The sequence below is a fragment of the Perca flavescens genome, chromosome 9, assembly GCF_004354835.1.
Source record: "Perca flavescens isolate YP-PL-M2 chromosome 9, PFLA_1.0, whole genome shotgun sequence".
Taxonomy (NCBI): Eukaryota; Metazoa; Chordata; class Actinopteri; order Perciformes; family Percidae; genus Perca; species Perca flavescens.
Window position 1 is genome coordinate 15,179,745 of NC_041339.1, and position 211,655 is coordinate 15,391,399.

Sequence of the window (211,655 nt, forward strand, 5' to 3'; positions counted from 1 at the left end):
CACGATCGAGACCCAGGTGGGGACTGATGGCTTCTGGGCAGCGGCAACAGTGGCGTCCGTACGCATTGATGGGAATTCAGTAACTTTTGCATTAGAGTGAAGTTTCCTTGTTCAATCGTTGGGAAATTCCAGTGGTGAATGTGATATGTGTACTTTCTGCTGTCTGGAACAATTGTAGAGACTATGTTGTTCTAAAAGCAAGGCTGTCATAAGGATAAAACCATAGTGGTAATGTACAAATTATTTAGTAGGCCTATATTATTTACTAATATCTACTATTTAGTAGTGGAAACTAGCATAATGTATGTATGTTGATGTCTTTGCATGTTTAAGGTCCAATCTGTAATATATTTACTGTAAAAATCATCAGCTATAAAGGAAACATGCTAAGTTGAAATACTATCTTTTCTGACAACAATGCTAATGCCAGTATTTTCTCCTTCTGAAATTTGCGTTCTGTGACAGAATTTCTTTTGGCCTGTTTGTTGTTATCAACTGCCCAGTTTGACAGCCAGGCCGGGTTGCCAGATATACCGTACTGTAAAAACGTAAACCCAGCACGCTACAGCTGTAACGTTAGTACAGCCATGAAAGCAGTTGACAAACGAACAGAGATAGATTCTACCCTACCTAAAAAAAAAAAAAAAAAAAAAAAAAAAAAACGGCATGTTTTTAACAGTTGCGTGACCAGAGACATAACAAACCCTGAGTAAATATTGTAGGGATGCACCGAATCCAGGATTTTTGACGGGGTTCGGTTTCTGCCGAACCTTAGAATTTTTTCCCACCGAACCCTACCATTTAACTACGCCTGCTGGTCGACGTAATGACACCGCCGTTGATTACGGGAAGGTGTTTACATAGTTGGGCCGTTCAATGCAGTAGGCTGTGAGAAAGTGAAAATGGAACTTGTGAGCAGAAAAAGTGTTTGTCTCGTGGTGGCAAGGACCCTAAACAATACACAACATCGCCGCTGTTAAAACATTTGCGTATGAAACATCCAAAAGAATATGAGTTGTGCATGAAGGAATCTACAAACAGCAGCCAAACTTCAGGTACGGCAAAGGAAGGACAGTCACAGCTAAAAACTTGTGTTAACCAGACAGTGCCTCTCCCGGGCTGTCAGCTGTTCTTTCTGCAAATGAGTTCAGCAAAGATGTAGGTTGAAGCATTTGCTTATTACACACCTACCCTTTTTACATTCTATTTTATTCATTTTTTTTGTGGTTCTTAGGTCCCTCAGGATATTATCAATTTATATAAAATGTATTATCATTAATTTCTATATACATATTATCACACACATACATTCCCATTCATATACACATTGCCATTCATGCCTTGCTTTTATATTTGTATTTGACTCTGGCTTTATACATTATTTGCATTGTTTTGGCTTCCACCAAGTCTCTAAATTTAAGTGTGTGTGAGTTTATAAATAATCTGTTTGTTGGTTCAAGGTATTCTGCTCTGTTAATGAGTTTTATTACTCTCTTTTGTAATATAAAAATAGGGTTAGTGATTGTTTTGTACATGTTTCCCCATATTTCCATACAATGTATGGCAATATTAAGGAACTGTACACTTTTCACTTGTTTGATATATGGTTTCCAGCATAATTTGTGGTATAATCACTGCTAAGAATTTGCTTTCATAGACTGTTTCTATTTCCACATTTTCTATCTTAGTTTTATTTAAATTCAAAGACAACTTATTAATATCAATCCATCTTTTTAAGACTTCCAGCTCTTTCTCCACTGTATCCGAAAGCAGCCTAAGGTCATCACCAGAGCAAAATAAATTTGTATCATCAGCAAACAACACATATTTCAACAATTTGGACACATTACAGATATCATTTATGTACAATATGAACAGCTTTGGACCGAGTACTGAGCCTTGTTGGAACCAAACAAAACCAATGTTACTTTCTTTAAATCCGATTTATCATTACCTATTTGTACATACGGCTGTCTGTTGTCCAGATAAGATAAGCCATTTGTGTGCTACACCTCTTATGCCATATTTTTCTTGTTTTGTCATTAATATTGCATGATCTATAGTTTCAAATGCTTTTTTTAGGTCTATAAATACTCCCATTGTGAATTTCCTATTTTCAATTGCTGTCGATATCTCCTCTACTAATTCCATAACTGCCATTGTGGTGGATCGGTTGGATCTGAAACCGTAGTGGTGATCGCTCAATAATGTGTGGGTTTCAATGAAGTGGTCCATTCTTAGAACAAAAAGTTTTTCTAATATCTTAGAGAACTGTGCTTTCCTACGATGTGAAAAGAGCATGTGAATTCAACATTAAGTTGTTACATTTAACTATTTTAGAGGCTGTGGACGTTGTTGACTTCATTAATGGACTGAGGATGGGAGTAGGATTTGGTATTCGGCAGAATCTTAACCAGTGGATTCGGTATTCATCCGAACCCCAAAAATCTGGATTCTGTGCATCCCTAAAATATTGGAGATGTATTTGAAAGATGGAGACAGCTTAGAGCCCAAAAGCACGCCGAGTTGGCTAATTTCCTCCTGAACAGTTAAGCATTAGCTTCAGGCTAATTTATCACAGCTACAAGGGATGGGCATTTTATGTCATTTCAACATTTGTGTACTCACATTGAATTATATAGCTAGAGTACCCGAGTTGGTTACTTGCAAAAACAATTGAGACATAGCCAGTAAAGTGATCCTGACTGGTCCTGGCTAACGCCGCTGTGCTAAGCCTGGACACTGCTAACGACTGTTTACAACGTGTAGCCTGTTCAGCAGCTATAGTCGACAATGGTGAGTTAAGCCAAGAGAGGGAGGCTGTAAATCGGGAAGAGAGGACCGTGAGTTTGCAGTGTGTTTAGCGATTGTTGCCGTAATTCTAAGCCAATAAAATGTGTTCAGTTGGGTGGAGAGGACGGCAAGGTAGTGTTATTTTTAGCGGTTTCTACCGTAATTCTAAGCCGTAAAAATGTGTCTGTCAGTTGAGTACAGAGCCCCGCATGGGCTTTTATGACTGTCAATATAGCCAGCATCTAGTTAGCTACTCCGCTGTGCTGTGAAGTAATGTCTGGCTATGTGAGACAAGCGTCTAGCAACATTAGCTTTGTAGCAACTCATTTGGCAATGGCTTGAATGTAGCGGACGTTCATTAATATAAAAAAGTTACGCACTAAAGCTTTAATATGATCTGTGCACTGCATACTTAAGCTAATTATTACAAACAACTAATGTGATATAGTAATGAATATGGTTTATAACAAAACATGAAAGAATAAGTAGTGACCACTAAAAAGTTTAATTACAACAAAATCGGGGGTTACAGGGCATACACAGTCATCTTTCTTCTGAGAGCATTGGATAGATACATGAGAGTCTTTTTGCCCTTGTCCTGTGATAGATAACATGCTCGTTCCTGTTAGGATTGACATTATCAAGAAAAGGACCAAAGTCTGTTCTGGACAGAGTCCAAGTTATTTTGCTGAGTGGAAGACATTTCTGCTGAGTTGAATGCAGCAGTCACAACCTTCCTTTCCTGAAACTGGGTTTGCTGTTCTGGTCAAATACTTTCCCAGGAATTCAAAGACAAACATGCAGTACATTTTTTGACATTCACAGGAATTCATTCAAAACATGAAAACAGACATAACTTTAGGGAATATCAATTTATTTTACAAGCCATTGACTTTTCACGCCATGTGATTTTGTTCTTATCCATAAAAGAGTATGTAACCCAAATGACAGAAAACAACATTTTTGAGCTGGGTTATGTGGTATTAAAGTGTGACTGACTTTGTTTCATTGTTTCAAGACAACCAACAGGCAACTTGAGATCAGCACTCACCAAGGGGTCCCCCGATAAGTCAGAGAGGCCACACAAGGTTTTTAAAGGGGTAGCAAAAGAAAAATATGTTTTGTCTTTCTAACTTTTCTCAGATTTTTGCTATTTCCCTGTAAAATACTGGAAACAATTTAACAAAGCAAAAATCCTCCCTTGGTTGCACTCACAACTCATGTCCATATTAAGACCATAACATGTGATAAGTGGTCATAAGTACAGTAGACATTTATCCATTTTAGGGGATCTCAAGCCTAAAAGGTTCAGAACTTTTGTCCTAGTTGACAAAATTAGCCTTTGTGTCATGAACGTTTGTGTGTATGCATCTCAAGTCCCCCAAAAGGCTCTGTGGCTCTAAGAGACATGTACATTCTTTTGCAAAGTCAGTGTAGTTATTCCACAAATGTGATCCTCTCAACCAGACACAAAACTGTAGTGTATTTTTTTACAGTGCAACATAACACTACAGACAGTTACAGGCATTCTAGAGATGAATGATGAAAACATTGGAGCATCTCTGACATGTTGTAAGAATGTAAATATTGTCCTGAGGAAGGCTTTCAGTATTTTCAATGTCCAGTGTCGTCCTCTGTATTCTGAGTTCAAGCTGCTCCCCTCAGGCTGTAGGCCACACAAAGGTCCTTAATGCCACAAGCTATTAACACTAGGGACTTCCTCTTTCTTGCTTATTCCAAAAGTTTTAAATTTGTAGTTTTTTTTCTTACACGTTCTTTTGTTTTCATGAGTTTCATTTGACAGAAAAAACTTTGAGCTCCCCAAGTGAATCCGAGCACAAAAAAGAAAACATTAAGGAGGGGAACGCATTAAAATCTACAAAGAAGACAGCAGATAAACATCAGCGAGTTATACATAATGCACAAGGGAAAAGATGCTCTGCAGGAATGATAATGAGAAACAAAAGCAAAACATAAACTCAGCGGGCAAGCAGGCTAGCCTTAAATTAATATGCAACACAATACTTAAGAAGGAAATGTTCTCTAACACTAATTGATCCAAAAGCTGCATTTTCCTTTTGAATGCTGGAAAGACCATTTCATTAGAAGGCAGAGCTCATCCTACATGCTGGCGACTCCTTGATTGATTATGCAGCAAGATATTATAGGAGTATATGTGTAAGCAATATAGTCCAGTTTTGTGTTTTCCCTAAATCCTGCGTTGTGATATCAGCCTGATATCTGCTCTGACTTGGAGGTCAGGCCCTCTCAGTTGGAGGTGTCTCTGAGCTGCTTGTACATTCAGTCTAGCCTGCCTTTGTCTGGGCTTATGATGTACCATATTAGTCGATGATTACTAGTTGTTGTGAGGTCTGAATTAAATGAGCAGGAGAGAAGCTCAAGAGCTAACGTTTTCAGATACATCGAGTAACTGCCAAAACCTAAAACCTAAACAAACGTCAGGCGTAGAGTCAACCGAGACATGCAGCGCAGGCCTAATGGTTTACATTCCATGTGGATACAATTGTGTATTATTTCAGCACTGTTTGAATTTAATAAATCTTCATTTTTGTGTGCGAGTCTTTGTATGCTAGAAAATGAGATAAGAAAAGGGAATCTTGTACTTACATAAGCAGCACCATGCTTCAGAAAGAGTATTAATATTCTGAAACTGATCCAGGGCTGAAGTAGTTGACCTATGGTCTGCTATCAGGGATTGTACAAGGCTGCTAAAAGATTCATCAAACTGTAACATTATTAATTATTCTGTTAAATATTTAAACAATGATACATCTGGTGGGGGGGGGGGACTTCTAGCTCACCCAGTAGAGTGTGCACCCCGTGTAGGCTGAGTCCTTGGCAGCAGCCGCGGGTTCAAACCTGACACATCTGGTGAAGAACAAAGACCTGAGACTTGCAAAATAATGACTTTACCTGGAAACCCACACTTAAACTGTTTTCTTAGAGTGTGCTCCTTTTTTCTAAGCAAGCATCACCGTCTTAACGGGTCATCTGCAGACTTGCGTCACACATTAACGTCATCGGGTCACGGCAACCTGTGATATTCATACGTCCAGTTGACACAGTGTCAGCATCCATGCGGCAATAATGCAAATCGGCAGGACTGTTTCATTTCCTCATCTAGGCTCCTTCACACTCTGTTTCTCTAGCTCTCAAACTGTTAAGTATAGTCTAAGGGCGTTTTCACACCTGCCTCATTTGGTCCGGACTTTCCAGTTGGGTCCGAACCAAAATTGCAGGTGAGAAAGGCGCCTCGGACCACGGTCCGGATCAAAAGACCAAATTTTGGTCTGATCAAAAGGCGGTCTCGGTTCGTTTGCAGTATGAAAACAGTTTCTGGATGGTTCGGACTTCGGACCAATTACAGGAAGTTAGGCAACTACGTACCATAGAACTGTTTTTCACACAGAAAACGCCCTAAATGTTCGTCACTTACAGTCCTCAAGTTGAGAACATTCAAAGGCTTCAGAGCTAAGTCCTGTTTTAACTCTGTGTGTTTTCCAGACCCAGCACATCCACAATCCTTTGATTGTGCTCAGGGCTGTGTGAAAAACAGTGCATTTGAGTGTGGAGGAGCGGCGGTGGCGTTTCATGCAGTAGATCAGGCTGCACTAACTTTGCCTTTTTACGCAGGGGGATGTGAGCTGCAGCTGCTTTTAATCCGTAAGAGCATTTGAGTGGGACACCAGATTGTTTATGTCGTCCGTTGAAAAAGAGCTGGCACAAGCGTGTGTTCAGAGGGTGAGCGCAGCTTATGATCCATCTGTCCCCGTTTCCCCGCCACTCAACGTGGTGGCAGAGAGTGAGGGGAGGCGGGGACAGACCTGAGTCCTTTGGTACCGCTTTTAATTAAAACACATCCGCTGAACCTTTTTTTTTTTTTTTTTTTTTTTTTTTTTTTTTTTTTGGCACAGATGCTAACAAGCCCATCGAAAAACACAACTCCACAGAGGAGGGGAAAAAAAAAACACACACACACACAATGAAAAACTCATTTACTCATCAGCCAATTATTCGCCCGAGCCTTTCTTGGATCTGTCCCGTGAGGCCTTTCACTACAGGCAGGTCATTATTCACCGTGTGCCAGGACTGCGATGAGTGGAAAATCAGGGACTGAATGAGCCCACGCGTTGCATTGACTTCAGGAGGAAAAAAGGCTGTTCTCTTACAGCTTAGAGCAGATATTTAATGTAAAACAACACATACACTCGATGGAACTACCTTTGAAAAGAGTGACAGAGTCGGGTTAATTACCAATTTCTGATTATGTTTTATTAACTTCTCATTCTCTTCAATTCTTGGAGAAAAAAAAAAGACAAAATCTTCCAAAACTAAACATTTGTCAGTATAATAAACAATGGATAACAATGCATGATGCCAAAAATGATACCCACAGATGTGTGTTACACCAGAAATCCAAACATTTGAATAAAAGAGCAAAAGTGTTTAATTTATTTGCTTGAAGCTTCTTCATCATTGTTCTTTAAATCATTCCAAACACACTCCCCTCCCCCCCCCAAACATACCCAAACTCACGGCTTTGATGTATTGCTTAGCTGTACTCTTTAACAAATGATAAATTATAAACAGTTTGAAAGAAGCAACTACAAAAAATAAAACTAAACTTGGTAATTAATGATGTTCAAACGCTGCTGCTGCTGCATATTTGAAACCAATTATGGTAAAACTGAATCATTTAGCAATCTGATAAATCATATATTTCATTTGTATCCAAATGTACTGTATGGTGGAAAAAGATCAGCCCAACCACATAGATAAATAAAAAAGTTAAAAGAACTTAAAATTTAAACATTTTTGCCTTTGGTTATAAAGCTATCAACATAATCAGCAGGTACGCTGGGTAAAACCCTAAAAAAAAAAAAGTTACACATTGGTTCATACATACACATTATTGTAATTCAACTCAGTTAGAGGAACCACTTTATTCCTTTTCATTTTAAGCCATAGATTCTAATTTTGGCTTCAAACTTCTGTGGCTTAGTGAGTGTTGCACCTTAAAGATGGACGCTTTATACTGCACCTCATGTCTGCTTGTAAATCAGATAGGAGACAGTAGATAGAGTGCAGTGAATCTAAAGCAGGCAGTCAAAAGGAAGGGATTAGGCTTGATCTTATAAGTCAACCCAAAATGATTTGAACAGGACAGCCAGGTGATATACTCTTGAACTAGGCCTTTTTGTATACTGGTAACAATATGAGAGAAAGAGATGGCCTTTGCAGCACAACAGGACAATTTACTGTATATTGTTTAGTGATATTTCCTTAAATAATCAGCGCATAAAGGACAATCAAGAGGCCAATACAACATGTTTTCAATTGTTACAAAAATCACACCAGCAGTTAGAAAATGTACTGTACCACTCTTTTAGTTCATTTGTTTTGTAAAACCAATAGTGCTACCAAGAAGTTATGCCTAAAATTAGCAAACTTACTGTAACTATTATGTGTACGCATATAGACAGACAGACAGACAGATGTTATAGGCAGTTCTTGTAAAGACTGTAAACCAGAGAGGAAAGAGACTTGAAGAGGGATATTCTTCTTCACGTACACACAGCCTGTTTGCTTTCTACTTCTACCTGTAGCACAGAATAGTAGTGGAACAGCAGTTATCAATAAATGTGCCAAAACGCTGTCGGATTTCTAATGATCAAGTCTCAGTTTCTCAGAAGGGCTCCTTGCTGCGCGCTTTGCTTATTCTGTTGAAGCTGTACGGCAAATAAAGAACCATACGGCTTCCATTTTGTTGTGATAAAACATCTGTTCCTGTGCTTATCTGTATAGGAGTGGGAATGGTTTTAATTCATAAGAACGCGAAGCTCATCAATCATTAAAATGAGAAAATCGACAAGCAATTCTTTTTGTCAACGCTCATTCACTCCTCAAATTGACAAACTGCCCCTCAAGATAGAGTGCAAATGAGTAAGATGGCTGTCAGACAGCATTAAAGAGATAAAAAAAAAACCCCAGGCCAGTTTAATTTTAGTGTGTAGTTGCTTCTCTGTTCTAGACACTGATGGAAACAGGAACTTCACTGACAGCTGTGACCTACTGGTGTGAGACATTCCACTCAATGAAGAAGCTGGAGGTATTTTCTTTCTGAGGCTCTTGTATTTTCTTTCTGAGGCTCTTGACATAGACGTGTTTACCAAACACGTCTGGTCTGTACCTCCTTTTTGGGACCCTGGTTGGCTTCGTTACTTGGTTCTAAATTGAAGATTAAAGAAGACCTCACCCACTGGATGAACACTAAAGTCTTTGCTCAAAAGGATCTGACGAGATTTAGTTGACTGAATAAACAAAAACAAACAACGAATGTGGAACCCTAATGTCTAAAAGAGGGTTATCTATAAATTAAAGATGCAATATTCAAATTCATCACTATGCCTGGATGTATCAAATATGGCGATAGGATATTAGAAACACCATTTAAATATAATGCAGTCCAACGCTACACAACCAACAACTACAAGATGATACAGTTAACTCAACCACTCAACTCGAATTTTGCCGTTTCCATGCAGCTTTTCTAATGCCATACTAGGGCTGTACCGAATACCATTTTGTTTTGGGCTTCGGAACTACTCTACGAATATTTTGTAACTAAGAGTCATCACTGTACTTCTCTCTGCACCAGGTGTGTGCGTGTGTGTGTGTGTGTGCAAAGCCCCGCCCTCGGTGAAACATGGAGCTCAAAGGAGAAGAGAAAGACAGAAAATGGCAGAAAAGACTCTTAAACTGAGCTCAAATGGAAACACTGCGCTGCAACAAGTGTCTTTTTGTTTAATTAAAAAGGCATTCATTTGTTTAAAGATCCATTTTTGGGCATTTTAGGCCTTTATTAGACAGGACAACTGAAGACAGGAAAGGGAGAGAGAGCGAGGGAGAGTAACATGCAGCAAAGGGCTGCAGGTTGGAATTGAACACGCGGCCTGCTGCGGTAAAGACTGAGCCTTTGTACAAGGGGCGCATGCTTAAGCAGGTGAGCTACCAGGGCGCCCCAAAGGGATTCATTTTTAAAAAAGGAACACGCCGACTTATTGGGACTTTAGCTTATTCACCATATCCCCCAGAGTTAGATAAGTCGATACATACCCTTCTCATCTCTGTGCGTGCTGTCCCACCACTAGCCTCGCTTAGCCCAGATCCTGGAGGTAACCGGTTCCAACTAGCCTACTGCTCCCAATAAGTGACAAAATAACGCTAACATGTTCCTGTTTATATGTTGTGATTTGTATAGTCACAGGGTGTACAAATAACAAGGTCACTATGCTTTTACTATCTAGTAATTGTTGACTCTCTGCTCCTCACCACAGGGCTGAGAATATAGTTCCCAGTTTGTATACGGTTAGAAGACGGCTGTGTCTCATAGTGACCTTGTTATTTGTACACCGTGTGACTATACAAATCACAACATATAAACAGGAACATGTTGGCGTTATTTTGTCACTTATTGGGAGCAGTAGGCTAGTTGGAACCGGTTACCTCCAGGATCTATGCTAGGCTTAGCTAGCGCTGTCAGACAGAGTTACAACACGGAGATGAGAAGGGTATGTATGGACTTGTCTAACTCTGGGGGATACGGTGAATAAGCTCAAGTCCCAATAAGTCGGCGTGTTCCTTTAAGGATTCTGTTATTCTAGGTTGGGCCTATTGAAAAAAGAATCCCAAAAATGTAAAACCGAATACCCCACCAACGAACGAGCAGTCGCATATACAGGTCCAGCCCTACGTGATACTTCGAAATGCGCAAAAAAAAAAAAAAAAAAAAAAAAAGTGTGAATGGAAACATGGCTGTAGTGCTTTGAATTGCATTAAATTGGACAGGGCTTACTAACAGAAACCTCAGAACTTAGTTACAAACCTTGTTTGCTATTCTGATCTTTAGAAAACTAAAATATTCCCCAACACAAGTCTTCTTTAGTGTTTCCCCATTCTCCACCATTACCATTTAACTATCCAATTCAAAGTTACACACAAACTATGAGTAGGCTGGAAAATTGATGGAAAATGTTCATGCGGACCACAATGCAATTGATCTACATGATTACTTATGAGTTTGTTGTCGTGTTAAATCTCCTTTAAAATCATTTGAAGTATTTTTTCCTGTGGACACTGTCCGTATTATTGCACAGCATCGGAATATATTTGCTGCCACGTAACACATGGCAGCTGTACTGTTAAAGTAACTGCTAAAAAAAAAAAAAAAAGAGAAAAGAAAACAGTCGAAAAATGCAGTTTGTGAAGACTTTCACACTCACGCACTTCCGGGTGTTTATGAACACACTTGTTGTCTCCATGTCGCATCAAACCATGGTCCATTAAAGGCGTACTGTGCCCCGGGAATAAAGCACTGCAGTATGGGAAGCGTTAAACCCCCGGGAGCAGTGGTAAGCGGAGGGAGATGACTCTTGGACACGTCTCCATCTTGGACACGGAAAAATGGTAATGAGGACGTTGAGGATGATCCTGGTGGCGACGGTCAGGCGTGCTGTACCGCCAACTCCTGTCCTATGAAGCGGCGCAGGCGCTCCAGATACTGGCTGTACAATTCAATGTCGTTGTGTCCCGCTCCCTCCACCCAGAGAGGCTCCACAGCCTTGGGGCAGCGCTCAAACAGAGCCAGGCCGTGGGAGAAGTCAATGACCTCGTCCTCCGTCCCGTGGATGATGAGCACCGGGGATGTGATTTTGGACACTTTCTCAATGCTAAAAGATGAAAAAGGGGGGAATGGGAAAAGAAGAAGAGGTCAGATATTTATTTATTTTTTATTACAGAGCTCTGAAAGCAGATTGCACAGGTCAGGTTAATGGTAGTCTACATAGACGACGTTCCACTTCCGGGATTGTTCAGGTGCACCGGAAATTCCGCCGGATGTCACTCTTTTTAGGCCAGATGTCCCTCAACCTTCCGCTTTCTTTGATTTAGCATTCTAAACTCTGGTTGATTTATGAGGACTATGGTTAACTGCTCCTCAGATCTCTGCAGGGTAAATCCAGACAGCTAGCTAGACCGTCCGTCCAATTTGAGTTTTCTGTTCCTTCCCGACGTTATTTTGCAGCATCGCTGTCATTGTGTCCGGTGATGGTCCAAGATAACTGTGATTGGTTTGAAATAAACCAGAGCACGTTTTTCACCCATCCTGGAATGCTGTGTGGACTAGCCAGATCCTCCTCCGCAGCGCTGTGTAGGAAGGTCTGGCAATGCGAGACTAGGTTAATGGTGACGTGCAGTTGAACTCATAAACCGCTGGCTCTGTGGATCAGGTCATATAAAAGTGAAATCGTGGTGGGTCACTTTGCTGCTCTGAAGAAAAGTCAGTCAAATATGTTGTTATAGATTAAACATGAATATCTCAATGGATTGGCAAAGCTTCATTTTTGTCTTGAATGTTAAAGTAAATTGTTAGAGGCTATAAAAACATGTTTTGCTTTATAACGAACTTGATATTTTAAATATTATTTCTTCTCTGTAGAAGTCTACCGACTGTAAAATAATCGTCTTATTGCCTGGGTGCAGATAATTTGCACATATTATCATTTAAGGTTACATGAGTTCTGACCCGCCCTTCTCTTTAGTACAGTTTTGACCGTTGAGTCTTGGGATTTTGATTTTAATAGACATGTGAACATGTTTATTGCCAAATGAGATATATAAAATAGATTATAGAACTACTTCTGCAAAAATAATGAGTTTACAATGGCCAAACTTACATTTACATACATTTTACATAGAAAACAGTAGAAAAAGATACAGACACACACACACATAGAGGAGGGATGCCAGCTGCCCACTCTGAATTTGAACAACAAGCGAACAGTGGAGGCTTTCTCAGCTCGCTACACACACAGCAAGGCTTCCCCTGGTTTCCTACCACCTCTGCTCCCTTACTCACTTGTACCATCTGGGACTAGACTCGGCGTTAAGGCTGGCGTTGACTGCTTTTGACCCTCGTCAGACTCAGCCACTAAAACTAAACTGACAAGAAGAGAAGGGATAGAGCCTCACTAATGACAGCATTACTTGACATTGTTACTGTCCCGCCAAGGGAATCCGTTCAGTTGGCAAAATTTAAAAATAAAAATGCAGTTACAACACATTTACAGTGAACACCCACATTATAGTCGCGTACAAATGTGGGCCACCAAATCTCAAAGGAGGTTATAACAAAATATAGCGCTGAAAAGTACTGCATTTCACAACCGGCTACTTAGCGTTGAAGGACGGGCTTATTAATACCAAAATGTTATGGTTTAAAAAAAAAAAAAACATTGCTTGAATAAGCACTTAGTGTATGTTGCAGATCACTGCAAACGGCTATTCATGTTTAAAATATGTGGGACAAGACTATTTGAAAAGTTATAGGCTGCAAGTCCTACACTGTTGTTAAAAGTTAATGATAAACTAAGATTGCACTCATGCAAGATCACTTTTAGACCGAAGTGAAAAAGATTTCAGTGGGACAGTGAGATTCCTCCTGCAAGATAGCGCAGTTCTTCTCTGAAATATGACAGAAATTGGACGGTCTACTCACAGCTATGAAAATGAAATTGAAAAAATTATGTCCACACACTAACCAAGAAAAGACACTACAACTGAAACTATGGCACCAAAATGCTATCCGAAAGCACATAGCTGTTCTTCCAGTGCAGGTGTTTGTCTTGGATAGATAGAAGTAGAATTTAGGCTTTTCTGTTGGCTGACCTGTAATTATGTGGAAATGCCAACTGGCGGCAAAATAGTCTGCGTAATCTGTGTGTGTGTGTCATGTTTCCATGAACACCTTATTTAAGGATTTTATGAGACAGAAGAGAGTATAAAGACTTAATTCTTCACATTATTTAATGTCATATATCAAATGGGTCAACTTAACCACACAATGCACTAAAAAACACAACTGTGACTGATATCATTTTAATTTGAGTGTCAAACATTTGATATTTGAGGCTGATAAAGAGAGACCGGCTGAAAAGGCTACAAAGAGACAGAAAAGATAGCGACACTCAGCAGAGACTTACTTGGGGAACGCGTCGAAGCAATACGTTTTCTTTGTGTCAGGAAAGGCCACTCTCATGCCAGATGTTAGAGGTGAGTGAAGAACCACGGCGGCACACTCGTACCGTGACGCCAGGTCTACAGTGGGTACTGTACCAATGCTCTGTCCATACAGGATAATATTCTCTGGGCTGATGCCATACCTGGTTAAGACCAAAGATGCAGAGAAACCATTATAATGCAGGCTAATGGCAGTTGTACCTTGTAACATACCATGTACAGCAGTAACAGATATATACAGTGGCACAATATAGAAATATGTTTCATTTTCCACTGATTTTAGTCTGGGGTAGCTACTAGTACTGAGAACATCCAATGAAAACAAAACATTTTAATAAATACAGTATGCGGAAATCACGTAGCGAAGAGTGACAGCTACACCCAAATGTTAATTCACCTCAACCAACCCTTAGTCAATGCTCCGTGGTGTCATGTCTTCCTAGGGCTACAGCCGCATTTAGGCAGCTCCGCTTTCACTAATCAGACACTTTATCACATCACAGCGTCCTTGAGAGAGAGACACCCCCCCCCCACCCCCAAGCCTTCCCTTCCTTCCATCATCCATCCATCTCACTCTTCTTTTTTTTTTATTCCCAAGGCATCTGTCCACCCTCTGCTCTGCTCTCTTCATCTCAGCTCTGTCCTGATCACAACCTCTGCCACCGTGATTTACCCCTTTGTCACATCTTTCTCTTTCGACCCTTTTTTTTTCACCACTTCTTGCTTTTTGGGATAGTGGGACCCCTAAGAAAATGCAGTGATATTTGAATCCATCGACATACGTAACATGGTTTGCTTTGCTCCTACACTAAACTATGCGCCCCGTCTCAGCAGAACATACGGCGGATAATAAATCATCCCTTGAAGGACGTATATGGGCCAATTACCGGTATGCCTATACAGTATCATAACATACCGCGTGCGCAGGGCGTGCCAGGCAGCATCTATGTCTGCATAGAGGTTCTTCTCAGAGGGCTTGCCAGTGCTGACACCGTAGCCTGAGTAGTCGTAGGAGAAGATGTTGCAGTTGATGCGGGTGCCGAGGCCGATGTAGAAACTGCTCATCTGGCCCAGGTCGACGGCGTTGCCGTGGGAGAAGAGCACTGTGAATCTGAAAGGACACGTACAAAAGACGGGTTAGTAGATGGGCCAACAATCCCTGAGCAGTAGTATAGTTGGAAACATAGCAGTCTATAGACAAGTATCAATGATATTGTTACAAGAGAAAAACATAATTTTAAATAGCGGTCCTTTTGACAGGATCTAGGAGGACTAGAAAATGAAACAAATGCCACATCACATGTACAGACATGGGGAATTGTACTGGAGTTCATTTGACACGGAAGAAGTCACATAAAGGATTAACAAAAAAAAATGAAAACAGACAATCAAATTGACTAACAATCCAGTTTCTATATCTCCACCCACAAGTCCAACATGACTCTACACTGAATCAAACCATAAGCAACCTGTTGTTATGATAAACATAGCGAGGTGACCGCTGGGCTCCGGGCCAATACGTCTTTGTCTAAAAGTGCTGCTTGTTGGACTATTGGTTTACCACTCTTGTCAAATGACTCTTACTTCCAGACATTTTGCACAACCTGAGTAGCAGAGTATCTACTATAAAAGCTGGGTATTCTAGCCCTCGCCTTTTATTCATGAATGCTTGTTGTGCTCTCTTGAGAAATCGGATACTTTTTCTACACACCGACTTGTTTTGAAATCCTCCCTCAGTGGTTTTGTTTATGAACTCATGCAGCCCGTGGCTTTGCTCGTGGCCTTTTCACTCAGAATGTGATCACAACAATGACTCTTTCATATCAGGTCTAGTTTGGATTCATTCGTATGTAATACTAGCTAGACATTAATACAAGACACACAGACTGTAACATAACCCTGTCCATGTCTTTTTAATTGATTTAGTAAATTAATCAGCAGCAGCACACTGCAGCAGGATGGGCGTAAAACTGAAGTTGGGTACTTTTAAAGTACATCTCATGGCACATATAATAAAACTTCTGCTGCTAAATGATAAGATCACTTCTCATAAATCTATCTACCAATCACTGCCAATAAATACAGTGACACAAACCTACAAGAGAGACAGCCAGATGGCTGGAAATGATAAGTCTCTGAAAACTGATATCTTGTTACCGAGCGTGACACTTCTTTATTATGATCATTAATGAGGCAGAATTACAAGTGCGGGTGAAACTCAACATTTGAGTTCCTACAAGCCTACAGGACAAACAAGAATGAAAAATAGAATGATTTTTTTTATAAGAATTAAAGAAACTGTTATTATAAATAGCAGTGATCCATGGAAAAGCAGGAAGAGACAATCTTTTGAGTCAGCTGAGTCAACAGGGAGACAAGTAAAGGAAGTAAACCTGGATGTGAGTGAAAGAAGACTAACGAGGAAGAAGGGAGTGAAAACACTTCTGAGGAAATGTGGCACACTGTCAAAACATGAATTTGAAAAGGTCACTCAAGCTGTTGTCTATAAAACAAAACCTTTCAAACTACCTACCTGGCATTAGGGACACAGCGAATGTACATGCAACCGATTCGGTTTCCTCGGCTGGACCGTGTGAGGAACACCTCTGTCGTGTCCAGCTCTCTCTGCGAGTACTGGAACTCCGCTCGCTCCGTCAGATGGAGCTTCCACCTCCCATCCAAGGGTACGGCCCCTCCGCTTCCAGCAACTGATGCAATGCTCCGCGCCCGCAGGCTGGATGTCCCCGTTGCAGCAGGGACTGCCTCTGGGTCTGGAAGAAAGGCGTACGTGGGCTCAGGGGGCAGGAAGGCAAGCTTGGCTGCGATGCGGCCGGGGCAGGGCGGGCAGCAGAACAGGCAGCAGAGCTCGCCGAAAGAGAGGCCATTCATCCTTCACTGTGCAGGAGGAAGACAAGAGGATCACTGTGCTAATGAATTCACATCATCCCAGTGTTTACACAATGAGATACGTATTACAATGTAATGTATAAGGCCTTCAGTCAAAGTGTGGCTGCAATGAGGAGGACAATGTTTCTACAACAGCTAGTTTGTAAGATGTAAAGATTGATACATCATTTGTTTATAGATAAATACACAAAATTTCCTAAAGCTCAAAGTGACTTTTTTGTTTGACAAAACAGTCTAAAAAACATTCTGTTCACGGTCACATCAGACAAAGAAAAGCAGCAGAGCCTCATAATTGAGAGGCTGAAACAAATCAGATCCAAAAATGATATTTAAAAGTAAGGACTTATCCAAATAGTTGCTGCTTATTTTTTTTGTCGATCAGCTAATTGATTAATTGCTGCAGCTCTAATACTGCATACTTTTGGAATGTTGGTAAACTATCCCTTGTGTGGTCCTTCGGGTCCTTGTGACCCAAAGGACAAAACAAGGGTTAATATAGCACCTTAGTGCTCGTTTGTACAACATTTTGGCCAGCTTAAACTGTGTTTAAATGTGCTCTAGAAACAAACTTTCTTACTTACTTTACAAGAGACAGGGTTTAGATAGCAATTCTAAACAAAATAAACGGAAGTACATAACGCTTGTGTTGTCCTTTGGGTCCCGGTGACCCGAAGGACAACACAAGTCAGTTTTAGAGCTCTGGTAATCCATAAGGATTATGACATCATCACTTAAACATATTTTTGAGCTAATAATGAAAAGATAAGCCAAATATGAAAGTAATTATTGGATAGAGCCCCACATGACATTACCCCAAATATATAATAGATTTATATGACAACAGTAGACCTACCTGTTGAGCTGAAGAGCCTAGCCTAAGTTAAAGTCAAAAAGAAGTTAAGCCGGAAACAAAAATAAAACAAGGAAGACTTCCTCCACTTCAGTCAAATTCCAAAACAAGATACGGTTTGTAAAGAGGAGGAGAAAGTAGTGGACTGACAGGGAAGTGTTATTTACAAAGTATCTGCTGTGTTGCCAGTGTGGAGACTGAAGTCCAGATCACATCCATTTTGTCCATTTGTTGAGACGTTGACGAGTCACTTCAGACACAATGTTTTGTTTCCCCAAACGTGCCCTGGATATTTTTAGGGAAACTATCACTTTTGTAACTTACTTGTCTTTGACAGTGAGGAACGAACGTTTCCAAAGCGGTCTACCTTGCAAAGTGACCAAAAAAAGCAAATCCTGAACGCTTGTCAATCGCAATCAAACACGCACAGCACCGTCTCCTCCTGTACTAATTGAGTGATATATCAGGAATAAGGACAAGCGTACCAGCTAACGCTACGCTGGCTTAAGCTAGCAAGAAAACAAAAACACGGCTACTCAGTAAAAAAAAAACAACGCTTATTCGCGGACACCCGACGTAAAACACCGTTAACACATCGTTTTCGAAGGGTATTCGTCCTCATGAATCCACTCTGGAAGGTGCTGGCGTCTCCTCGGTATTTATGGATGGCGTCTTGTCATTCCAATGAATCCATGTAGTAGCTACGTGCGGTGTTTTCCTTCTTCGCTGCCGTTTCACCGCGTCCGGAAGCGACAGCTGACAGGATGTGACGTAAGGAGTTTCCATTGGACAATTATGGGAAAGTTGTTATCAGTGTCTGTGAAAAAAGTTTTAAAAGATGACATACTTGAACTTAATTGTTCATTTGCACTTTTGGAAAAAGGGGTGGGAGCTTATTGTAATTAATTAATGTATTTGTTTTTAACAATAAATAATAAAATGATACTTGACGGGAATACATGACACACACACACACATGCGCGCACACACACATACAAACAGCGCGAGTTTTTGAGGAGGAAGCTCTGCTGGGACAAGAACCACCTTTACTACAGAGAACTGCAAATTTCAGCCTTCCACCTTGTTTATTATGAAGCCCACTTATGGCCACAAGAAATAGGCCACTTTGTTACAGGCCCACACACACACACACACACACACACACACACACACACACACACACACACACACACACACACACACACGTGTTTTTCATTATTCTGAATCTGATTTGACCTCCTTTTAGGTGAAATGGTCAGGCCACCCAAATTACATAAGCCATTTTTTGTCATTTACCTCTAGTAATATCTAGCCATGCAGATAGTTTTAGTTTTAGGGTGATCAGCCAACTCAAAGCTCAAACCGATGTCTCAACAGACAGGTCCTGAGATATCTGTCAAGTTTAAGTTGTGTTGGTTACATAATTTAAAAAAAAATGTAACAGCAATGTGTATTTCTAGAAAGACAAGTCTCTGGACAGTGGGTGGACAATGGGCTTTAATCATTGTACTACGAATAAATGAATCACACTATTGCAGCCAACGATATGAGAGGAAACTGACATAAAAGGGTAGACAAAGGTGAAAAAAAACACCTTTGTCTTTTACAATGAATCTTGGTTGGTGAGTTTCCAAAGGCCATCATCACTAGATATATTGTTTTTATTTCCCCCACACTTGCACACAACACTCAATCACTTTTCAGGTCTTGTATGGTGACATGTGAAGACAAGTTATTGCCATGTTTTGGTGTAAAAGATATGCGATTGGTCAAATTATTCTATTATGTATTCCTGATCTTGTGACAAAGTGTTTTATTCAGTACAGTTAAATGGCTCTGTGGCAATTCCTCTAAAATCATGCATTGTGTGGTACCATTTATGCCTAAAGTGTTTTGTTTTGTATTTGAAAACAATATATATTATATAAGTACAAAGCTGTGGGGCCACAGCATGACTGGTCTGGGGCAGCAAAGAAGTCATGAATGCTTGTAACTATATACATTGCATTAAAACATTTAAGAGAATAAATCTTTTTTTTCTAGAACACTAACATTCAAATAAATAAATACAAAAGACAAGTATAATTTAAAATAAACTTTGTGAATTTATTGTTTTATACTTACTCTTACACATCATACAATCCTAAATCTTTAAAGAAAAACAAAATAAAAAAAGATATCTGGTGGTGTTTCTGGGGGACTGGAGTGCCAAGGAACAAGAACTAACAGCTCTGTGAACATTGTAGATTTCATTTGCTGTCCCTCAAGCTCATCTCGAAAAGACAGAATAAATCAAGTCATCGTCATTTGTCTGTACTTCTGCAGTAAAACTGAATTTCAAACCAGACTCATCACAACTGACAGGTTCATCATTATCAATCAAAACCCTCGCATGATGAAGACATTGATTATGAAAGGTTGTGCTGAATATGGGATTGAAGACATCAAAACTCTACAGAAGCAACACAACATAAGGAAGAAATGAAAAATGTATATTTACTGATAATATCTAGATTATTTCGGTTTGGTTGCCCTAATTGCTGGTGCCAAGTTCTTCATCACAAACAGTCAAAACAATAAGTGATCCAAATGTCCCAAACCACATGGAAGGAAATTGGGCTTTCGCCCAAAAACAAAGTCAATATCAGGGCGAAGTAGTTTGATAAATGACATTGCAGCTGATTATGTGAATTATGGTGGTTTACATTCAAACTGCCCATGTTTATTATGAAAATAGGGGGGGTGGGGGTTTGATATGAGCAGTCAATAGAAAACAAATGTGTGTAGACCGTGAAATCCTCATGGTTTACACACCTGAACAATCATCCCCAGTTAAGGACTTTTACTCTGAAAGGACTTTCAATCTGTAAAGGAAAAACAAAGCATTTTGTAGGAGACAATATTTTGTTAACGGTCAACCCAGCAGGCAAGCTTGAATACTCTGAATATATAAGATACACCTTAGGGAACATCGAACTCGCAGAGCTGCTCCAACCACCTGAATACGACAATATTTAAACTCCTTCTGAATTTCAAGTTTCCACCAGTGGTAATTAAAATCACAGTCAGGGGCTTGAGATGCCCAACTTATCCTGGGTAAATACTCTCGGTGTTGGCACGCCTGGTCACAAAGCTATTTACACGTCCATCACCCACACTAGGAGTTTAACAGGAATTATGATGAAGGCCAATTTTCCAATAAAAGGAGCCAGAACTAAACACAACCAGGTCCAACGGGATATTCTGCATATGCAAGGAAAAAGTCATTCATGTCCAATACATTCTGCATTGGCTTATTTTAAAAACACACACTCCGCAAATTCCTTGCAACTTTTCTACAGCTCTTTCATAAATATTATATGATGAAGATCAAGCAACATTTACAAGGAAAGCTTTTGATAATCAAAAGATGAAACCTCAAATGCCCCCCTGCTCCTCACAAGAGGCCTTTTTAACTTTCGCTAAGCTATGAAAAGGCTTCAGTAACAGGATAAAAGCATGGACTGGGATACTGTGTAACTCCGCAAGGTAAATAAAGCTTAAGGGCCTTGTTAACAATCTGACTAGTATGGTAGAATAGAAGCCACATGGCCTTGAGGAGATACTCATGGTACAGCCAACTACTAAACATACTTTGGACATTACGTGGGCAGATGATGTGGTTAATAACCTGTAAATAAAAAGATGGGGGGGGAAAAAAACAGTGCCATTTGTGGCACTGTAATTTTTTGGGATAATTATGAAAAGCACTTTTATACACATAGTACTATTCTTCGCCTTAGTCCCCCACCTTTATTACTTGGCAAAAATCTACATTAAGATTATACTATATGAATAGGAGCCATATGGTATTTACATTTGGAAGAAGAAAAAAAAAAAAAGTAGAGTCCTGTTAACTTGAACCTTAGGGTTCTAGCCATGCATTGTGCTACTGCTGTGTGGCTTTTTTGGAACATTCCAGCTTCATTTCAAACTATGCAGTCGGTTACCAAACACTAATTTTTTGGACTGCACACATGCAGGTAAGCTTGATCTTCCTAGAAGAAGCTAGCTAGAGGCGATCTTCGTAGCAAGGACTCGTCTGAATCTGAGCACATTGTAAAAAGCACAGCACGCAACTCCGTAGCATTGCGCCAACCCTTACTTTAGCAGAGCAGAAGGTGTCACTGCGACCCAGGTCAGTTTTCATTCAGCATGTGTCAGTGGTCTGCTGGTGGTTAGACAAACAGGGAGCTTCCCTCTGACTCCATAGAACAGAAAAGGGCATTAAAAGGGGAACACAGCGCCTTACTAACAGAACGTCTCATCAATCAGGAAATTTGTTCAGCAAGCCTGCTATACAGATCAAATATAAACTGCAAATGACCCAGATGCTGAACAAAACGGAGTAGGTGTGGCACATTATTTTTGTGCTCTGCAGTTGACACACTTTGTTGTACTTTGTTTCCAAAATCCAAAACTATGGACATTTCGGTGCACGATATTAACTGTAACGGCGGCTTAACTGGACCCTACTCTATCATGTCAGAGCTTGTGTATCTTTTATTCAATGGTTATATAATCAAGATGGAATTACCTAAATATAATTGAAAAGGTTAAGTGCAAACCTTAATGATTTGCTGACACATGCTGCCAATCCTCCAGCACAGACCAACCAAACGATAAAAAATAAATAGAATGCAATCACACAATTCAAGCTAACTACAATATATTAATATAGATCTTCTGATGTCATACGCTCATTAAAACAGAAAAAAAAAACGAATAAAAAAAAAACAGAATTCAATCACTCGGTTAAGTCAAGGTTCTCAGTTTCCCCTACCCTTGCCCTCCCCTACCTTTCCCGTCCAATAACTGTTCATGCACCCAATATCAGTATGATAAGTCAATATATCAAAGAGAAACATTTCTGGAAAATGCTGAGACTTATGGTGACCAATAGAGAAAAGGTAAGAGGAGGTGGGAAGGGAAAAAAAAAAAAAAATCAGCCAATTTTACAAGAAGTTGACATCATTTTCAGTCGGGGGAAAAAAAAAAAAATGTATATTCCAAAAGCCCTTAAAAGGTCTTGCTGATACATGAAATCTCCCAGTTAGTTTTTTTTTCTTCTTTTTTTTTTTAAACTTGTTAGACCTTCTTAATTGACCTCTGTGTCATTAACCAGGCTGCGACACATTCCTCAACAGCTTAGCTGTCTCATTTCAACGGCCTTACAGGGATTGTATAAAAAAAGAAAGAAAAAAAACACGATCCCCCAAACAAAAAGGGGTAAAATAAAATGTCTTCCCTTCCCACAGCCACACTAAGTTCAACCAGGCCCCTATGGCTCTCTCCCTGACCCTCAAGCAAAATACACTCTCACACACACACACACACACACACACACACACACACACACACACACACACACACACACACACACACACACACACACACACACACACACACACACACACACACACACACACACACACACACACACACACACACACACACACACACACACACACACACACACAGAGAGAGAGGGAGATGCTAGTAAGGGAAGCGTCTGGACAGTGGCTGCAACCTCACCACCCCACCCGTCTTAGTCTACCATGAACAAATGAAGCCATGATATCACGTGTTTTCATCCAAGTTGCCATTGTTCAAATTCACAAAGTCAGAGACTTTTTTTTGTTTTTGCACTCAGTCCTCATAACTTCTGAATTTTCTCAGCCACCACGATGGGGTTCTCCTTGCGTATGCGGGCAGCAGCTGCACTCCGGTAATCATAGGGACAGTCGTGTTTGTCAGAGTAACGGTGAATGGCACAGAAGAGGTTCCCGCAGCGACAGTCAAAACCTTCAGTCAAGAGAAGCAAACATGGTCAGTCAGCAGAAAAGCTTGATTACAAACATCACTGCACATTTAAAGAGTTTGCAAAAAAATTATTGTATGGAAGACAAGGAATAGGAAGTATTGCTGCACTGACTAATATTTAAAATATTGTACAAAATGCCCCTTAAACAGAGTAAAACAGGACATAATTAAAGGTTGGCAACTCAGCTCAGAATTTGACTCTACCCTGAGGGTACTACTATTATCATGCACATTTTCAAATTGTTTTTGTTCAGGGATCATGCATAAAATACAAATCCACTATTCAACAGCGAAATGGCGAATAAAGCCTCCTTTGAGGGAATACATTTTGACAAAAAGGTGGATGCCAGCAGTACGCTGTGAAATGCCTTGGACTGTGAAATGCACCACTAACCTGCAGTATGTTGCTCTCTGTACCAAGTGTTGGGTTGTGGAGAAAAAAAACATTACACTAACATTGACTGGGAGATTGCTCTTGTTGGGGGAATTACAGGCTTTTTAGTCAGTTTTAGAGATGCTTTTCAGGTAGAAGCAACATCAACTAAATGACCATGCTGGAGTCAAAGGTCGGATATGACGAGGCACATATTTCAAAAACTGTTATCTATTGTGTTTGTCAGACACTGAAAGGCAGGAAGCTTTTGATCATCAAAATCAGAAGTAAGATGACTCTTGTTTCTCAGTAGCCAGATTCCCCCCAAAAAAGCATTGTCTTGTAAAAGTTCAAGGGACTGAGTTCACAAATGGTGTCATCTCCTTCACTGCTTATTGACAAGGTTCATGACACATGAACATTTAAACCATCTCTACTCAGTATGAATGTGTGCAAAATTCTTCTCTTCCTTACCAGTGAGGCCTACTTTCTTCCGGCAAGAAAAGCAGCGGTTCTTTTTCTTGTTTTTATCTGGAGTTTGGTCATTATCAGACAAAGCTTGTGCTGCTTCCCCTACTGGCTCTGGTGAGGGAGAAAAAAAAAAACGCACCAAAAAGCACAATGGTCACAAAACAATCGGTCCATTACTTGTTCAAATATATGCTTCTATTCTAGGATAACTATATATGTTAAACATTAAGCAAATTCAGGCCACTAAACCAGCACCCTAAAACCCTCCACACAGGTGCTGACAGGTGCCCCTAATTTCTGTGATGTTCACCTGAGCTGCTGCTAGTACCCTCCTCTTCTCCCTCCTCAGCCTCCGCTCGGTCAGAGTCCACAGCTCCCGAATCCTGGGAGATGCTCATAGCTGTCATCTGTTGAGTTACTGGGCTGGGAGAGCTGGGACTGAAATCACAACAACAACAAACACATAAAAAGATTTCAGACAACAGATTCATTACATTCTAATTCAAAACCTGAATTCAAACAACTAACGTACTAAATGAATGGCTAAAAGATTTGGAAATACATTTCTCAACTTCCCAGAAGATGTACAGAGGCTCCTGTTGCCGCCCAGGATGACTTATAAAAAAAGGCATTTATGTGAAAAATGGAGTGAACACAAAACAAACAACAAAGTTTAAAAGGTTTTTCCAACCACATTTTTGCCATTTTGAAATGTTTTTTTCTTGTTTTATTCGGCTGCATTCATTTTGTGTGGTGATCTGTTTCAGCACGCTTCCTGTAAACTACTTTGGGAAATGCCTTTGAAGAGCTATCGCTGTCAACTTGACAAGACACAAGCAGCTACAAACACGCAGGAAGTGGGACAGCACATACATACCGTACAGGACACAGCACAATTGTCCATGATTACATTACGCAGACAGATCACACGCAAAACCCTCCTGATAACTCCTAAATTTCATCACCCTGGAAAGAACTGTTTGGATTTCTCTGTAGACAGTGTTAGATAAATAAACCCATTACAGGAACAACTTCTGATAACTTGGTTCATTAGAATGTTGGTAATCTGTATTTTCCAGGACACTCCGTAATGTAGGCGTTGGTCTTACGATAATACAATACAGTTACTGCACAAATCTTAAATTCAATAGTCATCTATCTGATTTTCTTTCTCTTTTATCTACCCTGGTCTAAATGTCCTCATTTGCTTGGTTTCTTTCCAGCGAATGACAGTTACATCTATAACAAAACCGCAACAGAAAAGTATTTTTTAACGATATATAAAAACAGCCTTATAGAACACCAAGACATCATCATCATCTCCTTCAAATGCCTAAATACCTATATTGTATTACCGAATACCTAAAGCAAACCATACAAGAGCCCTTACAAAAGCTTAATTACAGAAAATAAACTAGGCCTGCAACAAATATTCAACATAATGCAGCAGTTTTAAGAACAGGCCCTCAAGCAAGTCTTTAAAACACAGAACATTAGTTTTCAGCTCTTTCTTTTAGTGTCAACTTTCAACAACAGACCTCTATGATATGGTTCACTTTATTCTGCCTAAATGCCTTTGTTAACCGTTAGAAAAAAAGTGCTAATACTTAAAAAGGTATTATCACGAGACAACACAAAGCAAGCAATGGTTAGTACTACCCAATGACTAGTCATCCAGACAAAAAACATAAATAAAAACTAAAAGCCACTTAACGTAGGGAAGGTGCAGCAAGACCTGCTTACAGACATGGTTTGTGTGTGTAATTTCAAAAATAAATAACATGTAGTTTTGTTTGCAAAAAAAACACTGTGTCTACTTCACATAATCTCTTTTGGTTTAATGTCAATATGTGAAGACTAAAAGAAAATGCAAAGCAGAGATACACAGTCACCAAGAAATGTAGACAAATGAGTCCAGCGAAGCCTCTAAGTGACAAAGACACGACATAATGCCACCTACTAACTGCTATAAAACATACAGTACCACAGTCAGTTCTGACCTCACATTGTGCTTGGCTGACAGGTATTCTAATACGTGCAAATATGTCAGATTATAGCACTGCTACTGCTTCTCCGCATGTGTCTGGAGATGCGTATGGCACGTTGTTGTTTATTACTTCTTAAAAACGGACTGAACGTTTTGTATTGACTGGCCAAGAACTCTTACCAGAAAGCTCAAGCGTCTTCAGGTGAAGTTAAAATGTTTTCAGTGGCCAGATGATTGTAACATAATCCCAAAAGATTGTATATTCAACAGTAAAATGTGAACATACATAAATGGCTAGTAGCTTACCATCTCTGATTTCTGCAGAGGCAAGCTGTTGTACTTGTATCAACTGAAGGGATGACCACACATCACACAATGTGCTGGAGCTTGTGAGGAACTGATCTACTCATTATTTAGCAAATTAAACAAGCATTTTAACCAATATAACCACACGTCCAGCAGAATGACAAACACCATGTTAAGACGGCAAAGTTTTCCAATTATTTTCATATATTACTTAACTTTTCTGATGAAGTTCTAAAAAAAGGCAATCACTTCACAGTGAACACAGGATATTGTGTCTATAATATAACTTGATGTATGAGATCAAAATTACCACCCCGATTTACTGTTATTTATAGTTTGAGGACTCCTTCCCATCGGTCAGTCAACATACCTGCTCGTTTGTTCCTCAGGTGGGGTTCCTGCCACCTCTGTACTGGGCTCTGAGGTTGTACTCTCCACAGTCACACCAGCTGAGCCCGCCGATCCTGCCGGTGATGTAGCAGCTGGGTGGGGGACAGAACAGTGTGATGGCACCAACAACACAGAACCCTGTTGTTTTGGCCCTGAACATGGATGACTTTCCATTTGTTTCCAAGTATCTTAGTAAAAGCCACTCATTGCCCGTGTTTGTCTAACACAATCAGATGTGTTTTGAGTTAATGTGAAACAACAGATGGGAGATGTCACTCTCATGCTTTGCTGATGCCACAGTGTAGGCAGCTACTGCTACCTCTGTTCTCCAACCCCTTTTAGCAAATTCAAGTGCCTCTAATGACTGTCCAGTTATTTTGACTGACCCCGTGTTCCAAGTTCCTGTCTTTCCCACCTAGCAGACCCAAATCTGGCACCCCCCTGATTTTTATAGGTCATGTCTCTCCCATCTTCCTACCTTTCTCTCCTGGCGGGCTGGATCGCCCCCCTCCCTGTTGTCTCTGCAGGTGTTCCTTGTAGCAGACCGAGCACATGCCGTTGGTGCGGGGGTTACCATAGAAACCGCATCCCATAGTGCAAAGCATTGGCACCTGCGTCTGATTGGTCTCCTGAGCCATGCTCTGACAGAGGGGGCAAGGGGGGGGATGGGAGAGGATATTCCTGAAAATGGGGTTGCAGAAGTTAGTCAAAATGATTAGCAGTCCCTATTTGATTACATGGTTATTCATATTTTTTGTAGCTAAAAGAGTTTGGAGACTGGCATTGGAGCACGAGAGTGGAGTTGAAGAAAATGTGAGTAACTTTGGGAGCTGAGGGGTTATGACCTATTCATTACCGCTGTAATTAGGGTTTGTCAAACAGGTTCATACCTTCAAACCAAAATTAAGTCCAACACCAAAAAGTCTTAGAAGACTTATCACACTTAACTGAGAATGTAGTCAGTTTCTAAATTAATATGAAATACAAAAAAATAATCGCAGACATTAATGGCAAAACACTATAGCAAATAATTACAAAATAAAAATGATCACTTAATAATGTAATGCTCCTCCTGCAACATTATTGGGCAATGCGCCAGGAGTTTTGAAAGTAGCAGGCTATGGCATTGTGCACATCAATGAAAACAAAAGGTACAAAGAGACGTGCTCAGTTCCACTAACAAAGGCAACTTAGATACAGTCTGCGAAAACACAAGCTAGCTCAGCTAACGTTAATTTATGCTTTCTTACGCCGCACAGCAAGATGTGTTTTGTCAGGACAAAGTTACCACAAAAAAAAGAAACAAAAGCTGAAGACATGTCTATACAAAACCACCCCGAAAACTTTAACGAAACCCTAAAAATCAAGCGTTGACCGGCCAAACGTTAACGCTACGTTGCTTAGTCAAGCTAAACAACTTACAGCTGACCCCCAGTTTGAGTTTGTCCGCAGCAGAAAACAATTGGCGTCCTATCTATGCTTGCATAGCTCAAAGCAAACACTGTAACATTAGCAAACAGCCTCGCTGGACGTGAATACCAATACAAAAAGAATATTAAAACTCGCTTGGTAGCCTTATCATCATGATGAAACTCAAATAAAAAATAAAAAGTACAGCGTCCTTAGCGACAGACTGTAAACAAATAGTGTTTTAAATCGAATAAACGCAAGTGTTAGCAGGCTAGCGTTAGCTGACCTGCTAGCATAATCAGCCAGCCCAAAAACAGTGCGCTTGCCGACAGTGTCCTAGCTGGTTTTAAATCGGTTCCGCACAGCGAGAGTCACTCGTAGCGGTGTAGGATGAAGAAAGTACCTGAAATACAAGGTACCGGGGGCTGTCGACGACCTTGGGCTTCAGATTTGTATAAGTTGTGTCCCCAGCAGAGCTCGCGGCCTCCTACCCAGCGCTACCTCCCGACATTCGAAACAACGACCATGACGTCATCCTCAGCATCGATTCAGCCTTTAGTCAGTCAGACCAACACAGCAAAGTCCAGCAGCCCACCAAAAACACCATGACAACAGAAACACTTTAGAAATGTATTCAAACACTGTGCTGTGTCATTTTTTATTTTTTATTGACAGTTTATTAGCTGCTTCCATAAACCCATCAATGTTCAGACACAAAACACTGAAATTAATACTGCAAATCTAAAAAAAACAAATGAATACACTATGAACACGCTATAAACTCAACAGACCATTCAATTTGCATATCAGTTTTATTGTCACAAAGGGAATTTAGGGCCTTGAAATGATCTTGGTGTTGATAGGAATGCTTTGAATTATTTTTTAAGCACTATCAAAAGTCTTTGGAACATCAGTATGGGCACATGCATAGATTAATCTTCAACAAATGTAAAAATGCTTATCTTTTTGGATAAATAAAAAAAAAAAGTATCTAAATTCTCTAAGGCAACAGGTCAGAGCTTTCAGACATGATTAAATTCCATTAACTTCTACATCACAAATGTAGTGTCATTAACTAATAAAAATGTAGTGCATTATCATGAAAAAAACATGACTACATGAATTTAAGGCCTCCGTCATTAAAGCAAGCAGATAGATAGGTTATTTTTGTTAAATTGTCCATCTACAGTAAACACCGGTCTTCTGTCACCACATTGATTAACTCATGGAGAAACACAACAGTCTTCTCTAGTTGGGCGGTCCACTTTGCTTCATCGCCACATCTCCCTCTACTTTCTCAGTGACCTGAGGAGCAAAAGGTCCCACCAGCCAGTTGAGTGGTGTGTTGTGTAGAAGATATTCCATTACACCATCCAGAGACTGTTGAACCTGGGAACAATAACAAACTAGTATCACTATCAACAAGATTACTTAACATAATCAAAACAAATACTTAAAAATATGCTAAGCTTATTGTGGGGAGGAAATGCTGAGGTTTTATATGTGTAGTACATTACGAAATACAACATTAGCTTGACCTAGTTTCATAAATGCATCTGAATGAGCAGACACCCCTGATAATGGATGTTTGTTTATGAAAAGTATGCAGGAATTTCAAGCACCAATATAAAAAGGTAATGGAAGAACTACATGTGGTAAGTGATGGCATTGGAAAAAAAAAAAAATGTAATTTAGCTACGCTGATGCAGCAAAACAAAGACAAAGTGGTGCAATTAGTACTTGGATCAGGTGGTGACGGCTGCGCTCCAGAAGGAGGGGTGTGATAGTGCTGGTGTTCCCCAGAGAGGAGTGCAGTTCTTCAGCTGATCGCCTTGCGCTGGTAAGCTGGTCCTGGACTGCACTTGGCAGACCCTGAGCGCTTGACACCACATTGGAGCATGCTGACCTCAGCTGATCACTCAGACCATGCACCATGGAGAGGACTCGCCATTCCAGCTGCTGTGAACAGAATGTGGAAATGAAAATAGAGGCAAATGATAAACATTAGCATATTAAAAAAATACAGCAGTAACATATCAATCCCTCCCAATTGCCTTCCTTTCCATTGGTCAAGGTAGTTTCCCCATCCCAATCCTGATGACACAGTGTATCCCTCCTATTCCACATTTGTGGGAGCATTACAATAAAATGTCAGCTTCTAAAATACAACTCAGCTTTATTGCTAATTTCAGGACTCTTGTTTTGTTGTTATCCCCGTCACGCTCTAAGATTTCTTTCATTTGTTTAAGTGGTATTCCAAGTCACTTTGGAGTATACATGCTGCATATGTGCAGTACATATACATTGTAAATGCTGTCAAATGCAAACATAATCTGGTTAGAACCCATTAAGTCAATTCCCAAATGCTTCAGCCCTGACCTCAGCCTCATCTCTGGTCCCATCTGGCTCTGACTCAGTCTGTCCAGCTCCAGCCTGCTTCTGCTTCCACTCTGTCCAGCGCTGCAGCAGCTGCTCGGAGGCTCCTCCTATCTGGTTACTGGCGGTACCCATACTGGTACGGGCGCTCTCAAGCAGGTCCAGAGTACTGGTAATCTGAGCCACTGTAGTATAGGTGGCATCCCTGGCATGCCGGGCACGGACCAAGGACTGCTGCAGGGCTCGCTCCTGTATTTTTGCAGAGAGTTTCCCCAAGCGGACAAAGTAGCTGGGGCTTGCCGACGGGGTAGTCACCTCACTGGTGACAGGTTCAGCCACAGCAGCTGAAGGAGAATATTATTAATCTCATATGTATTCAAACGAGAGGTTTTATGTTGTAGAAATTTAAATATGGCATTAAATATTTAGGTACGAGCACAAAGATAATACTGTATGTTATAAATATACAATTTTGCCAACTCTTGAAATAGGATAATCCGGGACGCCCAGATAGCTCAGTTGGTAGAGCGGGCGCCCATATATAGAGGTTTACTCCTCGACGCAGCGGGCCCGGGTTAGACTCAGACCTCCCCCTCTCTCTCCCCTTTCATGTCTTCATCTGTCCTGTCAATAAAAGGCCTAAAATGCCCAATTAATAATCTTTAAAAAAAGAAAAGAAAAATGATAATCCAAAAAACAATACACCAGCCATTATTAATCTCTCCTTATGTCTTTTAGTTTTAACTGCTTTGTCAAGACACACACTGGAGGAACTCAGTATATGTTATATGTCTTAATGGCATAGGCTGGTGGTTGTTTTTAGTGACTGGCTCCCTCCTACTGTGCTAACTGGTGCGTCTATTCCAAGTTGAACTACTTGACTCTGACAGGGTTAAAGCACATCTGCTCAAGAGAGACAAAAAGACTTGAGAGGCACCTCACTCCCAACGGTCACCTGTCTGTGGAAGCTAAGTGATATGCAAAGTAACACCGTCTCCTCCCTGTGCCTCTGTTAAAAGCCACAGTAATCACTGAACAAATCCAAAATCCCCCGAGTACTGATATTATGGGCACTTTGCTGCAGTTACAATTGCATCTTTTTCATATCCATGAAGAGGATGGCCACTGCTATATTGGAGTATGGCAGGTTGTCATGATAACATGACATCACAGTAGCAGGTGTCAAAGCTGTGAGTGTTGGAAATTGTAGGTGCTTTATGGGCCAAGTTAACAGAGGGGAAGTTCACTGGAATGCCTCCCTCTCTATGAATAGCATTGACCACTCAGGTGTTCAGATCCATTCACTGTGGTAGAATTTAACAGTTTTATCACGACCACCCCTATCTCGCCACATTACCTTGTGTTGAATTTATAATAATAATAATTCATTTGGACAGTCTCATCAAATTTTCTGTCTGATATATACGTAGATCAGTGAAGCAAGGACACAGTGTCGGCTACTGACTCTCACAGTAAATGGCAAATAGAGCAAATGCCATGATTCACACATATTAATTATGGAATAAATTAATTTTCAGTAAATGGCAGTAATGTTAGGCTAATCATTGTGCTTAAACTTTAAAATGTTCCTCTTTAAAACAAAACTGTAGCATTATTAATGATGAACTGAAAGTAGATGTAATACCACTGCCACGTACTTTTCATATGCCAGTGTAGAACTAAATACTATTCTTTCCTATTTATATTTTGATTGCAAGTGCAAATGTAAAAAGTACAAAAAAAAGGGCCAACAATCCGATTAAGGTGGTATAGCACATCTCGAATGGTAAATTAAGCAATGAAAGTAAATTGTTTTTGTTTTTATGAAATATATTAAAAAGATACATTCTGTGATCCAAACGTAAACAACAGCCCCACCACCAAAATTCAAAACGTAGGGTTGGAATAATTCCCACCGATTTACAGAAAAAACAACTAAATCAAATTTAAAAGTGCTTTGTTACTATTAAAGTTTTGTTTCCATCAGCATTATTTATGAAGCATTGGGGTGAAACAGCTCTATGAAAAAAAATGTATTTGTTTTGTTTATTTACAATAATCTCTGATAAAAAAAAACAACAACCTGATAACCTGGCCACTCGTCCATAATTAATTAACTCCAACTACAGCCTTGTTTCAGCTTCATTTGATCCAACTGTCAAAACACACCTGTCTATACCTCAGCAGTAGCCATATGGGTTCATCACCTCCCCTGGTTTTTATGGACTGATTTATGCTTTACACATCGAAGAGGATAGCTACTGACCCAGCTCCCTCTCAGTGAGTGGTAGGTTCTGGTCAACCCAGTCCTCGGACTGGCTCAGGGCCAGGCCCATCCCACTGCTGACCATCTGGCCCACCCTGGTGCCCATGGCGGTGAAGATACCTCCGCTGACCGCTGCCCAGGTCAGCCCGACACCGCCCATCACAGCCCCCACCACAGCATCTTTGGCCCCTGCAACCGACTGGTACACCATACCTACTGTGTCCGACACCACCTGAGGAAGAACGAGCAGATTATGAGTCATGCTTGGAGAGAAATGGTGGTGCTATTATGCAATTTCTACGCAGCTCTTATATGATTTTTGAGGCAATTTAACCTACAAGGAGCAGTTAACAGTGTAAAGTGAGGACATCCTGAGTGTTTTATCCCACTTATACCATGGCCATATAAAAGGAAAAATGAGACCGTGGTCAAATTATCATTTTTTTTCAGTGTGTGTTATTTATTATTTATTTATTACCAAAGGGTAACAGCAACTATTCACATATAGTCTAAGTGTAAGCGCTGTTGCTATGGTTATCTGGAGTGTAATTCACCTTGTGGACTTATTTAGAAGGCTAGTTAATAACGGAGTGATGTTTGAAGTGTCTTGAAACATGAATGTGTGAGTTATTACACGTGTTATAATATGGGCTGTTACTCTGTAAAACAGGGGTGTCAAACTCAGCTTCCCTAAGGGCCACCGTGGAAAACGAGGATCACATCCAGGGCCAGACACGTCGAGTTAATTGCTTTTATTTCATCGAAAAAGTCAAATATCTTTGACTGTATTATTGCAGGTCTCATATAGTCGACAAAAATGTTGAAGAAAATGCCAAAAACGTCAGGAATAATGCTGAAAAAAGGCCCAAAAACGTTATAAAAAGTGACAAAAACTAGACGGGCCGAAACGTATTGTGAATCTAAATTGATATGGGGCCCGGATAAAAATTTGCAAGGGGCCGGGTTTGGCCCGTGGGCCTTGAGTTTGACATGTGTGCTGTAAAACAACCTAGTGTGATAAAGAGATAATTAATAAATGCAAATCCACAGTAGACAGGTATTCTTGACTGCATTATTTCTGTCAGACCTCATCCGCTGGTTGGTGAAGAATCGGCAGCTTCTCTTCCATCTTACCCAGTCCTTTCAAGGCGTACTCGTTTACTGTAGCAACTGAAACAAGTACATAACAGAAATTCACTAATAATTTAAGAGGAATAATATTACATGTTACCTTACACTCAAGGAGCAAAACATTGGCCCAGATGTGCACCACTATACAGTAAGCACAATGTCAGCCTCACACTTTTTGCAAAACAATACACACACACAGTAGAGAGCAAGAAAACATCACGCAAACTGTCCTTCACTGGACACCATATGGCAAACGTAAAATAGGCCGACCCAAGAATACCTAGCGCAGGACGGTGGAGGGAGAGCTGAACCTGGGGCTCTATAAAGACACTGGCCCAAAACAGACAAGAGTGGAAATCCTTTGTTGCTGCCCTACATGCCAACAGGCAAAATGGGCAGTAAGTAAGTACACACCGTGATTTGCAAAACACTAAACACACTTGTATACATTAGACGCAGAAGTATATCATGATGTCACTTCCTTGCAATTCCAAAGCACTGACTGTCATATTACCACGCCTATGAGCCAATCTGTGAAACACAGCCATCGGGTGCGTAAACATGTGATTGCTTAATTGTAGACATACCACTCAGGTTTAGGCACTATAAAAAATGCAGCAGGTAAGTCTAGTATTTTTAGATCTTTTTTGTTTGTTGTTGTTGTTTTTACTGTAATTGTAACCTGTACTGGATACGTCCTGCTGTGCTCTGCTGTGCCACGCTACATCCTGTAACGCCCTGCGGTGCCCTGCTATGCCATGAACTACTACGACTACTATTTCTAGTCACTGTTCCATTATCTTTATTGTGGCTGTTATTGCCGCTGTTTATCACACCCCCAACTGGCACCGTCAGACACTGCCCACCAAGAGCCTGGGTCTGTCTGAGGTTTCTTCCTGAGAGGGAGTTTTGCCTCACCACTGTCACGCTGAATGCTTGCTCTTGGGGGAATTCCTGGAATTATTGGGTCTTTGTAAATTAAAGTGTGGTCTAGACCTACCCTATCAGTGTCTTGAGATAACTCTTGTTATGATTATGATACTATAAATACAATTTAATTGAATACAGTATTTTAGGTTTGTCTGTTGTTTGCTGAGCTAACAGTGTTATGCACGCTACTGTAGTAGCATGAAAACTGGGACATGTTTTGTTGGGATTCTCCATGTTGACTGATTTGGGTATATGGAGTGAAATATATTATATTTTCCTCAGTCTGCAGCATTGGTCTTGTGTAGAGTTTGGTATATTTGCACTTTCTCTGTGTACTTAATTTACAGTACTCCAATCACTAAGAAGTATAATTGCTAAAAGTGTTTTAGGTAAGCAACAGCAGTGTGTATCTGGTTCAAACTGAATTAAGTCATATGAAACGTGTGTGTTTCATATGGTAACAAAATAGGTTTTTTATAAATTTTTTACATTACATTACATGTCATTTAGCTGACGCTTTTATCCAAAGCGACTTACAATTCTTACATATCAGAGGTAACACACCTCTGGAGCAACTAGGGGTTAAGTGTCTTGCTCAGGGACACATTGGTTGATGTATCGCAGTGGGAATCGAACCCGGGTCTGCCACACCAACGGCATGTGACATATCCACTGAGCCATCACCACTCAAATTAGTGTCTAGTTTTTTTATATAGTTTTATATAGTATAGTTTTGCATAGGGTCTGAGGTGTTCTGCCAATTGGGTGTGTGGTTGTGCTTATTGTGTGTAGTCTTTAAAAAAAAAAAAAAAAAAAAAAACGGTTCCTGTTTTCAAAATAGTGCTTAAGCAATCGAAAAGAATCTGTAAAAGGACACCTCCAGCAAAAGATTAAGAAATTCAGTAGTTAGAAGAAGAAACCTATTTTAATTCTTGTTTTATTCTAGCCCAGAGATAACAAGTGGACATCAGTTTCACACCTGCAATGTGCAATATTATTTTCTAGTACCCCACCATTGCAAATATATTACATCATATTCTGCACAGAGAGAAGAACTCACGCTGTGGTTCTATAATGTCCAAAAGAGGCTTGGACCCCGTGGTGGCAGCTGCTCCCAGGGTTCGGACCCCACTCTCTGCTGCATCCATCACTCCCTTCAGCAAGGGCACACTGTCTTTGGTGCTACTGTAGGCGCTGGAAACCACCTCACAAGCTGAACTGACCAGAGGCAAATTGCTCAATCGGGAAACAACATTCTAGGATAAAAAAAATAAAAATAAATAAAACATTAGTTACATTGACAAGAAATTGTGAAATACAATACTGCCTGTGTAAAGTTAAACTCTTTTCAGCACAGAGTTTAAGGGATAATGATTGATACCCCACAGTGGCTTATCAAGCGTCAAATGAGTTCATTATATGCCTTGGTTTGGTAATATGCGTCATTTTGGGTCACAGTGCTCCTCACCTGCTGGTCTCCATTAACAGGTTGAGCTGCTGCAGCTCCAGTCTCATTAGTCTTCCCGCTGTCTGCCATTCTGACTGCTGGATTCAATCTCTGACATGGAATATGGAGTGTCAGACACAGAGATTCACCTCACATTGATGGTATGCATGATGAAATACATCTCTGATATTCTTTGTTTAAGTGGCTGATATACTTTATCTTGCAGAGAAGAAATGTCTTGTGAATGTGGAAACGGAATCGCCGTCCTGCCAGACAGTTTAAGAATATGGGCAGAATGTTAAATTCATTTGTCAACACTACAGTATGATGCAATGAGGATGAAACTGCACTTAAAAAAATAAAATGGCGCAGCCAAGCAAACACTTTAAGTTACCACACTATGTCAGAGTTGAAAGTTAGGATACATTTGGAGTTTAGTTGTTTCTTGTTTGCTTCCCACAACTATATTTTTTTGCATTTAAAAAACCATATAGCATCTTGAAATAATCACGTCTTAACATCAGAGGGTCGGCAAAATTTTGAATTTGCTTATAGAAAGAGTAATTTATGAGGCCAATGTTTGGTAGAGCAAGGCAAAGTATATACACATGTGTGAGTTATACATTTAAACATTATAATTTTGACTTCTATATCTACTATATCTATATCCACTGAGGAGTAAAACATGACTCTACAGTTTCAAGATAATCTCTATGTCAAGGGGAATTTCAAGTTGAAATCATATTTTAGAAGTCTTGATGGCAGCATCACAGGAAGAAACAAGACTTATTTCTTCCTTCGATTAGGCGTCATACAGTACTTCAACTTCTTAGTATGTGTATACAGTACAGTACCCTGAAACAATCCGTGATCCTCAAGGCGATGCTTGCTTCAAGGGGATTATTGCTACGACATAAAAGGAGAATAGAAATAACAAATTATCAGAACGAATTCTGGGGATCCAGAAATTGGTCTAATTTGAAATTATGGCTTAGACTCAAGAAAAAGCCATGAATACGTTAGTAAGAACTATGGACTACTAACTATGCTGGAGACTGATTTATTCACAAGATCACATGAAGGCATGCAGGCAAAATGGGCACAGATAGAATTTATATCAAGTGAAGTATAGTAAGTTAGCATTAACTATTGTAAAAATAATGCTTTAAATAAAAACTAGGCTAAATTAATTACTGATAAATGAACTACAATAAGTGAAATATTGCTTTAAGTGAAAACTACCCTATTCCATAAATTAAATGCCTTGAATAGTAATTGCCTTAAATACAAACTACGGTAAATCTAATACTTAATTGGGTCACAGAAAAGGGTCAAACAAATCCATAATTAATTCAATCATTTGTCCCATTATATATTCAGTTTCTATTCTTCTTGAAGTAAAGAGGAGCAATTGTATGTCATTTTTCAAATCAGCATTATGCTCAACTTCTCACAGGATGGAGGACATGGGTGAATGTCTCTTCTAGGAGTGGGTGATATGGATACAATCCTCTATCAAGGTATACTGTACTGTATGTAGCCTAATGTAAGACTGCAACTGACAACCATTTTTATTTTTTGATTAATCTGCTGATAATTTTATTTATAATAAATTGTTAGGTCAGTCAAACAGTCCAAAACACAATATTTATATATCTCACGTAGAGCTAAAACGATAAGTCAAGTAAGTGATTAGTCAATTTAATCTTTTATTTGCAACTAATCAATTAGTTGTTGACAACATTTGTCAAGAAAAAAAAAAGACAATTATGGTTCCAGCTTCTCAATCGTGAGGATTTGCTGCTTTTCTTTGTCTTATGTGATAGCAAAAAGAATATTGGCCAGAAAAAAAAAAAAAAAAAGCAACTTGAAGACGTTATCATGTGATTTTTCATTATTTTCTGACATGTTATAGACCAAACCATTAATTACAAAAATGATTGGCAGATAAATCAATAAAAACAAAAAACATGACGAAGAGATGCAAGTGAGGAGAGCAACGAGGGATAATGGCTGCGGTGCTCCCAACATGTGGGATGGCATCTGTTTGTGTGTTCTACCAGATGGCGCAGGGAGACATAAGTGGACTCCACCTGTATTTATTGGAAGACTGGTTGTTAACCATGATTGATCTGACGTATAGGGCAGATGAATCAAAGGAGGACATGGTCTATGTGATCATACTGCTGGGGAAACATGCCACAGAAGCGTGAAGAGTGCAGCTGACCAGCTGTAACCTGTTGCCAACATGCAGTAAATGCTCAGGTAGATTATGCTACACATCCGCCTGAAACTATCCAGAAAACTACACTGAAGACATGCAGCTCCATCCATGGGTGAGCTTTACACAGAACTACTCTATTCATTTCACAGATTCTTTTTAGATGTCAGGGTGAATAAAATGCTCTCTGGTGTGTTCATGACCTGTGGTGTTCCACTCTGTGTGATTGCAAATTGCAATTCATTGCAACAGCTTGGTTAAGCAACATGTTTTTTTCTTAAAGAGGCAGTTGATGGCATCTTCACTGGCTTTATTACAAAGCAAAGTCTGACACATTGCTCCCAGCTATCAAGTGTGAGATGAACCCGAGATAATTCTTAGAGACACAGTACATATTTATATGAGGAAGGCTATTATGCAACACAAACTAAGCTGTTTGAGACTTTCGGAAATAATCATCTCACTAACGACTGGTTCCAGCAAAGCACTTATAAAAAGGCCATCTGTCCTTCTATTGCGTTATAAGACTGTTTGTCACATCCTCACAATGTTAAGCACTGAACATCATCCCCTTTCAGAGAAGAGAAAGCTGCTACGCTCCCTTTGGAGCTGAAACATAATGTGACCTTTGATATTAATGGACAAGCTGGTACATCTCCAGGAAACTATTGAGACACATGCATGCCATAGGGGACAGTGTTGAAGCTGACACAAAAGAGAGAGCACTACTAGTCAGTGGGTTAAAGAGGCCCACAGCTATCCTCGATCCAGGAGACTATACATATACCCTGATTGAGATAAGAAAGAAAGACATGCTAATGTGTCATCATGCTTAACAAAAACAGTAAGGAGTAAATGAATCAAAGAAGCTAAGAGCTAAGTTATTAAAAGGTGGAATATATATGTCAGCTTTATGTAAAATAGATCAGTGAGATCAGATCCCAGATCAGTTTGAATGGGCGGAAAAGCATTTAGTCAGATCCCAACCTGGAGATTAGGGGTCACAAGATGATGACATACAATACGAATAAACTTACATTTATTACAGTGTTATTGTGAAAAATGGCATGATTAATTTTCTTCAGGCTTTTAAAAATCCCTCAAATTAAACAATTTGAAAGGGGAAACAAACAACTACGTGCTGATATTGCTTCATTATAAGTGGTCACTGTCTTAGCACAATATTATTATGAGAAGCACAGACACCTTATACAAAATGCTCTTTGTTGGCATTCATTGGTATAATGTCCAGCTTCTAAAGAATGGAGCAAACAATTTGATTTAACCGCAGCAGTCTAATTCCACGATCAATGGTCAATTCTGCTGAGTGGATGATTTCCAACCCCTTTTAGCTGCTTTTGAACACAACACGGTGTCTTGTCAAAAGGCGCGCTGTTTGCTAGGCAGCAGCTGTCATTTCTTCTAGTTAGCTAGCTAATGGTTGATGAACTTTACCCCAGATGTTAAACTAAGATTTGTTGTCAACGTTACTTCAGCAAACAACAACAACAACAACCCTCTTTTAATCGGATCCTCCTTGTTTATCATGACTTTTGGGCAGAAGCATTCCTCGACGTTAACGAGCAAAGTAAGTAAGTTAGAGTTAGTGGTTTATCAGCCCTCCAAGAAAACGTTAGGTTAAATAAGTTAGCTAATTAACGTACCAGTTAGCTTAGCAATACGTCTTTGAGAAGTTAAGGATTGGTTTAAAAACAAAACAGCTGTCAAAGCAGCCACTGACCTCACTGGCAGCCTGTTGCTCCTGTTGTCCTGCCGTGACCTGCAGTATAATGTTGGTCAACGAACCCGGTCCAGCCAACAACAACAGTCTCTCGACTGTTAAGCTAAAGCACAGAATGGGCAGAAAGGCGGAGTGAGGGATTGTCTTATAAACTTTTAACCAATTAAATCAAAGCACGGAAGTGAAAGTCAGTGGCCACCATGGATGTGCTGTCACCGGCTGTCACATCCATGGATGTATTATAACAGGTCACATCTGGTCAAAATAAATGTAAATACATTCACATAAAAATCTAAATTCATACACAATTAACACACCTGGCATTTTCATTTTATGTTTTTATTGCTGTAACGTTACTCGCTCAGCTGGAGTTTGTAGGAACTTGCTTTGCTGATTGGTATGGTGGCCGACAAGTGCAAACGCGCTACGCTAACAGGAGAAACGTGCTGAAAATACAGAAACCCCAACAACACATGAAACAGAAAAACGCTGCAAATACAGAAACGATGCAAAGTAAAATAAACAAAAAAACACATTATGTAAGTGCAAGTTTCTTATGGGAAGCAAAATTGAATACTTGAATTGCACATATACCGGTACTAAGCACTTGCACATACATTTATTAATAAAGTTTTAATGAATTCTTTCTCTTCACTCTCCAGGTGCCGACCCCATCCTCTCATGAAAGACATACGATGCAACGAGATGCTACAAGAAAGATCCAAAAGAAATCTAGTAAGTGGACCTTGACTTAACAATCTTTTGTGAAACTCTTACTCATTTATAAATTGTGTTATTACTCATTGGGTTACTGTTTCTACACCAGTTATGTGATGATGTGATGCTTCATATAAGAAGTTGTTGACAATAATATAAAAAAACACTTGAAATGTCCTTATTTGCTTACAACTGTATTACAGTGTACTATAAACCATTTATTAAGTCTGCATCAAAGTAAACAACAATTAAATACGTATAACTGCTGAATCTGATACTGAAATGTCAATGTGGGCCTTTTCCCTCCCCTGTCTAAAGCTGGATGGCTGAGAGTCAGGTAACCATATTAACTGCAATTGACATAGTAAACCCTGAGAGGGCAGTCTTTACTCATTGAGTCAACTTAGACTTTTTTCTGTAGCCTCACCCACACTGAGCTAGACGAGACATTTACATATTTTTTTTTGTTTTACTGCAGATGCACTACTACTTTAGAGCAGAGTCTTTTTTGTTTTAAATATTAGAGATATAAGAATAATAATTAAATATGTAAAAGGAAAAATGAGGAAAGGATGGTAAAGAAGGACAGACTGAAACAATAGCTGCTGCATTCATTAATGTACTAATTACACAGTCTGGGATGTGATTTCCATATAACCTTTCTTCTATTTGTGGCACTCACATAAAATACTGTGTATCATTGTAAAACTCGGACAGATATTTCCCCTGCTGGATGCTGTGTATCATCAAAACTAAAACTCTATTAACTCTCCCTTTTTCATTTAGAAAGGGTTTTCATTATTTAAGCCATTACAGTTTTCATTATGTGTCCCTTTGTATTTTCCCAAACACCTGCACCAGGCTCCACAGAAAGGAAACAGATTACTTTAAATGTTGCTATCAGAAATGCATTGAATAGGGCCTGTTGTTTTAAATCCAGACTGCACTAGGAACAGTTTATGTTGTAACGCCAGACTGAGGCCGTGAGATTAAACGGGTCAGTGTGAGAGAAAATAGCCCTAATGTGGGAATGGGTGTGTTGTCTTGACCACAGATGTGTGACTCCTTTCCCTCATATTGTTTGATATGTTTATGAATGACCAAGCAGTTTTAACCTCTGCATGTTGTGCCTATGACGAAAAAACACACAGAAATCCATGCATACCAGTGCCACCACACTCTCCTGCAAAAGAGTTGGCAACATGTGCCCCGAAGGCTGTCATCTGTTCCCGCTTAACTTACAACTCTGCTTCACTGGATCAGTTGATTGAGGCCAAAATTGTTCTGGATATTGAGTAATTGAAGATTAGTAGATAACAGGAAAATCACTCGTCCCTTAGAGTAAAACGATCACCCCACTCTCCCCCTCTCTGTCTTTCTTTTTCCTGCCTGAAGACATACTTTTCATGATAACTGCAATTAATTGACAATTTGACCAGATTTTCCTGGATGTGAGAGCAGAACCCACCAATCTTATTTATATAGATTTATTTTAAGATATGTTGTGCCTTTTCCACGGTAAATAGAAGTGCCTACTTTCAAATCATTTGGTCATAATAGAAAGGAAGGACACAAAGTGCTGTATACATAGCAACAAAAAGCACCAATACATAGTGCCGTATGTGTAAATGGTGTAGCCTAGATTTGATAAAATATGCAAAGCAGTATAGCAAAACACAGATTTGCATACATTCAATACAGTAGCCATTAATACAGTTAAACTCCCCCAAAAAAAAAAAAAAAATAAATAATCAAAAACCGCAAAACAAATAAAGGGATAACCATAAAAACTTTAAGCTGTTTAAATCCCAGGAGCACTTTGAGTCTCGTAACGTGTGAAAGATTAATTGTTTCAATAAGATATCCATCATCATCAAAGCGCACTTTAGAAAGGACGTGGTCTTTGCTAAGCAATGAAAGGAGCAGTACAATTAGGCTCTAATGAAATCCATTTGCTCTGTTTCATGTTAACAATCAAACCGCAAGTCTCAGGTGTACTGTGATCACATCACAAGCATTTCTTTGCCTCAGCATTCGTTTTCCCTCCTGTTTCACCTTCTGCTCTTCATTATCAGCGGCCTCGAAACTGTAGAAATTAGCTTCCATCCATTAATAGCTGACCAGATCTGCTTGGTTTCATCCGCACCACACCATTGATGGGAATCTTATTTCCAACATCCTGCAACAAATTTCCGGACGCTTGCAACACGAGGTATCAGTAACATACAACACAGCTACAAATCATCTGCAGGTTGAAACTTGATATGGACCTTTGCCCTAACTATATTCTGCCCAATAACATATTAATAAGGCATAACCAAGGCTAGGGTAATGCACTGGCTGTGGGAGAGAACTTCTCCATCATGTTGAAATAATAAAGAGACAGGAGGTTGACCTTTAGTCACATGCTGATAAGCACGATGTTCATTATTAAAATTATTTCCGTATGTTCTGAGAATTTCATGATCTGAAGCTGCATTGGGACTAGTTTAAAGCAATAATTCAACATCTTGGAAATCATTTTTTTGCTTTCTTGCTTAGAGTTAGATGAGAACATCGATAGCACACTCACCTATGTATGGTAAATATGTAGCTGGGGCTAATCACGGCTAGCTTAGCATAAAGACTTGAAACAGGGGGAAAGAGTTCTGGCTCTCTGTCAAACAGTAACAATATCCACCTATCAGCGCCTCTAAAGCTCATTAAATAACACGTTATATGTTGTTTACTGTTTTATAAGGGGTTATGTGCCAGACTATTGGTTGGCGTTAAGCAGTTGCAAGCCAACCAGCGGAGACTCCAAGAAGTTACTGGTCCTGGCCAAGACTTAATAGTCTGGCACATAACTCCCTGGAAAACTGGAAAATTGTGTTTTTTACACTTTTTGTCCTGTAAAAAAGTGTTAATTAGTGAGCTTTAGAGGTGCTGGTAGGTGGATTTATTTACCTTAAGATGGAGCCATGCTGGCTGTTTCCCACTGTAAAGTCTTTACGCTATGCTAAGCTAACCGACTGTTAGCTCCAGCTAAATGAGAGTGTAGAGTGGTATCAAACTTATCATCTAACCCTAGGCAAGAACGACTACATACTGTACGGTTTTCCCCTAAAATATCTATTGATTTCCTTGAGTCCAATAGAATTGGACACAACCTTGAATTATAGGTCTTAGTTTGTCCATCCTCAATAGCAAAATACACAAACTTCACTAATTACAGTATGTGCATGGTCAGAGTGTATGAGAATTGAACATTGCAAGAAAGTTAGTTTTCAAAGTGGAATCCTAAAATGAAAGCTCATAAAAGTAATTAACTTTATGCATTAGACGTTTTGCGAGAGTAACGGTCTTTAATCTTTCGAGTAAAATTGCCCCGCGAGGAAAACTTAACTGGCTACAGACTTTTTATGACTGTTGTGCCTTTCGGCTTAAAGGATATTGGAAAAGTGATTTGTGGGGGACCTCCAGCAGACCTTAAAAACACATAATATAAAAGATTTGTAGCCACAGTCAGAGAACATGGGATATGCCGGGTCACTGCATGCAACATACAAAATGAAAAGCAACAAATAACAGAGCTGAGTGTTTTGCCATGGCCAACAGGTAGCCCCAACTTTGCTTCCACTGAGAATGCACAATTTCCTCACTCTGTGTTTTATGACTTTCCATTGCTTTTTGAATACCAGCAGACGGCTGCCTCTCCCCTGTTTATTTTAGAGAGCTTATTTCAGCGCAGAGCCCTGACAACGGGTCAGCTGCTGCCACAGCGGAGGTGGAGAGGAAACATGGAAAAGGCCGACTGGCCGTGAAATATTTATGGTTCTTTAGTGTTGTAATCCTATGAGTTTTGACAGTGATGGCACATTATTGTGACCCTTCCCCAAACAAAAGGCCTGATGTGTTGCTATCTGTTGGGACTTGGAGGGGTGAGGAAAAGGGCATGCCTTTTCACCATACATTGAGTCTCCATGCTTTGCTTATTTTCCTTTTTCCTCTCTCTGTGTATAAAAGATATTTCAAAATGTTTTAGCATTCATCCTCATTCTTCTCATCCTCCTCAATATTTTTGTGTTGTTGCTTCTTTTATCCTTTTCCACTATTTTCTCCAATATTATTCTCTTCAAATCTCTTCAAATTGTGCTTGCCCTCTCTCCTTTCTCTGCCTTCTCTTCCCACCTCATCTCCCATCTCATTTCCTCTACCGTGTCATCTCTGCACCAGATTCATAATGGCAGATTGATGGCTGCCTCTGCAGTAGCACTCAGTAATAATAAAGTCACCTAGATTGGTCCCAACTAATTTACAACAACCCGATCGAGTTTACACACTGGCTGTAAATTAGTTCATATTTAGACTATTTAAATATAATAAGTAATCAGACCTTAAATTTACTTTGGACTATTAATTACAGTGTCATCTTTTGACTGAGTGCAGCGCCACAGACTAACAAATAACGGACCTCAGATAACCGTGAAAAATGGAACAATTTGGATAAACATGAGTAAATATAAAATGGAGTTTGCTTGTTTCACGTACTGTACAGGAGATGAACAAACATCCACCCTTTATGAAGGCAGACTTATTGTTACTCACATTCAAATCCAAACAAAGCTTTGTGATTTAAACCTTTTTACTTCACACTGAGAAGAGGAACAATTCAAAATTGAGCTAGCTGCTGTGGTGTTATGTATGAATAATAGAGCTGAGTCCCACACCAGGGACAGTCAATATCAAGGTAGTTTTCCCCATTTTCAGTTGATTCAGAATTACACTGTAAATGCTGCGCTAGGCATGATCATCAGTGTTGATGGTACTCCTGTCAGTTTTTGATAACTTAATCAAACGCACCTTATTCTTAGTCTTAGTGTGCCACGTCAACCGTAACTACATTTTAAGTTAAAGCTATAACATTGAGAGAAGAAAACAGTACCTCGGTCAAATAACCTAACTTGTGTGATTTTTCTTCTCCACAAAACTAATGAACTGTATTTTGTTTAAATTTTGCAGTATTGTGTCAGATCAAACTTGCTTTTTATGCGTTGATGGCAATGGTGGAATGTAACTTAGTTCATTTTCTCAAGTACTGTACTTAAGTTTAATATTGAGGTAGCCTACTTGTACTTTTCTTGAGTATTTCCATTTTATGGTACTTTATACATTTTATGGTACTTTATACCAGAGGCGGATTTTACCATTAGGCAAAGGTCGGCAATTGCCATGGGCCCCGAAATTACCAGCGACACAGTGCTGGTAGCTACTGACAACAACAAGCACTAGCTTGCGCTTACAAGCACTAGTGTTAGCATATAGCAAAGCTACTAGCAAAGTAGCATGCCTGTGTTTGCCCTGGGTCCCCAAATTACTACTACATTTTGGAGGCAACTATTGTACTTTTTATTCCACTACATTTATTTTAAAGCTTTAGTTACCAATTACTTTGCCGATTTAAATTATTAATACAAAATATAAAATCCACTAATAAATGATGCTATATTAAATTAGCTCAACCTTTACCAAATGCAACATTAAAGTGATAATCCAGTAATATTTATATATATATATATATATATATATATATATATATATATATATATATATATATATATATATATATATATAAATGGGCCATTCTGGATATGAATAAATTGTTACTTTTGGTATTTTAAGTATATTTTGATGCTTATACTTATAAGATTTGGAATACAGGACGTTACTAACTGTAACTCTAAGTAGTTTTACACTGTGGTATTGCTACTTTTACTTCAATAAAAGATCTGAGTACTTCTTCCACCACTGGTTGATAGAGACCAATGTAGCAGACCGGGATGATAATGTTTTTACTTGTATTACAAGTCATTTCAAATTGATTTGTTGCTTCAAATATTTTATAGGTTTTGTTAATATTAATGCATTTGTCATAGCCTTTAAGCTGGAGATGTGAAACCGCTTATTAAATGGCTGAGCTCCATTGGCTAAGTTAAGTTGTCAGAGTGACTGCTGAGCCTGTGAAGTCACTGCGTCTGATCACATGAACTCTGCACACAGTCTGTGTGTCTTTGTTCACAGCTTGGTGAACCATGTGATTACTTTGGTGGGGTGGAAAATGGTCACACTGGAGACTGAGGCATCTTTATTTTGCAGTCATATTTCTGTGGAATTGTAATTTAGCAGACAAAAGTTCTTGCTGTGAAGAGTTCATCTAACTTTGGCATCAGTATATCCCCTCTTAATGCTAGACACCTAGATGCCATTCTCCTCTCCTTATTTCTTACTGTGCTGCAGCCGCAGGGGATTTGACGACTGTGCTGCCCCTTTTCCCCTTGTTGTTGAAAGATTAAAAAGTGCATTCTCCATTTTTTTTTTTTTTTTGCAAAGCTTTCTCGTGGCAGCTCTTCTTCTTCTTTTCATCTGGCTCAGGTCTACAACTGCCTGCCTGCTCTGACACACTGAGTGGGATGAAAGGAAACCAACAAACAAAAGAAATATTTATTTATTGTCAGCACACAAACTTTGACAAGAGATGGCATGGTGTTCTTTTGTTGAACATGGCTCAAAGTTTCTGTGTCCTAAATTATTTCTATGCAAAGTAGCTGGAAACAGAATAATAAAGCTAATCTGGGGATTCAAATTTTTTTTTTTTGGAGAGCTGTTTAATAGAGTGCTGTCAGCGGCTAAAACACTGAGTTGTTATGGAAGTCCTCCCTCCCTTCCTGCATCTTTCCTGTGACTTATATTCAGGAGAGGCAGCAATGCAACCATGTCAGAATGTACACATCAGGCAGAAAAGGAGCAAGTTGTCATTCATTTGGAGTCGTGGTTCTGGCTAGCTGTCAAATGTAAGTCCAATATTCACTCTCCTTTTAGCTCTGTTTATGGGCTCCTCCAACTCAATTTTATTTGGCACATGCAATCGTACAATGTACAATTCCAGTGAAATCCCATAATCTCATTCAATTTGTGCATGATTCATCATAAAGAAGAATGTGTCCGTCAGATCGGCACACAGAAAAAGAGTCACCTGGTTGAATGTCGCCGGCACTCCAGGATCCAGCCAAGCCTCGGCAAAAGTACACCACAGCTCCCGATATCCCGCTGGAAACCGACGGAGTCACGGAAGACACCCAGCTCACCTTCCGAGACCTGCACACTGGCTAGCAAGACATCCAGCAGACAGGTCTCGGTCGGTGTTCAATTCCTTCACGCTTGCCTCTGTGCCACTCTGATGTAGAGATGGAGGCCTACTTGTCCACGTAGTCGGGATTGTAGCCATAGATTGTAGCTGATAGCCATCTTCACTTTTTCCTCTGGATTTTCTCTGATGTTTACATTTGAAAGCTTTGACTGGCTAGGAGCGCAGAGAGACTAATGGGATAATTTCCCTAGCCTGATGGAGCGACTCGTAGTCATGAGATGGCTTTCTAGCTTTAGCTCATCTTCTTCACCTTTTCCTCTGTTTACCCTGTTTACATTTGAAAAACCTGAGCCAACTGGCTAGCTAGCCCAGGCTAGTAATCAGCAGGAGGTTAGCAGAGACGGCAGGAGACTGAGAAGTTGATTTCCTGATCCTGATGAGGGACTTAGGGCGTACTCACACTTGGCCTAGTTAAACTGTGCCCATTACATTACATTACATGTCAATTAGCTGATGCTTTTATCCAAAGCGACTTCCAATGAGTGCATTATTTTTTAGTCAGTCAGAAGAGATGTGTTTCATAGCCTGCGGCGGAAGATGTGTAGACTTTCAGCTGTCCTGATGTCAATAGAGAGCCAAAGTCACGCCCCTTCTGGTTGACCTCATGGGACCTTTAAAAAATAAAAAAATATGAACGAGAGTCAATGGAGAGATAATCATTATTTTTTGATCCCGTTTTGAATTGAGCCATGGATTACAAATATGATGTTCGCCAATTTAAAAGATAATTTTTCAACTGAAGAAAGTCTCGGTTAGCCGTATGTTTGTCATACGACCACTTAGTTTTGTGTGAAACCGCTCAGTGAACTACATCTCTCCTCTTACACAATTTATGTCACCTAGCTTGATGCTCAACATGCTCGCTAGCTAGCTAGCTAGCTTAGCTTTGTTCCACAACACATGTAACTTACCTGATGTGTTTTATCCAGTGAAGTGTTTTCAGAAGATAAGCAAACGAACAAGCAAGATCCTCTACTTATTTGAGTAACGTTACATCCTTGGTACGATACACAGAGACATTGTAGCTTCAGCGAGACTACATCCATGTGACATTTAAGTGTGTAGTCTTTGTAATACATACGTATTTTCACAGTCTTATACTTCAACAGCTTAACAACAAACCGAGACTTTCTTCGGTTGAAAAATTATCTTCTAAATTGACAAACATCATATTTGTAATCCATGGCTCAATTCAAACGGAATAAAAGTAGTAGGAATTAGAAGAGCGTGACTTTGGCTCTCTATGGGGAACTTGTACCACCATTTAGGAGCGTTGAGTGATTAGGTGTCCCTCGCAGTGGAAGCAGCAAGCTGATTGGCTGAGGTTTAACCATGTCATGAATGTAAGCTGGTCCTGATCCGTTTGAAGCATGGTACGCAAGTACTAGTAGATATTCATACAGCTTTCACTACTGTTAATGCTCGGAGCAGCCATGTTAGATTGTGTTGTCATGTTTGTGGCACTATCTTTGTGGGGACCCGTCACTGACATAATGCATTCCCTAGCCCCTTACCCTAACCTTAACCATCACAACTAAATGCCTAACCTTAACCCAAACCTAACCATAATTCTATCCCTAATCCTAAAACCAAGTCTTAACCCTCAAACAGCCCTTTAAAGTTGTGGGGTCCAGCATTTTGGCCCCACAAAGCTGTCGGGACCCCACAAGTATACTGGACTCCTGATTTTTTGACCCCACGAATATAGTTAAACAAGTCCACACACACACACACACACACACACACACACACACACACACACACACACACACACACACACACACACACACACACACACACACACACACACACACACACACACAGAGGGGCATAGCACAAAATTCTGGGCCCTGTAGAAAGGCATTCTCTACGGAGAGCGATGGAGGGACAGAAATCAAGTGTGCGGGGACAACTCATCATTATTCCACTGTTAGTGACACTACGGCACTTTCCTCTGTTGTAGCAGTTGGCCTGTACAAAGACTTTCAGCAAGTCTTTCTTTTTGAAGTTTTAATTGCGGATGCTATAAAGTCACACGCAGCATGGGATGATAACGTAAGCAGGATGATTAATGTTAATAAGTATTACAGTGCTGGTGCAGGCACATTTTTGGCTGTGTAAATGATGATAAGACGAAAAAACAAAACAGCAAATAACAAGCAAACCAAAACAACGTCCTACAATAATATCAATGTCAGACAACAGTAGGCCATATTACAAGCGCCACAAAGGAACTTGTATAAAACAATAGGCATACTATGCCAAGAGAAAGCCTTTAAGAGCCTTCTAGCATTTAAAAAACAAATTGGTCATTATTTTAAAACCGTAACTTATATAATGTACACAATATGGTATTCAATGATATGTTTTTGGATTTAATCTTGAAATAGATAACCTTAGGCTAAATTGTATTCAGTTTTAGCTGGGGACTGAATATTTCTCCCAAATCAGACCGTCTGATTTGGCACCGCTGATTAGCAGATTGTATCAAAGAAGCAGATTGCTTCCAGTAGCTTTATTAAGATGGTAAAGAGAGAGTGAGCTACACACACACACACACATGGGCCCTCAAGCCTATAGAAGTCATTATTTCAGCAAATGAATTATTCATAAATCAAAGCTTAAAGGTGGCTTTGGCTTCTAGCAATTTAATGGCAAGGTCCAGTAGGTCTTAACTCCTTTAACACAGCACCAACATTATCCATTGACAGTGTTGTAAATGCTTTTCAATGTGGTCATTAAGTCCTCTACAGACCGCTGGGTCAGTATGAGGATGTAGTGTTATCACAAACCACCAAAGTGTGATAAAGCAACACTTATGTTTGTGTGGATGCTTATTGAGATTTAATTTCAATGGGACCAAATTATCCCTATGTTGTGTTAATGTAGGCTCAATGAGAAGAAAAAACATTAAACTCAAGGATGGAAATTGCTGCCGAAAACTGTTTTAGGGTTCATTGAGTTATGTAAAAATGGACTTTCAGGAATTGTGTGTCCCATGGAATATTGATGCTGAATCACATCACATCAAATAATGAAATTGGATGCAACTGGACACATTTCCCACTCTGCTAACTCAGTAATGCTTGCATTTTCCAATTAATGGGCTTCATTCACCAACCCCACTTACGCACTTTTTTACAAAGATTCTGACATTCACTAATATTTTCTTATCTTGGATTTGTTCTTAGCTAAGAACAAAATCTACAAACACTCAAGAGCACTCTTACACACATTTGAGTGATGACAGTTTGCTCCAAATGACTGGTTACTGCATTTTATTTAATTCTAAAGTCGTTGACAATGATAGTATTGTAATGTAATGTATTCCTGATCATTTGTTGAAAAAACAAAATCATAGTATGCAAAGAAACACTAACACTGCAATTTACATCAGCAATTAAACGGTTATTTGGTGATTTATCGCGCTATTTATAGGGCCAAAATGCAGTGGTGGAATGTAATGAAGTACAAATACTTTGTTACTGTACTTTGTTCACGTATCTGTACTTTACTTACTGTAAGTAGAATCAATAGTGCATACTTTTGACTTTTACTTCATTACATTTTGCAGCAATTATCTATACTTTCTATTCCACTACATTTCTACAACGTTCCGTTACATTTTCGTTACATTTTCTGATCAGTTTTTCCCCCTGCCAAAACGTCTTCCTGACCGTTAAAAATGTTTCTTTTTTATTATTCCTGTTTTTAAATCATAGTTGCCATCTATTTCTCTCCACAGCGTCGTTTACTTCTCCGCCAGGCAGCGTAAGACGCGTTCATATCTTATTTATTTGGCTCAACCTCTTTACATCTCTACATTCTAACAACATATTTCCGTTTTATGCTTGTTAGGATAGGAACTTTTTTTAAAAGCCAGGCCTTGTATGTGGTAGTGGACGTACCATTTAAAATGGTAATATGCAAATAAGATTAAGAGAATAACTTGTTATGCAGGTACTTTTACTTTTAATACTAAATACTAAAGTACATTTAAAATCAGGTAGGCTACTTTTTACTTTTACTTAAGTAGGGTTGTCATTGTGGTACTTCTACTTTTACTAAAGTAAATATGTTTTCTGGTTATTTGTACTTTTAGTTAAGTACTGAGATTCAGTACACCACTGCAATGTACAAGTCATCTGCGACTCCGATAACCATCTCAGCGCTTCCCAGGAGGTGCACAGGAAGTGTCATGTCCTTATATGGGGATTTGCGGGGCGTTTTCTTATGCTAATTAATTCAATTACAAAGACGTGGGATTCATCAATCCTAAGAACACAGGTGCGAACAATTCCGCTGTTTAAGAACACGTCATGAATCCGACGTAGACTTTTAGGAAAACTTAGGAAGATATTGGTGAATGAGGCCCAATGTTATTGGTATCGTCCACTCTGACGCTGCTTCACAGTATTTGAGAAATAACCTAGGCCTACTGTAAATTAGTTAAAGCTTTAGTACGTTTGAACGTCCGTTACATTCAAGCCATAGCCAAATTAGTTGCTACAAAGCTAATTAAGCCTATCAGCTCCACAAAACTTTCTCTGTATTTCTCAGTATGTTCAGAAATTGGTGTTGTCCGGCGACTTTTGCGTGCAGAAAATCTAGCAAAGATAATGACCTCTTCTGAAGAGTCCATCATGTTTTTTTTTATTCCTCCATATCCTCCTTGGCTACTAGCAACTGTGTGGAGGGGGGTGCGTGATCACCAAAAGCTTGCGCCATGTGGATGCTCCGACCGTTTTGTTGTCATTATTTAGAAATTCCTCATTGGGGAGACAGAAACTACGCACTATAGCTTTAAAGTGCTCATATTATGCTCATTTTCAAGTTCATCATTGTATTTAGAGGTTATATCAGAATAGGTTTACATGGTTTAATTTTCATTGTTGTACTGCACATTGCTGCAGCTCCTCTTTTCACCCTGTGTGTTGAGCTCTCTGTTTTACATGAATGTGAGACATCTCACTTCTGTTCCTATCTTTGTCGCACGTGCGCATTAGCTAGGTAAGGACAACTACCCAGTCAGAAGCAGAGTATGAGGGAGTGCCGAGCATTATAACGTGTTACGAAGTGATGCACTTTTGTCACGGAAGTAAAGGCTGGACTACAATAGAGCTGTTTGGAGCAGTTTGTGTTGCAGTTTCTGTTGGAGATGGCTTTTTCACTTTGTAAACCTATAACATGCACAAACAAAGATATTTAACACCCTAAAGGAAAGGGAAAAGCATAATATGAGCACTTTCATATCATTTAACTAGGGCTGCCACCTCTTAGTCGATTAGTCGACTAATCGGTTGTTTTGGTCTTAGTCGACTAAGATTTCTTTAATCGATTAGTCATTTCTTATTCATGCTTAATTACTTATTTCCAAGAAACTTCTGAGCACATTTATGGTAAACACAAGATTTAAAGTGGTGCTTTTGCAGGATTAATTGTGGACTACATTTATATTGTGCTTTTCTAGTCTTAACAACCTCTCAAAGCGCACAGCTCTGTCAATTAAATCAACTAATCGATTAGTCGACAAAATCCTATAAGTGTTAGTCGACTAAGAATTTCTTTAGTCGAGGACAGCCCTACATTTAACATACAAAAGTAGGCCTAAAGTAAGTTTTGAAACTACTATCTCACATAAGACCATTAGCTTCTGTTTATTCAAAATGTGTCATCACTTCGGCTAATTTGGATCCACTTCCTTTCCCCTGTCTACTTTGCATCACTCCACCTGATTATCCAGAAATGAAAGCCAAAAAAAAAAAAAAAAAAAAAACGTCACTATTATCAGGAAACCGCTTCCTTGCGGTCTTACTTTAACGTCAGCAAAATGTCAGACCTTTTCTTAACTATCTGCTGTTTGTCCTTTCGGTAAAGCTTCCTTGGAATAAAGTTCACGCCTCCGGTCTGTGTTTGACCTCGTGTCTAACAAGATGACGAATTTCACTTCTCATTCTTCCACCATGAAATATAGTCGACAGACAATAAGCAGTGAGTGGCTTGACTTTGACATCAAGGGAGTTTTATTATTTTTATTTGACGGCGCAAAGTGAAACCCAATTACCCTATTAATCAATTCCATTCCAGTCGCCGCATAATTCTGCTTCAGGTTTTGGCACTAACGGGCATTTGGAGTCTCTTGTGGATGACAGCAGGGAGCAGCGCTGGAGATGCTGTAGCTCACACAACCGCTAGAAGACAGACGCCGTGGTCCTCCCACCTTCCCAACGCTCCTGAGTTTGCAGCCCGAGGAACAGGAACTGTTTGAATAAACCGATGAATGGGACTTTGCCCCGCGATGGATCCCGAGCCTGGCTCTGTGTGCAAGTGGGGAGCGTAAGCGGACAGAGGGACAGTATTTCCTTTCAGTGAGACCCGAGGTGGAAAAGACGCAGCAATGACAGAGCAGCGGTGGTGCGCAGCGGCGAGATAGACCAACTATTGTGGGGACGGTAAGATTGATAAAAACAACTGGGCGAGCAACGAGAGCGGCAGATGTAGCTACATTTCCAGACGTTGCAGCTGGTTTGGTGCCAGTGGTGTGCTGGATGGGTTATTATTGCGTTCTCCGTTTCATCATCCACTGCTCCCAGCGTTTCCAGATTACTTGGGGGGATCTCGGACGGCTGTCTGTGAGGGAGTATTGCTGCAGAGACTAACGGGGGAATGCCATGTGTCGTTGCGCGACATAGAAGCTCTTTGTGGGCTGTTTTGCACCGGGGACAGGTGGTGCCGTGTGTGCGTGTATGTGTGTGTGTTGAAACAAGCAGGGAGGGGTGGGGGGGAGACACGGTCACACAACCCCTGAAACAGTTGTCTTAGGGATGTCAGGCCGGCGTACGGGATCAGTTTTTGCCAGAGACAGGTGCGACAGGGAGGAGTAGTTTACAAAAGCCCGACACAGGATCTGGTAACGCACTAACGAGCCTCCTCTCTCTTCTGATCACTCTCGGATTTTTTTTTTTGGTATCCAGCGGGACTCACAATCGACTCATACTGCCGTTGCTCGGCGGCACCTTCCCCCCCGAAAACCAGAGGTAAGTGACCCAAGCTGTCCGGTGTGGAGGTCTGTGGTGGTGGCGGTGCGCTCTGGCGGCACAGGCTCTGTCAGCGTCCTGGTGATTTGGATACATTGTATTGGCGATGGAATAAGAATTGAATTGTGTGAATTGGTTAAAGCGAACAACACACAATGCTGAGCAGATGTGTATCCCTAATGCTGAGCATCTTGGCTTTACAGTAGGTTTCACTGTATAATTCTCAATTTCATACTGCGTAGCTTGCAGCCACGCACAAAACAAGCAGCTCTCTCAGCTGTCCGGAGCCTGAAGAAGCGCATCTCCATCCGTCTATTGATTGGATATCGACACGATTCAGATCTTGTGATTGAAAATGGCTGACAGTTATGTAGTTGTATTGACCAAGATCATTTGTTACTGGACATTATACAGCTACTGCCAATATACCTCAGTGTCAAATACCCACCTTAATCAAACCTGCTTTCCACAAGGAGCTGTTTCATGTGAGAAATCTGGGACTTGTATTGTGTCAGGATGGATTTTGCTTCTTTTTTTTAACATTACAATTGATTTAAAGGGTAACTAGAAAACCTAATTTTCCAATCCAGTGAGTTGCAGAACTGTGGGAGCAGAGACTGACCAAGGGATTGGCCAAAATGTGCCCCTCTCTTTGTGTCTTTCTCACTATTGTTTGTGTGTTGTGTGATTGTGTGTTATCTGCTCCCGGTTGTGTACGTTCTACAGTCCTACCCGCTGGGCCCCTGGTGTCCAATGCTCCTGCCTTCGATCTCTGCCATCCCTCCCTCTCCCTCTGCAGTATCTGCTATCTTTACAGTACATTTAGCTAGTTGGCTGGATCGTGTCAGAATCACATTTTTGCTTTTTGTGCGAGGGCCGCTACCTCTCAATAGCTGGCTCCAAGTCTTCTAAAGTTTTTTTTCCATTTGGGAACTGCATGTTTTTGTTGTGGCCCCTGTTTCAAATTCAAATTTCCTTTCAGCATGCCTTTTGTCCGACAGCAGGTTTTGTGGACTGGAAAGAGAGACCGAGAAGTAAGCGAAGTCCCCAAGGGTCAGAGCATTCCTATAATGAGACCTAGTGTGTGTGGTTGTTTGTGTGTGTGTGTTTGTGTATTTGTGTGTGTGTGTGTGTGTGAGAGAGAGAGAGAGAGAGAGAAAGGAGAGCAGGAGGAGAAAGACACAGCTAAAGAAAGTGAGACAGTGCCCCTTGTCCAGTGCAAAGGTAGAAATAGCCAAGGGAATACCAGCACCTCCACAAACCTTTCTGTCCCTCTGACTGTGTCAATCAGCCTAGGAGGACAAGAGCCTCTTTAATTCCCCGTCCTCTGGGCTGTCACCCACTCTGTCACAGGTTACACACAGAGATCCTTCCTCCCTTCTGCTCAGATGCTCCACCCAGGGGTTATGTCCTGCACCAGAATCTGTTTTCAGACCTCATTTTTTTTCTTCTTTTTCTTTTTTTTTTACAGAAACAATAGTGCAAACAATAGAGATACAGTAGGCGGCGAAAGGGAAGAAGTTAAGATGAAACATGAAAGGAGAGATGATCATAAAGTAGATATTGTCTCATCATCACGAGTGTTGCCGCTTCTTTGGCACGACAGTGGAGGAGTGGTGCCCTCTTCTCTCATGTGCTGACATCCCGCCACCAGTAATTACAAGATATCAGAGGGAATGAATTTAATGACAACAGAGGAAATACCTGTCTTGATACGATCTCTGATCTTGTTGTTGCACCGGATCTAGTTTTTGTTTGTACAAGGACAAAACACTTTGAGTTGAGAATAGAATAATTTTGCAGGTGCTTCGAGTCATTTTTAGAATGGTTTGAGTGAAAATCTACCCAGAAATAATAATAAAACATGTATATATTCCTCTCACCAAGTGCAGCACACTTCTCTCTTGTGAACAAGATTCGGGAACCAAAATGACCAAGAGGCAGACTTTGGAGCTGCTGCACTGTAACCACTACAGAAATATTAACACTTAGTCAAGATTTAAGCCTCTAACAGTGTTGTTAAAGTTGCTTTAGTTTTGATGATATTTCATAACAACATTTTTATAACAAGCTTGCTGAAAAGCGTTGACTTTCTATCTGCAGGCAGGAGAGAAGAGATACATGCTTTCTGAGTCATTATATAAATAACCAGACTGTAGGAAGCCCTGCTCTTGCCAGAAGAAATGACTCAGTAGGGGGCGGGATTGCTCCGACATGTAAGGAAAACATAAGGAAAGCAATCAAAGGAACAGTGTACCTGGTGTTAGAGCTGATGTCCTAAACACTAAAAGTCATTAGTGGATAAAACCCCAACAAGGGGGGGGGGGGGGAAGCAATAGTTGCAAGTTAAAGCCTAATACAGGAGCAGGATTTTGTGTCAGTGGAGAACTCCGATAACAAGGCTAAGTGTGTGCCCAGGAAACCAGGCGGGGGGTTTGTGGCGCTCCAAGGTCCCAGTGCTGATGTCAGTTTTTGGCGATGTTTTCTCCGTCCCCAGTGCTTCTTCTAGCAGCTTAACAAACTGCTCACTGGAGCGTCGCTAATCCTTGGCTAGCAGTGCCCAGTGATTTATTATAAAGTTAGTTAATTTGTGGAGATCTGCAACATCCCACCGTACACACATGCCCTTGACAGATCCCCGCTGTCTTTACTGCAGAGTCTGAATCGCCAATTAGTTTGCAGAATTGTTTGTGTGTGTGTGTAGGTCATTAAGAAAATGGAGAAAGACAGAGTGACCATAGAGAAACATAAGGCACATTTGTTCATCACATTGTGTCTGTTTGCCTTCCTCTGTTGGATTGACTTGTGTGCGTGCGTGTGTGTGTGTGTGTGTGTGTGTGTGTGTGTGTGTGTGCACGCGCATGTGTGTGAGTCAGTCCGTCTGTGTCCTATACAAGTGTGATTCAGCACTGTCCAGCCTCGGTTAAATGGGTGCCCTGTTTGTGCCTCGTTTCTGACGCCAACAGCCGCTCTGCACCCCTTGCCTTGGAGCAAGTGTTGCGCCCTATGTGCTAAAATAACAGGTGCCTTTTACACAATGACTTAGTCCCTCTTTCCCACCTCCCCCGCTGCACCCTGCCGGGGGGTTGTGACATCTGTGGGAACGGGGCAACTCCAACATAGAAATAAAAATCGTTGATTAGTCAGACAAAGCCTGTTTTCCCAGACTTGTTGTGACCACATGTGCCTCTTCAAATTGTGCTTTTGTTTAACCTGATTGGAAAACATTTGTAGAAACCTGGATTCAACATTAAAGCCATGGTGGAGTGGGTGAGAGTGGGGTTCTTTAATCAGTAAATCCTTCAACCACTCTTATGATTAATGGTGTGGCCTCTTTGCTATCCTGTACCTACACTTAAAGTGGCCCGCCCACTGATTTTTCACATCATAATTTTATCCATCATGAGGAATACTACTCCGTCGTATAATGTACATCTAAAGTTTGAAAGAACAACCTTGATGATGTCATTTGGGTTATCTCTGATTTGACAGAAAGCCTGCATTACAAACTGAAGGTGTGGAGTTTGAAAAAAGTGGGGATTTAGGGGGGCAGGGGGTGTTGATTAGTCGACAATTGCATTAAGGGAAAAGTAGGATCCAGTGTTTTGGGGGATTGACTCGTACTAAGGGATAAAAGTCGGGATATCTTGGCCCACAACTTTATGCAAGTGCCTTACTAAATTGCTGGAGTAGAGCAGTTAGTCAGTGTTTTTATACACTGCTTTACATTTAACCCAAGGCTCCGTTAAAACATATTGCCAAAAAATCCAACATAATTTGTCATTTACTGAATCAAGTGCTAAAATATCTAACCATGCGGGATAGTTGTGGTTTTAGAAGTCTTTCTCTGTGATTTCTGCCTCCACACCAATACAATGGATGTGAATGGAATTCCAGTCGTGGTACTCCTAGAAGTAAGAATTACTTAAAAATGCTAGCATGACTTTTGAGAAGAGTGCGCCTATTACTCTTAATAATCAGCACAACCTGTCAACAGGTTTCATCAAGACTATTTTGTTGGTAGAAAGTATATCCAATCAAGTGCATACCTCTAGAGGTAAGTGATGAAGTAAGATTTCTTGAACAGACCCTTCAGTGTCCCTTTGGCTGAAGTTTCTCCTTGGCAAAAATGAGTCATAAGGGTAAACGTTTGATTCTAATTACATTTCAATATTTCACCAAACGTATGTGCATGAATACCTGTGATTCCTTTCGTCTCTCCTGAGCTCATCCAGTCTGTGTTGTATTTCTCTGGGTTTAGGCCAAACTAAGACAGATGTATTAAAAGCGTCCTCCGTCGCTATCTACATCAGTCTAGTCTGAGACTGACAGACTGGTAGGAAATACCATTGGGGGGCTTGTGTTAAACCTGGCACCCCAGCCTCCTTTTTTTATTCTCTGTCATTCTTTCTTCATCATTCCCCATGCTTCTTTTCCTTCGCACATTCTGCCTCCATACCTCTCTTCTCCTGTTTCTAACCCCCCCCCCCCCCCACCCTCCTGTCCTTCACTCTCCTCTCCTCTACTTTTGTCCCCCCTCCCTCCCTCCGTCTCCTCTGGACCTTGATGTCAAGGCCTCTCAAGCAGTGTGGTCTCTGTCTGCAGGCTGTCAGGGCAGGGACACTGCCCACTGGGACCCTGAATGGGACAAATTGACCGTAACAATGTTCCCACTTAGCATGTGGAGCTGGGAGAAAGAGAAGGTGAAAAGGAGGGCCTGATGATTGATCAGGCCAGCCACACTGGGGGAGAAAGAGAGAGATCTTTGAAATGTATGAATTTAAGAACTACATTAAATTACACAGCTCATTTTTTCAAATCCTCCCTTCACATGTTCTTGCACACACACACACACACACACACACACACACACACACACACACACACACACACACACAGCACACACACTTGGCTTTTCTTGTTGTTATTTGCCCAAGGCTAGTGCTGGGGTTGCCATGGCAGCAGGATAAACATGTTTGCCCATGACCCTGCAAGCCCTTACACACACACACACACACACACACACACACACACACACACACACACACACCTCATTCTCAAGGTTCAGATGCCTTCCAGGAGGCTTCGTCAACTCTGGCAGTTTGATCTGCACTAAGGTGCTACCGCTGCTTCACTGAGGGTCAAGGATCATCCCGCCCGCCATTAAAATGCAATCAGGGCTATAGCCCAACGGGACCACCTCCGCCATTTAATCACACACTGCTGCTCCCCCATCATGTCCTCTCTCCCTTTTATCTTTTAATCACTTGTTTTTTCAGTCCTGTCTTCCTTTTTTTTTTTTTTTGTCTGCTTCATGGCTTTTATACACCTAATGCAATGCCGAGGCAGCCAGAATAGATGAGAAAGTTCAAAGAAGGAAGCCTGATATAATCAATAATAAGAGCTCTTTCATTTTTCTTAAAAAAAAAAAATCTCTCTCTCTTATGGTGTCTCTCATTGGCAGCCACAGGCTAGTCTCTCCTCAGAGTTTGTAAAGTCTATGATTTCAGTGTTTTTTGTCTATGCCCTTTAACTGTGACAGAATGTCTTGGAGAAGTTGGAGCGATATCATGTTGTGCAAGCCTGAGGATGCACAGTATGACAGGAACAAAGAATGCAGCTGCTATCACCAAAGGCCAAGTGGCTGTTGAATAAAGATGCTTCCCGTTGGTAAAACTGGCATTCCATGTAGGCTTATTGTACCTCCACGGGGGGAGTGTGTTCTATATCTGAAAAAGGTAGACACTGGGGATGCTTCCATTCTCTGCAGCAGTGAAAAAGAGACATTTCCGTGAGTATAAACTTCATCCTGCTGGCAGCGGACCATGAGTGATACTCTGGGAGACAGAATGAAAAGACGGGCAGACGTGATGGAGACATCCACTTTTACTTCCTGGACACGGATAAACCGTGTGGGTGAGCGGAGTTTTTTTCAGGGCCAGTTTGCTTGCTATTAAGCCACGTTCACACACACACACACACACACACACACACACACACACACACACACACACACACACACACCATCCTGTCTCTGTCGCTCACACTCTTATGAAGTCTCATGTCAGCAGAGCCCCAGTTTGTTAACAAGAGAAGAGACTAATGAGGGGCAATGGTCAGGAAGGGAGTCGACAGGCCGGTCCCATATACCACCCGGAATACATGAATACACACTGGCACATTGAGGCTCACACTTGCATATTCCCAGGCATGCCCAAACACACACATACACACACACACTTACAGCTAAGAAACAAGCCGCCCCAAAGCCTGGAGCAGCATATCCAGTAGCTGTACTGCAATTATATTATTTTTCTCCTCTGACATGATAAAAATAGCAACACTTATTTCTATTATAGCATGCACAGACACATTTTGCACACCTCCTCAGTTTTATTTCCCGTGCCAAGTTGCTACGATAGCTAAGCAGATAACTAATAAGACTCAGTTTAACTGCTGTGTGGTGGGAGACATTGCGTAGAGGATGCTGGTCACACACATCCTGAATCATTTCCCGCATCAGCGCAGCGTGAATCTGGAGAAACCATGCCCTCTGGGCCAGACTGGTATTATCCTGCTGCTGTTTTTATAGCTGATTCATTTCTTCGGGGAACTTCCAGCCCAAATGGCTCTGTCCTGTAGTTTTATGGTCGCAGAGAAGCTGCGAAAATAAAACGAGAATGTTCTCATTGGCTTTGTCTGTTACTGCTGTAGACAGAATTGTTTACTGCTGCAGCTGCAGCTCCAGCTATTGTTGCTGCGGTCTCTACTTGTCTCATTGGTGTTTGGGTTTTAAGTTTTTGACTGTACTCTTAAAAAACAAACAACTAAATGTCCGTTCATTTTGCTGCCAAGCAACCACTTGTTTTGTGCTTTGAGGTAATTAACAGCTTAATGCGTTCAGTGACCTGGGGGAGTCATTCATGCTGAAAAAACAAAAAGAAAACTGGCTTGCTGGCACTGGGTGTGGGGCAGTTGGCGAAGTGGAGGGACGGAGCAGAGACTGTGACCGGCTGTCTCTCTTCACTCTGCGATGGCGAAGTGAAGAGAGAACGGGGAGCGGCTGAGGCGAGAAGGGGCAGCGACATGTTGACGGTTGATGGGTGAAGCTGAACTGTAAGGTAATGGGGGAAAAGTAGAGAGGCATTGAGCAGAGAGAAGGAAAGAGAGGTGGAAAATAGTGGAAGAGTCTTGAGAGGATGCTTGTTCAGCCTCTGTTGCCGTTGCCGGAAAGTGGAAAGAAAGTGGGCCCTCGAACGTACTCGCCTAAATTAACGGCTCAGAAGCACCAATTAATGTACAGCCTTGCTGAGGGTCTCTGCTGTGCTGAATCAAAGAGGTCTTGCTGTGCAGTGCGTCTGCTCATCTCCTTAGCATGTGTGCATGCATGCACTCACACACACACACACACACACACACACACACACACACACACACACACACACACACACACACACACACACACAGAGGGGATTTTAGCCAAGACACTGGAGCCAATGAGTGAGAGATGAGATGAAAGTGTTGCATTGCATGGAGCTAAAAGCTGAATGTCAAGGTTAAAGAACAGAAAGGATAGGGATTAGGGCTTTGTTAATAAAATGATGAAGGGATGAAGGGAAGGTGACGTTTGATGACGGGATGAAAAGATGACAAGATGACAAGATGAAACGGGGAGTGGAGGACGACGAGGAGGACAGCGTGTGTTCTCCGAGGGCGGGAATCACAGAATCAGACCCAGGACCCATCTGGAGGCAACAGGTCTGGTGACAGCAGGCGAGTTCCCTATCCAAGTATCCCAGCCATGGGGGACAGCCAGGGTGTCCCCTTGTCCAAGACCCACGGAGACCCAGCCAATCCACCAGCAATCTGTAAACCGGTACTAACCACTTCAATATAACAGATATTGAAGACAGGCATGTTTGTTATGGTGGGTTGTCGATTATAATTGTTCAAATTGAAAGTGGATGGCTGGTATTAGCACTGCTGTCAGAGATGAGTGGATTCTGTGAGGATTGGTAGACGGTCTGTATACTGAGGAGTTATGTGGAAACGATAGAAAGGATTTAAGCTCCTTCGCAGCAAATCTGTTAATGCAGTACATTATGTCACGGCCGGAATTCATTAACATTAATTTCAACTGACACACAAGCAGGGGTAACAATAGCAGTCACAAACCAATAACTCACAAAAGCAAAAATAATTGATATCCTACACACATAACAGCTACTTCTAAAGCCTGCGTGCTGTTACAATAGAGCTGTTGATTGGCAAGTCTTCTGTGCCGGGGTTTTCTGTGGTTGCTGTGCATTCAGAATACCATAGCTAGCGTGCTCACAGTAGCTAGTGGGTCATTCGTATTTGCATGTAAATGTTTTTCACCCCTTGGCTTGACTGGTGGGGCAATCAGAATGGCTCTCTGTCTGCATCACTAAGAGGGAGGCTGCAATGACTGACTGTGACATTCAGAGCTCAGGCCAGGCTTCACCCTTTGCTTTCATTCGCTTGTACGCTCGCATTTTTTTTTTTTTTTTTTTGTGCGTTGATGTGATATCTCGTCAGTAGATTCTTTAGCGTGTATTCACGGTCCCACATTCTTAACGGCTTGATTTGCTCTAAACATGAGAATCGGACCATGTCATCCCACGTCCTCCTACCTCATCATCCAGGCCCCGGCCTGAGCCTCAGCTTGGCCACCTCCATCGTACCATGGCGCCACCGAGATGGACACTTGCGAGGCTTTTTGTGTGTCACGCTCGGACCAGCGTGACACACAGACGCTGGCACACACACCTCCCACATGGCGATGATGGATGCATGTGCAAATGCATATCTGCACAACGGAGGAGTGTTTGTGCTTGACTCATGTAGCACATCCCAGGGTCTGGCAGGGTGTCGGGCGTTTATCAGCCTCTGTCATCAAATGAAACCTGGTCCTTTAGCTCTCTGAGCGTCACTGGCTCGGTTTCTCTGCTTGCTGACTGAGCGAGTCGGGTAGAGGGCATGTCGGGGGTCTAGGAAACTCAGAAGGGATTGAGTGTTTTGATTGAATAAGTTCAGCAAGGAAATGTACAAATTAGTGAGTGGGTGGATAAGGACATACATAATCAAAATACTCACTTCTATTACTTTTGGAATGTGTGTTTAAGCCACGAATATGTCCATTTAACTGACATTATTTGTTTGTTTCGGATAGTTCTGGTCCTCATATTCGCGTGTATTCTTCCCAACACTGATGATGTGCGTCTTAGTCTGAGTATGCGAGTATGTCTCTGCCAACGTGGGAAGTTGTGTGTGTGTGTGTGTGTGTATATATATATATATATATATATATATATATATATATATATATATATATATATATATATATATATATATATATATATATATATATATATATATATATATATATATATATATATATATATATATATATATATATATATATATATATATATAATATAACAGTCTAAATAAACACAAACACTATTTAAAAAAATTCCCTTTTCCAGTTTATGATGGCATGTGTTTGATGTGACAACACTTCAAACATTTCTCTAATCCTCCTCCTTGACATTTGAGAACTCAGTTTTATCCCAATTATAGGATGTTACTGTACGGTTTGTCTGCTACTAAACGGAAACGTTGGTTTGTTGCTGTCATAAGGTGGTTTTTGCTCTAGATGTGTATTGGCTGCTCTTGTAAATAAAAGAGCTGTGGCATTTTATGGGCTTAAAATGTCGTGCATGTTGGCCTTTTAATCATGCAAAAATGTCAAAGTGTTTCTTCTAGTTTGCTTGTATGTGGGCTCGCAGTGTACTGATTTTGACTTCTCATGAGTAACGCGCCTCTCGACATTGCAACTCTTGTGGCAACTGCTCTTGTTGCCACTGTCCTTACCTGGCGACATCATCACCGGGCTGCCGCAACACCCTGTTGTGGGCATCAACACGCGGCTAACTTGTTACCTGCTGTGTCTGCTCTAACCTTTTCAACAATTATCCGCTTGCTCTTTATAAATAGCTTTGCTTGTTCTGTCTGTTTCATTTCAAAAACCAGCCACGCTCTCTCTCCTGGCTCTCCGCAGCAGCAGCAGCAGCACTACGGAGAAACTCGATCCCACAGTCAAAACTGAAGTAATAAACAAGACCGAAAATGCCTGAGAGCCAACTCTTGCAGGCCTGAGATATGTCATGTACCATGAAACATTAAGGGTGCTGTCACAAGGGGAAAAGCCTTGGCTGGGTTTTTTCCACTTGCATGCATGTTGGAGACAAATAGCCATAAAAGCCATGTTGTTGCTGTAATAGCAAGTAAACAGAGACCCTGGCCAAAATAACCCAAATCATCATAGGAACATGCAGCCAATAAATAAGCTTTCAGATCGGCCTCCTGCCTTCCCAGCATTCTGCTAACTCGTAATGGAGTTTTTTTTTTTTTTCTCTACCCAATTTTTACATTATTGATGACTCCCTGTGTTTTTAGTGCTACCCTAAGGGGGCGAGCCGAGTACATAGTTAAAGAAACACTGTTGAGCACTACTCCTGCCAAATGTTAAAGATGGCAGTTATTCTTGAGTGAGGTGTATTGGTTTTTATCACTTGCCTGTTGGACAGCGCCACTCCTCTCTGATGGAAAGTCTTTATTTATTTTTGCCTTTTTCTCTCAGTTTTTTGGCTCGGGCCGCTTCACCTGGCACAGAGATCCTCTCTGCTGTCACCAGCACCATTAACGGCCACAACAAAGTAGCTTTGAAGCTCTGCAGGGCTTAGGCCGTAATAGGAGGACAGCTTCAGGCTCAGGCGCTCCACTGTTTGCTCTCTAGTTCAGATTTCTGTCCCCTTTCATAAGATACGGCCCTAAAGACATCTGGACCAATTACTCTTGTCTGTCTGTTCGTTTACCTTTCGTCTGCCTCTTATCTCTGTGTTAGCAGGCTCTGGCTTTAAAGTGCCCATATTATGAAAAAAACACTTTTTCTGGGATTTGGGGTGTTATTTTGTGTCTCTGGTGCTTCCACACGAATACAAACTTTGAAAAAAATCCATCCATGCTGTTTTGAGTGAGATACGGTTTCTGAATGTGTCCTGCCTTCAGTCTCCGGGTGAGCTGTTCAAAATCGGCATGGCTTGTGAAGTCACAAGCCGAAATGAGCTGGTTAACCGCATCCGTTAGCTCGTATCATTAGCGTTAGCATGGTAACGCTAGCATGCTACCTCGTTCTCAATAGCAAAGCACTGCTTCAACACACTCAAGTTCACCATAATCTACAAAAGAACTACTTACATGTGCGCCCTCATTTAGAAGAAGTCTCCCAACTAATCCTGCCTTTTAACTGACCGAAGGTGGAGAAACAACCTTTCTTTTACTGTCTATGGAGCTAGCTAGCTGACATGCTCTACATCTGAGCTACTGCACATGTGCGAGTGCAATCAAAGATAGTACAGAAGAAGAAGAAGAAAAGAGGTCTCACTCTGTAGCTAAAACAGAGACCAGGTGAAAAGAGGATCTGCAGCAGTGAGAGAGAGATGTGCAGTACAACAAAAATATGGTGTTTTTTTTTTTTAAATTAAACCATGTAAACCTATTCTGGTACAACCTTAAAATACAATTGTGAACCTGGAAATGAGCATAATATGGGCGCTTTAAAGGTGAAATCGACAAATGGATCATAACGGTACAGGATAAATTATGTGAAAGTGGTGAATGCATTCTCTGGAGATATTTTCAAGACAGAGGTATAGCAACTGCTGGAAGTAGGGCTGGGCGATATGGCCTAAAAAAAATCCCTGATTTCTTCACAAAAAAAATCTGATTTAAGATTTAAATCGATTCAGCAGCGATATCAGCGGCATTTAGTAGATGTGTTGAGCAGCAACAGAGTTCCTCAACACCGGCTCCGGTGCTCCGTCAGGTCAGCTGTAGTTGGTGGTTCAGTTATCCGAGAATAGGTGACTGTCAGCCGGGTACAGAGCACTGCGAGCTGCCGGTCATTTCGGCGGAGATTGCGGTTAAGTAAGCAATGAAACGACAAGTTAAGAAAAGAGCTAATGTTAGTCCCTGTAGCTGCCATGTTGTTTGTGTATCTCTATGGCAAACATGCGGGGGGAGGACTGAGCCCTTTCAGAACTACGGGAGCCCAGAGGGGAGCGTCGACCAATGTTAAGGAGAATAACGATTTTCATTTAAACAAATCGACATTAACTAAACATTCGAGTTAATCAATAAAATCGAATTATCGCCCAGCCATAGCTGGAAGCTCAGTATTTATTGCCGTCTCATCTTTTAATTGGATGCATTAGGATCATTTCCTTTGCTGCTTTTTAAATCTTAATCAGATGGTTAATTTACAGTCTTGCAGGCTTTAACCAGCTTGCTCTGAGCATCTTCATCTCCGTCTCTTCGTCTTTTGTGTGCGTCTCCATGGTTTCCTTGGTTTGTTAAGTTGTCAAACAGGCAGGGTTTTTTGTGTGTGTGTGTGTGTGTGTGTGTGTGTGTGTGTGTGTGTGTGTGTGTGTGTGTGTGGGTAGGTAGGTTAATATAACAGTGTCTTCTGCCTGGTCTGGCATTAATTCAACGAGGCCAGTGAAAATGTGATGGGGATTATTTTTCTGGCAGTCGGTCCACAGAAGAAAAGACCAAGCCGCTGCGAGGAAACCTTTATTAATATAATAACACTCCTCGGTTAGAACAGCTAGCAAGATTTATGCTCTTTATGTGACACACACACACACACACACACACACACACACACACACACACACACACACACACACACACACACACACACACACACACACACAGACCCTCCACTGCCACCTCGCTTCATATTTATATATTTGTCACTTTCACAAAATTCACAAAAGGCAAAGAGGGGAAGCTTATTATGCTTTCCACAGTCACTTCTCCATGTGTTTTCAGGCCATCAGCTCAGCATTTCCTTGCCATTGTCGAGTCAGTTCCCTGGTGCTGATAAGAAGTAATTGCCAGTGTGGCAGTTGACTTGCTTCTTCCTTGAGAGTTGCCATCCAGACTGAAGCAGGCTTTGAGTCTCTTTTTGTTCTTGTGAAAAGTCTACATCAGTATCTTTGTCTGGAGGTGGGGAGATGTCGTTTGCATCTGATAATCCCTTTTCACTCCTGAAATTAGTTTCTCTCTCTTGAGGCTAACATGCAGAAGCAAAATTACAAATGAGCGAGGATTACAAATGTAAAAGTGTGAAAGAGATAGGGAATGAGTGGAACAAGTGTGTGTGTGTGTGTGTGTGTGTGTGTGTGTGTGTGTGTGTGTGTGTGTGTGTGTGTGTGTGTGTGTGTGTGTGTGTGTGTGTGTGTGTGTGTGTGTGTGTGTGTGTGTGTGTGTGTGTTTTGAGGAAGCCTCTCTGCCAGCAATCAAGGATTCTTGCTGGGATACTCACCTGATTGAAATGAATAGATTCCTGGATAGTGGATACAGGAGGAGGGGAGTGGGGTGTGTGGAGTGGCAGCCGGAGGACTCATCAGTCATCACACACACACACACACACACACACACACACACACACACACACACACACACACACACACACACACACACGGATGGCTCAGTGGCTCATTAATGCAGCCTTAGCACCACTGGCTACATCAGGCAGCAAGCCAACCCAAAAACAGAAGCTAAGAGGTGATGCTCACCACAGGCCATCCTGGCCTGGGTAGAGGGGTAAAGCTGAGCCTCTGGCAAGTTTTAGGTATAGCTCATTAGTATCCATGCACAAACTAACAATGAGCCTGCAGAGAGAGAGAGAGAGAGAGAGAGAGAGAGAGAGAGAGAGAGAGAGAGACAGAGAGAGAATGAGGCACCAATCGAACTGAATAAAGAAACAAAACACACAAACATGCACACAAGCTTCAGCACATGCACTTGCATAAACACAGTCGGGCTTAAAATCAGCTCAACGGACAACCGCTCACAGAGGAGCTGATATTTAGTTAGACGTAAAGGCTTAGGAGTGTCTGTGTAAGTGGATGTAGTCGTACATCCTAAAGAAGAACACTCTCGTAGAGCCAGCGCTGTATTTTGGTGAACTAGTTCTCCTTCATCTGAGTGCCAGGGGACACAGACACACAGGGGAGACTAGTTATAGAAATAGCCTGAGCTTTTCTTCATAAACACAAGTCCAACCTGCCTCATGAAAAAATTTACTGTGTGTGTGTGTGTGTGTGTGTGTGTGTGTGTGTGTGTGTGTGTGTGTGTGTGTGTGTGTATGTACAAGAGCTCTTTTTCAACCCCTCACGACAGCTTGCATCAGCATGATTATCAGGAGAGCAATATTGATCTTGTCAAAGCGGTTTCAGGGGCAAAATATTGTTATTTAGTCTGTGTATACGTCAGGACATTTTGTTATTGTTGTCAGGCGAATCAGTAGCCTTGCTCAGAGTGGGGTTGCTTATTTTTATTTTTTTTAAGTCTCACCGAGTCTACAGCCAAGGCAGCTAGTTTTTTCTTCCAAGCCCTCCTGAGAGTCAACCCTGAGGACCTGGACTAATTCTTCTGCATCACATTACCATTCTCATTAATGTGACTGATTATACACTTGGAAAGAGTGGGCCACAGTCGCGAGCCAACCGGCCAAAGTGTTTACTGGCACACAAGTGTGAAAAATCAGAATGCCCACTCGTGTTGAGTCATTTGTCTCTTAGATCATTCTGACGGCAGCGCACGGCCCTTTGACATCTCATTCTCTGGCAGAAATGAATTTCCATCCTATTTAGATGGATGATTTAGTATGTGAGGCTGTGTTTGTGCTGGTGATGTGTTGAGTCAGTGTGTTTCTATGCTTACAAAAGAGGGATTTTGCCGAAGTTAGAGTCACCTTTATGTTGCTGTCACTTTCGATCACACACTTAATTAACCTTTCTTGGCTCACAGTTAAATTGTGAAGGACGTTATGTAACTGAATGTACACCGCAGAGACCATTCAAAAGGGCCTAAAAGTAACTGTGTTTATTGCTTAAGAGAGCTCACAACAATGCACAAAACAGCTCTGATTGAGAAAGAAAACAAGAGAATATGTGTAAATTAGAAAATGACTTTCTTGGTCTTCTCAGTGCACGATAAGTGGTGCCCCTGAATGGGTAAACAAAAGTAATAACACTTAATGTATGAGCCTATTTTTTATCATAATTAGATGTTGTGCAGAGACTGTTTAAAATGCAGATAGACTTCAGAGGATAGGAAAACACAAACCCCCAGAGCCATCACACCGTCCCAACTACAGCCATTATTTGTTTCATTACTGGAACACAACATAAATACCCTGTTATTTTAGACAAGAAAAGCAAAATTGAAATAGTTCTGGGCCTGACTGTTGCTGTGTTTTGGTGTATTTCTAATCAGTATGCTCCTTAATATAGACCACAGCTACCTCCCATCATTAGATGAACGACAGGCCTAATATAGAGCAGAGATCCCATCTGCTTAATTCAGTTCAAGTCAATCTTTATTTATAGTGCAGGGACACATTTAGGAGCAAGAGTCAAGTTTAACAGTTTCAAAATAAGAGACCCTCCAAGTATTCAAAAATCACATTACAGGAAAGGAAAAGCAACAAAATTAACCAAATGCATTAAAACATGATAATAGTAGCACTAGTTTAATCTTGCCCTAAGTGAGTTCTCTGAAACTAGAGATACTACCCAGAGTATTAAACATCAAAGATCTGTTATTCCAGGAGAAGGAAGCAAATGGCCCAGGATCCCTCTCTAATGTAATGGTGTGTGAAATGCAGACTGGCGCTTTAACTAGGCAATAATAAAGTCTCTTCTTTGGATGGCTGATGCCTTTTGTGGGAAAGACATAGATGTTATCAGATCAGACTTGACCACAATTAAGCTTCCCCTCTCATATTACAAACAATGACATTTTTTCATTATGAGTGATGAGTGTTATTTAGGGTATTACTCATATTACGAATGCTACACTGGAATGTAATTGATTACAATATTAATTTCTAAAATAGATATCCCCAACCTCTCTTATATTTGCTTGGAATCTTTTGGCCATGTCCCGACAGGATCAGAGAGTTACATACAGTAACTCCAGCAATAGAGATGAACAATAACTTCCACTTCCTGTCAATGCTGGAATGCCAATGGAGGCGTGTTATTAATTTTTGTTGCACAAATTTGATTTAACTTATCGAAATTTTGACCCCAAATCCTGTTTAAATAAAATCTGGTTGGGCGGGTGGCACAATGGTTTGCGTAGCTGCTCAGGCCATATAATAAATAAATAAATGGTCTCGCTCTATGCAATGTCACACTTGTGCGTTTGACGTGAAGGGTCAGAATCAGCCCCAATCCTGGCCACCGGCTGGAGTCCTTCCTCTTACAGTATATGTCATTGAATTACTGACCTCTGTCTTCCCGCCATTGACCTAACTGAAACCCCATGCTATCAGAAAGAATTGCCTAGATTGTGTCAGTAGAGTCAGTGGAGCAGGTGAAGGTGTCAGTATCCCAGTGTGAGTCTCCGGTCAGTGACAGTGAATGAGGGGTAATGGCCGTCATTTACTACAGTGTGTGAGTTCAGCTGGAAGAAGACCAGCTCAGCCAGAGAAGCTATCTGCCTCTCCACAGGGACCTTTGTACCAAAGTACCAAAGTTGAGCAGAGTGGTGCTTTCAGAAGAAGCAGGACACAGTGTTTGTGTGTATACAAGTTAGTGTTTTTTACCCCACTGTCCAGCTGACCTGGAGTTCCAAATGCCTCTCCTCTCCTTTCTTCTCCTCTCCTCTCCTCTCCTCTCTCCTCTCCTCTCCTCTCCTCTCCTCTCCTCTCCTCTCCTCTGTGGGCGTTGGCCAGAGCACAAAAAGGAGAAGAGCCTGGGTCTCTTCCAAAATGATTTCCATTAAGTGCATTTGGAAGTATGCAACTTTGTACATGCCAGCAAAAGGAAGGAAAAAAAAAAATGACCCTAGAGTGAGAGCTTGAAGTGGGCCAATCGAAGTTTGTTTGGAGGAAGACTGCGGTTGCTTCTTGCCAAGGCCTAAGCAGGGCAAATTGAAGAATTTGGAGCAGCGTAGAGAACAGCATGAGGTGGAGAAGGAGAATAAGCTGGAATAAATGAGAAAGATGGCTGGAGTTTGGAGGAAGGTTGATGCTACTCTCCATGGCCAAGCTGGGGATATAGTGGAGCTTTTGAGAGGAGAGGCCACATGATTAGCGCAGAAGAGAGGAGAAAGGCTTTAAAACCTCCATTTAGTTATGATAAGCCACTGAAGATTTGAGGAGACAGCAACATGAGTGGGCATGAGGATAGAGAACACAAGAGTTGAGGAGAAAGCGATGCCCCCCCATTGCATGTTTGTAATTGTTTCTGCGTGTGCATGTTCTCTCCCTCCTGTTGCTTTTGCAATTACCATCCTGAGACCAGGGTCGGTCTCCCTGAAGTTAAGAGTGCTTGAGACTCTTGGGTGGCTTGATGGAGTTTGGCACCTAGCGGCGCACAGGCAGGGCCCAGAGACACCACACAGTTAATTAACCAAAAAGACTAAAACTGACTCTCCAGGCTGATAAGCAGGAATGAGGTGAACGTCTTCTCTCTCTCATGAGAGAAACTCCGGAGACAAAACCTCTTGCAGGTAGTTTTTAGGCTGTTTGCTTTTCTCGCAGCAACAAAGACTGAGATTCTTATCGGCCTGTGGGAGGAAGGAGGGGAGGTACCAATTTCAGTATCCTCTGAACGTTTTCTTTTGTTGTGGAAGGATGAGAAATGTGCCTTATCATAAGTCACTGAATTTACTTGATGTGCCTTCACTCTTTGATACGTATAGCTTATTTTCATTTATGGGCATTTTTCTCCATGCATTTATAAGCGAGTCCCTGCGGCCTGTGTCTGACGTACTGTATTTCCAACCACAGAATCCGATTCCATGGAGAAATATACCTGTGTGTATGTGTGTGTGTGCTCACGTTGTCGTGCACGTGTCTCCTTCAGTGTGTGTGTGTGTGTGTGTGTGTGTGTGTGTGTGTGTGGGGTTTTTTTTTTTTTTTAATGCAGCAGACGGGGAATATTGATGAGTACTGGTAAATAAGCAGTATGGGAGCGTTGGCAGACAAAGCATGCTGGGTTCTTGTAAACCAGTGGTGGAAATGATTAACATCGGCACCGTCCCCAAACGACCCCCGACTGCTTCCCCACCGCCTCATTTGTTCTCACTGTCAGTCTGGAGGCCTCATTTTCACTTTACTGAAAGGAAGGCGGCGTATAATTGTTTTAGAGGAAACACTTTGTCTCAATCCTTTTAACATTTTTCTATCTTAATTACAATCTTAATTTTTCATATTTTCTCAACTTCATGTCTTCTCCTCTCCCTCGTGCCGGCAAATTAGGAATATGATATGCCAAAAAGATATCTACCTGCTGTTATTTTTCCGTCTCTCTGTCTTTTCTGTCTCCTCCTCCATGTTCCCAGCTGTATTTTGCTGAGTAATTTAAGCATCCTGTGGTTTTGGGAGACATATCATGATATGTGGGTGCTCTGTCATTGCTGACTCCAGCACACAACCTGCAGAGTTTGCGGACATCCTCCGACCCCTCATCCCTTCGCGGCTGTATACAATTTGCCTGTATGTCGCCTGCGCCCTGACATTTTAGCTTTGCCCTCGTATTTGTCCTGTCCCTTCTCATTATGAAACCGCATCCACTGCTGTCACAATGGCTCTTTCAGACGGTCTAGCTTGTGCCCTTACTGCCATGCTCCTGCTTCTCTCTCTGTGTGAGCGCCCTCCTGTTTTTAATCACTGCCTGTACACTTGATATTGTTCTTCCCCTTTTTCCTCCACATCCTGCCCTTTTCGCTTCTCCACATTCATGCATCTTTGCCACATTGACCCACAATGCCCCTCTGTTCTAAAACGCACCCCCCCACTTCAGACGTGACTGTGGTGTGTGTCTGCAGATCTAAACATTTCCCTTCATTACACCGGGTCTTGTTGCGGCTGCTTGGCAAATTGGCCTTATAGAAGAGCAGGCTGTGTTGTTCATTTAGCTGCCATGTCAGTAATAGTTGCCCGGCACCAGCTTTTGTTCCCCTTAGAGGTAATTGCTACCGAGGGGATTAAGTAATGATATGACAAGGGTGAGGGCATGGGCGTGCCATCCGTCATCCATCTGAGTGTATCAGTGCACAAAAAGGATCTCCCGTGAAGAGAGCTGTGTCGTTTTAAAAAAAAAAAAAAAAGAAAAACATTTCCCAAGTTAATACTGCAGGGCTTCGGTGTTAATCACCTCCAGAGTGAGACTGTGAATGAAAAAATGTTGTTCAGATCAGGTGCGGTTTTAACTCTGCTGTAGTTTTGATGGTTTTGACTATTACAGGTGTGGCTGTTGCTCTTTTCCGTTTTTTTCTTTTCCTCACAGCTTGCATCTTCGCTACTTTAACTTTGTTACGTCTCTCTGAATCTAAATGTCAGCGATGCAGTTGGGCAGTAAAACTCTTTATCCTGGGCTTCAGTCGACTTGGAAAAAAAAAGCACAGGCAGACATTATTCTTGCTTTCAAGATGAGGGCGACATTAAAAAAGATTACATCGCAAATACAATGTGCACAGAAACACAGCCACCGCCTCTCACGGACAACTAGACCCTGCTTCCTCCTCTCGCACAGTTTTCTTCTTTTCCGTCCATGGCTTTTCTCTCTCTCAGCTGTACATTAAAGTGGCATAAAACAGAGGACAAAAGCGGGTCCTCAAAGTCTCGGCACTTGAATGGCTTGATTTCCATTCTGGTAGAGACCTAGTGTCTTGGCCTGCCAAGTGGAGAGTAGACAGATCACGGCCCGGCCCCGCGTCTATAAAGAAATGTACCGTACACACAGTGTTGACTGATAATGAGATATACTCGGCATCCAACAGATCCAAGTCTTTTTGCTTCTCCTCTGTCACTGTGGGCTGACTCACTTTAGAGACCAGCACTAAAAAACACATTTAAAAGGTGCCATGCCTCTCTCTTCTCACACTTTCACACACACACACACACACACACACACACACACACACACACACACACACACACACACACACACAGTCACAGTCACAGTCACAGTCATATATCTGCTTACTAGAGCCCTCTGTGAATTATCGCAACACAGTGAGGCGAAAAAGAGACAAACACAGAAAGACGCTGTTTGACTATTTGACTCTCCTGCGATCTCACTTAACTCCATGTCCTCTTACAAACACATTGAAGCATCTGGTGATGGCATCTTGCCCTCACAGTGGGAGATGAGAGAGGCTGGTAGATGGTGCTTCACTACAGGACTCCTTTCTACTCACCAAGCATGTATCATGCACACACATACACACTCCCCGCCCCTTAAGTCCCTGTGCAATTTACAGTGGAAATGAAAACAGTCCAATGACAGTTTGAAAGGGTGTGAGTACTTTTAAATATGGCCCCGTTTCTTTAATAGACACTACTCAGGTGTCGCTTGGACATAAACACCCTTTCATAGCGTTAAGATAAGTGAGTTTAGGGTGTTTAGAGTATCCCAATATGCTCTTCTATTTCAGCTTGTTCTTGGCAGGACAACTCATGCTTATGCGCGCCTCGGCTCCATTAGCCACCCAGCTAGTTAGCGAAAGCAAGCCATTATCAAGGAAAAGCTGCTTACAATAGATGATCTGTTGCTGTTCGTGTTTAGAGTGGGAAAAATAGAACTTTCGTTGAGTTTTATGCATGCAGTTATGTAGACTCCTGATTGGGTTATAGTAATTGGATTAGAGATAAGATCAGGCATTTACAGCTAACTCCGACAATTAGGAAGTCTCTACTCAGAAAACAGATTGACTGAATGCAGCGAGATTGTAAAAGACATCACGTCTTTTCCTACAGGCGTCAGCCGTCCTTATCGACCTATCAAGCGGCACATTGGGTCCAAATCTGCTCACTTAAAGGAGAATTCCGGCCAATTTTTACGTTAATCTTGATCGCTATAAATATGCGATTACTTTTAATTGAAAAAACCCGACCTGAATAGGTCCTAGCAAACTGGAGTTGCTGCAGCTACGAGCTTCCACTGAGGTAAAACGGCAGTTGTCGGGGAAGGTTTTAGAGTGCCTTTGTACCTCTCAACAGACACAAAATGCAATTAAAATGTTTGTGCAACATGAACAGGGCCCTTACATGACAACAAGATGCATCTTCAACACAGACATTGTTTAAATTCACCTACCCTGTCTCTATCCTGCCTGTAGCTAGCTCGCCCTGCTAGCTGCTAGCTTCCGTCCGTGATAAGTGTGTTCAGCCAGGCTTATTCTGTGATAATCATCATGCAACAGTTGCGTGTGGATTTGTAGCTCATCCATTTTGTGTGTGATCGATCTGGTGTTGGATGAGTAGGAGGCTTGGCATTGTCAATCTGTGTGGTAGTTCCCTTAGCCACGCTAGCAGGCCCGACCGGGATCCTTGCTTCTGATTTCTCTCCGCCTTCATCGCCTCCCGCTCCCGAAAACAATCCAGTGAGCGCCCGGTGGTCTGGCTATGTCCTCCAAAGGACAGGTCATGCCTTCGCGATGACAGTGGTTATGACCATATCAGTGACTATGTATCTACATGAAAACGGGCTAAATGATGTCTGTGGCTTGCACACTAATAGCGTTAGAGAAGGCTATAGCTGTAGTCTCGCGCTGAAGTCCTGGTGTAGCCTCCTACTCACCAACACCAGATCGATCACACACAAAATGGATGAGCTACAAATCCACACGGAACTGTTGCGTGATGATTATCACAGAAATAGCCTGGCTGAACACACTTATCACGGACGGCAGCTAACAGCTTGCAGCTAGCAGCTAACCGGGCGAGCTAGCTACCGGCAGGATAGAGACAGGGTAGGTGAATTTAAACAATGTCTGAGTTGAAAACCCATCTTGTTGTCATGTAAGGGCCCTGTCATTTTAATTGCATTTTGTGTCTGTTGAGAGGCACAGAGGCACTCTAAAACCTGTACCGACAGCTGCCGTTTTAGCTCAGTGGAAGCTTGTAGACGTAGCTGCAGCTACTCCGTGTTGACTGCACGGCTCATTTTTTTTTTCTTCTTCTATCGACTGTACTTGCATATTTATAGCAATCAAGATTGACGTAAAAATTGGCCGGAATTCTCCTTTAATACGGCGTCTGCCTTCTGCACTGCCTCCCAGCAGTCCATCGCATTTCTTCTGCTCTTTATGTTGAACTGCTCTGCATGCATATGAGCTGTTTTGATGCTGGGAGGCAAGCAAGGTTTTTTCTTTTCTTTTTGCTTTGAAGCTACAAGCTGCTCAAATGTTACTTTAAATCTTTTTTGAGACTTGATGCAAAATATATAAATGTAGACAGTGTATGCTTCTTGGAAATGCAGCATAGCAACAACAATACAGCTAGAGTCGCCTCACAGCATACTACTGCTATGCATGAAGCCTATGGGCCCTATTTTAATGATCTAAGCGCACGGCGTGGAGCGCATGGCGCAGGTGCGTTTAGGGTGTGTCCAAATCCACTTTCGCTAGTTTGACGGCCGAAAAAAGGGTCTGTGCGCCGGGTGCATGATTCAATAGGGTTGTACTTAGTGTCTTCATTAAGTCATAGGTGTGTTTTGGGCGTAACATACAATAAACCAATCAGAGTGTCATCTCCCATTCCCTTTAAAAGCCAGGCGCGTTTGTACCTCGGCGCATTGCTATTATGAGGGCGGATTTGCATCGTAATATTTTTTATTTGTAATCTTTTGCATGTTTGTGTGCTGATGCCCTTGCCTGTGTGTGTGTGTGTGTGTAACAAGCATAGTGTGTTACACGCGCTGTGCATGAGCCTAGGCACATCTATCTATAAATTGCAGGAACGTCTGTCTGTCTGTCTGTGTGTGTGTGTGTGTGTGTGTGTGTGTGTGTGTGTGTGTGTGTGTGTGTGTGTGTGTGTGTGTGTGTGTGTGTGTGTGTGTGTGTGATCATTTTGGTACGTGTGGACGTGTCCTAAGTGAGCAGTGAGCAGGAACAGAGACGGATAAAGAGCAGCGGAGCTTTGGCAGCTAAAATGTGACATACACCTCAGGCCCACAAACGTGCAAAGTAGCATTACGTTAACCATCAAATGACACAAGACAACGTCTCTCTCTCTCTCTCTCTCTCTTTCTCTCTCTGTCTCTGTCTCTTTCTCTCTGCGTGTGTGCATTCTGGTGGTTGATGAACACAGATATGTGTTGATTAGCTCTTATAATGGGCAAGGTGGGTAACGCTTTGCCATGACTCCATGAGGCTAATGTCTGATTACTCCACATTGTCACTGTGATATTTTGTGATTACATTCTGATTCTGTCAGGTAAATATAGTAGTACAATGTCTTCCTCTGATGTAGAAGTAGCCTACACATTAAGTCAGTAGTAGGCTATACAGTGGAGTTGCATATGAAGTGGTTTGGGGTCCTTCTGTAAGTAAAAGCAATACCACAGGCCAAGCAATCGGCCCGTTCCAAACAGACACATTTTCAACGGGCACTGCACTAGTTTTACTAATGCGCTGTTTTTGTTGGTCAATGGTGCGATCACTTCCCGCTGCCTCAAGATAGCAATACGCCAAAAATTCACCTGAACACACCTCCCTGTAAGACCAGCACGCCCATGGGCGCACAGATGGGCGCAGGTGCACTTGCTATTTAAACAACGTGGACGCTGGATGGGAAATTGACAACCGCATCGGTCTTAAACTAGCAAAGACACTTGCGTCGGGCTTTGCGCTGTGCTGCGCCGCGCCGCGCCGGGTGCAAGATAGGGCCCTATGACTGCTTTTGGTAATACCACCAATATACTAAAGTGGAGATCACAGAGCTGGTTGTGATCGGGTCAGATTCTGCTATGTGGGTTTCAGGATTGTGCTGTTTGGCCATCGCACAAGGATCAGAGGTGTGGGGACTGATGCCAAAGAAATACCAGAGAACATTTAGAGAACTGCCAAAGGACGGGGAACGGTTGTTTTGTTGTTTTGGTTGGCCACTCAGCCCAACAATACATATGACTCCCATTTTTCCTGTTAACTTAATCTCCCTCCTTCTCTGCTCCTCCCTCCATTTCTCTCTTTCTCTCTTGCACAAAGTTAGTATCACACCCAGATGGGCAGAGTAGTTTCTGATTAAGGAAACTGAAACCTTCAAGAGTACAATAGGGAGCAGGCGATAATAACGGGCTACAGGATGGCGCACCTTTTCCTGGCCTTCCTTTATAGCACCAGCTTTTTTTAAATAAGGTCTTTGGACTAAGGCAAAGCTTTTCCACTTCCTACCTAAAAAACTGCATTTGCAAGCGCATGAGCATCCAGTTGTATCTGAGGAGTTGGCCCCAGCAGATGGGTTTTCGTCTCACAGCCTTCAGGAACATTTTATTTAGCCGTTTGTCACACTGTGACGTGGGCGACCTCAATCTCTTCCCTGTCCATCTACTGTGACCCGCTACGGCTCCAGCCTGAGAAGGCCTAATGGAAACTCTCCTGTTAATGCCGCAGGTGGGGTCATTTAGATGGAATATTGGATAAACAGGAGTCAAAGGTCATGTTTACACAGCAAATCCTCCATATACCCTCACGTCACGTCAAACTGGAGATCTTTGGCAGCTGAAGGGCAGAAGGGAAAAAGGTAAAGGTAATGACAATGCATCACAGCGACTTTCGCTCTTTTTCGGTTATCCGATTGCCCCCCCCATATCTGCATCTCACTGACATTTCCCAAACATGCAGAGACACGTCGAGCTTGCTAACTGCTCAGTCTGTCATAAAATGCTGCATACACCCATGCTAACCTTAATATTAGCATTTAAATTGAGTAACCATTGGAGGGGCAATATTTCTCCCTAAACACTTTTTCACTTTGCCTCCTCAAAGGCTTCTCTTGGCAAGGGGAGAGGTACAATAACCAATAAAGCATTCCCTCTGATATGATAAAGAGCTGTCATGATTGATTTCCATGCTGCCACAACTCTGTACCCTGAATTAATTTGGACCTGTCTTCATCCGCCGATTCTGTCGTTCCTTCTCTTTTTCGCTTTCTCTGTCTCACTTTGGCAGAGCTCATTTAAAATACCTTAATACCGTTGGCCATTGTCTGTGGTCCGTGGTGGGGTTTTGGCACGAGTAGATGTTTGGATTTCAACTGCCTCTGAGATGAATGCAAAAGATCTGCAGGCGGTTTCAGGCAGGCACTCAGCAGTGGTTTTGAGGAGTCGAGAGGGGAAACTTTTAGCAGAGAACTTTCAGCAAAGCACTTTTTTCTTTCTTTTTTTTGACGCTGCAATCCTCAACTCGACTGAGCTCAGCACGGAAGATTACAGAGAATATGAATTTTTTTTTTCTACCCTTTAATCCCTCTTTCAGGTTAAGAAGGGGAAGAGCTTTATCTTTGTGTGTGCGCGTGTAAGAGAAAGGGCATAAAGTGAAGAGAATAGTTGAGTTGATGGCGGGGATCATTGGCCAAAGTGGTCTTTGTGAGTCGTGCAGATCAAGGACGCATAACTGATCCCCCCACCCCCAGCTGTTAGGGTGAGAGCTGGTGACCTCTGCTTCATTAATTTCATATTCCGCTTGTAGCCCTCCCTCTGTGTGTATGTGTGTGTGTGTGTGTGTGTGTTGGTCTGCATGCGCACATCTCTAGAGGCTGATGGATCGTTAATAAGAGAGACAGCATCAGGACAGATAGAGAGAAGAGCAAAGTGAGCAAGTGAGCAAGAAAAAGTTTCTGTAGTCTTCCTCTTGATGCAGACCCCCTCCTCTCTCCCTCCATCACATCCCCGTCTTCCAAACTGAAGAGTGGGGCTGCAGGCAGAACACGCAGACAGGCCTTTGATGTCTAAGATGATGGTTACCGAACCCTCGCTTCCCCTCTCTCTCTGTCTATGTCTGCCTCACTCTCTCTCTCTCTCTCTCTCTCTCTCTCTCTCTCTCTCTCTCTCTCGCTCTCTTCACAACCATCCCACGTCGGCACGTCCTCCACAGATTTGCTCCTAATCACAGTCTAGCCTGTCCGTGACACACCCAGTACCTTTTTTTCTTTACTTTCTTTTCTTTCCGTCTTTCTTGTCAGCGTTTATGCTCCACTCCGTCTCCTCGCGTCACTTCCTCCCTTCCGTCTCCTTCATGCAGCGATCGGAGGGCGGTGTAAACATGAGTTGTCACACACTTCATCCCCAGCTCGTCTCGGCGCAGCCGAAGAAATGATGCATCCCGTCGACAAGCTCAGAAGCAAGCGTATAAAGCGCGAGGGGCGGCTGGCAGCCAGGTGTAATCTTGGGTAATAAAGGAAGAGGATTTGGCGTCTCTGAAAACAAAGGCGTTTGAAAACTGCCTGCAGTCAAAATCGCTTCGGGGAGTAAAATGCAGTGTAATATTCCTTTTTATTTGTTCAGCCGCTCTGCATTATGTGAGAGTTTCTCCCAAATTCATGCAGTGTTTTTGTCTCTAATTCGTATAAATCAACCTGGACTTACATTTCAATGCAACTTTGTTTAATTGGATTAGACCAAATTTGTTTTAGGATTTGAGCCGAATAATCACATTAACGGGTGAGACCTTGCTAACTGGAGCTGAGTTACATGCTTTAATCACAATTCTCTCTGCAATTTAAAAAGGCAGTAGCATTATTTAGGGAAGTCCTAATTTGCCTATTGATCAGAATTTATTTCTCCCCATATTCAGCTGGCCCCAGGAGGCAAGTAAGCAAGCGTTTGGATGGCTCTCCTCCCAATGAGCTCCATTTTGTGTGTGTGTGTGTGTGTGTGTGTGTGTGTGTGTGTGTGTGTGTGTGTGTGTGTGTGTGTGTGTGTGTGTGTGTGTGTGTGTGTGTGTGTGTGTGTGTGTGTGTGTGTGTGTGTGTGTGTGTGTGTGTGTGCGTGCGTGCGTGCGTGCGTGTGTGAGAGAGAGAGACCGAGAGAAAGGCTTTAAACAACTAAACAGAAAATGTCACTTGTCCCAATTACAGAGGGTTGGACGCTATTCTGAAAATAATGACTCCATAATTGTAACGGGTCGCACAATGACAAACGTCATTACAGATACTATTCCTCTGAAGTGGATGAAGACGTCTCAGTGAGACGTCTCAGTGAGAGAGTAAGACATAAACTGACTTAAATATAAAGAGACAAGAGGAAATTCACCTTTACATATTTAGTCATGGGCCTGTTTTCACTGAGCAGCTCACAGTTTTCAACTTCACGTCTTTTGTGTCCAGTCGTTGATTCTGTGCCCACGTATGCCTCATTTGCACCGACCGCCATAGCGTGAAACTGCCGTGACATCATCTTCATCGCGACACTCGCCAGATCCTTTCAATGGCAACGATGTCTGCACTGAAATTCGGTCATTATTAACATAGCTTGGTTATTTAAAAAAGGCGGGATAGTGCAGGTTGAGCTAGTGACAGTTCTCTCTGACCAATCAGTGGTCTGCAGTGTTTTAACTCCACCGTCTACTAGCAGCTCAGCTCGCTTGGAACCAGGTAGTGTACACAACTTTTGCCAATGGAAAACAAACAAAAAAGAGCCAGTCGAGTTGAATAGAGCCGTGCCGTGCCATATCATGCAGTGGAAATGTGGCATTTGACAAAAAAGATGTGTCAGAAAAATCAATAATAACTTATGGGTATTATCCTGATAAAGAAAATTGCTTGTTGTGAGACATTTATTTGGAGATTATAATTGAATTATATCAGTGCACCTAAATGGAGAGCAGCCACCCACAGCAGTGCAGTTAAGTGCTCTGCACATAGGGGCATTTTCATTGGTATTCTTCCTATTTATTGCAATAAAAACAGGTTAGTGCTGTCAGGATTCAAGTGGGATAGCAGGGGATTATAGGGTAGGATGGTGTCTTTTTCCTCTCAGCTCTCTCTCTCTCTCCTCTGAGTGTACCTCTCTCTGCCTTCTCTTCCCTCTGTTCCTCTGCATGCTGTGGGAGTGTTGTTTAGACCTTACAAAGCCCCTGATTAGGGGGACTGTACTGTGGAACAGCAGATAGCTCTGTTTTTCTTATTTCTCCATAATTGGAGACGGACAGACAGATGGACAAACGGACCGACGGGTAAAACGCTGAAGGAAAGATAAAAAATATGGTATTGGAGACGGCTAGAGCAGCAGGAAGAGTAAATTGATGAGGTGTGCAGAGGAGCTGGAGATTTTTGGCTCGCCCAATCAATCCATTCATTCATTAGTATGTCGCTTTAATGTAAAGGTCCCATGTTGTAGGAATTAATGTCCCTTTTTATAGTACATTTGTGATTTGAAAGATGTGGTTGAAGACCAGACTTGCCTCAATTTATTTGAGTAAAATCAAAGTAAACGTTTTTATTGATAAATACCACAAATATCCTCAGGAAAAGTTGATCTTGCTCTCCGTTATCAAATGCATTCTTTTTAAATAATGATAATGAAGTAATGTATTTAAAAAAAAACTCATAATAACTGAATAACAGGAATAATATGGGGCCTTCTAAACCTGCTTCCTCGCTTTAACAAGCGAGAGAGACAAGAGCATCTCAAAGCCTACACAAAACACCCCAATACTGTTAAAGGTTTCACATTTTAATATTAATTCCCAGCGGACCGAGGGTTAGTTATAGAGGCGTTTAACAATGTCAGACCTTTTATCCATTCACTTTTTACTATTCAGAAAATGTTTGGGAGAGGAGGAAAGTTCACAGAGGCATAGACTGCAGAGTCTCTTTAATACAGAGCCATTGATTTGCTGAAATGTCATTTGCTCACAGTCAATGAGGAGTGCACAGCGATCAGCGGGGATACGGTTAGACAACAGGGGAAGACCAGCATATTTAAATGTCATTGTCTCAATCAGCCCTTATTGACCAACTGCATCTGCCAACGAGGGAGTTCACTCGAACTTTGGCACTTGAGGAAAGACATACTGGGCCCCTAACGATCTCAGCGCACGGCGTGAAGCGCCTGGCGCAGGTGCGTTCAGGGCGTGTACTTTTGCTAGTTTAACGGCGGAAAAAAGGGGCCGTGCGCCAGGCCAAAGAGCCGTAGAAATAGTAGTTAGAGAAGGCAACCTGGTTTAGGGGATAAGGCTGCAACAGGTGAAGTGACAGATCAGGTAGTTAATATGATAATATGGTGGGGTGAGCCGCCAGTCGAGTAAGGAGTAGTTATGTGGAGCACAGAGCAGCTACTACAGATGAAAGTAATGTATCAGACAAAGTGACATGTCGATTGTGAGCTAAGATAACATATATTGTAGGTGTTCGTTAGCAGAAGCGCACAGTGGTGTTTCTCTCCCTCACGCCCGGCTCACACACAACACCCTCAATTTAAAGTAGCGGATAGAGGAGAGAAAATAGAGAATAAATTCTCCAGAGAGGAGGCTGTGAGGTGGTGAAGGCGCCGATATACTGACCACACTCTAGTTTTGCTTTCTCACAGATTAAGCCTGTTCTACCCTCTTCTCTCTCTCTCTCTATCTCTCTTTTTGTCTTTGTTCCTACGTCTCTGCAACCTTTTCACATCTTCTCTCTCTGTCTGCCTACATCATCCAGTCCAACTAGCGTTTTTGTTGTTGCTCTTTCTCTGCCATTTCCATACTTTGGCAGAGGGCTTTTCCATTCTCTCACAGAGTGCAGTCTAGTTAACTGGCAGCACACGAACAAAGCTTTGTGCAGTATATATAGTTATGGAACACTTCTAAGTGCATGACAGCTGTGCTCTTTTTCTTAAAATAATGTGTTGTTATTGCTGATAAGCAGTAACACAAGCTCTTTACAGAGCTGGCAGGTTTTAGAGAAAATAATTGTTAAACCCATTGTGATCAAATATAACCTCTATAGTGGATCCCAAATGAATAAAAAAAATCAAGTGTACTAAGTGATTAAATGCATTTCTTTCATTCTGTTCAAAAGAAAAATGAGCGTTCATTCAAGGTTTTCAAGGACAACACATGTTTTTAATTGACTTCTCTCAGTGGCTTTAAGCATTCAATAACTGTCCTGAAGTGTCCTCGGGCAAGAACCTTTCTTTACTTGCATGCTAGCATGCTGCCATCAGTGCGTGGATGAATTGAAGGTGTAAAAAATGGAACCAAATCTTGCAGCACCCTTAGCCTGCCCTTAGGCACCCACTTTGGGAGCCACTGGCCACGGCTTGAATTGGGCTCCGTTCCGTTCCTTCAGTACCACAGCGTTGCCGACTTGAAACCATTTTCAGGCAGTCTCAAGCTGACCAAACAAATGTATGATGTAGCCTCCTTTTATTTTGACTTTATGAAATAGCTGTGGCCGTCACACAGCAGCAGGATAATTGATCCACGTGTCTCCAAATTGAAAAAAGGCCAAATATCATTTCCTCTGGATAATCACAATATTGTTTTCTGGCACGTCAAGTGGATTATTACATTACTGCAAGCATGGAACTTGTCAAATTACTTAAGTAAATAAAAGATAAGGCAACAGATAATAGGTCTAATAATGAAAGCACAATTTATTGTACTTAGCCTAGTTACTGGAGATACTGAAGTGTCCTTGGTGCAAAGACGCATCTATCTCACAGGAATTTCAGTGATTCATGAACCATTAATTCAATGCAAAAACAAGATAAAAATGTGCCACTGACAGTGTATTTGGTTGTATCTGTTTCCAGAAACGGTGTCATTGTTACTCTGGACAACCCACGTCCACAGAACACAATGTCTACTGGAGAAATAGTCCCTAATAAACTGTGGACAGAGTGGTCTGTGGAAACCAGCCCATTCGTACCCAACACGCCGGCCTCATTGGACACATTGGCTCCCCTCCTCACAAATCCCAATTCAACTTTGCCCACGAAGACAGTAGTATTTCAAATGCAAGACAAGCGCTCTTCCTCTGTTCAAGTAACAAAAATGTATATACTGAGATAGCCCAAACCAATCTCTCGTCTAAAAGAAAGTAAGTAGTATGTACAAGTATTTTAAAGTAATCAGAATACATGTTAATCCCTTTCTGAGTAGAATTTTGAAGCTGTAGGGTTTGACAGTCATTTCTTTAGTAACCTAACCCGACCTGTTCGTACAGTAATCTGGCAACAAGAAGCCTGAGTCAAGTTTATATAAAGAGTCTTTAAACAACCACATTCCGAAGCAGGTTTGATGATCCAGAAAAGTGGTTGTGTTTACAGCCTTAGGACTGACTCACTTGTATTTCCATTGTGCAACTCGCAGTTGATCACACAAAAGCACTGAAATGGATTTGGAAGAGTAATTTGAACCCTGTCAGATGTTATAGCCCTGGGCTGTGGTGCTTTGACCAGCTAGCGTAGTTTACCTAAGAACAAAGTAAGCCCGGCCTAAGCCGGCCGGTAACATGATCCGCCCTGCAATGATTCCCAGGCATCTGGGGGTCACGCACACGGACAAGTCTCTCAAAGGCAATGTCACATCGGAGGGGACCATTCTCTTGGCTAAAGAAGAAAAACCTAATACACACACATAAACACACGCCTCTGACCGGCACGAGAGTGTGAAAGGGACAAGGCTGAGTTAAGTCTAAAGCCCCAGTGAGAGAGAGTGTGTGTTCAGTATCGATTAGTATTTGATCCCTGCCAGTCGCTCCTCTCATGTGTCTCCCCGCAGGCTCCATGCTGACCTTCTCTGACTGTCTGTCTCCACACACACGCACGCACGCACGCACGCACTGAGCGTAAGTACTGCCTCTTGCTACGAGCGTGATAACTTACCCTTGAAGGAGTTGGTGTGAGACGGTGTGGAGGCGTTATGGGCAGAAAAAGAAAACAAAGGGAACGAAAGAAAGAATAAAGAAAAGGATTTGGCTTTGGGCATGTGATGGAAGACAAATGGGGTGACTCAATAGGCCCATTATGATTGTGTGTGTGGGGAGGGGGGTGTAGAGAGATGGATGGCAAAGACGAGGCTTTGAGAGGATGTGAATAGATGTAGGGAAGCATAGTTAGATCAGGCAATCTGCTTAACCAGCTTACAGCTCCTGGCCCTGTTCCCTACTCTCCATCCTCTCGCAGTTTCCGTGTGTAATCAGACGTACTTCGATAGCAATTATTATCATAACTCTGCCAAGTGTGCATTAGCAGTCTCCTCTGATATAGTTATTAAGCAAATTCTTCGGTCGTCTTACATTTCTATGTACCTCTATCTGTGACTCTGGGGTCAGAGGATTGGAAGTAATTTTTTAACTTTCATATGTTTGGCTAGTCTATATTTCTGCATGTTCCCTCCACTTCTGAACCTTTTATCTTCGCCAACCCCGCTGTGCCCTTTTTCTTTTAATCTATGTTCATCTCTGGCTCATGTCCCCCCCCCCCCCACCCCCACCCCCACCTCTGTCGCCTTTCCCTCTCCTTCTATCCTCTGCATTTTCTTCGCCCTCTTTATCTTCTCTTCCTCTCTGCCTCTTTAACTGTAAAGTCATGTTTTATAGTTCTATTTGCTGGCTGGCCCTGCCGCTGTAATAGAATTGCTCCTTCCTACATGGACAACAGTTTCCAGGGTAACAGAGACGGGGAGAGAAGGCCACGGAGTGCACTGTGGTGTAGTCAATTTTATCACCAGAATGTTTTGGCCCATTTCTGATACACACTGCCTGCATAGCTGGCAACCGGAGGTGTGGAAATGAAGATGTAGGACAGCAATGTTTCTATCAGCCAAAACGTTATTGCAGTTTTCAATTTGTGTGATTGCATTTACTTTTTTTCAGAATAAAGCGTTAGCTGCTGTGGCTTGTTGTAGAAGGTGAAGCAGGTTGATGCATTGTCCCTTGTCAGAAGTAACCCTGACTGGCATTTGTAAGGACGAGGTGTGAGCCCAAATGCCTCGCAGCCATTCACTGGCTTTTCCCTAATCACTCCGTCTCATCTTTTATTACCTCGGAAAGTCGTTCTCCTCTCGGCTGCTGGCACTGCAGATGTTTCTACCGCCTGCAGTATTGGACATTTTGTCGGAGGCAGGATAGAGGAGAGGAGACAGACCATAATAACTTTCGGAATTGATATTTGCACGCACAATTGCAACAGACTCTCACAGGTCTGCGAAACTACATTGGAAAAATATATTCCTTTGTCGAATCTTTATGTCACCTTTGGGATTGAGGAAAGAATCACACGGCAAAAACGAGCTGTTCCCCTGTCATCCACATTGTAAGTTTTCTCTGAACAACATCATCAATCAAAGCAATACACCATAAAACCCTACTGTATGCTTTTCAGTGACTTAAAAACAGCAATAAGAGAAGTCATAACCATATGTTCAGTCACTGTGGCACATTAGTTGTTGACTGGGTAAATTGTGTGTATTTTGGAGTTATTTTGATGTCACAACAGAAGATCAGAATTATCTGTATCTCTGTCTATATGTCTCTTAAATAATTCAAAAATCTAAAGTTTAAAGGAGCATATCTGTTTATACTGAAACCAAAGGTTCACACGCTGTTCCATGCAGTTTCCAGTAAACGAGGTCTTCTTGCGGCGGGCAATGTTTGGAATATGCTTTATGTAATAGGAAGTGAAAGGGGAAAATGGAGAGAAAACTCAAACAGGCTGTTGATTGTGGCAGAATTCTTCAAAGTAAAGGAAGAAAATCAATTAAACTAGTGTTTGTGCAAAACAATGTGTTTTATAATCTGTCTGTCACTCTGTTTTTTTTTTGGGCTATTGAGTTTTTAATTTAATTAAAGCAAAACAAAAAAACAAACAATTCCCAGATTGATGAAAATGTAATAACCAGAAAATATAAGCCCACGCTTAATATGGACTTAAAAATCGCTCTCTAAAAATGGTGGTGACACTCCACTCTTGGAAGACTGTTTTCTAGCCGTCCAAAGATAGACTTATACATACAGACATCACCACTTTAATCAGAGTGGATGATGTTTAATGGCCACCTCTCTGGTGCCAATAGATCCCTGTTTGTTATTCCTGCCCACCGATAATGTCATCGTGTTTCTATAAAAGGGGATGAGAGGAGAGAGGGATAGTGTAACTGTTTAGGCCCTCCCTGGCCACTGAACCTAGTTTGCTCCAAATAAGAGGTTTAAAAGAGGGGTGTGTTGAGGGGGTGAGGGGTTGGTTGGGGGTGTTGTGCAGAGTGGTGCAGCGTGAGGCAACCGAGAGAGAGACAAAGAGGGAGCACGGCTATATTTAGTCTGACCTGAGTGCCCGTGTGTGGAGCTGGCAGGCCGGGCAGAGAGACAGGTGCAGCGGCTTGTCATTATGGAAGAACACAAGAGCCTCACAGTCAGAGGCTGATAATGGGATCTCATCTGACAACTACCTATAGCTCTACCTCACCACCTATATTTAGCTCCCATTTGAGACCAGTGGTTGGGGCTTAGCGCTGTGTATTTCTTTGTGCGAGTGTGAAAATGTGTGCTGGGACTCAGTGGGAAAAAAAAATTGTGAGCGTATAGCTGGGGACTGGACACTGGTGGAGCTGTCTCTAGGGAGACTGGCATCTGTTTGAAGACAACATACTGTGTTAGCAGTGTTTGCTCAGGCGCTGCAGCCAATCATAGAGTTGCTTCTGACCTGCAGGGTAATGCGTCTCAGCATTACACTAATATGAGCCGCCTTGCAGTTTGTCATATATCTGTTACGTCTGCTGGTCTCTGCAAGCGTGAACTACAATGTGTCTTCTTTGTACTCACAGAACACCCCTAACTCGCTGCTAATGTTACACTTCAGTAATACTGTTTTACAGACAAATATTTAAAAAGGAACATGGTTGACACTGAAACAATTTAGCTGAAGTGTTTACACGGAATATCTAAAAACTGTTTGGATAGAAAATCCTCTTGTGTCAGGAGATTGTAGAGGACTCTGTATTTGTATTACTTTCCTGTCTCTTCCTGTATTTTCTGACCCACACAGCTTGTATCTCAACACAAAACAAATATTGGCTGCCATGTATCAAGTGGAGTCCATCATATTTCTCTATCCTCTGCCTGTCTGTCTGAGAGGACCCAATACCCCAAGGGAGAGACTGAAAAAAACTAGTCAGAGTTTCAGAGCTGTTCAACCTTGGACTGCTCTCTAGGACAAAAATGCTGTGTCACTATACTGAACCAAATAAAAATGACATTGCTTTAACTTAACAAAAGTTAGAGTAGTGCGTCGACAAACTTTGTGAGGTGGATTTCTTAAAGGAATAGTTTGACATTTTGGGAGTAAGATGGGAAGATTGATATCACTCTCATGTTAATATGAAGCTACCACCAGCAGCTGGTTAGCTTAGCTTAGCTTAGCATAAAGACTGTAAACAGAGGGAAACCGCTAGCCTGGCTCAGTCCAGAAGTGACAAAAACAACCTGCCAGCACTTCTAAAGCTCACTAAACAACATGATATATCTAATTTTAAAAACTAAAGTGTAAACGTGACATTTTTTGGTTTTACAGGGAGTAAGCGTGTTGAACTATTTTGTTGGCCGGGCGCAGTGACTTCCTGGAGTCTTCTTGTGACCCTGACTTTGCCAGGCAAAGAAATTGCATATGCTTTTAAACAAAATTTTGACTCACGTACAAATACCCTAGGATGCATTTTGGCGAGAGTTACGCTTTAAAGTGAAATGAATGATGCGGTAAAATCAAGATGAAAGGTACATTGACCGTTTATTTACAGGTCACTACTTCAGTTGTGCCATTAAGACTAGCATTAATGGGAGTCCGTTAGGTTACAGGTTGGCATATCGAGTGCAAAGACAGAACAGGTGCCACGCTCACTACGGAAATCTAAGGCTGGAGAGCAGATAGCCGCTGAAAATTACAACATATTGGCTCAATTGCAAACAACCCCTGGAGCAGAAGGAGAAGGTAAACTCCAGCTTTGGCTCTTTCGATTTCACAGAGAAAGAGCACTGTTTTTACGGCAGAGTTTAGCAAATGAGTTTTTCATGCAGTCGTTGGGTTCATTTGTGCATTTCTATGTTTCTGTTTTGTTGCCAAACAGCGAATGAGTCAGTTGGGAATGCAGCATGTCATAGGAGATACCATTTTATCTGGCCCTGTCTGTTGGCGGCAGATTGCAACAGACGAATAATTTTCCCTGTTTGATGTCTATGGCAGCGTTCCGAGAACTGGTCTTTGTTGTTGTGAGAGAAGAAGTCTTTGGAATAGATTTGATTAAACCACTTGCTGCAAAAGCTGGGTTGGGTTTACTGTTGCTAAGTGAAACTTCATAATTGAGGTGCAGGACTTACAGATGACCTTTAGGTGACTCATAAAATGTCAGCTGGACCCTTCACCCTGGCCCCAGCCCGCCCTAGATCTCATGGGGAACGCAGCATTTAAACCATTAGAGTGTAATTTGAGAGGAAGGGGCAGGCTGTATGGGGGGTTGGGAGGCGGTCACTGATTTTTTTTTTTATCTCTTCTATTTCAGTTCAAAAAGCCAAGGTCATCGTCACTTATGGGGTTAGAGTGAAGACATTTTGCATTCCGGGTAAAGAGAGCTGGTGAAAATAACAGGGGGCAGTGATGGCCCCTAGTTGAGGAGAAGGGGTGGTGGATGGGGGGGGGGGGGAGACACACTGTATGGGGACACACTGTATGGGGACATCATACAGTGAAGGAGACAGAAATAGAGAGAGGTAGGAGGCTGTGGTGGAGGAGTTTGGGGATATGGAGGCCAGTTGAGGTCCAACCTGCCTGAGGCAAAGAAAGAGATGGAATAGGGCCAACATGATAGAGGGAAGAAGAGGTGTGTCTGTAAGGTTTTGTAATTTAATCTTTGGCCACTGAATTGCAAGTGGGAGTGCTTGGCAGCCAGGCCTGAGTGAGAAAAAAAGACAAAAAAAATAAATCCATGGAGTCGATTAAAACAGCTGTTGAAAATGTATATGCATCTAATTTGGGGCACATTTATGCTTCTTCCCCACTTTTAAAAAACATCTCTATTAACAGTTTGTGTGCGATTTGAGCTGACGATGTATGAATATGTATGAGTTGAGCATTTTTGAGTGTGCTTGCTTTCCATCACATTAGCTCATTCCTCTCCTAAAACAATGTTGTTGTTTTTGCAAAAGGGAGCGAGAAGCTAAAAGAAGAGATGGAGTAAAGGCTGCAGGCAAGAGCAGGAAGGATTTGACAAAAGCCTGGTTTGAATAGTAAGAGGAATAAGAGCTTGTGTGCAAACTCTCAAAGCATCTCAAGATCTAATTTAATAATTATATATTTTAGCTTGTTAAAAATAATCCTGAAGTTGAGTTTTGCATGATATAAAATAGTTTTATAGGCAGGAGGAAAACAAGTAAATCCAATAATTTGTTTGTGGGCAGCCAAAGTACACTATTAGAATTGCCTTAAATTAGATTAACGGATACATCTGTTGGTTTAACAGACATAAGAGACCAATTAATGGAGTGAAGGCTGGAGTTTATTTAGTCCATGTGTGTATTTGTTTCTGTTTACGTTATTGATTTAAAGGCCCTTCAGTGCAGGCAATCAAGATTTTAAGCTAGCCATAGATTTCTTTACGTAAGTCTTTCCATGCGCACACACACGCACGCACGCACGCACAAGCCAAACTCCCTCTTCCGCTCACACCTCTTTCCAGATGCACCCCCAGCAGCGGTGAGCAGCAGTGACTCAGGTTCTGAATCCAAACATGATGTGCTGTCCCAGTTTCCTTGCCTAAAGCCTCTCCTCAGACACAGCCAGCACACCTCACCACCCATTTATCAATGGGCATTAGGCTGTTGTAGGTAGGCAGACAGGTCAATCCACCTCCAGATGGGCCCATATTAGAGACAGCCACTTCATCCATCTGAGCCCAAACCACCCACCCTCTGCCAGGAGTTCACCCCGCTCCACTTTAAGAACCCTCAACAGGGGTCGAAAACACTTTCCGAACATTTCAGAAGTTAATACTGAAGAGAGGAACTTGTGGCGTTGAGATACATGTGGGGATAAATAAATATATGAGCCTGTAATGCATTATTCCTTCTCAAATCAATCACATTTTCTCTCACTATCATCGGCCTGTCTCCTCTCTCTCTCTCTCTCTCTCCCCCTCTCTGTTTTCCCCAAGCCCATAAAAGTTGGAGCACTTTAATAAGAAGATAAAAAAAAGTGGGAGAGGAAGTGTGTGATGTGATGGAGATGAGAGAGGTGGTGGTGAAATGGAAATAGATTGGATGTGGATGAGAGCCACAGGTGACAGGTCTCACCCTCTCCTCCCTTCTGTCCAAAGTCTGTTTTTTTTTTTTTTTTTCTTATCCCTTTTTTTTTTTTTGTTGCAAATCCCACATCTCCACTCTGCCTCTCATTCTAGCCATTTTCCCTCCTCGCCGTCTCTTCTTCTCCCCGCCTGCTGCTGTCTCTTTTTCCTCCCTTTTCCTCCCCTTCATATATAGGACGTGCATGGTGTGGAGCAGCGCTTGGATAATTAGCCGTGGTTTATTAATTATGAATGCGAGCGGGTTCTGTGGGAGCCAGTGAGTGGGCCTCTCGCAGAGACTCATCAATTAAACAACAGAGTTCCCCAGCCTTTTGATTAAAGATAAAGAGGAAATCGGATGATCAATAGAGACCTGTTAGAGACTGGCAGAACAGATGAGCAAAAATGCAAGGAAGGACGGACAGACAAAGATAGACAAAAAAACAGACGAGACGGGGAAGGAGCCCCAGCGACGCACAACAACTCCCCTGCTTTGAGGTTCATGTGACAGCTTTACGGGTGGAAAAATGTGGGATGTGTGTGCATGAGGCGCTGTCGCGAGCGTCGGCGTGCGAACATTTCACGTGACATCGGCAGCACAGTGGGAAAGCCTCGCGATCGGTCTGCATCAAACGTTACTCTGCCCACACAGACCAACGCTTGGATCGACGCCATGGTGCCAGCGCGGGCACAGCGCCAAGCCCCTGCTGTCTGTTCTCGCCCTCCTTTTTCCTCTGCCTTCCATTTTCCCTCTCCGCCCTCGTTCCTGACTCTCCTCTGTCTTCTCTCTTTTGTTCTCTCTCCTTCCTCCCTCACGCTCTTTCTCCTCTTTCCCGTCTGTTCCGCCTCATCTTTTCTCACCTCTCTCGCCTCCCACTCCCTCTGCCACCGCTCCTCTCCGCGGTCAGTTGTTCGACACGTCTCCCCCCCGGCGGGTCGGGGTCGCTTTTTTTTTTTTTTTTTTTTTTTTGGGTTCCCCTGAAGAGATTTAAAAGGTCTTAACCCATCTTTCAAGTCTTTTCTTTATTAATTTATACAAGAGTGAAGCTGGAAGTGAAAAGAGTCCGATTTGACAGCACGGCAGGAATCAATTTTGAGCTTGAATCCCGTTGTTTTGGGCGATGTTGCACGTTCAGCAGGAGACACAGCCACCAAACCCACACACACACACACACACACTGTCTCTGAGCATAAGGGCTTCTCGCACAGCCTCCCACATGTTCCCCCTCTCAGCAGCCTTGAAGTTTAGGCCAAGTGCGCAGTGAAAGGCCTTGTGATGGACTGCCGGTGCTGGTACTGTTAATTGACGCCTTGTCTGATTACACTTCTACACCGTGCACAGGAGGGCTGCTAGGCTTGTTGCTAGGCTCCTGTCCAAGAGGCTATAAAAGTGGGCGGACGGTGCTATCATGCTTATCACAAACACACACACACACACACACACACACACACACACACACACACACACACACACACACACACACACACACACACACACACACACACACACACACACACACACACACACACACCCATGTGCACACTCTCAGATTAAAAACTCACAGCCCGTCTCTCCATCCAGGTGAAACGTGAAAGGAAATTAGCTTTCACCCATATTTCCAGTTCAATTACTTTTACTTGCTTTTGAAATTGACTTCCAAGCGCACGTCAACTGGGGCTGGTTGTAAAGATGTGTTGGACTTATCTACGAGGTGTGAGGCCAGTAGTCATGCTTTCAGACTAGGGAGTTAGACACACACAAAAATAAAGATTTGTGAATCATTTTCATTCAAGTCTGAAAGGTTATCCACCTCATACCCACAGGCTATCTAAGATCTAAAAGCTGTGTTTTGTGAATAACAATCAATGCTGACAACACCTGCTGGCAAAAAAATGTCGCGGAGGGATTGAAGTAACCTCTTGAAATAATTCTGAAAATGTTTGTCTCTGGAGTTGCCGCGCTCATCACTGTTTTCTCTCGAAAGCGTCCTTGTACTGTAACTGTGATAGGATTTCTGTGGGAGCAAGGCAAAACACCTGAGGTGCTTTTTGAATTCATATTTTGACCATGCCTTGGCTCGGTTCACTTTATTCTCACAGCTGTTTTCCCTGTCCAATATTAGAAAGGGTCTGATTAGGCAGGGAGAGAGCCCTATGGAGCCACCACCAACTTCAAGTGGATTTGCTCAAATACTAAAGTATTTCACATGCATAGCTCTCCAACTCAGTGCCACGTCTATTTTTTGCCTTTGATATTGATCAAATCCAAAATAGTAAAAGCTGGAAAAGAAAATCTGAGCCTCCCTACACGCCCAACCTGTCTCATCATCTTGTTTCTTTTTTCTTTTTGCCATCTTTGATCACTATAAACAGCATCTGGTGCTTTTGGACTAACCAGATCCCCTCCCACTTACAGGAAGGCCAGCTAATATGAAATGCATCCCCACATCTGGTCATCTCTGTCTGCAACTACTGCGTATTAACACCACCGGAAAGCTAAAACCAAACATATTTTGGTACCACACTTTTTGAGGTTCAAAGTGCATCCTCTGCCCTCGCTGTCTCCCCCACAAGGAAGCAGTTCTGTTCTCTTGGCATCCTCTTGTGTAGCAACTTGCCAGGTTACATAGCATTACCCTCATTACTCAAACCCCCTTCAAAGCGCTTTACTCATCACGGCTTGAGGATAATGAGGTAGCCTCCCTGGCCTCTTTGGGGAGCTGAAGCTCAGCTCGGCGAGGCACCCAGCCACTGTGGCAACTTCAGTCCGAGCCTAACTCCCTGTTTTACTAGTGATTGGCTATGGATTTTGGCCCTTAGTGTTCTGCTGTCTTCACAGGCGCACGGCCTCTGCTCACTCAACATCCAAATCAAAGTGCATTGACTTTTGGCTTTTTTTTTTTTTTTTTTTTTTTTTTTACCTTGAGAAAAAGACTTTGTTTTTACATCCTCTCAGATAAGTTTTAATGTATAATGAGAGCTCTCAACTTTTGTGTGGGAAGTTTGCTATCATTAGCTGCTGCAATTGTGTACTTTATGAGTGGATGCATTCACAGGGAAACATGGCCTCAGGCTGGCATCAGTTTTGGCCAGACAATGCTTTGTAACAGAAATAAAAGAGCTGAATATACAAGGGTTGACAACTTATTCTGTTTTGACTTTGTGCTTGTTTTTACTGCTTTGTAGAATAGGAATACCATATTTAAATCACCATGTGTGCTGAATAGAAGATGCCAATTATTATTATTTTCTTTATTTCAAGTTTGATCTTTTATAAAGTCCCTTGTGCGATGTACCAATAAATATAAAGGTTGACAAAACCAGAATTACGCAGGGTGTTAATAAGGCAAGGCCCGATTAACTGTGACACGCACATTTTCACCGTTGATGAATAGCAAGCTACCTTGACAGTGCCGGAAAGTGCAAAATGAAAGAAGCTATAGTTTCTCTACTACAGAGAAAGTAGAAAGATATTATGACTATAGTGCTAGCTTGCCAGTAACAGTAGTTCACCAAGTAGCCCTGCGTGTAGTTTCTACATCACCAAGCCTCTGGCACCTTGTATTTCATGAAGACAAGCATATCAATTTCCCTGTGCCACTTTCTGGTGTGACTGCCTCTCAATCCCCGAATGTACGGAGACTCTGTCGGAGTCAATGTCTTGTTGCCATAGCGCCCGTTGGCATTGAGGGACGCAGAGAGGCTTGACTATAGAAAGAGAAGAGAGTGAGAGCAAGACAGGAAAGAAATGAGTGAGAGGACAGGGAGGGGTGGATGTTGAGCTTAAGGAACTGCCATATAGCTGAATGTTTGCTTATTCAAACCTTCCTTCATCTCTTTGTCTGACCCTGCCTTCACTCTTTTTATCTCTGACAGATTTCCCACAGCATGACTCATTCTGATTAGCATTGGTCAGCCATTTCAAAGCTCAAAGAGGCTTTCACATATAGCCTAAAAGAAGAGTCCTCTCTGCAGTGCAAGAGGAGGGAGTAAAGAAATAGAAATGCAGCAGCCATTACGGTCTCAGACTCATAAAAACCGGCGGGCTAATTCAGGAGCACACAAATTGATGACCTGTGTCAGTCCTTTCGCCACGGTCTTTAAATTCCATTTAATGCCACTGTAACGGGCTAATCATTTGTGTCCCTCTGTGTTTGTGTGAGTTTGTGTCTGTGATTTTAAACAATAGCAGCTCCTGATAAGGGATGTGTGGGGAAAGAAATGTGTTATTCAGCCACCGTTCGGGATGAGTAAAAATGGAGGCTCAGGTTGTGATGGCTGTCCTTATCTTGTCATGAGCCCAAGTGTTTCAGCGAGGGAGCCCGGCATTACCACACTGCTGGCGAGGCCATATTTCCACTATCTTTCCATTTGTCTCCAGCCGTTCCAATCCAAACCTCTATTTTCGTTTTTATCTCGCCGTGTCATCTCGCTCTGACTCTAAAATTCATTTATGGACTCTTTCTTTCTCTCTCTCTCTCTCTCTCTCTCTCTCTCTCTTTCACTCACTCTGTCTTTGTTCACTTCTCACTGCTTCCTTCTTTTTACCTCTCTTCACCATCCTCACCTCTAGATAGATATCACTTCTCTCTTTCCCTTTCAATAAGGGCTTCCAGGCGTGACAGCTGTCCTTTGGCTGTACATGGTGTTTCCACAGCTCTGTTGGCGCCACATGAGGAGAATTGTTGACTATGTAAGACTTGAGTCTTGTGTAAACAGAGCTACTGCATGTTGTCTTCATCAGTACACATTTAGTAGGCTGGGAATGATATCACTGCACTGTAGCTTTAAAAATACTTGGTTTCAAACATTCAAAGGATAATTGCAGTTTTACAGTTTTGTTTCTTATTTTCATAGTTTTGACCATCATTTTTACAGGTTAGGATTACATTTTACTCACCACGATAATTCCTGAGATCGGGGAACATGACAGCTCAAATTGTTTGCGAAAGGATTAGAAGGGTCACTGTTTAAAAAATGGTGGGAATGAATTAGAACTCACATGTAGCGTTAATTTAAAAAATAATTCAGTTTAATTTGAGCACAAACGATGTAGCCACACCTTCAACTATACTGTAGAATTGGAAGTTGTTATTACTTGGGTAACAAGCTAATGTTATTGTAGTAAGTTGTTGGCAGTTGTTGCATTTTATTGTACAGCATCAGCAAATGGCCTCAACTTTACCCATATCTTCTCCATCTATGGTGTCCAATCCAAAACGCTTCCACACGTTGTTTCTCAGATGGTTTGGTGTGATGATTAGATGCTAGTTTTCTCCATTTTACGTTAGCAAAGAGAACAACAATAGCATAGTTAACTGAAAGGATGGGCATGTATATGAAATATGGAAATGTTTCCCGGATTAAAACTGTAGTTCAAATTTAGTAGTTCAAAAGTCTTAGAAGGAACGCAAGAAGATAATTACACAGGTTAGCCCATCTTTTTAGTAATTTAGAAGGCAAAACTAAGGTGAACAGTGGAATTATGACCCAAACTGTGTGTAGAAATCTGTGTGCAGTTTTCCTGTAAAATTCGAGGCCATTACTGACATTTAAGATGTGTTCACTTTCAGTTTAGATTATCTGGTTAACTGTCCGCTTGTTGCCCCGCTGGATGCTGATAATTGTTCCGTATTTGGAATACACATTACATATTGCATTGTGTTTGCGTCAGAAATGCAATTTGCACATGATATTAACATTAGAATAAGTTATATTCAGACGCTGTATTAAATAAATCAAAGACTCAAATACCATAGCTCCAGAGGCAAGGTAGATCTTTATCTAACTGCCCATGCTAAAATGAAATAATAACAGCCTTCATGCTCTGAGGCTGGACCTCTTTGTTGATAGGAAAACCAGGCCTGACATTGGCCATGAAATATTGAATAGAGCTGTTTCTCACATGATCACAAAGAACGGGGAACATGGGAGAGAGAGAGAGAGAGAGAAAGCTGGGGCCCAACAGTGGCCTTGGGGCATCTCCAGCAGTGGAACCCAGGAGATCTGTCAATAAACAGGCAGGTTGTTGTTGCGGGATCAATGCAGGCCCGAAGCATCGCTTCACTTTTAATTGCCATGTGCACTGACAATGCACATGGTCTCTACGTTCACATTTGCCAAAATCTTTACGGTACTTCTCATGCCTGACATTATTTCTTATTTTTAGGCAGTGACTTTTGGTTGGGAATTGCATGCTGTACTTTTTTTGTGAGATTTTACTTTGATAAATACATGCTAGCTAGGGGTGTAACGGTACACGAAAATCACAGTAGGGTATGTACCTCGGTTTTGAAGTCACAGTTCAGTTCATTTTCGGTACAGTAAGGGAGAAAAATGCAAAACTCCCAACAAGTAAAGTTAAGAAGCAAACAAATGTGCTTATTTATTATAACTTGTAAATAACAAGCAGTTTACAATTTTTTTAAACAAACTTTTAAAGTGCTCATATTATGCTCATTTATATATTATATGGTTATATCAGTATAGGTTTACATGGTTTAATTTTCAGAAAACACCATATTTTTGTTGTACTGCACATTGCTGCAGCTCCTCTTTTCACCCTGTGTGTTGAGCTCTCTGTTTTAGCTACAGAGTGAGACATCTCACTTCTGTACCATCTTTGTTGGGAGTGGCACATGCGCAGTAGCTAGGGTGACCAGATGAGAATGGGTAAAATTAGGGAATTGGGGGAGCACATTTCAAAACTCCGTACCAAAATGATTTATTATTTTTATTCAGGAATTCAACTGTCTGTCAGGTAAACCCAAAAATACAAATAAAAAATCATTAAAGCGCTCAAAGTGCAGGGCGGAGACTAAACAAACTTCTGGTCCGCCACTTAATATGTTTGTATGGGAACTCGGAATTGACATATGTTCCGCACGCAAAACAAGTCTAATAATTTCTGTTAATTGTGATTGCGTTTGGTGTACATTAGCACCGTTCTAAAAGTCCTGTACCGAAACGGTCCGGTACAAATACATGTACCGTTACACCACTAATGCTAGCTGAAGAGCTACCATTTTGTAATTTGTTTTTCGGTGGTTTTCTTTTTCATATTGCTGCAGATGACTGGCCACAGTTTGACGGTGTGGCAAAACATCAAGATAATAGCAGCAGAGTGAAATATTTTACAACAGTTTAATAGCACATAAATGAGCATCCAACAAAAACATAAATGTTAAATGTCACCTTCTGGAGCTCATGTTCAGACAGCGCAGATCAGCTGATCATCAGCTGCTGCTACCTGCTGTTCACTTACCAGCTGAAAATGAACCCATATGTTATTCCATTTATTTGTGGAGTATTTGTTGCCATTATCACTCATATGATATATCAGGCATTAGCACAAAAATGTGTGTTGTTATGTGACCAGCTAACACAGAACAGCAGATTAGATGTTTTGGCTCCATTCACTCCTTTCCCACAGGGTGGTTGTGTTTTTGCCCAGTATGAGATGGCTGTCTGAGTGGGCAGGAAAGCTGTTTGAATGGAGTCATTAAACACCAAATTCAACTATGTATTCCTCAGTAATAAACAATGACAGGACTGTCTCTAACTGAATTTGTGTCAATCACAATCAAACAGCCAGGACTTGAGCTTCTATACGAGTCTAACATACAGGCAGACATTGTGAAAAGAGGCAGTTTCTCCACTGACAGTATAGCCACTATTGTCCAAAAAAGAAGTGCAGCCTGAGGCCATGTTGTTTTCAAGTTTGTTACTGTACTACAGCTTTCAGTGTGTCCACCTACATGTACTGAGTGTATGGTATTTCCCTTCTGGCTGGTCTGTTCAGAGTCATTCTGGGAATCGTAGGAAACTTCAGCAGAAGTAGACCAAGCTGGTTTTAAGGAAAGTGGCTACATGCAAATTGTTTCATCACAAAAACAGCTCCTGGAACTAATTGAACATCACAGATTGAGGATATACAACTCTGTAAGAGTATCCAAAGGAAGCATTTCCCTTTCATACAAAATTGGACAACACGTTCCCTGAAGAATTCCTGTCTTATCTTTTTGGGGCAAACTTAAACTTTAGAGTGTGAGGATATTCCAGCTGGATGAGAGCATTGGAGGAAAAACTCTGCTGAAACCAAGCCCCAGGCAGTGTTCCTCAACGCCTCGTTGTTTGTCCTCTTCTCACTGTTTTTAAATGGCAGCCTCTGTCAACTGCCGCAGCAGGGAGTGAGTCTCCACAGGGTTTTGGCTCTGCAGCATTATACCCCCTTGTGCAAAAGCCCGGAGAAAGACCAATGAACGAGCCACTTACCCCGTTATTCAGAGGACAAAATAACGTCTGTAGCTACCAATCTGCCGCAATGGAAAAAGCACAAAGAACGGTGTACTAGACCAGGGCTTTAATGGGGAGATGAGAGAGAGGGCTGATGGAGCTGTGTGGTGAATTCTTGTTTTTCTTATGTGGGATTTAAAAGGCCCAGATGAGCTGCTTCATTCCTCTCCACTGACTTCATGACAGGTAACACAGAGAGAAAAGCTCCACCGTACAACCCTTCAACCTCACATATACTTGAGCCTGTGTTGTTCTCCAGCCGTTACAATCGATACTACCAGTGTCCTGCTACCTTACCTGAGCCGCTCCTCTGGATGCTTAATGCTCTTCTCGTGTTAGTTCAATGTCCTATAAGTGAGAGCTCACCAACATATCTCCCCTGCGCTCTTTGTTTCGTCTCTGGTTTTATTGAATTAACTTGACAACCAGAGCGGGGGCCAATGACTTCCAAAGGGAAATGGCTTTTATTGATTTGATCCGCTCCGTGAGATGCCAGGTACTAAAGGACATTGTTGAACATCCCTGCGATCATAGAGGCACAAAAAAGGCTGGAGTCTGTTTTATGCAAATAGGAATTGTTGGTACTACTGGGTGACCGAGAGACAACCCCGTTGAGATGTTATCTCTGAAGTGTGTCATGTGAATTCATTCATTTTTAAGTGTGAGGCGACGGATGGAGGCCGAGAGTCTGACGGGGTAAAATGAAGAAAAGAAGCGGTTGACCATAACATGTCTTCTTTGACTGTCGGCATGAGTTATTCAGGTCAATGAAGCAACATCTCTTTTAATTTGTGTCTTGGCCTTGCACCATTGTTTAACAAAGCTAAAAGGCCTCTTTTGTGCTCGCACTCTACACATGTGGAGCCATTGAATGGGCACGCTCTTCTTTCTAAATTGACTGCACTCACCACACTTCATGTTCTCCTTCTCTTCTAATTTCCCCTTTTCTGTCCCTCCTTCACTCTACTGCCTCGTCATCTGTCTCACCATTGTTATTGATGTCAGCACAGAGATGACCACCTCCCTTCACTTCCCCACCTAATGACTTATAACTGAGTGCTTGGGTGGAAATCTCCTTTAGGAGCCGTCTCTGTAAACACATAACCACTACAGTAGGGCTGGGCCATATGGAGAAAGTCAAATATCACGATATTTTTGACCAAATACCTCGATATCGATACCGCAACGATATTGTAGTGTTGACTATTGGTCCGTTCATAAAATATTTACACAATGAGATTTTTATGTTTAGTCTCATATCACAATATCGATATAATATCGATATATTGCCCAGCTCTACACTACAGTATATCTCTCTCACAACTGTCTCTCCTCTCATCATCCTCCTGTCCTCTTTCTTTCTACCCTTCAGCTCTCAAAAGCTTGTTCTTTAAAACTCGCCCTGTGAAACTCATCCAGCATCTCACTGCCACCCACCCTGATCCAGTCACCATAACCAAATCCACTTTAACACAGGCACAAACAGATCCCAAAGACTCATAGCTGAGGGGGGGAGCAGAGTGCAATGAAATGTCAGGCTGGTGAGTTATCTTCACCAAGCCCTTCTAAATAAACCTTCCAGTCTTTAGTGTCTTAAATCCCATCCCTCTAACCCAGGAAGGAGATGCATTAAAATGTAGGAGCAAAAAAAAAAAAAAAGAGGAAAAAGACATGATTTGCTATGATGGGATGAGAGCTGGAGCAGGAACAGGAGGAGAAGAAGAAGAAGAAGAATCTGAGATAAATACAATGAGGTAGAGTTGGAGAAACGCTGTTTGACAAGAGCGAAGACAGATTGGAGAGAATAGATGCAGATAGAAGCAGAGAGACGAAGACGTAGGGAGCGAGAGCAAGAAAGATAGAGACATATATGACTGAGCTGGCAGCCTCCTTCACTGATTAACATGCCTCTCAGACACGGTGAGAGGGATCAAACTTGCACACAGCCGGGCCTGGGAGTTATGCCTGCAATGCAACAATAGTGTGTGTGTGTGTGTGTGTGTGTGTGTGTGTGTGTGTGTGTGTGTGTGTGTATGTGTGTTTATTTCTGTTTGTTTGTTCTGAGTTTGGATCTACTGCTCACACATTCTTTCATTCACATCCATTGTTGTTCACAGCTGCCTTTTGTGCACAGTTGTCAACTGGAGACGTCTGTTGATTGACACCGCAGTGTGTTTGTTTGTTTGTGTGTGCGTGTGTGTGTCTGTGTGTGTCTGTGTGGGTCTGTAGATACCACAGGAGATATAACATTCAAAGCAACGGGGAGAGATAAAGCAGAGACAGGGGCCCAAAGTCACTGTTATGCATTAAGTCGTATTGAAATTGATACAGGTGGAATTTATCAGATTGGGTGAGCAGGTGGCTGATTCGTGGTGAGAGAGGAGAGAGTGGGAGAGGAAAATGAAGGTGAGAGTTGATGGGAAAGAGGAAAGAAGGTGATGAATGCTTGAGTCCAGGATGCACAGTGCGTGCGTGCGTGCACAAGCTTGCATGCGCAGCTACAGCCTGGGTGCATGTGTGAAATCAAAGGCAGTGGACTTGCAGGTACACTTTTCTATCTTTGCCAGTGCCAGCCTTTGGGATAAGATACTCTGCCTCCCTGTCTCTAGCAGGAAATAGAAAATTGCTTTTAGACACTGTTTATGATGGAGGCGTTCACAGTGGAGCGCTTGACAAGATGATTTTCATTCAAGAAATTTGCCATTCTAAATAAATAATCTGGACACAGCTGAGGGGCACATTTTTCCCAAATTGTATAGCATATGTATAGCGATGATGCACAGTGAGTTATTTCACCATCGACTTTGTATGGAATATGTTGATCTTGACAGTGTAAACCGAGCGGTGGCTTTGCTTGTCTACGTACTGTGCAGGAAGGGGAGATTGAGAAAGAGAAGATAAACACCATTAGCACGGAGGTGTTGTTGTGAAGCCCAAAATGTATACAGACCTCTGTGTTCCTTCTACCTCTCTCCTGATGGCTCTTTTCTGCTCTGTAACAGAACCCCATAGACAATTTCATGCTGCCCTTTCACACATTGTATGACCCAAAAGTATCTGTCTATTGTACAACCTGACCTCGTAAATACTTTGTTAAACCGCTCTCTGTTGTGTTTATGGGGCCGGAACACATTTTTTAAGACCACTTGTTATTTGCAGCCTGTCAGTGCTACACTTAAAAGATTAGTTTTACATTTTGGGAAATACTTATGCACTTTCTTTCTGAGAGTTATATAAGAGGAGCTATACCACTGTCATATCTGTCTGTTAAATACAGTGTAAAGCTACATCCAGCGGCCAGTTAGCTTAGCCGAGCATAAAAACTGGCAAAGCAGCATCAAATCTGCCTTCCAGCACCACTAAAGCTCACAAATCAACATGTTATATATCTTATTTGTTGGTCACCAGACTATTATTTGGCCGGGCGAAGTGACTTCCTGAAGTCTCTACCGGTTGCCTGGCAACCTCACGGTGAAAACAAGACTCTAGGATGCAACTGCTCCCGGCCAAGAAACAGTCCGGCACATAACTCCTTGTAAAACCACAGTGTGTAATGTTTACACTCCGGGTTTTGTCCAGACAACAAACTCGATATATACAATTAGTGAGCTTTAAAAGTGCTCATAGGCTAATGACATCTTTGACACAGAGCCAGGATAGCCTTCCCAGTCTTTACGCTACGCTAGGCTAACCATCCCCTGGCTGTAGCGTTGTATTTACCATGCTAAACATGTACATTAGCTAATTGACCACTTTAAATGAGAAAATGACTACCTGCAATAAGAAACCATCTGGATGGCCAGGCAGATTGAGGCATTATAACATCACTACGATGTTGGTATCCCAATCCTAATAGTAATGAATCACTCTGCTCTAAGCACATCACGTTTTTTCCCTTTACGGCTCATTATTTCCAAGGCTGAAACCTGGTTTAGTAATATCAAGGTGAAAAGCTCTTTGCGGTCGAACCATTTATTGTTATTTACTCCGTAAGAATGAGTCATAATCAGCAGCTCATTTGCATTCTCCTATTTTTCGTGATACCTTCTATTATCAGAAGCATACATTAAACTATGAGTAGCAGTGCCAAAGACGAACAGTACAGTCTGCAGAGGCTGTTTTCATTTTTCAATACCCTCCACTTCCCCCCAAATGGTCTATTTTTGCCCGCCACCCGAACTCGTGCCCCCACTGACAGTCACTTGTTGCCATTACAATAAATCCACCTCTCCTCCTGATTTACAAGCAAATAGGGCAAACAGTCTCTGGAAGGGAACATACACCCTATTGAGTTACTCCTGAGTATTTATGCAAGATAATACATGTCCTTGGGGGGGAATTTTAGACGAATAATCATATAAAGAGGGATTCTGTCATGCTGCAGAACATCTTATTGCCATTAGCAGGGTTTCTGTATTATTTATAACCGTGCTGGAGATTATCGCCTTGTCTGTTTTCTTCTACTGGCTTTATAGAGCCTCCAGCCAGTGATGGATGTGGTTGCTTTTAGCCTCCTGTCAGTCTCAGAGTGTGTTTTCTTTTCATTTTTGCTGCAGTGTAGCTGGATTCCTCCTACATGGATGGTTTGAGTTTGATTTATGGCTTTGGCCCCTGATCCCTGCCCTGCTAATGATGGTTGTAAACTGGTGGGAAGCCAAAGGTCAGGCCTATCTCCACTGTTGTGATGTGAAGTGATGTTTCTCCTTGTCTCGTGAAGCATGTTGAAGCTTAAAACATGAAAGAAGCAAGGAGAAGTAACATGGACAGTAGACAAATAAAAGAAATGCGTGGTACAGAGAATAAAAGATTTATCGCAGCGCTCCTTCATGGAGAGTCTAGTTCCAGATGTTGTCAGACGATGCTGCAAAATCTTTGTTCTACTCCGTCTAGATTGCAACTATAGCTCCTCTGTCTCCTGGTGTCTCAGCAGCTGTAATTTTGAGGACCGTGAAGGTTAATGACAGTGACACAACTCGGGGGTGAGCTCCAGTAATTCTCAAAGATATCCATTCATCAACAATAAGCTATTACAGGTATTACATTACTGCTCTGTCATCCAGCGCTCTTTAGTCAGGCTACCTCTCGCCCGTTAATGGGAGCACATTCACTGCAGAGAGAAAGAGTCAGATATTATCTTATTCCAGCACTAACCTTTAAATCCCCTGAAATTATATATCCATTAGACACATAATGCTGTGTAAAGAAGATACTGTACTAACCGATGTACCTGGCCTCACTGTCAGGTTGCAAAGACAGAGGACGTGTTCTCGTGGTCTGATCGGAGTGTTACAGAAATGTTTTTGTCCTCCTGCACATATTTCCCACTACATAAATCCATGGTGTCTCTCAGTGCATGGGAAAACCAGTGTTCTGTGCATAAAGGTCACTCTTCATTTTTCATTTGCCGTGCTCTTTTTTTCTCTCTCTCTCTCTCTCTCTCTCTCTCTCTCTCTCTCTCTCTGCCTTTTCTCTTTCTTTCTCTCGCTCTCTCTCTTTAAATATGCGCACATTATTGAGGCTCCAGGATTTCATGGTGATGCAGATATCTACTAAACAGACCCCGGGTCACTCAAGTCCTGAGCAAAGGGAAGAAATTGTGTGCATTTTGCTCTAGTGGAGGGAATTCCTGCATCGTATTTACATTAGAGAGATAGAGGGGAAAGACTCTGGTTTGACTTAAGTGAAGGCATAATGCCCAGAGGAGATGTGTGTGTTTGTTGTGTGCATGTGTGTGTAGAGAATGTGCTTATGTATATGTGCAATCTATGTCAGGGAGTCAGGGAAGAGGTTAACAGTGTGGGGTCAGCAGAGCAGATATAAGGCGGGGGGGGTTTCAGGAAAGCAAAACAAAGAAATCTTTAATCATATTAAACATTTTTCTCTAGGGGAGATGCAATGCACAAACAAACAACGTGTACTATCAGATGCTGTTTAAAATACAAACACAAAAAAACCAACGAAATGCACCGGGCAAAACAAATGTTTTTAGTCTGCTTTTTGACTCTTAATGTTGGAGCACATCGAACACATCCCAGCATCCCAGGTCCTGTGCCAGATGACGTAGGAGGTCTGAAAGGTGCAGGGTTAGATTCGCCGGGGGGGATGTGTGGCATTTCCCCCTTTCTGATCTACATATCCCTGCCTCGGCTCAATTATTTATTATTATTTTAATGTCCCCCCCCCCTCAAAGTGATCAATGCTACGTCACCAATAGCCTAGACCATATATTAAATATATACTTAAAATAGAAGTATTTTAAACTAAGTAAAGCGCTGTAACGTGAACAGTCTATAGTGCCATAGAAAGATAGAATCCGAGCAGCAGATGCTGGTTGTATTGAGCCACTACAGAGCTCCGGGACGCCGGCTACCAGCGGCAGTTGTTTAGCTGCCAATAGGTGACTGTGAGCCGGGGAACAGGCGCCGCCAGATGAAGGTCCTTTCAGGGTCCATGGTAGCTGAGTCAAGCCAGAAAAAGTGAGCGTCATGCGGCATGACTCATTAAGTTTAGTCAAAAGATTGGATGTGGATTAAACACTCCCGAGGAACCAACGAGCGTTTCCTGAGTGAAAGTATTTTGTTTTCACCGCATATAGTGAACTCCGCTCACGTCTTGAAAGCGCTGTGTTTTATGTTGACACCACGCTATTTCATTTTGAGATTATTTTCCATTGGATATTGAAGTGCATACGTGTTTGCATGGCTGGCCGAGTGGCACTATATCCATGGTATTGGAAGGGGGATTTAATTCTTGTATGTTTTGTTTTTGTGTATGATCAAAAAACTAGGTGTGCATATGGAATAAGTCAGAGAGGTAGTGACTGTGGAGCACGTAGGTGGTAGGGCTATAAACAAATCTGAAACCAAAACCAAAATAAAAAAAATCAGAAACTAAACTAACTGGAACAGTAACAGTGATGTATTCAAATTTGTTGTTTTTTGGCAGCGGCATTTTGAATAAGTTGTAGTCAGTCCACAGTCTTTTTAGATGGACCATATTGGACAAATCCACGCCCCAAGATTTTGATCCAGGGCCAATATACAGTGCCATCACAGGAAGTAGCATGTACTGTAATTTATGTAGCAAGGCTGACCTATAGAGGTCAGCATTGCACTCATTTAACATTGTCGGACTCACAATGGACAGTTTCTTAAAAAAGGATTATCAAAACCACCGCCCATATTACCCACAATGCAATGCTACAACTTTCAGTTCAGTAAAAAATGACAGTGTGTAATGCTTGTAGCGGCTAATGTAGCCTCGAGCTTCTAGCCCTAAGCAAAGATGAGGAGGAGGCTACAGAGGTCTGGTAATCTCACTTCTTTCTAGCTCTACACCGCCAGATTTTTTTTAAATTTTCAAACTTGAAGTCTTTGTGACCATCCAACGCTGCCTCAAGCAACATCACTTAAGGCAATTTACCAGATTTCATAGAGCTCCATCTGGGTTCACAAAAGGCTTCATACAATTTTAATTTTCAAATATTCAGTAGTACTCCCACAGACCGGTAAATAGACTTTGATGGTGGAGTTCCCCTTTAAGGCATTTTTCTTAACCATAACCAATTAACCTTACCTTAACCATGTCTGTCATAACCATGATCTTTCCCTAACCTTAACTGTAGATATTAAAGAAGGCAATTTTTTTAAGAATGTTGCCATTTGACATAAAAAAAGGTAATGATAGTAACAAATATAACGTTGGCTTCGAATGTAACACTATGTTTTGCAGAATTGTCCAGTATTAACATTATTGTCTAACACAAAATTAGCACATGTAAGTGTTACTGCATTTGGCTCTGGGGCGAAAGTTAATAATCAACAATAAAAACCCAGATTTATGACCTTTGTGGTACTGTACTTCCAGGGAGAAAGAGGCTAATGAGAACATGTTTCCTGCCACAGAAGCTTAGCACAAATAACAAGAATTTGGTTTTGTCTTTGTTGAGTTGCAGGAAGTTCTGGGACATCCAGTTCTTTAATAAGTCTTTAATGCATTCAACCATTGACTTAAGAGGGTTGAGGTCTCCAGAGGACAAGTGTGGATACTGTATAGCAGATTCAAATCAACTTCATTATCCCACATAGGAAAATTAGTTTGGTCCAGTGCGCTAGACCCCATAAAGTCCACAGCCTTGAGTTTTTGATTTATGTGGCCTAGAGGCAAAATGTACAGGCTGAAAAGCAATGGTCCAAGTATTGACACCTGAGGGACTCCATTTTCCTACACATAAAGAGATGCAGAAAAATGTCATCCCTTTAGATAAGTTGAAAACCAGGAAAGTACAGAGCCAAGAAGTCATTCCCACTAGTCTACTCTTGGCTCAGTCTGACTATAAATCTGGCAATGCAAGTGTACTATTGGCTCGGTGCTCTTCCTCTCGTCTGTTTCTTTGTCTTTCTGTCTCTCTCATTTCGAACATTCTTTGGCTTCACTCTCTTTATGTCCGGTGTGACTCCCCCTCTCTGTTTGAATGTTTCACTTGTCTCTCTTTCACCTCGGGTTCTCTTCATCATTCCCTGTAGTGCATTATTTTTGTTGTTTTGTTTGTCCTGCCCTGTCCTCTTTTTTTTTTTTTTTTTTTTTTTTTTTTTTTTATAGCCACTGTGTTCACAGCGTTCTATCTCACGTCTTAATTTCTATTCCATTTCCTCCTCACGTCCCTGCCGCATATAGCATCTTGTGTTATTGCTGATTGAAGGAAATCTAAGCAGCATCAGGCGATCACCTGTCATTGATTCTACACACTCCATAAAGCAGCCTCTCCTATCCTCTCTCACTAATATGACAATTAGGCCAGTCTCTGGGAAATCTATGGGGTGTCTTTAAGTCTGCATAAAGAAAATGGAACAATCATAAAATCCTCCACTACTTACTTAATACACTTTACCATGTACCGGCACAGTCTCGTGTATCAAACTCTGAAGGTCAACTTGGTGATGTGGAACAATAAAATCAGAGCAAAGTGGAGTGTACACTTTTGCCTCTGGTTAAGGAGTATTTCTTTGAACAGTAATTCCTCTTAAAAAGTTATTAAGTGTTTTAAGGATCAAGTCGTTTGGTAGTTTGAGTCTATCTCCCTTCTAATAACAAAGGTTATTAGAGCTTGAAACCATTTGGGTTGTTGTTGGCTCCTCTCCAGTATTCTCTCTTTTTGCAGAGCTTTATTGGAAACTGTGAATTGAATCAAGACGAGGTTCTGGTACTACTACTTCATCTCCTACTGCTACTATAGCTTCTACTACTATCATGTCACAAGGACAGTGTCTTAAAGAATATTTCAATCAGCATGCAGATCTGTTTGAGAATGTCTTTGATTACATCTTTGTGCCACTATTATCAATCACAGAAAACCACGACAACTGCACTTCAAAATGTAAACTCGCCTTAATTGATTTAATTGGCCACTTGGGCGCAGCATAACGAGATGTAAAAACAACATTGACATAAAGTTGGTACAGAAAACGCTTGTCTATTTATGCATCTGGCTCTTCAGCTGCTAAATGCACCACTTTTTTTCACCTAGATGCTAACTTCGTCGGTCTGCTGTTTGGTGCATTTTGGTGTCCGTTTGGTACAGTTTCCTCAGCGGCCTTCTGCTTCTGGAAACGAGGTTCATGAAAGCACTCATAGTGAACCAAAACAGTAAAGTGTCATGTCATCCATTGGTAATATAAACATATTGATTAGTGCAGCTTTAATATGTGCAATACTTGAAAATTAAATTATAAAAACATTCATATTTATGGTGCATGAAAATTTTATTTCCTTTGTAATTTGATGATAAAAGGATTTGAGTGGAAAAAGACCATGTTTGAATTAATTCTTCCTCTGTGCATGCTTTTTGGAGCTGGGCGACCAGTGTGAAAAGGGATTATATCAGGCTATTGCTTGAGTACTGTGTTACCAGTACTGATACCTCTATATAATACTTGATAGCCACTGTTATTATATTTTAATCATAAATACCCCCCCCACCAAAGTGTCCCCATTAATGCTGCTCTATTTCATTACCATTTTCCCTATATCTAGGACATGCATAATCTTGGTTTTCTTTCTACTGTCCAATTTTCAGTGCAAGCACCTCACGGCTGTGTAATGAAAACACATTGAGAATGTACAGTACATGTCGACAAGACTGGGGCTAAGGGAGAGCAAGAGAGAAACCCAGGTGTAACGAGATGGTTAAAGAGAAAAAGTTGAGAGACTGTGGAGAGGAGAAAGCGAGAACCATGGCAACCGTAATAAGCGACAAAAGCATTTCAGAGCATATTAGTGCCTTCATTTGATGATGAGGTGTTCTATTTGCATTCAGAGTAAGCAAAGCCCTGCAGCAGAGGGTCAATATCTCTGTATAACCAGCATCCAATTCCACATTGCAGGCGTTCCTCACATATCGTCTTTGCTATCAAACAGTCACCTCTTCTCTTTTAAGAGTCTGTTCTTTCGCCTGACTTGCCTCTGTATCAGAACTGCATCAGTCCTCATTAGGGCTTTGCTAAAGACATTGGACATCATTGATTGGCTGGTGATTTGTTATCTGAGATATCTGAGTTGGCCACAGTGGTGATCATTCGGAGGTGGCTTTAATGGGGTCCAGGTAAAAAAAACACCCTCCACACCCAACTCCCCCCCCACACACTTTTTCGGCAGCTAAATGATCTCTTAATTACTTTGTTTAGGAAATGACCTGCCTAAACACCCCTAATCAAATTGATCTGAGGCTGTGGAAACAGACAAATTAAGAGGTCTGTTTAAATCCTGTTGAAGCGGTTGGAGCATGGTGGTGAGTTCAGGAGTCCTGTTTCATTAATAGTAAAGAAAAGATAGTTAGAGACAATGGGGTATTAAAGCTCAGACTGAAGGTTAACTTGACTGAATATCGTTTGCATTTTTCCTCCACTAGCCATCTGTATTAACTTGGCACCCACATGAGACTGTTGGGATGATGCCTGAAATCAAGCTCAATCCCTGGATATGTTTGTCACAACACTGAAAACAATAGTCCCCACGGCGAAGGACACAATCATTTGCTACTGACATTGGACTTTTTAACGTTTCTTAAATCCACAGAGCCCACGCAGTGTGCCAGCTTCAATATGACTTCAGTGACATCTACTGCCATTTCAGTTTTCGAACACAAGTGCTACTGCACCCTGGGGTTGAATATTTTGGATTAGTGTCTCCTCCAAATGGCAAAATGTATATGTGACTTGCAGTATTCCTCGTTCAATAATAATGGCGTATTACTGTACAACTTGTGCCACACAGCAAGGTTTCTGAATGGACTCAGCTAGAGCCATTTGTCATAATTACAGAGATGCTTTGGCTCTGAACCATTTACACACACGCACACACACACACACACACACACACACACACACACATACTTGTGTGTCTACTTATTCTGCTGTCCCATGAAATTGTATAGCCCAGGGTGTCTAATTAGACTAATCGAATGCGTACCGCCTGACATTTATTCATACATTATTAACAGCAGAAACAATAGAATCTGTGATTGGATATAGTGACTTCCTGACTTCTCATCTTCTCTTTCTCTCTCTATTTCATACTTATCTCTCACTCCATCTCTCTCTCCCTCTATTTCATACTTATCTCTCACTCCATCTCTCTCTCTCTCTTTTTACCCCATGACCTCCTTTCTTCTCTTGGTGACTCTTTCCCCTTCACCTCCTGTAATTATGCTTGTGGGTGTTGAGTAATTAGCATGCCTCCCACTTTTATTCTGATGTCAGAGCAGGGAATGTGAGAAATGTCCCAAAAAGATGATGTGTCCTGATAAGGTTATGTCTCGCACTCCATTAAAGAGACGGGCTGCACAATGGCTGTTTGTATCCTTCGGGGAAGAGAGAGAGTAAGGGAGGGAGTGAGTAAGTGAGTGAAAGAGAGATTAAAAAATGATTGAAAGAGGGGAATTGTTTCTATGTGACTACATAGAGTACAATATGCCAGCTTTTTACATACAGTATATATACGTACTAATTGTCATTCTTTTTAGTCTGGGGCTGTTTGCCATTGTTTGAGCAAGGTCCCTTATTTCTAATTTGAAGGGTATATGTAACTTTTAAAAAAAGAAAAAAAGGTTTTGCATCTCACCCTTGTGCAGTTCATTACACTTAGTGTGTTTGCCTCAACAGCCTTTCCTGGTCTGGTATGACCAGTAGCTTATGGAGGCTAATGTTAGCTGACTTTAGATAGATGTTAGTATGACTCTTTTCTACTTGCGCTACTGTTATACTAGCCTATATTTCCAATTTAAATAGATTTTTTTGTAATAAATAATAACCCTTGCAATAAAATAGGCCCTCCTGCCCCGACTGCTTGCACATACCGAGGCGGTTGCTATGGAACGTAGTCTACACTAGCAGCTAGCTTTCACCAAAGTCAAGCAATAACACAAATGAACTAACTAAACCGATCGAGGCAGCGGTAGACCAGCCACTCCTGTGTTCCGCGAGGTGAAATAACTGTTTTTGTTAAAAGAGTCTGGTGGCTTTGAAAGGAGCATAGAGTAGATAACAGCTTCGAAAAAGGGCCGTCTGACGTTTTCTACTCAGACGTGGAGTGATACTGAATTGTTCAAAGGAATTACACATCATAGCTGTTGTATGCGGTTACTATATTACTATGAACAAATTAGATTGCTTGACTTCAGTTACCTGTTTTATTAAAACAAGTTACTAGTGTTGCTTTAGCATTAAATTATATTTGACACAAAGTGTGCTTTTAACTTTGTGGCAACTTTTAGGAAAGGCGGTTTTCTGTTTCAAGATGACAATGACCCTGTGCACAAGGTTTTAGCATCATTTATGTGTCATCAACAAAACTCTGAATCTTTGCCAGTAAAGCTCTCTCAAACCCACAATACAGTTCAGTTGACTGTTAGTTGAACTAAACACGAAACGAGTCGAAGAGAAGAGAGATAAAGGCTGACACAGAAAGGAAGCGTGCATAGTGGACACCGTATGTTCAAGTCTTTGTTTTACACATTGTGCATCTGTGACCACAGTAAAATGCTGGGGAGTTTTGCATAAAGAAATCCAACCTTGAGCATTCAAATTTGAGATGTTGCAATTGTGCATGACTGAAAGAAATGTTTTGTGATTGCAGCAGTGGGGATAGAAGGCCTCTCCGCTTGATTTTCAAAACAAATTACCCAATGTTGCATTCTGTGTGAAGATGACAACAAGACGGGGGCTCTCTGACCTCTAGCTTACCCAGTAGAGCGTAGCCTGAGGCCTTTGCTGCATGTCATCCCTCTTCTCTCTCCCCTTTCCTGTCGATTAAAGGCCATAAAAAGCCCCCAAAAAATAATCTTTAAAAAAAAAGATGACAACAAGACGGAAATCAAATAACGGGGTTGTAAATTACGTGTTTGAGAAATCTTCGAGGAAAACACAATTCCACGCCAGGCTCGTATGGAGAGGGAAAAATTGATTGAAAATTACAGAGGAGTTAGAGCTCAATATAATAACAACTTCAATAAAAGCGCCTGTTGAATGCACATTGAATTCCACCACACACACGCTACAGCAGCGAAATTGCAGTAAGAGCACGCAGAGGCAGCGGCTAGCCGGTCATGCCTGCTGAGGTTTGTGGCTGAAGTCGATAGCGATCCTGAGAGCTTTTTTCCTCCGAGGCAGTGCTTGATACATTTTCTAGATGGATTGTGTAAGTAACTTATCGTGTAAGTAATTAATATTTTCACATGAATCACATCTGAGACCTGCATTTGCCTCTGTACTGCCCGATGAAAAACACCAACAGTTGTCAGAGAGGTGATTTGCGGCGCTGGCAAGCATTTAATTTAGGTAAACCACCACTTCTCTCCCTCTCTCAGCCTCTATAATATCCTGGATAATGCTAGATGTCTGGAGGGTTATTGAGCCTTTCACTCACTCTCTGTCTATACAGATTTTCCCTTCATCTATAGGCCATATATTTCCCTCGGTCTTGCCCAAGATGTTGCCTCTTTGCCTCCTTCTCATTTTTCTCAGATGTGTCATACTTGGTGTGATGTTTGATGTGGTTATGTTGTGCCACAGTGATCTGGCTGCATTCAGAGCTTCCCCCCCCCCCCTTCGTAAGAGGGCGCAGACATAGAGATGCTGTGGGAATACAAAGATACAGCTTTAGTCAAGAAAACCATCCAGCCAGCCAGTTAGTTAGTTAGTCAGTCAGTGATTGAGTGAGTGAATATTTATCTGTCTATGTTTATGTGTGTCTCACTTATCTGCCTCATTTAGCAACCACTCACTTCCTTTTCTCCTTTTTCTGTCTTTTTCTTTATTTCCCACAGACTCCACCCGTGTTTTGCTATGGCAACCGTGGCCCCTCCCTTCTTCCTGCTGTGTTGCCTGCTCCAAGCGGCCAGCTCGGCGTTCCCCGAGGAACCGGGGCCCCTAAACTTCATCCCCACTGAAGGTATTGACCTCCCCAAATTTCCCGCCCTCTAGCCGCCTACTCCCCTGCGTGTCTCTCTCTCTCTCTCTCTCCCAGGTCGTGATGTGTGAGGTTTCGGGTCGCGGCCTAACAGGCAAGGTGTTGAATTGGGGAAAGGGCAAGAAGGAGGCGGAGGGTCAGACAGGCTCTCACACAAAGGGTGTTGACTGGTGTTCAGGTCAGGAGGTGTGGGGTCGCGTTCAGGAATGAGACCAGAGTGTAGGAAGGGGCTCTCACGTTCATGACTTTCCCACACACACACTCAGATCCTCGAGAGACGCCTTACACACTCAGACTTTGAGTCTCCATATCAGCTTGGCAGTCTCCAGCTCAGACCCGACCTTGATTGATCGCAGTTCAATATTATTGATTGATGGTTTCCCTGCCGAGTCTAGAGCCTTCTCGACGTATCAATACCAAACAGTAGAGTGTAGAGGTTGTCAGGGTACTGAGCGGTACACTGAGCCGCTGTAGAGGGAGGCGTGGAGGAGGACAGAGAGAGAATAGAAAGAATCACAAGACAGAGTGACGTAGATACAATAGGAAGAAATTACAGGATAGAAATAATGCGGAAGCAGACAAAATATAGATAGATAGATAGATAGATAGATAGATAGATAGATAGATAGATAGATAGATAGATACCTTATTGATCCCCAAGTGGAAATTCAAGATCCAAGTAGCTTAAAGACATCACACACAACATACACATACATCACAAACAGGATGATAAAATAACAAATCCACATGAATAATATGGATAATAAAAGAAAAGATACTAAATAAAAAAATCCACATGAATGTACTAAGGGATGTATAAGCATGAGACGCTTGCAATGACCGGGCAGGTACTGACCCTGTGATTCAGTCTGCATGGTAAGGTGCTCTATGAGAGTGTGTGTCATGGTGGTAGTGCAAATAGGTCCAATAGTGCAAGGATGAAGTCTAGAGACCAGTATTAAATATGGACAAAAGAAGAAGAAGGTGACCAATAAATGGTCTATAGGGTGAGATTTAAAGAGGTTAATGATGAAAGTGCGGAGAAGAGATGAAAATAATCTCATTCAAAGACAGATTGGTAATCCGTCTGATTTATATGTGTGATTTCTGCTTCTCTCTTCACTTTATTTTTTTCTCTGTGATTTTGCACATCTGCGGGACAACATGCATAAAAACATGCTGAAAATTCTCCATTATTTTTATCTTTGATTTCTGTCCCCTAAGGTTTTCGCTTCCCTCGATGTACCGAACTCCTCGTCCTTTTAACATTTTGTTTTACCTTGTCAGTGCTTTTGAAAATGTCACCTGTTTCTGCGTCTCTCTCTCTCTTTGAATTATCTGAATCACTTGGCATGTCTTGCCAAACAAAAAGCAACCTGCAAATAAACAATTTATCAAAAGTGAATCCCAATCAGTCAACAAACAGGAACTTGTTAATGTAACAGTGACATATGATTTATAGTTCAGACATCTTTCATTTATTATTTGGATTAGTTGTTTCTTGTATCTTACTTTGTGCTCTGCTCTGTGTCTTTAGCTGTGTTCGAAATCGTTCCCTGTCACGGAAATAGTGCACTATATAGTGTGTTCACCATTTTGTAGTGGTGTTCAAATTCTCCGCGGTAAATTTAATTCACTATATACAGTAGTCCACTATGAAATACCCACAATGCACTGCTTATTTGAGTGTACATACGATGTACCCTACATTTTACTCCCGTATACCACAATGCAACACGGCCGTGTTTTCCCGGAGGAGAAGAAGCCAAAATCACCGCGACAACTGAAAAGGAGAAATGGAGCGGACTTTTGTTTCTAAACAGTGCAAATGTAACATGCGACATATACTGTATATAACCTATTACTGTTCTTCTGAGAGCTCAGTTTGTTTCAGGGACGTATAAGAAGTATTTTAGTTTTGGTTTGTTTACATGATGCTGGGTGCACCCGCCTCCATTTCCTTACCCAAATCACGCAATAATGTCTTTTCAGTGAGTGTCTGCAATCTCGTTTGGTCATTCCCTATATAGTTCACTATTTAAAGGTCCCATGACATGGTGCTCTTTGGATGCTTTTATATAGAACTTAGTGGTCCCCTAATGCTGTATCTGAAGTCTCTTTCCCGAAATTCAGCCTTGGTGCAGAATTACAGCCACTAGACAGTCCTTCCAGAAAAACCCTTACGTTTTTTTGTGATTGTTGCGGGCAAAAATCCTTGATTATGCGGCACGTTTTCTTAAAAATGCGATGGAATATGCAGGATATTTATGCAATTTTATGCGATGAAATTGCGGGAACTTGCAAAAAAAATCAGTTGTCGCGGTTTGATGAAAAAGAGAAAAAAAAGTGATTCCCCCAACACCCTGCTTTTTTTTTTTTTTTTAGTAGATATTCAGTCATCACAATACCTAAACAAATAAGATACAAAAATATATACAAATAATATAATATGAAAGTAAAAATAAAAGTAATAGTCTAAACAGGTAAATAAAAGATACAAAAGAGAAAGACTTTCAAAAATCGTTAATAATAAAGACAGCAGGGGCACTTAAAAAAAGAAATTTGAGTTGACATCAGATATTAAGATAGCTTTCTTATTGGATACCAACTTAAGAGACTCAAAGTAAATGTCAAATCAACCTCCAACACCCTGCTTTTCGATAATGTTCACGTTGCGTAATTATGTCACTTCATAATGTTCCCATGGCAACAGGGGAAAATGGCTGCTCTTGTGTGAAGTAAACGCAACCTTTTTTCAACTTTCTGCTAAGATATATGTGACTTTTTTGCAACGAAAATGCGGGGATTATGAAATCATGCAAGCCCCACATATTTTGCGCGGAAATCTGCAATTTATGCGGCGAAAGTGCGGCGTATTTGAAAAAATGCGGCCCCCGCATAAATATGCGGACTTTGGCTGATTATGCATTGAATTATGCGATCGCATAATCGCATCTGGAGGGACTGACTAGAGCCAGTCCCAAAATGAGCTTTCCTTAGGATGTGCCATTTCTGTGTCTGTAGCTATTGAGGAGGATCACCATTTCTAGCCACCGGGGGACAATAGGCAGGCTGGGGGAACGCATATTAATGTTAAAAAAACTCATAAAGTGAAATTTTCATGCCATGGGACTTTTAATAAACACTATATAGGGAATAGTGAATAAGTGAATGAGGGAGCGGTTTCGAACACAGCTCCTGTATGCCTATAGTAGCAGATATGCTGCTGTTTGAAACAAAGGTCTCAAGCTTTGTCACCTTGGATACCTGTTACTGCTGCAGAACTGTAAAAACAAACTCAAAACCACTTTTATGTTGATGACTTTTGATAGGATGTTAGTTTGGGAATCAGCCATCGTCATTCTGTGTTTCTGTCTCTTTCACCCGACAGTGGTGAGAAGACACCCAGTGTTTCTGGGCCGACCCCACCGAACATGGCTGAGACAAGAGCCGCTGCACATCCAGAGGATTCTCCAAGTCAATCGGACACTCTACATTGGAGCCAGGTACAACACACAGACAGACATACTAACACATTCATAGTATAAGCAGTTCCTTTATGGCTTTATCTACAGTACAGTGTTTCCTTTAGGATTTTTTTTTAGCAGTGGGGGCAGGTCTGTCTGAACTGCACGCTATTTAGAGTAGAGTAGAGCATGTGCGCAGCGCGGGCATCGCTGTTCAGAATCCCGTCTATCTTCCAAAATGCAACGCTTGTATCCAAACAAATTGTGCGTGAAGCCGCAGGCCATCCAATTATAACGACCTCATCCACATTGTCGAAATCATTTAGATATTCAGCCATTACATTGAAAATCTTTTAGATAACAGGAGCCTATGATTTACTGTAGCCATTCTACCAACACACTACCTGAACGCCTTTTTCTAGTCTCCCGTTTCACTCTCCACAACACTGTCTTCGGGCAAAAAGTCACGTCGTGAGATCGATAACCGTTAGCTAGCTAGCCTGTTTATGTTTCTTGTAATGTTAGCCTTAGTTATTTATTTCTTACCTTGATTTCGGTGTCTGCGTTTCAAAGCCTTCTCCCGCGGTGACGTTTTTGGTGGAGCTGGTCGTTTAATAGTCGACTCGGAATAAAGCAAACGTTTTGACAATAAACTACATCAACACAACAGTATGTGGAGTTAAACTGGACGGGCCCAATAACCTCTGAATAGTTTTATACTTGTTAAATTGCAATGTGAGTCGACAGCCAACGGGGGGGGTGCATTATGTCGGCAGGATAATTTAAAAGGCAACCGCGACTATTGTGCATCTGCCCTATTTCTGATAGCGTAGCGGAAGAAATTTTGCCATGGCACACCGCCACAATAAAATCAACATAGAGGAAACAATGACAGTAGGAATATGCTTTGAGAAATCTGGGACCTGTGATATGCCTTTGATTGCTTGCATCACACACATATATATAGCTCTGTCAGAGCCATTTTCAGCTTTAATATCTGTTGGATTGTCTGTTATTATTGTTTTTGTTGCCAAGCAACATTAGCCACTGTCATTGGATATTATTTTAGGAGTTACAGTGTATGAGCCTCAAACCAACATGTACTAATAAAACATACCATTAGTATTACAGCTGTAGAGAGGTATGCGTTTCTGGTTGAATTTATTATTGTGGCAGCTCCAACACTTTGGTCAGTGTTTCAACATGCTAACTGTATACACGTTGACATGCTAACATGCTAATATTAACATTCAGCTGTGGCTTAGCGCTGCTGGGGGTAATTTTGGACTCTCTCCTCTGATTCATGTGATTTCATAAAAATGCAATAATTTCTCTCTTTTTTATGTTGCAGACTTAGACCTGAACAGACAATTAAAGGTCCCATGACATGGTGCTCTTTGGATGCTTTTATATAGGCCTTAGTGGTCCCCTAATACTGTATCTGAAGTCTCTTTCCCGAAATTCAGCCTTGGTGCAGAATTACAGCCACTAGAGCCAGTCCCACAATGAGCTTTCCTTAGGATGTGCCATTTCTGTGTCTGTAGCTATTGAGGAGGAGAGAGGGGGGGGGGGCAAGGTGGAGGGTGGGGGTGTGGCCTTGACCAACTGCCATGCTTTGCTTGTTTGCAAGCCATGATGTCGCTCTCTTTCTCATGGGTGGGCCAAATTCTCTGGGTGGGCAAAGCAGAGGGGAGGTAACCTTGCTCCTTATGACCTCAGATTCCAGATCGGCCCATCTGAGCTTCCATTTTCTCAAAGGCAGAGCAGGATACCCAGGGCTCGGTTTACACCTATCACCATTTCTAGCCACTGGGGGACCATAGGCAGGCTGGGGGAACGCATATTAATGTTGAAAAACCTCATAAAGTGAATTGTTCATGCCATGGGACCTTTAAAACTTGGAGGTCAATTTTTTGTAATATACAGTAATTAAAGTAACTGTGTTTCTTATTCCCTGTCAAATGAGATTTTGTTTAAACTTCCTGTACTGTATATGTTACTTGACTCCAAAAAATTAGTTGTGTAATTTTGAGAGTTGGATAGTTTTTTGCCACTGGAATTTTTTGTCATGTTTGCACCCTAAAAACGTCCTAGACAGGAAGCCATACGTAGGGTTCAGTATCATTAGACATATAGTGTATATCTTTTATGTTTCACTTCCAGGATTGTTCAGGTGCTGTCGGAAATTCTGCCGGGTGTCCCTAATTTTGGCCAGATGTTTGTCACCTTTTGCTTTCTTTGTGTTGGCATTCTAAACTCCGGTCGATTTATGAGGATTATGGTTAACTGCTCCTCAGATCTTTGCAAGGAAAATCCAGACAGCTAGCTAGACTATCTGTTGAATTTGAGTTTTCTGTTGCATGACTTAAACAACTTTTGAACGTACACGTTCCACCAAAACCCGAGGCTATTTTGCAGCGGCATCGTGGCTCTGTCTGCGGCTTAGTGCCGTCCAAGACGATTGTGATTGGTTTAAGGAAATGCCAATAAACCAGAGCACGTCTTTCTCCCATCCCGGAATGTTGTGTGGACTAGCCAGACCCTCCTCCGCAGCGCTGTGGAGGAAGGTCTGGCAATGCGAAACTATTAGACATTTAACTCCTAGAGCCATGACATTTGTTCAGGCACAGACAAAAAGGTTATGCAACAGATCCAAATTATCGAAAGACACGTGCATATGTCAGATTTGTTATTAGTGGCCCTTAAGTGCAAAATGGGTGGTTATGGGGCGCCAGGCAGTCTCCCAAAGTATATACAGTACATATGGACTTTCCATAGTTCTGGCTAAAATTACAGTATTGGATTGATGTTGTGCCAAATTTCAAGGGCTCTAACATCATCAGAATGCAAGATATGGCAAGTATGTCAAGCCGAGGTTGCAATTTGTTACATATGGACTTATTCCTAGGACCATGAAAATCTGTTTTTTTCTGTAAAGTTACAAGTTCCTTCCATGTTGTCTTCATGTTTAATCGAAACAAGATATGAGGCTCATTATGCCTACCAGAACTTATTTTTTGGTCTCAAATAGCATATACGTAAGGCTTGAACATAATCTAAAATGTGAACAAAAACCTTTATCTGATTTGGGACAGAATGCCCCACTAGGTAATTGACAAGTTCTGTAATCTCTTCTGATTACTTGGTAAAAATAAATGTGTGACGTGGCCGGGTTGGCTCGGTGGGTGGAGCAGGCACACACATACTGAGAGGTTTATGCCTCGACGCAGAGGTCCAGGGTTCGGGTCCGACCTGTGACAATTTCCTGCATTTCTTCCCCCTCTCTCTCTCTTTTCTCACCTAGCTGTCCTATCAAATAAAGGCGGAGAGGCCCAAAAAATTATCTTTAAAAAAACAAACAAATGTGTGACTTGTGGGAGACTTAGACAAGTTTTTTTGTAACAAATCTGTTACAGTAGCTTCATTTGAAGGCTGATGTTTCCGCCATACAAATGCTTTCTAGTTTGGTGTCCATCTGTCAGTCTGGTGAATGTGCTGATCCTGGACAGACAGAAGCCCTGGTGATCAGGAGGGTCAGACGAGGATGGCCTGCTCAGCTGCACCGGGTTTACACCACAAAGCTACATCTGCTGCTCCCCGGAGCCATTCAGGAGCCGACCTCAAACAGACTGAACTAACAAAAAACATACACCTCAAGATTTATTGCCCTGGTTGTCTAAAAAATAATCAAGCTTGAAACATGCTAAAGAAATGAGACCCAGTCAGTTTCCCCATATGGTGCTGGTTATTAACTGTAGTGGCAGTCTAAAAGAAGACTGAAGTGGTTTCCAACAAGAGACGCCACTGTGGTCCAGGAAATGACCCAGTCCCTGGCTTCCAGCTGGCCTAACCCCACTACTGACAGTTGGTAGTAAATATATCAAACTATGTAACACGGTTCCAGCCATTCTGACTACACTGAGAAGGTCTATAAGCACACAGCCTGATAGTAAAACTGCACACAGACAACTGCAGCTACTGCAGTCTGCAGGTCTGCTTTTAAATATTGCTGGTGCCATTACGCAGTCTGAGAGACGTTCATTTCAATTTACAGCTGCAGAACTTCTTTACTAAATAGCAGAGGTAAACTGATATGAAGGGCTCAGCCAACTGGATGATAATGAAATGCAAGACTGACAGGTGGAAAGACGAGAGAGGCGAGGGGGGTTCACGGCAGCGTGATGGATTCACAGAAAACGAGTATATTTATATATTTCTTGAAAGTGGCTAATAGTGTTTGCGGCTTCCTGACAGAAAATGATCATTCTAGAAAGAAACAGATCCGTGTTCAAATGCTTGTATGAGCCAGAGACAACCCGGCAGGGAGGCAGAGGTTTAGAAAGTGTAATATATAAATAAGTACCTGAGTGGTGGCAGGTATGACTGCCAAAAGCTCCCACTGAGTGCATGGCTTGATAAGACGCCTCACTCATCCCCAAATCCTGTCACCATTAGCATAGCTGCTCCCTAGACTGCAAGCGCTGCTAAATCCCTGCCCCAAGCACCTGCTGAGAGCAGGTACCTCTCCCTGTCCACCTCCCCATCCTTGCTAAATGAAAGTAAACTATGTATTTGGCTGCTGGAGTAAAGCATCTTGCTGTGTTAAGCCCTATTTCATTGCTGTCCAGATGAGCAGCTGTGGATCCTGTGGTCTTCAGCCCTCAGACAGATCCAAGGGGGTAATCCCCACAAATATAAACCAATTGGAGAGTGTTATCTATTGACAAGATGAGCAAAGGAACAAAGCCAATTCTTGATTAACTGTTCCAATTGTGATAAAGCGTAAGGGGGTTTTGCCATCTGGCTCTGTGCGTGTGTGTACGTGTGTTTGTGTACGTTTGCAGTAGGTGGAAAGGGAAAGTGTGTTGACTTACTGCCAGGTTGGTGTTGCTCTGTTTATTAGCCTGCATGCGCTGACCTCAGGTCGGGGGGGGTCATGTGGGGGGCAGTCACAGCCAGGTCAAATGCCTCATGGCAGATGGACAGGGAGACGCTCACTTGTGGCAAAGACTGGAAAGCTTGGAGGTGAAGCTGCCAGGCTGTTCAGCTGTAGAGCGGCTAGCAGAGAAAGTATAGCATGCAGATGAGGGCAAGGGAGATCACATACCATAGACACTATATACTAGTACTATTAAAGGAACACGCCGACTTATTGGGAATTTAGCTTATTCACCGTAACCCCCAGAGTAAGACAAGTCCATACATACCCTTCTCATCTCCGTGCGTGCTGTAACGCTGTCTGATTTTCCAGCATTAGCTTAGCCTAGCACAGATCCTGCAGGTTCCAACTAGCCTACTGCTCCCAATTGTGACAAAAGTGACAAAATAACGCCAACATGTTAATATTTACATGTTGTGATTTGTATAGTCACAGTGTGTACAAAAAACAACGTAACATGAGACACAGCCATCTTCTAACAGTAAACAAACCGGGAACTATATTCTCAGACAGGCTTGCTGCGAGCATATCACTCCGCCCAAGTACTATATTCTTCCGCCTGAGAATATAGTTCACAACATGTAAATAGGAACATGTTGGCGTTATTTTGTCACTTATTCGGAGCAGTAGGATTACTGGAACCATTCACCTGCATGTTCTGTGCTGGCCTGATGCTGCTGGAACCGTCAGACAGCGTTACAGCACGCACAGAGATGAGAAGGGTATGTATGGACTTGTCTAACTCTGGGGGTTACGGTGAATAAGCTAAATTCCCAATAAGTTGGCATGTTCCTTTAAGTGCACACTGTGGACTAATCCTCATAGGACAATGTTTTACCGTTAGTATACAGCTAGTTAGTGCACTTTGCCAATGTCTTGCAGACTGATGTAATTTAAACTACAACTTTGGAAAGCTGCTGTTTTAAAGTTTGGAAATATAACTAGAGCGGCAACCAGTGATTATTTTCATTATTAATCCATCTACCTTTTTTCTTGATTACTCTATTAGGCATTTGGCCTATGATAAGTCAGTGTGTGGCAGGCGGGCATAAGTAGTCACAGGTGGACATTGAAAATGTGGGTTTTATGAAGGAAGAACACAATTTACAAAATAAGCCCATAAGATGTCATAAAAGAACTAAAATGTCAAAATACAAACAAATCAAGAATCCACTTTAAATATGTAAGTATACTTATTTTTGTCACTATTTATTTTCACCCCAATTTAAACTTATTTTGTATTGCATGTGCAGGGATTCCTAGTTTCAGATATTTGTTTTTATGGATTTTGAAATTCTTGTCCATTTTATCAATTATTAATATGTAGTCGTCTTTGGTGCGATTTAACTGCATTTTTTGAGTGGTTGTTGCAGCCCGAGGTTCAAGTATACAGATGATGTACTGTGAGTTTAATGCTTGAAGGTCTTTGACCAAAGTGTTGCTCTCTCAATGAACTTAGTGGGTGGTGCAGGATTTTTCTGCACTTTTCAGTTTTTGACAGCACTACAAATTGACTTTTTAGGAGCTAGTATGTGATATCAAACTGGGGCACATATTTACAGACACCTAAATACATGCAAACTCGCACACAGACGTGCCAAAGGGTTCTCTCCCTCAGTCAGCAGAAGTGTCAGAGTAAATCGGTGGTCAGCTCAAATCTTTCCATTTCAATTTCTTCCAGTGGAGCAGCTTTTCCTGCACGCTATTTGCAGAGGCTCAGCTCTGATCACACTAAACCACAATACGGCTGCTAGAGAGAAAAAGAGGTGGAAAACTAAAAAGAATTATAGGAAAACTTGGCAACTTAAGATGTCTTGACCTTGAGTCTGCTGTTGTTTGGTCGGCCAAAAGGAGAAAGTTCATGAGCTGGTCAAGTCTGAAATTTAGGAAGTGTTGACAGTTTCCCTTCAGATTCTCTTCAGATTCTGTGTTGACCTGTATTAGCCAGGTCAAAAAGGGTCAGAGGCGATTATAAAAAAAATAAAATCTCAGGCACACGCACATCCTACACACATACACAAAGCCAGACAAAGAGAATGAAATAGGAGACTTTTGATTTGTAGGCTTTAGGCCTGGATTTTGTGAGTTGAGGCGCCTTTGTTAAGTTATGACCTAATCAATCGAGGCTATTCAAGGCTGCATGCGCATCCTGCGACATAAAGAATAATGACATTTTTACACAGTTCGCATGTTAGTCCTTACCCTGAATCCTAACCCTGTAGCACAGCACACATTAAATCCTCTAACACATATAAACAAACAAAAACATACAAGCCACAGGCTTTGCATCATTCAAACAACCTGGAAGGCAGGAGAAGAGATGGGGGGGAGAGAGAGAGAGAGAGAGAGAGAGAGAGAGAGAGAGAGAGAGAGAGAGGGAGAGGGAGAGGGAAAGAGAAAGAGAAAGGAGCTGCAGCATAAATAATTCCCCCTCCTCTGCACTATCAGAGGCAACAGTGCTGGCTGCCAGCAACTCTGACCAGGAGGCCTGTTGCTATATTCATTATGTTAATGCTGAGACAACGCTGAAGCAGCCTGGATGAGATTATGCCTCACACTCTGGCCCACTCCACTGTTTGGAGAACGCTTAAACTCTGACCTGTTAAGCAGGGACGCATTGAGCAAGTGTTTGGCAATTTTGCCTTTCTTCGCCACTTAGCCGTTATCCGGTTCTGCGAGGTTGAGTAAGAGCGGGAATCTTTTAAAAACACCAGCAGGAAGTGAAGATGAATTATTCAGGAGCGGAGAATGGCACTTGGCCTACCTGTGCTCTCATCTTGCACACATTCTCACAGCTCTCTCTTTCCGAAAAACAGATGCAAACATTGATACACACGCTGCAGTGGTATGAATTCTCACATAAACCGCGCACTACATGGATGCATACATGATAACCCCTGCCTCTATCAAAGAAAAAGGAGAAACCAAGAGAACAGGCAGCACTGGGAGGCAGAGCTGGATCAGAGATGGGATCGATACTGCAGCAATAGCACGGCTATGGCAGATTTACAGATTAGCCCATCCAGAGACTTTGCTTAGATTAACCCCAAGCTTCAGCTCCATCCCAGCAGATACCGAGGCCTTGATCTATATGCCAACGTCAGCTGTTAGCTGCCTAGCCCCAACTCTCATTTGGTTGGCATTTTAACAGCACCATCCAAGGTTACTGCAGAATTATCAGCAGATTAAGAGTGCGAGAAAGCAGTGTTGGGAATATCATGAATACATGCATGGTGTTAGGTTTAGGACCACGTGTAGGCAGCTTGCGAGGGTGTGCAAGCATCAGTATAACAACTTGATTAAATCATCCATTAATTCAATTTCAGGCTTTTGAATAAGACTGATAAGCTGAATCAGGGGGCCTAGGAGCATATTCTGTGCAGCAAGTAGAGTTTAATGAGCGGAGGCAAAAGGCGAAGGAGAAATATGAGACGTCATTATGTAGTCTGGTTCCATTTCTCATATATATTGGGAAGACATTGTAAAGCTGTTCTCTAATCTCTGAGGGTCTGATCAACTTCAAACGAATAAAAGTCACTAATATATATGCATTACATAGCTGCACGCACAGTGAGTTGTAGAACCACACAGATTAAATATACAGAGAAATATTCCTAGTCAGAGCTTGTATTAAGTGTGTGGCCTGGATTTCATCCAAAATAATATCTGCATCGACCTGCACTTTCCTGAGCTAGCAATTATATCTATACTGTACTTGTGCTGTGGAACTGGTATTCATGGTTTGCTTGGTGCAGCTTCTTGCTTTACTTTAAGCTTTAGATAGTGCTGTGTTGGCTGACTGCCACTCTTTCTATATTTCTCTCTCTAGGGATGACCTTTTCCGTGTGGAGTTGGACATTGTTGCAGGAGACGAGATGTTCTACAGCAAGGTGAGCACCTTCTGGACAAACACCCACAGCATTCGCGACCTATAGGTGGATGCATGACAGAGAAATGCAAATGTGGCTAACCGGCAGTGCGTGTGTGAATGTGTATTTTGTAATTTACTAGAAAAGGACGTGGGAGTCGAACAAGAATGACATCAGGATCTGCAGGATGAAGGGCAAGCATGAGGTGAGACGGTGTGACATCTTCTCTTTCTTTTTCTTTTCTTTCGCTCTGTCTCTCGTGCGAAAACAGCTTATTAAACCTGCATTCATTCATTCATCATTCATTGTTGGCCACATGGGGACAGTTCAATAACTTGTGAACACATTTACACATCCAGTAGACAGAGAGCAACATAAGCATTGATTTGGAGTGTTTCTGGCCACCTGGCGAAAGTAAAATATCGCAAAATATCTGGCTCTTTAGCTGCTGAATGCTCCACTACAGTAAGTTCACCAGCTAGACACAAAGACTCTGTCTGCACTGGGTTTTTAAGAGCATTTTCAATGAAAACCGCTGCATGTTGATGAGAACGGTGAGATGAAAACAAAAAGTTGAGAGCCGTAAAACGTAAACAAGGAGCTAGAAGATGCTAAGAATGCTTCATACAGCTACAGTATGGAGTTGAGTGATGGTAATCTTTGGGTTTGTCACTTTGAGCGACCCCTTTTATGTACAAGTAGTCATTTGATCCATTCTTAATACAAATATATTAATTGTAGTGGCTTTAAAGAGCTTCATCACAAATAATGACAAAACATCATTTTTACTTTATTATTTAGGTGTTTGAACTACACACATTTTTTTTTTGTATTAATTATGAATAAATAAAATGTGGGCCAACATTAGAGCAGATAACTAATTATACAAAACTCTGGCTGAACAACACACTTTAAATTACAATTTATAGCACAACAACTCTCCGTTTATTGAGTTTTAAGTTACTTCAGCATTTTTTCTTTATTTTACTGGAGGCATTTTCTGAGTTGTTTCTCGGAATAGTTTTAATCAATCAGCTTCTTTTGAAAACTTTTTTTTTCTAAAACCCCCAAAGCATTTGGAGAATGTATGCAAAGATTATCTACACTAGAATTACAGATCAAGTATATTGGATGACAGTTTGTCAGTGAAACATGTTGAAATCATGTCCAGTCACTCAGAGCTTTCGCCTTACACTATCTCTCCTTCTTAGACACATTATTATGGCACATGTCGTACTGTACCTTTCTGCCTGAAGCTTTGGTTTCATTGTGCCAGTCATCTGACTGTCATGCCTGCTGGCTCAGCCTCAAGACGAGGGGGGATCTGACCGCGTATTGTCTCATTGTCCCTGCTCATCTAACACACATCGATCAGAAGAATAGAGCCCCTCCTTCCCATACACCCCTTGTTCCACCATCATGAGTTAGGAATGCAGTTTGTGCCCTCAGAAAATGCAGGTGGGCGTTGGGAAACGGAGGCGATGAGGAAAGAGATGGGGTGAAACGTCCCAGCAGCCACCAGCAGCCCACGCCTCAATACCTCTTATATCTCCAACACACACACACACACACACACACACACACACACACAGATCTCTATCTACTAAACAGCCCGTATTCAGTGCATGTGTGTGGGTGGAGTGGTGACGGGTGGGGGACATGGGCTCTGACCCCTCCAGGCAGAGAAATAAAATTACTTATTTACCACAGTGAGAGAACACCTGACATTAAATCTGTGTGAGACGGTGTCAGACAGAAACACAATGGTGAATAGAGGGACAGAGACAAAAAGCTCGGCTGAGAGGAGGAGAAGGGAGACAGAGAGGTGTGGGAGAAGAGAGGGCTAGATAAAGGAGGGGAGGAGAGGGGGAGGGTGTGGGCCCTTGTTGACCAGCCCCTGAGGAGAGCTCTGGGGCTGACTGAGATATGAAAGGTCTTCTTGCCCCTAATGACTGGGCTGCCTGGTAAAGCTGAGTCACATGGCAGTGTGAGGGAGATAAGAACACAGCCCGGTCCTTTCAGTCAGCTCTCTGGGCTCAGACACAAATGAATGGATGTGCTTGTGTGTACATATGCATGTACACACAAGCACATTCAGTCGCACACTTACACATACACACACACACTATGCTACAGACCATATGGATTTCTAAAAGCCAGTACGATATTTTCAGACCAAATTAGGTTAAAAAAAAAAATGCAATTATTTTTCAAATAACAGCTGCTGAAAAGTTGGCTACACATATGTGGCAATATAATGTAATCTTGTACAACAACATCAACACAAACTTCAGCCTCAAAAATGACCATAGAGCTGAATCAACACCTCCCCTGAGAAAATGCAACATTTTAAACGTACCCTGTGGAGTTTTTGTCTAAACGGGGTTTATATTCTGTTTCTCCCCAAAAAAGCATCGTGTTTAATGCATTTCCTTTCTCATAAAACATTTATATTTTTCTTCTTCACTGCATGTTGCTGGTGCCTTGTTACTTTTCTTGTCACAATACAACTACCTGTCAATGAGTGGAATAGTGTGGAACCATTGGCACCCACATGCTTGTGCACATGCACGTGCGCAATATCAAAGAATAGGGAACACAATAATCAAGCATTGCTCCATAGCACTAAAACACTACAGGGTACCTTGAAGCTTCATCAATGTAGTGTCACAATAGCGATATGTATTGCAGTGTAGTACATTTTATGGAAATTTAATTTATAGATAAAAATGTTATACACAAACTCAAACAGTAGGATATATTCAAACAAATACCTCAAAATCGAAAAAAAAAAAAAATCGGACAATTGTTACTGCTGCTTTAGGAAAGCCTTTCAAAAGAAGTAATGTAAACATGATTACCAAACAAGTGGAATGATTCACTGTTTAGTTTATTGAGCTATTAGACTTTGGAAACTACAATTAGGAAACTACTTCGATGTCAAAACACAGGTGTGCTGTCATTGTAATATCTTGGATTCATTTTGTCAAAAATGTAGCTTGATGAAGCTTGGCTTTATCATGAAATACTAAAATATAAACTGGATGTTATGATAACCAAATTATATGAATTTTGTATCATGATATCAATTACAGGGAGGTAATTGTATTCAAATCCATTAGATTTATACAGGTGTTGTTTTTGTGCCCCTGTTGCTATATTATCACGTTGGAGGTGAAACCGACTGAATAATTAACCAAAGAACAATCTTTTTCTGACTCTAACGCATGCATACACACATCATGGAGGTGTGATCACCAACCCTCATGTACATTATACAGTATATACTGTATGTTCACACATATTCATGATTTCAAGTGTTTTTTTCCTGCTCTTTCTTTGTTTCTCTCTCTCCTGCACATGCATGAAAACAATTAAGAAAGAAAATCACACCTAGCAGTCGAGCAGTCGTCTTCTGTGTGCCTTGTTCACCCTCTGTCCCCTCCCTTCCCCTCTTCCTCTCCTCCACTCCTGAAAATGACCTGTTCTGCTTGGAGGATGGTTGTGTCAGATGTGAGACATTATCCCACCTCATAATTGGTTTTGTAATTAAATGTTTCTGCTTGGTTGATCACAAAGGACATGGTATTCTCCCTAATTAGGCTGCAAATTCAATATCGTAATTCTTTTCGCCTTTTTTCTACTCCCGTGTTGACCAAGCGATTGTTGATGAAGGCAACAGTCGCCCTCGCTGTCACTCACTCTGCATATTCCTGTCATATTTTCCTTTGTCCTTTACTTTCCGCTGTCTCTTTATCTATCCTGTATTTGCCCTTTTCATGTTGTTCTCTGTCATCCCCCTCCCCTTCTTTCCCGCCGTCCCTTTCTCTTCTTATGAAAGCAAAAGAATGCAAGAGATAGAGGTTGAGACGTTCCCCAGAGGTGGCACTGTGCCAATCCATCAGGCCATGGCAGTGTGGCATGTACATGCAAACAAAGGCAATCCCATATAGAGCGCTTTTAAAGAGCGGTTGGGCATCGTTATAAGCAGCACTTAGTGAGATTGTTTGATCAATATTGCGTTGATCGTGCTCTCTGAGGAGCTTAGGGTTTTCAATCGTCCAACCCAAAGGCCTTTTCTGGGTCGGACAGTGAGAAGTTTCAGTTTCACAGCCTTTTTTGGCTCGCAAATTAATCCATTTCAGTGGATCCACTTTCATTCCTTGTAGTTGTGGCACTTTTTTTTTAATCTCAACAATGCTTCATATGTATGAGCCATCTTATTTCTCTGCCTTTGGGTCTGAGACATTGTGCAATGTCTATTATTACTACTACTACTACTACTACTACTACTACTACTACTACTACTGTGCACTAAAGCATTTGCTACTGTCTTTTGGAAGTTGCCCCAGACTTAAGACATTAAGGTTCAACCTTTATTGTATCTTTCACATCACAGCAGCCCATTTTTATATTCCCAAAGAATTTGTACGTTTGAGACTACCACCAAACTCTCGACACAATGCTGAAGTGCAAGAACGCCATAAACATCAAATATGGAGAAAAGAAGGCTCTGCACACTCAGTTTAGATGTAATGATAAAGTAGCCCAGTTTTTCATTACTTGACCTTTATCTCGGCATATGTTGCTTTCCAGATGTTTGTGCAGGATTTATGTCCCGTGAATTAATTCTGAAACTTAATTATCTTATTTTGGTTTCACAATGGCTTTCTGTATTGATTCATCCTCAGTTTTTGTGATATGCTGTAATTAATAGGCATACTACTTATTTACTACTTATTTGGACCTAGAGATCTACAGCTGTGAACTGCATTTCCGATGTGCACTTGCATGACAAGGCACATATTTGATGTCGGTATAAGCTTTTGTCAAAATTGCCTTGAAAAAGGTTTACCAACTAAAAAGTGGCTTTATCGTAAAACAGTTGCATAGGACATTAGTGTGCTGCTAAGCCTATTTTCTCGATATATTCCCAAAAAGCCTATATATATATATATATATATATATATATATATATATATATATATATTTTTTTTTTTTTTTTTTACAACATACATTATTATAACATGTATAAATCACATTGTGACATGTTGCCACCGTTTTCTCAGCAGGTTATCAGACAGAGAGCTGTCCAGGGGTGATTCAGGTTAAGTGTTGTGGTCAAGGATTGAGTGTGTGTGTGTGTGTGTGTGTGTGTGTGTGTGTGTGTGTGTGTGTGTGTGTGTGTGTGTGTGTGTGTGTGTGTGTGTGTGTGTGTTTCCACCAGGGAGTGGAGCTCAGCCGACCCCACGATCCGTAGGTCTTGCTGCAGGTCAGCTCTACCGCTGAGGCTGCCACATGGCTGACTGGCCTGAAAAAACTCTGGTTTTCTCGGTTTGCTCCAATCTGTCTCTCTTTCCTTCACTTTCTCCCAATGTCTGTCTCTTTCTTTTTTTGTCCTCCTATCTCTATTATCTCACTTTTCCTCCCTCTCTCCCTCCCTCCCTCCGTCCCTCTGGTGTCTGATGTTTGTTTGTGGCCTGTGGTGTGTTCAGTCAGAATTACCATCAAACTGAGAAGAAGGCTTGCTGAGGGACGCAGATTAGCTTTAACATGCTGAGTAAGACCGCAGCACTCAGAAACCGCACATTGCTGCTAATTTGGTACCGCTGTTAATTTATCCTCCGCCCACATGTGCACAAACATACACATTCCCTCTCTTCTTGTCATAGAGAGTCACTCGGTTTTCAGTCAAAATTGTGCATCGGGGATTTTTCTGGGAATGACAAGCCTGTTGTTAATGAGTGAAGAAAAGGCTTGCCAAACCTTTTTGAGTGTGTATTGTGTATACAGTATATGTGTGTGTGTGTGAGTGAGTGTGTGTGGGATAGTTCTGGCTCAATGGCGGCTCTTGGCAGAGCAATGCTCTCTTCTCCCTGGTCACTAACATCAGGGGACCAGCCAGGCATGTAATGGAAACTTTGGAGATTTAGAGGAGCAGCTTGCTAAATACAACCCCCTGATGCACTGCCTTAGATGGCTCCTATTGTAAGAACATTACCAAAGCAGGTCATCAACTTATTATATTTTATAAGGGTATGACACATGCTGTGGTTGCTCCTAAAGCAGGAAAATGAGCGGAAGATTTTACGACATATGCACCTGTTTTGTATTTTGGTGAGACCAAACAGGGGATTGCTGATTGTTGCCGGAGGTAAAACCCATGTTCGTTTAGGTTTTTGGATAAAGCCTCATCATTAAAACAAACATTGAACCCAGGCTAAAGCCAAATGAAAAAGGGTTGTTTATTGTCTCAGACTAAAGGTTGAGTTCCGGACAAGATAGATAGAAAGCAGATGCCGAATGTGGAGCCTCCTTGGTTTTAATGGTGTCTGACTGCTGTAGGTTGTTTTGAGCAGATGTGTTGTAGCAAGAGAGAACTTGTTGCAGATCCTCTGACTGCGTGTGTGTGATCACTTGCATTGTGTCAATAAAAAAATCTCTCTGCCTGTGCCGAGAATCCAAGAGGCGATGGATGCACTTGCTCGGTCAACATCTGCAGAGTAGAACTAGCCTGGCAAACATCTGACTTTCGAGCAAGAGACTGATTAAAAACGTTGTTGCCTGCGTAGCGTCTACTTTATTTAAAAGCAGATACACATATGCAAACTTGCTCGCAGACGCACATTGTACGCACACTTGTAAACTAACCATCTCCCCCCCCTTATCTTTTCACACTCTTTCTCGTCCTTTAAATTCCCCCTCCATTCACAACCACGTCCATATTTGCACTCAGGCGTGTGCTCCTGTGTAATTCATCTGTGCTGCAGATGAATTTTTCAGAGCCCAGGCAGCTCCGCCGCTGTCAGTAAGAGGAGGAGGAGGTGGAGGAAGAGGAAGAGAAGGGAGGAGGAGGGCTGCTGCAATCGTCTGGGTCTTGGGAAGGCTTGCCAGCCAGCACAGGTGGCGTTTTGTCTGGATTCTGCCCAGGGAGCGAGGGAGCAGAGAGAGGGGAGGAGGCAGAGGGGATAGGAAGGAGGCACCAGGACGTACAGCATTTGGATTTATATATAATTGTTCCATTCAGTAATTCAATAGCTGATCCTTTGTAATTGGTTTATTTCTTTAATGTGGAAACCATAGTAAAGCCCTAATCCAGCTGCATGAATTGGGCTTTGAATAAAGAAAGACCAATACCTGGAAGTGCCAAATTGCTTCCTGGAATAGATGAATAAGGGTTAATGAAAAGCATGTACACTATGCAGCAGGGGATGAATTGTGGATGTCTGTAAAGTACAAATGGCAATTCAAATTCAATAGTTGAAATGTTATGGAGGATCCGACCCTTGTTTTTTATACTGTAGTCATGTAATGTTTCATTTTCTGTGAACAAGCGCTGCCAAATGTGCACATTTGTGCAGTTGTTTTGGCTCTTCTGCGCGTTTACTCCCCTCTCGGAGAAGCTGGCAGTTGGACTGGGTTGTTATTAAGAGTGCTTCATCTGGCTTTGTGATTACAGCTCTGACCAAGCTGACAGACTGCAACCCCATCGACAAACAGCATGCAAATGATTCTCACACACGAGCATGCATCTGTGCTATGATCCAACAGATATGCACGCACACACCGATACATGCAAAGGGCACACAGGAACACACACTGTATATATGGGGGATTGACACACAAACACACACACACACATATACTGTCACAGTCGCTCTGCAATTTGTCACACACTGCTGTGCCATTAGAAACTTACACCTCACACTTGACAAACCCCCTGCACCCCAACACGCACACACTCCCGCTCTTTACACTCGCGCATGAAAACACTTCCTCCTTTCCTGTTTTTTTGCAGTTGAAAAACGAGAACCCAGCAGGGAGTGAAGTGCGAAGGTTGCGGGGTAGGAGGGTGGAGGGTGGAGCATCTGGAATAACACTCACCCGTCTCTCATATCACTGCTTTCGCTCTGATCTCTTCCACACGCTCACTCATGCACACTCACACACATACACGTACAGACTGTCATTTCACATACCCGCTATCACCACCCCTGCTTCTGCTCCAGCCCTACTTCTGTTTCCGATGAGATCAGTGAGGGTGCTGGTATTGAAGTAGACCCCATCTGGCGTGTGTGTGTGTGTGTGTGTGTGTGTGTGTGTGTGTGTGTGTGTGTGTGTGTGTGTGTGTGTGTGTGTGTGTGTGTGTGTGTGGCCGAAGTGGTGCCATCCTGGCTGGGACACTGGTAGTTTTGGGAGGGGGTTGTTGGCTGCTGTACACCAGTGATCTACACTACTTTACTGTACTTCGTCAATCAGTACACATGCGGGTGGTAGACTCGACCCTGCAAAGTCAAACTGCTGTCGGTACTTTTTGGCTTTTAAAGTCAAAGGTCATGTAAATTCCTGCACACGCCGATTCACTGTTGATAGATTCTGTGTTTGTTCATCATCATGTTACGTTTTTGTGGTGAAGCCCTTCAGACAGTGCTTCCCAACCTGGGATCAGGACCTCTGAGGGGAGATATAAGGAAGAACAAAAATATTTCTGTTAGCCGTACTGTACGTTGAATTTTTCTAATGTTTCTATAATTGTTTTTTTCTTCTTGTGAAATACTGAATACTTTTCCCTCTCTTTATACTGTGCAATCCTACAAATCAAACTAAAATAAATAAAATAACTCTTCATTTGAACTGCTCACAACAATTTCTTTTATCATTCTTGTCTTTTTTCTGTATTTTTAAATTGTATTTATGTTATAATAGTTATTTTGCATCTATATCTCAATCAGATGTTTAAACATACTATACTGTTCACATACATACACTAACAACTTAATGTAGCAAGCAAGCACTGAGTCTAAACTGTTAGTTAATTGTTAAAATAGTAAAAAAAAAAAGAATGGAAGCAGTGCTGTATTTCCAGTATTGTGTGATCAACACAGCAGTGTAAAAGTTACATGTTAAACGTGTTTAGTCATTTCTACCATAAACACACTGACACACTGTGCTTTTGTCGAGGCAGCAGTTTAACTTGAAAGTCATTTTTCTCCGTTTCACTACACCAACATTTATTACTTTTGGCACTGTGGGGCTAAAGCGACTATTAAGGCATGTGGTGCTTACACCACTTTTCATTTCAAAGAATAAGCATGGGAGGATTAAACTGTGACTTGGGTTTATTTAGTCATTAAGCTCGCTTCACGTAGTTTGACGCCTCACGGTGGAGAAATTAGCTTTAAATCTGTTGCTTGTTTTAAAATCCTGAGGCTGGTTTGGATTACCGTCTGTCAATCAATCACTGTGTGTGTGTGTGTGTGTGTGTGTGTGTGTGTGTGTGTGTGTGTGTGTGTGTGTGTGTGTGTGTGTGTGTGTGTGTGTGTGTGTGTGTGTGTGTGTGTGTGTGTGTGTGTGTGATGAGGGTAGACAGTTAAAGTCTCTGCAGGCTACGTTCAGATTGTATCAATATGATTGACAGCGTTAATGGTGTAATAATTCCACACATCAGGCAACTGAAAAGCTTCATTTCACAGAGCGGTTTGGATAATCAGTCCCTGAAAAATAAACTCAGTTTTTCCTCTTTTCACTCCATCATTTCGCCTATCTTCTCTGCACTTTTACCCCCCCTGCATTCTAAGCTCTCCCTCTTTTCCTTCCCTGCAGGATGAATGCCGTAATTTCATGAAGGTGCTGCTCAGCAGAGAAGGAGGCCTGTTTGTGTGTGGGACCAACGCCTTCAACCCACTGTGTGCCAACTACACTGTAAGTTAAACTGTGAGATGACGTCATGGTGACGTCAACACAATCAGTGCTCTGCCTCTTGAGGTGAAAACGTACAGCTCGATTAGAGTTGTTTGTTCAGCACTCAGTGCGGTGTTGACTTCCTCTCCGCTTATGTATCCTTCTGTCTGGCAGTTCCAGTGCCTTGTTTCCCTGAGATACAACAGTTGTTATTTCTCGGTGGTTAAATTTTGCGGTCTGCCGAGCTTGTTATCGTTGAGAGTCAGAGACGGATAATCAAGAAGAACACAAAGAGTGGAGAAGGGGAAGAGGATGGTATTCAGAGAGTAAGGGTGGAGACGTGACTTGATTTCTTTTGCTAGTTATTAAGAAAGCAAAGCAATTCCCCAGTTGGAGGCAGAAAGTAAGAGACTCCAGAGTTTAAGCTACAAGTGTTAATTGTTGACAGACCTGATTCAAACAATTAGCCGCAGTGTACTCTGAATATTTCCTCCACCCTGTCCAAAACATATTCGTCAGAGTGTGAAGTTTCGTATCCTGAATCCTCCACCATGCAGCCAGTATGTGCTCCACTTCCCGACCAATCCCTGTCTGGCTCAATTACAGTAACAATCTCAAACTTGTGGAAGAAAAACTACACATAAATATTAATAATCGCCTCGGCTGATTTCACATCATTCTGCAGGAATATTAAATGAGCGATGAAGGCAGTTGCGTTGGCGAAAGAGAAAGTGAGGGGGAGGGGGGGGGTGAAATCCTTTCACTATCAAAGGCTTTTTGAGATAAGTGTTATTTTCAGTCTCTCACATTTCAAACAAGCGCAACAGCGGAACACTGCGATGAACCTGGCCCATTATCTGTCAGCCACTAATGACATTCTACAACAGTGTGTAAAACACCTGTCTCTCCATGATAGGCTGCCTGTTTCTCTGGGGTCTAGTTAGCGATGCTAGCTGCTGTTTTATTTATAGCTGGTTTTTAATAAAACAACCTTTAAATGATTTCCTTTTCAGCTGTGGATGAGAATTATGCTGTGCTGCTGAAATTGTTTGCTTTTTGGCTACTTTTCAGGTGGATATGTTTGGCGATTGTGTAATAGAGGGAGAGAGATGCCGAAGATAGATTTCACTGTGTATTCATGTATGACTTTATGAGGGTGCATGGCACCCTGTGTGTCTGTATGTGTGTGTGTGTTTTATTTATGCATGAGAGGGTGACTCTTGTTGTTGCTGCTGTGCCTAATTGGCACCAGTGAATCATTAGTTTGCACTTAAGGTGACACTCCCTAATTGTCATTCCCTTTGTGGCTTGTTTTCATAATGCTTCTGTAGACACATTCATATTGTTTCGAGTTTACTGATTGATGCGTGCATCTGTGTGTGTGTGTGTGTGTGTGTGTGTGTGTGTGTGTGTGTGTGTGTGTGTGTGTGTGTGTGTGTGTGTGTGTGTGTGTGTGTGTGTGTGTGTGTGTGGTGTTCCAGGGAGACACTCTCGAGATGGTAGGAGACACGGTCAGCGGTATGGCGAGATGCCCCTACGACCCCAAACACGCCAATGTCGCTCTGTTTGCAGGTAAGACACTCTTTTAGTCTTTACTTCCTCAATCAGCACTGATGAATATTATTGAAAGTGCTACAGTACATACTGCAAGCTCAACAAAACGGAGCAATTGTAATTTTTCAATTGTATTCATCTGCTTTGTACACTCCACTATAATATAATCAGCAGGGTTCTGTGGCTGAAACTGTAGGGAGCCATTACTGTTCAGCCATCATCCCATTAACTGATAGGAGCTAGAAGTAAAAATGTTGGTGGTTTTTTTGCGTGGGAGTGCTGCAAAGTTGCTGCAATTATATTGTTAACCGGTCAGTCATGTTGTGTTTATGATGAGGACTTTCATAAAATGCTTTTGTTCACTCCAGCTGTATAGTTTGTGGTTATGCTGCTGCTTTGGCAGGCTGTCCAACTCACGTGTGTGTGCGTGTGTGTGTGTGTGTGTGTGTGTGTGTGTGTGTGTGTGTGTGTGTCAGAGGGGAATCTGTTTACAGCCACAGTGACAGACTTCCTGGCCATTGATGCGGTGATCTATCGTAGCCTTGGGGACAGCCTCGCTCTGCGCACTGTCAAGCACGACTCCAAGTGGTTCAGAGGTACCTACAGACATGTGTGCATCATAGTATGGTGGTTTGAGTGTGTGTCGGCATCACTTAGCAGGATGCAGGATCGATACATGTGTCAGTAGCAGAGGGCTGAGTCAGCAGCCTGACAACTCCATGTTCAGGTCACTGGACACAAAGCTGTCAAACGTACTGCTCCCGGACAGAAAATCCACATCACGGTCAAACCTAATGATGACAACAGGACATAAAAAAAAAATAAACTACACAATATCAGACACACAGGTTGTTGCCGGTCCCGGGTGTAATAGAGCCAAAATGCATAGCGTGAAACCGAGTTCTCGGAAACATCAGGGAGTCATAATGCGCTTATTGTTTGGTGTGAAATCCCCTTTCACCATGTAATGAAATTAAGCATGGCCTGTGCCTCTTTCTCACTGCCCTCATGTTACCTCGGTGTCATGGGAGTGAATGATGCATTTGCAAATGGAGACACTGTTTACTGTATGCTTTTTCTTGGTCCATATATATTACATAAAACCTTTTTCCCTTTCTTCTCACTCTCTCTCTCACCTTTTCTCTGTCTCGCAATACAGAGCCCTATTTTGTCAGCGCTGTGGAGTGGGGACCTCACATCTACTTCTTCTTCAGAGAGATAGCCATGGAGTTCAATTACCTGGAGAAGGTATAGAAGTCATTCTGATGAAAACATGTCCCTCTGAACTCTTGGTATTCACACTGAGGAGCTGCTGGTCCATTCAGAGCATATTTTGAAAGGACTGTGGATGTGAATGTGTGGTTAAAATGCAACACCATGAAAGCAGTTGCCGCTCAAATACATCCCTTCTGCTATTATTTGAATGTCAATATCGACTCTTTTCCAACAGCTACACTGACCTTTCATCCTCATACTTGTTTGTCTTCATATCTAATCCAACAAATCCCGGTCTGAGTAAACAATTCATGTCTGTATTAACCTGAGAAAATCCTTTTTTATAGCTTTATATATTCCCTGCCCTTACCAGAGCTGGGGGGGGTACATCTTTAAAAAATATCTTTATCAGGAGCTTCTCCTAATAAATTAGTAATTCACATTTAGGAAGAAGTGCTTGCACAAGGTCTCTGGCTTTGACATGTTTATGGAGAGCAGAGTAAATGGAGACTTAAACAGCATCACTGTTGTGTGCATGAGGGCGTTCAAAGAAGCAATTTTGAGATGCGCTGACATTTTTATGAGTAATTGATATTAGATTTGCCATTATAAAACAATGATGTGTCAAAACAGGGTTTCCACATTACAAATAGCATGCAAGTGACTCTTTAGAGATCACCCTGAATTTGAACTAAATATGCTGTTTAGAAGATGAAACCCAAAGCCTGCTCCCCAGCTAATGATTGGAGTGATATCTCATCTGTGCTTATACAGATACACCTGTCAATATGTTGCAAGTGTATTTTGCACAGTCATTTTCCACGGCTATATCCGCCCACATTTGCTTCTCTGGGCCTCACTACGTACAGGTGGTGGTGTCACGTGTGGCGCGGGTGTGCAAACGCGACCTGGGTGGGTCTCAGCGCGTCCTGGAGAAGCAGTGGACATCGTTCCTGAAGGCCCGTCTGAACTGCTCCGTCCCCGGTGATTCCCACTTCTACTTTAACCTGCTCCACTCCACCAGCCCCATCATCAGGATGCATGGCAGGGACATAATCCTGGGGGTGTTTTCCACACCAGCAAACAGGTACAACATATTAACATATACCTTTAAACAAGTACCAAGGAACACAAATATGTACTTCTCTGTTAGGTTTAGCAACGGTCTGTTATACAGAAATAGCAGACTGCAGAATGCCGTAATTGACCAATCAGAATCACTTAAATAACCAAGCCATGTAATGAATCAGGATATATTTTTGTATTCAAATTGTAATTTCTCTTTTTTCAATTTGCTAATCCTCAAATTAACAGTACTTCTACTTATTATTGCTCCATGATCTTTCTACGTCGTACCCCAAAGCAAGTGCAAACCCTGGTTGGCAATCACTCCTCCATATCGATAATCAACCGGTCCGCCTACAAATAAGCTTAATTTGTGTATATCTGTGGTCCCTCTTTTCCACCAGGCGTGTCTGCGCTGCATTCCGGAGGTGCTGGGACCCCCGTGAGCAATTGCTGCTATTCAAGTCAATGCTTGATATTACACCAGCTACGCCACAGAGCATGCGTGAAGCGGCTCTCCGCTAAAGATATGCGCCTTTTTCTTGTTCTGACAGCCGGGCATTAAGTGAAACAGCGAGACTATCCAGTCAATTTACCAAAACCCCCCCAATATCTTTTATGTCTCCTTTACAAGACTACGGAAAATGAGAGATTCATCTTGGAGGTTGAAAAACGTAATAGACATCACAGATGCATGATTTTAGATTTTTTTAAGGACAACACCAGAAAAGAGAAGGCGTGGAGTTTAACAGCAGTGCTTGGAGTGGAAGGCAGGGACTTGCTTAATAAACACGTGATTGTTCTGTAAAGTACTTGAAGAGACAATAAAAATCTGCGAGTCGGGCAGGCAAGATGCTGTGCTTCTGAGACGTTCCCGGCGTGGTACGGTGCGTGGCGGAGGACGGAAGAAAGCCCGAAACGCTGCACAGACACGCCTGGTGGAGAGCTTTTTTGTCTTTACACGGCTGGTGGAGAATCGGAGTGACTCTGAGGGCTTAAGTGGAGGGATTTCAATCCAAGTCTTCTCTGGAAAGAGAAAAAGGGCATTCAATCAGAGTCTTTTATAAGAAATACACAGACATAGAAACACATCTTGACATACTTCCCTTGAAGAATACTTCCCGTGATAGAAAACCAGTGTGAAGCAGCACTCGCACTGCTCACCTTGAAAATGTAGGACCACCACAGTTGTTCCTTCACCTATGAAGTTGGAAAGAGCAAGGCTTCTTACAGGCCAATCAAAGCTCCAGAGAAATGAAAGAGGCTGTGTGGAGGTACAAAGGTCAAGATTGTGGGGTACAGAGTAATTTAAGGCACATGGCATACTTTCATTCAGGACAAAAGGGTGATTTGTTGAAATATGAGAGGAGAGATGCTGCCTGGTAAATGGGGGGTTATTGGAGCCTGTAGGTATTTGCAGAGTCAGAGACAATACAAACAGCAAACCAGATTGAATGAACAACACAGAGAAAGGAGAAATGGGACAAAAATATTGATGTGAGCCGCACATAACATTAAACGTTGGATCCTTTAAAGGTCCCATGACATGGTGCTCTTTGGATGCTTTTATATAGACTTTAGTGGTCCCCTAATACTGTATCTGAAGTCTCTTTCCCGAAATTCAGCCTTGGTGCAGAATTACAGCCACTAGAGCCAGTCCCACAATGAGCTTTCCTTAGTATGGTTGATTTCTGTGTCTGTAGCTATTGAGGAGGAGGAGAGAGGGGGGGGGCAAGGTGGAGGGTGGGGATGTGGCCTTGACCAACTGCCACTTTGCTCGTTTGAAAGCCATGATGTCTCTCTCTCATGGGTGGGCCAAATTCTCTGGGCGGGCAAATCAGAGAAAGGGGAGGTAATCTTGCTCCTTATGACCTCATAAGGAGAAGATTCCAGATTGGCCCATCTGAGCTTTAATTTTCTCAAAGGCAGAGCAGGATACCCGGGGCTCGGTTTACATCTATCGCCATTTGTAGCCACTGGGGGACCATAGGCAGGCTGGGGGAACTCATATTAATGTTAAAACCTCATAAAGTGAAATTTTCATGCCATGGGACCTTTAAATGCAGGAAATATACATTTGTATCTATATTAGAGAGTAACTAATGTTCTGAAGTGATCTAGTGTTGAGTCTTACATTTTCCTAAAACAACTAAGAACACTGCCACAGTGGATCTCATCCCACTCAATTCCCCCTTCTGCAAGTGCAAATAAATGTCTCTTCTCAGATACAGTTAGAGTAATCTACTAATTGTGCTTTGTTGAAATGTTCAATGAGGGAGATAAATTTACATGTTAACAAGAACATTGTAGTGTGCATGTTTATGGGAACCTTCATGCATCCTCCAAGTTTCACAGGATAAACATACTCTTTAAAATAAGGTATTGCTTCTGCATTTTGCTGTTTAAGTGACTAAAATCACTAAAAAAATGTCCAGTATACTTTCTCTGTAATGGCTACTTTACACTATCTAACTGGCTCTGACACCACTTACTGTGTCGGGTAGTGCAAGGCATTGAAGCAAACATATAGAAACTTTTACCTTCACTCTGGTCTGGAATCAATACAGTGCCTCACTTAAAACCATCTTAGCTATCACCTGTCAGTGGTTGCAGGATAATATCTAAAAAATATTTAGGATATAAGACAAGACGTGTCTTAAAGCAGTGTGCTCCCAGTAAGAGACAGGAGAGAAAGAGGAGAAGAGGGACAATCGGAGAGTAAATGCGACCGGAAAGAAGACCGAGACGAGAATGAAGAGGGAGACGGTGAACAAGAGGGGGAGAGATGGATAAAAAAATCTCAAGGACGAGGAAGTCAATAATGGACAACACGTTTATCCCCTCTCTCTCTCTCTCTCTCTCTCTCTCTCTCTCTCTCTCTCTCTCTCTGAGATCTAAAACTGTTTCATCAGCTGCATCTTATCTGTGTGTTTGGAAGGACTACGCTGCGAGAGGGGGCCACTGCCTGCAGAGACAGATGAATGCTACACACGCACGCACACGCACGCACGCACGCACACACACACACACACACACACACACACTCCCACTCTCATACACAAACACACACGTGCACAAACACCCTTACAATGGTTCCCAGATAACAGCATTTGCAGCATGCCACCAAGGAGAACCAGCTGAACACACACACCCCCGCTCGGGTAAACGGCTACTGGGTCCTATTTTAAATAACTGCCAGCCGAGAGAGAGAGAGAGAGAGAGAGAGAGAGAGAGAGAGAGAGAGAGGTTTAGATGGATGGATAAGAAGACGCTTGATGGAGAAAAATGAACACAAAGAGACCGAGAGAATGTGTTAGGTGAGCTGCAAAACTCCCACTGGCCCCGTGTGGCCCACTGCGTCGGACTGACTAAGTGCTTGCCAGACAAATTGCTTTCACTGGCAGCGTGCAGTGAAAACAGCATGAAGAAGGACCTGGGAGTGAAGGAATAGCTATTATTTCCTGTCATTTGGCCCTGGGCAGCATACAGTATATGGGACTGTAGTATGGGAATAACTGGATGAAGTCGAGGTTTAACTGGGCCCTCTCGGAGTCTCTCTGAAGTTACTCATCTCCTTCTGTGCCCACATACTCCAAGGATCATTTTACAGCCACAAACCAGCTTCTCAAACGTTATGAAGTTGCATTTTTGCGAGATCCTTCAGTCTCTACTTTATATTAGTATAAAGTATAAAATCGCATCCAGTTGTCGATTCCTTTTGCGCATCCACCTCTGAAGCCCTAGGCCCTTCCTCTCGAAGAGGGATGAAAGAAAGAAGAGCTCAGATTTCCTTCTGAGCATCTCCTGCACTTACTCTCCTAATGCTCAAGAGGTCAAGGAGGTGTAGGGAGCAACAGCAAACTCAAAAAATATGAGACCATTGGGGAGAAGAATAGAAAAGAAAGTACATTTTGCTTTATTTAGCAGCTCGAATAAGTGTGCATATGTTGACAGAACAGCAGCAAGATGTCAAATGGAAGGCTTACTGTCATCATGCTGCTCTGGACTGGCAGTGAAAAACAAACAATTCTCATTATTTCTTAGCTATTGTTTTGGCAGCTGAAAATGTCTATTGCTGCTGGAGCAGACTGACGTGGGCTCATTAGGCTTAATGGAGCCACGCAGGAATGCAAGGAAAACATCCCATGCAAAGTGAAGTAAATCTAGTGCATCCTGAGAGTGGGAGGCCATGTTTGGTTTTGGTTGTAAAGAATCCCATGTGAAGGGGTCAGACAGCAGGATGTCCCTCTGGGAAAACACGGCAGCGGAGGGGATATGAGGAGGACAAGGAGCAGGAGGAGAACAGGTTTACTGTGCCAGGAGGAGTGTGACACAAGGGAGGAAGCACAGATGTGCAAGCTAGTCCCCCCCAGGCCTGCACAGGTAGAGAAGGCAGGGTCATGCATACAGTAGTTAGGTATCTTGCTCAGGCTTGAGAAATGGGTATGGGAAAGGAACACCATGTGTAGTTGACAGCAGAGCCATGTCACAATGAAAATACAGAGTTGTTACAGAGGTGTTCACTATAGTCCACATGAGGCTGAACAGTCACAATAGGGAGAGAAGAGAATACCCACTGGGACCTGATGTGGAAAGGTCAAGGAAATGAAATGAAAAATTAGGTTGCTTAAATGGGAAAAAGAATGAGAACAGTTGGGAGGTTTGTGGTAGAATAAATGAAAGAAAAAGGATGACTGAATAATATTAGAAATGAAGATAAAGGGTAGAAGTTCAGGAGGTGTAGAGAAAAGAGTCTCATATTTAAGGTTTTAATATAAAACCTTTCATGATTTTGATCATAGTTTAGATCTGTACTATATTTTGTACATTGGTCTGTTCTAAAGGGCTACCACATGATTGGTCAGAAATACCTGGTAACAATCCTCTCATCTAACTCTTGTCAAGAAAACAAATGAGCCTACTTCCCAAAATGTCAAACGATTCCTTTAAAATGCCGGTGGAGCCTTGTTCTACTGAACAACAAAAAACTACATTTTGGGTAGTTTGGAGTAAAGGTCATTAGTTTAGTGCAAGGCCACACCCATTGCTAAGTTTATTCCATCATCGCGGCCAAACTGTTTATCTGATTTGGGCAGAGTAATATAGTTTATCTGAAACCCCTCTGGATTCATACTAAGTAAGCTGGAAATCAAGTCAAGTCAATCAATGAAGTTAACAAACTCAAAAGCCTTGAAAATGATTTAAAAACATATACTTACTGTAAAAAAAAAAAGTTTGTACTTTAAGAGAATTGGATTTCTTAACCTTTAAATTGAAAAACATTTGAACAAAAATGATACAGCCCCCAAGGGGTTAAGTGATATCATATTTCACAAGGTCTTTATTTTTCTTTAATTTATGAGTGTACAACATTTAAAGTATCTACAATTCCTCAGAGTTAAACCCCTAATTAAAGGATTGACATTGAAACTTCCCCTGACTCCCACCTTCTCCTCTTTCTTGTCTACCCATACGAGGCTTCATGTGTCTGTGAGGACCGTGTTATTCCAAGCTGTCAGAGAGCTTGTTAAACAGTGAGGAAGTACTTTAGACTCCGCAGCAGTCCTCCCAAACGGACACCCTATGCATCTTGCCTGGACAGCCTGTCACTCAACCCAAGTCAAGGAAAGAGTGAAGGACGGACAAATGCCGATGGACAGAGAGAGATAGAGAGAGGGGCAGGCACAATTTGAAAGTAAACAAAGTAAAATAAGTCTCAAGTGTGCAAGGCGACTGAGAAAATTATTTAAAATGATTTTTGCACAAGAAAACAACACACGTGGACTCATGGAGTAAAAGCAGGAGAGACTACTACAGAGTGAAAATAAGAATAATTAAGAGAATTCTGAGAGAAAAACAGCCCGGGGCCTTTTGGCTTACTTCTGCTAGACACAAAGCCCTACACAGGGCAAACCCAGTGACCTGCAGCGAGAGAGAAAGGTGGGGTGCAAGCGGAGGGAATGGTGGGATAAGGTAGAGAAAGGAAGCCAGGCTGGCACCAGTGCAGACCTGGCAAACATGTCACACATAACATCTGGTGCCGCCGGTCCTGAGAGAGACACCATATCGTCCACAGACACGCCTGCAGCTCCCCCACGCTGGCCGGGGTTGAGTCACATCCCTGCCTATGAATGATAAGTGCTGAGGGAGACGGCATGACCTGATCAAATGGCACATCAGGAGAGCACGGCTCCCTGCTGCAACCGAAATCCAGCCTTTGGGCACTGCCTTTCCAAACAAACCCTTCTGTGGCTTTCAAAGGGGCACTCAACAGAAACACCGCTCAGAATTACGAGGGCAGGCTCTGCACAGGCCCTCAAATCACCAGTTGGACGTTTATATTTTAAGAAAGAAAAGAGAGAAAGAAGGCTGGAAACAGATGGGGTATGTGTGGGATTTTTGTGGCAGCAGGTTGCAGGTGACTCAGTCTCTCAGGCTTTTTTCAATGCGTGTGTATCGCTAAGGTATTAGCACTTAGTTACTAGTTCTCACACCACGCACACCATTAGTCATTGACGAGGACACATTCAGAGCAGAGAGTTAAGTCTCAGAGCATGAAGCATGGGATGTGTTTTTAAAACTCATTCCTTATCTCACCCTGACACTGTTCTTTATTTCTCTGTCTCTGTAGTGCTTCCTCTAGCCAAAAACACAAAAATGTAACATCAGGCTCGATGAAAAGATAGTGTAACTTTGTGAATCTTTTTGTTGGTTGTATGTGTGTGGGCTATGGACACTTCTTAAGCAGATGTTCTGTTCCCTGTTGGGTAAGTAGTTAAACCCCCCCCTTCCTCTTTTAGGAAAGGCAAAATATTCAGTGACTCATTTCCTATTTCGTTTTATATTCCACAAATTCCAGCCAAGACCTTTTCATGTGTTTAATCTAGCCATTGCATCCGCTGCATATCTATTCTTTGCCCACGGAGTTCACAATGTCTGTGATATTCAAGTCTTTCTTTCCGTCTCAGTGACAATTTTCGTTGTGTTCAAGTTTTGAACGTCAAAATATGAACAGCCCAAATCCAATTTGTCATCTTCGCTGGAAGCCTGTTCCTTTGCTCGCACTAACAATCGACTTTCTACATTTGAAATTCTTTCCTTTCTCCTTGTCTATTTTTCAGTATTATCTACCTTGTTCTTTTTTTTATCCCAACATTTATTCTTTCTGCACCCCTGTCAGAAAGTAAAGCCCACTTGAAACAGGACTGACTGTCATTTTATGTCAGTTCAAAGTGTTTTATCAATTGACCGTCTCTGTCTCAATCTACCTCTCTCTCACCTCTCTACCTCTGTCTCACCTCTCTACCTCTGTCTCACCTCTCTACCTCTGTCTCCATAGTATTCCAGGTTCGGCAGTGTGTGCCTTCGACATGGAGCAGCTGGCTGGGGTGTTTGAAGGGAGGTTCAAGGAGCAGAAATCACCCGAGTCTATTTGGACGCCTGTTCCAGATGAAGTCATCCCGAAGCCAAGGTGCAGATGGCTGTAATCAATTTATGCACCTGTGTTCATGCTGTTATCAGGAAGAAAACTGTATTATGAACCACCTGTATTCAATTCCGTCATAATATTGTTCTATAAAGGTGTGTTTTGCAGGTTGCATGTTTGATTTCAGTTACAAGGTGAAACAAGTTGATTATACACCCATGTAATGGAGAATGCAGGAAGATGCTGCGCATGATATTACAGCCTGTAAGAAGTTCAGTATGAAAGTCATGTGGAAGTAGGAAATTCATTTTTCACAAGGACACAAATTGTTCTCTGCCAATGTAAAGGCATGCCTTGACCTATTGCAACTATCCCATCACTTGCCAGATGTTTCAAATAAGAGGTTCTTTTGACTAAATCAAATCAGTGTCTTGTTGAAAAAGTGCTATATGTCTGAATGTGAGACAATCAGACAGTCTAGACTGCTTAATTATATAACTATATATCTATGCCCAGGCCTTAAGTAGTCATAAAAGAGCCTCTGTGCCGTCTACTGAACAAGTGCTGTAACTTGTTGTCCTCAGACCCGGTGGCTGTGCCGTTCAAGGTTCCAGGTTTAATTCCTCAAACGCGTTCCCTGATGAGATGCTCAACTTCGTCAAGACCCACCCTCTGATGGATGAAGCCGTCCCATCACTCGGACAAAGACCCTGGATTGTCAGAACCATGGTCAGGTGAGACTGAGCTCAGATAGGCAGTCAGACACCAAACCCTGTCTCCTGGTTATTATGTTTGGAGACATTTTTAACTAAAATAACTGACAAGTTGCAAAATGTTGCTATGAAATGTATTTGCAAAACTACATCTATCATCTTTTGTTACACAATACAATATTAAACTCACATATAATAAAGGTTTCATTGTTATTTTTTGATTGCTTAATGTTCAGGAAAGAATGCAGTCTTGATTAATTATTGAAAAAGTCAAAAGTGACTTGAAGCGTGAGCAGTATTTACATTATAAACTTTTAACAGAAACCATACTCATATCCTAACTTTGATGCTTTGTATGCCAACCATCCACCCTGACCACCTCCATATGACTTCCATTCAGCTTTAAAACTTTACATTTCCTGCACACAAAAATGTTACAATTGAACATAATCCAGGCAGCAATTAAATTGCCATCAAGACATATTTGGAAAAACAAATTAGTAGTATACAACCATAATTTCTATACAAAAAAGAGCTTTACCTACCAAACAATGCATGCTGGGAAGTCTGCTAATTATGTTTTAGAAACTTAATTGGATGAGTGGATGGAACACTGAGCAGTACTGAGTTTATTCAACTCATCCTTTCAAGTCAATGTATTAGTTATGAAATTGTCTGAAAATAATAAATAAGTTGACTTGAAATTAATCAAACTTATATATTTATATTAACTTTAAGATCAAATGTAAGTTGATCCCGCTAAACCCCTGTTTGATGTTTTACAGTGTAGCAGACAGGGTTGCAGACATACACAGATATATGTAAGCAACCGCACACATGGTCTGTCTGTCTGTGGATTCCTTCTGTTGAGCAGCTTCTTAAACAAACAGCACAACATGGCTTCTATTCTCGTATACTGGCTCATACACACAGGACTGTGTGTAGTTCAGCATCACTCTGCTATTGTTCCAAGCCCATTTACTTGACTGATATTATTAATGACTGAATGTCTGCCATAATTAGTTTATTATGCAAATTTGATGAGCAGTTTCTTCTCTGTGGAATTCATTTCATTTTGCAGTGACTCAAGAGAAAATGGCATATTATGATTTAAATTCACAAGAGTCTGTCTTTTACACCTAAACCAATCAGTTGTAATGCACTTAAATCATAAATTTGCCTCTCGGAGCTACTTGATCATGCTTTTATCTTTTATGGAAGCAAAGTCCCAAATATGTCACACAGCTCTGTAGCATTAATGCAGTGCTTTGTCTCTCCAGGTACCAGCTGAATAAGATGGTGGTGGATACAGAAGCTGGGCCTTATAGAAACCAAACCGTCCTGTTTCTCGGGTCAAGCAGAGGGACCATCCTCAAGTTCCTCATCATGCCCAACCAGGACAACACCGTCACCAACAGCAACATCTTCCTGGAGGAACTGGAGGGATTCAACCCCGATAAGTAAGACGTTAATGCTCATAGAAAGGAAATAGATGTTTATATTATATGTACTATTAAGGTAATCATCATAACCTTTATTTAAGGATCTCGGAAATCATTGAGGTTTCCCTCATTTTCAATGTTGCTGAGATACAAGACACGTAAAACATAAAGCACAAAACAAGTAAATTATACTCAATGAAAACAAGTATACACAGAAGTGAAGTGATCTGAAATTACAATCTTAAAACGTGCAGGGGTAGGTGAACATTGAAGCTGGTTCCATGCTTTTGGTGCATAGAAACTAAAAGCAGATTTACCAAACTCAGAGTTAACCTGTGCGACATGAAGCATTTGGCAATGTGTTGAGCGAGTTTGGTAAGGTCCTGTGATCCACTTAAGCATAGATGCTATATATGGTGGTGACAGTCCACGAGAGTTTTATGGATGATAAGACACATATGTGTTTCACGCCTTTGTGTAATAATAGAAAGTAAATAGTTTGACATTTTTGGAAATATGCTTTCTTGCTGAGAGTTAGATGAGAAGGTTGATACCACTCTCATTTCTGTAGGTTAAATACGAAGCTACAGCCAGTTAGCTTAGCTTAGCACTGGAAACAGGGTGAAACAGCTAGCCTGGCTCTGTCCAAAGGTAACAAATCCATCTACCAGCACATTTAAAGCTCATCAACACAAATCCATAGTAGTTTGTTTAATCTGTAAGAAAAAACAATGTCTAAATTATTTTCAGTAACTTAAGTTCTTAGCTTTAGCTGATTTTTTTTTTGTACCATTGTTTATAACCAGGCTAGCTCTTTCCCCCTGTTTCCAGTCTTTATGCTAAGCTAAGTTTATTGGCTGCTGGCGTTAGCACATATATTTACTATACAGACATGAGAGTGGTGCCAATCTTCTCATCTAACTCTCGACAAGAAAACAAACAAGTGTATTTCCCAAAATGCCAAATCACTCCTTTACGGCACAAATCTGCATAGTTAGAGATCTTGGTGTAAAATAGCGCAAGACATACACAGCAGTGGAGGTGAGGAAAGGGTTAAATTACATCTAGGATTGATGTATACACAGCGAGGAGAGCTGGTGGTGTGATACACCTAGAAAAAGAGTCGCAAGAAAAAAAAAGGCATGACATGTCCTCGAAACATAATGTTTTCTGAATTATGCAGAAAGCCTCACCTATTCTTCGAGAGATAGACATAATTGTGCAGGAGCTGAGCCGATGCAACCCCCATGCAGAGAATACAAATAGGGCAAAACAGAAAAGAATATGATTAGAGGCTAATATTTATTATCAGGAAATCTGAACATCTTCTAATGAGGTTGAGGACATACTGTATAACGGCATTACGGGGGAAACATCAGAAAGTAATGAAATTATGATAAAATCACATTATCCTTAATCTTGACCAAAATTGCGTACTGTCAGGAAAAATGACCTCATATCTTTTAAGCTAAATCATATTTAATATCTGGATCTTAACAAAAGATTGGAGTGGGCTTCTTGTCCCTTTCTAATTAGCATTTTGTACGAGGCAGGCAGCTTTGAGGTTTCATTGGATGCCCATCACTACGTAATGAACACTGGGTACAATGCCTTTTTCAATCTTCATTTTTGCTTTTGTTCCCTCTTGAGATGAAGTGTTCCACATGGTGGATGGCTGCAGGCTGGGGGAAGACGATTTTCACACAGATGTAGGCAGATTTGGCTGGCGATTATCTTTCACCAAGGCTAATTAGAGGCATTTAAAAAGAAAGAAAATGTTTCTAAACGCAAGCTTTCTGTCGTGGTAATTGTGCTCCCTGATATATATACAGTATATATATATATATATATATATATATATATATATATATATACTGTATATATATCAGGGAGCACAATATATATATATATATATGTATATATATTTATACTATTTCTCCTGCAATAAGAGGAAACAAAACGATTATTTCTCAAACCAACTGTCTGGAAACACACTTTCTTCCTACAGTGGAGTCCAATCTACTTGTACTGTTCTTATTTAGTAATCAACATCCTTCCTTTCCCAACCGCTCCAAAATATGCTCACTAATTTGTGTCTCAGCTTATTGGTACTGCTTCAGGCTTGACAAAATGAGGGATAGTGATGGCGAGTGAAATGAGGGGACTGTGTGATGGATGAGCTGCTGTGGACTGGAGCCAGTGTGTGAGGGATAATTTGGTGTGCATGGTGAGCCCACCAGGAGGTCAGTGACAGTCACACAGCTATAACAGCAGGCACCCAGCTAATCAGGAGACAGAGCACAGCCACATCACTTTTTCTTTCATTTTATGCTCCAGGCCAGGCCACCTCCAACCTCACCTTACATACACAGACAAAGAGTTGCCTTGTGCCCTGTAATAAACCCCAGGGTACACAGGAGCAGGGTCATCTTTTAGGAAGTCAGCAAAGGAATAAATCACTTCTCTGTGATTGGCTGGTTTGTATAATGGACCAGGAAATAAGACAGATGCAACACTAATAGAGCCTGTATCTTCTTCCATTTTCTCCCCTCCATCTGATCCTGGCTCTACCCCTCATATTTTCTTTTCATGATTATCTCGCCGTTGTTTCTTTGCCTTTTTCCTGCATTTGTTAGCTGTTTATTCTATTTTTTCCACTCTCCCCAACATCTGCTCCCCTTCCTTTTCCCTGCTTTTTGTGATATTGTCTGTGAAGAATGACTCACAGCTTGGCCTTAGCAGAATGATAGATTCTTCTTAATGACTGTGGGTCCGCTGCAATGTTATTACCATAAACCATCCAGATACAACTGATGCATGAGTGCACATGTGCATAAAAAGGTATAAATCCGCTGCACGGAGGTAGGGCCGGTGCCAGCTATCGTAGCTCTAAGTGCCAATTAGAAGCGATTCAGCTCTGCTGTTTTTTGATGGCCAGCTGACCTCCTGAACCTCTACAATCAGCACAGTGCATATTTGGATTGACACTGCAACATCTGGCTACACAGCTACCTCTCATCTCTTTCACTTTTATTATGTCTTTTATTTATAGAACTGTTTATGTTTGGCTGTTTCACATTGAGTCATGAGAAAAAAAAAATTTCCCGCTGCAACACTCAGTGAGGTCAGAGGTTTAATGTGCAGTCTCGGTCGGGTAATTGAAATTGCCTAATGCATTTTTGCGTTTTGTGTGTGTTGCAGGTGTGCGGAAGACTCTCTGCAGGCCAGGCAGCTGTTGTCTCTGACTCTGGACCGGGCCAGCCACACTCTGCTCCTTGCCTTCCCCTCCTGTGTAGTCAGAGTACCAGTGGCACGATGCCAGCTCTACTCCCGGTGCATGAAGTAAGTGTGCACCAAATGCTCAAACATAAAAGGGCAGCGGGCGGCATAATAAGAAGTGAGGTGACCATTCAAGAACCATCTGGTTTTCACAAGTGTCCTTGAATATAACATTGTGAACCTCTGCCAGCTCCAGGGTTGCTGCTCTGTAGCTGACCTGAATTTTCCTGCAATAATAACCAAACTACAACATAATAACAACTATCACTGTACCCTTGAGAAAAGTGCTAATCTGTTAAATGCTGCATACTACTGAAATGCAGGCAAAATGCAATAAATGTGCCAGTAAATTGGAAGAAAATCTAATAAAAGCTGTTAGTGTAATACTTCACCATAAATTATAATGCTGTGTTATTACTTTTGCCTGTAATTTTAACTTTACCATAGATGTACCATCACTTTAATGGATAAATAGCAAAGTGCAGTCAGTAGAGTGCAGATTTCCCCCAGGTGTGTGCACATTGCCATCATGTTGACCAAAAAGTTGCTCAGCGTATCGCCACCATAAGTGATGAGTTATCCCATAAAGGCATTTCAGCAGCCGACAGACATAATTGAATGTTTAAAACGACCACTGCTGTAATGTTTCTTTGATTAAATGAATACAAACCACAATTGTATAACCTTGGCATGCAAATCTGGACAGGAACAATTCCTTAAAACCAGCGATGTAAAATGTCAATTTCAAATGCTCGAGGATGCGCTGCCCCGCAACACTTCATGCCACTGTACTACTTCCAGCCTCGCCACCCCTGAAAAAAAACTTTTTTTTTTACTTGCTCCATGCTTGTGTACATCCCACCTGCCAAAGCAGCTTTACAGTCAAGATGGCGAAAAAAACAAGGATTCATTGATTTCTTGTTGTGCCTAATTTTAGTGAATAAATCTGCAGATGCTGCGGTTCAAAATGATACCAAAATGTCAGTTTTTGAGCCACGACAAAGGCCAAAATGTGGCCTGCAACAGACTGGGTAAGGCTTGTTTATAGCCTAGCCAATTTCTGGAAACCTTGCAGCCGGTTAAGAGGAGTGAGGAGTCAGCAGTCAGTGGCAGTATGAAACAGAGCAGTCAATAAAAAAGATTTTTCAAAAATTGTCCATCACCGCAACTACGAGAGATCCTTAAGCATACAGTCATACATGTGCACAAAAAATATGAGGCTGATGGGTCTTGTAGTATGCGAGATTAGCTGTGGTGGTAGCAAAACCATATAATTGTTGAATAATATTAGTACATCATCAGTTACAGTGTAGTACAGTATAAGGCATAATCAGTAGTCAATGAGTGAATTATTATTATTATTTAGCAGCTAATATATTTTGTAGAGAGAGTGTAAAGTATTTCCAGCAGTTATAAGATTATCAGAAGCTCCAGTGAAGTTTTTGTTGTTCTGCCAGTTTGCCATTATGAATGTGTTTAACTTAAACTGAAGGTGCAGCAGTACTCCGAATCCACTGATCCTACTTAATTAAACATAAAAATGCATATATTCCAAGTAATTACTTTTCACCTGCATACACACCTGCATTATACGCAAGCACCACAATACAGACGTCCCTCGCTGGCACATTTACTCAGTCTCGATGCCCTTGGCTGTGGCCCGTTGGGCTCCACTGACACACTAACACACACCAGCACATCAGGCGTGCAGTTTGTTCACTGAACCAGGTGATTCATACAAGCGTGTAATCCAGAGCACATTAAGAAACGCTCACATGCTTTCAGAGGTGGGTTTAGTGTGTGCGTTTATGTGTTTAGATGAGAGACTGAGAGTTAATGTTGTGTATGCGAGTGTGTTCAAGATTTCTTAGTCACGCTTCGGCAGCTGCAGGTCTGCTTTTTAACGTTTGAAGAGTGTTTGTGAGTGCTTCCTTTCCACACAGCCTTCAGTCTACATGGCTGTCTTTTTTTTCAAATAAATCTTTAATAATTCAACATTTTACAGTCTGCTTTCCAATGCATACAGTTGCAGATTGACCTTTTAACCACATTTAACCCCACGCGCAGACCCGTCACAAAGTCATGTTGTGCAGCAAGCCCCCAGTACGTTATTAAAGGACCATATCAGAGGTTTTGCATATTATCGGTCAACAACAAATAATCCCTTTTAGGCTACCTGACATCCCTAGCATCCATTTTTCAAAATATTTCATCGTTTTTTATGTTGATTCCCTTTTATGTGTACAGTAATTTCTATTCATGACAATAGTGTGTTATAAAAATGTACTTTCAGAGAGTTGAATATGTCTTGAGATCCTCACCAGTGAACATCTCTGGCTTTGTGTTTTGTTCTGTTTTCACATCTGATGTTTAAGAGATGGAGTTGAAATATATATAATTTATGAACCATGTAGTCTGAAAACCAAACCCTGGAGACAAACCGCAAGCAACATGGAAATTGTGAAACCGTTATTGTGATAAACATTTGGTGATTTCCTGCATATTAAAGGTTGCTGTTGGACAGATAGCTCTCAAATCCCAAAATGTTTCAATTTCCTAGACCTAGTTTTGGGAAAACAATCTTGAGTCTTATTGGCTTTTACCAAACTTCTATCTGCATCCCTATATTCTCGTAAACAATTAACTTTCTTGCTTCATTCCAAGAACTACTTTATGACCAAGGCTAAGGCCTAGCTGTGAGTCATACCTCTAATTAAATAATAAGAAAACATTTGAAATAAAATCTGTTTCTGCTCTCAACTACATTACATACAGACTGGCCAATAATGAAGTACATCACAAAATATTCACTGTGATGAATAACAAGTTTCAAGTCTTAAGAAGTTGGAAATAAATGGAAATGAATAGCCTTCTGAAAAATCAATATAAGATAGATAAATAGCCTTTATTGTCATAGTACATGGACTTATTCAGTGAGTAGAAAGTGCAAAGCTAATAAAAATATAAACAAAACAAGACATCATACATTCATGGCATAGCAATTAAATTAATAAATAGGAATTGCACATGAAAGGGGGCCAGTGATAATATAAAGTAGCAAAGTGATTTTTACATTAAAAGATTTTTCATCTTTGTAAGCTTTGGTTATTTACAGGAATTTAGAGTTCTGATGGCCCCCCAAGGGAAAGAATTTTTTTTTTTATCTATATTGCTGGGCTCTTCATGCACCTGTCCTGCCTGGCATAGGGCAGGAGGTTGAACAACTACTGTCCAGGGTGAGAAGGGTCTTTAAATATATGCCTTGCCTGCTGAGACACAGAGAGCTGGAGATGTCCTCCTTGGAGTGCAGTGTAGAGCTTTCCTGTCGCACTTGAAACCCATGATTTGTAGTTGATGGGCTCAGATTTGCAAAAATAATCGTTGTGACGAGACATCCTGACTTTTGGTTCTGAGCATGACCTCAGTGCAACTAAATGACTAATCGAATAATCAAAACAATAATAAGTTAGTCGCAGCCCTTACTTCATGTGTGAAATTGGTGAAGTGCCCCTTTGCGCCGTAGTCAAGATAAAGCAAATCAGTATTTAATATTTAAGCTACATACTGTACAGGGAAAGTAAAGTGAAATAGAGGTTCGCAGTTAAGTGATTATTTTTTTTTGTGTGTGTCTCTGCAGGAACTGTATCGCCTCCAGGGATCCTTACTGTGGCTGGACCAGAGGAAGCACCTGCTCTTTCCTCAGACCTGGGACCAGGTATGACGCCTCTCCATTCGTATACATATATATACATCACCACAACACGCACACCGTCGTAAATACAGTACCTGCCCTGCATCAACATACACACTCTGTCGGGTCTTTCTTGGAGTCTGTGTTGAGTTTTACCACCTTTCTTTGTTCCCCCTCTCCTCGATCCAACAGTTTATTTCTTTTGTTTTGTCTTGATTTGATTTATTTCTACTTTTATCATTCTTCTCAAGGTTATTTTTCTGACAGCACACCTATCAGACCACCCGTAGATACGTCCCATATATTATTTTTCTGGTCTGGAAGTCCTTGGTTCTATCTGTGACTACTTGAGTAACATCTGTGCCCTCTAAGTAGCCTGTCTGCTCTTTGTACATTATTGATTCAAGATGTCTGCTGCTGCTGTTAAACGATACTATGTTCTTTCACTTTGCTCGTTATCAAGTGGCAGCCATATAGCACTGTGTAGGTGTGTGAGTAAAAGCAGAGTTTTTGTGTCTGTGTTGTGGAAAACTGTCTGTGTTATGCAGATGTACTCAGACAGTTTGTTGTCTGTGTGAATGTGAGAGAGAGAGAGAGAGTGTGTGTGCGTGTGTGCGTGCGTGTGTGTGTGTGTTTGTGTGACCTCTCTCTTTCTCCTGCTACTGAAACGTGGTGGTTTGTCTTGACAGCTCACCTCCAGTCGTGGCTGCCTCCCTCCAGTGAAATCAAATCTCTATTTAACCGGGCTACTTATTGAATTAGTTCTTCAAAACACAGGTGTAGTGCCAGCAGAACAGACAACATGCGCCTTTAGACCACTTCGGGCTGCCTGCTTATACTATTAAAGGCCTCTGTGTTGGTCTTGATTCGATTTACCAAGGGCGGTCAACTCTGCAATCGATTTTGCATTAAGTTACTGTGGATTTCATCTTTGTGGACTAAATGCAACTTCTCTTTTCAAGATGACGCCAGAGGAGAGCTCATCAGTTGATGGTATATAACATTAGATTGTAATTTGGGCAGTTTCCGAGGAAAGGAAGTTTTGTGTTCTTCATGAAAATACCGGTAGTTGTGATTGTTCCGGACTGTCCCAGAGTGATGTTATTGTACTGCTTTACAAGGTGATACAAAGAATTTCTCACCGTCGTTTGCTTCTGCCAGTAAGAATATTGTGTCAAATCAGCTGTTTATCTGTTACTTTTAGCTAAGCGTTTCAACTTCTCTGCTCACTTAACTATTCACTGTCTCTTAATTGCAACATGTAATCAAACCGTAATTAAAATTGTTATCAGTATCAATATCAATATTTTCACATACAACTGCAAAACTAACCTCTGGGGTACAATTACTCCTGTTTGGGACTCATTGCAGTAAACACTTAAGCATCCAACATGAATACACATATGGTCTTTAAATATAGATCTAATGTACCTGGGAGAAAGTGCTGGTGAGAAAAACTGTCAAAAAAACAACACAGACCAACAAAGCTAATGTATACAAGGTAAATGACCCACAGAGCGTGAGAGGCAGCCAACTGAACAAAAAAAAACATTATTCTTTATTAAGGTGACAACCCGCTGTTGGTTCACAGTGCATTTGGACTCATTTGTCACAGTGATTTCTAGGTATTAAAAGCAGGGATGTTGGCTGCGCTGCTGCCTGAGCCTTTAGCTAATTGCAGAAAACTAACTTCTCTGTCACTTGTCCCAATGAGATTTTTTGTATTGTGATTTTTCTAAGGTTGTTTGTAGGCCAAATAGGGATTCAGCGTAACAGCACTATTTGTGGAACCAGCTTCATTTAATTCTATATAAAGATTTTCCTGTTTAATCCAAAGTGTCATCCGTGGTTTTGACTGACTCATTGCCACAAATGATCAAGCAAAGCTGGTTATATCTATCCATATTATTGCAGAGGTAACTCTTCCACTCTAAATTACACTGGTTGAGGCGGCTAATAGGGACTTTTACTCCAGTTAAAGAATCAGGCTCCGGAAAAGGGATCTTCTTCAAATTGTTTATTGAACTTATGCCCAGCTCAGTCTGGTAGGTATACTCCATATGGGGTTTTGTATGCATGAGCGTACGTGTGATTTGTTGATAAACCGATATGGATGCATTCAAAAAAATACGTCATACCCTAAAGGTTTGTAACTTTGAATACATTCCCATAAATGTTCCTTAACTTATTACATAGACTTTGCATCGAGTCACCTGAGTCTCAGTCAATTAAAATCTAGTTAATTTAAAAAAAAAAATATATATATATATATATATATATACACATATATATATATACACATATATATATAGTGCAAGCCAAAAGTTTGGACACACCTTCTCATTCAATGCGTTTCCTTTTTATTTTCATGACTATTTACATTGTAGATTCTCACTGAAGGCATCAAAACTATGAATGAACACATATGGAATTATGTACTTAACAAAAAAGTGTGAAATAACTGAAAACATGTCTTATATTTTAGATTCTTCAAAGTAGCCACCCTTTGCTTTTTTATTAATAAGGGAAACAATTCCACTAATTAACCCTGACAAGGCACACCTGTGAAGTGAAAACCATTTCAGGTGACTACCTCATGAAGCTCATTGAGAGAACACCAAGGGTTTGCAGAGTTATCAAAAAAAGCAAAGGGTGGCTTCTTTGAAGAATCTCAAATATAAGATGTTTTCAGTTATTTCACACTTTTTTGTTAAGTACATAATTCCACATGTGTTCATTCATAGTTTTGATGCCTTCAGTGAGAATCGACAATGTAAATAGTCATGAAAATAAAGAAACACATTGAATGAGAAGGTGTGTCCAAACTTTTGGCCTGTATTGTGTGTATATATATATATATATATATATATATATATATATATATATATATATATGCATGCCCTGGTAACATCAACTTATAGATCATGCAGTCAAGAGATTTTTATTTTTCTGTGGATAAGACAAACGAGATATAACGTCTTATTTAGTGACCTTTTAGAGGTGCTGGTTGTTTGGACAGAGTCAGGCTACCTGTCTTTATGCTAAGCTAAGCTAAACATTTCCTGGCTCTTGCTACATACAGTGTTTACTGCACAGAGATGAGAGTTGTGTTGATCTTCTTGTGTTATCATGGGCAAGAAAGCAAACTATAAAATTGTTGAATTATTCCTTTAATACGCTTATTTTGGGTGGAAGTAGTCTTTTTAAGTGTGAATAGCTTTTAAGGCACAACAGTACCCCTATGTTAGTTAGACATGGTCATTATGTATACTGTAGAAGTGATTTGTGTGTGTGTGTGTGTGTGTGTGTGTGTGTGTGAGAGTGAGTGTGCATGTGCGCGCGCCGCGTGTGTGTGTGTGTGTGTGTGTGTGTGTGTGTGTGTGTGTGTGTGTGTGTGTGTGTACAGTTCCAACATTGACATTAGAATTAAAACCTTGTGTGGGTCTGGCTTTGGTAAATTAATTGGAAATATGTTTCATTATGAAACAATGATTGTAATATATAAGTTGTTGTGTTATATCACTTAGTTACAGGTATTTCCAGTCATGTCCATCATTGTAAATGTACTCAATGACTTCTTGAGGCTTATACATGTGTGCGCTCAAACACGACACACACACACACACACACACACACACATACAAACATAGCCATCATTTGTAACTTGGTGCTGTTTTCACTGATATAAGCCATGATTAAGAGCAGTTGTGTTTTTCTTGTGAGCACCTGGTCTCGGTGCTGTTCTCATTTCCTCTCTGCTTCCTCACCTCATCATATGTTTTTGTCCTTTAAGTTTTCCATGCTCCCCTGTTGCCCGAATGGGAAATTAGTTTTAAAGCACGAGGATAGAGTTGTAGAAATAAGATATGTGGTAATTTCTCTAGAATATGAGTACAATTTGAGGTTATGTTGAACATTTACTTCCATGACAAGTTACCTTTTCATAAAGGTATAATAGTGTTTTTCATAAAACTGATATGATGATCTTATGATAACAACATCCATATAAATGACTAAAACAGTTTTTCCTACTCTCACTCCCTAATACATGAAGACAGAGAGTGTATATTTATGCCACAAATATTTAACTTGAAGACAAGTATGCTGACCTAGACATATTTGTAATTCAGTGCATTAATTAGCTTAATGAATGATCCTGCAGGCATAAGTGATTATCTTTAAATTAAAATGGTGATTATTGCAGGGTATTAGACCACTTAAGGGCCTTTTGAATTCTTTTGCTGTTTTAATGCTTTTTTTCTCTCTCCCCTTTGTCACAATAAAAACAAAGATTTCTACAATCAAAGTTTTTAAGGAGCTTGTAGAGATATATACGCTCCCTTGTGACTTGTCCTCTGCTGTAACATTGAGATAGTTTTCCTTTATCAGAGTGGATCTGTGCTGTGTGTCAGTGGCCGAGCTGTTGTGCCTTTGTGTCCTCTGATTAATGACGGTGTCTCTTCTCCTCTGCAGACTGCCGTTCGAGCAAGATGTTGAACAAGGGAACGTGGCCCACTTGGGTGACTGTGACGGTAAGAGGAGTGATTCGCAGTCGGTGTGTGTGTGTGTGTGTGTGTGTGTGTGTGTGTGTGTGTGTGTGTGTGTGTGTGTGTGTGTGTGTGTGTGTGTGTGTGTGTGTGTGTGTGTGTGTTTGTGCGAGTGTGTGCCCAAGTGTTAAAGCTAATAGCTTGTCTTGTCTTCGCCCAGATCCTTACATAACTTGTGTATCTGCAGGGTAAACAACAATACAGTAAAAGGAGAGGAAGAGCCTGGTAGTTTCAGTTTAACCAGAGGAAATCTGCAAATAAACACAGAGACAAGTCCCAATCCTCCTCAGTGCTCTGTAGTTTCTCACTTCTCCCTTGAGTAACCACCAAAATCCACCACGAAGACAGTCGGCTAGACTCGTTTTGTCTCCGAGCTGGCAAGAAAATCCCTGTGTATGTTTTAGCTAACTTTGTTCTCCTCACTGTTTACTCTGTCCTAACTTGTATACTATCTTTGCTTTGGTCTGGAAGGTTTTGTTGCATATACATGTGGTTAATTATATTCCACTTTAGCTTGAATTCCCCTTGATGTTTCCTTTTTTTTTTTTTTGCCTCCCTCCATATCAACATGAAGTATTATGAATAGAAGTGGTACACAGCAAGGCGAAATCTCTATTCTAGATATGCAGAGGTTTTGGCTACTCCCATGACGCCCTTCTCTTTGATCTGAGCGCTAATTCCAATGCGTGCAAATTAATCCTTTGCTTCTGAAAGTTCGCTGAGTTCATGTGCCGTGCTCCCTGAGAAAAGAACAGATAAATATGACATAATCGGGAACCTGCAAACAACTCTAATCCTGTTTCAGATAGGCGCCCTGTTTGATGCTGCTCTCTCACTTCAGGTCCTCTGACCGCCAAAGCCACAGGGGACGGAGTAACTCATGGCTGATGCTTGAAGTTAAGATTTGTCTTCATTGAGCATGTGTAGCCCCTTATAGAACATGTGGTGGTCCTTATTTAAGCTGTTGGTCCAGCTCCTAAACAAAAACCCATGATCTTCCAAAGGGGTTATTATATTTCAAACAGTTCATGTTGTGCATGCATCCTGCTTTTCATCCCTGCAAGTTAGTGTTTGTAAAATAACATAAACAAGGAGAAAAAATCTGAGATATTTCCTCTCCACAAAGGCGCTACAGTACACTCCAGCAAATACACCGTGTTGTGCAGGAAGCTTGTGATTAAAAATACAACTTTTAGGATCATTACTCTACTTCTGTACAACACCAGCGGGTGAGAGATGAACATAATTACTCTTGCTCAGTGCTAATGGAGTGTTTTACAAGCTCTAGTATTGGACCCTCTTCTTGTACTTGTTATATCTTAACCGCTGGTGCAAGGTCTCCGGGTCAGAGAGAGTAATGACACTGATACTGTGGTGTAGAACAACTTTCCACTCACTGCACACTGTAGATCTTTACAGCACTTTTTTTCTGATGTATACAACCCTTAAAGGGGTGCTACAGTGATTTAATGTTACATGTCTATAAAGTTGGGGGACTTAACCCACAGTGGCAGAGCTGTCCTGACTTTTAGTCCTTAGCCAATGAGAGTCACCTAACATACTCTCTGTTATTTCCTGCATCTGTATGCCTTGCTGCATGCACCTGGAACCTTGTGTCAGGTGGAATAGGAAACGGAGCATTGTGGCACTTATTCTGGATGGCTTTTCCCTAATCTAAATTCACAAAATAACTTATAAATAAATGAAGCTACCTTCAAGTGTGGTCGGAAATGTCAAGATCTTTAAATGATGTGACAGAAAACAGTAATTGTGAAATATGAAGTCTAGACACAACAGGACTTCACACGAATGGGCCATTTCAGTGACACTCCCAGCGCCGCACGACCCTGCGGCAAATCGCCGGATCGCTGTTTCCTGGTCTGAACGGGCCCTTGAACTGGCCACAAAAAAATCACCTGCACAGAGATGAAAGTGTGCAGTGCCCTGATGGCTGATCCTCTTGGACCGGTGTCAGATAGAGATGTACTGTCCTGCTCTCTGGCCCTGCCTTTGAGGAATTTCTAAGCTCTGAGGCTGATTCACTCCTGCATTTAATCCAGTCATGAAATATGCCGGACCTGAGCTCTTCTTCTTCTTCTTCTTCTTCTGAACTGTTGTCGCTTGATAAACGAGAAAGCTGCTTGGTTGGCAAGGCAGGAATGAGGCAGCATCTATCTGACGGCTGCCACCAACACTTAGACAGCACTTTGTCTCAGATGTTGTGATGAACTCATATCTCTTTTTTTTTTTTTTTTTTTTTGACACTTTCATTGTCTCTGATATGGATGCTTTCCTCAGTGTCTCCTGTTTCTAGTTAACACTGAGTCCATATTTCTTTGTCTTCCTTTAAGACAAAGATTCTTCCAGCCATCTGCAAACGCAATATTCATTTAGAGGAAGACAGAGAGGCTCAGCCTGAGCTTGTTATGACAAACTGTCACTGACACCGTAAAGACTTTGAAAACTGCCTCTCTGTATGTGTCCGTCAGCATCTTTCGTTGTGCTTCTCCCCACGTGCCTCATTCTTCACATACACAGGACACATACTGTACATACATCTGTGTACTTACAAACACACAGACGCTCACACACACCAACACAAACTCTTCAGGGACCTGAATTGGTGAAATAGACAGAAGGCTTTTCCTTGCTGAATATTTCATATCTCTATATTGGACTCATTTCACCTGTCTGTATCTTGACTCAGCAGATGGGAGGTGAGATATGGTCTGGCCTCTATTTGGGGAAGAAAATCTGAAATCTCATTTCACTCTCCCTTTGCTTACTTAATTCCTCGAATAAGGAGTTCCTTTTTGCAGCTGCCTGTCAAACTAAATTCTCCCTTTCTGGCCTCCAGTCACGATCAAAGTTCACACTTTCTCACATCTTCAACAGTCAGTAATCCTTGAAGAAAATGCTTTTTTAATCATGCTTTTCAATCAGGTGTAGGCATGAGGTAGCAGAGGGGTCGGGGTGACTCAGTGGGTTAAAGATTATAGGACAGCAAAGAAGAAAAAGCATTGATCTTTTACATGAATTTATATTATTTCTTTCTATTTCTATTATTTACCTCAAATATAACAACTCCTCTTTGGTAGAACTACTGATAACTCATACATGTATACAATGTGTGATGAGGGGTTGCAAAAGGAACTATTTTTTAATCCTTTTATAGAATCACAAACCAAAAAGATTGAGAGAAATACACGTTCTCAATACTGCTAGTGGTATCTTGCCACAAAAGCATTTAGTTGTATTTTCCCTGGTATTGAGGGACTATTTCTTGAGTATCAAGTAGTTCCAGGTAAACATTTTCCAAAGAAATTGTTTCAGATAAGTTGACAATGGTACGACTGAAACGTTGTAGATATGTAATAAGTTGATCCTTTTTTATCTCTGAGCCTCTTTGGAAAAACTGGCCAAGTAAGTGAGGAAGAAGTTGTCAGCAATGTGGGTGAACTGGCCCTTTAAGGTTGAGGTTAGGCTGGTTATATTCCTATTTTTAAAGAGGAAATTGTGTCTTATTGTGCCATAGTCTCTGCTCCTCTGCTGCTCCGTTGCCTCCCCTCTCCCCCATGTTTTGCCTCTGTCTCCAGGCCCAGTCAGCGTTACACTGACTTCAGAGCAGCCTTGTCGTCAGACCTCAAAGGGAGATGGATGGATGGCCTTACTTAGAGCCCGGCTAACTGCCTCCCCTTTCTCCTTAGGCAGAGAGAAGCGGCTGCTGGAGGAGAATCGATTTCCATCTGTTCTCTGGCTGATGGCAGTCGAATAGATATCAAGGGTGATTCTGCAAGGAGAAAGGAATGGGGCTGAGAAGAGTGAGGATGGGGAGGGGGGGCCTGGGTAAATCAGATCAAGGACCAGAGAGCAGAGTGAAAAAGAGATTGAGAGATCATAGGAAGATGGCGAACTTTAAGGATGGAATGGTGAAACTGTTCAGGGGATCAGAAGTAGAGCTGTAATCAGGCCTTAAAAGTTAGGCCCGACGAGGACCGAGCCCGACAAGTACATTTTGATTGACAGCTTTTTAAAAGCCCGAACCCGTTTACAGCCCGACATTATTCAAATGTGCGCACGCACACAGCTCTTTTGCCTTTTGTCAAGAATTAGTCATTTATCAATTTTTTAACATAATTTATTCATGACTAACGTAGGCTATAGGCCACTTGGAAGTTGTAACAAAGAAATAAAATAAGTCCTCCAGAGGCCAGCCTCCGTTTCACCTCCTCAGCATCCATTTTCGCGCTAATCGAAAGTCATAACTTGACAGCTCATTTACCGAACAACCCGGAACCGACGGGTTCTTTCTTAATTTTCGGGTTCGGCAAAGATCTTCAGCTCTAATCAGAAGTGCAGAGTCATGAGGGTGAATAAGAAAAGAAATGGAAAAGAGGAAAGAAGGAGTAAGGTCGAGGCGAGGTGGTGGGGGTAATCACAAGTGAGAAAAGACAAGGGTGAGGGTGGATGAAAGCTTTGAGAATGGTGGGGGGTGCAGGGAAGTGAGAGGAGAGGCTGTTTTCATGAATGCTAGGCCGGGCCGGTGTGACAAATGGACTGAGAGTGCCACGGGCGTCTCCTGTGTCACAGCGCTGTCACTGGCCTCCTCAGTGGGCTCGTGGCCAGGCTGTAACTCTGTCGAGGTGACGTGAACCGGCTGCCTCGTACTCTTCATCTTCTCTCCTCGTATATCAAAGAGCTGCTGCCCTTCTCCTCACTTCACACTAGTATCTATTACTTTTTTGTATCATTTTGCTCTTCGTAATGTGCCATTAAAAGTCGATGATGACACCATTGCTAAAAAAAAAAAATATTTTTCTGCATTGTCAAAAGACCACAGTGGGAGATCAGTTAAACTGTAGAAAACTATGTGAGGAAGTGGAGTGTAGCTAAGGGTATTGCCTTGTGGTTATGCAAGGCTCTTTTTGCATTTATTAGAAAACACACACACACACACACACACACACACACACACCAAATATTAGTATGTGGAGACCCGCTATGATCAAAGCAGAGTTTGGGAGCACGTCTAATGCAGACGGTGTGTTGTGGGAGGGACACTTTGATGAAAGAGATGAGGTCAGAGAAATAACTGGGTCCAATTATGTGTGTGCGTGTGTAGTGTGTGTGTGTGTGTGTGTGTGTAGGTCTATTAACCTATGGGCTCTACTTTCTTTCAGCCGCAAAGAAAGCTAACTTCATTGTTCTGTAATTTTGTCAGTTCCAAACAAACAAACTTGCGACGAGGGGGTGAAGTGACACAGCTATTCTGGCATAAAGTGTGCATTTCCACCTGCTAAGATCACATTTTATTGCAAACACATGCAGAAAGAGCAGTTTTCAAGGCTTTTTCACAGAAAATACCAAAACGTTTCACCTCTTTAACTTTGACATTTTTCAAACACACATCAAAAGACAATTCTCAAAGTAATGTTTCAATGCTTTTAGGATGAACTGTAAAAAGTATTTCCTGCTTCCCCTGATTAAACACATGTAGCCATCATACAGCAGCTGGAATAATAGGTTTCTTCCATTTGTAGTCTGTAGTTTGAGTGATATCAATCTTCTGACACACCACTGGGATATAAGAAAATACACACACAAACATCTTAAGTTTGTATATGTAAATAGTCCACGTTTATACTGTTCAGTAAGATTATTAGCAGTAAAAAAAGCTTTTATCATGTTGTTCTTAGTAAAATGCTACAAACCTTTATTGCGTTATTAATAGTTTTTGAACAGCAATGAAGTTCTACAACAGAAGCATGTGCAATATCAGTCTGTGGCTACACAGACAATACTAGATAGATGGATAATGTGATTCGGGATTTGGGATTCGGCACCTTTTGAAGAACATTAGGAAACTGTCAGACCTGCCGTGATTGGCCATTAGTAAAGCTTCTTCTCGCTCCATGTGCTTTACTCTATTCCTCCTACCAAGAAAGCATTTATTTCTGCTTCAGCCTCTTTTTCGCTTTTTACTCGGCTGTGTGCCTGGTCACTCTGCCTCTGGTCTCTAAAATCGCAAAGAAAATGAGTTGGTCACACCCACTTGTGCCCAGAGTTTGAGCTAGCAATTCTGCTTGCAGGAAAATTGAGCCATTAATGTCTGTGTGTGAGCAGTTGTGTGCCCTCTAATTTAGAGAGCTCTTCACAGGACAATTGAGCCAGCATGACAAACTGCAGCTGGATTTATGCTGGATTCACTTTTAATGATGTTTGAGCAGAACATACCCTGCTGACAGAAATCACCTAACTAACTCTGAACTGCTCTGGTGTGTGTGTGTGTGTGTGTGTGTGTGTGTGTGTGTGTGTGTGTGTGTGTGTGTGTGTGTGTGTGTGTGTGTGTGTGTGTGTGTGTGTGTGTGTGTGTGTGTGTGTGCGTGTGTGCGCGTTTGGTGAGGATGTGTGAAAGTGCATGTGACAAGTAATATAAACCATTTCTGTAAACAGCGTAATGAGTCAGATTTGGTTCAGGCGTCGACAGACGGTATAGGATGTCAGATCCACTTACGGTCGGTTATCGCGACGTGTCAATTGGCTGGCTTTCAGTTTTTCCAGGTCGTGACCCTTGCTGACAGCCAGATCATTTACAGCATAAACGTAGGCTGAATGGGTCTGTCAAACCTCCAACACTCTCTCGGTTTTATTTTGCTGTTTGCAGGCCTTTTGGGGGAACCAGTCAAATTGTGTTTGCACAGACAGCTCATCAGCTAAAGTCAACTCTGTTAAACCAGCCATCAAATTGGAGTAGGGTGTGAGTGTGTGTGTGTGTGTGTGTGTGTGAGTTTGTGTGTGTGTGTGTGTGTGTGGCGCTGTTGCCACAGGAGACACGTCCTGCTTCATCACGTTTCCTCGTTGTTCCCATTCAACATTTTTCTTCTTTTCTTCATGGAGTTTCCTCCATGTTGATAAAAACAGAGTTGGCTTTCCAACAAGTGCACGCATCCAGGCGCTCAGCAACACACACACACAGAAACGTTCACACTTGCACGAACACATTCGCCACCCGTTTTGCTGTGAACTCACTCAGCCGTAATGACATAGCTAGTGTTGCCACAGTGTAGCTACAGATGGAAGCAATTATGGTGCTGTGAAAATATTTCCTGAAGAAAGGCAGTGTTTTGACTGGTGGAACAGCGGGATGCAATCACTCAGTAATTGAGGTCCACTGAAACATCAATGAGGCGAAGGCAGAATGGAGATTCCTTGTTGTGGCGTCATGTTGGAGTAGATGGCGATCACTGCAGAGCCAAGACCGGCTCTATCTTTTTCCCTGGTGGCGCTTTGAAAATGAAAATTTAGATGGCAAATTTACAGCCGTGGTCTCATTCTAGTTCTATCCTAATTGCTGCGGTTTGGAAAGGGGAAAGTTGAGGCTGGGGGGGGGGGGGGCATAAAGCCGACACAGTTCTTTGTATTTTCATGGCAGCTAGTTAAAGCACAAGGTCTTAAGTCTGCTGATGATAAATGTGTTGCCCCGTAGCATGAACCCCAACAGAGAGAAAGAGACAGACAGGAAACTTGAAAGAAAGAGAGGGGGGGGTGGGGTGGGGGTGGGAAGCATTCGCCACAGTAGTTAATATTTAGTTTGATGCGGTCTCCTCTTTCAGACAGAGAGAAGGCTTTGTAACCTTGACGCCGCAGTCGTCCTTCCTCCTTTCCTAACTCCCTCTGCTGTCACTCCTGCAAGTCAGACACTAGTGGCAGAGAGAGAGAGAGAGAGAGAGAGAGAGAGAGAGAGAGAGAGAGGAAGTGTGGTGTAAAGATGTACATCCCCAGTCGCCACTGTGCTCTAACTCACACATCTCTCCCACCCTCGGGAGCATCTGAGACTTGAAGAACAGAGCTGATCCCCTCTGTGCATACTAAGGCTCGGCTGATGAAATATGAGGACCTATGCGCCTGACAATTGACGTGTGTGGGAGTGTACCAAGGCATAGCAGAGGAAAAAGGGGAAGTGAAATACTGTATGGCGTATGTGCAGTTTTTCAGTATAGAGATGGGGAGTCTTTTTAGCGAGCTCTTAAGAAGTTAAGAATAGCAGCCTCAGACTCTGGAAAGCTCGGCGAGGACTCCTGAAGGGCTTCGGCTCTTTTATCTAACTTCTTCCTGTGAGTCCTCCCTCTGCTCCTCACTTCTTCTTCTCCACAGCAGTAGTCTCAGAGAGTTTTGACAAACACAAACTGACCCCTCAGCGAGGTCCTCCATGATAGATGTGTGCGTGTGTGTGTCTGTGTGTGTTCGTGCGAGTGTGTGTGTGTGTGTGCAGGGTTGCCATCTTTCAACAGGTTGAAGTGAATTTTGAGTGGTGAGGGTTGTACCATAGACAGCATATAAGAATGGACCAACAGATCCCGTGTCTCTGGATGGAGACCAGTGAAGGATATTAGAAGCACTTTTCCGGTGAGCGCTGAGCGTTACTGCGCAGCCTCCAACTGAGAGAGACAACGTAAATGTGACGTGAGCAACCTGTCTGAAAGTTGTAAGTCTTCTGGTAGCTGTGCCAAGAGAAATTTCAATCATTCCCAATCTTACAGAGACAGAAAGCGTAGGTATATGTAAAGAGATAACATAGGCACAGCCTAATTATTTCTAACTAAAATGCTAGTTAACATTAGTAATTAAACCTAAACACTTCATGTAAGTCTAAACTGCCTGCGAGCTTCTCCTGTACTATACGGTAATTCCTCTACTATGCGACAGTAAGTCACTTGGTTATGAAACAATCGGTAGCCTATTTTTACAAAAACGTCTGCTACGGAGCCATAACGTGAGATAGAAAGGTAATGGAGCCTTTTATACGTTGTCGTGTTTCTGTAGAAATAAACAATGGACAAATAGAGTCTTTAAACGCTTCAGATGTAAAGTTATTCGCTGTCAAAATGACGTCAAAATGAATGGCAGTCAATGGAATGCTAATGAGAGGTGATATTGTTGTAGCATCAAAATGGCGCCATAGGAGATTTGAGTTCTGAAGTGAAGCACAACCCCTTGGGTTGTACACATATAGGCCAAGGTTGCTCTGGATGGACTGACTCATCGTTTTTGTTTTATTACTGATTTTCATTAAGAAATACAACTTTTAAGAGAAGCACATCATTTTAATCCAGTATTCACCCTGATTTTATGTCCCCACACAGCAAGTTGTTGTTCCCCTGATCTCTGCAGTGTACAGTAGACGAGGTCCTCTAGGGACCTTCACAACTCAGAAACTGCTTTGGGTAATTGAAATTTACTAGGAGAAAAAATAGAGAGATTCAAATGCAAATGATTTGCCCATTATGTATTTAATTAAAAAAACAATAACGTTTCTAAATAAACAAAATAAATACATTCCTTTATTTAAAAAATTGAGAACACTTTATTTGTCCCCCGGGGGGGAGGAGGGGGGCAATTTGAACCCTGACCTACCAACAGTTGACTTAATCCAAGGTTACAAAGTTACGTGTGATTTATTGGTTAAAAAAAACACATTGTGTGTGTGTGTGTGTGTGTGTGTGTGTGTGTGTGTTTGTTTGTGTGTGTGTGTGTGTGTGTGTGTTTAAAAGCTGTAAAAGGATAGATCAGCACATTAAACATTGTGTGTGGGGACCTGGAGCCTTTTTAAACCCAGCTACATGCAAACTACACACCACCAGCTGAAGCTACCGGCTCTTTCCACTATCTGCAAAATTGAATACCATAGACTGGCATTTGGACAAAGGAATTTGGCTAAACCTATACACGCACACACACACACACACACACACACACACACACACACACACACACACACACACACACACACACACACACACACACACACAAACAGGGTTGATGAAAAATAAGGGCCTCAGGCAGGTCTGTGGCCAGTGCTGAGTAATAGTTGCCCAGTAAAGTGCGGGCAGGACCTGGAGGCGCTGTGTAATGCCTCAGCAGAGAGTCCTGCAGTGTGACATCCAGAGTTCTGTAACTACTCTCCACTCACACCACTTGGGATTGTTTTTGTGTCTATCATTCAGACAAAAATCGACCATGGTGAGTTCCCCTATCTTCCTGCATCAAACAACACTTTTCATCTTTTCTGCAACACATTAATAACACTAAACTCTGTTTTGCTGTCACACTCTCTCTGTCTCAATTCTCTTTCTCTTCATTTATATTTCTCCTCCCTCTAACACTTCCTCTTTCTTTCTTTGTCACCGCCTCTGTTTTTTCTTTTCCGTATTTCCTCTCTAGCTCCCTCGCTCTGTCTTAGTCTGTCCATCAGCATTTTCCTATCTCTTTCACACACGGCTTTGTTGCAGCTCCTCAGTATTGATCACCTTAAACTCTCTTTAGTCCAGGTCAGCTGACAGGCGCTGTGATTCTGAGCGATTGTTCAGCACAGGATGCGTCCCGATGGCGTGTCCACCTGCGAGACCTTGGCCCGCGTCATGGCAGAGACATTTCATTAAAGGAGGCCTGTAAATTAACCGAGCAGCCGGGTGGCTGAACGAATGGGGTGAGGGTAGTTTCAATCAGCCACCCAGATGGTGTGCAGCCCCGACATGAGGCCTGATGGTTTAATCATTCTGTTAAACCTTCAGAAATTTGTATCAGGAACGGGTCCAACACTTCATTGCTGGGGGACTTAACATAAAAACAAATTGGCATGTGTTTTCAGCTGGTGGGCGCATAGTATAGCACCATACATGGCTCTGATTTGATATATGGATGTGGCATGTGAGAAAGATTAAGTTGAAAATTGCCTGGTTCATGATTTGGGAATGAGAGATATGAGCCCTCTGGGCAGATAGTTAGACTAATGCTATGCGGACCTGCTCTCCAATTTATTGCCTGTGACATGTTTGTGAATATTTATTATTGCTCTCCACGGTTTGCTTTTGGCTTTGCACCTAAAATGAGAATATCAATTACCAAACGAAAGCACAGCCAACTCTGTAACCCATAAGTTATAGTATATAAAGAGGAAAAGAATAAAAGCTGCATCCTGCTAAGAAACATGTCCATCTACACACATGCACCCTCATGCGTGGAAAACTCTCAGGAAAACAATTTATTTCACCACAGTATCCGCCACAGCCCAGTTGCTTTGTTTGGATTGGATGCAGCTGAAACTACTACCAGACTCGCCCCTTGTTAAGCTGCCTCTCACTAAAGGTTGACCAGATTGGGAAAACAAGGTCTCCTGATTTAATTGAATCCACAAATTCAATGAGGAACATTCCTGACAACAACATGTGTGCATAGACTGGGAACAAAAACATTTATGGGCTGTAGCTTTTGATTACAGCGGGAAGGAGTCAGCCCCCCATCTGATTATTTTAGCACACAGCGCTTCCCCCAAAGCAACTCTAGACTTACCTCATTTACCCCAAACAGAGATTTATCTGAGCACGAAAATGGAGAAAGAAACCGATATGTGGAATGAGGGCGAGAGTTAAAAATGAAGAAACACTGGGTAGCTAGAGGTGGAAGTGAGGAATGTATGGGCAGCAAGAGAGTCATGCAGGTATGTAATTATGCAGTCATAATCGCAATCCCTGACTCTGAGGCAGCCAGAAGCCTGATCTGCCCTCGCTAATAGACCCAGCTGAAGACCTGAATCTATTGCGAGCAGGTTTTTTGGTGGAGATTGTGGAATTTTAATTGCAAACACATGGCTGTTGCGCATAAATGTTTTAACATATTGATCGGTCGGGCACGTCTGACTGGCCCTTAAGAGCTACGTTTTTATTTTTATTTTAAATATATATTTATTTAACCAGGGAGTCATGCAGAACTCTCCAGCAGCAACCGTGCTCATAAAAACGCCGTCAGGGAGGGACTGTAAATGGTTTTACAATCACCCTGAGAGTAAACACAGTTTAGGAGCAAGCTAGCTTTAGTCCCTGTATGGAGCTCTACAGCGTTCCTGTTTCTTTTTAAACAGCTTTCGTTTCGTTTCTTTCCATCCTGGCACCCATGTCGGTGTTAGCATCACAGCTCACAACATGAGGTGTGCTGTATGTCTGTGTGTGTGTGTGTGTGTAAGAGAGAGCGAGAGAGAGGCAGTAGTGGAAATAGAAAGTGAGATAGACGGTGTATCTCCCGAAAGAGAAGTAATGGGGATGGTGGAAAAAAAAGGAGTAATAAAGCAGGCAGGAGCAAGACATGCTAAAAACAAGAAACAAAATAGGGCCTGCAGTCTTTCAATAGAGAATAAGGAGAGGAGGATAATGAGCAAAATCACTGAGCCATGGGCGCAGGCAGTGCACGCAGTCACTTATTAACACACACACACACACATATTCATACATCTATACACACTTATTCACACTATGGCGCACGTGCTTTGCCACGTGCATCCCTGCCATCACTGCGTGCATAAACACATTAACATGCAGAGAAATGGTGGATTCTGGAGATGAAAGCCCCTCAGATCAGCGGCTGAACGCTGACACAGTCGTAACCTATCAAGCTCAGAAGCGTGTGCTTGTGGCATCGACTGGTCCATCGGGATGCTGTAAAGTCTCTTTGTTCTGTTTTGATGTGCTGCTTTTCTAAAACATTCTTTCCAGCTCTAAACTGTATAAAAGTTCCCTTGCCAGATTTTTTGATTAAGGAACTTATCAAATTGTAGGAAGCATCAAATAGTTCAGGTCATCACAATCAGTAATAATACTGTCCGGGTTGGGTTATGCTAAAAAAGAACTAGTTTGTTCGACATGTCTGAACGTGTCGGAGATTAAACAAGTTTTTTATGTAGAGCTGGTCACATTCGAAGGAGGAGTCAAAAGTCACCGTCATAGAGAGAGAGGAGAATAGGTATCATTCATGGACTGTATATAAAGAATCATGTTTCACCCCGTTTTCATAGCCTCAAATAAGTAATAAAAACCAAACATTTCACATAAATAAACACTTGAACAAATATCAGTGTGATAAGAACTACCTAAAATTACAGAAACCGTCATTTGACGTGTACTTGAATTGTTTTAGTTGCACCAAATAGTAATATTCTCTCCACAGTGTTTCATTTCAAGATTTTGGGGAGGCAAAACTCTTAAAAAGTTCAGAAAGAGAAAAATAGACTAGATTATTTTGGGTAGGAAATGATATGTTTTTCTTTTTCATTTAAATATCCCCTCACCCTTAACATTTATCTTGCTACACCTTCACGGGTCCTGACCCCCAGGTTTGGAACCGCTGCTTGAGATTTTCCGGCTTTAAGCTTGACTTGTCAGACTTTTGTCGTGATGCTACAGTCATTTCAGCCATAATGTTGATGAGTACAGTGCTATCATACCTGATAGAATGAAGGCCAAAACTATGAAAATTAGGCACAAGTTGTAATAAACCGTGATTATCCCTTGGATGCGTGCTTCTAATCAGATCCTAGGTTAAAAAAAAAAATCATCCTCCCTCCCCTTCGTTTGACTCTCTGTCTTTATCTCACACACACATGTTCACGAGGCCGTTGTCGAAAGCAACGCCAAACTGCGAGCATGAGCCGAGCAGATACACAAAGTCTTCTGCCAGTGCTCTAATCAAGGGAAATGTTTAACAACTGGCATGGAGCTAGCAGGGCTTTTCATTAATTTCCCTCACTCTACCCGGCAGAACGAAGGGGGAAAATGAGAGTGGAAGACATGAGGGAACATTTTTAAAATCACTCAGATTTAACATGACCACACCTGTCACGTTCGCCGTGTAACGGAAACATCAATTCGTCGCGCCAACACGAAATTTGATCGTGCAGGGACGACCTTGATTTGAAAGTGTGCAATTAAAAGTTGCTTTACTTCCCTTTTGAATTTTTAAGCCATTACTCCAATCATGCCGCCACCCCTGGTGATCAAAGGAATGCTGGGTAAGAGAGAGAGATATGGAGAGAGGATTAACATCCAACAAGAGGAACGAAACAGGGTATGAAGGAACAGATGACTGCGGGGTAGAAACAAAGGAAATCGAATACCAAAGAAAAAATGTAACTGTGTAAAAGCTCCCTTGAATTTGACAGCTAACTGCTGCAAACATATAAATTGTATATTGTATTACATATTGTACACAAATATCCTATCGTTCCATCTTTTTGGTACTTGCTAGGTCTCTCATCTCCTCCAAATTCCCTTCCTCTAACCTTTCCTCTCTCCTCTTCACCTCTTTAATCCTCACTTGTGCCCTCCTCTCTTCTCACCTCTTTTGTTTCTAACTATCCTCTTTTGTCTCATGTCCTTTTCTCTCCTCACTTCTCCTCCTTTTTCCTCAACCCATATGAAATGCCTCTCCTCTCCTCTCATTGTTACGCTGTAATTGGAGCTGGAAGCTTCAAGACAAGCAGCTCAGTTTGCGTCAGGCTGACAGGCAGGCCCGTTGGCTTCTATTAAGCTTTAATAAGTGAGCAGGATTGTAAGAGGAGAGAAGAAGTTGAAGGGAGGGGAGAGCAAACTGCTGCTTCTGTCACCTCCTGGTAGGATGCAGGAAAACCTGCCGGTTGTCTCTCACACACACACACACACACACACACACACACACACACACACAAAACCAAATCTATCCTTTCATTTTCATCGTCCATTTCATCTTATTGCCACTGGCGAAAGATTTCCATCTTCACGTTGTGCATCCAAGAGAGACAGACATATGTGGGGGAATAGAAGAAATTCCCAAAATAATTAACATATCTGAGTGTTCATGTCAAAGAGAAAGAGAGTCAAGGAGGCATATTGAGTGTGAAAAAGGCCAGCCTGCCCTGTTCTACAGCTACACACTAGAAAGTTGTGTACACACACACACACACACACACACACACACACACACACACACACTTGTCATAACCTCTCCTCCTGACTGAAGATGACAGCAGTATTATTGCACCGTGCAGAATTTAATCTGAAGTGCCACACAGCAACCGTGGACCACAGTTGAAGTAAATGTTAAAGAAATATCTCCAACCTCTGCAGCTGAGTACTTCAAGAACAATTCCAGATGTGATGTGGTGTGTGTGTGAGGAGATTTGCGGTTTTACCCTGTTAGGTTGCTGCCTTGTCCTGAATTTTCTGTGCTTGCAGCGCTTTGTTTTTGTGTACAAAGTCATCAAGGCTGCGGTTTATTCAGAGCAATACATCCAGCTATGAATCAATACATTACCTGACTTTTCAAGCTCCTCCTCCTGTGTGTGTGTGTGTGTGTGTGTGTGTGTGTGTGTGTGTGTGTGTGTGTGTGTGTGTGTGTGTGTGTGAGAACATGTTGGTAACCTCCAACTGCCTTTCCTTGTGTCGCATCTGCTGCCCCCACAAACACCCTTTTGACGGAGGAGAGGTAATATAATTGAAACTGTCTTTCCAAATTGAATATTGGCCTGAAACATGAAAATAAATACAGCAAGAATCGAGGCTCAGTTTAGATTGTTGCAACAAAGATGCCAACAATATGTTCAAGGAGAAAAGAATGTCCAATGAACAAATGCCAAATTCAATATAAACCTACTAGAAGAACATTGGTGCCTAAATGAATACGCAAACACGAATGTAACCACGAGCTGGCTGTGTGACAGCATGATGGAACGAAGTGAAGAAACATATGTTGTGAGATCGGAATTATGAGCTGCCATTTGTCTTCAGAGCAATTTTGAGATATTGAGCAATCAAGTTTTTACAAACTTGATTTTGGGGAAAACTAACCTCCTCAATGAACCTTAATACTCAGTTAAATAAACACTTGAAAATGCCAAACTCAAGCCACATGCGGGGACCTACTTCAGGGGAATGTTAAAAAGATTCTTCTGAACAATCCCGTTTGTAGGTCAAGATATTAATAGGAAATGCATTATCCCCAAATTAATATTCAGAAGCGGTGATGAACTAATGGAGGAGGAAGAGCAAAAAAAAGTTTAAATGAAATGAGGGAAGAAGAAGTTGTGCCACAAAGCAAACAAAAAAAGTAAAAACAAATACGCTTTAAGACCAAAGACAATCCCGCTGATGGAATGTGATCTCCGGTTATTCGGGAGGTTTTGTCTGACGATGAACTGAACTGAACTGTACTGTGCATATCACATAATTATCAGGCTGTAATTAAGGCCTGTGTAGTTTATCGGCTTGGTGCTAAAGGATTAATTAGTGCTGAAACGGACGTTGATTGACCAACAAGGCCAGTTGATCAATGCCAAGTTTCAGTCAGTGGAAACAGCAAACTTGTAGAGAGTATGGACAGCCATCGATAGTGTCGATGATCTATTGTCTAAGCTATAAGGTGAAATAGTAAGTGACAAGGGATGGATGAATGGTTTAGTACAATTCTGCTCATTTGTTACAGGGACTCTTTAGAGTGCAGCTTTAAAGGAACACGCCGACTTATTGGGAATTTAGCTTATTCACCGTAACCCCCAGAGTAAGACAAGTCCATACATACCCTTCTCATCTCCGTGCGTGCTGTAACGCTGTCTGACGGTTCCAGCATTAGCTTAGCCTAGCACAGATCCTGCAGGTTCCAACTAGCCTACTGCTCCCAATTGTGACAAAAGTGACAAAATAACGCCAACATGTTCCTATTTACATGTTGTGATTTGTATAGTCACAGTGTGTACAAAAAACAACGTAACATGAGACACAGCCATCTTCTAACAGTAAACAAACCGGGAACTATATTCTCAGACAGGCTTGCTGCGAGCATATCACTCCGCCCAAGTACTATATTCTTCCGCCTGAGAATATAGTTCCCGGTTTGTTTACAGTTAGAAGACGGCTGTGTCTCATGTTACGTTGTTTTTTGTACACACTGTGACTATACAAATCACAACATGTAAATAGGAACATGTTGGCGTTATTTTGTCACTTATTCGGAGCAGTAGGATTGCTGGAACCATTCACCTGCATGTTCTGTGCTGGCCTGATGCTGCTGGAACCGTCAGACAGCGTTACAGCACGCACAGAGATGAGAAGGGTATGTATCGACTTGTCTAACTCTGGGGGTTATGGTGAATAAGCTAAATTCCCAATAAGTTGGCGTGTTCCTTTAAGGCCACAGCTGTGAAGCTGTACAGCCTGGCAACAAACCAACTGTCTGAATAAATAAAAGAAAAACACACACTAGGTTCCTCTCCCCTGTATTGCGTCATTATTTAGTCTCTACAGTACTTTATCTTCAGGTCTGGTTTTAGCTTCTATTGGACAAAATAATATTTTCAGCAATGTGTCCCTATGGCAATGCCAGTCCACCACTTTGTTCCAAAAAAACAGATTGCCATGACATTTTTTTGATATGAGGACCCATACTGAGTTTGGTGAGCCTGACTTTTCCTCTAGCGCCACCATGAGGTTGGCGTTTGTGGTTTTGAATGAAATGTTTTGATAACTATTGGATGGATTGCCATTCAATTTGATTCAGAAATGAATCTTCCTCTCATTATGAACTGTAAAAACGTTGGTGACACCTTTTTTATATAGCGCCATTGTCAAGTCACAATGTGCATTAGTCCAATATACTTTGGTTTATGACGAAATACCTGCAAAACCAATGACATCCCCATCAGCCTCGGCTGTACTTTGTGTATGGTGCTGATTAACCAATATTAGCATGCTAACAGGCTAAATATTGCTGTACCTGCTACCTGTTAGCATTGCCATTGTGAGCATGTTACAGTAGCATGCTGATGTTAGCGTTTAGCGCATTTAGAGCATCATAATAGACTGTTATTCTTTTTAACCCATTAGTGATTTTCCGGTCTTTTCCCTGCTCTTTGTCTTTACACATTGTGAGGTCATTGTACTTTGAGTCAAGGCCACCAAGAGAAATGAATGTGCTTTTTTTCATTGAGAACCCTTGACAGCATCTTCTTACGGAAGGAAAGAGCTAAGAACAAAGGCCGGGGTTTTTCTTTAGTAGCCCTAACATTGTTTTTGGAAAGAGGTGTTACAGCAAAGCGAACACAAATCAGCTTTAAGCTCTAACCTGTTGGAATGAGCTCAAACAGATGTGCCCAAACCTCCCAAAACTATGTGAAACTAATTAGATCGATTCAATTACATATAACAGTAGAAATAGCTTTTACGGCGAACTGCTCCTTTAATGTGTAAAAGAGCACCTCCGGCACAGCACAGCAGTTCCGCAGTCTCTCACGAGGTTTCAGCTGCCATTCCCCAGCTTAATGTCAATGTGTAAAGTAACACTTTTTTATACCAAGCCACAGGCCACAGTAATTAACCACCAGGCTGTCTCATGCTAGAGTATTTTTGCACCACAACCAACTCCATTTGTCCCCATTAAAAATGAATTTGTCAGATAATAAAAGTATGTTTGTTTGTTTAAAATGCTGCTGTTCTCTGTATGTTTATTCTTAATTTTTTTCTGTGCTGTATGGAAGTGAGTAAGTGGCTCGCAGTGTCTATTAATGACATCCATTTGTTTTGTGTGAGAAAGGATTTATTTTGCTGTCCTTGTGGAGACAGTCCTCCCCCTGCCTCTATCGGTGCTGTAATTTAACAACTATTACTATGTTTGTCTAAGGCCCCAAATGTTCGAGTTTGCTTTGGGCAACTTCTCTCTCTCTCTTTCGCTCGCTCTTTCTTTCTCTCTCTCTCTAACACCCTAGTCTTACAGTACTTCATCTGTTTCTCTCCAATCTGCTTCCCTTGGCACAATTTCATTGTATTCGTTGGTGTTGGTCCCAGGAGCTCCTGCTGCAAAGATTAACTTTTCTTCTGGCATTATCCTAATTGATCTATGGCGACTCGTGCTGTGGTCTAGCTGTATTCATATCTTCAATGATTCATAAACTGTCCTCTCAGAGGGAGTTCATGTCATGTTCTTTTACAAAAGAAATACGGAAATGCATTGTCTTGTCTACTGATAAGACTTTGGCATATAGAAAAGCAAGGGAAACATATCAAGACATTTATTTGAGCAAAAAGGAGTACAAGTATTTTTATAAATAAATTCACAGCATAGAAAATAATAATATTTTTTTTAACAGTGTGTGTACATTCAACAAAAAGCTGAGTCAAAAGTATCCAGAGGTGTTTTATATAAGCTTAACGGATCATTACATGTACTTTTTTTTTTATCAAAATACTTCACAAGTGGTATATACAGCACAAACATCTAGATGGTAAGTAGAAGAGATTTTCATGGTTTATAATATGAAACCTTGAAATTATTAGTCATCATTAATGCCAGACTTGGCATCTCTCCCCATAAAGCTAATGTTGTGAAACATGTTAGGGTTGAGAGCTATTCTCAATCAGGAAGACAGTTATTACAGCTATTAAAATCACCATCCACTTTACGTAATGAAGGCAATTAGCCAGAGCTACCTTGGCTGGAAAGCATTCCCACCCACAGAGAAAATAGGCCATTTTGTCTTCCCGTTTAACTCCCACATGTTTAATACAGGAAACACTGATGCTATTTCCACCAGTTGACTGATGGCTTTTGTTTTTGTGATTGTATCTCTCTCTTTTTAGGAATGCTGCTCCAAGAGAGTTTTATCGAGGAGCCTGATGGCCTGGTGTCTGTAAACCTGCTGGTGGTGTCGGCTGTGTCAGCCTTCGCAACAGGAGCCATCCTCTCGGGCCTCACCGTGTGCTGGATCATGAGTCACCGCCACCGCCACTCCCGCGGCTCTGGAGCCAACGGCGCCCGCCGCAAAAACGACAAAGAGCAGAGCATGCTGGGGCAGGGCCGCAGCGGGTCAGTAATGAGCGTAACAAGAACCAGCGGCGGTGAAAGGCGGCGCTCACAGGCGGACAACCCCTTCGTCACGCCCAACGGCTGGCCTAAAGGAGAGATGGACCCAGGCTTGCTGCCTACCCCGGAGCAGACCCCGCTGCAGCAGAAACGGGCCATGCGTCTCCCAGACACCGACTGGGACCAGAGCCAGACCTTCCTCACCGCCGTGGGGACTCCCTGCCCCAACAACTCGGTCATCTACCTGAGCTCCAAGTTCCTGCACGGAGGTGGAGGGGGCGGAGGGATGGTCCGGATAGAGGACCCAGGGGAGGTCATGCTGCCCCCGCACACAGAGCGCCAGCGCTACCTGATCTTAGCCACCCAGAGAGGGGAGCACGGTGGCAGTCGTCCCAGCGGCACCCTGAGGAACTCAGCAGGAGAATACATCTACCCCGCCACGCCGCAGGACTCCCCCGACCGACGGAGGGTGGTGTCCGCACCCACTCCCCACATGGACTATGGGGAGCCTCGCTGGAGCCACGAGGCGCTCAACTACAACAGCAACAATGGAGTGCCCTACCACTCCCAGCGCCAGGGCCTCATCAGGCCAGATATGCATGGGCCTCGAGGGCTGGGAGAACTGGCTGACTTCAGCCATCTTCTAGGGAAGAACATGGGAGAGCGCACCCCCAGTGGCCAGTGAGGCGATGTATGTGAGCCCTGGCACCAAGCTCTCTCTCTCTGAACACCCATTCCCTCCAACAGCAGACTGGAATAAATCAACCCCTCAGACTCACTGTCCCGGTCCAACCTTACCCTGTCTGTCCTCTCTCACTGTCATTCAATGTTCTGACGTCATTCGGCTGACTGAAGAGAGAGACAAAGAGAGAGCTGAGAAAGAGGAGCAAACTCTCCTCACGTTTCCGCTCCTCCGCTCTTAATCTGAGGTGCACCCCTCTGCTCTGTGAGTGGTGCGACCCGCGGAGCTCGACACCACAGGACAATCCGTAAGGTAAAGAGAGGGGTGCAAAGGAAAGGGAATCTTCTCAAAGTTTGGAGATTTAAAAAAAAAAATGTAAAAAAATAAAATGACGATGATGATGAAGGGAAATTCCCTTGCGGCACCAAATGTGAAAGGTCTCCCTCCACCATTTTGTTCACCGTTTTGACACCATGGATATTCTTTGAGTGTGACATTTTGTTTCTGCTTTGGTTATTTTTGTGCCAGTGGCATCCAGCAGACAACAATGTGCTTTACTTTGGATTTCAGATAAGACTAAAACTGTTGTAGCTGTGCCAGAGGGCACACGAACCATGCAGTGTGTGTATGTGTGAATGTGAGTCACGGGCCACGACAACCCCAACCAGTGTCCTGTCTTAACTGTGAAGTAGAACTATATAATGAAGTTTTTTGTACGGAGGAGGTTGAAGCTGACATTATTTCCCCTTTCTTTTTTTTCTTTTTTTACAAACAATCACAGAGAGACAAATGGGTTTTTATTATGTGTCTCTTACCGATCGGAGCTTCGAGTGGTTGACCAGTGGCTAGTGAAGGGTTGAGATTACTCCCATTGTAATTTTTGTGATTCACAGTACCTCAGAGGCAGCGCTGGACAGAGCCATCATGAAGTGAAAGAAAGCAATAATAAGCAAGAAACGTACGAGGACGAAGATGAAGCCAATTTAATTTGATATTTTATAATATAAGTGTTTTCTCAGCAAAGCAAACTGAAGTTTAGATATGTCAGGAGGAACTGGGAACAGGAACAATATCTCCCCTCCATTCCTCCCTCCCCTAGCTGCCTCTCAGTATGCCAGGGTCTGTCTGACCTGACCCGAGGGCCCCATGGGCTCCGCAGTCCATTTGAGGGAGGGAATGTGAGCTGTGGCTGTCTGGCTGTGTGACTGGGGCTGTGAGGCCCGGCCGCTTGGGAGCTCCATTCAGCCTCTTCTGCCCGACACTGAGCCTCTTTGTGCCCCAGAAGCAGGAGGAGACTGCGGCAACAAATAGCCGTTAAGAGTCAGAGACGTAGCCCAGCACCGCAGCCTAGCAGAATATTAATGAGGGGGACAGCCGCTCCATCCGCCAGGTGAGATGTACCAAACCAGGACCGGGCATCTCTTGTGCTATCGCCCACTCTGGTGATTCACTGGTTTGCCAGGACAAGGGAGGAGCTGAGGGCTGGAGCTGGGGCTGAGGCCACGGTTGGGGCACTGCTAACTGTCACAATGGGCATCCCTTGTGGCTTTATCTCTTCCAGTGTGTTTCACAACAAAAGCGGGATAAAGAAAACCGATGGGCATGGGTATACTTGGGTGTGGAGTTACTCTTTCACTTTGTTGTCTGATCGTTTGATGTTTTCTGTTGTTGTTTTTTTTTTGTCCGTTCTCATCCGTTCTTGATTCAAATGTAGATCCGGAGATAGCTTTAGTTCACCAGGGTCATGGCTTGTTAGAGGTGGTGTTTTTTTGTTGTGTCCGTCGGCTTGTTTGTGTGAGTCTCTTTGGGTTTGTGTCCATGAATGCGTTACTCATATTGAGTGCAAAAAAAACCCAGCTTTGATCAGTTTTACTCTCATTTTCACCCTTCTTCTTTTTATCATTGACATTGACATTCACAAATTCGTGCTAATGGTGTCAAAGCCCTGCGTGGGAGCAGTGTATGCCATACAATATATTTAAATAATTTTACTTTACAAAAAGAGGTACGGCTTAATTGGAGAAGCTGGGCTGTGCTTGGATGGATACACGGTACACAGGCAGGAAAATATCCCAATGTACAAAAACCAGGGCTGGGCATCGTTTGACATTTTTATTTACTAGTGCCGATATGACAGCATTCAGTTTTTGTGACCGTAATTGAATATACATGTATGTAATTAAAATAAACATGTCTTTCCACAAAACCCCTTTTTCCTATTTAAAGTGGCAGTGTGGAGCTTCATAGCGGAGCTTTTAGCTGATTGTTGTTGGAGTGTTTCACTCTCACCACCTTAATCAATGTCCATTTCGGCCTCAGCTAGCAGCTGTTTTTTAGCAATAACGCTAAAAGAAATCTGCTGCTAACTATCGGCCCAGCACCGAATGGCAGACAGAGAAAGTTAGCGACCCGCTGGTGAACACAGTGAAACATTTTGCAGCTAAAGAGCAGATATTTACCCCATGAGTTGGTGGAGACCAAAAGTCAACATTGGACTTCTCTTCAAAAGGTGATAATGTTTGTTTCTGCTGCCACCAAGTGGCCCAAAAAAATCAGGCAATGAAGGTTTAATACTAAGGCTGGTTATTGTTTGAAATATTTCAACACTAAGGCCAATAAATGTTGTAAAATCTATTTTACATTTACTGTAACAACAGAAGCCAAGGTAATTACATTGGCTAAACACAAGCAGCCACACGAGAACTTTCCCTAAAATTTATTTCAAATTTAAATCAAGTACTTATAGCATAACAAAGTAAACAAGATTGTATATCTGATCAAATACTCGATACCAGTGGACAGCTTTCGTGCCACGGCCACGTTTCTGTTGGTACTAAAACAGCATTGAGGTTTAGTACCGAGCTCTAAAAAGGTACTGCATGAGACAAGCCAGTGAAAGAGATTTATGAAGGCAAGGACGGAGGAGGAGGTCAGGCGGGCGGACATGATGTTACGGCATTACCGCCTCAGCACATTAATACAGTGTATTCTTTACACATTCCACCCTGAAACAGGTCATTAGTATTGAGGATACGGAGCCCTCCTCCAGCCCGGCCTCGCTATCTCTCTCCGTCTCCATCTCTGCTGTGACCTGTGTGTGTGTGTGTGTGTGTGTGTGTGTGTGTGTGTGTGTGTGTGTGTGTATGTGTGTGTGAGGCCTCTCTGTCTCGGTTGGCTTGCCCAGTCAGCCGTGTCCTCGCTCTGCATCTCCTCCGGTGTTTCACTAAACATGCTTGATTAGGCAAAGTACATTCCCAGCCCTCTAATGGCCTGATGAGCCCTTGAGAAGATTACTACAGACACATCAACCCTAAGAGGGAGGTGCACGTTCAACCAGCTCTTTACCCCCCGCCGCCCTGACCACCAGCTACACACACACACACACACATTCACATGCGTCCACACAAATACCGTCGACCCTTTAACCAAATTGGGGATGCAATTGAATTAAGATCAGGAACGCAGCTCAGGCTTGAAATAGGCGGCCGGCCCTGACTGGTTCAAAGAAAGGTACTGTGCTTCATGTTATCTTACTGACTGCATAATTTGATTTACATTAGTTCGACATTACAGGGCAACTAAAGAATTTAGGTGTAGCCTCATGGAAGTCAGTCTGTTTATTAAAGCCATCATCCTCCCTATTTCTTTACATACTTCATGTCATTCCCATTCCTCCTCTTTCAACAGCTGCACTTTGTCTCCTTCTTTTAATACCGTTTTTATTGTTAACAGACACACATTATCTCTCTGCACACATACGTAATATCTCTACCTAATGTAAGCCTGGGCTGTTCTTTCATCCTGTTTGTCCTTATTAAAGGTTAGCTTGTTAATTTAATGAGTCGGTGATAGAAACAGAAATCAAACTAATTGACAAAATCCTGCTTTATTTCACATGAAATCCTGAATGTGTTACATTTTTTTAGACATTTCCAAAGCCTCTCAAGCGGTAAATTGCTTTCCTTTGCTTAGAAATTATTTTGTTTGAGGTTTTTTCTTTGTTAAATGTTGCACATATTGCCTCCAGTCCCTCACACGCACGCACACACACACACACACACACACACACACACACACACACACACACACACACATACACATTCTCCCTCTTTTATTTCTATCCTGCACATATCAACACACACAAACACACACACACACACACACACCATTCTCACCCAGCCTCTGTGACCCAGTCTGTCTGTCTGTGTTCTTATTTATCAGGTTGTGTCTGTGTGCCTGTTAAAGAGACCATGCCTTTGTGTGTTGGGGTTGTTTGTGCCGTGCGGCCCAGTGATGCGATGCCCCCCAGCCAATAACTGCCAATAATCTTGCCATACAGTGATCCACTGTGCTGTATGCCCCAGAAAGAGTCCAGAAACGGAGGCTAACTTGTATTTAATCCACCATCACACTTGGGAGTAGTGACATGAAACCGCTCCCTTCTGAGCCAACTTACAAGAGGAAAAAAAGCACAAAAACAAGGCGAAAAAAAAAAAAAGAAAAAAAAAGTTGTTAATGTATTTAGTCAGCACTGATCATCTCTGTCATGTTTGTTTTTTTTCCTATAGTTTGTTTCTGTGGTAGATATTTGTTTGAGATTATACGGAATATTATTGTATATGATTTTTTATTTCTCTGGTGTGCCGGATTTGATGATGACAGTGAAGACGAACCTGATGACTATCATGATAATTATTTTATTGACAATGACAATGAAGCAGTACTGTGAGCAGCACTGAGGTGTTGTGTGTTTTATTTGGATGCTGAGTCTGAAAGGAAATGGACAGGAAGAGAAGGACTAGGAGTGACTGAACTCATACAGACTGAAGTTCAAAAAGAGATTCTGCTTTTCTCCTGCTACTGTGAAGGACCCCGCCTTCCTGAGGTGATGAAAACACATGTCCCTACTACGTGTACATAACCTTGATGCTTACATGTAATTTAAGTGCAGTAGCTGCATGACGACACAGCCTCTGTGTGTGTACAGAAGTAGCGACGTGTGAATTTGTACAGTACATGCAAGTGTGTGTGTGTGCTTGTGTCCGCGAAGAAATCTGTCTGTCGTCACGCAAAAAAGCAACACGTGCATGCACCCTCCAACAACTGCCCAGTACACACATACACTGCACACACTGCACACACGCAAACACACTCCAGCAGTTGTTCACCATTCTCCACATTGTCCTGAGCTCTGCCTGTCACTCCGCATGGAGACTTTGCTCTATGTCAACTTTCTTATTCTAATAAACCACTCGGACGTTGAGCTCCAAGGTGTCATCGTTGACTACAGTGTGTTTGACTTCCTCAATATCATTTATTTATGATCTCATAATAACAAAAAAAACTATAGCACAGTGATTGCCATATAAAAAAAATCTTTTTATAGTTATGTAAATATACTATATTGTGGCTGTCAGTGAAAACCATATAGCCTATCACCATATTTGGTTATTTTTGTTTTCAGATAGCCTGGATAACCAGACCAGAAGATTAAGGGTCTGGCATTGAGTAATGAAAATGGCCCAACTCGAGGGGCAGCCAAGGGGGGTAAGCTTCTCCTCAGAACGCGTAGCTCCTATGGAGCCATTTTGATGCTAACAAGCCATCACTGCCATTCATTATGGCGCCACTTTGACAGCGAATAACTTTACATCTGAATCGTTTAAAGACTCTATTTGTCCATTGTTTATTTCTAAAGAAACATGACAATGTATAAAAGGCTCCATTAGCTTGTATCTCACGTTATGGCTCTGTAGCAGATGTTTTTGTAAAATAAGCTAACGATTGTGTCATAACCAAGTGACTTACTGTCGCACAGTAGAGGAATTACCGTATAGTACAGGAGAAGCTCGCAGGCAGTTTTGATTCACATTAGCTGTTTAAGTTTAATTACTAATGTTAACTAGCATTTTAGTTAGCAATAATTAGCCTGTGCCCATGTTATCTCCTTACATATACCTACGCTCTCCGTCTCTGTAAGATTGGGAATGATTGAGATTCCTCTTGCCACAGCTACCAGAAGACTTACAACTTTCAGACAGGTTGCTCACGTCACATTTACGTTGTCTCTGTCAGTTGGAGGCTGCGCAGTAACGCTCAGCGCTCACCGGAAAAGTGCTTCTAATATCCTTCACTGGTCTCCATCCAGAGCAACGGGATCTTTTTTTTCTATATGCCAATGGGGGCAGCACCAAGCATGCATTTGAAAATCTCACTGTATGCAATTAGATAACACTACGACCAATCACAACAATACACAGGGTGACGTATCAAGAGCCCCAGACCGTGCGTTCATGGACATCGGAAAAACGTTTTTCCGAGTGAAAACGCCACCATTCATGTAACTTCCTGTGGGAATCAGAGGTGGGAAACCAAGGGGGTGAGCTTGGCTTCAGAACTCGAACCTCCTATGGCGCCATTTTGACGCTACAAAGAGATCACCTCCCTTTAGCATTCCACTGACTAGCATACATTTTGGCGCCACTTTGACAGCGAATAACTTTACATCTGAAGCGTTTAAAGACTCTATTTGTCCATTGTTTATGTGCTAGTGATCACCGGAAAAGTGATCACCGGAAAAGTGCTTCTAATAGCCTTCACTGGTCTCCGTCCAGAGCAACGGGATCTCTTGGTCCATTTTATATATGTCAATGTCGGGCTGGATTTTGATAACCGAGTTTCCCAGTTGGTGACGCGTTGCTGACAACTGTCGTTTGATGGAGGCGACTTTGGTTCATTGAACATATTTCAATGACAATAAACTCTTTATTGTGGACAAATACCTCTGCCAAAAAACATACACAGACATAACCTGTTTAAAATTATTCATAAATAGGCCCATGTATAAAAAAACAACACATTATCTGTGTCTTTTCCTGTTGGTTGTCCTGCAGATAACAAACAAACACCTGGCGATGTGCTGTTTGGATGCTCGTATAAGAAAACAGCAGAAAATCTTCTTTTATTGTGGCCTCCATGTTTTCACACACCTGATGCTCTAGGCTACGGCCAACCGTTGGTGGCAGTCATGCAAAAAGTTGTTATGCCAAACGCCAATATAACAGAAGAAGAAGACCACCCATCTCAACCATGTGAATGCTGCCAGTCGGAAAAACAACCACGGGGGCGGTCCCTGTTATTCCGAGGTGGCATGAACGCAGCAATACGCTTAGCTACCAGCGGAGCTAACTGGTATGGATTAAACTGTCATCATCTGTTTAGCTCGCCACTGGCCCGCCTATATCAGATACACCGATGTGATTGGTGCAGCTCCGAGGGCATGGTTAATGAGCATCATTCCACATTGCCCGAGTGACTCGCTGAGCAAATTCAAATTGTGCTCTCGTGAGAACTCTGGATTTCCAGGGTAGTTTTCAGATAAACTGAAGTTTAAAATACTCATATTCATGGTTGGTTTTCCTTTCTCTTAGGCCAAAAAACAACTTGATTAATGAAAAAATAATTGTCAAGAAGCTAAACAAAGCTGATTTTCCTATTCCATGAAAAGTTGACAGAGAAATCCAGATGCATGGTTTTTTATCTACCATACTATACAGTGATTGTAACATTAGGCTATAACCCAAAGCTGTACATTGTATTGCGGTGTAGTAGCATCACTTTTCATTAGAGGGAGCTATAGCACTATAAGACACATTATGACTTGCAATAAATGGAAAAAGCCAGGAGCAAGACTTTTGCGTAAAACAATCATAAAACAATCATAAAAATGTGTAAATCTGTTCATATTGCGCAGTGTAGACAGACCTTTACATCAGCCTTTTCCTTGACCCCCCCGTCCCCCGTCCCCATCCAGCTCTTCATCTCTCAGGGGAGCCTATCAGGCCATTTCACATCTGTTGAGTGGTGGAGGACTGTGAGGACCTGTCAGGGGCTCTCATTCGCTGATGTTTTATGGGACTGAAGCCCTCCAGTGCTGCAGTACTCGAGTGATGGGAATGATGTAGGAGGAGGTGGACGGTGACTGCGTCCCACCCTGTGCGCAATTCCACTGGAGCATTTGTGGCATCCTTGTTCACTCTCCTCTGCAGATTTAAGGTGACTGAATGTGCCAGCTTTGGGATAATTTACAGCTTGTTTACACCCGGTCCATTTCCCATCAGATCTGTGAAGAAGTATGAGGGAGTGTACGTGACACCATGAAGGATCGATCTATCTATCTATCTATCTATCTATCTATCTATCTATCTATCTATCTATCTATCTATCTATCTTCTCTTCCTTCCTCACTGTCCTTCTGTCTCGCAGCCCTCTAACCCACACACACACACACACACACACACACACACACATACACATATACACCCACGCTCATTATGATGAATCTGATTAATGAAGAGGCTGAAGCAGTGCCAGTGGGTACTCTCCTTGATTTGACTCTCTACTCCACAGCTGAGCACTCCACGTAATACCAGCCGTCATCCATCTCAGCATCTCAATATTTGGACTCCAAATACCTTCTTTTTCTCAAAACCAAATACTTTTTTCCACACCGTTGTATACAACAAATAGACATATTTTAGGTATTCCTAAAAACCATTTGTATGCGTCAGAGTGACTGACACGTTACTGTAGTATTATAGTGACATCAGGGTGTGTTAGGGACCAAGCATGTCAGCACAATAACAATGTGCAAATTAAGGGTTTTATTTACCCACATTTCAATGTCCAAACCACTAACAAACCACTTAAACTTGGCTACGAACACATTTAACAGTTCATTTAACAGTTAACAGGGAAAAGGGATGCAGCTCTTTCTAACCGCTTATGAACCGAGATCCATTTAATTAACAATGAACACACTAACAGTAACATTTATACCTGTCTGTTCAGACAATGAACATGACACAATAGGGGGACTGGGGGACATGAGATACCAGAGTAGCATAAACTATACATAGTTTCTCTTTCATGCACATTTTTATTTTGCTCTATAATTGAGCAAGAACCTATTATTTAACAAACAAGAGACCAACCTATTTCAGCTTGTGGCCTGGATGACCTTGATAAAAAGCCGAAATGAATGTGCCACTGTTTAACTTGTAAAGAACTACTGTAAACATCACCTCATGACAGAACAGAGATTGAAAAAAATGAAAGGGTTTGGGGAAACACAACTCAGCCTGTGCAGCATAGAGCGTGAGACTGGGCCTTCACAGCGTGTCACGCAGATGGTGCAAGGCAGAGACATGGTGGAAAGAAATGTCACAATGTTAACTCTCCGACTTACAGTATTATGCATGTTATATTGATACAGGGATGCTTACGTAATAGATGAGTGTAAGTGTAAATAATTGCATAAATATATGAACATGGCATACAGACACCTTGCTACACACGCAAACACACTAAAAATACAGTTATGTGGATGTGATAAACCTGAAAACAATGCATCTAACCAAAGTCTAGAATGTATCTGATCTGTCTTTTCTGTTTCTATTTATCAATTACACAATAACTACTGTATCATATTGCAGGTGCTTTGCAATAATATCATTGACCACCAGGGAGCAATGTAAGCTGCCGAAAAAGAAATCCATAAGAGTACATTTTTCTGTCCTTTTGTCTCCTCCAGCGTTTATTTCCAGCTGACTCAGAGTGAGACTGTTCAAATCAAACCAATGTATGGCACATTTCACATTTCTTTTCAGATTTCAAACTAAAATATTTTTTGTGTTTTGTTTTTTGTTTAAATATTTTACACTAAATGCTTGGTATGTAATAATGGACTGAGAACTATACGTGGGTGCAGTGAGAGGAGAAAAGCACAGCAATAAGAGGGAGATAATGAAATAAGAACTGCCAGGGATTTACAAAGGGGAGAGATGAAGGGAAAATTCAGTGGAGTTGTGTTGATAGACAGGTCTATAAAATCTAATTTGGCAGTTGGAGTGGGAGCATAGAGCCCCCAGGTGGACACTCTGTGTAGTGAGAAGCACAAAGCAAAAGGTGTAGTAGAGTTTATGACTCATTATTGCTTGGATTAAAAAGGGGCGACTGTTTCTATGTGGAATGGAAGACAGGCGTATTGAGCTTTATGGATGAAAGCTGTTACCAGTCACAGCTTTTGAGTTTTTGAAGACACGTGTCAGCATGTTTCAGCTGGTGGCATGTTATCTGTACCTACAGTGGGGGAAATAAGTATTTGACCCCTTGCTGTTTTTGCAGGTTTGCCCACTTACAAAGAATGCAAAAATCTACAATTTTAATCATATGTACATTCTAACAGGGAAAGACAGAATCCCAAAGAAAATTCCAGAAAATCACATCATATGAATTTATTAAAATTGATAACCATCTGATGAGGAAAAACAAGTATTTGACCCCCTGGACAAACAGCATGTTAATATTTTGTAGAAAAGCCATTATTGGCCAGCACAGATGTCAAACGGTTTTTATAGTTGGTGACAAGGTTTGTGCACATTTCGGCAGGGATGTTGGCCCCTCCTCCTGCAGACAGCCTCCAAATCATTCAGGTTCCGAGGTTGTCGCCTGGCAACTCAATTTTAAGCTCCCTCCAAAGATTTTCAATCGGATTCAGGTCTGGAGACTGGCTAGGCCACTCCAGAACCTTGATGTGCTTCTTCTTCAGCCACTCTTTTGTTGCTTTGGCGGTGTGCTTAGGGTCGTTGTCGTGCTGAAACACCCATCCTCGACCCATCTTCAGCTCTCTCACTGAGGGAAGGAGATGTCGGTCCAGAATTCCACGATACATGGCCCCGTCCATCCTCCCCTCAATACGATGGAGTTGTCCCGTCCCCTTGGCTGAAAAGCACCCCCAAAGCATGATGTTGCCACCACCATGCTTGACGGTGGGGATGGTGTTCTTTGGGTTGTACTCGGTGTTCTTTGCCCTCCAAACACGACGAGTTGAGTTGAGGCCAAAAAGTTCTATTTTGGTCTCATCTGACCACATCACCTTCTTCCAGGCCTCTTCTGAGTCATCCAGGTGGTGAATGGCGAACTTCATGCGGGCCTGTACATGTTTCTTCTTGAGCAGGGGGACCTTGCGTGCGCTGCAGGATTTCAATCCATGACGGCGTAGTGTGTTACCAACGTTTCTTTTGTAACTGTGGTCCCAGCTGCCTTCAGTTGATTCATCAGTTCCCCCCTTGTGGTTTTGGGATGATTCCTCACCGTTCGCATGATCAGGGACACCCCACGAGGCAAGATCTTGTGTGGAGGCCCAGACCGAGGGAGGTTGGCGGTGGTGTGGTGCTTCTTCCATTTCCTGATAACTGCACCGACAGTTGATCTTTTTCTCCAAGTTGCTTTCCGATTCTCTTGTAGCCCATCCCAGCCTTGTGCAGATCAACAATCTTGTCCCTGATGTCCGTAGAAAGCTCTTTGGTCTTGCCCATGGTGGGGATGTTGGATGCTGGTTGTTTGGGTGTTGACAGGTGTCTTTTATACAGGTAACGAGGTGAGGCAGGTGTATTTGATGTAAATAATTGGTTCGGATTGGGGCTGTGTCTTAAAGAAAGACTAACTGGCTTGTAGGAGCCAGAATACTTGCTGTTTGTCCAGGGGGTCAAATACTTGTTTTTCCTCATCAGATGGTTATCAATTTTAATAAATTCATATGATGTGATTTTCTGGAATTTTCTTTGGGATTCTGTCTTTCCCTGTTAGAATGTACATATGATTACAATTGTAGATTTTTGCATTCTTTGTAAGTGGGCAAACTTGCAAAATCAGCAAGGGGTCAAATACTTATTTCCCCCACTGTATGTGCTTAGGTTCATCCACAGAAGTACACCTTATATAATTACTGGTTCTTATTTGTGGGGGGAGGGGGGAAGAGGATCGGTGGGGGTGGAGTGTTTGGGACCTAAATGCAGTTCGTCCAGCTAAAGGATAGTCACAATTTGACTAAAAAAATTGTTTGGCGAAGTAGAAGCAATGCTCAAGGTCCAGTATCTTAAAGTGACTATATGAAACTTTTTAGTGTTTCTGAAGCTCTGTCATTTTTCATATAATGGTCTTAAATGACCTGTAACAGCAAACGAGACTAACAGCGAAAAGAACGCTATTTTAACGTAGCCTAGTTTGTATTAGTGTCGTTGCTCGGTTTCTTCTGTTATTGTTTGTAATGTGAAAAGTTTATTATTTTATGGATTTCACAAATTTCAGTATGACACGTTATGCCATAACTTTAAATCTGAGCATGCGCAACTCACATCTGCACTTGACTCACATTGGGTAGTGACACCAGAAAAGCCTGTGATAGCGTATCCAAGGCTAGCTCTAATAATGCTATTTTAGAAGTTATCTGTTGTAGTTATGGCTGATACTGGGCCAGGGTCATCACAGAAAAGAAGGAAATTAAATGAAGAACAACTAAAAGCTAAAAGGGAAAGTGAAAGACAACGGGCGAAAACGCGAGTCAACTTCGGTCGGGCTAGTATCAATAGATGGAGACAATTACCGGATTGTAAATGATTCAAAAACATCCCAGAATTGGCCCTCAGATATGTAATATATCTATTTTATTCATAAAACAACTTTACAGTGCGTGATGTGGTTGTACCAGAGAATTTCTAATAAGGGGAGAAGTTCCACTCTTGCGGTACTTAAAGCTTCTGAACTGGATGCAGTTCCAGCAGAGTTCCACTGGGGGTGACACAGTGACAGTGATACCCGGTTTAGCTCACGATACACCCAGGCTAAGTATGAAATGCAACGATGCATCTGTAACGTATTCTCTTATTGTAAATGAATGATTTTCTGCCTAAGCAAAACATTCATCGTGACTTTATGACCTGTCTGTAACACTAACTCAGTAATCTACAGTGGGCAATAAAGCACCTTAAAGAAAAGACCTTTAGGCCTCCTACACACTGGCTGCGTGGCGTCTTTTCACACCAGAAACGTGTCTGACGCAGCGCTGCTGCTGCTGCTAGTCTTGTCTGTACACATGTATGTTTCCCATTGATAAAATGAAATAATAACGTGTATACTTCATGTTAAACACAAATATATACTGATTTGATTACAGCAAAGACAACGTTGGCAGTATTGACGGCAACATAGGCTACAGAATATTTTTATTTATAGGTGCAATATTTGAAAATCAATAATAATTTATTATTATTTCTTTAAATTACATTTATATCTGCATTTATGTCAACACCTAGAGACTTTCAAACATCAAAATGCCATTTATTAAATGTATTTGTGTCAAAATGACATAAACATCTTTAGGTATTCTATTTTGCCTGGAAACGCTTCCAACACGCTTGCATGTCGCGTGAAAAATAGGCGTTGGTTCTATTTCTAGCAGGCACGCTTTTAAGACGCGCCTGTCACGCAGGCTGTGTGCATGCTCTAAAACTATTAACATGGAAGCCGAAATAAAAACGGACACGCCACGGAGCCAGTGTGCAGGAGGCCTGACAGCAGGCATGGTAAAAACACTACCGCTTTTGTCCAAAGCGGCTGCTAGAATCAACACAAACTGAAAGTTACATATAGCCACTCTTATTTCTTTATGTGCCAAGTCTGCATTCTTGTTTATTTTCTGTGCAACAACCTTACATTTAGCAATACTAAGTAAGTAGGCCAGTTCAGTTTACTGCAGTAAGATGAGCTCTGTACCACATATTTAATTCACTTTATTGGAACTACTCAGCTATGTATGATGATATAAAACCACTGCCTACTTGGAGGACTGGAAGCTCTGCAGTGCAGCTGTCAGGAGTGCTTGGCAATCTAAACCTTTACATCTCATAATTTTTCATCCAAACACATCTCTTTGCCTTTATTTGATCTGATTTTTAAGTGGCGTTTGATAACTGTACATTATTTGCAATAACCCCAGCAGTCCTACATTATGTTATGCACATCTGTGAGTCGCAGAGAACGCGTAGGCCTAATTACAGTCAGCAGCATGTGTGGCTGGGTAGGTGTAATTGGAAAATCAACAGGGTGCGTGAGTAAATGTTTAGGGCCTAATTGGCAAGTCAGCGGGGTGTGCAGCTGCACCCTGTGCAACATGAACACAAACAACACTGGTTTTGTGTTTTTGTCTCTGCAGTTCTCTACAACACTGCAAAGACATGCATGAAAGAAAATATACTTCATCACTGCATGGATACAGTATGTGAGCTGTAAGTAAACTTTTTTTTTTTGTCCTTCCAGTACATTATGGTGTGTAATGCCTTGGACACCATTTGTCATCCGTTTTTAGATACATCACACCTTCGCAAACATACCACCTACTGTGATCGCAATTTCGCCACTTTACCTCAAGCAGGGGATGTTTTTTGCACGTCATTCCCCTCTCTCTCCCATTCCCCTTGTTTCTTGTCACCTCTAAAACATCCACTATCACTCAAAGCTTCTGCTTTTTGAGATGTAAAACAGAGTAAATACAATGTTTAAAAAAAACATTTACAATGATAATGAGCTAATGAAGCCATTTTCTTTTTGAATGCAGCTATAAATTATCTGCACTTTTGTTTCCAGCGGTGTGATTTGCAGTAGTTTGATCATGGTGCAGTTTTGCCCAAACAACAGAGTGAAATGAGCAGCTATTGACAGAACTGAATTTCTATATATATATATATATATATATATATATATATATATAGTATATATATATATATATATATATATATATATATACATGTATCAAAGTAACCCAGTCCCAGAGACTCCAATTTGATAGACATAACTGCATAGTGCAAAATTGGCCAATTATCCAACAGTCAATCATATCATGAGTGCATTGCAGTGAGTTATGAATTAAAAAATTTAAGTTTCACTATTTCTTCTTCATAATAATGTTTGGTTGTGAAAAGACCGATTCTGTTTATGTTCGGGGCACACAAAATAAGAATTTATGAACTTCTGTAGTCACTGAGATTACTGTAAAAGAAAATAGAGATGATATTTCATACATTTAATTAACTGTTACAATGTATCCATTCATTCCCTGTATTAACCAGACTTCTAAATGTAGGGCAGTGTTTTTTAATGAATGAAGTCAGGGTTTTCACTGTGATATGAGCCGCCTTCGTGACGAGGCTGCAGAACATATAAATTAAGTTTAAGTTTGAGTTTATTTGGGGCAGTAGAGCAGAACACCGTTTCATCAGTGGCCTCTTTTGTACCCTCTGTACCCTTTTCAAAGCAACCTTCATTTCCGCCTCAATCTCTTTCACAATTTTCCAATAAACTGTCCTCATTTTTTCTTTGGTCCTGCACACAAAGGTGTTTACTTGCTTTATGTAACGCCAAGATTACCTCTGCCATTGTCCAGCTGCCCGTGTTGGTGAGGCAACCAGGCGTCTCCACGGAAACCCAGTTCAAAGGTCAGTATATTGCAGATGCACTTTGCCAAGATGTAAATATGCAGTAAATTGAAGCCTCATGACTGGACTTTAAGTGAGTGAATCATGGGTGTTCATGCTGTGCCTGTTTCCTCTTCATGTTAAGACATAAATCGATGTTTGTCCACACATCTTTCTCCCTGAAACCTACTTTTCCTTTTTGCAAATCAAACTAAATAAACCAGGAAACGTTCAGGGAACGTTATCTGGTTATCAGGTTTAAAAAATAACCTTCAGAGAACAGATTATAATCTTAACATAACAATTTATTTAAATTGTTAGGCCTATGATAATTATTAAGTGTGTACAGCCAACCAACACATTTGAATTTCTGTGAGCAAAGATACAATAACTTGAGTGAAGATGTGAAGGTCATGTGTGTGTCTGTATCCTTACGAGTTTTAGACCGTGAGAGTGAGGGTATTTTCAAAAAAGTAAGGACACTTACCTCAAAAAAGCTGTTTGCTCGGTATTTGGGTTTTAATGGAATAGTTTGGCATTTTGGGAAATACCCTTATTCACTTTCTTATATTGCAAATGCACTGTGCCAAGATGTAAATATGCAGTAAATTGAAACCTCGTGACTGGACTTTGAGTGAATCATGGGTTCATGCTGTGCTGTTTCCTCTTCCTGTTAAGACATGCTATATTGATGTTTGTCCACTCATCTTGCTTCCTGAAACCTATTTTTCCTGTTTGCAAATCAAACAAAATGACCTCCAGGAAACATTTAGTGAACGGTCTCTCTTTTTTAATAACTAATAACTGATTAAAAGGTATTTATTTAGAAGCGGGCTGGCAGCTTAGTTGGCTAACGCTAGCATGCTATTCCACCAATTTTCCATGCTACATGACTTAGTTGGACAGAGTTGTCCCTCAAAACCCTGCTTTCCCCGTTCTGTTGGCTCAGAGCTCCACAGCCTAAGTCCACAGGTACAAATTAGTTTTGCACCAAACGTATTGCCAAAAGTGTTGCAAAAGTCGAGGCGCGCAGATTCGCCCACTTCGTGATGCAAGACAGCACATATGTGAAGTTGCAGTGACAGATTCGAGAGGTTGTCGTGATGGAAAATGAACCCGAGTAATAAAAGTATACGAGTAAATGTTGCATTACAAGTTTGCAGCTGTCATTGTGTTCATGGAAATATCAATCTACACATCTGTGAATATTTTTTCTGTGACTTTACAGTTAGAATACAGGTGTGTGAATATTTTCCACGAGTGCAAATTTCAACTTACAAGTTAAGATTTTTTTTTACAAGCTCTCATGTTTTTTCTTTTCTTTGTGTGACTTCAAATTCAGATCATGTGTGTGCATATTTTTTACAAGTGCAAATTTGAGCATACAAGTTCAGATTTTTTGTTCTGCACGTTCTCACATCGTATTGTACAAGCTCTCACATTTTGCACCATATTTACCTTCATAGTTAGCTAGCCTGGCTCTGTCCAACTGTCAAAAACATGGTTTTATGGGGTGTTTTTTTACATAGCTAGTCAGACTTGCTGTTTTACAGTCATTGCGCTAAGCTAAGCTAAGCTAACTGACTGCTGGCATATTAACCGTAGCCTACAGGAGAGGTTCTCTCCGGGAACCATCACCTTATCGTGGTGGAGAGGTTTGTATGTCCCTATGAACCTGAGGGCTGTGTTGTCTGAAGCTCTGTGCTCCTGGTAGGGTCTCCCAAGGCAAAGTGGTCTCAGGTGAGGGGCCAGACAAAGAATGGTTCAAAAACCCTATGAGCCAACGTAGAAGAGGTGAAGTTACCCTGCCCGGAGGAAGCCCGGGGCCCCCGTCTGGAGCCAGGCCCAGATGGCGGGCTCATCAGCGAGCGCCTGGTGGCCGGGTTTGCCACGGAGCCCAGTCGGGCACAGCCCGAAGAAGCAACGTGGCAACTCCCTCTCTATCCCATGGGCCCACCACCTATGGGAGGAACCGCTGGGGTCGGGTGCGCTGCTACACGGGTGGCAGTGAAGGTCAGGGGCCTCGACGGACGAGACCCGGGCAGCAGACGCTGGCTCTGGGGACGTGGAACGTCACCTCTCTGTGGGGGAAGGAACCGGAACTGGTGAGGGAGGTGGAGCGCTACCGGTTAGATCTGGTGGGGCTTACCTCTACGCACAGTCTCGGTTCTGGAACCATACTCCTGGATAGGGGTTGGACTCTTTTCTTCTCCGGAGTTGCCCAGGGTGTGATGCGCCGGGCGGGTGTGGGTATACTCGGCTGAGCGCCGCTACGTTGGAGTTTACCCCGGTGGACGAGAGGGTCGCCTCCCTACGCCTGCGGGTTGTGGGGGGGAAAACTCTGACTGTTGTTTGTGCATATGCACCAAACAAGAGTTCGGAGTATTCGGCCTTCTTGGAGACCTTGACTGGAGTCCTGCATGGGGCTCCAGTGGGGGACTCCATTGTTCTGCTGGGGGACTTCAACGCGAACGTGGGCAATGATGGAGACACATGGAGAGGCATGATTGGGAGGAACGGCCTCCCTGATCTAAACCAGAGTGGTTGTTTGTTGTTGGACTTCTGTGCTAGTCATGGATTGTCTATAATGAACACCATGTTCGAACATAGGTATGCTCATAAGTGTACTTGGTACCAGAGCACCCTAGGCCAAAGGTCATTTCATCTGATCTGAGGCCGTATGTTTTGGACACTCGGGTGAAGAGAGGGGCGGAGCTGTCAACTGATCACCATCTGGTGTTGAGTTGGGTCAGGGGGTGGGGGAAGACTCTGGACAGACCTGGTAAGCCCAAATGGGTAGTGCGGGGAACGTCTGGAGGAGGCCCCTGTCCGACAGACTTTCAACTCACACTTCCGTCGGAGCTTTTCGTGCATCCCTGTGGAAGCTGGGGGCATTGAACCCGAGTGGACAATGTTCAAAGTTTCCCTTGCTGAAGCTGCGGCGAGGAGCTGTGGTCTTAGGGTCTTAGGTGCCTCAAGGGGCGGTAACCCACGAACACCGTGGTGGACACCGGTGGTCAGGGAAGCCGTCCAACTGAAGAAGGAGTCTTTCCGGGATATTTTATCCCAGAGGACTCCGGAGGCGGTTGCAGGGTACTGAAGGGCCCGAAGGGCTATAGCCTCTGCCGTGAAAGAGGCAAAGCAGCGGGTGTGGAAGAAGTTTTGGTCGGCACCAAGGTGCTTCTGGAAAACTGTTCGCCACCTCAGGAGGGGGAAGCGGGGAACCATCCAAGCTGTGTACAGTAAGGATGGGACACTGTTGACCTCAACTGAGGAGGTAATAGGGCGGTGGAAGGAGCACTTTGAGGAATTCCTGAATCCGACTAATATGCCCTCTATATTAGAGGCAGAGCTGGAGGATGATGGGGATCATTGTCAATTTCCCAGGTGGAAGTCACTGATGTAGTCAAACAACTCCACAGTGGCAAAGCCCCTGGGATTGATGAGATCCGTCCGGAAATGCTCAAGGCTCTGGGTGTGGAGGGGCTGTCCTGGTTGACACGTCTCTTCAACATTGCGTGGAAGTCTGGGACAGTGCCAAAGGAGTGGCAGACCGGGGTGGTGGTCCCCCTTTTTAAAAAGGGGGACCAGAGGGTGTGTGCCAATTACAGGAGTATCACACTTCTCAGCCTCCCTGGTAAAGTCTACTCCAAGGTGCTGGAAAGGAGGGTTCGGCCGATAGTCGAACCTCGGGTTGAAGAGGAACAATGCGGATTCCGTCCTGGTTGTGGAACAACGGACCAGCTCTTCACTCTCGCAAGGATCCTGGAGGGAGTCTGGGAGTATGCCCAACCAGTCTACATGTGTTTTGTGGATCTGGAAAAGGCGTATGACCGGGTCCCCCGGGAGATACTGTGGGAGGTGCTGCGTGAGTATGGGGTGAGGGGGTCTTTTCTCAGGGCCATCCAATCTCTGTACGACCAAAGTGAGAGCTGTGTCCGGGTTCTCGGCAGTAAGTCAGACTCGTTTCAGGTGAGGGTTGGCCTCCGCCAGGGCTGCGCTTTGTCACCAATCCTGTTTGTAACATTTATGGACAGGATATCGAGGCGTAGTCGGGGTGGGGAGGGGTTGCGGTTTGGTGGGCTGGGGATCTCATCGCTGCTCTTTGCAGATGATGTGGTCCTGATGGCATCATCGGCTTGCGACCTTCAGCACTCACTGGATCGGTTCGCAGCCGAGAGTGAAGCAGCTGGGATGAGGATCAGCACCTCTAAATCTGAGGCCATGGTTCTCAGCAAGAAACCGATGGAGTGCCTACTCCAGGTAGGGAATGAGTCCTTACCCCAAGTGAAGGAGTTCAAGTACCTTGGGGTTTTGTTCGCGAGTGAGGGGACAATGGAGCGGGAGATTGGTCGGAGAATCGGCGCAGCGGGTGCGGTATTACATTCAATCTATCGCACCGTTGTGACGAAAAGAGAGCTGAGCCAGAAGGCAAAACTCTCGATCTACCGGTCAGTTTTCGTTCCTACCCTCACCTATGGTCATGAAGGCTGGGTCATGACCAAAAGAACGAGATCCAGGGTACAAGCGGCTGAAATGGGTTTCCTCAGGAGGGTGGCTGGCGTCTCCCTTAGAGATAGGGTGAGAAGCTCAGTCATCTGTGAGGAGCTCGGAGTAGAGCCGCTGCTCCTTTGCGTCGAAAGGAGCCAGTTGAGGTGGTTCGGGCATCTGGTAAGGATGCCCCTGGGCGCCCCCTAGGGAGGTGTTCCAGGCACGCCCAGCTGGGAGGAGGCCTCGGGAAGACCCAGGACTAGGTGGAGGGATTATATCTCCAACCTGGCCTGGGAACGCCTCGGGATCCCCCAGTCGGAGCTGGTTAATGTTGCTCGGGAAAGGGAAGTTTGGGGTCCCCTGCTGGAGCTGCTACCCCCGCGACCCGATACCGGATAAGCGGACGAAGATGGATGGATGGATGGATACAGGAGAGGTACCAATGTTCTCATATAACAAAGTAAGAACTAAAGAAGAAAATAACTGCATTTCCCAAAATGTTTACCTCTTCTTTTAAATATATCGTTGTTTCATTTTCGGGATTGAACAAGTGCCACCGGAAATTCTGCCAGATAAGTCACCTTCCACTTTCTTTGTGTTGGCATTTTAAACTCTTTTTTAATGAGGACTATGGTTAACTGCTCCTCAGATCTCTGCAGGGTAAATCCAGACAGCTAGCTAGACTATCTGTCCAAACTGAGTTCTCTGTTGCACGACTGGAACAACTTTTGAATGTACAGACGTTCCACCAAAACAAGTTCCTCCCCGAGGCTATTTTATTCTGTTATGTAATGCAAAATCCTACACACTACGAAAAGTAAGTAATGCCTACATTACATTATGTGTGCCACCTAATAAAAGACACTGCAATTGAGTTAGCAGGCAGCAGATTGTATACATGTAATTCAGTTTGATATATTTTTTTAAATAGCTGTGATTCAACGAGTTATTCACTTATCAACTCAATTTATTTTCAACTTTTTTGTGAACTTGTTTATGTTGAGCTACTGTTTTGAGTCCAAACCATAGTTTAAGAAACTATGGTTTAGAATATGTGGAAACTTTGCAATGCAATAGCTTTATAATACCCTTCCTTTTGTTAGGTAACCTAAAAACTCTCCTGAGAAAAACAATAAAGTGTTGCTCTGATCTCCCCTATTGTCTCTCTATATTGAATCTGGCCAGAGATTAGATAAGCTCCTGGGGATGTCTCTGAATATTACTGAGGGGTTTATGAGCAGGAAATAATAAATCCATGGCTAACTTCCTCCAGCTATCCAATTTATGCAATTGACTGTGTGTATGTATATATATATATATATATATAAATCCTAGTGCTATATCTCATTTGTGTCGTCCATACAATGATGCAAAAACACGTTGGTAATGTTGCGAAATGGTCACAGTCTGGTTACGTTTAGGCACAAAAACAAATTGGTTAAGTTTAGAAAAAGGTCATGGTTTGGGTTAAAATCAGTGCATCTGTTAGGTTACTTAGCTTCCGATTACGCACGTGATTCAGAACGTGCTGTAGTTAAGTTTGTTACGTAAAGTTAAAAGTTAAAGTACTGTGTTTTTTTATACTTTGTTACCTTAATTCTTGCTTTGCTCCCGTCATGATTACTGTAGCCACTAGAGGGCGCTGCTACTATAAACGTAATGTGAGTCATAATTCCTTCTTGAACAAATGACTTATGGGGGCGTTTTTCAGGGGACAATGTCATTTAAAGGCCTATAGATCAATTTTTATGTAATAGCAGTCTCGGTCTTGTAATCTTTTGTGGGGCTGCCATTTCAACTAATCAATCAATCAATCAATTAAATTGTATTTGTAAAGCCCTTTTCATATTGGTTGAGCTATCCAGGCGCCAAAAATAAATAAAAGGTAATAAAAACATGTAGCATAACAACATAATGATTGAATGAAACACTAAATAATGAACATAAAACATTTTAATTAAAAGCCTGGCTAAAAAGATATAGGTTTAAAGTTAACGCCCATATTATGCTCATTTTCGGGATCATAATTGTATTTTAAGGTTGTACCAGAATAGGTTAACATGGTTTAATTTTCAAAAAACACCATATTTTTGTTGTACTGCACAGCTCTCTCTCACTGCTGCAGCTCCTCTTTTCACCTTGTCTCTGTTTTAGCCAAGGGGGGTAAGCTTCGCTTCAGAACTTGAACCTCCTATGGCGTCATTTTGACGCTACAAAGAGATCACCTCCCGTTAGCATTCCACTGACTAGCATACATTTTGGTGCCACTTTGACAGCAAATAACTTTACATCTGAAGCGTTTAAAGACTCTATTTGTCCATTGTTTATTTGTGAAGAAACACGAGAATGTATAAAAGGCTCCATTACCCTCACGTTATGGCTCCGTAGCAGACGCTTTTATAAAAATAAAATTGTGTCATAACCAAGTGACTTACAAGTAAAATTAGTACAGGAGAAGCTCGCAGGCAGTTTGGACTTACGTTAGCTGTTTAGGTTTAATTACTAATGTTAACTAGCATGTTAGTGATCAATAATTAGCCTGTGCCTATGTTATCTCCTTACATATACCTACGCTCTCCGTCTCTGTAAGATTGGGAATGATTGATTCTCTTGGCACAGCTACCAGAAGACTTACAACTTTCAGACACGTTGCTCACATCACATTTACGTACGTTGTCTCTGTCAGTTGGAGGCTGCGCAGTAAAGCTAGTGATCACCGGAAAAGTGCTTCTAATATCCTTCACTGGTCTCCGTCCAGAGCAACGGGCTCTGTTGGTCCATTTTATATATGTCAATGGTTTTAGCTACAGAGTGAGACCTCTTTTCTTCTTCTGTACTATCTTTGATTGCACTCGCACATGCGCAGTAGCTCAGATGTAGATCATGTCAGCTAGCTAGCTCCATAGACAGTAAAAGAAAGGTTGTTTCTCCACCTTCGGTCAGTTACAAGTCAGGATTAGCTGGGAGACTTCTTCTAAATGAGGGCGCACATGTAAGTAGTTCTTTTGTAGATTATGGTGAACTTGTGTGTGTTGAAGTAGTGCTTTGCTATTGAGAACGAGGTAGCATGCTAGCGTAGCACGCTAACGCTAGCATGCTAACGGTTGCAGTTAGCCAGCTCGTTTCGGCTTGTGATGTAGAAAGCTGTGCCGATTTTGAACAGCTCACCCAGAGACTTAAGGCAGGACACGATCAGAAACCGTATCTCTATTTTTTTCAAAGTTTGTATGCGTGTGGAAGCACCAGAGACACAAAATAACACCCCAAATCCCAGAAAAAGTGATTTTTTCATAATATGGGCACTTTAAAGCAGGGGTCTCAAACTCAATTTACCTGGGAGCTAGCCTGGTTGACACCAGACCCTTCTCAGCTGTAACTGAGAGTGGGTCTGGGAAAGGTTCATTGACAATTCATTTCCAGAGGGGCGTCACCAACGGACGCCACTCAAATGCCTCTGGGCGCATTGGATAGTCCTTCAACCAATCAGAGCAATGATCCGGGTGACGCTTTTCACATCCACAAAAAAAAAAATGTGATTTTGGTTTTTGGTGTCGTCCTTCCAAACCCTACTTTCTCCTTGCAGGTGTTGCATATTGCAAACTTGTTATCTTCTGCACACGCGCTGAAGAATTCCCAAACAGCTGACGTGTTGCAGGTTAATTCACGACGTTCCCGACATGTGGGAGAATAGCACGGAGACGCGCTTCACACCGCGAGCGGGTAGCAAAATTACGAATCCCACTATGGCCACGCCATGACCCGCCCTACGAAGCAGCTCGATTGGTTGGGGTTAGGCATTTCACCTCGAGTGGTTAAGGTTAGGGTTAGGGGATTGGTCAGGGGATAGGACCTGTACATGTAAGCATGGACACCTGGCCAATAGTAGTGTGTGAACGCTATTGAAGGGCGGGTCTTGGCGTGGCCATAGTGGGATTCGTAATATCGCGAGCGGGTACGCGCCACACACGGCGGAAAAGTTTAGAGAAAGGAAAAAGAGACTGTGCTGTGCTGTGTGCGTGCGTCTTTGAGAATTGTAACTCGTATAACTTATGGTGTCAGTTAATTGTAGAGTTGACCGGCATGAAATCGGCATATGTCACTCTGACCTGCAGTTCGCTGAGCACGTGAAGCACGGCTTCGGTAGCCTTCATGTTGAATGTAAACAAAAAGCTGCTCGCCGTCGCTGCGCTATCTGCGCTATCGTCGCTGCGCTATCGTCGCTGCGCTATCGTCGCCACGTAAAGCCCACCTCAGCGGTTGTGATTGGTGTAAAGCCCGCCTCAGCAGTTGTGATTGGTGCCTCAATTTTGTGAACATTGGAAATGGGTTTGAATGGGCTCTTCGCCAGACTGACTTGCAGAGCTAATCTCAAATTTGCCGGAAGTTCGTCAGGGTTTACCCAGGCTACCTGGGGGCCGCTGGAGGCAGAGTCTGGGTGAGGCTGGGCCGCATCAGGTTTTGATTTGTTTTGTCAGAGAGAGAGACCTCATATTAACTCTCTAAGTGCCATTGACGTGTGTGTGTGTGTGTGTGTGTGTGTGTGTGTGTGTGTGTGTGTGTGTGTATATATTTATAAAAATTTAAAAATAAACCGTGAAATGGCACTTTCTGGAGAGTTTTATGCAAAGAAATGGAGAAATTGAGTCTTACATGATATGTGCAAAACTGCAAGGTTAAGAGCCTATACTCTGCATTGTTGTAGTATCAACAGGTATTAGGGCATTTGCATTACTGTTAATCAGTCATCACTTGATTACACCTTGTCTTGTTATGATATAAGAAGTGACCCATACAATGTGCCAAACATAATGTGCCACATGAAGAGACAATGCAGCATATGACAGTAGCAACAGCTGAGAAGATTTGGGTCTGTGGTGACCAGGTCCACCTCACACAAACTTCTCCCATTCTCTCTCTTTACTACACACACACACACACACACACACACACACACACACACACACACACACACACACGGCACCGAGTGGGGCTCTCCGATGCTCAGAGGCGAGCCGTGTCCGGTTCGGAGCCCTACCGCTGGCGGAGATGCAACAGCGAGGACCGGTTCCACGGCTTGGTCAGCGACATGAACTCGTAGCGGCCGGTGAAGCTTCTGAGCACCGGGCTTCCACCGCTGCGAACGGGGTTTTTAGCTTTAGGAGAAGGCATTTTATCTGTTAATCCTACCGACGTAGACACTTTGGCGTTATGTAGTTGACCCGCGGTGGTGAATTGTCTGCAGTTCTGGGAGGGTTGTTGCTGTGTTCAGAGAGAGCCCCGGCCCAATTTAACCCCTCTCTATAGGCCTATACATTTATGTACATATATATACGTATAATGTCCCGCTGGGCAGCAACTTAAAAAAAGTGTTGTGAACGCAGCGCGCTGGGACAAATGTCCGCATGTGCCCAATAGAAACGAGGCAGCCAGCCAGGCACGGAAGAAAACACTCCATGGCAACGCTGCTGTAACTTTCACTCATTGAGGAATGTTTCTCTGCTTGCATCAAGCCCGGCCGATGTCCCGCCCCCGAGAGCCATATACCCCACCGTGATTGGTAGGTTTGTTCAGCTCCGCACACAACACTGTAAAGTACCATACATATCAAACTCGCGGGCCGCACTAACATTAAACTTTCATATTAAGGCGGGGGCCACAAACTGTCGTCCCACGGGCCGCAATTGGCCCGCAGGCCGCGAGTTTGAGACCCCTGCTTTAAAGATAACCGCGCTTTGAGTGACTCTCAGATCATGAGGAAGGCTATTTAAGATCAGTGCAAAGAAATTTAAAACTGGACTAAAAAAGAAATGTATTTTTTTTTCACTTAGGAACAACTAAAAGACATGTTTCATACATTCCAGGCAAAAACAGACCAAATAAAAACTGTAATGATTTCAAAATAATTTCCTTCCTCATCTCCTTCATAGTCTTAAGAACAGAAGACAGCACAAAGCAGCTTGATCACTGATTAACTTGTTTTGCAGACTAGAGATAAGACCTGTGTCAACTAGCCTACTTTTTTTTAGATCAATTTTGTATTATTATTTTCCTTTTTAACAGACCACCTGTGTCAATTACTGAAAATGTCACATATCAAACCTTGCTTCCAAAACCTGTTTGGAGTTGGGAAAAGTATAAAAATGAAACACTAAAAAGATTGCTTGAAAAAGATGCCCCAGGGCACAAAAAAAACAACCTTTAAAGCCCTGCACAGAGCCCTCTCCACCAGAGCAGTTGCATAATAGGAGCTACTTTAGCTGTGTGCTCAACTGATTAATCTGGCTTGGAGAGAATATTAATGCCTGAGTCCCCAAACACACATGAACAGAATCATAATGTTCTCATTATAATCATTGAGCTCTCATTTACATCTGATGTGGAGAGCAGCTGTGCCAAAAGGGTTGTGCTGATCTTTATTATGTAAGGAGCCCAAAGTGCCTTCACACTTCTTATCACCAGGGGTCGTAGTTTTGTTGCAGTGGGTTATTATTCAAAACGATCCTCACCACAGGACTCTAATACAACCGGAGAGGAAGAGGGGGGACATACATAAACAAAGACATGTCTCTCCTGCTGAGACAAAAGAAGAAAAAAAATGAAATGGGAGTAACCAAACAAAATAATCTAACAATCTACTGTATCCTTCGAACATAGTGAGATTGTTTTTATTCTGGAGGAGAAGGGAATAGAATTGAGGCACAAGAGAGAGTGTATTGTGGTTTAAACAATGCAGTTTATTGTAGAAAAGACTGAAACATACACACATGTGAAGCTGTAGTATAGAAGATGATGTCATTTTAGTTCAAACACAGCCTTTAAGGCTAATAAGTTTGTTCACTGAAATATCCATGGAGGTCTTGCACACATGCCAGTAAAGAGAAACTGTGTTATTGAACATAGAAAGAAGTTTTTTTTTTGTTTAAACTTAAACTAAAACAGAGTCATTTTCAATAAAAACAAGTGGAAGGCATGACGATAAATGGAAGACCGCAGTTTATCTGACATGCTCGGGGATGGAGGAGAAATGATGGACTGGTGGACGGAGATGATGGGGTTAGAAGAAGTAGCTGGCCACCAAGCCAGAGAAAAAACAGAGTGGACCCTGCAAAACAAGACACAGAAAGAAAAGCTGGGGGATTCAATGAAAGCTAAATAAAATGATCATTTCAATTTGATTTCTGATATCTGGCATTGGTGGTGAAATGTTTTTGTCAGAGCAGCAGGACGGACAGAAAGAGAAAGAGAAAAAAAAGAGGGAGGGGTGAGAGAGAAACATGTGCCAACGACTAAAGCTGGGAGATTTTAGACTGTATTGTTGTTGTGAGGCAGCGCAGAGCGTGTGACAGTGTCCTGGTCCAATTTATTAAGCATGTGCATGCAGCTCATACCTGCTTGTGGGTTCATGTTTGCATGGGTCATGCTATGGTAAGTAGGTCAGAAACACATGGCATACAGTATCATGTAGATTCATCAGGGATAAGTAAATCCTCAACAGCATGGCAGTGGCCCATCTTAATTCACCCTTTAACGATATCATAGAAATTCGGGACACAGCCTTCTGTCTTGAGGACTTAATGGCAAGCCGCTGCCTCACTGCAGGACTCGCGTCTGTGCAGTTAAAAGATTATTTGTAATGTCTAAATGTGCACATATTATTTAATTGTTTTGGTGTATGTCACAGGTTGAGGTAATCATTTAAGACTGAAAAGCTGCAGTAAAAGTGTCTGAATTCACTAGTCTGGATGCCGACTCTGATGGAATTGTTTTTTTTAGGGGGCTCACACGTTGAACATGTTATGTTCTAACCCTTAAGGTTTTCATGAAATCAAACCCAGTTTTTATACTATTCGTAGCTGGCATTTTCTCAACACCATTCAATGTATTTACACTCTGTAATTACATCTCCATATAGTAGATTTCATTGTTAGTGGCGGAGTACGCCATTCCGGGGCTGAATTCTAATCACCTACATATGCACGAGGGATTGGCGTGAGTACATGTAATCCACAGGTACTGTTTGTAATTTTGTCTTATTGATAACAGCATCAGTTCATTGTTCCCTCTACCATGGCCGTATAAGAGATGTATTAACGTCCCTGCTAACCCAACAATTTCCACTGCTTGTAGATCACATTGAAACCCTTCAACTGGTGAAACATCGGGTGCCTTCTATTGTGAAGCTGCAGTCACAAGAAAGGACAATGGGAGTTTTCCAATCAAGTCACACCT

General features: G+C 42.1%; 4 protein-coding genes across 12 annotated transcripts; 1 reads left to right on the plus strand and 3 right to left on the minus strand.

Moving 5' to 3' along the window:
- Positions 1 to 10,405: 10,405 nt before the first annotated feature.
- abhd17ab (abhydrolase domain containing 17A, depalmitoylase b) lies at positions 10,406 to 18,398 on the minus strand. Its single transcript, XM_028587647.1, has 5 exons — positions 17,651 to 18,398; positions 16,424 to 16,785; positions 14,807 to 15,001; positions 13,854 to 14,033; positions 10,406 to 11,543 (listed from the first exon to the last, which is right to left on the minus strand). The coding sequence occupies exons 2-5, from the start codon at positions 16,777 to 16,779 to the stop codon at positions 11,318 to 11,320; spliced, it is 957 nt and encodes a 318-aa protein (XP_028443448.1). The 5' UTR covers positions 16,780 to 16,785; positions 17,651 to 18,398; the 3' UTR covers positions 10,406 to 11,317.
- A 4,709-nt stretch (positions 18,399 to 23,107) lies between these two features.
- On the minus strand, positions 23,108 to 28,975 carry zgc:77486 (AN1-type zinc finger protein 5). Of its 2 annotated transcripts, none has more exons than XM_028587314.1 (6): positions 28,850 to 28,975; positions 27,515 to 27,717; positions 27,017 to 27,128; positions 24,664 to 24,791; positions 24,357 to 24,464; positions 23,108 to 23,491 (listed from the first exon to the last, which is right to left on the minus strand). In XM_028587314.1, exons 2-6 carry the CDS (start codon positions 27,672 to 27,674, stop codon positions 23,343 to 23,345), a joined length of 657 nt encoding a protein of 218 aa, XP_028443115.1. In that variant the 5' UTR covers positions 27,675 to 27,717; positions 28,850 to 28,975; the 3' UTR covers positions 23,108 to 23,342. The 2 variants fall into 2 exon arrangements, with proteins under 2 accessions (XP_028443115.1, XP_028443116.1); XM_028587315.1 differs by lacking the exon at positions 28,850 to 28,975 and adding an exon at positions 28,459 to 28,760.
- Positions 28,976 to 29,097: 122 nt separating this feature from the next.
- On the minus strand, positions 29,098 to 40,678 carry plin3 (perilipin 3). Of its 4 annotated transcripts, none has more exons than XM_028588394.1 (10): positions 40,559 to 40,678; positions 37,451 to 37,502; positions 36,811 to 36,862; positions 36,618 to 36,707; positions 36,210 to 36,405; positions 34,176 to 34,258; positions 33,089 to 33,320; positions 30,826 to 31,166; positions 30,187 to 30,402; positions 29,098 to 29,835 (listed from the first exon to the last, which is right to left on the minus strand). In XM_028588394.1, exons 4-10 carry the CDS (start codon positions 36,684 to 36,686, stop codon positions 29,695 to 29,697), a joined length of 1,278 nt encoding a protein of 425 aa, XP_028444195.1. In that variant the 5' UTR covers positions 36,687 to 36,707; positions 36,811 to 36,862; positions 37,451 to 37,502; positions 40,559 to 40,678; the 3' UTR covers positions 29,098 to 29,694. The 4 variants fall into 4 exon arrangements, with proteins under 4 accessions (XP_028444195.1, XP_028444191.1, XP_028444192.1 ...); XM_028588390.1 differs by having other exon boundaries at positions 30,187 to 30,405; XM_028588391.1 differs by lacking the exon at positions 37,451 to 37,502 and having other exon boundaries at positions 30,187 to 30,405.
- sema6bb (sema domain, transmembrane domain (TM), and cytoplasmic domain, (semaphorin) 6Bb) lies at positions 40,203 to 188,901 on the plus strand. 5 transcript variants are annotated; one of them, XM_028588386.1, is made up of 18 exons: positions 40,203 to 40,405; positions 41,221 to 41,293; positions 116,259 to 116,383; positions 119,793 to 119,907; positions 128,637 to 128,697; positions 128,819 to 128,881; positions 138,280 to 138,378; positions 139,839 to 139,929; positions 140,388 to 140,507; positions 141,071 to 141,159; positions 141,996 to 142,213; positions 149,531 to 149,662; positions 150,202 to 150,351; positions 151,611 to 151,790; positions 154,974 to 155,114; positions 158,689 to 158,766; positions 163,216 to 163,274; positions 182,720 to 188,901. In XM_028588386.1, the coding sequence occupies exons 3-18, from the start codon at positions 116,278 to 116,280 to the stop codon at positions 183,625 to 183,627; spliced, it is 2,610 nt and encodes an 869-aa protein (XP_028444187.1). In that variant the 5' UTR covers positions 40,203 to 40,405; positions 41,221 to 41,293; positions 116,259 to 116,277; the 3' UTR covers positions 183,628 to 188,901. The 5 variants fall into 5 exon arrangements, with proteins under 5 accessions (XP_028444187.1, XP_028444188.1, XP_028444186.1 ...); XM_028588387.1 differs by lacking the exons at positions 40,203 to 40,405; positions 41,221 to 41,293 and adding exons at positions 54,419 to 54,913; positions 55,436 to 55,498; XM_028588385.1 differs by lacking the exons at positions 40,203 to 40,405; positions 41,221 to 41,293 and adding an exon at positions 54,419 to 55,498.
- Positions 188,902 to 211,655: the final 22,754 nt, after the last annotated feature.

Coding starts and splice junctions, on each gene's coding strand:
- abhd17ab (XM_028587647.1), bottom strand. CDS start 16,779: ATGAATGGCCTCTCTTTCGGCGAGCTCTGCTGCCTGTTCTGCTGCCCG. Junction 15,002..16,423: donor CGCTGTGTCCCTAATGCCAG/GTAGGTAGTTTG, acceptor GTGTCCTTTCAG/ATTCACAGTGCTCTTCTCCC. Junction 11,544..13,853: donor TGCTTCGACGCGTTCCCCAA/GTAAGTCTCTGC, acceptor TTCATCTTTTAG/CATTGAGAAAGTGTCCAAAA.
- zgc:77486 (XM_028587314.1), bottom strand. CDS start 27,674: ATGGCTCAGGAGACCAATCAGACGCAGGTGCCAATGCTTTGCACTATG. Junction 27,129..27,514: donor CAGCCCGCCAGGAGAGAAAG/GTAGGAAGATGG, acceptor TCCCCCACCCAG/CTGCTACATCACCGGCAGGA. Junction 24,792..27,016: donor CCTGAGGAACAAACGAGCAG/GTATGTTGACTG, acceptor TTGTGATTTCAG/TCCCAGCTCTCCCAGCCCAG.
- plin3 (XM_028588393.1), bottom strand. CDS start 36,686: ATGGCAGACAGCGGGAAGACTAATGAGACTGGAGCTGCAGCAGCTCAA. Junction 36,406..36,617: donor CTGTTAATGGAGACCAGCAG/GTGAGGAGCACT, acceptor TTTTTATCCTAG/AATGTTGTTTCCCGATTGAG. Junction 30,406..30,825: donor GGACCAGAGATGAGGCTGAG/GTCAGGGCTGAA, acceptor TTCTGTTCACAG/CAGCTGGAATGGCGAGTCCT.
- sema6bb (XM_028588386.1), top strand. CDS start 116,278: ATGGCAACCGTGGCCCCTCCCTTCTTCCTGCTGTGTTGCCTGCTCCAA. Junction 119,908..128,636: donor ACACTCTACATTGGAGCCAG/GTACAACACACA, acceptor TTCTCTCTCTAG/GGATGACCTTTTCCGTGTGG. Junction 151,791..154,973: donor GAGGGATTCAACCCCGATAA/GTAAGACGTTAA, acceptor TGTGTGTTGCAG/GTGTGCGGAAGACTCTCTGC.